The sequence below is a fragment of the Rattus norvegicus genome, chromosome 16, assembly GCF_036323735.1.
Source record: "Rattus norvegicus strain BN/NHsdMcwi chromosome 16, GRCr8, whole genome shotgun sequence".
Classification (NCBI taxonomy): Eukaryota; Metazoa; Chordata; class Mammalia; order Rodentia; family Muridae; genus Rattus; species Rattus norvegicus.
The window spans coordinates 51,806,819-52,050,611 of NC_086034.1; the positions used below are offsets into that span (position 1 = coordinate 51,806,819).

At 43.1% G+C, this 243,793-nt stretch overlaps 3 protein-coding genes and 1 long non-coding RNA gene across 21 annotated transcripts in view; 3 read left to right on the top strand and 1 right to left on the bottom strand.

Moving 5' to 3' along the window:
- Stox2 (storkhead box 2) overlaps positions 1-13,091 on the top strand; it is a 239,055-nt gene extending 225,964 nt beyond the window's left edge. For 7 of the 9 annotated variants that reach the window (XM_017600114.3, XM_017600118.3, XM_039094522.2 and 4 more), the window contains 2 exons: positions 1-1,586; positions 6,641-13,091. The exon at positions 1-1,586 is cut by the window's left edge and continues 680 nt beyond it. In XM_017600114.3, coding sequence (XP_017455603.1) covers positions 1-1,586; positions 6,641-6,836 — 1,782 coding nt within the window. In that variant the 3' untranslated portion in view covers positions 6,837-13,091. Of the gene's footprint in view, positions 1,587-1,736; positions 1,788-6,640 lie in introns of all 9 variants that reach the window. The other 2 variants (XM_017600116.3, NM_001134863.1) reach the window with 2 other exon arrangements.
- A 27,403-nt stretch (positions 13,092-40,494) lies between these two features.
- Positions 40,495-102,885, top strand: LOC103693959 (uncharacterized). 8 transcript variants are annotated; one of them, XR_596467.4, is made up of 4 exons: positions 40,495-51,102; positions 84,926-88,914; positions 89,013-89,098; positions 101,639-102,885. It is a non-coding gene; the product is annotated as an uncharacterized LOC103693959 (long non-coding RNA). The 8 variants fall into 8 exon arrangements; XR_005495143.2 differs by having other exon boundaries at positions 84,926-85,222; XR_005495146.2 differs by lacking the exon at positions 84,926-88,914 and having other exon boundaries at positions 40,502-51,102; positions 101,639-101,785; positions 101,995-102,885.
- Positions 91,739-219,971, bottom strand: Enpp6 (ectonucleotide pyrophosphatase/phosphodiesterase 6). Of its 3 annotated transcripts, none has more exons than NM_001415078.1 (8): positions 219,617-219,910; positions 166,463-166,642; positions 143,310-143,421; positions 122,506-122,647; positions 121,928-122,107; positions 119,059-119,196; positions 100,003-100,126; positions 91,739-95,433 (listed from the first exon to the last, which is right to left on the bottom strand). In NM_001415078.1, the coding sequence occupies exons 1-8, from the start codon at positions 219,855-219,857 to the stop codon at positions 95,228-95,230; spliced, it is 1,323 nt and encodes a 440-aa protein (NP_001402007.1). In that variant the 5' UTR covers positions 219,858-219,910; the 3' UTR covers positions 91,739-95,227. The 3 variants fall into 3 exon arrangements, with proteins under 3 accessions (NP_001402007.1, XP_008769481.1, XP_038950452.1); XM_008771259.4 differs by lacking the exon at positions 91,739-95,433 and adding an exon at positions 98,936-99,685 and having other exon boundaries at positions 219,617-219,969; XM_039094524.2 differs by lacking the exons at positions 91,739-95,433; positions 100,003-100,126 and adding an exon at positions 103,841-104,541 and having other exon boundaries at positions 219,617-219,971.
- A 1,256-nt stretch (positions 219,972-221,227) lies between these two features.
- Ptmal4 (prothymosin alpha like 4) lies at positions 221,228-234,348 on the top strand. Its single transcript, XM_063275901.1, has 3 exons — positions 221,228-221,307; positions 224,143-224,295; positions 233,375-234,348. The coding sequence occupies exons 1-3, from the start codon at positions 221,228-221,230 to the stop codon at positions 233,820-233,822; spliced, it is 681 nt and encodes a 226-aa protein (XP_063131971.1). The 3' UTR covers positions 233,823-234,348.
- Positions 234,349-243,793: the final 9,445 nt, after the last annotated feature.

Sequence of the window (243,793 nt, forward strand, 5' to 3'; positions counted from 1 at the left end):
ATGAAGAAACTTGAAGAAGAAAAAGCTCACCGGAGCAAAGCCGGGTCCTCCGCCCACCACAGTGGAAGGAGTAAAAAGAGCCGGACTCACCGAAAGTCCCACGGGAAGTCTCGGTCACACAGCAAGACTCGAGTGTCCAAAGGAGATCCTTCGGATGGCTCGCATCTGGATATCCCTGGTGAGAGGGAGTATGAATTTTGCGACCCTCTAACCAGGGCCCCCAGAGAGGGCTGCTTCATCATTGAACACAAAGGAGACAACTTCATCATGCACAGCAACACGAACGTGATCGAGTCCCATTTCCCCATGACGCCAGAATGGGATGTGTCTGGCGAACTGGCCAAAAGGAGAACGGAGATGCCCTTTCCCGAACCTTCCAGGGGAAGCTCCCACTCCAAAGTGCACCGAAGCCACAGCCATACCCAGGACCGGAGGTCCAGGAATGAGAGGTCCAACAAGGCCAAGGAGAGATCCAGGTCAATGGATAACTCCAAAGGCCCCCTGGGCGCTTCTTCTCTCGGGACTCCGGAAGACCTGGCTGAAGGCTGCAGCCAAGATGACCAAACAGCCAGCCAATCATACATTGACGACAGTACGTTAAGGCCTGCGCAAACGATTGGTCATCAAAGGGCTCATATTCCTTCTGCCAGCTATAAAGAGGTGTGCATTCCAGAAATAGTTGGTGGCAGCAAGGAACCTTCTAGTGCTTGTAGCCTTTTGGAGCCAGGCAAATCCCCTGAGAGTATGCCGTCTTATGGGGAACTCAGCCCTTGCCCGGCAAAAACAGCTGTGGATGACTATTTTCAGTGCAACACTTCTAGTGAGACTGTGCTCACAGCACCGTCTCCTTTAGGGAAGAATAAGGAGGACCACGACACTTTGACCTTGGTGGAGGGGGTAAAAAAGCTGTCTCCATCTGAGAGGCAGACCCCCCACTCTTCCAGGGATCCTGTTGGGCACAAGGAGGAGTCACCAAAAGGGCCAGGTGGGGGCCCTGCAGCTTCTGGTGGTGTGGCAGAGGGGTTGGCCAATGGCCGTCTTGTCCAACATCATAGTGCAGAACCCAGCAACTTGGACAAAAGGAAAGAAATATTCAGCAAAGACACACTGTTCAAACCTCTACACAGCACCTTGTCTGTAAACAGCTATCACAAATCCAGCTTGTCCCTCCTCAAATCTCACCCGAAGTCACCTGCTGACACACTGCCAGGCCGATGTGAGAAAATGGAACCTTCCCTTGGGACGTCTGCGGCCCAAGCCATGCCTCCGTCCCAGCGTCAGCAGGAGCCTGGAGGGAACCAGGAGGCCTCCTTTGACTATTACAACGTCTCCGACGACGACGACTCTGAGGAAGGGGCCAACAAAAACACAGAGGAGGAGAAAAACAGAGATGATGTGGGCACCATGCAGTGGCTCCTCGAGAGGGAGAAGGAAAGAGACTTGCAGAGGAAGTTTGAGAAGAACCTCACCCTCCTCGCCCCAAAGGAAACCGATAGCAGCAGCAACCAGAGAGCCACCCACTCAGCCCGGCTCGACAGCATGGACAGTAGCAGCATCACCGTGGACAGCGGATTCAACTCCCCACGGTAGGGCGAGCTGTCCTTCTATATGCGCGTACACCCGCCAGGGCCCGGGGCTTTATGCAGATAACTGGTTTCACAGTCTCGGATTGTGAATGAGGGCTGTGAGTTGCATGACTTGTGTTGTTAACAGCCTGTTTCTAACTTCTTTTTCAGGAATTGAAAAAAAAAAGTTTCTGCAGCTGTAGAGATCACCAATCTGGACTGGTGGGTTGGTTTCTTCCCTAAAGCTTGCACCAGAGTCTAATCTGACCACACATCCCAGTGGTTTTCTTCTATTGTATTGACAACCAGGAGAAGGGATTTTTCTTTTTTAAGTCCTTCAGAAAACAAAAAAGTAATGTCGTGAGTAGGATGAAGATAGTCAGTTGGAAGAAAGCGGTGGGAAGCAGTTTGGTGCTAAGGCAATGGATCCTTTAATGAGGGAAATAGTAATGGGTTTTACAATCTTTCCAAGGGATCCAGGAGTTCGATATCACTTTAATTCCTATCCTGGTGCGTGGTTTGTTCTACTTGTTTAGATGTCTTCTTCCACCTCTGTGTGGACAGAGACACGGAAGCTTGTTCCTTTCCCAAAAGTTAGCGACCTCAGCTCTGTTAGGTCCAAACAGTTGCCCGCACTTCTATCCCCGAGCTGTAGAACGGATACTGTCTGTGTGGACACTGCCCTTTAGTGTCCTGATAATTCAGCAGTACTGACAGTGCTGAGTGTACAAAACCTGACGGCGGTCTCCCACGCACAGACATTGTTTAGAGGTGACACACACGCCCAGGGATGTTACACTTCCTGTTTTCCTCCATAACTCTTTTCTTCTCATTAAACAGCGACTTGGAATCTAAATCTTGCTTCTAAATCCTGCTCCAGATTGGTGACTCTTAAGATGTAGAAATACTCCTGAGAGATGAACACATCTTCATCTCCAATTCCCAAGATCTTATACTATTTATAATCACAGGAAGTACCCACATCGGTCCTTCATTCATTCACTTACGCTATGCAGAATTATAATGAACGTAGTTGTGATCGTTTCACCCTATTTCTGGGTATCTTGGGGACACATTATCCCAAGATCAGACATGGGAATTTTGATAGTGTTAATTCCATAATTAGGCATTTGCTATTTCTTAAAGAACCAGCTCTTGACTTGTTATTATTTTTAGTCATGAAGCCGTGTTTTCCAAGCTAACACATAAATAGACATTCTGATGTCTTAACAGACATCTATCAGAGCTGGAACTCAGGTAAACAGCAAGGGAGTCCAGGAGCTCAGGTCTGCCCTGGGACCTTAAGGATCTTGAGAAATTCCAGGAAGCAGTGGCCCTGGTCTTTGTAAAGAAAATGTTTTGTTAAATATATTTTTTCTCCTCCCTATACAGATTTTATTTTCTAGTTGATTTTCTCTATTCTCATCCATCTGTTTTCCTGTTCTACCCTTTTTCCTCTCTTGAAAAATCCTAACAGGAGGAACCAGATCATTGAAGGTCTGTGATAAAACTTAAAAGACAGTGCTGGTGAAAAGATGGCTTTCTTGCTTGTGTCTTTATGTCCATTTGTGTACCGTTTAGACTCCTTTGCCTGATGCCTTCCTTACTCTACATTCAAGCCCTTCACACTTCCCCCTCAGCACCTGGACTTAGGCAGTAAACGGTGGTACTCCCAAGACTGTTTTGAAGGAGATGGTGGGAGTGAGTGGGTTCCAACCCAAAGCCTTTTATAATATTAAAACTTTTGTTTGTTTAGGAGTAAAAAGACATAATCATGAGATAGTTGAACCATTATCTTCACAGAGTGTATTATCATGAAACATGGACTGTGTGACAGAATTCGTAAGTAGGGTTACTTCTGGAAGCTTATTTTTGTTTTTCAAGTAAGGTACTTAAAAGTTAAATACCTTGTCACTGTAGAAGGAAAAGTTCATTCTGAAGAGAGAGAACCTTTCCCCACCATCCATGGGTCTGTCTATTAACACCTAATTGGATTTCCTTTCCTGGAACATGTGGAACTCCCATAAACTTTAAGCAGAAAATGTATATGAGAATTCCTAATTTTACTGTTTTATATTTAAGATCCTTTGGTTGGAAGCTTACTTTCTATACACTTCTCTAGGGTCACCAAGTCACCTTCCTAATGCATGAAAGGATATGAAAAGAACATACTGGGCTTCCAGAGTTTTCAACTTGAGTGTGTTATTCCAGTGAAATTACACTGTCATGTGGCCGCTGTGCCATTACTGTGAGGAATGAATTTGAAGTAGACCATTCATGGGGATCTTCCCTTAAAGTAATTCATTGAGCAATAATGATTATCCCAAGAAAAAATGGTTTCTCTGTCTATATTTGAAGGCTTTAATGCTTACCCGGAAGTTATGGTTAGCTATGTTTCTAGTCCAGTTTGTGGAAACTAAAGAATATTACAACACACACGAAACTGGAACTGTGCAGTGAAAAGTAAAGTAATATTTAAAATAAAAAGTCTTGACATGAAAAGATCACTGTTTCAAATATGAGACTTCCCCATCTGGCTGAACAACATTCACACAAATACCAGAGAGACTGGAGGCATCCATGGGCATGTGCCCTGGAAAGCCATGTGCAAGAAAGAGGATGAACAGCAGAACCACTTTGTGAATCTTCCACCTAGGAAATCCTAAACACCACCCCACTCCGCCTTGAGACAGAGTCATTCTACATAGTTATGACCATCCTGGAACTCACTACATAGACCAGGCTGGCCTCAAACTCATGATATCTACCTGCCCTGCCTCCCAAGTGCTGGGATTAAAGATGTGTCCCACCACTCCTGGCCTAAATAGCTCATTTTAAAACGTTGTGTTCCATTTGCTTTTTTTTTCAAAATTAAATTTGAGAAATGTTTTTATTAGTAAAAAGCTATCTGTTAGATTTTCCTTAGTATATCCAGACCCCTTTATATCAGCATCACAAACTACACTCCTGGCCACAGCTGTAATGAAATCTCTTCTTTGCAGAAACAGGAGTATTGTGTCTATTTATCCCTATGAACGCATTAGATGCAGCTCAGAGGTGATCAAGGGCATCTTATTCCAGAGACATAACTAATGTGTCATGTTGGAACAATTTATGTCTCCAGTCCCAAGCGCATTGTCTGGAATTCAACAGGCACACAATAAATGTTAAGTTGTTTTGGACCTTACAATTCATTTTCCCATAAACAAATGTCACTAGTGATAGCGTCCCAACCCAATCCACAGTAGTTGTTACACTGATTATATGATGGATGTGTAACAGAAATGGCACCTTCCTAGCTTTCTAAGGTGCCACTTATTTCTTCTTCACAGTCACTCTTAAGTAGGTAAGTCATAGCACAGTTCTCCACTATTGACATGAGGAAGTTAGATGCTGTTAAGAGTTATTACCATGGACTAATGAGATGACTTACTGCATAAAAGACACTTACCACCAAACCTGACACCTCAGGTTGATCCCAGGATCCATATGGTGGAAGACCAGAATCGACTTCCACGAGTTATCCTTTGTTCTCTGCAGACGCATCATGGGGCATGTGCGCACACAACACACACACACACACACACACACACACACACACACACACACACACACCATTGTTTTTTTAAAAATGGCTACCATGATTAAAAGTGCAGTGAATGGAATGCACCATTAAATCAATCTTTGGGATGCAACATGTTCTTTGCCCTTCATCCTTCCTCCACTGACCCCACACCTCAGTCACAGCTCTGGAAAACTACTGATGGATTTTCTGGGGAAAGAGGTCAGGCAGGTAAGTAGGTAAGCCTTCAATCCTCAGTGGCATTTTGGAGTACTCTTTATACGTGCCTATGCTAGCAAAGGCTGAATGGAAGAGCTTGACTTAACTCTTTAAACACAGTGATCCTCTCCATCCAAAATGGAGTACTGGGGCTTTTGTTGTTTGTTTGGTAGTGAACATATGACCATTCAAACAATTAATTCTTGGCTTTTTGATGATGCAAACTTGAGGTGCTAAGGGTTCAGTGCTAAGGTCCCAGTCAGGATTCGCCGCTAAGGGAAGAGATGTCTAGACTATCTGATAACTAGGTTTAGCTGGCTTAGATTAGGTATGGAGATCATCTCTTCAAACATGTTTTAACCTTTGAATCCTGCCAGTGGGGTGGGCATTTTGAGAATAATTCTGGTTGTTTTGCTCTATGTAAGGAGGTGAACATTTTTAAAGTCACTTTGAGGGCCTTGAATAGAGAACCTTTTCCCTCCCTTTCAGCCCAGCTTGAGTGATCTCGTTCTGCACTTTTCAAACATGAACGTTTTAAGTCTCCTATAGCAATGAAATCAATTCAAGTATTTCTGATTTAGAAAACTTAAACGGAATTAATGAAGTTTTGAAATCACCTCATCCTTAAGAAATAAAAATATTTCTACCAAAGGGAGGCAGGAATGAATTGCAGCTTCACAAATAAATGGGAGAGGGGAGATAAAACATTTTTTAAGTGAACATATAATTACGTTTTAACTGGAGTGTTAAGATGGAGATGGCGGTATAAAGTATTTACAAATGGTTTCATTCCTGTTTGTGTGGCAAAGTCAGCTAGTGGCACGCTTGAAGTCCATCCGCCAAATTAACATCTAATTGAAAGCAAACAAAAGGAATGGAATCTTTCAGTACAATTAGGAGCTTTTCCAAGAGCCATGATGTCTGTGAATTCCCAGTTTTTAGCGAAGTCATCACACAGGCATGGCATGTGTAGTCGTTATTAAAGCCAGTGTGGTCGCCATCTCACACATCACATTTTGAAGTAATTTTCTTGAAAATAACGAACAGTGGAAACCGTTTCAAACCACATTTGGTAGTCAGAAACCAGGTGTGCTGCGGTTCATGTCTCACAGGAGTCCAGAGTCTGGGCTGGATGAACTCATGCAGGTAATCATGGAGATGCGTGGTGATAGGACATCACGAACCGACAGAGGAAATCTTAGCTCCGTCCCTTGGTCTTCCTTCCTTCAGGGGCTCAACATATAATTGTTTATGTTGAAAGCAAAACCAAAACCAACCCTTTTTACTCTTTTAGCACTCGGGAAAGCCTGGCTTCCAACACATCAAGCATTGTTGAAAGCAACCGCCGTCAGAATCCTGCTTTGAGTCCGGCCCATGGCGGAGCTGGTCCAACCTTCAACTTCCGCGCCAGTACGGATCCCCCGACCAGCGAAGCTGAGAAATTACAGAAACCTTCCAACTGCTTGCAAGCTTCTGTTACTAGTGTATGATTGTCCTTCTGCCTCAGATCTTCTGTCTCATTCGATACAGCAACGTTTACGACGATTGGGACTGATGTTTACATCTCTTCAAAGGCAAACATCTCAAGCACAGGTTGGGGGTTACTTGAGCTGTGCTGCTAAGTAGGCTAGGGCAAAAAAAAAAATCTTCATTTCAGAGTATTGCTTTTCACATGTATGGCTCTGTAGCTACCAAATAGCAGTATGGGAGATACGTACACTTCCGCTTCACTAATTGTATCTGAGCACACATAGGAAAGTCTAAACACTGTAAGTGGAACATGCATTTTTCGATGTCATACAGTTGCCAATTCCATTCTGAAAATGCCACAGAGATGTGTTGCTCCCTGCCGGCCTACGGGGTACGGGCCGTGGGACTCATCCTTGATAACCCCGCCCCCTCAAACCCCCGCCCCCTCAAAAAAAAGCCAAGCCGCCACAAAATGTAAATGTAGGGGTGTGTCCATTGTGAGAAAAAACAGTGCCAAACTGGGCAGAAGGGACCCCAGCCCTTTATGTGTGAGTCCTTTAAAGTACCAGTCATTTTTCACTGTGAGTTTTCACGACACTCTTGCAGGAGCCCATGGAAGTGGGTCAGAGGTCCCAATGGAAGTTGTTGGGGTATTTGTTTTTACTGTTTTCCAGCTCACTAAATGCTTGTCTTGAGTTTTTTGTTTTTTTAACCTTCCCTAATCACAAACAGGAATATAGGCCTTTGAGGTGGACAAAGGAAAGGAAATGCGGTCTCATGGGGGCACAGCACTGAGTGCTGGAGAAGGGTGTGTGGATGACCAGGAGGGATGAATCAGATACTGGAGAAGGATGCTTCCCTCCTTGGGACACTTAGGATGATCGAGCTGACTATATTAGATGCGGTGATTAATCTGTTGGGAAGTAAAATGTTCTTTATGATACAAATGAAGAATGTGGCCCGAGGGTGTTATTCTTTCTAATGGAAGGGACATAAATCTATTTTATGTAGTTTTAAATAGAATGCCTAAATTAGGCTGTGGAGATGATTTTTAGTGGTTGTAGGAAAAGAGCAAATTTAGGGAGAGTTAAACTTCAGGCCTTTTATTCCTGGGAAGATATCTATAGAGACAACATTTAAAGTAATTTTTGATTAGAAATATACATGGGCCCATGTAATGAACAGCAGAATGTCCTCATTCTGCTGGCGTGGTATATTCTTAATTTGTACTCCCCTAAAGTGTATCAGAATGACACTTATGCATTCATGAACTATGCCAGAGTAATGTTTACAGATACTTTGTAGTGATTTCAGGAGGCGCCTTTTGGGTGGACATCATCTTTGCAATGACTTCTCCAAGCTCTGCTTTGGTTTAAGACGTCATGCTCAGTATCCCAAGGCTTTGCAGGAGGGGGACCACTAACCATTACACTTCAGTCCTACCAGAAAGGCTCTCTTCAAAAGTCCCTTGATCTTATTTTCTGAGACGCGTGGCATACCTCTGTAGGTTCTGAAAATCTTATCTGCACGTGGGTTAGGTCTGATCTCAGAAAATGGTCTGAAACAAAATTACATTCAGTTGAGTGTCAAATGATTTTTGGAGCCATATGCTTTAATGAATTTATAGATAAATAACTTAAAAATCAGTATAAAATATTTTCACTCAAGATTTCAGCAATGAGCATAAGTTTGTGAGCTACTTCTTTTTCTGTGTCAGGCTGAATCACTAGCAAGGTGTCTAAGGGAGCACAGTCATATGAAGCAGTTGGAAACATGTACATTCATTTTGTCTGCTATTTGGAAGTTGTACTATTGGGTCAAACTGGGCTCCTTAAGCTTGGTATAAATTTCTTTTTCTTGCTTATTGTAATGAAGCTTAAGCACAGTTCTCAGTATACTGCTACATTGTTGAAATGCTTAAGGGAATTGGCTTCGAATCCCATACTCTACTTCCTCCTGGCATGCCTCAGTTGTTCAGAAGCACATTGTTTCTCTGATTACTTAAGTAATGTCCAGAAAGAGCAACCATGTATCTGATTACTACATAGTCTGTTTGCTTAAGGAGCCGTACACCATAAGATTCCTGGATCTGGTCTAAATCAATTTGCCCCCCCCACCCCGCGCCCTAAAAAAACCTGCTCTGAAACTTTTGGCATACTCAGTTCATAAATAACAGAACTGTTAAAACAATACACTAATCTCTGATTGACCTCTGAACATAGTAGCCATTGAAAGAATTGAGTGCCGTGCGAGCAGGAGAGGACATAATTATGTTTTAAGCGAAGCTTTAAAATATGCATTTTTGATAGTTCACCAAAAACAGGTTTACAGAAGACATTTTCCAAACAAAATGTGTACACTATTTGCCTAATCACTATGGAGTACAAGATTTAAAAAAATAATAAGTGGATAAGCAAAAGAACTTCCCTTAGACCAGCAGCCATTAGCACTGAACGATGGGCTTTAAAGATGATGTAACACATACACAGACATTCCGTGGAGAAACACTCTCGTCTGAATCTAATCTGGATTCTTGAATGGAGAGGCATTGGTGGTAGGAGGCACATGGCAGTGTGATGCGTACATGTGTCTAAGATGGTCTCCTCAAAATGGTGAGACTCTTTGACTCTCACAGCCTCGAGACTCTCTCCAGGCTTCGTCAGTTTTCTCCACTGGAACCATAGCTCTGTGTTCTGTGACGGCATGTCTAGTTTTAGAGTTTATCAACGGAAAGGTTTACAAAACTGAATCTGGTTGAATCTCTGTGAGGCATTCAACTTTAAAGGGTCAACACATCTGTCGGCATTTTGCACACGTATGTATTATTATGATACAGCATATTACTTTATGGTAATTTTTATTTTTTACATATAACTACCTCCATGAATTTGATGAAATGGCAGCAGTGTGTTTAAGTGTGTTCTTCAGAAAAAGCAATGTTGCAAACGTGTTTCAGCGGTAGGCCATGGCGTGGCGTGTGTGTCGGTGACTTACCCATTGGACTCATGACCTTTTCATTGCCGTGATTTTCTTTCACAACATTCTTTGGCTCCCAACTGTAAGCCTGTTGTCCTCTTTTTCTCTCTCCCTTCTCCCCCATGAAAGCACATTTGATTTGTTACAAATGAACGAACATTTTAAAATTACTGTCTTCCCTGCTTCTACACGCTCACTATTAGAGAAAAAAAAAAGTCTTCTCTGGCAAAGAGCCACTTGGTAAACATTTAGGAAGTTATTAATTCCTATAGAAATTACATTGAATTGTTAGGGTGTTTTTTTCCCCAGTAACAAAAGATATGTGAAAATTTTGGACTGCCAACTTGAAGCACTTTGGGCCTCTCTGCCTCTATGCTACCCTATGGAGCCCAAACTTTTTTTTATTAAAAGAACTGTGCCATGCATTCTGAGATGTCTGTTAAGTAATTTGTCTACCCTTTGATTGCACATCTCAGGAGACTTTAATGAGTGCAAGAATAGGGTGTGTGTGCACCCAATAGAGAAAACCAATGTGAGAGCTGAAATGGGAGTAGCCGGGTAGAAATAAGAAATGCCGGTGTCTTTGATGTTGGAGAATTCAAGTTCAGGAAATATGAATGGAAAGAGAATGTGGAGGAGCAGTGATTTGAACACCAGCTGTTCCTAAATGTCTCTTTTCTGAGAACTCAGCCAATATTGTTACAATGTCACCAAGACAGGAAAGGCAGTAAGGACAGAAGAACATAGTTTCTCTTTTAGGTTAGCATAGCTTTGTAAAGTCCTACCTAGGATTATCCACTGGTCACCACAAAGTGTACTTGAAGATAAAGTTTGTAACTTCAGTGATAGGCACAGTTCTCACAAAACCATTTGGGAGGGGTAGCGTTCTGAGCTTGCACTAACAACCAACGACTGGTAATGTTCTGCAGCTCATCTGGCGATCTCAAAGTGCTTCCGAGGCATTAGGCGTACAATTGCAGGGCAGGTCCAGTTTCTCATACCCAGGCTTGACAGGAGCAAACAAATGGAGTGTCTTGAGATCACCCATAAACACAATGGCAGCTCTCAGTGACCTATTTTCTATCTGTTTGATAGGCCATGGTGAGAAATCACTAAGATGCTATTTTTATGATGTGTGCTAATAAAGAAAACAAATACAGCTTGACACCTTGTCCATTTCATTCAAAGAGGTATGGGTGTTTGGAATCTCAGCACCTCAGCACCCCTTACTGGTATTGAGTTATGACGTGGGAGAGGAGCAAATCCACACCAATGCCACTGTCATCCAAAGCCAGTCCAGGCATCCACCTTTGTTTACAGCTCCTTATTAGGTCCCTGTCATATCTGTGTTAAAACAAAACCCCATCTCCAGGAACATTGGCTGCTCCAGGCAGTGGAAGGTGCTGAAACAGTTGTGTTTTTTTTCTCTTAATTTTCCTTTAAAATATTCATCAAGCACTCCTCACAGTGTTCAGCAACATACCACTCACTACGTTATATCAAGCCCTGCTTCGTAGAATCTGGGAAGCTGATCCAGTTCCAAGAGTTTTGTCAAATTATGAGATAGAAGGTCTTTGACTTCTGCTTTCTCCTTTCCCACAGACCAGACCCACACCCAACTAGCAGTGCAGTGCAGACCACAGTAGACTCGAAGTGGTGCTTCCTCCCCCGACCCCCGACCCCCATCCATTGTCAAAGCCATCCAATAATGTCCTGTGAGCGAGGGACTCTTTGGCCCGTGTTTAAGGCTTGGGGAAATTAGAAACAAGAAAAATGAATGCAAAAAGCCATGGGAGGCATTGGTTTCCTTTGGGCTAGTTAAACATGGTGGCAAGGGATTGCTATTGTATGAGCTTTGCCAAGAAATACAAAAGACTCAGCCATCACCCCATCCTTCTCGAAGAAGGTTTTATAGTATTAATGATACAAGTGATATTTTCCCATGGAGTTTTCCTTAGGATACATTTCATAAATTATACACATGAGACATTTTAGCATTAGATCTCATGTGTTTGCCAAAGGTACTGGCTTCTCCCTGGCTTGGAGTCCATCCTCTTGTCTTGCATCAGCAACGCAGAGGGGCTCCTCGGTGATGGCTTCTAGAATACATATGCCTGTGTCTTTATTGTTGTGCACAGGCTTAACATTTGCAAAATTGAGAATTCGGCAAAGCTCCAGGGGAACTAAGCGGTCTTGTGATTGTATGCAGGCAGTCAGAGGCCTTTAATGGCTCATTGTCGGCTTCACTTGTGAACACATACACCCTCCCGACTAGGAAAAGGGTGTTTCCAGGTGAGGTACCAATGGCTTGGAAAGGCAGAAATGGAAGGTTAGAGCTTGGCTGGTCCTTGTGCACCTGCCTACCTCCCTGTCCAAAGGCTGACCTTGGTACCCGCCCCCCCCCCATTCCCCTTCTCTCACCCCAAAAGAGGTACCAAATCTGAGACCCGAGCTCTCCTTCAATCCCAGTCCTCTACAGCTCCAGGACCTTCATATAGAACATTCTCGACAGCCCCGCCTTCCTTTCCTCTGAGCGTTACCCTCTCCGCCTCCCCACCACCACCAGATACCTACCCCACCACCACTCTTTCCACATTGGAAGAACAGAATACTGTGTAGTATTGTGCACGCATGCCAGTTAGGAGTAGAACTGCCCTAGGGTCACCTTCACATCAGTGTCAACAGCTACAAACATAAAGTCCTTAGAGCAGTCACATCCATACTCTCTGGAAGAGAATTCAATTTGACCATCTAAGTTCCAAGGGATCGTGGCTCTGCGGGCGTCTTTCTCTGTGTGGCTGACTGTGACTATTACATTAGGGTCAGTGAGCTAAGAAGTACGTGTGGGATTCACTGTGTTAGGAAGGAGTTTTGCAGCCAAGACTGCCTTGAATAAAAATGTTTTTGCACTGAAAAAAAAAAACTTTAAATGACTTGGTCTCTGGTTGCTGTAAAGGTCATCCAAGATGGATGTTCTGTTTATATTGTATAGTATTTCATAAGAAATAACTGCAGTTCATGAAACGTCTTCCCTAATGTTACTGATTTCTAACAGCACATTTGTAACATGGTTTTTATCGTGTCCGTGTACCATACTGTAAATGATGATTCCTTGTCATGCTTAGTATAATAAGTTAAAAGGAAAAAAAAAAAGGACAGGGATTTTTGTAAGTCTATATTTGAAAGTCCCTCCATATGGTAATATTGTGTTCATGTTGTTTATGTAGTGTTGTGTGAAATATCCATTTTGGATTGTGTTACTTTTTAAGATATTAAATAACATTTGGTTATATGTGTAAGTGGATTTTCTTTTTTGGTACTGGAGAGATAAATTATTTAGACGAGGTCAGTTTCTCTCTCTAATTGATGTGATTTTTGTAACAGAGTTTCTGTTGCGCATTTTTTATTACAGTTTTTAAATTGAAAACCAAACATTGAGTTCCTGTATCAAAATTCTTTCCCTGTGGCTTTTGAGAAGATCCCATTCGGGGGTGGATTTAACACAGAGCAATTGTTAGAGCTGCCGTGTGGTCCCATTTTGTATGAAATTATAGAGAAACGTGGTTCTTTGAGGGAATTTCTCTTTTTAAACCACTCATTTCGAAACTCGTACCACGAATTTAATGTCTCTCAGGTAAATCCTGGGAGGTTTGTCCATATAGTGAGGATGCCTACACGTTCAGGAGTCTTCAAGAGCTAGCCATGGGTTTCACACTGAATTTAGCATAGAACCTAGCAGCATTCAAACAAAGATGGATTGAAAAGAGTTTTTCTTTTCAATTGTGTGTAGGGTTGAGGAGACTCGATGGAGTATTTGTGCAGACATGAGCACCTGAGTTCAGATCCCCAGTACCCACATAAACTCAGGGTGCAGTGGTGCGCCTCCATACTGAGGCTGGAGGATCCGAGGCAGGATATCTGGAGGTTACTGGCTAGAAGCCTAGCCAGATTGTTGAACACTGGGTTAAGTGAGAGTCTTTCTTGAAAAATGCGGTAGCTAGAGACTGAGAAAGATGATCTAAGTCTCCGTATACAAGCATATCCGCATGCACAAGGGACACATGCATACATCCCCCACACAAGTGTGTCTGTGTAGACACACAGACTTCTTCCTTGTTGGTTTTACAGCATTTACATTACAGTGGGTATTGTAGTCATGGAGATATGGTGTAAAGCATGCCATCTTTAGATGTGCATCGGTCACATGTGAACACTGAAGGATTTTCTGTTACAGTTCAGGGTTTGAGTATCCATGGGGATCCTAGAGCAATTCCCCGGGGGCGAGGGTTCAAACAGATTCCTTTAGATTCTTTTGAGTCCCCTTGGTGACAGGTCCCCTCCTTGGAGATGGGTCTTTGGAGAATAAAGTCCATCTTCTGAAACTAAAAAACGATACTCTGTCCAATGAACAACTACACTAAGAAACAGCCTATAACCACCCCCTTCCCCGAACACTAGACCTCCACAGTGGAGACCACTTTTCTTGTAAAAACCTAACACAGACTTCCAAAAATTGCCTTGGACAATTACCTTGTCCTCTGAATTAATTCAAAGAGCTCAAAGTGATGGCTTTAAGGGACAAGTCTCATTTTGTTGCTCCTGGTTCAAGTTTGTCTATATAGGCTGCCACAGTAGCGCTTTTTTGAGACAAGAAATGGGGACGAGGCAGTGCATTGTTCTCCACACTTTAGAGTCACAGCTGCTGAGGTCCGGGGAAGGGCACCGTGTGTGTACTTGAGCATGATCCAGCGAAATGGAAGCACGGAGGAAATATGGGAATTTCATAAGAAGATTGATAGCAGGCGGTTGGCTTTTCTGAGAGAGTGGTCTCAGTTCATAAATGTCTTTTCATGCCAAAGGAAATGGTATGGTTTTAACTTCTTTTTAGAGCAGGGAGATTTTTTTTTCTCCCATAGAGAAAGTCCAAGTGGAACGTAATCGCCTCCCACCCCATTTGCTGCTGTGAAATCGAGAAACATTGAATAATAAAAAGGAGTTATTCATCTGACTTTCATAACTTACTTAACTGGAAAATCTTAGCCCTACTGTGGGGATACTTGGATTTACTGATGGGACGATGTCAGGCCCAGTGACTCCAGGCGCTTCCTGTCAAACTGGTAGTTCATCCTGTAACCTGTGGGACAGTGTGTGTAGAGAATGTACGTGCAGAGCGCACGGCCCCAGGCTGTGAGGAAAAGGTGTCTGTACTCAGGAGAGGCAGGGTGGAGTTATTGATGCATCTTGAAAGAATCACACCGGGAGGGTCATGCGTCGTGAGACATGCTTCCTGCCTCCCATAGAAGTGAAAAGTGAGACGGAGTTAGTTCAGATCCATAAAGGCGAAAATGACTCTTGGTCATATCTAAGAGTTTACGGCTGGACCTACTGCCCTCAAAGAGGGTGAGCAGTCTCAGGTTCAGCCTCAGCTCAGTAACAGGATTGACCATTTATGTGGGTTCTTTAGCCATTTATGTTAGTTCTTTAGTTCTTTAGGGTTTTATAAAGCAAGTGCCTTTTTGGTCACACCCCTTCATGGTTTCCTTGTTTCACTCTATTGCAGAATTCCACACATCATTCTCTGTTACCTCAGATTTCTTTATTATACTGCCTAAAGACTTTCTCGTGATGATTGTTGTACAATTAAACTTTGATCATGGCCCTAGAGATAGCTCAGCAGGTTCAGGTCTTTGTCGCTAAAGCCTAATGACCTGAGTTTGATCCCTGAGACCCAGACTGACCTCAACACACATGATGTGCACACATACATACACATTAAAATACATGAAAGAGAATAAAACCGTTTTTAAAGATTTATTTATTTGTTGTTGTTTTGTGTGTGTGTGTGTGTATGTGTGTGTGTGTGTGTACCCATGTGCATTTTCATGTAATGGCCAGAAGAAGACATCAGATCCCCCTGAACCTAGACGTGTAGCCGATCGTTCGCTGTCTGACATGTCAGGATACTAGGAACTGAACTCAGGTCTCTCAGAAGAGCAGGAAGCACTCTCTCCAGCTCCCCAAAATGTTTTTAAAAGGAAAAAACAATGTTATTTTGTTACTGGTCTCAATTATTTCTAACCACAATGGAACAGTTATAGTTTAAAATTCCTATTCGCAGTGTCTTAGCCCAAGTCCACAGACGGGGTATCTATCATCTGCTTGCTGCTAACCTTTGCTTTCAGAGCATTTTACCTGCCTGGCTTCTATGGGAATCATGCATCTATGTTCACTTGGGATTGGATAACTATCGGGCTATGTGCAAGTATGGATAGGTAGGTATGGGGTTAGGTTACTGATAAGGAATTGCAGTAGATCAAACAGATTCCTTTAAAATTATGTTTATTAAAATCACTTGTTGGAAGTCCATACACGTGTAGAATGCACTCCGATCCTACCTGTGCTCTTGCCTCTCCCACCCTGTCCATCTCCCCTTGTCCCCGTAAGTCTCCCATTTTCATGCTTTTCTCTCTGGATTTTGTTTTGTGACCCAGCCCTAAACAGGACATCTATGTCACTCTCTTCAAGGCAGCAGTTCTCAAAATCATGGGTCATGACCCCTATGGGAGGGGTGTCACATATCAGACACCATCAAACATTTACAGTGTGATTCGGAACGATAGCCACATTACAGTTATGAAGTAACAATGGGGTGCCTGGGGTCACCCCAGCCTGAGGGACTGTATTAAAGGGTCACAGCGTTAGGAAGGTTGGAACCACTGCTCTAAGGCTGAGGGGACACTGGGGGAGAGGGCAGAATGAGCAGGCGCAGGAGGAGGGGGGAGATGGCGGTGGATTGCTGACGTAGGGCTCTAACACGAGTGCACAGCTCCTGTGGTTGCCTGCGCTGGGCCTGCACAAGCCCGGGCCTGCGCACGTTCAGTCAGAGACACTCTTAACAAATGAGCAAGCAGGAATCTTATTGCACAATTGCTGAAAAAATATTTTTATATCTATTTGCATTTCAAGTTTTCAAGAGGAAGGAATTATTTTTCCATTAGAAAATCTTTCTTTCTTCTCTCCTTCCTCTTCTGTGGACCCCTTCATTTCTTCATCTTGCCTTCGTTTCTTTCCTGCCTTCTTTCTATCATCTATCTGCCTTCTATCATCTATCACTTATCTACCTACCAATCCTTTATCTGTCTATCATCTACCTACCAATCACATCTCTATCTACCAATCATTTATCTATCATGTATCTATCTACCAATCATTTATCTATCATGTATCATCTATCTACCAATCATTTATCTATCATGTATCTATCTACCAATCATTTATCTATCATGTATCTATCTACCAATCATTTACCTATCATGTATCTATCTACCAATCTTTACCTATCATGTATCTATCTACCAATCATTTATCTATCATGTATCTATCTACCAATCATTTATCTATCATGTATCTATCTACCAATCATTTATCTATCTTCTACTTAGCTATCACCTCTCTATTTGGTAGCAGCTACTATTTATCCATCATCCATCAGTCTACCATCTCTGTGTTTTTGTCAAAGGATGTCTGACTGAAATATGCGTCACCTCGGGGGATTATTCTGTACTTCTAAATATCTGTGCTCCGAGCCAGTATCTTCCATTCTTTGCCCCAACATCAGTTTCACTTTCTCAGCAGTGAAGGAATAACTCTGGGGTCACTGCATGGAAGGAGTCACTGGTCTCTAGACTGGTGCAACATATCACGCATCACTATTGGTGGCACTTGTGTGATGGATGAGAACACTTCAAATAACCCAGAAGAAGACAAGTCTCTAGAATGACACCAATCTTGGAGGCGGGTATCCCTTCTATGTCTCCTTCTGTCATTAAAACAGCCCCATGAGGTAGACCAGGATGGTTCCTGAGGGGCCACATTAGAAGTCAGGCAAATGGGCATTACAGAGGAATGGCTCATATTCTCGAGAGTTGAAAGAACTGTAAACAATTAGGAGAGACTCCTCTGAGTGCATTAGGCAGGAAACTACAGAATGTTTTAGAGCAAAGCACTAAAAATATAATAAATAAACCTTTTACTTTATAACAGTTCAAACCCATTCAATTGCAAAGGGGCTACAGGAAGTTCTCTCGTCCTGTATCCAGTTTCCCTGTTGCTTACATCTCGTTTTACTATGGTACATTGGTCACTATTAATGGGTCAGCACTAATTATTTTTTTTTTTGGTTCTTTTTTTCGGAGCTGGGGACCGAACCCAGGGCCTTGCGCTTCCTAGGTAAGCGCTCTACCACTGAGCTAAATCCCCAGCCCCTAAGCACTAATTATTTTTTAATGATTGCTATTAAAGTAGAGCTTTAAAACTATTTTACTATGCTTATTTAGTGGGGTGTGTGTGTGTGTGTGTGTGTGTGTGTGTGTGTGTGTGTGTGTGTGTGTGTAGAGCAGAAGGCAACTTACAAGAATAGGGTCATTTCTTCCATGTGTGGGTTCTGGGGATTGAACTCACGACGTCAAGCTTAGCAGCAAGCACCTTTACCCACTGAGCCATCTTGCTGGCCTTTGGGTGGTATAAACTGAAGTCCACAGTTCATTCACATTTCCTTACTTTGGACTTTGTATAATTTTTCTGTTCCAGGAGCCCATCTAGGATTGCATATTAGATTCATTTGCATGTATCCTTCCTTCCCCTTTGCCACCCGTGTGTATAGATGCAGCCCCTTATGCTGAGGAAGAATGCACTGTGCCAAGTTGAGCACTATAGTGGTAGTAGTAAGCCCCAACCTCCTCCTCCATGTTTCTATATATCGCAGGGCTCACATTACACACCATGCCTTTCACAGGGTCTCTGGCATTCTTCTCTCCTTTCAAGCCCTGATCGAAGCATGCTCTTGTAAAATATGTATGGTTCCCAACCAACCCTGTGTTCTTATCGGTTTTGTTTATCTTAGAGTCACGCTGTTTACTATTCCAACCTCGGCCAAATCATTCCTATCACTTTCACACTGTGACTCAGTTGGGAGAAGGGTCTCCCTTTATCCGGGTTTCGCAATGGCCCTTTGTGCAGCCAGAGCTGCAAGTGGGTTCACTGTGCAAGAAGTGGGCTCAGACCAGTGGAAGGGGAAGCCCTGGGCCCTGGTAAGACTGAATCTCCAGTGAACTAGATTGTTGGGGGGAGGGCGGCAATGGGGGGAGGATGGGGAGGGGAACACCGATAAGAAAGGGGAGGGGGGAGGGGGATGTTTGCCGGGAAACCGGGAAAGGGAATAACACTCGAAATGTATATAAGAAATACTCAAGTTAATAAAAAAAAAAAAAAAAAGAAGAAGTGGGCTCAGCGTGCTGTCCGTAAGGGGAACTTCGAGCATGCGGAACAGTCTCCTAGGCGTCTGCGTAAGGATGAGGCACTTGGAAATGTGTTCACTGGAGAGGGCTGTCTTGGGCTTCATTCATTATCCTTACCACAAAGGAAGCGGGAAGGGAGAATTGGAATGTCATAAGGTTGTTAAAAGATTAGAAGATGAAGGGGAACCTGGCTTCGGACACTGTGGGTTTAGTTTCTTCATGCAGTCTTCTGCGTGTGCGAGCGACTGAGGGAGGGTGTGGGAGGGGTGCAAGCTAGGCAGGGGACATGTTAATGTGGTTCAGTTGGTAGAGCGCTTGCATCAGACATCCACAAATCCCACCTTCAACCCCCAGCACCACAGATGCTGGGTTTGTAATCCAATAGCACGGATGCAGGGACAATCAGATGCGAGGCCATCCTCAGAAGCCTCTGCTTTACAGAAAATAAATAAAAATAAAATAAAAGTGACAAACCCCACAGAGCCTGCTGTTTCAGAGAAGCTTTTGACTTGCGGAAGGGACAAATGTTGCTTAGTGGAACATGAAGACCATTTGTTGTGTGGCAGGGTGGGTGTGTGGGGACAATCTAAGGCTCTGCGCTCTCCCCACACATAGATGGGGGGAAGGTCCCGGTGGTTGGAGTATTTATGAGCACAGGCACAGCGTGTTTCCTTTTAGCTGTGTCTTCTATCTAAAGACATCTGACTATTGTTTATGCAAAGTTTCCACAGAAGTATAACAAAATTTATTCTCTCCCTCTTGATTTAACCCCCTCCCATCTCAGCCACGTGTTTCTCTTTCTGTTTCTTGTCATTTCTCCTCCTGACCGCCCTCTCTTTCTCTTCAAGCATCTGTGGGAGCTTGGCCACCAGCTAATATTTCACCTTAATGTTCCCATTTTTCTCCGTACATTGCACACTTTTCAAACAAGTCCTTGAATCTGATTTCCTGATAACATTTTTCCTATTGTCCTACAATAGTTGCCCCAGCCATTTGTGTGTGTGTGTGTGTGTGTGTGTGTGTTGTCTCACTAGCTGGTTTTTGTAGTTATAATGTGGAGATTTTTAGAGATTAACTGGAGACTTTAACTATTGTAAATTACTTGCAGTTACTCTCTAATATTCAGGTTAGCTAAAATTGTCTCTTTTTTTCTAATTAAAAAACCACCCCCCCTACTTAGGCTTGCTCAGGTAGCTATCAGAAATCTCCCAATACTTCAGTTTGCCTCGGCTTTTGGGAGTGGAGCGTTACCGGGAAGGTCATTTTAAGTGACCCTGGGAGTCAGACACAATAGTTATTGTCCTACTCTGAGCTTAGATTCAGGTCAAGGGACAGTGTTCTGGGGGAGCGGGGAAAGGCCAGATCCCTGGCTGACATTTGGAATCAAGAATCCATATCAACGCCTCGTCAAAGTCCTACCTCCAAGGAAGCAGCTCTCCTGGGTTTCACTGCTGGCATGGTCCTACTACAAGCCTGTTTATTTTAAGGCCGGAAGACCATGGACAAAGAAAATGCTGACAACTAGGAGGTAATGATGAAGGAAGACACATGGGGAGAAACTAAAGTTAGGAGTGAGTGTGTATTGTTGTCATGAGCAAGACCACGTCAAAGACCCCTGGTCTGTGTGTCCATGTTGGCAGTGTGTGCAAAAATCAACACTGCACAAGCGACGCTCCTCCCCTGCAGAGGCCCCTTATCGAGACTGTCTCACCTCCTTTCTCTGTGCCGGACATGAGAGACAAGCTGGGTTTCTGGGTTGTGTAGTAAGGACCCCCCCCATCAGAGTAAGCACAACCCACCAGATCCCAGCTTTTCTGTACTCGTCTGTCATTTCTTCCTCCCAGCATCACCCCCGTCAGGTTTCCAGAACCAAGGACACGATGTGGCCAGAAAGGCCACTGGTGATGAAGCACATGCATTTTATTTTAATGTTCTCAAACTCACAGCATTTCCCTTGGTAAGTCTCGCCTTCTCCACAGATGTTCTGAGTGCTTACCCCTGGTGAAGGATGAACTGGTTTTTCTTAAGTAAAAAAGGCTTACTGGGGGACTGGTGGCACTGGATTGTAATCACAGCTACTTGTGAGGCTGAGACAGGAGGATTCCTAGAGTTGGGTCTAATCAGTGAGCCACAGTTTCTGATAAGAGACCCTGTGTCAAAAACGCTGTGGGAACAGCTCCTGTGAAACACCGGAGATTGAGCTCAGGTTCCACATTCACACACACACACACACACACACACACACACACACACACACACGCACACACGTACATACACACACATGCACACACACACATGCACACATATACATACACACACATATACTCACGCACACACGCACATGCATACAAGTACATAGGCACAAACATATATGTGCATACACACATGCATGGACACAGGAAAACACATACAAAGAATCATAACTTGTAGCTCAGTGATAGAGTACTTTCTGTAGGTTCCATCGCCAATAGCACTAAAGAAATAAACAACCTTATTACCTTTTTCAAGTTGTAAATTGATGCATCTTCTCTTTAACAGAGCAGAAAGCACTCACATACATGGTCTTAACTAAACTCATCCAAGAATTTCTGAATGACGTAGGGGGGGAACACACTAGACTGAATGTAAGTATATTTCTTTTTTTCTAGAGTCAGAGGAAAAACTACTGTATAAGAAAGGTAAATCATTTATAACCAATACAAACCAGTAGATGCTCTCTTGTTATTTCTTTTTACTATTTTTTTTTTATTAACTTGAGTATTTCTTATATACATTTCGAGTGTTATTCCCTTTCCCGGTTTCCGGGCAAACATCCCCCTCCCCCCTCCCCTTCCTTATGGGTGTTCCCCTCCCAACCCTCCCCCCATTGCCGCCCTCCCTCCATAGACTAGTTCACTGGGGGTTCAGTCTTAGCAGGACCCAGGGCTTCCCCTTCCACTGGTGCTCTTACTAGGATATTCATTGCTACCTATGGGGTCAGAGTCCAGGGTCAGTCCATGTATAGTCTTTAGGTAGTGGCTTAGTCCCTGGAAGCTCTGGTTGCTTGGCACTGTTGTACTTTTGGGGTCTCGAGCCCCTTTACTATTTTTAAAACTTATTTTCTTACTTATTCATTTGATGAAGTGATCAGTATTGACTCAGAACCACAAGACTGAGTTCTCAGCACAAAGGAGATTTATCGGCCCCAGAAGGACGGAAGGTAAGAAATATAAGACAAGACAAGAGATGAAGGATGAGGGAGAAGGGAAGGCAACAAGGGAGAAGGCAGAGGGCATTTAATTTGTCCCAGAGGGCAAAAGACTGCCTTTGGATAGAGCGGTACCACATAAGAAAATGGTGGTTTATAATGGTAAAAAGGGAAACCCCATGTGAAGGTGAGGTATTTCGTTTTAATTAAGCATGTTTATTAGGTGAGCCAAGGGGAGCTGTGGATTGCTGGACTCCAGTACTTAGATAGCTGGTCCTTGGTCGTCAGCCTCAGGAGGAGGAAGTAGTCAAATAAGAGAATAGATGGGCTTTAGGAATGTAATCTAACGGCTTTTAGCGAGGCAGAGGGAATAGGGGAGAAGGGCAAGGCCTACCAGAGTCATGTTTGCCGTGCCTGGTTTGGCTAGAGACCGTTTATCCCATACGAAAGGTCTCTCTCCGTGTTGCTCGCTCTGTAGTTGAGCTTTGAGACAAGCCTTTCCTGTGCCTCAGTCATGTGAGAAGCTCAGGCTACAGATGTACAGCCAAAGTCTTTGTTTTTCACTTTAATGCTTAATATTCTTCTCCTAATGACTTGTTACAGCTAACTCATCTCCCCTTAGAGTCCATATGAAAATTTTCCAACTGCCTTCACACACCTGCTTAACAACCAGTACTGTGCTTAATTCATTCTTATCATCATTTATAATACACTGGACAAAAGCCAGAGCTTCCAAAAGGTAGGCCACTGATACAGGTGCCCTCTAAAATTTAGGGACTGGTCATAGATGTTCAGAATGGTTTCAAAGTTTTGTTTTGTTTTTTTTTTTTTTTATTTTAAAGGTATTTTTCAAACACTAGACAGATAGGGGCTAAATAATTTAAACTGAGAATCTTCTATCCTGATTGCTTGAGGCTAGCAATGTGAGGATTTTGGGCTTCTAGACTAGGGATGCTATGGTGGTTTGAATGGAGGTGGCCCCCAAAAGACTCATCTGCTTCAATACTTGATCCCCACTTAGTAGAACTCTCTGGGAAGGGTTACAAGGCATGGCCTTGTTGGAAGAGGTGTGCCATTGGGAGGGGCTATGAGGTTTTAAAAGCTGGCATTCCCAGTGTGGTCACCTTTCAGTATGTACGCATTAAGCTACTGCTCCAGAGCCATGCCTGCTTGCCTGCTCCCACACTCCCTGGCATGATACTCGTGGACTCACTCTCTGAAACTGGAAGCCCCAATAAACTCTTTTTAGGTCATGGTGTCTGCCCAGCAATAGAAAAGTAACCAAGGCAGGAGTTCAACTTGTAACTCAAATGCTGCCTTTCTAAATCTAGAATTGAATAATCTAGTCTGTTAAGGATGTTTATACAAGGGTACTCTCATGCACTGTGTTAAAATTTAATTTGAACAATTATTTTTTAAGGAGTAGCCCAGGCTGACCTTGAACTGGAGATCCCTCTGCCTCAGCCTTCCAAGGGCTGGGGTTACAGGCATGTACCACCATGCCTCCTTTGTCTACTACTTTTGATACAGTAACTATTTAAAATAACAAATGTTCAGTGTTTCCCTCATAGGAGATAGTGAACCTGTGGGGTCTTCAAACACCAAGTAAAAGACACAGTAACTACCTCCCAAGGGACTCAGAAGGGCAGGCCATCCCTGTGAGTGTGAAGTAATGATGTCACAGGTGTTCAAGACGTCATGGAAAAGCACACCTGCCTGGAACAGACCCCAGTCCAAAGCTTTCCTGCTTAGCTTCCCAACTGGAATTTGGCAGCCAGCATCCTTCACTGTGCTGCTGACTCTCAGAGCTGTAACTAAATGCCTGTTACCAAATGGCTGTGGATCCTGACTTCTATGCCTCCCAATGCCCTCATGAGGATCACAAGATATCCCTGAAACACACATGTCAGGTAAGACACAGAACCGTAAGGTGCTAGTGTGTGCATTTGGGGATTAGAGCTCTCTTTGTTTCATTGTGTCAAGGGTGTTCTTACAGATATCTGGGATTCGAGCTAGTGGGCTATTGGCAACGACAGAAAGGTTTGAAAGGCTTAAAAGCAGGAGCCAGCCTTAAACTAGGATGTGAGGTAAGACAGGATCACACCCCAAACTCTGGACCAGCTAGCTTACTATATGCGACATTCAACAGAGATCCTGTCTTCCATAAGGTGGAACACACCTGAGGAGACCAACACTTGAGGGTGTCCCCTAACCTCCGCACTGACTGTGTTTCAAGGCACTTGCATGTCTTGACACACACCCACTCACAAATACAAATATTCACACCCAGACATACACAGACTTATTTGTTTTTGAAGCAAGAAGATAACATTTGTAAGAAGTACATGTAATTATTTTTTCCTCTACTTAATACTCAGGACGTGTGTATATATGGAGGACGTAGGGTTAACATGCTTCTTTTCTAACATTTAAAAAATATATTTATGTTTTTATTATGTGCCTGTGTGACTTTGTTTACTATGCACGTGCAGGTACTTCGAGTCCAGAAGAGGATGTTGGGTCACTGGAACTAGAATTATAGCTGGTTGTAAGCCGCCATGCCTTACTGGAAACTGAACCTGGGTCTTCTGAGAAAGTGGTAGGGATGTGAAGTGCTGAGTCATTTCTCTAGGCACAGTAAGAATTGTTTCTAACAGTTTTCCATAGAACATTTAAAAAACAGTCACTGGAAGTCATGTTAGTGTTAGCCTTGCCTAGAGTGCAGTCGCTACTCTACCCCCACCTTCAATTACTTTCCCAAGTCCAACTTTCATGGCTCACCCACTTTCAAATATGTTAGCGCTCATGTTCCTTGTTTTCTTTTTTCTTTTTTTCTGTAGATTTATTGCACGTATCTAACTGGATTATAAAGTCCCTGAGGTTGGGACCATTTTCTAATCATATTCCTTCACAGATGCAAACAGGGTGTTTGGCTCTGTGTTGATATTATTAATGTGAACTATTCATTTGGGCTAGGGATGTAGCTCAGTGGGACAGCACTTGTCCAAGATGGATGAGGTCTTGGACTTGTTCCAGGGCACTATAAACAGACCACAAGCAGCCAACATCTTAATGTTATTGAGATCACTAACTCTAACAGCCATCGCCTTTTGCAGATCTATTGGACAACTACAGAGCATCATTCACAAAGGAACTACATCTTAAGGAAGAAGATGCCAAATGGATTCGTATGACTTCCGAGATACCTATGGCTGTGCGCTAAGTCACCATACCATGGTCACAAAGGTGAGGTTGTTGGGGTCGTACCATCCCGTACGTACAACCTGATATGACTAAAGCAAAATTACACCTGAGCCCTCAACCACGAGTCTCCAATTTCCACCCAGCTGTGTGTACTCTCCTCCTTAGGTGCCCTGCCTACCCTTGGATCACTGACTGATACTGATTGATTGATTGATTGATTGATTGATTGATTCATTCATTCATTCCTTTCTTTCTCTCTCTGTGTGGAATCCTCTTTCTTTCTAATTTCTCCCATTTTCAAATAAAGTAATTCAGTATTTTTTTTCTTTTTTGGAGCTGAGGACCGAACCCAGGGCCTTGAGCTTGCTAGGCAAGCGCTCTACCACTGAGCTAAATCCCCAACCCCAGTAATTCAGTATCTTAATGTCCAGCATGGACTTCCTCCCTACATTTCTGAACGGACATCTTCATTTCTTCAAAACTGTTCTTCCAAGTTAACCTTATGTTTTCCCCATAAGCACCACATCTTCTTTCCATGTCACTGATGATTCTATTGATGACCTCATTGTCAAAGCCTGGACGAGAACACCTTTTTCTCTCTCCCATACCCCATGGACTCCATTACCAGGCTGTGTTCATTAACCTCCTGATTCTCTCCTGAATGTGCATGCTTACCTCCGACTCTGTCCCAGTTATGTCCACCCAGAATACTGTTTAGTCTCACCTGTATTATTTCAATTGTCTCTTCCTGGTTTTCCTGCCTCTGGGGCCTATTTGTTTTAGTTTAGCTTGGTTTTTCAAGAGACAGAGTCTCTCTACATAGCCCTAGCTGCCCTTTGTAGACCAGGCTGTCCTTGAACTCTTAGAGATCAACCTTCCTCTGCCGCCAGAATGCTGAGATTAAAGGTGTGTGCCACCATGCCTGGCTTGCCTCTGCTTTTATTATATCTAGGGGCATCTTTCTAAAAGGTAAATATGATAGGCTTATATTTGATGATGCTCAACCAAGCCCCTTTTTATTTCCCTCCAAGTACACAGCAGTCATACGCTAGTGGAGTTTTTCACTAGGTTTGAAACCCAAGTCTTCCCAGTGGTTAAAGACAGGTCATTAGATTTAATTATTTTATGACTTGTCAATCCCTCTCTCCAGTGGCTTGCTTTAATTCTCTACCTGTTTCCCAGGCCTGGCTTTCTGGTGATCCAACCAACCCGAAGCTTTGCTCAGGTTCATTGATGCTTTAAGAACATTTTAAAAGACAGTAGAAAGAACCAGATAGAGCTTTCTGTTCTCCCCATCACAGTGCATTTCTCACTCATGATTCTTCAGGATACTGACTCCAAATTGAAGGCGGGCGTGTGCGGGTCAGAATGCCCTTGGCATAGATACTCAAGGGGAAGGAGAAAGGAAAGCCTAGGGGGCTGCCTAAGACATCGGTCTCAGCCTGTAGACTGCAGCCCTCTTGTGGCGGCATATCAGATATTTACATTATGATTCATAACAGTAGCATAATTACACTTATGAAGTAGCGGTGAAAATAATTTTCTGGGGGAGAGACAGCACAACATGAAGACATGTATTAAAGGGTCACAGCCTTTAAGTTGAAAGCCATTGGGCTGAGGGAGGTTGGGTGTGTCAGCACTCTTTACCAAACGGGAACCGAGGAGAAAGATCAACCAGGAGGAGTGCCTAGACCATCCAATCAGAGCTGGACGTGCCTAATTTCAGGAGGTGGCTTCAGCTAAGGGATCTAAGAGAGGATCTGAAGTTCCCCTAAGAAAGAGTGACTATTTGAGAGAGGAAGGAGACCAAGAAGGGGAGATAGAGCAGGGAGGGGGAAGGGTGTGCCAATGAACCTGTCACTTTGTATGCTAATTTAGACAGTGTGGGTAAATCGTGAGCTTTTCTGTAATTGGCATCACCATACATTCTGTCAGAGCAACAAAAATAGAATAAGGATAAGTTTAATTTTTTAAAATGTAGCATCTACTCACTTTTACCAAGAATAGGAAAGGCAGAACTTTAATTTTTCATTAGCATATGTTAATCACATACAGTAGGTTTTATTATGCTTTCAGACATGCATGTAATATATTTGATCATACATAGACCCCATTAGCCTCCCACTGACTCCTTTTCTCTTCCCAGCTGGTGCTCTGTTTCTACTTTCAGAATTTTTTTTATGTTTTTAAGGCAATACCATATCCTTGGGATTTTTTGTCTGTATTACAGTCATGATATGTATATTATTATTATATTATATCTAGGAATATAATTTTATCCTGGAATGTTTTAGTCTTGCCCTTAAACTATGAACCACTTGGATCACTTTCCACTGAGCTCCGGTTGCTCTGACATGCTCGAAAGCACGAGTAGAAATGCACATGCGCAGGTAGCAGGGGGAGGGGCCAGGGACTGCTCGAGGTGGACGTAAATTTCCAGAACACCCATTGTGGTACCGTGCTTCACCGAGACCAAAGTTTCTATTACAGACTGGCAATTGGTTTTTTTACCCGCTACCTGAAAATTACAGGTAAGCAGACCAGAAAACAAGGATGAGCCATCTCTCTGTCAATCAAAGATGATCAAAGTATGTCTGTCTCTTTGATCAGTTTTACGTATTTTAGAGCAAAACTGGAACCACAGTGTCCAAACTCTCCGGACATCCTTGTCTCCCCCACACTCACTTTCACATTTCCTGGGATTGATTGCAAGTGTTCTTTTTGCCACAGGATTCCCAGTGGCTGCCTAACTATACCGTTCTCGACCACCTTCCTTCCAGGTCTCAGTCCTGGGTATTTCTTCAAGCATCTCCTGATGTTGAAGTTTTCTTCAACAAACATTGCTGGAGAAATAAGAACGTGCTCTAGATTTGGAATTGCTATGTAAAATGTTGTCCATATGCAGAAGACTTTTAAACATGTTGTCGAAGCACCCAGAATAATTAGTTGTGTTCACCTATATTCTTGTCAATGATTAACATTTTCCACCAGACCATAAGATCATTTTCATATTGGTATTTTACCAAATGTACCCATCCACTTACCATTGGCATTTGGAAGCTAAGCTGTTGTATACTGTGAAAATTTACTTTAAATGTTGACTATTTACCCATGAAGATACCCTATCTCTTACTAAATTTTGATTAAACTAGGACTATAACAAAATATTTAATTTTGTACTTCTAAAAGTACCATGGGAAACTAAACTGAACCAAGAATTTCTGGATATAGGTATTTTGTGACAAATTAATTTTTCTTACATACTTTTTTATTGTTTTGGTCCAAGCAGCCAGAAACAGCATATTCAAACTTAAAATTGTTTATACATTTTCATTCTCAAAGGCTCAAACACAACACAAAGTGTGATTTGGTACCCAGTTTGTCGGGAAGGCATTAACAACGCTTTCATCCTGTCTGTGTGGCTTGAGTGAGGGTCTCTCTAGTTCCCATGAAGACGCAGCCTCTCCTGGAAACTGCTTTTCATTTGAGCCCTGAATGAAACACTGCAGACCACTTGACAGTGTTCACCTCTGTCAGTTACATTCAATTCCCAGGATGCAACAGGATTTTCAGTCTTTTTTTTTTTTTTTCTAATTTGTTCATAATGAAGAAACTCAAGGGTACTTAAGCTGAGGAGAGCTTTTTATTTGACATTTTCTTTCACAGTGATGATTGGGCTGCAATGTGTTTAGCATGTACCGGCATATAAATGTACCTCTTTGCGAAAAGGTGGTTGTCAGGGGAAAAAAAAGAGAGAGAACTGCTCCGTCTTCTACCACGAAGACCAGCTGCTCTGGTTCACAGGCTAATCATAAAGATTCTGTCCCCTGCAGAAAGCTATTCTTGGTTTATTAACAGACAACAGAAAATGAAAGCCCTACAGGAGGACATTAAAACATGGCTCTCAGAGTTTTGAGCGCAGCCTTGTAATGGGGTGCACTTTTACTGAACCAGAAATTGTTAGTAATAAAAGAATATTGGGGGGAAATGTTTAGATTTCTAAAGAAGTCTAGAACTTAAAGGAGCAGTCTGGCTCTGCTGTTAAAGGTTAATAGCTGAGACCATATCATCAGCTACAATAAAATGGAAGGCTTAGTTATCTTGCTCCCAATAAACTGCTACAATTTTGAACTCATGAAAGACGGAGACCATGCTTGTTTTTTCCTGTAATTTAAAATAACAGTTAGATGAATTTCTTGGGAATAAACAGATGACTGCATTGTGAAAATCTTGTAAATATTTCTCTTTTTAAGTCATTGAAAAGAACGGATCACTTATTTCGACTGCCTTTTTGACACAGGCCCATCTTCCCTGTAGACGCAGGAAATAAATATTATTGTTCTTGATAACAATGCTGATGTTGTTTCAGACTGTTCATCGTGTGTGTGCATATGGCATTGGCCGTCCCTTACAGCAGGCTGAACTTGCAGCTCCCATCTGTCCAAATCATTCCAGACTGCCCCCAAGATCTTTCAAGACCAAGGTGAATTAGGAATGAACAGAACCTGGTCTCAAGCTTGTCGTCAGTTCTGACCTGTGACTGTCCACTTAGCGGCCTGTTTCTGCCAGGCTTTAACTGCATGATAGTCTTCTTCATATTGGACTCTTTTGAGCTATGAGCAATCACTGAGATCTGCAGATGAGAATCTCACTCATTCTTGCTTGAGTCCGGAGACGGTCCTCACTCTGGCTGCCAGAGGCTCCAAGGACATGAAATGTTGCTTAGTTGATTGTCCTCAGGAAACAGTGGGGGTTTGTTTTCTTGAAGCTTGGATGGTCCCTGAAAGAGATAGATGCGTGTTGATGTAGGGGGCAACAGTTCCAAGGACTCCACCTTGACATCACAAGGAAATGTTCCCCTCCCGTTTCTGAAGTCTCTCTTCTGACACAATAAATTGAAAAAACCTGCTTCCCTGTGGTGGGCATATAGTGTCTCCGAGTTTGATTAATACCCAGAAATCACTCCTTCACTGCTACAGCAGAAGTAATAGGATGGGTTCCAGATGTTTCTATGGATCTGTCAATCCCAGACATAATATATTACATCAGAGAAAACAGGATGGAACTGAATATTCTTCCTTCCTCCTCTCCTCTCCTCTCCTCTCCTCTCCTCTCCTCTCCTCTCCTCTCCTCTCCTCTCCTCTCTTCTCCTCTCCCCCTCCTCTCCCTCTCTCTCCTCTTTCCTCCCCTCATCTCTCCCACTCTCTTTTTGTCTTCTCTCCCTCATTTTTCTTCCCTTCCAGGTTAATCAGACATCACATTTTATGGAGTAAGTCACCTCACAGTTTTATAACTACAACTGGCTTTCAAAGCAGGAGGGTTTTGACAGGGTAGAAGTATTTCAGCTGACACATACTTGGGCCATGCTAGAAATGGGAACCCTGACAGTGGCAGAGGGGTAAGATTGGGAGCATCCTAATGAGTTTTCCTTGGCTCAGGTTGCTTTTAGTAAGTCCACTTGAAATGTCCACATGACATTGGTCAGACCCAGTTTCAGTATAAGTCTGTGGACTGTGTCAACACCATGGTCTTTTGCTCTTCTGGACTTTGAAATGCCTTGGTGTTACTTGTCATATATCAGAATGTTTGTGTCCAGGATACTTGAGAATTCAAGAGGAAATCTTTTCTTCTCCTCTTTGGTACCATTTTCCCCCTTAAGTCATGTCTGGCCTTTTCTTATGCTTCCTTTCAGGAATACAGAGTTAGTTCTGAGCAATATAAGTTCATCACAGTAGGGAAGGCATAGTGGAAGGATCGAGAGGCAACTGGTCAACCTGAATCCACAGCCAAGAAGCAGAGAGGGTAACCTCCTCTTCACAGATTAGAGATAATGTTGGATAAAAGGAATTCATCATCTGACTTCAAAGAAATCCTAAGGTTGTGGACAGCATTTGGTCCTACTAGTGTGAAACCGAGAAAAGGATAATAGCAGGCTATGAATCTCAATCTGCCGAGTGTGTATCTGTGTGTATGGTGTGTTTGTGTGCATGTGTATGTGTATGTGTATGGTGTGTATGTGCCTGTGTATATAGTATGTGTATTTCTGTCTATGTTTCTGCTGTAGCATGTTGACTGACAGTTAAGCATTCCTATGTGGCTGGTTTCTGGCTCTCCTCAGACACTACTCAGTGCTATGGATCTGGGTAGACAGTAGCTATGGGATCTGTCTGTTTGAGGCCTACACTACACTGGCTGGGGGTGTCCATGTACCACTGGATTCTACAGAACTCCTTATGGTGTGTGGGAAGAATATAGGTGGAGGAAGAATAGACTGATGAACTTACTATGGCCATGAAGTTTATAAAAACCCTTTTCTGATGGCAAAAACCTGTCTCATTACACTCAAGTTTATGCCCCGCCCCCCAAAATGCTTAAATTGATCATTAAAGGTGACATAGAGACCTGAGAGAGAATTGGTTGCATTCTAGAGCAAAACACTAATTTCCTACTCAGTGGGCTTTCACATAGCTACAGGAATCTTGGACATGACTAGAGATTCATTATGTCCATGTTTGAGTGAGCCCTATGGAGGAATTGGGGCTCAGGGAAGAAGGGAGGAGCATAGAGAATTCTCTTTCCACTAACCATTCTATGTACATGATTTCATCCCTCAAAGATCATGGTTGATGGGGACTAGAAAATAAATGGACACTTTGGGTTTTCTTTTTGCACAGCCTTGCAGTGTTGGGGAAGAATTGAGTAACTCTTTGGTCCACTCCCCTGGTCCACTCTCCCTTCCAGAGGATGAAATGCATGGGCACTTCCCACCGAGAGCTCCATCCTGGCTAAGACTTTGAATCATTTTGAATAACTCTGGGCACACTCTGGTAGTTGGCAATATCTCTTTTTCCAATTAAGGACATTTGAGCTCAGAAGTCGGCTGTGATGGTTTGTATATGATTGGCATTATTAGAAGGTGAGGCCCTGTTGGAGTAGGTGTGTGGGTGTGGGCTATAAGACCCTCACCCTAGCTGCCTGGAAGTGAGTATTCTGCTAGCAGCCTTTAGATGAAGATGTAGAATTCTGCATCATGCCTGCCTGGATGTTGCCATGCTCTCACCTTGATGATAATGGACTGAACTCTGAACTTGTAAGTCAGCCCCAATTAATTGTTGTCCTTATAAGACTTGCCTTGGTCATAGTGTCTGTTCACAGCAGTAAAACCCTAAGACAAAGCCCCGATATCATTTGACTAGAACAACAGACAGGGATCAAACACGTCATCTTACCCCAAAGCCTATGTGTCTGTGATATCACGATACAGTGCAGCAGAAAGCCTCCCCATTCCATTTTATTTATCCTACTGACTAGGAAATAGAGATCCTTCCACCATCTATGGCATACACTATGCTAAAGTGAGGGCCCAATAGAATTTCTTCACAGACCAGTACCCTCCATGTTGCTTCCCAAAGACAGACTTTTGGGCCAAACAAACTCCACAGAGCATGCTGAGCATGATTCTATGATTCCAAGTCATCAAGAAGATGCTTTCAAATAACATTTGCCAGTTTTTGCCTGATTATAGAAAAATACCCAATCTTAGAGAGGAAAGAGCCATAAGTAAATATAAGGGAAAAATGAAAACCCCCAGAAGGCTGATGTTATGATGCAGATACTTTCAATCTTATGATTGTATATATCCATGTTTTTTAAACAAAATCAAGTTATCATAAGACACATATGTAACATTACGTATATATACTTTATATATGACAGATATACTTAAAAATTTTTTGCATTATCTCTGGCCATGTGGTCAAGTGTGATAACTTGATGGTCATCTCTTCTTACATCACCATATCCCCACAGGAAGGATTTTGTTCCTCCCCGTGTTCAGGGTTCTGCTTAAGTGGGGCTATCATGCTGTTCATTTTGAGTTTGGTCTTGGCATGTGGTACAGAACCATCTCTGACCTCAGAGACTTGTCTCCTTTGTCAACTTGTTACCAGGAGTTTGCCATGAGGCCACAGGGGTGGGACAGCTTTCCGGCCTTGTGAGCCTTTTGCTCACCACTTCTTAAAGTCTGGAAGGGCTGTTAGATATTGACCTGCATGTATCATCTTTCTGTAATGGTTGAGCTCTTCTTGGAGTTTCCACCGTTATGGTCAAATAGGTGAGATAACACACTATTTCTGACCAGTAAGTATGGGGCATCATCAGCTTTTCATAGACAGTGGTATCTACCGGGATCTTAGCCAGGATTTATTATTCTCAGAAGAAAGATGAGGCACTGCTAGAAGCATGATTTTTCTCATAAATTTTAAAGGTATTTAGCTGTTTTAATTGCATTTTATCATAGTAAATATACATATATGTGTATGTATATGCATATATACACAAGTATTATATACACATGTAATATATATATACATATACATACATATATATTACAGTTGCTACTCTCAATCACCTGAGTATGTACAGTAACAATTCATCTGTAGTTAGATAACCATCTACCACACTCATTTTCAGAATGCTTTATCTCACAGAACTGAAAATCTATGTATTAAACAGCAATTCACCATTCTCTCTCCATAGCACATGCAATTCTGCTTTTTGTCTCTAGATTTACATGCATGACTGGGATTCTAGGGTGTCATTCTGTGAGCAGCTAATTTCACGTAACACAGTGCTCCTCCATGTCATAGCCTGTGTCCGACACCTTCCTTTGTGAAGGATGTGTCATATTCTGTCACATATGTGTACTTCACTTTGCTGTCTTAGTTACCGGGGTTGCTTCCATTCCTGCTGTCTTGAGTGAAGGTCCTGAGTGTGGGTACACACATGTCTCTGCACAACTCTACTTCCAATTCTTTGGATTTTATAACAGAAGTGAGATCGTTAAATCATATGCTACTCCCAATTTTACTTGAGGAGCAGCCATACCGGTTTCTTCATTGACTAAACCCATTTTGCATTCTCGCCAAAGCACACACGAAGATTCCAGTTTTTCCATATCCCTCTCAAATCTTATTTTCTGTTTTAATGAGAGTAGACACTCATGTGGGGTGCAGGGAATATATCACCATCATTTCTAATGTTCTTTCTTTTACAGGGCTAGAGATCAAAACTAGGGCCTTGTGTATGGTAGGCAAGCATGCTTCCATCGAACTGTGTCCTCAGTTCTTGTTATAGTTTTGGCTTGTGTGTCCTAGTGATTAGTGCCATTGAACATCTTTTCATGTGCTTAGTGGCCATTTGCTTCTCTTTTTGAAAATAATGGGTTCTCATGCATCCCAGATTGGTCTTAAACTCCCTAGATTGATAACCAAGGCTGACTTGTTAGACCATCTGGTCCTCGCAAATTCTTTGATTACAAGTAGGGGCCACCCCATCCAGTTTATGCGTTATTGGGGATGGGGCTCGGGGCTCTGTGTATGCTAGGCAAGCACTCTACCACCTGAACTATGTGCCCAGTACCACATTTGTACATTTTTTTGAGGAAAAAGACCTACCCAAGTCTTTTACTCACTTGTGGTTGTTTGAATAGGTTCACCCCCATAGACTCATATGTTTGAATGCTTGTCCCATGAGGAATGGCACTACTAAGAGTTGTGGCCTTGTTGGAGGAAGTGGGGTTGATCTTTGAGATCTCTATGCTCAAGCTCTACCCGGTGTGTATACCTGCAGAGCTAGTCTCTTCCTGGCTGCTCTTCCATCAAGATTTAAAACTCTCAGCTCTTTTTCCAGCACCGCATCTGCCTGGACATTGCAATGCTTCCCACCATGGCAATAAGGGACTGAACCTCTGAGACTGTAAGCCAGCCCTAAATAAATGTCCTTTATAAGAGTTACCTTGGTCAGGGTGTTTCTTCACAGCAATAAGGCCCTAAGACATCACTTTATAATCAGGTTGGTTTTGATTGCTGAAGGCCTTTCTGCAACATCTGTTTATTGCTTTGCCATCAGAAGCTATCCCAGGAGCCATTTTGGATTCCAAGTCTTGCCTAAGGCCAGCAGTGCATCATAGAACCATGAAAGATACTGATTTAATTAGACTTAATTAAGCTGTTTTATATTTTTCTAATTAGCTTCCACAAATTGTCAAACTCAAGAGAATGCATAATTTTCTGATTTCTCAGTACCAAATGAAGAATTCAACTCATTTATGTTTCTTCTCTACCATTATCTAGTTGAGCAATTATCCTTGTCTGTGAAATTCCAGTTTGTAGCTTCCTAAGTCATAGAATATTGTATATCTTTTTGACATGTTAAAGTGTAAGTCTCATCGGCATTTACTTACTTAGCATGCTTTGTGATTTGGTACTAGATAAATTAGCTTTAATGACAATAGATAATTTTTGTTTGTTTGTTTTTTAACCAGACACTGATACAAGACATGGCACTATAATTCTCTCTATAATCTGCTGCAACCTAGCATTAGATAAAGTTGTAAGGATATAAAAAAAAAAAAAACACTTCCTGGGAAAGACTGTTTTCTGATGTCTTCATAAATAAGAGTAACTTGGCTGCAGATAAAATTTATTACAACACAAGTGAACTATCCCAAACTTCTAATATCCTTATTTTTCAGCCATTCTGGAACAGGGAGAGTGAGGCAGAATGAATGATCCTGGTTCATCCTGAGCGTTGTTTACGCAGGGACATCTCTTTCCGTGACTAAAGAAACCAAGAATTACTGTCTTTCTTAGATGAATTTTACAATATTTTTTAACATTTTTTAAAAAAGTAATATAAATTTTACTTAAAAAGTTATAAGAACATGTTAATATAAAGAAGACCCATGTGGTCTTACCCAGATTCACCTGCAGCTCAGGAAATATCCCGTGCTCTTCTCTCCCCCTCTGTCTCTCCCGTCTTCCCCACTCCGTTCTCATGCACATGGTTCTTTGAGACAATGAAAGTAAGCAATACACATCATGACCCTTTATCTAAAAACATGGCAGTGTGTGTTGTCTAAGACTAGGGGGTTTATTTCCAACTTCTGTTAAATTTAACACTGGAGAGTGTTTTTCTTCCTTTCTTTTTAAGATTGATTTACTTTACTTTATAAGAGACATGACTCTTATAAAGGACATCTATTAGGGGCTGGCTTACAGTCTCAGAGGTTCAGTCCCTTATTGTTATGTGGGAAGCATGGCAGCCCACAGGCAGATGTGGTGCTGGAGATGGAGCTGATAGTTTTTTTTTCTTTATTAACTTGAGTATTTCTTATTTACATTTCGATTGTTATTCCCTTTCCCGGTTTCCGGGCCAACATACCCTAACCCCTTCCTCTCCCCTTCTAGATGAGTGTTCCCCTCCCCATCCTCCCCCCATTACCGCCCTCCATCCAACAATCACGTTCACTGGGGGTTCAGTCTTAGCAGGACCCAGGGCTTCCCCTTCCAATGGTGCTCTTACTAGGCAATTCAATGCTACCTATGAGGTTGGAGCCCAGGGTCAGTCCATGTATAGTCTTTGTGTAGTGGCTTAGTCCCTGGAAGCTCTGGTTGGTTGGCATTGTTGTTCATATGGGGTCTCGAGCACCTTCAAGCTCTTCCAGTTCTTTCTCTGATTCCTTCAATGGGAGTCCCATTCTCAGTTCAGTGGTTTGCTGCTGGCATTCGCCTATGTATTTGCTGTATTCTGGCTGTGTCTCTCAGGAGCGATCTATATCCGGTTCCTGTTGGCCTGCACCTCTTTGCTTCATCCATCTTGTCTAATTGGGTGGCTGTATATGTATGGGCCACATGTGGGGCAGACTCTGAATGGGTGTTCCTTCTGCCTCTGTCTTAATCTTTGCCTCTCTATTCCCTGCCAAGGGTATTCTTGTTCCCCTTTTAAAGAAGGAGTGAAGTGTTTGCATTTTGGTCATTCTTCTTGAGTTTCATGTGTTCCGTGTATCTAGGGTAATTCAAGCATTTGGGCTAATAGCCACTTATCAATGAATGCATACCATGTGTGTTTTTCTGTGATTGGGTTACCTCACTCAGGATGATATTTTCCAGTTCCCTCCATTTGCCTATGAATTTCATAAAGTCATTGTTTTTGATATCTGAGTAATATTCCATTGTGTAGATGTACCACCTTTTCTGTATCCATTCCTCTGTTGAAGGGCATCTGGGTTCTTTCGAGCTTCTGGCTATTATAAATAAGGCTGCTATGAACATAGTGGAGCACGTGTCTTTTTTATATGTTGGGGCATCTTTTGGGTATATGCCCAAGAGAGGTATAGCTGGATCATCAGGCAGTTCAATGTCCAATTTTCTGAGGAACCTCCAGACTGATTTCCAGAATGGTTGTACCAGTCTGCAATCCCACCAACAATGGAGGAGTGTTCCTCTTTCTCCACATCCTCGCCAGCATCTGCTGTCACCTGAGTTTTTGATCTTAGCCATTCTCACTGGTGTGAGGTGAAATCTCAGGGTTGTTTTGATTTGCATTTCCCTTATGACTAAAGATGTCGAACATTTCTTTAGGTGTTTCTCAGCCATTCTACATTCCTCATCTGTGAATTCTTTGTTTAGCTCTGAACCCCATTTTTAATAGGGTTATTTGTCTCCCTGCAGTCTAACTTCTTGAGTTCTTTGTATATTTTGGATATAAGGCCTCTATCTGTTGTAGGATTGGTAAAGATCTTTTCCCAATCTGTTGGTTGCCGTTTTGTCCTAACCACAGTGTCCTTTGCCTTACAGAAGCTTTGCAGTTTTATGAGATCCCATTTGTCGATTCTTGATCTTAGAGCATAAGCCATTGGTGTTTTGTTCAGGAAATTTTCTCCAGTGCCCATGTGTTCGAGATGCTTCCCCATTTTCTCTTCTATTAGTTTAAGTGTATCTGGTGTGATGTGGAGGTCCTTGATCCACTTGGACTTAAGCTTTGTACAGGGTGATAAGCATGGATCGATCTGCATTCTTCTACATGTTGACCTCCAGTTGAACCAGCACCATTTGCTGAAAAGGAGCTGATAGTTTTAAATCTCATATTTACAGTACTCTGTAGCTGTCTTCAGACACACCAAAAGTGAGCATAAGATTCCATTACAGATGGTTGTGAGCCACCATGTGGGTGCTGGGAACTGAACTCAGGACCTCTGGAAGAACAGTCAGTGCTCTTAACTTCTGAGCCATCTCTCTAGCCTGAAAGGGTTTTTCAATCCAACATAACCATTCATTTCCCAATGTTGCCAGTTGACCCAACAATTCTAACATATTTTCCCTCTATCACAGTGTCCACTCCAGGGTCACATAATATGTTTTGTTCTCTATCTCTTAACAGTCATTCTTTCAGTAATATTCCAATATTTTCTGATCTTGTTATCTTTACTGACATCAATATATTTTAAAGAGCACAGACCCCCTCCTTTCTCTCTTAAATAAGCATTTATCTTTTCTTTAATAGTTAGATATGTCAGATGGTTAAATACAAGTTACATGTTCTTAAATGGATTGCCATATCCATGATGTGTGCCTTTTAACAAGTGTCTCCCTACAGGCATGTGATGTCTGGCCCTCGTAGATTCTAGGGTTTTTCAATGACCATTAACCAGTACTATCCTAGTGGATAATTTTGCTGTAAGTATGTTTCCAGAATAAATAGTTTAAAAGTATTAATGGTGAATTGAAGGAAACTGTTTAGATATTTATATTTTCCTCTAACGTCTTCCAAAACATTTATATTCATTTGCTTCGTACCAGTGACATATGAAAGTGTCTGCATCTTCATAGACTGGGCATGTAGAATACATATTTTCACATGATTAGGGTGTTGTAAATCTTTTTTGAATTGCTTGTTCATGCCTTTTGCATATTCTTATTTATGATTTTTGTCTCTCCCCCAGGTTACAAAGGTTCTTTGTTGTTTGTTTGCTTGTTTGTTTTGCTAAAAAAATTGTAGCGTGTATTGCACTATTTTCCCCAGTGTGTCATTGATATTTCTTCTGAGTTTTTTCTATCCAAAATGCTTATTAAAATTATTTTAAATGAGTTTGTTATTTTAAATGAGTTTGTCAGTCTTTCTTCAGATACATGTGTGCATTTAATCACAGAACAGTTTACCCAATATCCAAGATACAAAACAATTCACCCACACCTCACCTAAAGTGGAATTTTGTTTTTATTAATCTCTTAATCTTTGGTATACTTGGCTTTAATTATTTTAATAATCTTAAAAAATGTATGCATGCATGCCTGCTTCTTTTGTATGTGCAGTGTGCACAGTGACTAAAAAGACCAGCAGAGGGCACAAGACTCCCTGGATCTCGAATTGCAGGCAATTGTGAGCTGCGGGATGTGGGTGCTGGAAATCAGACTCTGTTCCTCCACAAGTGCAGCAAACACACTGAACTGCTAAACCGTCACTCCAACCCTTGTCTTATTTTTATTCACAATATGTGGAAGTCAGTCTCTTCGCTGTTTTGAGTCACTGTATTTTAGTACCTTGTTCATACATCCTAGAAAATTTGGGAATCTTTTTCAGTAGGTAAGTTAAGCCAAAATCAGCCTTTTTGAAGTTTGATCTCAATTCTGACATGTTATCTTTTTTTTTTTTTTATTAACTTGAGTATTTCTTATATACATTTCGAGTGTTATTCCCTTTCCCGGTATCCGGGCAAACATCCCCCTCCCCCCTCCCCTTCCTTATGGGTGTTCCCCTCCCAACCCTCCCCCCATTGCCGCCCTCCCCCCAACAGTCTAGTTCACTGGGGGTTCAGTCTTAGCAGGACCCAGGGCTTCCCCTTCCACTGGTGCTCTTACTAGGATATTCATTGCTGCCTATGAGGTCAGAGTCCAGGATCAGTCCATGTATAGTCTTTAGGTAGTGGCTTAGTCCCTGGAAGCTCTGGTTGCTTGGCATTGTTGTACATATGGGGTCTCGAGCCCCTTCAAGCTCTTCCAGTTCTTTCTCTGATTCCTTCAACGGGGGTCCTATTCTCAGTTCAGTGGTTTGCTGCTGGCATTCGCCTCTGTATTTGCTGTATTCTGGCTGTGTCTCTCAGGAGCGATCTACATCCGGCTCCTGTCGGTCTGCACTTCTTTGCTTCATCCATCTTGTCTAATTGGGTGGCTGTATATGTATGGGCCACATGTGGGGCAGGCTCTGAATGGGTGTTCCTTCAGTCTCTGTTTTAATCTTTGCCTCTCTCTTCCCTGCCAAGGGTATTCTTGTTCCCCTTTTAAAGAAGGAGTGAAGCATTCACATTTTGATCATCCGTCTTGAGTTTCATTTGTTCTAGGCATCTAGGGTAATTCAAGCATTTGGGCTAATAGCCACTTATCAATGAGTGCATACCATGTATGTCTTTCTGTGATTGGGTTAGCTCACTCAGGATGATGTTTTCCATTTCCAACCATTTGCCTACGAATTTCATAAAGTCGTTGTTTTTGATAGCTGAGTAATATTCCATTGTGTAGATGTACCACATTTTCTGTATCCATTCCTCTGTTGAAGGGCATCTGGGTTCTTTCCAGCTTCTGGCTATTATAAATAAGGCTGCAATGAACATAGTGGAGCACGTGTCTTTTTTATATGTTGGGGCATCTTTTGGGCTGACATGTTATCTTATAATGTTATATTTTATGTGCTTTTTGCTTTTGATTCATTCATGTGGGGGAATTTTAGGATTGTTCAGCTTTTGACTCAAGTGTTCACTTTTCCTTGTTACTGTGCATAGGAACTTTACAACTGTTTATTTTTTTATTTATTTGTTTACAACAAATGGCATCCTTAAACTTTCATTTTATCCCACTTTGCCATTTTCATCACTATTTTCAACACATTATTTGTTGTTTTATTCTTTTTACTTTATCAGGATGTATACTTTCTATACTCTACCCTTTTATCTACGTTGTCAGGCTCCCTTATCCTCAGGTCTAGGTTAACTATGAAAATCTCACCTGGATCCCTTTCCCATACGGTTCCTTGTCAGCTTTTGGTTGGGGCACACCCCTCTTTTGCTAGCCAGGAAGAAACCCGTGTATAGCAGTTCCTAAACTCTGGCATCTTTAAGTCACTTTTTTCTCTCTTTACCCCAGGGAACTTTCTTTTCTGGGTTTCCTGAAAATACTGCTACTTTGATGCCATTTTTTTCTGTGCTGTGTTTGAAGTTTGGTACTATTTTGTTGTTACTGTTGTCTTGTTTTGTTTTTGCATTTGACCTTATTTTACCCCCCACCTCACTCCCTTGAAAGCCCTAAGAACATTTTCTTTATCTTTATGAACTAATGATCTTACTAGACCATCTTTTGGACTCCATAATTTAGGCAATCTTTTCTTACCACCTACTAGGTTCTTTATTGTATAAATCCAATTGTTCTTTTTGTATCTGGACATTATTATTAGATGATCATTTCAATGATGAATTCTATCTCATTGTTTCTCTTTTCTTTGTTAGGGGTATGGTAGCATCTGTTTTCATCTGTCTTCCACATCATTTTTATAGAGACTCCTATTTTCTTTTTGATTTTTAACTATGTAGTTATCTCTGTTATAGGCTGACTTACAGCTAGACCATATGGCATTTCTGTTTCTAGGTTTTGAAGAACTCCCTGTTAGGGTTTGAAAATTGCTAGACCACAGACTCAAAGAGTATGCAAGAACAAAGAGCATTTATTCTGCAGAAATAACCAGCATGCTAGGGTCACCACCACTTCAAAATGGGGATGCAAAGATTTTAACTCTCCATGAACCTGTAAGATAGTAACAAATGAGGAATGTTTAGCCATAATTACGCCTCGTGGATATGCATGTGGACATTCTCTGTAATAAGCCACGAATTCAATTTGTGACCCAAATTTATGTGCAAACTCGTAGTGAACTTTTTACAGGCGATCACACTCTGAAAAATCATGCCAGTGTTGAGAACAAAGAGTAGAAACAGGCCTCCCTTCCCTTTTCTTCCCAAAATTCCAACTTAGAGCCATGCAATTTCTGCTGAGAAAGAGAGCAAAAGCCACTTTACCTAATCTCTCCCTGTTTAACTCTGAGGTGCTAAACTGAAGACTGCAGCTTCTTGCCTCAGAGCAACCCAGACAGGCAGATCAGTTAAGGAAGCAAAGTACCTTACATTTAGGATGGGTAGCAAATGGTTATGGTGTAGTTTCTGAGTGCAGACAAAATGGGATGAAAATGACCCTTCATCCCATACTGATTGTCACAGCAACTGTACTAATTCATATCTTTAACATTTATAAATCTTCCCCTTGTCCCATATTCTCCATAGCAGTTGGTAAGTTTTATTTTCTTAAAAGCTGAATTCTGTCTGATCAAGAATCTTGGTGTAATTAAAATCATATTTCTATGTTATTTATTTATTTGTATGTGTGGGGGGAGGTGGGCTTAAAGCATGGAATGGTGGTCAGAGAACAATTTGGGAGAAGTCTTTCCTTTCTTCCTACCATGTGGGTCCCACGTAGCAGACTGAGGTCATCTAGGCCAGCAGCAAATGCTTCTATCCATTGACCTATCTCACTGCTCTTGGTGTAGTTTTGACTTGCATTTCCTTGTTAGCTAAAAGTGTCAAACACCTTCCATGTCTCAATATACCATTTGTTTTCTGTTGGAAAGTAGTCTGCAAATTCATTTGCCCATTTACCAATTTCATCATCTGCTCTTTTGTTGTTTAAGTTTAAGGTCTTTATATATTCTGGATACTAATGCCCTGTCAAATGAATACCTTTAAAGTTGTTCTCACATTCTGTAGATGGACTGACTCTTAACTGGTTCTTGTGCTGTGCATGAGCTTCAAAATTCAATGCATTCACCCTCTGCAGTTCTTGACCTACTAGAGTCCTATTCAGAAACATGTTGCCCATGCCTGTACCTTGAAGTGTTTTTCTCTGGCAATTCTAGAGCTTGAAGTGTTACATTCGGGCATTTGGCCCATTTTGGATCTTATTTTATTCTTCTATGTGTGAATCCCCACCTTTCTCAGTGCTCTTTTCTCTGTTGGATATTTTTGGCACAGTTGTCAAGAATCAGATGGCTGTGGCTGTGTGAGTTTATAACAGAGTCTTCAATTTCATTTGGCTTATATATGGCATTTCTATACTAGGACCATTGGTGTTTTTGTTACTATGGTTTTGTAGTGAAGTTTGAAATAAAGTGTTGCAACAGTTCTAGCATTCTGTTTTGCCCAGGGTTCCAGTCACTATTTTTGGTCTTTTATGCTTTTATATGAAATTAAGATATGCTTCCTAATCCTATGAAGAGCATCGCAGCTTTAGTGAGACAGACATACATTGTTGGAAACATGTAAATTCCCAAAACAGACTCAAAAAGAAATTAAAGCTGTGGGTGGGCAGATCTGCAACAAGAGAGTGAATTGTCTAGAAAGAAAAGTTCAGGCCAGCTGACTTCTCAGATTTTTATAAACAGGTCAAGAAAAATTACATAGGTTTCTCAAAAGTCTTCCAAAGTATTGCAGAAAAGGGGCAATGGTCGAATTCACTCTATCAGAACTCCAGTTCCTTGATAAACAATCCAAGGAGGGCACACAGGCCTTAATCCAATCCATAACACTACAAAGAAAAACAAAACAAAACAAGCAACACTCAAAACACAAGGAAAGGGAACAAACTTAACATAATATGTGACATTTGTAAGAGTTCGCAAGTAATGTCATGTTCATTGATGAAATATTGAAAACTTTTATCAGGAAACAAAGACAGAGCTCTTTCATTTCTTCCATTTAACATTGTCTCCAAAGTTCTGGCCAGAGCCATGAGAGGTGTGGAGAACAAAGGTCACATGCACTGAAGAAAGAGAAATCATCCATTAGCAGATTGCATAACCTCTCACACTCCCACACCACTACAATTACAAAGCAAAGATACAGAAAACAAGATAAAAATCAATCATATGTCCATACACCAGACATGAACAATCTGGATGTTAAGGAACAATTTCACCCATAATAACAACAAGTATAGAATAAAATACTTAAGAATGAGTTTAACTAAGGATGTAGAAGATTTGTGTGCGTGTGTGCACGAATGACAGACACACACACACACACACACACACACACACACACACACACACACACACACACTGTTGAAATAAATCATAGAAGACCCAAATGACCACTTAGATGTGCGCCAGAAACCTCATATTGCTGAAGATGGGAGTGTTGCGCAATGGGGCCTCAGGATTCAAGTCAATTCCTAGCAAAATCCAAATGATATTTTCTTCCTAGAAATAGAGAAGTTGATCACAAAATTTAAAGTGGATTGCAAAAGATCATGCACAGCCAAAGAATAATTTGGAATTTTCACATCCAGGGTTCAAAAGTTAAATATATATACATATATATATATAATTTTTATTATTAGTTTTATATCTAGATGGGTGTTTTGCCTGCACGCATGTCTGTCCATGACATGTGTGTAGTACCCTCTGAGGAATGAGGAGGGCATTGGGTCATATGAAACTGTACAGATGACTTTCAGCTGCCATGTGGGTGCTAGGACTCAAACCCAGGCCCTCTGGAAGAGCAGCCAGTGCTCTTAACTGCTGATCCACCTCTCTAGACTGCAAGTCTAATTTTAAATATTAGTAGGTCTTTATGTTTAATGTAGCTTAAGTTGTTTTATGCCATTATAAACTGATGCAATACAAGAACAGTATTTTTTAACTTGTTAAGATTTTTCTTTACTGCCTAAAATGTAATTTTTTTTTTGAAGAACGTTCTAAGAGATGCTGAAAATAATTCATATGCCATGACTATGTGGAATATTCCGTTAAATCCATTTGATCTATGGCTCAACTTAATTTTGAAGTTTCATTGCTAATCTTTATTGTTTAGCCTATTTATCTATCGACAAGACTTGTATATATAAGTTATCATTATTATTGTATCTGGACCTATCTGTCCCTTTATGTTCTTAGGATTTGTTTTATGAAATTGGGTATGCAAAAAGTTGATGTGTATATTTTTATAATCATATCTTCTCAGTGGATTGCTTCCTTTCTTTGTACACAGTGGGCTTTTTATCTTGTTTTATTTTTATTTTTTAACTCCATCTATCTATCTATCTATCTATCTATCTATCTATCTATTCACTTTACATCCAGACTGTAACTTCTCCCTTCTCCTCTCCTCTCCTTCCTCTCCTGCCCTTACAAACCATTCTCCCCATTACCCTCTTCCCTTCTCCTTACTGAAGGGGTAACCCCCTTTGGGTACTACTCTGTCTGGAACATCTAGTCCCAGCAGGACTAAGCATGTCTTTTCCCACTGAGCCCCAGCCGGGCAGTCCAATGAGGGGAAGGGTTTCCAATCTCAGGCAACCAAGTCAGAGACAGCTCCCACCCATCCAATTGTAGAATGTAATTGTAACAATTGGTATTGTATCCTTTAAATGGTTAAAGTTGGGGAGTGACACCTGGTGAGGGGATTACCCTTCAGTGAAGACCACAGATCCAAGAGTTTAGGAGTAGCGCAGACTGTGTTTCTTGGTTTAAGAACAAAAGCCATGAAGTTGGTTGGCTAGGGAATCGGGGATGGATTTAGAAGGAGCTGGGTGGGTGAATATGATCCATGTACTTGTACGAAGTCCTCAAAGAACTAATAAAAATGAGAAAGTTGTGGATTGTGTTTTGCACTTTGCCACAGTTTAAAACAAGGTCAGCAACAGTCGCATGTGTAACTTCTTGTGGGCAGTCTGTTACTGGGGCTTGTAACCATTATGATGGCAGGTTTTTTGCTGTTATTTCCACTAACTCAAGGTATCAATTGTTCTATTGCACTAAAGATCCTAGTGTGCCCTTGTTCCCAAGAAACTTTTCCTTTTAATTGTATATGAGTATATTGACACTGACCAGAAAGGGCATCAGATCCCATTACAGATGGTTGTGAGCCACCTTGTGGGTGCTGGGAATTGAACTCAGGTCCTCTGGAAGAGCAGCCAGAGGTCTTAACCACTGAGCCATCTCTCTAGCCCTGCCAGGGAACTTTTTTTAAAAAATTTATTTATTTTTATTGGACATTTTATGTATTTGCATTTCTTTTTTATTGGATATATTTCTTTATTTACATTTCAAATGTAAATATGCCTTTCCCGGTTTCCTGTCCATAAGCCCCTATCTCTTCTCCCTCCCCGATAAGGGTATTCCCCCATCCATCCCCCCTTACTGCTGCCCCTCCCACATTCCTCTGCACTAGGGGGTCCAACCTTGGCAGGACCAAGGGATTCCCCTTCCACTGGCATATGCAGTTGGAGCCTGGGTCAGTCCATGTATTGTCTTTGGGTAGTGGTTTAGTCCCTGGAAGCTCTGGTTGGTTGGCATTGTTGTTCTTATGGGGTTGCAAGCCAGGGAACCTTTTAGTTTGCTCTCAATTCTGCTGAATCTGAACTAGTGTTTCTGCAGCTCCTCTGTGAGGGAACTTCACTATTTCCTGGCATTTCACTTTTCCTTTCAGTGTTGCATATCTTCAAGTAACTTCAGGCTCTTAAAACATCTACAGTCCCCCCTCCCAACTTTCCATTTGCCTAATTCCAGTCTAAAATGCTGTCCTTTTCTTGGCTTTCTAGGCTGCCAGGGTAGCTTTGGTTTCTGATGCTCTGTGTGTTACTTAAGTTTCATCTCAAGATATTATTAAATTCTCATTATTTCTGGTATTCCGAGGGCTTCTGTGATGCGTTTAGATGCTTCTCCTTTATTAATTTGCTCGCATGTATTTTGGTATGTGCTCTTTAGTTGGGGACATTTTTATTTTCCAGTTCAAAAATGTTCACATATTTTTATCCTTCAGGGTTTGAATTTAAATCCCCCACCCCCCATGACTCATGCCTTGGTATCATTTTTTGGAGAGCTGTATTGATTTTGATCAGTGTCTTGGTTAGGGTCTCTATTACTGAGAAGAGCACAGCGACTCTAACTAAGGAAAACATTTCTTCTTAGGGCTGGCTTACAGTTCAAAGGCTTACTCAACTATCATCACGGCAGGAAGCACGGCGGCACACAGGGGACATGGCACTGGAGAAGGATCTCAGAGTTCTACATTTGGATTGATAGGCAGCAGGAAAGGAGTCAGACACTGGGCCTGGCTTGAGCATTTGCAACCTCAAGGTCTACCCTCACTGACATACTTCCTCCAGTGTGGGATGATGTCTCAGGTGAGGCAGGTACAAGACAGAAGGAGGGGTGTCATTGGATGAGAAGGAAGGATGGGCGGGAGAAAAGTTTGAAGGAGGAGGAGGAGACTGGATGGTACTGGGCTTTGTATGTTTAAGTGGGCAATTGTATCTTATCAATTGGATCTAAGATTATTGTGCTGTGTGTTCTTTCATGTGAGGGTTTGAGTGTAGGAAAGTGTGCGGCGGCTAGAGACACTGGGCCACCGCGGCGAAGTTGGGATGTGTTTCTGCCAAGATATCTAGCAGATATCTTGGGACACTGCAGTACAGGACCTAGTGGGGCAAAAGACAACAGTACTTTTTTTTTAATTTTTTATATTTTTATAACAATAGATGGTGCCCAAAGTGGCCACACCTCTTAAAAGTGACACTCCCTGGTGACCAAGCATTAAAATCCCTATTGTGACCATTCAAACCACCATCAATGGGGCTAGCTGGAGGAGAGAGGTGGTAGGAAGATAGTTACACCTGAACCTGTCTACTGCAGCTTCTTCCTCTTCCTGGCTGTAACGGGAAATGCTTTGTCCTGCTGATTCGTCTCTACCATGATGGATAGACATTGATGACACCATGATCTAAATATAATAGTTCTTCTCTTTAAGTTGTTTACACAAGAAATATTGGTTACAGCAATGCAAAGAAGAAATATGTCATCTCTGAATATTTATTATTTTCTCTTCTCCAAACTTCTATTTGATCTCATGGACTGTTTCTCCTTTAGTGTTTTTCATTGTCTCTCCCATGCCATCTCTTTTTTTATCATTAGATGATTTCTTCAACCGATTCTTCAAATTATTCTGTTGAGAGTTTTTGTCTTGACTCTCATTTTGGAATATTACCAGCCTATATCCTCTCCCAGGCTAGGCACATACTGTGCCACTGAATCAGACCCTTAGCCCTTGACTTCCATGTTTTAAATTTTTGAGTGCTTATTTCTTGTTTCCTACTGATTGACTAATGTTTCCATTCATTTTGCAAATGTGATGCTTTCTGTTTCTGGGGGCCTAACAGGCTTGAGCTTCGGTTCCTCCCTTAATTCTTCCTTCTGGGATTACCTTGTGTGCTTGCTCTTAAGAAACTCCCTTTTTGCCTTTTCAGAATATTCATTCATCTTAAAGATACCAAGTAGATTGCAACATTTGTATACTTGAAGAGATTTTGTTTAAGGTGATCAGACAGGGAAGTAATGTTGATGTTGAGAGCCCACAAAAACCCAGAACATACAGATCTTTTGAAGGAAGGGTGGATATTTTATTTGTAATAAGAGAAACTGACTGGCCATCTTTGGAAATATTAATGCTTTAGGTATCACCTTTGTATGCACTAGGCCGTACTGCTATGTGACTTTTTTTTTCAGGAATCCAGCTGTGTGCACTCTCGGGTTTTGCTTTATGAACATACCCACCTGTCCTTTGGTCCCAGGTCCCTCAGGCGTCTGTGTGATGCCTCTTTCTCTGTCTCAGTCTTCCATCATCCTTATGATTAGAATGCTATTTCAAAGGGGACACTTTTACTGGACCTCTCAATACAGTAATTTTTCTCAGCAGTAAAACAATGATTTCTAAATGTGTTTATAGTATTTAAGGTTTATTCTAAATTCTCCCACACTTATGAATTGACTTTATATTACAGGTTCTCAGCAGATATCCTCAGACTTCTGAAGATACCAGAAGTATCTGCTCCATGATCTGCTAGAGGCATTTGAAAAGGCATTGGCCAGTGTTAAATATGGCTTCCCTGTCCCCACACCTGGGTCACCCTATGCAGGGTGCTCATAGGAAAGTGACTTGAGAGCAAGTCAGTACCTGTAATGTGGGATCCTTGTAACTCACAGCTCAGGCTGTGTTCAAAATGACTCAGTTTCTCTTTCTTTGACACTTTAAAAGCTATGTCCTTTCTCTGTTTCAAATCCTACAAGTTATTTGTTATATTCAAGATGTTGCTGGTCTGAGCATTCACTGCCCATCATTTTGACATTCTTTTTGAACTTTTCCAAAACGAATTTTGACCACACCACTGATTTCATATTTAGGTTACATCACTCCAAATTTGGTGTAAACCCATGCATACATTTTCTTCAATGCAGATGTGATCATGTAATATTCTTTTATTTCTCATTATATTGACAAATATCATTTATAAAGTAAAATGATATAATACAGACTTAAATTAAGCATATTTGTTTGTGATATAATCTATTCAGAATAAAAATAAGCAGCACATAGAAAGGTCTTGCTACATAACCACTGACCTGGAATTTGTATTAATTGTTTGAACTTCACACAACTCTGTGGGATATCTACAGCCCCTGCTTTTTCTGTACAGACGAGGAAAACAAGACCCGGGTACTAAACCAGACTGCTTTAGATCGGGTGGATACTTTTACATAAAGCTATTTTCTTACAGAAAATTTTCAGAAAATACTTGGTCTGGAGGAGAAAAAATAAACATTGGGATTCTGAAGGTTGGGGACAAGAAAATGAAGCAATCAGGAGATGACGGATAGTTTTGGGGGGATTTGTAAAAGCTTTGAAGGATGTACAAGAAAACATCAGATCAGAGTATGCCAAGAGCCCCGGCTTTCCTCCAGTAAGAAGATCCGCCCCTTCCCCACAAGCGTGCTACAATCTCTTCCCTTCCAAAATTTGACGACACTTTCTGATGTACAGTACTATGAAAATAATTTTACACTTGAATCCATTCGTTTAGTCATTTAGGCAACAACCATTGACTGACTGTTGAGGCAGAATCTTACTGTGCGGCCCTGATTGTGTCTCCAACTCAAAATCCTGCCCTAGCCAGCTGTGCACCAGCATGCCCCCATTCTAGCAAATGGATATGGAGTAGCAACTGCATGACAAACTCGAGTCTAGGCAGAGTCAATACTTCAGTAAATAAAACGTTCCCACCCCAACGACTTGGTCTGAAGCAGGGAGGTGGTGAGGGCAGCCATAGCAAAAAGCTTTATCAATGGAGTGCACGCTCTACAGGGGGAAGAAATGCATATCTATAAGGGTCCATGAATGCCAAAGAATGATATCCCAGACTCAAATAGCGCATAAATGCAAAGAGTGTTTTATTCTTTGGAAATCCAACACGACGGAGATTCTGAAGTGAGCTCACAGGCTCAATTTAAAACACATTAGGGGAATTCCAGGGAGGGGTAGGTGACCTCTGTCTTAATCTGTTGGCTCTGTCTCTAGAGACTTTCCAGTATCTTTGCTAGGGTGTAGGGGAAACTGTTGCTGGGAAGTCTGGAAACTGTTGCTGGGGAAGTCTGGAAACTGTTGCTGGGGAAGTCTGGAAACTGTTGCTGGGGAAGTCTGGAAACTGTTGCTGGGGAAATCTGGAAACTGTTGCTGGGGAAGTCTGGAAACTGCCACTGACCCACTATTGTACTTGCCTCAGGCCAGGTGGCAGGGCAGCTTCTGAGGCCTGGAGTTGCCTAGACTTGCCTACTTCTGGGAAACAGATTTAAGCCGTGTCTCTTGAACAACTGCCAATTTGAAGCCTACCGTGGAGTCAGCCTGTCTCAAACCAAGTAAGAGAACTTGGGGCTTTCAGAGCAGAGATGGCAACAGGTGGCTGCTTCTAATGTGGTGGCCAAGGTCATCCTGTGGAGGTTAGATTTAAACCAGGACTTGAAGGAGGCAGGGACTTCACCCTACTTTGGTGTCAAGGAAGGGCAAGGACAAAGGAGAATTTGCTGGGCATTTAGGAATAGCATCTAGGAGGCCTGAGTGACCAAGCGGGAGAGGGTGGGTGAACCTAAGAGGGACAATGGAGCTGAAAGGTGCTGGGCTTTTTGAATCAATGTTGCCACTAAGCAGAGTGGAGGGCGAAGGAAGGACGAGGATTGCCAGGCAGCTATGCTAGGCAAGAGACCACAATGGCTTGTAACACAGGAGCTATGATATTTGGACATGACCATGTTTTGAAGGTAAGAATGGAAGAATTTCCTTACCTATCTGTGTTGAGTTTTGAGAAATCCTAGAACTGGGCATAGCAGTTCTTACCCTGGCTAAAGAACTGGCAGAGTTGTGGTGGGGAAGCAGGCGAAGTTCTAAGGAGAACACATGTAAGGAATTTGTATCTGGGCTGGGGAGATGGCTCAGTGGTTAAGAACACTGACTGCTTTTCCAGAGGTCCTGAGTTTAAATCCCAGCAACCACTTGGTGGCTCACAACCATTTGTAATGGGATTTGATGCCCTCTTCTGGTATGTCCAAAGAGAGATACAGTATATTCATATAATAAATTTAAAATAAAAAAGCATGCACCGCTACCACCTGGCTCATTTATTTAAAAAAAAAGTAGAATTTATGCCTGCTGAGCTTCAGAGGGTCAGACAGACAGTAGAGTCTGGAACAGGCAATCAGAGCAGAAATGCACTGAACTTGAGACAAAACTGTGGGCTAGATGGGTGCACGGCTTCTGCAGACTTACAGCTACAGCTCATCTATTAAACTTAAAATTGAGTGTGAGATCTGTAGTCATTCTTTATAGCACCCAAAACTTATTATACACTGGGAGCATTTAACCTATAAATAGTTTTTATAAATAAATAGTGACTTCTAAATTCTGCAATCCTGGTGACATATGTCTTAAATTTCTATTTTATAGAACAGAATTTATATTCATCTTTACAGAATTTGTATTTATAGGGTTACATGTAGTAATTGGAGAAATTTTGGCGGTGCTCAATTCATATGTTGACCCTGTAACACAGTGGTTCTCAGCTTTCCTTATGCTGAGACCCTTGGATACAGTTCCTTATGCTGTGGTGTCCCTCACCCACAAAGTTACTCTTGTTGCTACTTCATAACTATAGTTTTGCTACTGTTAGGAACAGCAACTTAAAAGGTGGTCTCTGGGGTTTGTGACCCACAGGTTGAGAAACACTGCCAACACTTCTTATTTCAAATATATGCAAAGAAATATATTTTTGTACTTGAAGAACAAATACATTTTGTTCTTCAGTCTGCAGTACTCTGTGTGACAGCCCTACCCAGCTAATATCTCAGATACAGAGAGAAGCCTGAACTTATTGGAATTTTACGTTTCATTTTTGAGTTTTATGACAGTTTTCCTTGTGGCTTCTCAGCATTTTGTAAGCCCTGATCATTGAGCCTAAATCTGGAAGGGCATTGTCAGTGGACAGTGTAGAAGGCAGCCAAAGGAAGATACGGAAGGAAGTATAGGCTTTCTTACCTGAGGATGGTGCATCCTGTCTCTCAATGGGTATCCTTAGTGATGTTGCCTTTGTGCTTTCTGATTCTGCCCTTTCTCTTTCTTCCTGCCTGGGTATCTCTTTACAGAGCAGGTTGTGGGAACTGTTACCTTTTGGCCTTCCTCTGAAAAGCAGGCTTTATCAACATGTTTATCTTACCGGTGGTGGCTAGGAAATTGACTTAATGTGTTCCAAATCTCTGGGTAAGTCCATTCTGTTTATGTAACCCTCTGCAAATTGGCCACTGGACAAGAAAGGTGAAGCCAGTGGGTAGGAGGTTTACCCTGGCAGCCAGGTATCTGCCAGTTGGGTGTGGCAAGTTTCAGCTTGCAAATTACTCACAGGTGAACAGATTGTCATTACTTGGCAATGTATCAAACACTATATTATCTTCTGACCAATGCTATGGTCAGAGAAAAAGGCTACATACAGTTGAGAGAACTATACCCCAAACTGACTGTAAACATCCAAGGACACAGAAAACCGGGACACAACTGTAGGCGACATCGGTTGTTAAATGAAGACAACCAACTTCCTTCATAGCCAGAGATGACAGGAACTGGCAGCAACTGGGAGCAACATGACCAAGCAGGCAGCTTGTTCTTTGTGGGAGCAAATGAAGATCTGCCTTGTGGCCTCCAAAGCTTCTCCAGGGGCCTGGAACCCTCGAAGCCTTCAATGCATGTTTCCTGAATAAGTAGATCTGGGATCCCCTCCCCCCTTTGATGGTGAATGTTGACTGTCATCTTTATAGGATATAGGCCCACCTAGGAGACAAACCTTTGGGATGTCTGTGGGGAGCTTTCTAGATTCGGTTAACTGAGGCAAAAAGACCACATTAAATGTGGGCAGCACCATTCCACAGACTGGAGTCCTGGCCTGAATACAAAGGAGGAAGTGTACTGAGCCCCAGCCTCCATTACTCTCTGTTTCCAACTGTGGATGTGGTAAGATCTGCTGCCGGGCCTTCCCCACTGTGAAGGGCTGTACGTCAAAGGAAAGCCTTCCTCCCTTAAGTTGCATTCTGCTTGTGGTCACAGCAATGAGAAAGGAGCCTGAGACTAGCAGGTTTTGTAAAGAGGCATCGGGGAAGAGTTGAGAGCACAATGCAGACTCTCAAACTTGGAAGCAAGGTTAAGAAGAGCAGAGAATGCCTGTTCTGAGATGGTCGCACACAAGGGTTTCAGCATCTCCTGGGGTTCTCACGTTGGGTGTGGCTCCACTGTGATCCCTGGTTCCAAAGGCCACTTGCAGTAAATGTGAAAAGGTCTGGAGCCCTTTGCTTTCAAACTCCCTTTAGAAGGTTGGTAAGAGGCCGAGGCTCTTCAAACATTGCTCTCAGAGCGGGAAGCAGGTGAGGAACAAGACGGGAGGTGTGAACACTAAAACAGAACTGTTTTTAAAGGTGGGCTTTCTTGTTAATTATCAAAGAGTAACATACAAACCCATGGCTCAGACGTGAGGCATGAGTATGTTAGTGGTTGCTTGTGCCGTGTCATGATCAAATCTAGATATTTCTCTCTTCAACACATTTTGCAATAAATATTACATTAGTTTTTAACTGCAGGCCAGGGATATAGTTTGGCATTAGAAAGGCCCTAGATTTGATCCCCCAGAAAAAACAAAACAAACAAACAAACAAACAAACAAAAAACAAAAAAAAAATGAAAAAGGTTATGGATTTTGCCCTAAGGAACTTAGGGCTGATTCATCCCACTGCCTTATTTCTTCCATTCAACTTTAACTTATGCTAAACCATTGCTCTGTATATAGACCAAGCCAGTGGCCTCCTATGGTACAATCAGGCTATCTCTGCAGTTTCTGGGGTCTCAATTCTCTGTTTATTCTTAAAGGGCACACTCATCTATCAAAGCGAAGGCCAGAAGAATCAAAGCCCCTTTCTGTGTTCGAATTGAGGACCACCCTCCAAATTTCAAGTCTAAATTTGAGAGATGAATTCCTTTCCCAAATGACTGGTTTTCCCTCAGACACTTTCTCAGCAGAACCCTGCATACTTTCACGCGTAAGGAGTCTCTGACCCCCAGACATGATAAATGTGTCTTATACCCTGTGAAGACAGGACCTGCTCAGCGGTGCATATCATTTACGCACGCGAGGGTTACCACTTCAATTCCAGATATTACCTACAGACACCACCAAACGTGGTGATTGAGACGGGGTCGGGGCTGGGGCTGGGGGAACAGACTCAAAACCTCAGAGAAATCCTGGACCACCCAAGAAACTGGTCTCGCAGCTTCACAACACTGCCCTGGGAGTCCTTGGCATTTGTGATATTTAAGTTGGTAATCCGAGGACTGAAACGGTGAGGCTGTGTCCTCAAAGTTTCCCAAGTACCTGAAAGACAAGTAGCAACCTCATTTTAGTGATTCCCCACCCCCACCCCCATGGGCAAGCAGCCAGCTTAGCTGCCAGTACCCCTACCTGTGTGTCCTTGTGAGTCAGGTTTTGGCTCCACAGCGGGCAAAGGAAGTGCCCTCTCCAGACAGCAATCAGATCCTGTTCTTTCTTCCCCCGGTTGGAAGTTGGTATGTAAAACTCATCAAAACAAGGCTGTCTTTCCCCTGAACTGCTTCCCCTCCATCTATTTGTTTGTTTTTCTATGCCTTTGTGGAACTGTGAGTGGCTCACAGGTGCCAAGTGGTTTCGCATTTACCTCCCCGTCCCCCACCCCGCCCCAACTTCTCCTTTGACACCACACCCATAGTCCAAACACGAGCTACTGAACTGAAATCTCAACGCGGTGTCTGAGCGCACGTGGTTTTTCTTTAAGAATGTTTGTCTGATTCTGGTCTTGTTTAGGTTTGTCATTATGCACGCATGCAAAATTCTTATATTAATCTTCCTTTCGGTCCCTTAGCTTTGCTTTACATCAGTCATGCCCGGTTCAAAAGCACTTGCGTTATTCATGGTCCAGATACAAATATTTCAAATAGACACGGACAGTCTCTTTGAAATGGCTTGGGGACTTTCAATTGGCTGTGTGGGAGGAAATATCTTCATTTAATTAGTAAGCCTCTCGTGTTTTTTGTTTTCTTAACTAAGGATGCATAGACTGTCCTTGAGGCTTCTCGAACGTTCACATATGTTTTAGGATTGATCTTAGCTTCTTCCCCATCTGGGACTTTTTACCTTTTACCATTTCCTGCCATGATTTCATTTTCTTGGGGGGCGGGGAATGGCAGCAGGGCATCCGGCTGAGTGAACAGACAACGTTAGGGAGAGGCACATTCCTTCTTCTTCATCAAAACACATGGCTAGAGGGGAGATCTGGGTTGTAAAGTTTTGTCCGGCTGGATCACTGCACTGAGCCCAGGCTCCATCCTCAGCACCCATGTGGTGGCTCACAACTTTGTTTAATTCCAATTCCGGGAGATCTGATGTTCTCTCTGGCCTCTGAGGGGCTGCACACATGAAGGACACAGACATTCATACTGGCAAAAGCACTCAGACATAATATTTTTTTTAATGAAATAGGTCCTCATTTCTACAAACAGCTCCATTCCTGAAAATTCTCCTTAACCATACACCTCTTCGAATATTTTGAGACATTGATTTTACATAAACCCATCATCCTCGACTTTCTGCTTATTTTCCAACGGGGGGTGGGGATCATGAACTTGGTCCCTCTGTGGGGTTTTTGCTGCTGGAGACTTTTCTCTCTCCCTTATTATGACCGATCCCCTGTGAGTTCTGACAATAATTTCTAAATTAGCTGTGTCTGAACTTGTGTTCCGTGATTGCAGGCATTTAATTGTACATGTTACAGATTCTTCACACTTCCAGCCCTGGTGTCAGGTTAAACCGACAGTTTGACACCCTCTCTGTGCTGGTCACTTCCATCATTCTCTATGCCAGAAGCAAGGTAATTAACTTTGCTCTCTCCCCAAGGGGCCAAAGCTGCGACTGTATGTGTGACAAGTTCTCCCAGAGATAGCCACTGTGCTATCTCCTGCCAAGGACAGGATAGTTAGACAGCCGTACGCTGGGAAGCATGGAAGCCATTTCACCAGGAAACAGCTTTGAGAAGGGACTACACAGGTCACCCATGCTTAAATGCTCCGTTCATACAGTCTTTGAAAAGTGAGTGGAAACCGTGACTTTTAAATCGAATTAAAGGGAGATTGTACTACAAGACAATCAGAGGCATGAAATCTTTAAAGAACAGTTTGGACGGGAGAGTCAGTTTTTGTTCTTGCTGTTTGTCCTTCTACACACTGCATCCCAAGATTTCAGGCTGTTCTGAAGCCATTGGAGACTCTGGTCCCCAATGAACAAATGAAGGCGAGGTTCTGGATGTGTTTCAAGGTGAGAATTTGGTAGCATCTCCCAAATAAAGCTTTCCAGGCAGCAGAATGTGCATGCCTTTTCCAGGGGTGTTTCATTTAAGGTGTGTGTGTGCATGCATATGTATGACCGTGTGTGTGTGTGTGTGTGTGTGTGTGTGTGTGTGTGTGTAAGAGGTGAGGGACAAGGGGAGGAAGAGGGACAGTGACAGGGACAGATCACTTGTCTGAGAGCACATGTGTGTAAGTAGATACACAGAGTCGACCTCAGGCACCTCTACTTTATTGAGGCCTGGCCTCTTTTGGAACATGTTGTTGTCTAATCTAGCTAGCTTGCTTATCCTGGGGACACCCAATCTCTACCTCCCAAGAGATGGGATTTCCAGTGGCCCCCATGATTGCATGGCTTTTGTGTGAGTGCAGGATGTCACAAAGAAGTAAGATTTTTTAAGGAGAAGTTGTAATCCTTAAAAGGAGTCACATATTCATCTGGCAGCTGATACTCTCTTACCCATGTCTCTCTGCATGGTTCGCATCCCTCAGTCTTACCCTTTCTATCTGAGTCTGTGTCTTAGTTAGGGCTTTACTCCTGTGATCAGACACCATGGCCAAGGCAACTCCTATAAAGACAACATTTAATTGGGGCTGACTTACAGATTCAGTGGTTCAGTCCATTATTATCAAGGTGACCATGGCAGCATCCAGGCAGGAGGAGCTGAGAGTTCTACATCTTTGTCTGAAGGCAGAGTTCCAAGCACCTAGGAAGTGGGACTGATAGCCCACACCCACAGTGACCCAAATACTCCAACAAGGCCACACCTTTTCCAACAGGGCCACGCCTCCCTGGTCTGAGCATATGAAGCCATCACATTCTGGGACTGTATCTTTACAAAGTCTGTTCAGGAGTCTATTTGATGAGCTCTTGCTTGAGGACCTTGGGCTGCTTCCTTTCTTCCATCAAAACTCCACACAGGATTCCACGTGCCTAATTAAACCACACCCCTTTCCTTCCCTTCCTGAGATTTCCCATATTAATTTTAATCATACCAGAGAAGTGTTCAAATTCATCTTCTTGAATGACCGATTGCATTGTATGCATAAGCCCTGGAACTGATAAAAATTAAGGGAAAAAATAAAACAAAAACAAAAACAAACATTCCCTTACCTGCCACCATCAGGCAGGCAATGGAATCTGAGGACGATGGGGCATCCCACATACTGAAGATGTTACAGTGGTTGGATGGGTGTCCCTCGAGGGTCCATGTGTTAAAGATGATGCTGTTGAGAGATGACAGAACTTAAGGGAAGCTCTCAGGTTACTGAGGACCAGTTCTGCAGAGGGTTGTAGATGGCTGGCCTTCTGTCTTCCCTGCCCGTTCCTGGCTCAGGGAGTAAGTTGTTTGCTCCGTGAATGTGTTATAGTCTCAATATATTCTGCCCTCACAGGATGTACACAGTGATAGAGCCATTAACTCTTGACCAAGAACCAGTAGACCCAGGAGTTAGATAATCCTTTTCTATGTATAAGTTGCCTCCTGTATTTCATTATAGTAGCATTACGCAGATTAACATAAGCCCTGGGGTGTGTCTCATGCCAGTAATCTCTTCTAAGGTGAGCAAAATAAGGCAATGGCAGCGCCTATAGTCAGCAGGGTATTTGAGGGACAGAGGCAGAAAGGTGAATGCTCTTGGAATGGCAGAACCCTGGTGTAGGGAATGATGGGTGAGTTCCACCAGAGCCCAAGTGATGATATCTGCAAAACAGTTGCTCCCCAGCCTTTCTGCCAGGGCTCACTAAAGCCAAATGAGGCTACTAGCTGTGATTGCTGTCATTCTCCTTCCAGATTTCCAAGATGTAGGTGACTGAGTAAAAAAAAAAAAAAACTAATCTCTCAGCTCATGCCAGAAGCTTGAGGGGCTCAGGGCTGCAGGAGGTATTTCTTGCCTGTGTGGTGCCCCTGCTTCCTGATACAGAAACATCTGAGTTGTACTCTCTTGTCTATAAGGTTGGTTTGTTGAAGACAGTTCCTCTTCACATCCGCATGACCTGTAGATGGTTGCAGGGGTAAATCTTGTATCTGCTCATATTTGTCAATCATACTGTATCTCTTTAGGTGAGAGTAATTAGTGACCTTTCAGAGGAGAGGAAGAAAATGCAGCCCGGTGACATGCCCAGAGTCATTCAGGAGTGAGTGACTGACCCAACTTCTGCACCCTTGTCTGGTGAATTCTAAAGCTCAGTGCTGTGTTCTCCATGGCCATTTCTTTTTTTCTTTAAGATTTATTTATTTTATGTATGTGAGTACACTGTAGCTGTCTTCAGACACACCAGAAGAGGGCATCATATCTCATTACAGATGGTTGTGAGCCACCATGTGGTTGCTGGGAATTGAACTCAGGACCTCTGGAAGAGCACTCAGTGCTCTTAACCAAGGAGCCATCTCTCCAGCCCCTCCATGGCCATTTCTAAGATCACATATTTTTATCACATTGTTGATGTAGGAGGTTACTACGGTGACCTGAGAATTGTGGCTGTCAAACAGGACATGAAAATACTGTGTGTGCTTAATATGATGTCATTCTTCATACACAGACAGAACTTCCTTATGCCACACAATACACACTTTCCAGAGTGTGCTAACAATAGTTAGCTTATTCATTTATATTCCAAAACAATTACCCTTGCCTTGTGCATGTGTGCAGCACACACACACAAACATTCACACACACACACACACACACACACACACACATCACATCACATTACATCCTATTATGCTTACTTTTAAAAGGTGGCTTCACCAAATAATTTTGGTGATTAGGGTTTTAAGAGATTTAGAAAAACTAAAGGGCTGGGGATTTAGCTCAGTGGTAGAGCGCTTACCTAGGAAGCGCAAGGCCCTGGGTTCGGTCCCCAGCTCCGAAAAAAAGAACCAAAAAAAAAAAAAAAAAAGTCAATCGCCCAATGAAGATTGCATCTTCTATTATAAATAGAATTGATTAGTTTTTGATTTATCAGAGAATGGTTTCATAAAGGCTGACAGAGAGACTCATCAGAGAGCTGCCCAGAGCAATGGTGTGTGTTTGAGGTACTGAGTTAGTATCCTATGAGGTAATTCCCCACAGAAAATCTGCAGGACTCATTCCCATGACTTGTTGCTTCTCAAGAGAGGTGTGCAAAACGCAGACACAGAGGGGCACTACTGCTTTTACAATTGCTGGGGAAGAAACATCCTTTTCTTTCCCATAAATTGAAATATTACTTTATAATCTTATTGCAAAGATAAGATATCTTAATATACACAAATTAGAAAATGGAAAAATTCCAAACTTGGGTAGAAACAGGATATTTACTTCTCAGACCCTTTATTTTTTTTTAATCACAAGACTAGCTAAGTCCTTCCCCAACAGCAGTCTTGCCAAAGCTTAGCACGGCCTTCCCCATCTTCCCCTTCCTGAGGTAGCTGACTGCTCACCCACTAACTGCTGTGAGGTGCCAACACTAGGCAAGTCTCTCTTTCCTCGTCAGGTTCTCACGGTCTCTAATTTCACCTCTCCACTCCAAAGCCTGGATTTCCAGTCCTGCCGTTCCATGCAATTAATGTCCTAAGGATCCTGACAGTCCATGTAACTCATATACTGAAGTCTTAACGCTCATCTTGCACAAATCAGGTCTCATGACCAAATGCCGAGACCGTGACCCTGCCTGCGGACTGGTCTCCCTGACTCTGGTTTCTTCCCCGACCCCATCGTTCTTGCCGGCACGAGTTTAATTTTTTTCTGGAGTAGTTCTTTTAATATTCCTGGTCTCCTAATATTTCTCTGATGTCCACAGGGTCACAGGCTAACCCTTGAAACTAGATATCAAAGTGCTTCGCCGCCTTGCCTTAGCTGTTAATTGGCCTTCCCCTCAGACTTCATCATGTGTGTGTTTTTGTTGTTTGCTGTTTGGGCTTAGGCATCCAGGTTCTAACTAAAGAAATGTATGCAGAAGTAAAGCTTGTTTTGAGGCCTGGCTCTTCACATTTCACTCTGTCTTTGGTGTATTTTGGGGATGAAGTTGCTGGGAAAGAAGTTGCAAGGTGATGAGAAGCTAGGGTCCCTGAGTGACCATGTGCAGTACCGCTTCCTGTGAATAGCGTACATACATATACATATATGTGTGTGTGTGTGTGTGTGTGTGTATTATATACCCACATATATGTTTGTGTATATGTGTTTATATGTAATACGTATATGTGTGTATACATAAAGGTATATATACACATACACATATTTTCATTTATATACATATATATCTGCTAAAACTTTTAGCCTAATTTGTTACTGTGACAGATAAATCCATTCCTGGTAAACACCCATGAGAATGCACCGGAATTCTCCAGCATTTTTCTTCCAAGGAAGTAACAATGTAAAGATTCCCAGATTCTAAAACTTCACCAATTAAGGGTGAAGTAAAAACTGAGGGCTTGACGGAAGTTAGCACATTTAATTTTAGCTAGAAAGGGCATTTAAAACCTTGTCATCTTACTATTATGACCCTTTTGTAAAATAAAGGACATAGGATGCCACATGCCTCCTCCAGAAAGAGGAACGTATACTGTCCACATTAAGGCTAATTCTAAAATGAAACAAATTTAACTTCATAACAGGTGAATAACCTCACTTGCTCTTACATTTCTTCCTCACTACGGTGTTTCTCATTAAATGCACTCTCACAAAAGGCTATGCATCCAAGGACCAGAGTCTATAAAGTACGAGAGACTCCGGTTGGCAACAAGGATGGCGGAGATTTTCTTGGAGATGGAAACCTATCCTGAAAACCGGCTTTGCTGACGGCTGCTTAACCTTTGAGATCTCTGATCGCTTGCTTGGGACTTTTTTGTTCCCATCTCGACTTAGTTCTTAGAAGGAGTGCTGGAGAGGGAGTTCTGAGTCAGTGCCGTCGGCTGGGAAGCCCTGATGGTGAGTCTTTTGTCAATCTGACACAAGCCAGAGGAAACCCCAATCTAGAAAATGTCCTATCACGTTGGCTGCTAATCAAGACACTGGGACCTTTTCTGGATTAATAATGATGCGGGCGGGCCCAGTCCACTGTGGGCAGTGCCTCCCATAGGTCGTATAAAGAAGCGGGTTGCGCGAGACTTGAGGAGCAAGCCAGTAAGCAGCGTTCAGTCCCTGCTTCCAGGTTCCTGTCTCGAGTTTTTGCTCAGGCTTCCCTTTATGATGGGCTATGAGCCTGAGACAAACCCGTTTCTCCCCAGGTTGCTTTAGGGTGTGGTGTTTATCATAGCAGGTGAAAGAAAACTAGCACAAAAGCTTTGGCTGGCCTTAAAGTTCTACCAGGGATGGTTTACCCCCTTTTGGGAGACAGAGGAGGAACTTGAGAGGGGCAGGCAGGCCTCAATATTGGCACCTCACCTTAGGTGCCATGAGTGCTTTGTGAGGCAGAGGTGGAGTAAGGAGACCTCAAGGTGTGCCTTTGAGCTTGTCATGACAGCATGACAGTACAAACTCCTTCAAGCATTAGGTTTATTGTTGCTAATTTTTAGTTTAGAAAATGTGTCAAAAGATGAAAGTGGGTACCAGCGTCTTATACTGCTGTTGTACCTGGACCTGACTTTTCATGCCTTTGTGTGTTTTGATAAATTGGGAGCTCCAGGATTCCGCTTATAATATCTAAATTGTTTTATTTTGGGACTGGAGAGATGACTCAGTAGTTGTGAGAACTGGATGCTCTTCTAGGGGACTTGAGTTCAGTTCCCAGCACCCAGATAGTGGCTACAACTGTCCACAACCGTGGTTTCTAATGGGATCCAGCACACTGGTCTCTAGTCTCCACCCAGCGTCTTACCTGGTGAGGATCTCTGGAGTCAGTGAGTGAGGACTTGAGAGGAACCACGTTTCTCTGTTCCTTCCTGTTTCTCTGTTGTGATTCGTGCATCAGGTGACACCAGTATCTCCTGCTGCGTGTGTGGCACTCCTGACTGAATGGCGTGTGTGGCTCTCCTGACTGAGCGGCCGGCTCCTAAGATCTCCATCAGCAGTGCCACCAGTGAGCGAAGACCAGCCCTGAGAGCAGAGGCGAGAGCTGGCTCCGTGAGAGCTGTAGCAGCATCCAGCCACACAAGGTACAGAAAGGCATCTAGAACAAGGAAAGTCCCCTAGGGCACCGCCGAGGAGCACGGACCAGAAAATGGCCACGCTAATGCAGAGGGTTATGATGTCAAAATCACCTCTGGCAAACGCGGAAATGAATGAGAGAGAAGGCAGCAGAGAAAGAAAAACAGAAGAGAAGCAGGTTAAATAACAGACGGAGAAGGGAGTAAGAGGAACGAGGAGAGCATTATGGATGGGAAAAGAAACCAGGATGATCTAAGAGAACAGTTAAAATTTTCCCATAATGAGGAAATATCTGAAAAATGAGGTGAATGTGAAGAGAGGAATAAAAGACAAGTCCATAAGAGATTTAAAAAAAAAAAAAAACAAGGGGTTGGGGATTTAGCTCAGTGGTAGAGCGCTTGCCTAGGAAGCGCAAGGCCCTGGGTTCGGTCCCCAGCTCCGGAAAAAAAAAAAAAAAACCAAGAGGATAGAGTAGAAATTCAACTAAAACTATAGCCTAAAGGAAGAAAATTGGGGAATCATTGAAGGAAGTTTTTAAAAAGAAAATGGATGGAAAATGTTTGCCCAATAATTAATGTGTAAACAAAATTAGACCTGTGTACAAAAGGAAATAAATATGTAAAAAAATACAATTTTGATTCAACAAAGTAAAAATGTTGCTTTTGGATGAGGCCTCCACTCCCCTGCCAGGACTCACCCCACCCAATTGTGTTTGGCTTGACTCATCCCCTAGGAGTAGTGACTGTCCTCTTACTCTGTACAGCCAATGTTGGGCCAACACCTTTGCACGTTTCCAAAGTGCCTCCTCTGTCTCTTCAGAATGAGCTCATTCTTCCTCATACTGTCTCTTCTTCATCCGGGGCCCCATGGAGGCAGTGTCTCATCTACCATCTCACTCAGAAGATTCACATCCAGGATTCTGAGGAAGAAAACATATAGTAGGAAAAACCCATTGGCTTATTATTATTGGAAAGTTTTAATTTTATTATATAATACATTATAATTTATAATGCATTGTATATATTGAAAATTCAACATCCTTAGTCAGGAAATTCGAACCCTGTGAATCAAAATGACCCTGAGATTCCACCTTATACCAATCAAAATGGCTAAAATCAAAAACTCAAATGACAGCACATGTTGTCCGGGATGGGGAGCAAGGTAAACACTCCTCCATCGCTGGTGGGATTACAAACTTGTACAACCACTCTGGAAATCAATCTTGCAGTTCCTCAGAAAAGTGGAAATAGTTCTAGATGAAGACCAGCTATACCGCTCTTGGGCACATACCCAAAGGATGCTCCACCACATTACAAGGACACGTGCTCCACTATATGTACAGTGGCTTTATTTGTAATAGCCAGAAACTGAAAACAACCCAGACGCCCCTCAACTGAAGAAAGGATACAGGAAACGTGGTTCATTTACACAATATTATTCAGCTATTAAAAGCAAGGACATCATGAATTTTGAGGCAAATGGATGGAAATAAAAAATACTATCCTGAGTGAGGTAACTCAGACCCAAAAGGCCATGCATGGTATGCACTCATTGATAAGTGCATATTAGCCAAAGAGTACAGAATACCCAAGATACACCCCACAGATCCTAAGACATTAAATAAGAGGGAAGGCCCAAGTAAGGATGCTTCAATCCCACCTAGAATAGGGAACCAAACAACCATGGGGGCAGTGGGTGGGAGAGGATAGAGATAAGGGACAAAGGAGGCAGGATCAGGTATGGGGGCAGACAGGAGAGAGACCCAGAGAGAATGAATGGAAATATGCAACTGCTGAGGTTAGAGAAACCTCTAGAAAGTCCCAGAGACTTGGGATGGGGGAGGCTCCCAGGATTCAATGTGGGTGACGTTAGCCAAAAGGCACAAATGTGGGGATATGGAAGCTGAAGAGACCACCTCCAGTAGTCAGACAGGATCCCCCAGTGGCGGGATAGGGACATCAACACACTTATAAAACTTTCAACCCAAAATTGTTCCTGTCAAAAAGAAATGCAGAGACAAAAATGGAGCAGAGACTGAAGAAAAGGTTATCCAGTCACTGACCTAACTTGGGATCCATCCCATGTGCAGGCACCAAAACATGACACTATTACTGATGCCATGTTGTGCTTGTAGACAGGAGCCTGGCATGGCTGCCCTCTGAGAGGCTCTATCAGCAGCAGACTGAGACAGATGAAGATACAGCCAACCAGTAGACTGAGGTCATGGACCCCTATGGAAGGACTGAAAGAACTTAAGGAGAGTGCAACCCCATAGGAAGACCAACTAACCTGGATCCTTGCGAGCTCCCAGAGACTGAGCCATCAACCAAAAAGTGTACAGGGTTGGTCTGAGGCCCTAGCACTTATGTAGCAGTGAACTGCTTTGTCTGGTCTCAGTCAGAGAGGATGCATCTAATCCTGTAGAGACATGATACCCTAGTGGGAGTCACCCTGTCAGAGGTGAAGTAGAGAGGGGATGGGGGAAAGAACTATGGGAAGGGGGACAGGGAGGGGCCAACATCTGGGATGTAAATAAATAAAATAATTACTTTTAAAAAGTAAAAAAGAAACATTTAATTTTATGTAATAAGTTATAATGAATATTTTATTACATAAAATATATTTTATTTATTAAATTATTTTATTTTCAGTTCTTTTATAACTGAGGTAAAATCACATAGCAGCTATAAAGTGTCATGTGTCCATGACAATATTGTACAACCTTCTCCTCTACAGAGCCTCAAATATTTTAATTTGTCAGCACCAAAAACAAACCTGTATCCATTAAGTGGTATTTTAACATTCCCTACCAACTCCACCTCAGTTTCTGTCTATTTTTAAGGATTTACCGATTTTGGAAACAGTGTCAATTTGACTTTATCCTTTCACAGCCTCCAGCCTGCCACAGGTAACGCTCACTCAGGTCCTGAGATCAGGGAGTCTTCTCTATTGTCTCGATGCAAACTATTTGGCTCTTTAAAAATGGTTCTAACCACTTCAGAAATTATGGCTTTCTTAGCCCAATGTGGCTCTAACTTTCTAAACAAACTAAAAGTCCTTTAAGTCTTTCTATTCTACTTTTAGATCCTGATTCTGACTATAAATCTGGCCCAAAGCAGGTAGCAGTCACCATGCTTTTCTCTGAATGTCGGATTCCCTTGAAAATCCTTCTATCGGATTAAACTTGGCTGCACATAAATCTCTCAGGACAAGGACAAGGTATAGACAAGTTATTCATCAAAATGGCTGCTGTCCAATCCCCCTTAGAGCGCTTGTTCTTACAGGAGACCTCAAGCTTTACTTTCTGCATTTCTACTGGCACCTGAACTCTTATTAGAAGCACCCATAGGTTTCTGGAATTTCTCTCACTTCTATCTCCATAGTCTCTAAAATTCTTCTCATGAATCAGTTCCAAAGACCTAAGAATCACAAGGTCAGTCTAATCATAGCCAAGACCCTGCTTCTATGTGACAGGTTTTCTGAGCTAGTTATTGTTTTCATTGCTGTACAAAATGCCCAGTGGAAACAAATTACAGGAGGAAGGGTTTATTATAACTCAGAGTTTCAGACAGTCCAGTTCATGGTTGTTTGTTCCTGTGTGCTTTGGCAGGGAATCATGTTAGGAGGTAAGGTTCTTTACCTCATTATAGATAGAAAAAGAGAGGGGGGGGGGGGACAGAGGAAGGGAGATGGAGAGGGAGAGGGGAAGGGAGAGGGAGAGAGAGAGAGAGACCATAGGACCACAGATCAAGTATACATCCCTGGTGTCTTAATCATTGTTCTACTGCTATGAAGAGGCACCATGACCACAGCAACTCTTATATAGGAGACCTTTTATAAAGGACTTGTCTTTCAGAGCTTAGTCCATTATTCTCATGGTGGGGAACACGGCAGCAGGCAGAGTGCTGGAGAAGTAATCAAGAGCTATATCCTGATCATAGGCAGAAAGAGAGAGACTTGGCCTGGCATGGGCTTTTGAAACCTCAGAGCCCACCCCTACCGACATACTTCCTCCAACAAGACCACACCTTGTAATCCTCCTAATCCCACCAAAGCGTTCCACTTCCTTGTGACTAAACATTCAAATACATGAGCCTAGGGGGACCATTCCTATTCAAACCACCACACATAGTAAGCCACTTCCTCCTCTACCTGCCATAATTTCCAGAACCTACCTAATTAGCACCATCAGCCAAGGCTCAAGTATTCAATACACAAGTGTGTGGGAAAACATTCATATTTAACTATAAGAGTCAGCTTTCATGTTTCAGGGGTTTAGTTGTACTTTATTCTTGATGCCTCCATCTACTCAGTAAATTAGTATTAATGCCTTGTATTTGCCTTTTACTATTAGAACATTTTTAGAATACCTTAAGGAAAGTGAAGGCGACTCGCAGAATTTCCCTTATTATTAATACTTTAGAGTGGTGTGGCAACTTTGTTGTTGTTAATGAACTAGACTGATGCATTGTTACTAAGTTAAATTCATGCTTTGTTCCAATCTTAAGGTTTTTTCCCATTCTAAGATGTCCCATTACATTTATTCATCTTGTCTTCATAAGGTCCTCTTAGCTGTGATACTTTCCCAGACTTTCATTGTTATGATTGCCTGGGCAGTTTTGAGGAACTCTGTGGGAAAACTCAGCTAAGGTCGAAGTCTACCATTGACTGGGTAGCCTCCTGGGGCTCAGTGCAATATGGAGGACTCCTTTCAGAGCTTCTTCTTTGACCTTGTCTGAGGAATTCAAAACCTACTAACTGTAGAAGGTTACTTAGCCTTGGTTAGATCACAGTTCCAACTTCCTTTCTCCCAGTAAGAACCCATTCAGCTAGCACCCGAGATTCCTGAAATGCTTCTGTCTTAGAGTTTTGCAGACACCATGACCAAAACAATTCTTATAAAGACAACGTTAAATTGGGGCAGGCTACAGGTTCAGAGGTTCAGTCCATTATCATCAAGGTGGGAGCATGGCAGCATCTAGGTAGGCATGATGCCGGAGGAGTTGAGAGTTCTACATCTTCATCTGAGGGTTGCTAATGGAAGACTGGCTTCCAGGTAGCTAGAGTGAGGGTCTTAAGCCCACACCCACAGTGACACACCTACTCCAAGGCAACACCTCCTAATAGTGCCATTCCCTAGGCCGAGCATATACAAACCATTACAGCTTCTCTATGCTAATGAGGCATTCCAGTACCCTAAGCCGTCAGACAACAACCTTTGCCCAACCTGGATGTTTCTGCCCCCATCCCTCCAAATTATGTAAGCCTCGAATTACCCCAGGTAAAGTTGATCTGCTTCCCTGTGTCATCGTATGTACTTATAGGGCTTCTAAACCTCTGTCAATCATCTCTGCCTCCTTTGCCTTAGTGGACTGTATAGACCAACAACCTCTGAGGACAGAGAGAACCAGGCACATGGGTCAGATATACACCGTAGGAGGCTTCACTGTGGGAATTTGACCTTTTAATCATGATTCGACTGAGACCGTGAGTATTGGGATAAAGGTCGCAGGTCTTGTGAAAACATGAATTAGACCTGTCTCCCATAGGCACATATATTTGAATATTTAGTCCATCAGTTCCTGGTTGCTGGTGCTATTTGGGGAGATGAGGAAACTCACTCCACTTCCAATTTGCTCTCTCTTCTTCACGTTTGTGGATAAAGATGTGATCTCTCAGCTTCCTGCTCTGGCCACCTGGTGCCATACCTCCCTCTCCTCAGGAACCATGAGCCAAAATACATCTCTAGAAGATGCTTTTGTCATGGTGCTCATGATAGGAGCAGAAACGTCACTGATAGAGAAATAAAGTTATGTGTTCATTGTAGCACCACAAGAGCACATAATCACCATAATCTATGACTATGGTGCTGACCCCGATCACCTATCATATTTCTATACTATTAAGCTATTGGCTTTCCTCTCTCTTGGTCTTTTCAAATTTCAGAGACAAACCCAGTGCCTATGACTGTGTTCAGCTGCCTGTGTAACCAAGTAAGCACTTGTTGACAATATAGTATGCCTTGAAGATTTGGTGGGCCATGTTCTCTGCTCAGCACAGAGCATTCAGAGGCTCTATGTACTCACAGATCACTCACACCTTCAGTGGTGTGCACACAGGAGCCTCAGTTAATTACTGGCTTTCTATTGGAACATCAAAATATTCCCATATATAGCCAGTTCTCCCCTTAAGCTCTTTAATACTGTTTGAACTTTTATGCCTCATTTTCTACTCACCAGCAAAAACAAAGAAGTAGACAGATTAAATCAAACTCTCCTATTGTGATGGTTTGTGTATGCTCTGCCCAGGGAGTGCACTATTAAAAGGTGTGGCCCTGTTGGAGTAGGTGTGGCCTTGTTGGAGTAGGTGTATTACTGTGGGTGTGGGCTTTAAGACCCCCCCATCCTAGCTGTCTAGAAGTCAGTATTCTGCTAGTAGCATTCAGATGAAGATGTAGAACTCTCAGCTTCTCCTATACTGTGCCTGCCTGGATGCTGCCATGTTCTTGCCTTGATGATAATGGACTGAACCTCAGAACCTGTAAGCCAGCCTCAATTAAATGTCCTTATAAGAGTTGCCCTGGTCATGGTGTCTGTTCACAGCAGTAAAACTCTAACTAAGACACCTGTGATCAGATACTTTGCAGTCACTGCTTAAGAAATAGTCCAGTCTCTTAGGAAAAGGACGTGAGCTTTGGAATTTCAGTTACTGTCTCTGGTCTACTTGCAGGCCCATCATCCATTGTTCAGATCTAGTATTGAAAGCCTTACCATCTGGAAAGTCATCAGTCCTGGTCATCTGTCCTCCCATCCGCATGGTTATTTCCATTCAAACAACTTCCTTATGAATAACATGGACTCCTTTTATTCTGGAATTATGAAGGGACTGTACAGTGTATTGCTGTCCCTGCTCTAGTCAGTCAGTGTGATGAAGTAGCTTTAGGCACCCACTCTACCAGGAATGCCCACAACATACTTAGGTTCCGGGATTTCTCTGGAGATTACGTGTAAGACCTTGAGGGCCATGGCTGATATTTGTTGATACGGTAACAACATTTGGTGTAATGCTTAGACCAGTAGGAAAGCTGGAAACCTCCTTGCTGTGGCTTGGTTGGGCAATAATGGAAAATATTGAGACTGAACTATTCAAGGAAGGAACCCACCCTGGAGAGAGAACGAGAAAGTGAACTGTTCAGACTTTTATTTGCATTGGGTACCATCAGTGTTCCTATAGCTCTAAACAGCTTTGATTCCCAGGACCGGCCAAATGGACCCTGTCGATTTTCTCAAAACTGTCATATTTATTTATATTTCTATCATATCTGCAGATGTGTATTACATGGGCTTCCTTCTCTGTGTTTCTTCAGCTGTGGTCTCATAATTTATTCTGCCAGGCTCAGCATGTCCTTGACATACCAAGCCATTAACTTGAAATCAGAAAAGTCCTGTGAGGTCTCTAAATTCTTTCCTATGATTATCAGACCCTACGCTAGCTGAGAATAAAAATTGCTGGCTGCAAGATGAAAAATAATTGGTCTGAGCGGCCATGGAAAAGTCTAAACAGAAGATTGTCTTTCTCTCCCCATTTGCAATGATTTATTTTCATGGTTTTATGAGACTTTAATGAGGAAACCTTATCTGTATGCCTGGTAATTATCAACCAAATCCCCATTTCCTGTCAGAAAAAGTAACAATAAGTAAAACAAAAATGGCGGAATGGGGAGAGTTTTGACCTCCGACCTGTGTAGCTGAGGATTACCTTGTCACCACGCAACCTATGTGGTTACGAGGCATAACAGACATTTATCCTGCTGATTCTGCTTATCCCAGGTTGCTGTGTTCAACTTAGGACAATAGTAGAAGTAGGACCCCATGGCTCCTCTGGGTTCTATACTGAAAGGTAGGTCATTTGGACAAGACAAGCCCAGTTTCTCTCTTTATCATCCTATATTAATTTCTGGTCGTGGCCAGTTCTATCTGTTGGGTGACTGAGCCAAATGAAGTTTGAAGACTCAGTCTTTTATTTTTCCTCCCCTACCATCCTCTGTGTCATCTGCTTGGAGTGAAGATGCTTCTCTTATTTGGGTCATGAGGCAAGGTTGCTATGACCGCTAACTAATGAGTTAGTATGTATGAGTTGATCATTTGTGAGATTCAAGTAGAGAGCTTGATGCTGTCCTTGTGGGTGTCTCTGTGACTTTTGGGTGAGAAGTCATAAGTACGGGGGGGGGGGGGGGGAGGTGGTTAATGAGCTCACTGGATAGATGGAAGCTGGTAAGTGTTTTAGTCTTTTTTGAATTTTTAGGGCACCATTGCATACAAGCAGCCAAGCAGTGGGAGCTCAACTGAATCTTTATTTTCAGTTCTAGCTCAGTTAACAAGGTGAGAACCTTCTTTTCTCGCACCTCTCTCTAGGTGTAAAATTTACCATACTCTCAACAACCCACAATCTTACCCCTGCTCCTTCTGTTTTAAAAGGAAGTCTGCTAGTGCTGTAATTGTATCTTTCTTGGTATCTAGGCCAGTCATTAAAAGAGCCTAAACAGTGATTTTTGACACCTTGAATTAAAGAAACACTTTTCAAAAGTGTATTTTGAAGTATCGCAGATACGATAGGGAAGGTTCTGTCAGACTCAGGTCTACAAGAGAAAACCAGAGATCCAATTCCTATCTCCATGTCCTTTCCCATCCTACCTTCTGCATCGTGATTGGGAAGGAACAAGACAGTGGGAAACAGAGGCTTCGATACAGTATAGAGTAATCATAAGCTCCTGATGTTATTGGCTTTCTACTATCTTTACGGTTATTAAGCAGCTCCCACCCCTTGACTTGTCTATATTGTAGACAAATTTGCATTTGGCAGGCTTTCTGGAATAGCTGGACTAGACCTGCCCAACTCTTCATCTTTCTTGAGGACCCATTACAATGAGGTCACCTTGCTAAGAGAGTGGCGAGGCCAGATCTCTGCACACCAGTACTAACCAGAGGACACTCCAAGATCAAGAGCCTTCTAAACGAGGACTCAGATTGTTCTAGAACATTACTGTCCAATAGAAATATAACACAAATCACATAAGTAACTAAAAATCTTCAAATACTTATATTTACAAAAAAGATAGATTTAATTTTAATAACTCAAAATAAAATAATTTCAAAAATGTCCATTTAATATATAGCCAATATAAGAACATGAGGTGGTATATACTATATAAAAATATGCTGTCATATGTTATATAAGATCATATAACATAGCAGGGTGAATACATTTCTAATTAGTGATGTTTTAAATGTTCACTAGTCACGTGTGTCCACTGAAGACACCATTAGCTTGAATACAGAATATTTAAGCATAGAGCCACAGCTCGTTCACATCTGGCAGTCTGGGAACATGAATGACTGTGTGTAGAGCAGAGTCTCTCCCAGGAAGCCGAGTTTTCTCTACCTTCTGTTAATATATTTCCCCACTACCTATTGTCTGGCAAAACGTAGACCTCAGGTTCAGATTCAGACAGCCTCATCACTTCCGCGCCTTCTGCAAGTGATCTGCCAATTCACTATGGACCTCCAGACCGTAAAGTTTAAACTGGTTCTTGGAGCCTGGGGCAAATAAAATTCAACTTATTTCAGTGCAGATTTCCGAGCAGAACTCCAGTCTACCTGATGGTAGTTTCAGAAATTGAGTTTGAGAGTTACCGCTTGCATCCACATCCATCGCCACACCCCTGTAAATTCTAGGTTTGAGAACCCTCCCAGGACTCTCAAACGACTTAGAGCATTTCTCCATGGAGGGACTCCGTGATTTTCACTTTTGGTCCTTGGCTCCGCTTCCAGTGTCAGACAAGGCACATTCACATGCTGACATGGCAGAAGTGACCTTCTCGGACTGTTTGGGATCAGCCCCTGCCCTACATTTGATAATTGCTGGCCTCTCAGTCACTTGCAGTCAGAGACCTACTTATGCAGCAGCCGAGAAACCGAGCCATGCTGTATTTTAAAGGTTGAAATCTCCTTTTGAACGTCTTCCCTCTATTTTTGTGAATTCTGAGATAGCTCTCCATACACAATACTTCACACTTACACAACTATTTTTCACTCTGGGGTTTTGAAGGTACTTATAAATATTTTCTCATTAATCTTCACTGCGCTCCTGAATAAAGTTGCAAGTGAGATGGGCTCCATTTTTATAGGTAGGAAATCGAGGTCCCCAGTTGTTGACTTGGAATGAGAATTTGGGTGGAAGGCAGAGTTAAATCGCTTGTCTTCCCATTGTCCAACCTGTTCTTTTACAGCTCTGACCACTGCAATCTGTTGTGGTTATTGAAACCCACTTGGAAGCACTTCCTGTAAAAACATTTTACTGCAGACGCTGTGGGTTGCCCATTTCCTGTTCAGATGAAGAGGGGAGGTAGGATTACTCCGTGGCTGTGATGGGAGACCTCAGGTGGGGAGTATGTTCTTCCGGCTCATACTTATTCAGAACACTGTCTTCTGGAACACATTTATCTATAGCTCCCAAGTCCCTGGAGCCGAGTGCTACACATTCGAAATGAAAGCTGAGGTCACCCCTCTGCTGTGTGCCCTTGCTCCCCCACAGAGCTGACTGAATATGATTCATTCCCCGACTGCAGCCTGCTCAGGGAGGGCTTCGTGTCTCACACAGGCAGTGCTGGGCTGTAATTTCTTAACTTGGTCCCAAGGCCATTTCTGCCTATAGACTTGAAGAATCTCTCCACCAAGAAAGACACATGTGTACACAGCTCCTTCAGAGAAGGACTCCTTTAAAGAGTATTTCAAATTTGCTGTTTTAGTGACTGATGATGTTTCCAAAGGTACACTTTAATACATTTATTTTTACACGTGTGTTTTCGTAATATACTTCTATTCTCCATCTTTTTAGCTTAAAGGTCTTGTAATTCATCAAATGGATTCACTGTAGAAAATGTTTAAAATGTTGCAAATTTTAAAAGCTTTAAATTGTCTATAAACCATAATTCTGTGTGTGTATTTTTTAGCCCCCACCCCATCCTTAACATATTTGAAATGACTAATGACTTGAAATCAGCTTTTTTCCCCCCAAAACCCTGGTTTCCTTTTAAGGAAAACCACAACCTGGACACCAGGAATGCTAACAGCATACATTTTGTTCTAGGTTGGATTTTTGTGAACTGAGTTAGAAAGTATGTATGTTTAAAGATAAAAATCTCTATGTTTTATACTGATTTTTTTCTACTTAAAAGTTATCACATAGGGGGTTTGTATATCATTTTATGTTGTATATCTGTCTTCTTTTGTGTGTAACAAGGAATCTTGGTTCTTAGACACACAAGAAAGCTATAATTACAATATCCTGTATAGTGGCTAATGCTCTCTTGCTAATTGTATTACCCCCTCACCCCCCAAAAAAAAACCTGTTTGTAGTGTCCCACAGGTAGGCTAAAGGAAGCTTGCCCCCAGCTGGCTCTGATTGGCAATAAAGATATAGCCAATGGCTGGGCAAAGGGAGACTGGGCAGGACCTTTAGATTTGCCTGGGTTAGGAACTGGGAAAAAGGAGACAGAGAATTGTGATTCAGAGGAAGACGGGTTAGATTTAGAGCTGCAGAGGGAAAAATCACCCAAAATGTAGGTGAGAAGGAATGCAGGCAGTCTCCCGAAGGGCTCCCCAAAAGTGTCTTGAGCAGAAAAGACTAGGGAGCCACCTAGAAGGAGCCAGGGTAACAAAGAATGAAGAATTAGAGGGTGCTAAGCCAGGATTACAGGAGGGAAATATGTGCTAGCTGCCAGGAAGAGTAGAACTGCCCAGCTTTTGAGCTAGCCAAGGCATTTTAAACTAGTCTCAGAGTCTTCTGGCCTCAGAGTCTTCTTTCCAGGCCATCTTCACTTCATCTGAGAGGAACTCTCAGCTTTTAATGCTTACTCTGGGTGGGAGGGACCTAGTGAATCTACTCGGTTTCAGGGATTTTCTGAAGCATTTTGAGTTATCTTCCTGTTTAATGAACTTCCCTGCTGGATGGAATGTTTCAATCTCAAAGAAAACAGTTACACAACAAATACCAATTTTAACAGTTTAAAATTAGGCTTCCTACATTTAGAAAATGCAGTTAGGAAGGCTTTTCCCTTGATTAAGTATCTCTCTTCCTCTTCTTGCTCTGCTGGTATGATGGTTTGATTAAGAATGGCCCCCACAGACTCATAAACTTGAATGCTTGGTTATCAAGTTAACCAGGGAGTGGCACTATTTGAAAGGATTCAGAGGTGGAAGAAGTATGTCATTGGGTGTTGGTTTTGAGGTTTCAGGGGCCAAGTCAGACCCATGGCCTCTCTCTTCCTTCTACCTGTGAATCAGGATGTAGAACTCTCAGCTCCTTCTCCAGTACCATGTCTGCCTGTGTGGCACCATGCTTTCTGCCATACTGATGATGGACTAAACCTCTGAAACAGTAAGTTAGCCCCAATTAAATACTTTCCTTTATAAGAGTCACCATGGTCATGATGTCTTTTCACAGCAATAGAACATTAACTGAGACACCTGGAGTGTTCAGAAATATGGCTGGTCTCCTTCTCAGTGCCCAAGTCTTACCTATTTGAATTCCTGCCACAAATACCTTTGCTCTCATGTTCTTCCTCCAGCAGAACTGACATTATACATGACACCTATATCTAAATATAGGTGCTTTCTTCCAAAAGTCAAGCAATCGCCACGTGTGTCCTACAGTTCTTGGGGGGGGGTTACCTCGACACCTATTTTCACTGTGAAGTTGCCTATGTAGTGTTACATCTGCAGACCAATTGAAACTCATTACACTTATTTATTCACTGGGAGATGTCACAGCATACATCTGGAGGTCAGAAGACAATTTACACAAGAAGGTTCTCTTCTTTTATTAAGTGAGTCTTAGGGACCAAACTCAGGTTTGGTCAGACTTGGGGATTCTACCCACTGAGCCAACTTGACAGTCCCAGACCAATGCTTTTTTTTTTGGTTCTTTTTTTCGGAGCTGGGGACCGAACCCAGGGCCTTGCGCTTCCTAGGCAAGCGCTCTACCACTGAGCCAAATCCCCAGCCCCCAGACCAATGCTTTTAATGTGAGGCTTGGGGGATCATTCTCATTGTCCCAGAGCCTTCCTGTTGAACAACTGTATTCTGAGAAATTCCTAAAATGAGCTTTGAATCTGAGGGCACTGCCCAACCAGTCACTAGCCTTGCACAGTTCTTGGTTTAGAGCCAGTTGTTTTCCTCCTTTGTTTGGAACTCTACCCCCATTTGTAGTGTCTCAGTGTTTATTTTCTATCTTTAAAGCAAACTCCAGCCATACTTTGTTACCCACCTGGGTGATCCAGGTGATGTCTAAAGGTGCCAGTCATTTTTTTGGTCACTGTTTTGACTACAAAATTGTACCCATTTTGAGAGGTCTCCTTCAACCTCATAAGCTCTGCAATGTTTGGTACATAGCATTACGGAATATGGGGCTTTCTTGGTAAAGCAGATCTTATGACAGAAATAGCCACACATTTTCACATATGGCGCTTGGGAAAGAGCATTTGGAAATTATTAAAGATCAGTATATTTCAACTATATAAGAGTGACTAAAACAGATGACCTGTTAACTCAGGAAAAGCTTGTGTGCAGTGATAGAGGAAATAGTCAGGGCAAGGTGAGCAATGTTGGCACACTTGTGCTATCTACAGTACTGATTAGCATTGCTAAAAATTGTGAAATCACCACAGGGGAGGAAAAGATGGATGCCGTGTGCTGGAGATGTCAGCCATTACTGTCAAAACATCTAAGGAGTAGTGGCAGAAGCATACTGGATATGGACAGAATCTGGAGATAAATGTTAAAAATATACTGATAGCATTTCAAGTTCAAAGGTCTGAAAAATAGAATATGGGATTGAAGTATTATTATTTATCTATTTATTGTTATTTATTATTGTTGTTATTATTGTTATTATCTCTTTCATAATGTCTGACCTTGAAAATATGTTCATGGTGACTTAGTGAGTACTCGTGAAGACATTTTGAAGCAATGTTGACTTTTCAAGGCTGAGTTGTTATTAAACAGAGGATATAATTTAAGCCCAACAGGACCAGGTTTTCCCTTCTGACCTGTCCTCACGGATCACTCAGTTTCTGTTGGACAACAGCCCTAGCTTCTACCACCACAACCATCGAAATAACTTTCACCGATTTTACAGATAAAGTCTTATTTGCTTATAATTTTGATCATCCATAAGATTGTACAATAAAAAATTCATTAAATGTGTGTATACTTACTATGTTCTTTATTTGCATATTTATTGGGGCATTGATGAGTTTCTCCTTTGCTTCATATGCATTTTTTGATGGTTATGGAGCCCCAACCTGTGTTATGATATATATCATATACATATAATCTTTTGCTAATTAGGAATCAATTTAATTAAATTCTTGTTCAACTTTAAGTGCTTTGGACTTAAAAAATTTATAGCCCATGTACATTGGTCAGATCTCCATTGGCCTATGTAGAGAGCGGCGCGGCGAAACAAAGATGGCGCCGACATCCAGCCTTGTCTGGATATAAACGACTTACTGCGCATGTGCAGGCTTGTCCCCTTGCTAGGGCTCCCTCTAGTGGTGAACAGCGGTACTGCACATGTGCGGTTTATGCACCAGGTGTTAGTTGACCGTTAATATGCTAATGAGGTGATTCATTCTCCGCCAATCCCTGGAGGACAAGTAGTGGGGTGATCCAAGCCCCACCAATCCCTGAGAGATAATTAGCATACTGTTGTCTATATAAGCCGAGCGATTTTGCTGCTCGGAGTCCCTGTTCAAGAGAGCTGTAACACTAAGAGAGCTGTAACACTAAGAAGAGCTGTAACACAGTAAAGGCTTGCTCGCAGAAGAATCCTGTTGCCACGCGTCGTTCTTGCTGGCGGGACATTGGGCGCGTGACAGGCCTACTCTAGGCAATGCTAATTTCTTTGCTAGATTTTTAAAAAATGCAGAACCCAGGACTTGAGCATGCTGGGTAGGTACTCAGCTACTGAGCTGTATACTCCCAGGCCCTGGTTATCTTCTTAGTTCAACTGGTGAGCTTAAGTAACAGAGTTTCTCAAGGACAAATCTTCAGTCACATCTTGTGACCCAGAATGAACCCTGCTGTCTTTTACCTAAGTCTTTTGTTTTGTTTATACCAATGAAGTCTTTTCCTGCTTGGCCAGTGGACATCTAGGACTAGGTTGATTGCTAACAATCCTTGCGGTGGGCTCTAAGTAGCTTCTGTTACACTATGTTTACAAAGTAAGCCACACTGTTTTATAATAATTTGTCTCCTCGAACTAGGCTGTGAGCTACAAGCAAGTGAAATGTTGAGTTGATATAGTGAAGACAAGAGTGTCCATCTTTGTGGCCCCGAGTTCCCAAATGGGCACCCAAATGGGCAACTTCTCATACATCTCTACTAGACACAAATTCTAATATTGAAAATATACTAGCTATTAATGTTCGGCAATGTCTTAGTTTCTATTAGCCTTTCTTTTATTACTTGTCTTCTCCTGAAAGGATTTTTGTTCCTGTTTGACATTATAGTCATCTGAGAGATGGAGCTCTAATAACACCTAGACCCTCTCTAGATAACTTTGGACTCCTGCAGACTGGAGCCTGGACATTGTACTCTGAAATCATTTCCTCAGGTCATTTTGGACATCCAGTTCTGAAATCCAGTGACTCAAATAAAACATTTTGATTTGGTAGATCATTTGCCTGGCATGTACAAGATCTAAGTAGGGTACAATTCTGCTTGAGAAATAAATTTAAAAAGAAAACTTTTGATTTGTTTTAACTACTGTACAATGCCATAAATAAAAAGTACTTGTCTTCAGGAGCTTATATAAAGGTCATGCGATCTTTGAGTACTAAAAAAAGAAAAGAAAAAATGGTGTAGACCAGTGGTTCTCAACCCCCTGGATCATTATCCCTTTTGTGGTCAAACAACCCTTTTATAGGGGTCACATATCAGATATTTGCATTATGATTCATAACAGCAGCAAAATCACAGTTATGAAGTCACAATGAAATAATTTTATGAATGGGGCTGGGGTGGGGTGGGGGTGGGAGTGTTACCAGAACATGAAGAACCGTGTTAAAGGGTCAGAGCATTGGGAAGGTTGAGACCTGCTGGTGTAGAGGAACATGGGTGACTGCTGGATGGGGGTGATGCTAACTGAAGCTCTGTGAAAACTAAGCCACACGCTTCTGCTTCCTACCCTGGTGTAGCCGTTACAAAACTTTAGGCACTTTAATAAAGGATATTATTTATCACTCCCAGATCTGGAAACAGGGAAGTCTAATATCAAAGCAATGGCAGGTTTGTTTTTTGGGGATGGCCTAGCCCTTCAACATGATGCTTAAAAAAAAAATTGCCAACATTTTATAAAGGTACCAATCCGTTCATGAGGAAAATACTCACGACCAAATCACTTCCTGAAGGACCCAGTTCTTACTACTCTCATACGGGTATCAGGTTGTATGATGGCTTAAATGAGAAATGCTCACTGGTAGGGCCCAGTGTTTGGATATTTTCTCCCAGTCGGTGGTGCTGTTTGGGAAGGTTTAGGAGGTATGGCCTTGCTGAAGCAAGCATGTCATTGGAGTATAGATTTGAGGACTTGAGGCCTTTGCTGTGACAAAGGCTGCTCTTGTCTCTTGTCTCCCTGGCGTGGTGCAATCTCACCCTCTGGCACTGTGAGCCACAGTAAACTCCTTCATATATAAGTTGTCTTGGCTATGTCATTTTTTTTTTAAGGATTTATTTTATTTATATGAGTCCACTGTTGCTGTCTATTCAGACACTCCAGAAGAGGGCATCAGATCCCACTACATGGTGGTGAGCCACCATGTGGTTGCTGGGATTTGAACTCAAGACCTCTGGAAGAGCAGTCAGTGCTCTTAACCACTGAGCAATCTCTCCAGCCCCTGTCTTGGTTATGTTACCCTACCACACCAACATAAGAGTAACTAATACCTGTCACAACATACAAATTTGGTAAGAACATCAACATTGAGATTTATTACTTCTCCTACATGATCCTTTGGGAAGTGGCTTCTGGGAAAGCCAGTGGATCGGCAAGGCTGGTACGGCTTCAGGCCACAGTACAAGACTTCCTTTACTTCTCAGAGTCAATACTAGCCCTGAGCCCTTTCTTAGCTACGTGCCTTCCAGCCAATGCTTCAGTTGCCAAGCTTCTCAGTTGCCCGTGACGAGTGAGAGAAACTGTAAAGTGAAGGAGTGTGTGGGCTCTTTAGTAGTTTTTAGTTTCAGATGCCCAGATCCACCTGGATTCTGGAAGGTTCAGATCTCCCAGAAGCCAGCTGCCATTCCCTGCAGCTCCTGGAGTCTCCTGGGAAATACTTTGTCCTTGGTTCACAGTATGGAAATGGCTGGGACTAGGATGAGCTTCCAGAATTGCCCCCCCCCCCCTTCAACGTTAAAGGCAGTACAATGGCTTCCTTCATACTCTTCTCTTCCTACTGGAAGAAAACACAGGCTGCAAGTTTAGTTTCCTGCTCTTCTGGCTGATGTCAAACTTTGCTAACCAGCAGGGTGGTAGGACAGCCAGGAGATTGCAAACTTCTACCCCCACCCCTTCTGATTATTAAAAGGACTTAAAGGTAAACCTTACCCCCTGGGACCTAGAAGAAAGGGGATGGCTATTAGGAATCTCTGTATGTAGTCTCATGTGGTGGTTGAGACTCTGGGCTCCTTCCCACTGACTCTTCTAAGGGGCAGGGGAAAATGTCAGTATAGCCTTGTACTAGAGACATGTGGAAAAGCTGAGTTAAATATGGTGATGACAGAGGTAATTTATCACTTCCTCCTTTCTCCCTACTGTTTCACTTCCTTTACGTGTCTAATGAGGGGGAGCTGCTAAAATACTGAAAAAGAACCCCTGCCCTCTGTCCTGTGTCACATGCCTTTTCATTTCTCAAATCCTTCTATGTTCTGTGAAGCATTTTCTGCACCTGTCTTCTCCAGCCTACTGCTTCCTAGAGGAAGCTCTGTCCTAATTCAGGTTATTTCCCAGAATCTCCTCTTCTTCTTAGAGCATCCATCCACCATCCATCTATCCATCCACTATCCATCTATCCATCCATCGTCACTACATACAAACACACATACACACATACATACATACATGCATATGTACGTACATCTATCTATCCATACATACATATGTCTATTTATCTGTCTGTCTGTCTATCCATCCATCATCCATCTATCCATCATCCATCCATCCAAACGACAATTACTGTGCTTATCATTTGTTTTTTTTATTGGATATTTTTTATTTACATTTGAAATGTTCTTCCCTTTCCAGGTTTCCCAGTCATAAGTCCCCTATCCTCTCTCCCTCCCCTTCTGCTATGAGAGGGTTTCCCCTCCCCAATCACTCATGCTTCACACTCCCCAGACATTCCCCTGCACTGGGGGTCCATCCTTGGTGGGACCCATTGGCCCTTCTCCAACTGGTGACCAACAAGACTGTCTTCTGCTACATATGCAGCTAGAGCCAGGGGTCTGTCCATGTGTAGACTTGGGGTAATTGTTTAGTCATTCAGAGCTCTGGTTGGTTGGTACTGTTGTTCGTATGAGGTTACAAGCCCCTTCAGCTCCTTCAATCCTTTCTCTAATTCCTCCAACTAGGACCGCATTCTCAGTTCACTGGTTTGCTGCTCACATTCGCCTGTGTATTTGACATGCTCTGGCTGAGTCTCTCAGGAGAGAGCTATCTTAGGCTCCTGTCAGCATGCATTTCATGGCTTCATCAATATTATCTAGTTTTGGTGGCTGTATATAAATGGGCTGTATAACCAAGTGGGGCAGGCTCTGGATGGCCATTCCTTCAGTCTCTGCCCCACACTTTGCTTCCATATCCCCTCCCATGAAGATTTTTGTTCCCCTTTTAAGAAGGGTTGAAGTATCCATGCTTTAGTCTTCCTTCTACTTGAGGTTCATGCTGTCTGTGGATATCATCTTGGGTAATTCCAGTTTTAGGCTAATATCCACTTATCAGTGAGTGCATTCCATGTGCATAACTTTGTGATTGGGTTAACTCACTCAAGGATATTTTCTAGTTCAATCCATTTGCCTAAGAATTTCACGAAGTCATTGTTTTTGATAGCTGAGTAGTCCGTTGTATAGATGTACCACATTTTCTGTATCCACTCCCCTGGGTTCTTTCCAGCTTCTGGCATAATAAGTAAGACTGCTACCGCCGGAACCTGAAGGAAACAGACCGGATAAACAGTTCTCTGCACCCAAATCCCATGGGAGGGAGAGCTAAACCTTCAGAGAGGCAGACAAGCCTGGGAAACCAGAAGAGACTGCTCTCTGCACACACATCTCGGACGCCAGAGGAAAAACCCAAAGACCATCTGGAACCCTGGTGCACCGAAGCTCCCGGAAACGGCGGCACAGGTCTTCCTGGTTGCTGCCGCTGCAGAGAGCCCATGGGCAGCACCCCACGAGCGAACTTGAGCCTCGGGACCACAGGTAAGACCAAATTTTCTGCTGCAAGAAAGCTGCCTGGTGAACTCAAGACACAGGCCCACAGGAACAGCTGAAGACCTGTAGAGAGGAAAAACTACACGCCCGAAAGCAGAACACTCTGTCCCCATAACTGACTGAAAGAGAGGAAAACAGGTCTACAGCACTCCTGACACACAGGCTTATAGGACAGTCTAGCCACTGTCAGAAATAGCAGAACAAAGTAACACTAGAGATAATCTGATGGTGAGAGGCAAGGGCAGGAACCCAAGCAACAGAAACCAAGACTACATGGCACCATCGGAGCCCAATTCTCCCATCAAAACAAACATGGAATATCCAAACACACCAGAAAAGCAAGATCTAGTTTCAAAATCATTTTTGATCATGATGCTGGAGGACTTCAAGAAAGATGTGAAGAACTCCCTTAGAGAACAAGTAGAAGCCTACAGAGAGGAATCGCAAAAATGCCTGAAAGAATTCCAGGAAAACATAAATAAATAAGTAGAAGCCCATAGAGAGGAGACACAAAAATCCCTGAAAGAATTCCAGGAAAACACAATCAAACAGTTGAAGGAATTAAAAATGGAAATAGAAGCAATCAAGAAAGAACACATGGAAACAACCCTGGATATAGAAAACCAAAAGAAGAGACAAGGAGCTGTAGATACAAGCTTCACCAACAGAATACAAGAGATGGAAGAGAGAATCTCAGGAGCAGAAGATTCCATAGAAATCATTGACTCAACTGTCAAAGATAATGTAAAGCGGAAAAAGCTACTGGTCCAAAACATACAGGAAATCCAGGACTCAATGAGAAGATCAAACCTAAGGATAATAGGTATAGAAGAGAGTGAAGACTCCCAGCTCAAAGGACCAGTAAATATCTTCAACAAAATCATAGAAGAAAACTTCCCTAACCTAAAAAAAGAGATACCCATAGACATACAAGAAGCCTACAGAACTCCAAATAGATTGGACCAGAAAAGAAACACCTCCCGTCACATAATAGTCAAAACACCAAACGCACAAAATAAAGAAAGAATATTAAAAGCAGTAAGGGAAAAAGGTCAAGTAACATATAAAGGCAGACCTATCAGAATCACACCAGACTTTTCGCCAGAAACTATGAAGGCCAGAAGATCCTGGACAGATGTCATACAGACCCTAAGAGAACACAAGTGCCAGCCCAGGTTACTGTATGTTGAAGGAATCAGAGAAAGAACTGGAAGAGCTTGAAGGGGCTCGAGACCCCAAAAGTACAACAATGTCAAGCAACCAGAGCTTCCAGGGACTAAGCCACTACCTAAAGACTATACTTGGACTGACCCTGGACTCTGACCCCATAGGTAGCAATGAATATCCTAGTAAGAGCACCAGTGGAAGGGGAAGCCCTGGGTCCTGCTAAGACTGAACCCCCAGTGAACTAGACTATGGGGGGAGGGTGGCAATGGGGGGAGGGTTGGGAGGGGAACACCCATAAGGAAGGGGAGGGGGGGAGGGGGACGTTTGCCCGGAAACTGGGAAAGGGAATTACACTTGAAATGTATATAAGAAATATTCAAGTTAATAAAAAAAATAAGTAAGACTGCTATGAACATAGTGGAGCATTATCATTTGTTTTTAATCAAATAAAAAGATTGTAGGAATTAATGGGGTACTATATAATATTTAAATGCATGTATCTATAGTATAATGTTTAAACCAAGTTAAATACATTTCTTTGGTCCAACATTTTATATTTCTTTAGGGGGAAAATTCAGAATTCTTTCTCTAAGCTTTTTTAAAATTCTCAGTACAGTATTGTGCTCTGCACCGCCATAGTAAGCACCAGAACCCCATAATCTTGCTCCTGTCTAACTTTCGCACCCATTGCCTAGACTTTATTCACCCTGTTCATGCTTTGGCCTCTGCTAACCAACATTCTACTAGAAAATTCCATGCGAGTTGCCAACTATTTTGTGGCAGACTTTGCTGAGTGTTGAAAGGAAACCAATCCCAACATGAAAAGACACTAAGCCATCATTCTTTGTAGCTTACAGCCTGGTTTAGGAAGACAAATTATTATAAAACAGTATGGCTTGCTTTGTAATAAACACAACAATAAAAAGAATGTAAAAGCACAAAGGACTCACAGGAAAGTAGGATTTAATGATCTCTTCTGTTTGTATCACGGTAGGAATTGAACCCAGAACGTTGTGCACAGTTGACAAGCACTCTACCACTGAACTTCTTAAGAACCCAGGAGTCAAAGAAAGGAAAAGAAGTTGCTAAACAGAGTAAGAAGGAACACCCAGGACAAGGCAAGAAAGTTGAAAATGGCATGCCTAGATATGGGACATGGAGAGAAAAGAAATCACAGAAATGTATTGAACGTGGAGTGTGGAATTTAATTCTGTAGAAACAAGAAAGGCAAGAGTGCTGTTTAAGAAGGCCAGCAGCACAGTCACCTTTGTTTACAGAGGGGATTACCCAGGTGAGGTGAAGAGTCAACCAGAGGGCACCTTAAATAGCAAGAGTTAGCTACTGAAGGATGCAGTGACAGCCCCTAGTCCACCAGCCGGTCTTCCTGCTTCCTGTTCTTCGACTTTGAACTGGTGTGTTTTACTGTGTTCCTCCTGCTTGCTCCTAGTTTCTCTTAACAACCAGAGTATTTAGTACCACAAAATTAAGAATCCAATCATGCCCAGGCATGGAAGAATGCAATGACTGCAGTGTATGTGTGTTCAGTGGAAACACTAGCCAGGTGTTTCCACATCTTCAGACCCAGAACACATCCCAGTGTCTTGGAGGACGCTGGGGCTGAAGGAAACGGTGAGCTGGATTGACTTGAGGCAGTTCGAAGGTCATGTTAATTTCTCCCAGCTGCCATGGCGGATTACCACAAACAGGAGCGCTTAGGACAATGGGAATGTAGTCTCGCAGATCTGGAGGCTAGAAGTCTAAAGTCAAGATGCTAGAGGAACCACAGTTGCCCTTGGAGAGGCCACTGCAGAATCCTCCCTTCCCACTTCCTAGCTCACTTCAGAGATTGCTGGCCAGCTGTGGCTTGCCGCTGTGCCTGGTCTCTGTCACCACCTAACCTCTTTCTATCTCCGAGCCCCAGTTCTCTCTGTCATTGGATTAGGGCTAAGCAGTATGCCCATCTAAATTGATGACATCTTTAAAAGTCCTACTTCCAAATGAACTCATATTTAGAGGTGTCTAATTGAGGATAACGGATCTTTGGGGGAAGATAGTCCATCCCACAACAAAGAGTGTGATTTTTGTGATGTTGTCTTTCTACTGGTTCGAATCTCTTCTAGAGTGACTCATGGCACATAGAGCAGATTGGGCTAGTGGCAACTCAAGAACATCAAGTAATTATATTACATAGTTGCAAATCTCTTTTCTAGAAACTATACATCCATTCTCCTAGAGTTCGATGATTTAGGACATTCTTGACTCTTTTCTAGGGAGAGTCTGATGTGGAGAGATAAGAAAGTCGCCCCAGACTCTTCCTTGAACTAATTCGTGCTTTCAGTTTGACCACAGCAAAGTAAACCTTTCTGGATAATTTAATGTAATTTAAGAGTCAAAAAAAAATATCGATTTTTTTGGTCCAGAGTGACACTATTATGCAAGACTGGAAAAATGTAGCTTTATAGAACTAGACTTTATTTACAAGGACTTTTGGCAAAATTGTGGAGCCCCACTGGAAGTTCCCGGGTTTCAGCATCCAGGGAGGTAATGGAAGCCGACAGGGGTGGGAGACCTAAAGGAAAGAGCGAGGTGAGCACTGGCCTACTCTCCGAGTCTCAGGTTGCAGGTGCGGATGGATCCTGACTGTGTGGGGTTACCCAGAGTCCTCCTGAGTCACCACGGAGACAGCAGATGCCAGCAGCGATGCTCCTCTGGCGCTGATCTGGAGACTTCTGAGAAATAGTAAACATTCAGAGAGTGACACCAGAGCCATCATGACTTTGTGCTTTCTTCTTTTTCTGGATCTATCTGGTGTGACTTCTCTCTCACCATCATGAATCCCTGCTTCAGTGACACGTCTTTCTGTAGCTTTTCAACTCAATGACACATAATATGTCTCAGCTAAGGGGGGATTCTTGGGGATCATGCTTTCTAGTGATAATTTACTAGCACTTTCCTAATGTTTTGCTTACAATAAAAAGTCCTGTCCAATTTTTTAGATGTTATCCCTTCATATTAAGATTTCATTGCACTGTAACCTGTAACTGTTCAGTTTTTTCCATGACTGCTCCAGTTCCTGAATAATACCACAGAGGCTTATTTATTTGTGAGTTAATGCCTAGGCTTTAAGCTAGGCTTTCTCCCCAGCTAGCTCTTAACTTGTATTAACCTGTTTATGCTATTCAGTGTCTGTGATGTGGCTGGTTACCTCTCCTCAGTTTCATACATCCAACTTCCTCCAAGTCCAGATGGCAAAACCTTGAGCCTGTCTCCGAGAGTTTCTCTCTCTCTCTCTGCTGAATATCCCACCTTTTAATACTGCCTCATCTTATTGGTCATCAGATTCCTATTGATGAGGCCTTACATAGTGCACAGATTATCTCTATAGTAACCTGCAGATAAAATTAAATATTCAGTAAGTAAAATAAGTAAATATTCAATAAATGAAACAAGCTCAGCCCTTAGCACACACCTTTAATCCCAAACACTGAAGGTAAAGTTAGTTTGTAAAAGGAAGCACCCATGTTTGAACAGGATGTCTAATTGAGTGACAGACAAAGTGATGACTCAGAGAAAGATTTGACAGAATACAATACGCTCAACTCTCATGAGAGGGGAAAGGGAAGCTGCTTAAGGGCACAGAGAGAGAGAGGAAAGGAGGAGGGGATGGAGAAAGAGAGGCAGTTTTACTGGGACAGTTATACAGAGACAGGTTGCAGAGAACAAGCTAGACACAGGTGAAGACAGAATGAGCCAGAGAACGAGAAGGAGCCAGAATATTAGAGTATATTGCCAAAGGTTGTATGAGACCAAGTAGAGAAATTCAGGAGAGACCAAGAGAGAAGCCATGAATCAGCATGGAAGGAGTTTGAGCCAGAGCAGCTGAGTTGAACCAGCCAGCCAGAGTTCAGGAGAGCTAGAAAGGGCGAGCTTATTCAGCAGTAAGTCTCAGAGGCAAAAAACATTTTAGGTCTAGATTAGATTATTCAGAGGCTAGAAGCTTCCAGGACTAGACCTAGGTTAGCAGACAGAGGCAGTAAGCATTGGAGAAGACAAGTACATCAGAAGGATAAAAAGCTACTTTTATGTTAAGTGGAAGCTTAACAGCCACACACACTTCACCAAACTGCTACAGAAGAGTCAAGATGTCCATGAAGAGTCTGGCAGTCTCCTGGGAGATGTTTTATTTTATTTACCTTTTGTGTGAGAAGTGGAATACCTCGTGAACGCTACATTAAACATTCAGTTTCACCATGCAAACCCAGGCATACAGCTCTCCCGTAAGTCCCACTGAAACCCTTGCCTTTTCAAGCCTCTGGTGCCCAGGATGGGCAAGCATGCCCACCATGTTGTTATCCTCCAGAATGAGCTTCTGATTCATCTATAATTGGTTAATTAGCTTTTCCCACATCCATCAGCAATCTGAAACTCTAGCTTACTCTAGACTCTGCTATCACCAACCTTTCCATAACATGTATCACAGTGACTATTAGGGTTTGAATGTAAAAACGTCACCACAGGGGTTGGGGATTTAGCTCAGCGGTAGAGCGCTTGCCTAGCGAGCACAAGGCCCTGGGTTCGGTCCCCAGCTCCGGAAAAAAAAAAAAAGAAAAAAAAAAGAAAAAGAAAAAAACAAAAACAAACAAAAAAAAAAGTCACCACAGACTCATGGGTTTAAACACTTGGCTCACAGAAGTTGGTGCTCTTTGGGGACCTCCCAGAACCTTTGTGAATATTGCCTCGTTGGTGGAAATGAATCACTGTAGGGCAGGCCTTTGAGGGACAAGGGATGTAGCTCAACCTGGCTGATGCTGTTCCCTGCCTGCGATTTGGTGACCAGACGCCTTACCATGCAGCCAACGCTGAACAGAACCCGTCCACACCATGAGTGTGCCTTCCCTGCCACTGGTGCACTAAAACCACAACCAAAAGAGCTCCATCTTGCCTTCATTTGCTGCAGTGAAGAAAGTCATCCATACTGTGACGGTAGCGACTTCTTTCCTTGCATGTCCAGTCATTTCAGGTAGAAATACGTAGTGCGGCCTCATTTCTATGACTAAAGTTGTCTCACCTTCCATTTGCAGGAACTTAATACAGCTCCAAATCAGATGAGCTCTCTTTCTCTGCATCTATGTGCCACCCCCACGCTGAGAAGTGACGTGTGTAACTGGTGAGTTTGATATCCCCTTCACCTCCACAAGACCTGGGTACATAAGCTGTGCTCTTCTGTGAGCCTTTCTTGGTGACCGTGTATGACTAACAGAATGCCTTAACAGCTGTTTTCACCACTAGCTAGCAGGCTTATTGAAATAAATGTGGTTGTTGTTGCTGTTGTTGTTCCGAATCTTCAAAGCCTGTGCCTATTTCAGTGAGTTCGAAAATCAGTGTGGAGATCACATTGATTTAGTTAGGGTCCACTGAACCCCAAAATTCTAAATACACACACACACACACACATACACACACACACATACACACATATATACACACACACACATACACACATACACACACGCACACATACACATACACACACATACATACACACACATACATACACACACATACAAACACACACACACACACACTCAGAGAGAGAGAGAGAGAGAGAGAGAGAGAGAGAGAGAGGGAGAGAGCACCTTCTGTTCCCAAGGAAACTAATGTACAGAGCTAGGAAAGGAAAGTGCACTGTTTGCAAATTTATTGTGCAAAACAAACTAATGTAAAACAAAGTGTTCATGAATAGAAGGGAATAGAAATAAGGATAATTGTGAAGTACAACACTTTTCATTACTAAAGGGGAACAAAGGGAAGAAATAAAAAGGAGTGGGTTTATATGAAGATGCTGGAGATTGGGTTCAAATAGAGAGGCAGAGGATCTGTAAGGTGGAGTTGGGGTGAGGTGGACAGGCAGATAAAGGTGAATAAAAAAGTACAATAAAAAGCAAGGAAATTTCACGCTCACTCACCATGTCGGCATGCAGGTAGCATGGCTCCCAAGGGCCGTGCAGATAAACCACACCGGAAGTGAGTAAACCACACCGGAAGTGAATAGGACACTGGGAATCTGCTGAGGAGGAAGAGCAGAGCAAAGGCCTGGCCTCCTCTGACAGGCGCGGGCCAGGCTGCACAGAACGTATGGATGATTGGTGGGAATTTAAAATGGAGACGGCAATGCAGAAACAATGTGGCAGTTCCTCAGGAGTTTAACATAAAGTTGTTCTATACCATTAGGTATGTCCCTGAGGCTGTGAAAATACAGGAATATAAATTTTTAGAGGGCATCTCAGGTGAAGGAGAGGAGAGGGAGCCATGGCCTCCAAGTTCTTTGGGACATGCGAAAGGAAGTCATTGCCAAAGGAGACCTCCTGCTGGCAGTGGGGACAAGGGATGGAGGGCTTGCTGACTTGGGGGTTTTGTTTTGTTTTGTTTTTATGAAACCACAAGTGTGCCCTGGGGAATAGTGGGTGGATTTGAATGGTACAGTTGGATAGAGATGAGGGGTTTTTGTTGTTGTTGTTTCCTTTTTGTTTTGTTTTTTCATTTTTGTGGGTTTTTTTTTTTTTTGACTATTTCTAGATTGTGATTGAGATGGATGGTCCCATCCAGACCCAGCTAGAACAACATGTCATCAAGTTTTTCTGACTTGTTTGTCCCAGCATGCTTCCAGTGGATGCTTTCTAGAACATCCAATGTTCGCTTTCTACAGAAAATATCTCTCCCCAGATTATGGGACATCTATTTAATGGTTATATATTCAGTGGCTGGATATGTAGAAATACACACACACACACACACACACACACACACACACACACACACACACACATCAATTAAACTTCTGAAGTTATTCAGGTCTTTTAAAAAGAAGACTTGTTTTTGTTTAGTAGAAAGAATCGCTGTAACATTCTCTAGAAAGTAAAATAAGCTCAGTATCAAAGACACCGAGAACTGAACCTGCACACAAAGAGTGAGGGCCTGCTCCTTCCTCACCACCACACGCCACCAGGGACGGAGCATGGATTGTAGAACTAAATGTCAGGGTTAGAACTAATCACTTATAGAAGAATTTAAGGAGGAAATCTTCTCAGTCTTAGATTGAACAAAGCTTTCTTAGATCAGAGCCAAAAAACAAAAACAAAATAAACTAAAGCAAAACTTCATCAAAAATTAAAAATGTGTGTGCTACAAAGGATGCCGTCGAGGAAATGTGTGTGTGTGTGTGTGTGTGAGTATGTGTGTCTGTGTGTGTGTATGATGGATTCTAGGGGAGGGAGAGTCTGTTTTCTTTAAGGCTGCGACCCTTGGTGATAGGTCAACCAGATTCCAGTGGATGCCCTCTATCTGCTGAATTCAGTGGGCTAAAAAAATTAATGAAAAAGAAAAAAGAGACCATGAAATTGGGAGAGGAAGGGGACATAGGGGTAAATTTTCAGTCACAGTAGGAGGTGATTAGGATTGAAATGCACTGTATGCATGTATGAAATTCTCAAAGAAGTAATAAAATGTTACATTTTTCAAGGAAAAGTTAATATGCTGAACACACTTTAAAGTGAGTCCCGTCCTATTCTCTTCCTCCCATTTTCCTTCCTTCCTTCCTTCCTTCCTTCCTTCCTTCCTTCCTTCCTTCCTTCCTTCCTTCCTCCATCTAAATTATAGATCTGTGATTGAATACCTTTAGTCCATGACTTATGGAGTAATGATATTGTCAGTTGGGAAATATGAAGAGATGGCAAGGCAAATGTGGAAAATTCACTTAACTGGATAACCGAAGATTAAAAAAAAAAAAAAAAAGACAGACTGTCAGAAGTTTAAGTCTTCCTGTTGACATTTATTCTTTTTTTTTCATTCAAAATATAAACATTTAAGACATTGTACTAGGTGACATTTTATGATTTTTAAGCGACACGTACTCTCTTTAGTATGAACTAAAAACCAAGTTTCAAAACCTTTAATAGCCAGTGGGCCTTGGCTAATGATCGCCTTTTCTGTAGTGAATTATTTATAGCAGCTGACTTTGGTCCATCACAGGTTGCTTATAAAGGTAAAATGAAAATCACACTTGGAAATCTCTTGACATTTACACAAACGCGGAAACTTAGAAAATTCCACCAAAGAGGAGCCGTTCTTCTTGAACATGGTCCAAGTTGGTTTGATAGCACCATCGGGGCTCTTAGAGCCACAAGGAGGGCATTTGGAAACCAAGCTACCTGCCTTCTCTCTCTCTCTCTCTCTCTCTCTCTCTCTCTCTCTCTCTCCAAGTTTCTTCCTCCTTAAGAGCTTTGAGACCTCCTCTTTGGTGTTGGAGGGATGGAGGCTTGATCCATATGGGGTTGGTCGGTGGCCAATGTCAGCTGATGAGCCCCAAAAGAACTGGCTACTTACGAAATAGCTCTCTCAGGATTCAGATACTCCAGAATTGAAGCAAACCCCACTTCTCCTTGGAGCAAGCCCAAACCTTCATTATTATGACTTACAAGTGTTGTCTGAGGCCCTGCCTCTGCAACTTTGGGAGGGGTTGCAAGGTACTCTCTGTGGTTGAACTGGGGCCTGATATGGATTTCCAAAGTCTCCTTTAAAGCGAAGAGAACTGGGCCTTTATAATTTAAGACCCTTCTAGGCTTGCAAGAATTCCCTGGACCTTTTGTAGTTTATGGTTAGGTCTTTAGAATTTAATTAAATTGGATCCTGGAGATGAGGCACATGGGTAGAGAAAGGAGCTCTTAGTGTCATCTTTAATTTAAAGACCATCCCTTTCGTTTCTCAGTGGTAGGTCCACCCAGCTATCTTCCTCCTGGGATTAGCAGGAAAGTCTCAGGAAACTTAAAAAGGAAGCACGTGTGTTCGTATTCCTCGAACATCTTACTTCTACTGAACGCCATGTTTAGAGAAAGTGAAGTCTACAGCCGTGGCACCAGGAACATACTGTCTCTCACTGAGTCTCAGAGGCTATGCAGGGTTAATAGTGGGTGGGAGATGTTAACTGGAGAAAAATTAGACTTTAAAGCAAAACTAAAAGGGAGGTAATTACAGCCAACTATTTATGTCGTCAGAATCTATACATTGTTTTCAGGCAAAAGACCTTTTTTTTTTTCCCACCCTAAATTTTATTATTTGCCTCCACACAAGATTCCTTTGGTATCTTTTTCTCATTCATCTACTGAGCATTACTTTGGGAGAAACTATACTGTGTTAGGTAGATACCTGAGGCTTTGTTGTACAACCTAAGGCTGCCTAAGGGTGAGTGAAAGGAAGAACCAGAAAAAAAAAAAAAAGATGCAACATTGTGTCCGATCTTATTCCCTCGTGATGTTGACGATTAGCTTTTAATTTAATCATTTGAATGTGTCTCAGAAATCCTTCTTCTAAAGAGGAAGTCAACCCTGCTTCCTGGAATTCAACAAAACACCATTCTTTCAGGGAAAAGAAAACTTTGAACAATGGATGTCTGTCTCAGCAGCTATCAGTGTTCTGAAAGCACTAATTTGCTTTCAACCACACAACAAAGGCTGATTTGCCTCCTTCCCAGTTGATTCCATGGTTTGTTGGAGCTTTAAAGACACATTACCTAAATCCTTAGAAATCTTTTGTGAGGATAAACTCAGCAATTTTTTTAAGCAGTGATCTTTTGCTTTAATAATTCAAGACACTAGCAACTTCGTCTTTACCAAACTCTGGGGCTATTAAGAGCCATTCCCCCCAGGGCAAGCACCAAATAAAGACTTCCTCCTTCTGTGAACTTTTAGTTCACTTTTAGTGTCACTTTGAGTGACCCATTTAGTGCTAACTCATTTCAAATGCAAAGCAACAGGATTCTTAATCTCCTCAACATATGATGGGGTTGCATGCCAATAAACCTATCATAAATCGAAAATATTATTCAGTCAACATGAATTTCATGCACCATCCTACAGACCCTCATACTTTAGCAGCACAATGTGCTCTGAGATGTTGATGGTTACACCCAGGATCATGTGGCTGGTTGGGAGTTGCGCTTTGTGGCTGCTTCTGGCCAGCCTCCTGAGACAATGTCACATGGCATAACAGCAAGCTGAGAAAATGGAAAAATTCAAAATTCAAATTCTTTTGAATGTGTCTTGCTTTCTCGTCATAAAGAAGATAAAAATTCTAAGTCTAACCGTTATATGTGGCGGACTCTGTGAGTATGTGTGTATGCTGGCACACGAGTGTGTGTTTATGTGTAAGCATATATGCATTATATGTTTGTGTCTGTGCATGTGTGTACATGTGAGTATACATGGCATATGCATGTGTGCATGTGTATGTTCATGTGCAAGTGTGTGTGTGGGGTGTGTGTGTGTGTAGGCACACTTCTAATTGTTTAAAAATATAATCAGCCCTTGTTATACAAGTTTTCTTCTGAACTACTGAAGTATGAAACTTGCATTTGATATATTGCCATTCCTAACAATGAGTTAAATTTCTGATGATCCTATTATTATTACTCAGACCGTTCTTCTTTCCAAGCCTTTACTGACAGATCAGGCATGTACCCTGCTAAAGAGTAGCAGCAGGAAGTTAGTGGTCACAGGCAGGCAGATGATTGGTGTATGTTAATGTTCAGGGCCTGTGGTTTGAAAGGCTTTATGGCATGAGAGAGTGTGTGTGAAGTTATATAGAACTTTAAAACTTGCCGTTCAATAAAAGGGGGAAATTATTCTGTTCTTGGATTTTGAGAGGAGTCGTGGCTCCTGCCATTTCTATGAGTTGTCTAATTGGTTTTGATGCTTTAATTGGTTATGATCTCGACTGGCCTATGTGCTTTCTAAGATTGTGTTATTTTAAAAAGAAAACCCACATCAGGCATTGGGGCAGAAACAGACAACACATACTGCTTTCCTGGAGATAGTCTCTATCTGGAATAAAAAAGGAAATACAAAATAATGGCTGCAGATCCCCAGGTTTGAGCCATTAGATGTGGACAGAGCACAGAGAGCCTGCTTCACAGGGTGAGGCAGGATGAGAGGGGTCCAGGATGACCGCAGCTTATCCATTTAATGTTTGGCTGTTGCATGGGCTGACCGTGGCTCTCACCATTCGTCTTCAGTAAGAATGTGTGAACAGAGCAGAAAACTGTGTGGTGAATGAGAGGATAAAATTTATACATTTTAGGTAAAACAAAGTATAAGAACAGACAGACATTTGTGTGTAGGATCATCCAAGAATAATATGTTTACAACTTTAATGGCCTTGATTGTGTTAATAGAGCTATTATTCATAAGGAAAATGAAAACTACTCCATGTTGGAGGAGTGCTTTGGAATGAGCCCTATGGCGAGCTATACAAAGTATAAGAGGAGAATCAAGACCAGCGCACAACTGTTCGGCGGGATGGATGGAGACGAGCTGGTTTGACTCTTCAGCATGCATACCACCCTGGACCAGGACCCATTGTTGGGCAGTGGGGTGATGCCTACGACATTACACATGATGTTGTAGACATCCACAGATCTGATTGGAGCAGCTCTGAAGTTCGACTTGAAATCTGAAAGGCAAAGAACAGACAGGCAGATGATAGTCATGACTAGTCACTCAGAAGAGGACGGTCGACGACTCGACGATGAAATTCTGTCCAGACGCTGGGGAAGTCATCTCCATCAACGACTGTGGCTAAGTCACTATCAACGAGGAAGCATAGGTGGAAGGTTATAGCTTGTAAGGGGACACTTCTGTGGAGCATGGAGACGAGATTCTTCAAAGGATAAGTCAACGGGTAGACCTTCTTCGAGCTCAGCTTCCTATGCATCTGTTACAATCGAGCTCTCCTGCAGAGACAGGCCAACGTCTGCAGTTCTGTGGCTTTAGAGCTCTGAGGATCTAGTATGGTCAGAGAACATCGGCTGTTTTTCCAGGCTCCTTGAAAATATCATGAACATCATTGAGAATGTCTAGCCCACCAAGGCTCATTGCTATGGTGGTGTCCAGAGCAGCACCCACAAGTTGAAAAATCTCTCTTTCTTCCTGTCATAGGAAGGTCGCCATGGCCCATGAAGCTATATGATCTCCTGGCCATGCTAGCTCACCAGCAATGGTGGTACTGTTCTCAATATCTAGAGAATTAACTGAGCATAGCTTAGGAGCTGTTTGGGGACCAATAAAATAATTTAGACATAGGGAAAAATGAGACAATTGGTGTTGGAGTTGAGATCCCAGGAAAGACTTCAAGTGACAGATAGGGGACAAGGCACTATGTCTCTACCCAGATCCTGTCCCATCCTGAGGAATTAAACACAGGTACATAAAGCTTGGAGCTGGTTAGGCACAGTACTATCCTCCAGGGCCATGAAAGGTGGCCATCTGCCATCTAAGAGATTGGGAGGATTTTAGGCCAATAAGCCTGTTACTTCTCTGTGGGATAATGAATATGGAGCCATTTTCCTTTAGAGCAGTGGTTCTCAACCTTCCTAATGCTGCTATCCTTTAACACACCTTCTCATGTTGTGGTAACTGCCTCCCCCAACCATAAAAGCATTTTCATGACTGTAAAGTTTGTTAGTAATGATTTGAGATGTGAATTCTAATATTTCCGATGGTCTCAGGACACCCCTGTGAAAGGGTTGTTTGACCTTCAAAGGAGCCAAGATCCATAGGTTGAGAACCACTGTTTTAGACACTGACAATCTGAACACAATATATATATATATATATATATATATATATATATATATATATATATGAGCAACTTCGCTTTTACCCCAAATATAACCCAATAAAATACCCCAAGCTATGCTAAGGCTGAATTCAAGGTTGAGTTTTAATCCAGAGTAAAGCACAGTACGTTTAATGTTCATTTGTGATTTTTAAAGGGGAGACAGGGAACTTGGGAGGTACCAAGCCAGACTTTGTATTTCAGAAAACAATCGTTTCTTGTGATTTGCTACAATGTATCAGAAATATATTCTGGAGGTTCAGTACCGACACAAGTCCTGTCTCTGGAATTCCAACTGTGGAAGAGACAGAAACTCCTGCTACTCCATGTATGAGATCTAGAGCAAAGTCTCAAGGAGTGGGTTTTGCTTACTCTGGAGAATTAAAGTTGAATTTAGCATGAAGAGATACCAGCACTCTACAGGGAGAAGGTTTGGGAAACGTCACCTAAATCATACTGCTAGACACGGCAGCCATTTTTATTAATCAATGAATATATATAATAAGGGGCTACAAGTAAAATTGAGGTTCCAAGTAAAATTGGATTAATGAGCCTCTTTTGAGGAAGGGAGAATAGGAGTCAGCATTGCATCAAAATAAAACCAGAGAGAGAGAGAGAGAGAGAGAGAGAGAGAGAGAGAGAGAGAGAGAGAGAGAGAATGGCTGCATGGGAAGATATAAGGGAGGCTGTTCTCAATGTCAAGACATATTGTGTAATTAGATGAGGATGGTGGTGACTCATTACCATCAGATGAACCCACCGCAGCCTAACAGATCAATGGAAACTCTGTTCGAGAATCACGTAAGCAACTCCCCATCTCCTTCTGACTTGTCATGTGACCTGCATATGAAGATCACAGTGCCCGCCACATGAGGCCACATCCTCATCCAGCATGGGGGTGGGGGAGCATGTGAAGTGCCCTTTTCTGACCTGTGGAGAAGGAGCTCTGATAAAAGCCCTAGAGACTTACTTGAAATAAGATTGGAAGTACAAAACTGTGTCCTATGACTATGAACAGGAAGGAGAACTGATCTAGTTCACGGGTTTCTGCTCTAAAGGCCTGGTTGTTTGAGCCCAAGTCCAAGAACTGCAAGTGTTTAGAACATTCCCAGGCAGGTGAACAACATCTGGTCTGATGTGGAAGGTGGAAGCCACTAGCCCAAGATTTTGAGCCTAGCTCTGGATCCAAGTTAGGCATGGGCCTAAACATGGGCACTGTATTTCAGTCTTACACTTTAGCTACTGAAAGGAGAAGGCTCACGCTGTGCCCAACCACCTCCAGCAGCAGCTCTGAGAGGCTTCTGGCTTGTAACCACTTGCTGACACCTGCTGCTGCCGCCATCTTATCCAGGGCAAGATTAGGTGGTTGAAATTAGAAACTGGGATTAAGCACAAAGAGGCTGTCTTCAGAACTCTTCTCCTTTCTCTCTGCTGGGTCAGACTTACTGGCTTGGAAGGCTGGTATCTAGGCAGCTGCAGTGATGCCCACTCTCTTCCCTAAGCAAGGAGCAGAGGCAATGGCTCAGGAGGGAGGCGCCTCCCCCCAGCCCTCCTCCCCCAGTGCAGCTAGATAGCTATTAAAGGGCTCACTCTTAAATTTTCTTCTGAGTAAACAGTCAGTGTGTAAAGCTGTTTAATCTTTCATGAGGCTTGGAGCCAGGGACGTGATGGCTCGCGGGAGGCTCTCAAGGAAACATTGTGCAATTAGCTCAGTCTGTTTTCATCAGGGGTTGTCCTTCTGTCTGGAAAAGAGAGAGGGCTTTCCATTTGAAGGGAGCTAATGACAGAGGCTTCTGTTAATGGACACAACATCCCTAGTGAATTTAGCTCCTAGTTGGTGCAGTTCCTAGTATTTTGTTTAGAACTTTTGATGCAGGGCTGGACTGGTTTATGCTTTAAAACCCACATGAGACCCTTGCTCATATACAGTCCAACAAACAACTAACTGCTCAGCCTTCTTGACCGGACTTTCCTCTTCTGGGGAAGAGAGTGGTGGTAGTTTTGACTGAAAATCCTGATGATTAACGTTATCCCATATGAAGACCATGACCTCAGTATATCTTCTTTCTGATCCACAACAGACCTCAGCATAACCCTGAGCCCCATTCTTAATTCCTCTTGCATTGAAGCTCCCAAAGTCCTGGGTTTGGCCAACAGGGAGTGCTCCTAACTTTCACTGGCCAATGGTAACCTACTGTGACACCTTCTAGTCTCTTGCACCTGGGTCAGGAGCCCAGCCAGTGTTCTTTAAACATTTGTTCTTCCTGATTCTGATGTGGACTTTGGGATTTGAAAACCCTTCTGGGGTCACATGTGGAGAAGGATTTGGACCAATGTCTTTTCCAAGCTCAGCCTTTTAATGACTATTTCCTGGTAAGGGGGGAGAACCAGGACAGACACAGTAATAGTGAAGTGACATTACCGGTCTCACCACATGGATGAGGAAAGCGGAGCTCACTGGTAGATTACTTAACACACAATTGGGAATGAAAGTGTAGACTTTTGTGAGCAGAAAGCATTTTGATCGACATGCAGAAATATGCCCTTGGAATGTCAATGTCATGAGGATTATATTTCATAAAGCAAAGGACAGTCATGGAAAGGGTGGCTGTGACCTGGTCACCTGATGGCTGATAGCTATGAAGGTCCCCTCCCTTCTCCCTCATCCCCTAATGTTCTCTCTCTCTCTCTCTCTCTCTCTCTCTCTCTCTCTCTCTCAGTATATTTCTAGCAATGTGCTCATTATACTACTTGGGATTTTTTCCAATGTGCAGATTCATAGGGTCCTGCCGATTTTTCTAGACCTTTGGAATATAATCTGATCAAGGAAGGCTCTGCACGTTTTCTTTTATACAAATATCTCTTGTCACTCTGGCTCATTCTGAAAGTCAGTTTCTAGGTCACTTCCGAGCCCGACCTTGAATACATCCTAGCTTCTAGTTGGACTTTAAATGGACCCACAGGGGTGGATATTCTAGACAAAGTAGGGCCATTTAAGAGTCAGCCTCCAGGAAGCAATCTTGTCAACCTTGAGACTCACAGCTGTCAGCAAACTGCTGTCTGATAAGCCTTTCTGGACATCAGATAGCTGTGGGAAAAAAAATAACAACGCTTCAATGAATTAAGTAAAAAATGAATCACAGACATGTGGAATACATTTTCTTCACTGTACTCAGGATTTAAAATTTACAAGGAAAAGTATTTGGCCGCAATTGCCAAACCAAAGAAGCATTTGAAAGGAAGCCAGCAGAAGATGTTTCATGGAGAGCGGCTGGATTTGCTTAGCTTGGCTCGTAAAGAGGGTTCATAAAGAAACGGCCCCAGCATGTACGAGTGTGGTTAGTCCCTATTAGAGCTGCTTCTTTGGAATGCTGCCTATGAGTGCCCAGTCATCTCCTTGCCTACCAGGTCCGAAGGCCAGGAAGATCCCTCTCATGTCCATGAGCTCGTTGTCATATCCATGCCATCCGTGCTGCCAGCCTTCGCGCTTGCCGGTGCTGTTCATCCAAAACGGAAGCGCCTCTCGACTCTGAAATCAAGAAAGGCGATGGCATCACATTGCTCCCGGACAGTTACAACCCCTGGCAACCTGACTGCTATGTGGAGATTCCTTCCTCAGAATCATGGACTGGGGTCATCCGGGTTCAGCTGAACCACGTCCTACTTCAGGTAGCTCTGACCCTAAATTCTCAGCAGCCTCCTAAAGTCTCGATTATCTCTGGTTAAGGGGGCATTTTCTTAACCTGAGATGAATTTTGTCATGTAACGAGGCTCGGAACTGCTAAGTACAGAGTGTTAGCAATAGAAGGGATGTTAGAACCTGTCCGTGGCATAAAAATAGATTTGCTTTTTATCCCAGGTTCCTGTCACAGAGCTCCTAAAACCCTCGGAATTTCCTGGATGACAAGAGGGACTTTGGTTATTCATAATGAGCCCTTTTCTCCCACACCACAGTCTATGCCGAGATGACCACTGGATTGAAGGACCAGACAATGTTGGGATAGGGAGTGGTCACCTCAGTAGCAAACTTCCTGATTCGGTTTAAGTGTTTGTGTCTGATCCCCAAACACTAGAAGGGAGAAGGTGCTGGTTCTGGAGTCCTGTCATGTAGCCGATACAATATCTCATCCCCACAAATTGGCACCCCAGATTCAAGCCCACCGAGCACGTTTCAGAGACCTTCCAAGGAGAACAATAAATCTCTGTGCCCCTCAAGTCCCATCCAGATGTGTCCACTTGGTTGTTCCTAAGTCCTTCTTAACAAAACTGTAATCACAAGGATAGAACTTCCCTGAGTCCTAGGATTTGTTCTAATGAACCAAAGTCAGATGGTGAGAATCCTACCCAAAACATGAGTGTTGGTAGGAAGCCTGGGGAGCCAGGACTTGCCCCTGGTAAGTGAGTGGACTCATGCAAGCCCTGAATTCCTTAGCCCCTGCTGGATGTTCTAGCTCAGGCATGGGATGAAATTGAAAGTTCAGGTACTCAGCTGTTGAAGGGCTGTTGGAAATTATGACATGCATAGAGTCACCTCGTTTTGTAGTAAAGCACCCAGAGCCCCAAGAGGTCCACTTAGCCCCACCCCTCCCACAGTCCTCCCTTCCTTCCACAACACACACCATGCCATTCTTCCAGGCCCGCCCTCAGGAGCAAAGCTCCACCCATTCTCCTTAGCTTCCGGCATTTAGCCCTTTGAAGATGGCTCCCAAAGTCCTCTTACCCAGGCCTCTCAGGTCTTCGTTTCCCTTGACTTCTCTTCATCTAGGAAGGGCATCAAATCCACCGTTTTCCTGTCATTTTCTGGAGTACATTTCTTTAAGCTCCAGAGGATCAGTCATGGTGAAAAGCGAGCTTAAAGCTCTCGTGGGTCCTGCAGAGCCTGTTGAACACAATGCTAACCCCTTTGCTGCAGACAGATGGTGTGTTTTTGACGCTTTGGCACCACAAGTGTTTCAGACGCAGGAGTAGAACCAAAACGGCACAGTTATCTGCCATATATAGGTTGGTCCCCAAAGCTAATACTAGTATCATGTATTTACAGGACCAGTCCCGATGTTTGCAATCACCGGAACAGCCTGCGTGGACACTCCTATCTTTTATCATTTGCAATTCAAAGCACCACAGCACAGGAAGAAATGTAGCACTTTCCTGAATCCTAGGCTTCATTCTAATGAACTTAAGTCAAATGGTGAGAATCCTAGCTAAATCAGGCAAATCATGGGGAGGTGGGTCTTGTACCCCGAAAGTGAGTGGATAAAAGACAGCAAGAGCTTCTCCTTTATGTAATTAAAAGCACCGCAGCATAGAAAAAACCGCTCAGGGTCACACAGCTGTTAGGAGGCAGCACCAGACCTGGAACTTGGGTCCACCTGTCAATCATCATCCACGGTCTCCCAGCCCACAGCCGCAGCGCTCCTGGTGAGACCGGACCGGGAAGTATGTTCTCATGCCCTGGGTAGAGAGAGGTGAGTCTGGACTTGGATTGACTCTGGAGCTGTTCGCTGTCTCCTCTCCAGTTCTCTGACCCAGGTTAGAAGTTACATGACTTCTCTGCATTTTCCTTCCCTGACTGGATGTAGGGATGGTGGGCGCTCACCTCGTGGGAGTTTGGGAGGATGAGATGACTGCATGTTACAGTCACAGTCACACTGAGCACACAGTAGGCACTCGGTAAGTTGCTGGTCTGGTCACCAGATGCTGCTGCCTTTGGGGCGAGGCACTCTGGTTGTGCGGTTAAGGCCTCCTCGGCTTGTGTAGCTGTAGCACCCTCACCCGCTCTCACCCCATAAATCGCTCCGGGGCCTTTCTGCCGTCGAAAGACTGCTTTTTCATTGGCGCTCTGTTTCCTGGCTTTCCGTCATCCCTGGTCCCTCCTCCCACAGCTGGAGCCTATATTTTTCTGTGGACATTCTTTATGAACTTACCAACTTTTCATACCGCTTTTTTTTTTATTTTTTTTTAAAAGCAGGCTGTGGTGAGGAACACAACACATTCGAATTTAGCTTCATCAGCTCACTTAATCTGTTACTGTTTCTGTTTTCTCTCTTCAAGGCAGGGATCTAGAAGCCCTAAATGGAACGCTTCAATTCTTCGAATCACACTTGTGATGAGCCCTGTGGTGTGTCTATTCCCCACAGCCAAGGAATGAAGGCCGACTGTTTAACTTAAAAACTGCATTCTAAAAGGCTGCCACTTCTTACTGCACGAAGAAATACAAGAATAATCTGACCAGGAGGTCACTGGGGAATTGCCAAATGACAAATAAATCAGCATTGTTTATTAAAGTGACAAGTTGCCCCAGAGATGGGGAACCCCCCAAAGCTATTTTTACTGATATAAATAATAGTAACAATGAACTCGAGTAACAAGGGAACTAATTCTTTAAAGGAAATGGGTGGACCAGGTGACATGTAGACACACCTTTAATTTCAAAGTGATGATCTTTGGCATCTTTATGTTGTACCTGCATCCTTTTCTCAAGACAGACATACAGACCTATGAGTAGGAAGGGTATCTCACAGCTCTCTGACTCCAGAATGGGAAATTCTAGTTTTGGGGCCTTCAGGCTTCTGGTTGAGAAGCTGACCCTATTTGGACCCCTACCACGGACTGCCACACAGTACCACCTAGTGACATCCTGGCAAGGTAACCAGATCCTTTAGATCTGGCCAAAGGAGAGAAACAACACACACACACACACACACACACACACACACACACACACACACACATATACACACACACACACACACACACACACACACACACACACACACTCACATGGTTGCAGGAGATGAAGGCACAATGAGGAGGCTACAACAAGAAGCCAATCAAGAGAAGCGATATCCTACAGCTTCTCCTTCATGTCAGGACCCTCATGATACTGCCCATACAAGGCCTGACCCTCGGAGGCTCTGAGGACTTTTTACTTTCACCTAGGGACATGCTCATCCAGGAAAGCCACCAACTGCCCCAGTGTGGGGCAATGGGGGCTTGTGAGATTCAAGACTTCAGTTTTAAAACTGGACCAGCCCCAAGCAATCCAGGGCCAGTTGGTGGCTCTTCATTTAACACTCTGTGTAAAAGTCAAAGACCCTTATACAGTGTGATCTCCCCAGCACTTCTTGCGCCACCCCCCCTGCCCCCTTCCTTGCATGTGGGTAGATGCAATGGACAGGAAGGCTCCCAGGCTTTCTATCACACACCACTCAACTTTCTGGTCATTTCCAGTGGGGAGAAACTAGAAGTTGCCAGCACCATGCATGGGGACCTCAGGGTAAAATGGGTGAGGGTTTTGGATTTGGACTTGGCTTCTTCCATCAGTACCTCTGTTTCTAGCACACCAGCCATATCACAGCTATGATGTGCTGTCTTCTATTTGAGGTGACGGAGGAATGTGATAAGACTTGCAGTTTCTAGATTAGGGCTTTGTTTCAACCCACCTTACTGTAATAAGTAAAAGTAACATTTATATCAGAAACCAGTAAGAGGAGATTTGTTCAGGCTTTGCCTGGAGACAGTTTCTTTAAATGCCAATGTTTGGGACTCCTTGGTAGTAATCTGCAGTGAACTAAGAATGGCTAGAGATGCCTGGCTAGGAGTGATCCTGAAGGTAGAAGGAGGGATGGAAGGAGGGAAGAAGAAGAAGAAGAAGAAGAAGAAGAAGGAGGAGGAGGAGGAGGAGGAGGAGGAGGAGGAGGAGGAGGAGGAGGAGGAGGAGGAGAAGAAGAAGAAGAAGAAGAAGAAGAAGAAGAAGAAGAAGAAGAAGAAGAAGAAGAAGAAGAAGAAGAAGGAGTTGTAGCAGTGTGGGTTTGCTGTTTTCTGCTTGCACACAGGCAGGACTCTTGCTCACCATGGTGGTTTTGGAATGCATTAGGATGTCTGTTTCTTACCTGTTTGTTCCCATTTCTCCTCTCTGACTGCCGAGTCTCAGAGAAGCATACCCTTGAGGAAACAGAAGGTGGATAGCTGAGGGTATGACATCTGGCTTCTATGTCCTGTCCTGTATCTGAGAATGAATTCTGAGGATGTGGTCCTGTGATGGGGATGGAGTCTTTCTCTGAACAGAGGGTCTGTAGTGGGGCGTCACTATGTCCTCCTCCTGCTTGATGGTTTTATGTTTTTCTTCCCATGGAGGCCACAGCAGTGGTAGCCAACTTAGAAGGGAACATTCACTATTCATAGTGGTGGCTCAGAAGCCAGGCTGGATAGAGACTCCCCTGAACATGTCCTATATTCTACTCTTAGATACTTGCGTCCTGTACACGTGTCACAGAATGACTGTCGCCATACTGGAGCCCACTCACCCAGCATCATTAAATGGGAATTTATCATTTCTAGAGGACAGGCCTTGTTTTTATTGACTACCATCCCTATGTCAGATCATGCATTTTCCATGTGGCTCTGGCTATAGCCCTTCCCAGAAAGCCCTCCCAGAAAGCCCAATCAAGCATAAAATCAGCTTTGAGCCAACAGAACAACCAAGCAGTCAGCTTTCTCATGAGCCAAAGTAAACCTTTTTGTCTTTTCTAGTTGATAGACTCAGCTATTTTGCCACAGTAACAGAGAGCAGACTAACAAAACCACTACAAGTATAAACTTTTCTCCTCAACTTATTAAAAACAAAATCTTGGTATAGGGAGAAGGATGCTATAGAAATTAAATTAAAATAAATAAAATGTGAAACCTACACAAGGTGCATTAAAACTCTAATTAAAATATCAACATAGTATCTTTTCCTAGCCCATGCTTTGCACGGGTTCCTTCCTCTTCCTGTTGACAGAGGGAAACAAGTTACATAGTGTCATCTCCAACTGAAGAAGAGAAACAGTAATGTCCAAGTCCCAGGAGGCATTGGTGAAAAACACTGATGGAAAAAAATAAAACCGCTTGTGATCTGACAGCAGTTTGACACTCTTGGACCTGTGCTAGGGTTGAGAAGGAATTAACTTTCTCTTTTAACCATGTAACAATTCTATCACAATTGCTTCCAAATTGAAGCATTTCTTCCTAGAGCTGGTGAGGCTCAAGGAGCTACTTATTAGGCTAAGAAGCCCCCCCAACACCCCTTTTTAAGGTTGGTTGTAGAAGGTGATAACTGCTGGGCCAGAGAAGACTGTTGGCAGGGCTCAAGTGTCTGCGGGCGGTCCCTGGGCCTCCAGGGCTACTGTGAGTCCTAACTCCCCTGGGAAGGGCTTTCCAGGCATGCAGCTGCCTTAAGTCACCTGGGCTATGTAAGTAACAGGTGATTGATGCTCACGTCAGCACCACCAACAAACTGGATGGTTCATGGAATGATTGCGTTGGTCTGTTATCAGTACCCTGTCTGAGATGAAGAGGTAGTTTTTGGGTATCTGAGGAAAATTCACTGTGGTGGTTTGAATATGTTTGGCCCAGGGAGTGATACTATTAGAAGGTGTGACCTTGTTGGCGTAGGTGTGTCACTGTGAGCATAGGTTTTAAGACCCTAGTCCTAGCTGTCCGGAAGCCAGCCTTCTGTTTGCCTTTGGATGAAGTTAAACAGCTCTCAGTTCCTCCCGCCCTACATCTGCCTGCGCCCTGCCATGCTCCACCTTGATCTTAATGGACTGAACCTCCGGACCTGTAAGTCATCCCCAATTAAATGTTGTCCTTTATAAAAGTTGCCTTGGTCATGGTGTCTCTTCACAGCAGTAAACCCAAACTAAGACAGTCACACAGTACCATTTCTTTAGCTTTTATACCACTGCCTTTTAAAAGTGTTAACCAGAATGGCTTCCCATCTCGGATTCCCTAGGAGTCCCTGGAGAGCAGCAATTTTCAGCTGAAGTATGAGTGCCCCACTCGCAAGAGGTATCCTAACAGTTGCTCTGTTTCTCTCTTTTCAGATAGGACTTAATTGACTAGCCTTGGTTCCCTGGTCTGACTTTGGAGAGTCTCCTGCCGCAGAGCTTGATTCTTGACACAGAAAAAATGCCTGACAGCATAGTCTGCAGGGATCAAGAGAAGCTAGGGCAGAAAGGGGGCAGTGGGGTGGGAGCCTGGGTAGGGGGAGAGGACATGCATTTGCAGACAGCTTCCACATGCCACCCTGGTCACTGTGGAGAGCAAGCTGCCTCCAAGCATCACACATCTGACCTTCTGAAGCTCAATTAGTTGGGCCTGGACAAGACCAGGCAGCTGCCATAACCACTCAGAAGCCATGCTTCCCAGGTTGTCCCAAATGTTCCCCAAATGTTCTGGAGCTCTGCCTAACTTTGCTTCAGCCACAGGCTTTAGAACGGAGTCCGGCATGTTGAACCCTTTGCTGGCGTTCAGGACAGCTGTAGGCAGATATTGGCCTCCTGCAGGTGCCTGGGCCTCTACTTGCCCCACTTGTTTGAACTGACCCAGGGATACAGATGATCAACACGTAGCACCCTGCTCTCTCCCAACCCTTTCCAGGATCATGGCACCCATTTTGCTTTTTTTTTTTTTTTTTCAACTCAGTAGTTTCTTTCTAGGACAAGGATACAAATTGTCCCTTGAGAGTTTGGTGAGGACTGGGTGAGCTGACGTGTCCTGTTTAATGTGGGGGTCAGTAAGGCTGGAATTGCCACTCAGAGTTCCTGCACCTTTCCCTGTTGAAATCTTGGCTACAACTACTTAGAATTAATGGACGTTGAAGGCTTGACTTAGCCCTCTTTTCCTTGGTAATGGTCTACCAACCTATAAGGTGAAACCAACCTATAAGGTGAAGTGCTGAGTCTCTGCTGCTATACGGTTGTGTGTACCCTTCCCGGGGAAAGACTGAGGCCACAAAACCTGTTCTCTAGGAGCCTCCACTCCAGACCAGAGAGTCCAGAAGCAGGCCAGTGTGGTGCTCAGCTGAATGATTTAAGGTCTTAGGAAAGTCCCAAATGAAGACAGTTAGGACCAACTGAGTATGGGTGGGGGGGGGGGTTCTGCTGGGATTTGAAGGCCAGGAAGGATTTTGACAAAGGTAGGACACTCCAGGTAGACTGCTGACTATTTATGGGGCTGATAGAAGGTATTTGCCTGCTAGGAAGTACTTGACTCAAGATAGCCATTGTTGTTGTTACTGTTGTTGACTGAAAAATCTCAGAATAAAAAGTTCTTGATATCATTACTATGTGAAAAATACTAAATGACTTCATGCCCCAGGATGTTATTGAAACCGTTTTGTGCATAGTTGGAGGTTTGCTTCCCTTTTTAATGAGCCTGGCATGACAAAGGAAGATTACTACCACAGTTTCTCCCCTCAGTTGTTTTGCTGTTTAAAGGTTTATGAGATGATTTTATAACTTCTACATCTGCAAGATGAATGGAACTGGAAATCATTTTACATGAAATAAGAGAGATGTCAAACACTTCATAGTTTCTCTCATGTGCAGGCTTAGATTTAAAAATTGTGTGTGTGTGTGTGTGTGTGTGTGTGTGTGTGTGTTATAGAGTTAGTTTTAAGTGGTAACTTGACACACCACAGAGGAGGACTTTATAGGGGATTATCTTTATTACATTAATAGGTATAGGAAGACCTGACCACTGTGGGTGGCACCCATTCCCTAGGCTAAGGATTCTAGACTGCAAGAGTGGAAAAGGTGAGCTGCGTGCTAGCAGGCCTGTGTTTATCCTTCTATCTCTGATTTTCTGACACACTGCCTCAAGCTCCTGACGCCTAGACTTCTTTTCCTCGATGGATTATGACCTGTAACTGTGAGCTAAAATAAACCCTTTCTCCCTTGCTTTTATCACAGTGACAGAAAAGCAACCAAGATAGCTGTTAAACTAGAAAGAGGATCATGAGAGGGAGGAAGAAAGGATGGGAGGGTGGTAGAAAACATGTGACATGAAACATTTGAAAGGAGAAGGGGAACCAGCTAGGAAGGTTGGCGACAGAAAGGAGGGAAGGATAGAACAAAGTATAATGTCACATATGTATGAAGTATAATGTCACATATGTATGAAGGTGCCATGGTGAAACACATTACTTTGAATGCTAGTTTAAGGAAGTTTACAAATATAGAAGAAGATTATCTCTAGTTAGTGAATCAATACAAGAAATCCTGTTTATGGTTATCATTATAACAGGAGTCCCCCCAATTCTTAGAGGATTGTTGGGGAATCACTCACAAGTAAAGATCTGGTTTCTTTCTTTCTTTGCTACAGTACTGGGAATTCAGTTAGATCACAGCTTTACCCCTGAGCTAGTGGAGATATCCTGAGTTATAGCCCCAAGGCCTCTTTTGTCATTATTCTTTTTATGTTGGAGGCAGGGTCTTACTTTCTGACGCCTAGAGAGAGAAGTTGAGAGGAGTGTACTTTCAATCCTCCTGCTCTGTTTGTTAATCTCACCCATCACATCTCTGGATTTCGAGCCACCAGGATGGATCAAAGATTTGATTCTGTAACTCTCCTTTTTGCGTGAAGTGTAGTTGTACCTCACCTCACTCCTCCAGACTTGAGAACCACATATTTTTAAAATTATTATTGAAAATAGATAATTTTTCAGGTTGGAGAGATGGCTCAGTGGTTAAGAGCACTGACTGCTCTTCCAGAGGTCCTGAGTTCAATTCCCAACAACCACATGGTGGCCCAAAACCATCTGTAATGGGATCTGAAGCCCTCTTCTGATGTGTCTGAAGACAGTTACAGTGTACTCATATACATAAAATAAATACATGCTTTAAAATAAATAGATGTTTTTCATGCAGTAGATCCTGGCGATGGTGTTCTCACCTTCCACTTCACACAGCTCTCCCCTTCCTCCCCTCCCCCTGGATCCACTCCCTTTCTGTCTCTCACTACAAAAGAACAGGCTTCTAAGAGATAACAACCAATCATGACAAAATAGAATATAATAAGATGAAGCAAAAACTTTCACATTAAAGTTGATGTGGCAACTGGACAGGAGGAAAAGAGTGCCAAGACCAGGCACAAGGGTCAGAGACTGGTGAGTGCTAAAATGGCCAGTTCATGCGGTGCTGGGGATGGTTTCTTGCATGATAGGAAATCAGTCTACATACTGAGCTACACTCCCAGCCCTAATTATATATTTTAATAACTGTTCATGTAGTTGTCCATGGTGTGGATTCTTTTGTTTCGTGTTACAAGGTTTTCTTTGTTCCTAAACTCACATCATGAAATATTGGACCATCATTGTTTACTGGTTGATTTTAGTTTTTTAATAGCTTAGACTAGTGTGTGTGTGTGTGTGTGTGTGTGTGTGTGTGTGTGACATACAGAGGTAATATAGAATGTAATGTACATGACCATATAACAGAAGTTATTCATTTTCCAGTTTCATCCAGGGGAATATGTCTCAGCTCCCCTGAGTGTGTGGGAAGATAGGTAGGACCCAAAGCTAGGGTAGGAGGAGACATTTTCAGATGGCCCCAGGCTTCCCACAGTGGATTGCTGGTCTCCTGGGAAATATCTTATTTCTTCCTTGTTGTTTTCATGCCCCTATCTCTTGATTCCAGCTTCTGCACGTTTTTAGTTTCACGATAGTGGTTCCCTATTTGGAAGTTCAGCGCATCTCAGAACCAAATCAAACCCCAGGCAGGAATTTTCTAGCCATATCAACCAGTTGATTGATGAGACCTGAGGGGAAGTTGTTAGTGGTTTCTAGACAGGGGTATATAAAGTGAAAACTTCTGGCTGTGTCATGTGATGACTCCCTGAAGCAGGCTCATGTGATGTTTTGCTGAAACAAATCCATGAGAGGATATATGATGTTTGGAGAGAGAATAACTAGGATCCAACAGACAGGGCGGGAAGCTTGCTTGCTAGCGATGCAGTGCTTTGTTGGCCTTGGTGAGAAAGGCACAGCAGAGAACGTCTCCTGACATTCCAGCGGTTTTTGGTCACTCCTGCTGATTGGCACCAGTTCAGCCGAGACCTAGCTGTTTCTGCTGGATCTTGCTGCCGCTACTGATTCATGCTTGGCTACACGTTTTGAACTGCACTGTTGATATTCTGACACCACTGAACTAGACTACTGGTGTCCTGACAAGGGAGATTGGAATCGTCCCAAAGAACTACTTCTAAACAGGCCCACATCCCCGTTGTCTTATGACACATTTTTTCTCCCCTACCTTTGGACGGTGGGCATTTGCGGACTCTTATTAAAGTAGGTTTTGGAAACTATAAACCTACAGGCATATGCTCAGTGTAGGTAAAGAAGCTTCATTACAAGAACTACTTGGGTTTGTAGGTGTCTTTTGAGACTTCGTCATAAATTACACACCTTTTCTTATGGAGAGGTTCTCCCTACCTGCATTTTATAATCTTTTTTTTTTTCCTTTTTTTTTTTTTTTTATTAACTTGAGTATTTCTTATATACATTTCGAGTGTTATTCCCTTTCCCGGTTTCCGGGCAAACATCCCCCTCCCCCCTCCCCTTCCTTATGGGTGTTCCCCTCCCAACCCTCCCACCATTGCCGCCCTCCCCCCATAGACTAGTTCACTGGGGGTTCAGTCTTAGCAGGACCCAGGGCTTCCCCTTCCACTGGTGCTCTTACTAGGATATTCATTGCTACCTATGGGGTCAGAGTCCAAGGTCAGTCCATGTATAGTCTTTAGGTAGTGGCTTAGTCCCTGGAAGCTCTGGTTGCTTGGCATTGTTGTACTTTTGGGGTCTCGAGCCCCTTCAAGCTCTTCCAGTTCTTTCTCTGATTCCTTCAATAGGGGACCTATTCTCAGTTCAGTGGTTTGCTGCTGGCATTCGCCTCTGTATTTGCTGTATTCTGGCTGTGTCTCTCAGGAGCGATCTACATCCGGCTCCTGTCGGTCTGCACTTCTTTGCTTCATCCATCTAGTCCAATTGGGTGGCTGTATATGTATGGGCCAAATGTGGGACAGGCTCTGAATGGGTGTTCCTTCAGTCTCTGTTTTAATCTTTGCCTCTCCCTTCCCTGCCAAGGGTATTCTTTTTCCTCATTTAAAGAAGGAGTGAAGCATTCACATTTTGATCATCCGTCTTGAGTTTCGTTTGTTCTAGGGATCTAGGGTAATTCAAGCATTTGGGCTAATAGCCACTTATCAATGAGTGCATACCATGTATGTCTTTCTGTGATTGGGTTAGTTCACTCAGGATGATATTTTCCAGTTCCAACCATTTGCCTACGAATTTCATAAACTCGTTGTTTTTGATAGCTGAGTAGTATTCCATTGTGTAGATGTACCACATTTTCTGTATCCATTCCTCTGTTGAAGGGCATCTGGGTTCTTTCCATTTTCTGGCTATTATAAATAAGGCTGCTATGAACATAGTGGAGCACGTGTCTCTTTTATATGTTGAGGCATCTTTTGGGTATATGCCCAAGAGAGGTATAGCTGGATCCTCAGGCAGTTCAATGTCCAATTTTCTGAGGAACCTCCAGACTGACTTCCAGAATGGTTTTACCAGTCTGCAATCCCACCAACAATGGAGGAGTGTTCCTCTTTCTCCACAACCTCGCCAGCATCTGCTGTCACCTGAGTTTTTGATCTTAGCCAATCGCACTGGTGTGAGGTGAAATCTCAGGGTTGTTTTGATTTGCATTTCCCTTATGACTAAAGATGTTGAACATTTCTTTAGGTGTTTCTCAGCCATTCGGCATTCCTCAGCTGTGAATTCTTTGTTTAGCTCTGAACCCCATTTTTTAATAGGGTTATTTGTTTCCCTGCGGTCTAACTTCTTGAGTTCTTTGTATATTTTGGATATAAGGCCTCTATCTGTTGTAGGATTGGTAAAGATCTTTTCCCAATCTGTTGGTTGCCGTTTTGTCCTAACCACAGTGTCCTTTGCCTTACAGAAGCTTTGCAGTTTTATGAGATCCCATTTGTCAATTCTTGATCTTAGAGCATAAGCCATTGGTGTTTTGTTCAGGAAATTTTTTCCAGTGCCCATGTGTTCCAGATGCTTCCCTAGTTTTTCTTCTATTAGTTTGAGTGTGTCTGGTTTGATGTGGAGGTCCTTGATCCACTTCGACTTAAGCTTTGTACAGGGTGATAAGCATGGATCGATCTGCATTCTTCTACATGTTGCCCTCCAGTTGAACCAGCACCATTTGCTGAAAATGCTATCTTTTTTCCATTGGATGGTTTTGGCTCCTTTGTCAAAAATCAAGTGACCATAGGTGTCTGGGTTCATTTCTGGGTCTTCAATTCTATTCCATTGGTCTATCTGTCTGTCTCTGTACCAATACCATGCAGTTTTTATCACTATTGCTCTGTAATACTGCTTGAGTTCAGGGATAGTGATTCCCCCTGAAGTCCTTTTATTGTTGAGGATAGCTTTAGCTATCCTGGGTTTTTTGTTATTCCAAATGAATTTGCAAATTGTTCTGTCTAACTCTTTGAAGAATTGGATTGGAATTTTGATGGGGATTGCATTGAATCTGTAGATTGCTTTTGGTAAAATGGCCATTTTTACTATATTAATCCTGCCAATCCATGAGCATGGGAGATCTTTCCATCTTCTGAGGTCTTCTTCAATTTCTTTCCTCAGTGTCTTGAAGTTCTTATTGTACAGATCTTTTACTTGCTTGGTTAAAGTCACACCGAGGTACTTTATATTATTTGGGTCTATTATGAAGGGTGTCGTTTCCCTAATTTCTTTCTCGGCTTGTTTCTCTTTTGTATAGAGGAAGGCAACTGATTTATTTGAGTTAATTTTATACCCAGCCACTTTGCTGAAGTTGTTTATCAGCTTTAGTAGTTCTCTGGTGGAACTTTTGGGATCACTTAAATATACTATCATATCATCTGCAAATAGTGATATTTTGACCTCTTCTTTTCCGATCTGTATCCCTTTGATCTCCTTTTGTTGTCTGATTGCTCTGGCTAGAACTTCAAGAACTATATTGAATAAGTAGGGAGAGAGTGGGCAGCCTTGTCTAGTCCCTGATTTTAGTGGGATTGCTTCAAGTTTCTCTCCATTTAGTTTAATGTTAGCAACTGGTTTGCTGTATATGGCTTTTACTATGTTTAGGTATGGGCCTTGAATTCCTATTCTTTCCAGGACTTTTATCATGAAGGGGTGTTGAATTTTGTCAAATGCTTTCTCAGCATCTAATGAAATGATCATGTGGTTCTGTTCTTTCAGTTTGTTTATATAATGGATCACGTTGATGGTTTTCCGTATATTAAACCATCCCTGCATGCCTGGGATGAATCCTACTTGATCATGGTGGATGATTGTTTTGATGTGCTCTTGAATTCGGTTTGCCAGAATTTTATTGAGTATTTTTGCGTCGATATTCATAAGGGAAATTGGTCTGAAGTTCTCGTTCTTTGTTGTGTCTTTGTGTGGTTTAGGTATAAGAGTAATTGTAGATTCGTAGAAGGAATTCGGTAGGGCTCCATCTGTTTCAATTTTGTGGAATAGTTTGGATAATATTGGTATGAGGTCTTCTATGAAGGTTTGATAGAATTCTGCACTAAACCCATCTGGACCTGGGCTCTTTTTGGTTGGGAGACCTTTAATGACTGCTTCTATTTCCTTAGGAGTTATGGGGTTGTTTAACTGGTTTATCTGTTCCTGATTTAACTTTGATACCTGGTATCTGTCTAGGAAATTGTCCATTTCCTGAAGATTTTCAAATTTTGTTGAATATAGGTTTTTATAGTAAGATCTGATGATTTTTTGAATTTCCTCTGAATCTGTAGTTATGTCTCCCTTTTCATTTCTGATTTTGTTAATTTGGACGCACTCTCTGTGTCCTCTCGTTAGTCTGGCTAAGGGTTTATCTATCTTGTTGATTTTCTCAAAGAACCAACTTTTGGTCCTGTTGATTCTTTCTATGGTCCTTTTTGTTTCTACTTGGTTGATTTCAGCTCTGAGTTTGATTATTTCCTGCCTTCTACTCCTCCTGGGTGTATTTGCTTCTTTTTGCTCTAGAGCTTTTAGGTGTGCTGTCAAGCTGCTGACATATGCTCTTTCCTGTTTCTTTCTGCAGGCACTCAGCGCTATGAGTTTTCCTCTTAGCACAGCTTTCATTGTGTCCCATAAGTTTGAGTATGTTGTACCTTCATTTTCATTAAATTCTAAAAAGTTTTTAATTTCTTTCTTTATTTCTTCCTTGACCAGGTTATCATTGAGTAGAGCATTGTTCAATTTCCATGTATATGTGGGCATTCTTCCCTTATTGTTATTGAAGACCAGTTTTAGGCCGTGGTGGTCCGATAGCACGCATGGGATTATTTCTATCTTTCTGTACCTGTTGAGGCCCGTTTTTTGACCAATTATATGGTCAATTTTGGAGAAAGTACCATGAGGAGCTGAGAAGAAGGTATATCCTTTTGCTTTAGGATAGAATGTTCTATAAATATCCGTTAAGTCCATTTGGCTCATGACTTCTCTTAGTCTGTCGACATCACTGTTTAATTTCTGTTTCCATGATCTGTCCATTGATGAGAGTGGGGTGTTGAAATCTCCCACTATTATTGTGTGAGGTGCAATGTGTGTTTTGAGCTTTAGTAAGGTTTCTTTTACGTATGTATGTGCCCTTGTATTTGGGGCATAGATATTTAGGATTGAGAGTTCATCTTGGTGGATTTTTCCTTTGATGAATATGAAGTGTCCTTCCTTATCTTTTTTGATGACTTTTAGTTGGAAATTGATTTTATTTGATATTAGAATGGCTACTCCAGCTTGCTTCTTCTGACCATTTGCTTGGAAAGTTGTTTTCCAGCCTTTCACTCTGAGGTAGTGTCTGTCTTTGTCTCTGAGGTGTGTTTCCTGTAGGCAGCAGAATGCAGGGTCCTCGTTGCGTATCCAGTTTGTTAATCTATGTCTTTTTATTGGGGAGTTGAGGCCATTGATATTGAGAGATATTAAGGAATAGTGATTATTGTTTCCCTTTATATTCATATTTGGATGTGAGGTTATGTTTGTGTGCTTTCATTCTCTTTGTTTTGTTGCCAAGACGATTAGTTTCTTGCTTCTTCTAGGGTATAGCTTGCCTCCTTATGTTGGGCTTTACCATTTATTATCCTTTGTAGTGCTGGATTTGTAGAAAGATATTGTGTAAATTTGGTTTTGTCATGGAATATCTTGGTTTCTCCATCAATGTTAATTGAGAGTTTTGCTGGATACAGTAACCTGGGCTGGCATTTGTGTTCTCTTAGGGTCTGTATGACATCAGTCCAGGATCTTCTGGCCTTCATAGTTTCTGGCGAGAAGTCTGGTGTGATTCTGATAGGTCTCCCTTTATATGTTACTTGACCTTTTTCCCTTACTGCTTTTAATATTCTTTCTTTATTTTGTGCGTTTGGTGTTTTGACAATTATGTGACGGGAGGTGTTTCTTTTCTGGTCCAATCTATTTGGAGTTCTGTAGGCTTCTTGTATGCCTATGGGTATCTCTTTTTTTAGGTTAGGGAAGTTTTCTTCTATGATTTTGTTGAAGATATTTACTGGTCCTTTGAGCTGGGAGTCTTCACTCTCTTCTATACCTATTATCCTTAGGTTTGATCTTCTCATTGAGTCCTGGATTTCCTGTATGTTTTGGACCAGTAGCTTTTTCCGCTTTACATTATCTTTGACAGTTGAGTCAATGATTTCTATGGAATCTTCTGCTCCTGAGATTCTCTCTTCCATCTCTTGTATTCTGTTGGTGAAGCTTGTATCTACAGCTCCTTGTCTCTTCTTTTGGTTTTCTATATCCAGGGTTGTTTCCATGTGTTCTTTCTTGATTGCTTCTATTTCCATTTTTAATTCCTTCATCTGTTTGATTGTGTTTTCCTGGAATTCTTTCAGGGATTTTTGCCATTCCTCTCTGTAGGCCTCTACTTGTTTATTAATGATTTCCTGTGTTTCCCTAAGTGTGTTCATGTCTTTCTTGAAGTCCTCCAGCATCATGATCAAATATGATTTTGAAACTAGATCTTGCTTTTCTGGTGTGTTTGGATATTCCATGTTTGTTTTGGCGGGAGAATTGGGCTCCGATGATGGCATGCAGTCTTGGTTTCTGTTGCTTGGGTTCCTGCGCTTGCCTCTCGCCATCAGATTATCTCTAGTGTTACTTTGTTCTGCTATTTCTGACAGTGGCTAGACTGACCTATAAGCCTGTGTGTCAGGAGTGCTGTAGACCTGTTTTCCTCTCTTTCAGTCAGTTATGGGGACAGTGTGTTCTGCTTTCCGGCGTGTAGTTTTTCCTCTCTACAGGTCTTCAGCTGTTCCTGTGGGCCTGTGTCTTGAGTTCACCAGGCAGCTTTCTTGCAGCAGAAAATTTGGTCTTACCTGTGGTCCCGAGGCTCAGGTTCGCTCGTGGGGTGCTGCCCAGGGGCTCTCTGCAGTGGCAGCAACCAGGAAGACCTGTGCCGCCCCTTCCGGGAGCTTCAGTGCACCAGGGTTCCAGATGGTCTTTGGCTTTTTCCTCTGGCGTCCGAGATGTGTGTGCAGGGAGCAGTCTCTTCTGGTTTCCCAGGCTTGTCTGCCTCTCTGAAGGTTTAGCTCTCCCTCCCACGGGATTTGGGTGCAGAGAACTGTTTATCCGGTCTGTTTCTTTCAGGTTCCGGCGGTGTCTCAGGCGCAGAAGTCCTGCTGCTCCTGGGCCCTCCCCCACGGGAGCCCAGAGGCCTTATACAGTTTCCTCTTGGGCCAGGGATGTGGGCAGGGGTGAGCAGTGTTGGTGGTCTCTTCCGCTCTGCAGCCTCAGGAGTGCCCACCTGACCAGGCGGTTGGGTCTCTCTCTCACCCGGTCTGGGAGCAGAGAGCTGCTGCGGGCCGGGATCCGCGGGTGTGGGACTTCCGGTAAACACAGACCGTACCTCCTAGAGAAATTCTGCTTCCGTGTGTCCCAAGCTCACCAGGCAGCTTTCTTGCAGCAGAAAATTTGGTCTTACCTGTGGTCCCGAGGCTCAGGTTCGCTCGTGGGGTGCTGCCCAGGGGCTCTCTGCAGCGGCAGCAACCAGGGAGACCTGTGCCGCCCCTTCCGGGAGCTTCAGTGCACCAGGGTTCCAGATGGTCTTTGGCTTTTTCCTCTGGCGTCCGAGATGTGTGTGCAGGGAGCAGTCTCTTCTGGTTTCCCAGGCTTGTCTGCCTCTCTGAAGGTTTAGCTCTCCCTCCCACGGGATTTGGGTGCCTGCATTTTATAATCTTAAGAGTCCCCCGTATCTGCTTCTACCTTTAGTTAAAAAATATATAGGCCTATCCCATAACAGTGGATAATGTCTACCAAAAGCCACACCAATTTTGAGTGTTGGGAGTAGTTGTGTAGCTTGGAACTGCAGCAACTATTTTGTGATTTTGAGACGAAAGTTTTGGAATTTCATAGAGCTGGATCAGGGACTTAATGTCATTGTGCTTCTGAAGTAAAGATCCATGGAGCCAATCATCTCCAGACTTCCAGCTAAATGAGATGGCAAATCATTCCTGCAGCCATTGTTCCAATGGTCTGTGACCCAGACTTGGTGGCATATATGCCTTGACCCAAGAGGCTGAGGCATGAGGCTGTTGAGTTGAGTCCAGCCTGAGCTATAGAGCAAACTCCAGGCCATCCTGGGAAACTTAGCAGTTCTTTGTCTCAAGAAGCCAAAATAAATGTAAAAAAGCAAATAGCCCATGACGTGTAACCCTGCACATCTTAATCCGTACCCTCAGGTCACCTGGAACTGTTTTCATCATGCTTGAAGACAGACATCTTTTTCCCGAATGTGCTACAAGATACCATATTTCCTTTATGAGGAGAGGCTCTGTCAAAATGGAAGAACTCCCCCTTCCCCCATCAGAAGACTTCCATTCCTGGCAGGAAGAACTTCTGGGACCCAAGATATTTTCCACTGGAATTGTGATGGCATCTTACTAGTTGTTCATCCTCTCCACAGTTTATCATTTACTAGTCTCGAGTCCTAGGCATTACTGGCTGCAACGTCTTACTACTTCTCTCACCTTGCAGTCTGATCTGAGTACAACCTTCAAGTTCTTGTCTGAAGCAATGTTCTCCTCTGGAGCAGACTGTACTGTCAGTCTAATCAGAGAACATTCATAAGTATCATACGTGAATTTAAGAGATGGCTTCGCTTAAAGCCTGGAAGGATGAGGAGGAAGACTCACGGGCCTAGGGCAAATTAGGGACCAGCCCCAAAATGAAAGATAGTCTCTGCTATAAAAACCAGCTGGTAATGTGGGGTCTGGATCCACACAGTTCAATCTTCTAAACAGTTCTCTCACGGGTGAGAGCAACAGTGGGCTCCCTGGCTTTACCCTGGGCAACAGCTTCAGATCTCAGTAATTGATCTGATTTCGGCTGAACAGGTTATATGGAAGCTTGAGGCATTGAGTTAAGGTCTACTTATTAAAATATACAATATCAACAGCCACCAAGTCTAAATCTCAACTCTGGATTTATGTCTGAAGCTTGTGTTCACCTAGACATCTCCTCCAGCCTTTTGATTTTTTCCTAAGCAAGGAAGCAAAGCACACCCAGGAGAAAAAAAATCTCAATGATGGTTACTTACCTGTGGCTATGGATAGAATTGGAATATTTATAATTACCTCTGCTATGAACCACCCTTCATCAGCCACCAAGGTCAAAGGAGAGACAAATTTCCCTTTCTTGTAATAGAACCTGTTGGGTATTGCTTCTTTCTCATACACTGTCATGTGTTCTACGGTGCGGAGTTTGTGATATATCTGCAAAGAAAACCAAAAATGAGCTGTTTGGACACTCATTAAGTACATGTTAGATCTGTGAGATAAGAGAAGTATATATTTAAAATCTCATATATATGAATTATATGTATATCTTTAATATATACATATATATGACCTACATTAAAATGAGATATGGTCTTACTATGTAAACCTGGCTAGCCTAGAACTCACTATGTAGATCAAGCTGGCCTTGAACTCACAGAGCTCAGCCTGTGTCTGCCTCCTCAGTGTTACTATTAAAAGTATGTGCTCCACACATGGCTATGAAAGACTTTTGTGTAGCTTACAAAGCAAGCTGGCTTTATTCGGGAAGATTTAAGATCTATATGCTCTTTGACATAAGTGTGGGCCCCTAGGGAATATACCGAAAATCTCTCCTGTGTGTGCACCTATAGACATGTGTACAGAATAACCCAGACATGTAGCAGAGGGGACACAGCAAAGAGATGACAATGGGAGAGATAGAGGTACTAGTGTAGGTCTGCGGCAAGACTCTAGAAAGCAGTGAAGATGTGCAAAAATCAGATCGTCGGAGATGCGTAGGAGACCCTCAAGGATCTGTTTGAGCAAAAATAATGTTAAGTGGGAAATACCACATTCTTATCATATAAAACTCAAGTAATCACACAACCAGATGAAAAATGGTCACTTTTTAGTGGTCTTTCTGATAGGGCTAGAAAGCTCGTGAGAAATTTTAGGAGACCATAGGCCATAGCAACATTCTGCTTCTGTCAAATATGGGGTGTCCCTCGAAGCACTATCCTCTACTACTTGTAAGATTTCTAATAATTCTTTTATATGAAGTCAGTGAGTAGTGAGCACATTATAAAAGTTACTTGTCAAGATTCCATGCACTAAAATTAAGTGGCAGTTATGAAAGTGACTTGGCTGACAACAAATGCCATCAAAATCAGAAAAGATATGGCTTCCTTAACCTGACTTCGAGGTTACCTCCTATCCAGATCTGAATCTTGAAAGTACTAGAAATTGATTACAGCCACATCGCTATTTTCACAATGGAAATTTGTAAAGTCTATACACACTCCCAATACTCAGCAGAAGCTTAAATATTTGTGGCTAAAATTAAAGTCAGCCTACTGGCATTGGTTTGCTGGCCTTTAGCCAAATCAGACATGTATTCCTTAATATAAATGAACATAAAATTGTGTTTTAATCTTCATTTCTAATTTTATTAGATGTTTTATTCACTCACATCTTTAAAATAGTGTTTCGGCTGCTGAGTAGAGAGTTATTGATAGCTCCATGAATTAATTTTCCATATTTGATTATAATGATGTATGCAGAACGTAGAACTATTTTGGATAAGTGAAAAAAAATCTGCTGACATACAACAAGTCTTGCAGATTGTTGTGGCCATCACATGACACAACTGTCACCAAATACAGCCCCCTCTTTTGAACCATTACCAACTGCTAGTGACTGCTGGCAGTGCTCGGCATGCACATCCTGCTAGAAGACACTCTTCCCAGCTCGTGAGTGTTGATACCCAGGCATTCTGGAAGTGTCATATGCCTACGTGCCAAGTTGGGGACAAAGATGATCTTCCTTGCCAGGAAGACAGAACTGCTTCCCAAGAACCCGCCAGCATCTAACATATTCTTTCCATTTTCATGTTTAGGGAGTTGGCGGGATACTATGTAAACTTCGTTTCCTGCCTCTGGAGGAAAAAAGTGACATTTCCCCCAGTGAATGGGGAAGACTGAGAGCAATAGGATTGTTAACAGAAGGCGTCAAATGAGGGCAAGCAAGGTGGTGGTGGAGACTGCCTATGGAACCAAGACACTGGCTTCCACCAGGACCCTCTGCCTAATGACAACTCTTTATAGACAACTGTTCTGGTGGCAAAAGGATGAAGGAAGGAAACAGTCCCCAGGTTCCTCCTGGATCTCCTGTAGCTGGCATTGTCTCCTCAAAAGACAGATGTTTCCTGGCCCATGTCATCTCCCCTGGGAGTGGACAGAAGCAGCATCCATGCACTGGGAGATAATGAAGTAACGTGAGGACTAACTTGTCATCTGAGAGTGTCACCTGTTCCTCCTTATTCTTGCTATCCACTGTCAGCCCTGATTACTATTTTTTGAGAATGTAAACACAGGGTACTGAGTTACTGAAAGGGAGTTTTGTTCCTCATCTGCACACTCTGGGAACTCAACCATACCCTCTCGGGATCATTCTCATTTGATGGTGGTGTTCCTGATTGGCACATCCACAGTCTTTGCTGGGATCTCAGCCTGCATCTATGTACTCCCGTGGATTTTAGGACAGCTCGGCCTCACTGCCATGTTCACATTCAGACAGCAGAGGGGCCAGAGTTGGCCTTGGACACAGCTGATAACCAAGCTAGGATCAGAAGCTAAGAGGAGTGGCTGCCAAGTCAGGAGCTGACCCCAGATCTCTAATTAGCATCACCAGCTTACTGGTGAGAAGGAATCGGGGGCAGATTGGAGTGGCAGCATCATTCTAGAGAGTCTAATTATATTATCACTAAATTCAGTGCAGGTAGATGCCGTTATGGAGTTAAACAGAAAATGAATGACTATATAGAGGTCACTTGGTAAGTGAGAAGCAAGCTCAGTCACCTGACTCCAAGATCCCTGCTCCTAACCCTTTTCCATAGTTGATTATGAAAACTCTAGGAAGGAGACAAAGCACAAGGTAGGGGCCCTCCATCCGCCATGTTGTGTCTTGCCTCAGAGTGTTTTTCTGGGACGGGCCACAGGCTCACAACGGGCCCTTGGTCCTTCACTTGCTGCAGGTCATCCAGGCTGATGTATTTGCTCAACTCAATCACTTTATCCATCCAGAAGATGTCAGTCATCCCATGGTCTGAGAAAAGGATGACGTTTAGGTCATTCTGCAAGCCTCGTTCCTGTGGGGTGGATAGAGGCAGTTATCCCAGTGCTGAAATTTCACACAAACTTTCTTGTGAAGAGGTGTTTTAAAACTACATTAAAGGAGAGGGGAGACTGTTAATGGAACCAATATTTGACCCCTAGGTCCAGTCTAAGCTGATCAATAGACTTACTAACACTCCTAAGAAGCTGGCAGCTCTCTAGTCCAGCCAGGCAATATACATCTAGACCAGTTAAATCCCACTGGTCATGCATGAACCAAGGAGTCAGAGTTGGTGCCCATGTGAAAAGTATGTGAAAGAAGAGTCTCACATTGGCCTAGTAAAGAAGTCATTGAAAGAAGAGTGAGGGACTGGCAGTCATGAAAGAGAAGACAGGAGAAGACACCAGGTCAGTTGCCCTGACTTTGGGTCACCTGAATCCACTGGGTCATATACTTCAGGACAGTGTCCACAGCTTTGAGAGCATCTTTTCTCTGAGGTGATGAGGGGCCATAGTGATGGCCTTCTACATCAATGCGTTCGTGGTATATGGCTGCTAGATCCGCTCGGCCACTCCTATACAGAAGAGAATGAGAGAGGCACAGTTGAGGGACAGCTCTGTCAGCTTGCTTTCTTATGACCCACTCACCCTCTGTGAAGGTGTGAGAGCCCCCAAACTCTGCTCAGTGGACCAGTCAAAACCCACATTTCCATGTAAATTAGGTGGGCGGATACCAAACTCAAGATTTCTGGTCCCCAAGCAGCTTGGCAATGAGATTTAGAGGATGTATCTGTTGGTCACCCCTTCTTCTGGCCATTACTGTATTGACTTTCATGTCCATAAAAGTTGAAAATGTAAGGGGATTCAGAACATTGTCCTTATAAATCCCTTCTCCTAGTCTGCTGGAACTGAGAAGTCAGGAAACCAGATACAACGCTTTAAATAGCTACTGGAGTGTTTTTGAGGGACTTTAAGGGAGTCCTAATCAAATGCTAGACTGTGGGTCTGACTGGCAAGAATGAAAACAGTGTCAGCACAGCAACTTTGTTAGCTATAAATAGATAAATCCTTAGGATATGACATCAGCAGACACACACCAGCCATGTGTTCTAATGGGGACTGGTGACCTGCTAGCTCCCATGTAAATGCAGAGTAAATCCTAAAAGTAACTGTATTTTTAGGATTTCCAAAACTCTGCAGGGCCATCATTGATGTTGAAAATCCAAACTGTTTAACTCCCAATGCTGGCGTAAGAATGACCACAGCAAGCAACATAGAGAAGGGTGGTTTACTTATGGGGAGAAGGAAGAGAATTCCAGGGCACCTTCTTTCCTTCCTTTGCACAGCATTTCCCCCGTGACCTCCTCTTCCAAAGCTCTGGCTTTGCCTATCCTCTAATCAAGCATCCAAAATAGATCAGAGCAATAGTGACTGTCAATCATAATGATGGTTATGACAGCATGAGGCAATGGCAAAGAAATAAAAAATGGCTTTCTCTGCTTGGACCTGTGTAAGAGGTAGTATTCTTGTCAAACTGCCTTATTTCTCTTGAAAAACTCCACGTTTAGCACATCTGTGTACAACACATAAACATGGACAGAGAAATGCATAGATGCATATACATGCATCATTTTCCCCGCTATATGGTCTTGCCAGCATGAACAATGGAAGAGTGTAATGTCTGGGCTGGCAGGGCCAGAGAGAGAAACATCCTCATAATGCTCAAAGAGCTTAATTTTCTTGGTCTGTGTCACACAGTATCCATTCCTTTTCCAGTTTGTGCGGTGGGTGATGTCCTCCAGGAAGCTTCCTCTGGTGTCTTGCGGTTAGGTCAGGTGGCCCTGCCATGTGTTCCCATGACTACACGCTCACGTCTAGGTCTTTTTAGGTGTACTTTTCTCTCTTCAGATTATGAGAGACTTTCACATCAGGAACAGTAACTCATTCTTCATGCTATCTCAACTCAAGCTTAGCATGGTAAGTCAACAGCACTCAGCTCGGTATATAAAAACAAGTGCCCCCTAAATGGGCTATTGACTATGTCTGTGCACTATGTTGCTGCACAGCCACCACCACCAACACTGCCACCATTATCATCATCATTGTCACCATCATCACTATTATCACCATTACCGTTGACAGGGCTTCATGTGTTCCCAGGCTGGTTTTGAATCATATAGACAAAGTTGACCTTAAACATTTGATCCTTCTGCCTCCAGTTCTCCCAAGTCCGGGGATTTCAGCTGTTCATCTGGATTTATATGGTTTGGGGTATCAAACTTGGGGCTACATGCATGCTGGATAAGCCAGTATCACAAGTTGAAGCCAGGATTTAAGCCCAGGTCCTTAGAACATGACCGCTGTTGTTGCTAAGAGCAACTCAACAGCCCATGACAAAGGGGATTCATCCCACGCAGCCGAGTGACTTTGGAAATCTTTGCTCTACTATATGACTCCCACTAACTCCCAGAAGCTGGCTAAAAGAAAGGGCACTCGGAGACACCCTCATTGTCACCTAGACATTCTGCATCTATGGGCTGACTGTTTCGAAGCCTGGAGCTTGAGGGACAAGTGTCCTCACAGAAGAGCATTTACAGATTTGCAATGAAGAAACAGACTTCAGAGGGCTCAAGAAGTTTCTCACTCCTTGGCAGATCTCTGAGACAGAGCTGGAGCTTGGAACTGTAAACTGGGTCTTTGAATGTCCATCTGCATCTACTTCATCTTCTGAACTAGGGAAGAGTCTACACCTGGCATCCTCCTTCTTTATGGCCACGTACCTGTTGGTGATACCCTTATGTTCTACTAAGCGTTCTGGGGTATACATCGTTTACAGCCCAGAGAAAACTCTGGTTTTGAGCAGAGTGAAATTGTTAGTCAAATGTTCTTTTCTCTTTTTAGAACAAACCAATTTACCCTTCACTAATGACCCTGTTACCACCCTCCTCCACAGTATAGATTGGGTTATGTTAGTATTTAGATTTTTCTCCCAAATGGCATTGTTATTCCCATGCCCTGATGTGAGAGTGGCTAATTACTACCTCCTGCATCTATACATAGTCAGGTATGAAAGGTCCCTCTAGGGCCCCACAAGTGTGTAGATGGTGGGGAGAAGTTAGTAATAGGTAATATGATTTTCATCCATATGCTGAAACTTGTTCATGGTCCATGACTGGTAGGGCTCTGGGCTCTTCCTCCATCAGGACATCTGAACACAATGGAACCGTCCATAAAACCTGTCCTGCAGATAAGCCTCCACATTTATCTGCATTAGGCATTCCAGATGTGCATCTCAGACATTGCAGATGTGCTGGTTCACTCACTATATCATCTGTTTAGGGGTTCACACTTCCAGCACGGGCCATACATGTGTTGGAAAATCCCACTTAATACATTGGTGACTCACTAAAACGAGGTTTACTGTGGCATTGGAGTTTAGTGAAATACACCCAGGTCTCTTCATTTTAAAACCCATTGTATCGCGGTGTATTCGTAGTGCACTGTAGCGAGGGCTGGTTTCTCCAGGGCTATTTATCACATTTGAAAATCTCTATGTGGTCAGAAAGCTGGAAAGTGTCACAATTTACCTGATGGCATTGTTTCAGGAAGCTGTCAACCTTAGATGCCAGGAACACTTGATTTGGGATGCTTGTGTTGTGGGGAGTACACATGCGAGAGCTTTCTGGGTTAAGATTTCATGGATTCATTAGGGACTGAAGTCTCCCAGGCTGACAGCTCTTGCCTGTTTGGAGTTTAGCAGATAAATTCTTGGTAGCCAGCTGTTTCCGATGTGGGTCTGGTCTCTATCCCAGGCCAGCTCGTTTGTAATAGGGTTCGGTGAGGCAGATTGCCTGTCTGCTATTGGCCATTTATAGCTTTGAGGTTCAGGAATCGTGCCAAAAGGACATGTGGCTATCAAACCTCATTCCCAGAAAGCTGCAGGGGGCCTCCTACCCTAGGGTTTCAGGGACACCCAAGTCTCCTATCACCTTATAATTCTGTCTAGATTGCTGTGTAATATATAAAGTTCATAATGCCATATCCATTTTTCTTTCTGAAGCACGTTGGGAAGAGAGAAGAATTGGGCAGAGGGAAATGGAAACAACTTAAAGGAATAGTTAGTTCTTGACTGTTAAGAAAGATGATTTAACGTTGAAAAAAAAAGGCTCCTGAAATGACAGTGTGTCCCTTCAGTATCATGTCAGGGCACTGTTCAATACACTAGCTTAAAAGTCACAAGACTCTGTTCATGGTTATCATTCAGATTTCTCTAAACCTAGCTGGTAGCTAGCAGGAAACTTATAAGACAGAGCTAATTTATTTTTGATGGGGAGTGGGAAACCTGAAATTATAGTCTGATTATTCTCAATGTTATTAATATTTCTACATATGACAATATCCATATCTCTTCATTCCTCAGCGTCCTCTGTTTTCCGTTTTGCATTTCTCATATTCCTCTTGCCGTCTTGGTATTCTTACTCCATCAGTAGGAAGCGGATTTGAATCTTGGCATAAGTATTGTGATGGTTTGTAGATGCTCGGCCCAGGGAGTGGCAGGATTAGGTGTGGCCCTGTTGGAGTAGGTGTGTCACTGTGGGTGTGAATTATAAGTCTCTCCTTCTAGCTGCCTGGAAGTGAGTATTAGCAGGCTTCAGATGAAGATGTGGAACTCTCAGCTCCTCTGTACCATGCCTTCCCGGATGCTGCCATGCTTCTACCTTGATGATACTGCACCGAATTTCTGAACCTGTGAGCCAGCCCCAATTAAACGTTGTCTTTTATAAAACTCATATTGGTCATGGTGTCTTTTCACAGCAGTAAAACCCTAAGACAAGTCTCATAAATGGAGCGAGTACATGGTAGTTTGTGAAAATTACCTCGAGCACAAATGTGGTTTCAGATCATGGCTTCTCTTCTCAATAAAGATATCTCTGAATGGCAAAATTATTTCTACACCTCTGTTTCTCTATCTGGGAAACAGACCTGCAATGATTTGAATGGGAAGTGTGCCCCTTAGTCTCATGCATTTGAACCCACAGCCCCCAGCTGATGGGGATGTTTAGGGAGGTCTAGGTGATATGGCTTTGCTGGGTAAGTGTGTCACCAGAGATGGGTTTTAAGGGTAAAAACCCTCCCCTATTTTCAGTTCTGCTCTGTGGTAGTGGTTGCGATATGTGCTCTCAGCTTGCAGCTTGCTACTCCACGAACCATGCTGGCTGCCTGCTGCTGTGCTGTGTCTGCCATTACGGACTCTAACTGAATAAAACCATACGCCAAATAAATTCTTTGCTCTTTAAGTTGCCTTGGTCATGGTGTTTTATTACACAAGGTAATAACTACTAATACACTGCCATTTGGGCTGAGTGAGCTGCTCTTGTACTGCTGGACACATAGCAGGAAGGAAGGAGGGAAGGAAGGAAAGAAGGAAGGAAGGAGGGAAGGAAGGAGTGAAGGAAGGAAGGAAGGAAGGAAGAAAGGAAGGAAGGAGGGAAAAGAAATGCCTGCTTCCAGTCACACTTCATCATTTTGCCTGAGTGTGTAGGTTTAGCAGTAGGAGAGTCTCCTCCCTACTCAGCAGGAGCAAGCTTCTCCACTCTTGTAAGCTTGTCCATAGAGAAGAGGAACCCAAGATACTTGAACTGGCTTCCTTTGCCAGGTAGAAGGCATTATCTTGCCACCCATCCATTCCTTTATTAACTTTGACAGTGACTGGGGTTCTGAGATTTGAAGTGGCCAAAGGGACTCCTCTAAAGCTGTATACAATAGTTCAGAGGTCAACCAACGTTCTTAACTGGTGTCCCCTGCTGCTGCCACCCAGAGCCTGCTTTCTCTGCTTTTCTATGTTATTTGTTGGTGTGCTGTTGCTATTTTCCATTCTGAGCTTTAACCTTGGACCCCGTTTATGATGAATAGCAGGTACTTTATCAGTCCAATACCTTACTTTTAAGTACCTTACTTACTAATGTACTTAAATACAGGCCCTGAGCTCTCCCCGTGCCCAGACAGAACTTGAACCTTTGAACCTCTGTCTCAGCATAGTTGGGTTTATGGTCTTGGATTACTAGGCCTGGATTGTAGAGCCCCATTAAACAGGTTACATGTAAATCTCCTTGGCACCATGTTGGAAGCAGTCACTGTTCCCTCCAAGCAGCCAAGGCTCCCAGGTTACCTCCTGATCCCTCTTCTACTCCAGACTATTCTTTAGTTGGTCTTTAGCCCCAGATACCTTTTCTTCCCTCACTGAACCATGAGCCTCCTGCAAACAGAATTTCCAAGATGACGAATCAAGTGATATGGACCATGAACTGCCTTGTGTTTAAGGGCCCTGCCTGCTGAGTCTTCATGTATGGTAACAGGGCTCAGAAAGCCCCAGTGGTGCTGGTTGCTGCTGGAGACAAAAAGCTGAATTCCTCCTTGTCCGGGGGTGGGGTGGGATGGCATTGTGGGATGCTGCTTACATTTCAGGGGGTTAGTCTATGACTACCATGGCAGCAGGCAGGCAGGCATGGCACTTGAACAGTAGCTGAGAGCTTATATCTTACCCATGGGTTGCAGGCAGAGAGAGAGAGGGGGAGAGGGAGAGGGAGAGAGAACTTTTGAAACCTCAAAGCCCACTCAGTTGCATACCTCTACAAACAAGGACACACTTCCTAGTCCTTCCCCAAAACAGTTCAGCCAACTGGGGACCAAACATTCAAATCCATGACCCTATGAGGACATTGTCACTCAAAGCACCACCCTTCTCTAACCTGTAAGAGCTCCAACCCCAGGATGGTCCCAGAGAGGATGATTCTCGACCTCCTCTACCTGTCTGTCTCTTCCTTCCTTCAAGGCATCTCAGAGATGTGAGTATGGACTGACTTGTAGGATTAAGAAGCCACATTTTTCAGTCACTTAATATGTAGAGGAGGCCCTGGAAGCCTAGCCTACTTAAGCCTCTTCCAGAAGAGCCTGGGTACTGACTGTAGCCTAAGGGCTTGTGAAGTCAAGATAAGGTAGTTAACCTTCAAGACTCAGAGACGTTTTTGTGAGATGGTATCATAATTAAATTTTGTCAACCTGACACAGACCTAGACATATCTGTATAAAGCAAAGTTGAGTTGAAGAGATCAGTTTGGTCTACGAGCATGTCTGCGAGTCGTTTTCTGGAGTGCTGATTGATGTAGAAAGGCCCACTGTTGGCGGCACACATGACTAGCATGTTGGCCTTGGCTATACTTAAAAGGGAGCTGAGCAAGCCAAGAAAACAAGTCAGTATGCCTTGTTCCCCTATGGTCTCTGCCTCAGTTTCTACTCCAGGATGGTTGAGCTCCTGTCTTGACTTCTCTTGATGATTGACTGGTTATAACTGTAGACTAAATCAACCTTTTTCACCCTCAAGTTGCTTTTGTTCATAGGGTTTATGACAGCAATGGAAAATCAAACCAGGACAGATGGGAAGAATGCCTAGGTAACATGGTAGATAAAGAGGAAAATAGGTTAATGTGAATAAAGCCTTTTGTCTCACTGCTATTGATATCAAAAATGTCAACTTTCATCTCTGTCTTTCTTCTATGCAATAGGAAAAATCATCTAAATTCAAAAGTAGCATCTTACAGGGATATGGGTGGCAGCTGATGGCAATGCCCAGATCAAACACACACGCTGCCTTATCTCTTCTTGCACAGACATGTGAAGCTTCTCGATTTGCCTGGACAACTGCTGAAATGTCTCTGGGTAACACTTCGTGTTCAAGGTCTAAATGATCTCTCTTAAGTTCTGTCATATCTATTCCATGTTCTGTGAACAATACAGATCCACAGCAGTGTGTGTGTGTGTGTGTGTGTGTGTGTGTGTGTGTGTGTGTGTGTGAACACTTGTGTGTGGAAATTTCCAAATGCTCTTCAAATTCTAATTAGGAATCCAAGATAGAGTTGAACCAAAGAAATCTAGCATCTGAACTTGCTGCACCAGGCAGGGCTATCTCATGGGAAACCAAATCACTCCACAGTGTTGCCTAAACACACCTACCACAAGAATTCGATTCCTTTGGACACCGCCGGAACCTGAAGGAAACAGACCGGATAAACAGTTCTCTGCACCCAAATCCCGTGGGAGGGAGAGCTAAACCTACAGAGAGGCAGACACGCCTGGGAAACCAGAAGAGACTGCACTCTGCGCACATCCAGACGCCAGAGGAAAACCCCAAATGCCATCTGGAACCCTGGTGCACGGAGGCTCCCGGAAAGAGCGGCGCAGATCTTCTCGGTTGTTGCCGCCGAGGAGAGGACTTAGGCAGTACCCCACGAGCACACTTGAGCCTCGGAACCTCAGGTAGGACCAACTTTTCCCCTGCAAGTGACCTGCCTGGTGAACTCAAGACACAGGCCCACAGGAACAGCTGAAGACCTGTAGAGAGGAAAAACTACACGCCCGAAAGCAGAACACTCTGTCCCCATAACTGGCTGAAAGAAAACAGGAAAACAGGTCTACAGCACTCCTGACACACAGGCTTATAGGACAGTCTAGCCATTGTCAGAAATAGCAGAACAAAGTAACACTAGAGATAATCTGATGGCGGGAGGCAAGCGCAGGAACCCAAGCAACAGAAACCAAGACTACATGGCATCATCGGAGCCCAATTCTCCCACCAAAATAAACATGGAATATCCAAACACACCAGAAAAGCAAGATCTAGTTTCAAAATCATATTTGATCATGATGCTGGAGGACTTCAAGAAAGACATGAAGAACTCCCTTAGAGAACAAGTAGAAGCCTACAGAGAGGAATCGCAAAAATGCCTGAAAGAATTCCAGGAAAACACAATCAAACAGTTGAAGGTATTAAAAATGGAAATAGAAGCAATCAAGAAAGAACACATGGAAACAACCCTGGATATAGAAAATCAAAAGAAGAGACAAGGAGCTGTAGATAGAAGCCTCACCAACAGAATACAAGAGATGGAAGAGAGAATCTCGGGAGCAGAAGATTCCCTAGAAATCATTGACTCAACTGTCAAAGATAATGTAAAGCAGAAAAAGCTACTGGTCCAAAACATACAGGAAATCCAGGACTCAATGAGAAGATCAAACCTAAGGATAATAGGTATAGAAGAGAGTGAAGACTCCCAGCTCAAAGGACCAGTAAATATCTTCAACAAAATCATAGAAGAAAACTTCCCTAACCTAAAAAAAAGAGATACCCATAGGCATACAAGAAGCCTACAGAACTCCAAATAGATTGGACCAGAAAAGAAACACCTCCCGTCACATAATAGTCAAAACACCAAACGCACAAAATAAAGAAAGAATATTAAAAGCAGTAAGGGAAAAAGGTCAAGTAACATATAAAGGCAGACCTATCAGAATCACACTAGACTTTTCGCCAGAAACTATGAAGGCCAGAAGATCCTGGACAGATGTCATACAGACCCTAAGAGAACACAAGTGCCAGCCCAGGTTACTGTATCCAGCAAAACTCTCAATTAACATAGATGGAGAAACCAAGATATTCCATGACAAAACCAAATGTACACAATATCTTTCTACAAATCCAGCACTACAAAGGATAATAAAGGGTAAAGCCCAACATAAGGAGGCAAGCTATACCCTAGAAGAAGCAAGAAACTAATCATCTTGGCAACAAAACAAAGAGAAGAAAAGCACACAAACATAACCTCACATCCAAATATGAATATAAAAGGAAGCAATAATCACTATTCCTTAATATCTCTCAACATCAATGGCCTCAACTCCCCAATAAAAAGACATAGATTAACAAACTGGATACGCAACGAGGACCCTGCATTCTGCTGCCTACAGGAAACACACCTCAGAGACAAAGACAGACACTACCTCAGAGTGAAAGGCTGGAAAACAACTTTCCAAGCAAATGGTCAGAAGAAGCAAGCTGGAGTAGCCATTCTAATATCAAATAAAATCAATTTTCAATTAAAAGTCATCAAAAAAGATAAGGAAGGACACTTCATATTCATCAAAGGAAAAATCCACCAAGATGAACTCTCAATCCTAAATATCTATGCCCCAAATACAAGGGCACATACATACGTAAAAGAAACCTTACTAAAGCTCAAAACACACATTGCACCTCACACAATAATAGTGGGAGATTTCAACACCCCACTCTCATCAATGGACAGATCATGGAAACAGAAATTACACAGAGACGTAGACAGACTAAGAGAAGTCATGAGCCAAATGGACTTAACAGATATTTATAGAACATTCTATCCTAAAGCAAAAGGATATACCTTCTTCTCAGCTCCTCATGGTACTTTCTCCAAAATTGACCATATAGTTGGTCAAAAAACGGGCCTCAAAAGGTACAGAAAGATAGAAATAATCCCATGCGTGCTATCAGACCACCACGGCCTAAAACTGGTCTTCAATAACAATAAGGGAAGAATGCCCACATATACATGGAAATTGAACAATGCTCTACTCAATGATAACCTGGTCAAGGAAGAAATAAAGAAAGAAATTAAAAACTTTTTAGAATTTAATGAAAATGAAGGTACAACATACCCAAACTTATGGGACACAATGAAAGCTGTGCTAAGAGGAAAACTCATAGCGCTGAGTGCCTGCAGAAAGAAACAGGAAAGAGCATATGTCAGCAGCTTGACAGCACACCTAAAAGCTCTAGAGCAAAAAGAAGCAAATACACCCAGGAGGAGTAGAAGGCAGGAAATAATCAAACTCAGAGCTGAAATCAACCAAGTAGAAACAAAAAGGACCATAGAAAGAATCAACAGGACCAAAAGTTGGTTCTTTGAGAAAATCAACAAGATAGATAAACCCTTAGCCAGACTAACGAGAGGACCCAGAGAGTGTGTCCAAATTAACAAAATCAGAAATGAAAAGGGAGACATAACTACAGATTCAGAGGAAATTCAAAAAACCATCAGATCTTACTATAAAAGCCTATATTCAACAAAACTTGAAAATCTTCAGGAAATGGACAATTTCCTAGACAAATATCAGGTACCGAAGTTAAATCAGGAACAGATAAACCAGTTAAACAACCCCATAACTCCTAAGGAAATAGAAGCAGTCATTAAAGGTCTCCCAACCAAAAAGAGCCCAGGTCCAGATGGGTTTAGTGCAGAATTCTATCAAACCTTCATAGAAGACCTCATACCAATATTATCCAAACTATTCCACAAAATTGAAACAGATGGATCACTCCCGAATTCCTTCTATGAAGCCACAATTACTCTTATACCTAAACCACACAAAGACCCAACAAAGAAAGAGAACTTCAGATCAATTTCCCTTATGAATATCGACGCAAAAATACTCAATAAAATTCTGGCAAACCGAATTCAAGAGCACATCAAAACAATCATCCACCATGATCAAGTAGGATTCATCCCAGGCATGCAGGGATGGTTTAATATACGGAAAACCATCAACATGATCCATTATATAAACAAACTGAAAGAACAAAACCACATGATCATTTCATTAGATGCTGAGAAAGCATTTGACAAAATTCAACACCCCTTCATGATAAAAGTCCTGGAAAGAATAGGAATTCAAGGCCCATACCTAAACATAGTAAAAGCCATATACAGCAAACCAGTTGCTAACATTAAACTAAATGGAGAGAAACTTGAAGCAATCCCACTAAAATCAGGGACTAGACAAGGCTGCCCACTCTCTCCCTACTTATTCAATATAGTTCTTGAAGTTCTAGCCAGAGCAATCAGACAACAAAAGGAGGTCAAGGGGATACAGATCGGAAAAGAAGAAGTCAAAATATCACTATTTGCAGATGATATGATAGTTTATTTAAGTGATCCCAAAAGTTCCACCAGAGAACTACTAAAGCTGATAAACAACTTCAGCAAAGTGGCTGGGTATAAAATTAATTCAAATAAATCAGTAGCCTTCCTCTACACAAAAGAGAAACAAGCCGAGAAAGAAATTAGGGAAACGACACCCTTCATAATAGACCCAAATAATATAAAGTACCTCGGTGTGACTTTAACCAAGCAAGTAAAAGATCTGTACAATAAGAACTTCAAGATACTGAAGAAAGAAACTGAAGAAGACCTCAGAAGATGGAAGGATCTCCCATGCTCATGGATTGGCAGGATTAATATAGTAAAAATGGCCATTTTACCAAAAGCGATCTACATATTCAATGCAATCCCCATCAAAATACCAATCCAATTCTTCAAAGAGTTAGACAGAACAATTTGCAAATTCATCTGGAATAACAAAAAACCCAGGATAGCTAAAACTATCCTCAACAATAAAAGGACTTCAGGGGGAATCACTATCCCTGAACTCAAGCAGTATTACAGAGCAATAGTGATAAAAACTGCATGGTATTGGTACAGAGACACACAGATAGACCAATGGAATAGAATTGAAGACCCAGAAATGAACCCACACACCTATGGTCACTTGATTTTTGACAAAGGAGCCAAAACGATCCAATGGAAAAAAGATAGCATTTTCAGCAAATGGTGCTGGTTCAACTGGAGGTCAACATGTAGAAGAATGCAGATCGATCCATGCTTATCACCCTGTACAAAGCTTAAGTCCAAGTGGATCAAGGACCTCCACATCAAACCTGATACACTCAAACTAATAGAAGAAAAACTAGGGAAGCATCTGGAACACATGGGTACTGGAAAAAATTTCCTGAACAAAACACCAATGGCTTATGCTCTAAGATCAAGAATCGACAAATGGGATCTCATAAAACTGCAAAGCTTCTGTAAGGCAAAGGACACTGTGGTTAGGACAAATCGGCAACCAACAGATTGGGAAAAGATCTTTACTAATCCTACAAATGATAGAGGCCTTATATCCAAAATATACAAAGAACTCAAGAAGTTAGACCGCAGGGAGACAAATAACCCTATTAAAAATGGGGTTCAGAGCTAAACAAAGAATTCACAGCTGAGGAATGCCGAATGGCTGAGAAACACCTAAAGAAATGTTCAACATCTTTAGTCATAAGGGAAATGCAAATCAAAACAACCCTGAGATTTCACCTCACACCAGTGAGAATGGCTAAGATCAAAAACTCAGGTGCAGATGCTGGCGAGGATGCGGAGAAAGAGGAACACTCCTCCATTGTTGGTGGGATTGCAGACTGGTACAACCATTCTGGAAATCAGTCTGGAGGTTCCTCAGAAAATTGGACATTGAACTGCCTGAGGATCCAGCTATACCTCTCTTGGGCATATACCCAAAAGATGCCCCAACATATAAAAAAGACACGTGCTCCACTATGTTCATCGCAGCCTTATTTATAATAGCCAGAAGCTGGAAAGAACCCAGATGCCCTTCAACAGAGGAATGGATACAGAAAATGTGGTACATCTACACAATGGAATATTACTCAGCTATCAAAAACAATGGCTTTATGAAATTCGTAGGCAAGTGGTTGGAACTGGAAAATATCATCCTGAGTGAGCTAACCCAAACACAGAAAGACATACATGGTATGCACTCACTGATAAGTGGCTATTAGCCTAAATGCTTGAATTACCCTAGATGCCTAGATCAAATGAAACTCAAGACGGATGATCAAAATGTGAATGCTTCACTCCTTCTCTAAAAGGGGAACAAGAATACCCTTGGCAGGGAAGAGAGAGGCAAAGATTAAAACAGAGACTGAAGGAACTCCCATTCAGAGCCTGCCCCACATGTGGCCCATACATATACAGCCACCCAATTAGACAAGATGGATGAAGCAAAGAAGTGCAGACCGACAGGAGCCGGATGTAGATCGCTCCTGAGAGACACAGCCAGAATACAGCAAATACAGAGGCCAATGCCAGCAGCAAACCACTGAACTGAGAATAGGACCCCCGTTGAAGGAATCAGAGAAAGAACTGGAAGAGCTTGAAGGGGCTTGAGACCCCATATGTACAACAATGCCAAGCAACCAGAGCTTCCAGGGACTAAGCCACTACCTAAAGACTATACATGGACTGACCCTGGACTCTGACCTCATAGGTAGCAATGAATATCCTAGTAAGAGCACCAGTGGAAGGGGAAGCCCTGGGTCCTGCTAAGACTGAACCCCCAGTGAATTAGACTGTTGGGGGGAGGGCGGCAATGGGGGGAGGGTTGGGAGGGGAACACCCATAAGGAAGGGGAGGGGGGAGGGGGATGTTTGCCCGGAAACCAAAGAATTATTATTAAGTATTAAATAAATTAAAAAATGCAAAAAAAAGAATTTGATTCCTTTACACCATATGCACAAATTCTTGCACAAGCTCTTACATGCAGAGTGATCATGGTTGACTGAGATTTTTCTAATCTGGTTAAGACTGTCAACTACTTCATTCCTGAAGACAACAGATTTGATTTTTGTATGAGTAAAAGCATTGACTCGCAAGCATTAATCTCTAGTCTGCTTTGTAAGAAGGAATTGAAAGAAGATTGAAGAAAGGACCTGTTTATTTGTTTGTTTGTTTGATTGATTGCTTTTCCTCCCACTGCCTTCCTCAGACAGTGGCAGCAGGTCTTCTCATTCTCATTCCAACCCTCCCTGGTTTAGAGATGACAAGCAGGGGTCGGCATCTCCATTCTTCTTTGTTATTCCATAAGGAGAAAGGACCTGGGTTCAGCTAGGTTGCAGACTATGTGAATAACGGTCCATGGAGTTCAAGGTCATTCACCTAGAGTTCCTACTTGAATTGTCTTGAGTTGGGAAAGAAGCACACCAGACCATACCACATGAAAATCCATCCCGATGCCAACTCTACAGAGTTGCAATTCTTTGTGGCCTTTTCTTTCTAGAGAAACCCAATCCCTACACACACACACACACACACACACACACACACACACACACACACACACACACACACACACACACACCACTACCACAAGATGATAGCAACAATCAGAAAATCTTCCCTGTTTCTCTGTTTCCCCATTTCTGAGGTAAAGATGTGTCTCCCTGGAATTCTATTATCTTGTGGTGTTACTTGACAAAGAAGAACAAAAGGAAAAACCCACATATTTCCCGTAAAGGAAATGGAGCCCCATTTTTTATCCCTCCAGCATTCTGGTAGACGTTAGCTAATAAAAATAAGGATGTCTGATTAAATTGACCACTGCTGTCTGGAGCTCACATGATACTCTTTGCTATTTACCTGTGATCACTGAGTTGTATACAGAGAGTCCATCAATCTCAAACACATGATAAATGTGAGACACGTGTCAATGCACCGATAAGCGTGCTGTTGGGACACTTGGAGGTGTTTGTATGACAATGATAATCCAAATGCTTATATTACTCTTGGCAGCAGGCTATAGTGATGGATAGTATTTGGGCGATGTTGGAAGTAGCACTCAGTGGACACAAAGCAACTCTGAAGTCCCAGCCCGGTACACGTGTGATGTGCAAGTCTGCTCTGTATTAACCACATAGCAGCGTACTATACCAGCTCCGCAAGCACATAGCTTCCTAGCCCTTGTGGGCAAGAGAGGAAGGAAGGAAGGAAAGGAGGGAGGGAGGGAGGGAGGGAGAGAGGGAGGGAGGGAGGGAGGGAGGGAGGGGGAGGGAGGGAGGAAGGAAGCAGATGAGGTAGCAGCCAGCATCATATAACACACACATGTGAGCATGTGAACATTTGCTCAAAAGTTCACTTACCCCAGACTCTGCCCCTTCTAAATACCACCAGAAACAAATTACATTAACATGTTTGTTTTTTCTTAATTTTTAATATTCTGAAGTCATTTTCTCTTTAGCATATCAGGTGTGCTATTTTGTGACTCGTCTTGATAGATTTCACACAGGTAGCATGGTCCCTCAGAGTCAGTATGGAACAGGGCTCTGCTTTTTCCTTTGATAACCCTGGATGAGTAGCAACCACTCTCAAAGTTGGGGCAGAAATGGAAGTGAAAGTGTCAGCCACCAGTCATCTCTGTACCGAAGCAACCTTAGGCTATGAGGACGACCCAAATGATGAGCAGATTCTTGACTTACTCGGAGGTAATCTCTCCGAATTGCTCCTCTCTGTACCTGAGGCCATCTTAGAATTCAATACATAGTTGGTCACCGGTGTGAAAGACAGTCTTAATCATAGTCAGTCTCACTGTTGGTGCCAATGACTCGTGCGCTGGGTTTAGGAAAGGCAGATGTCACTGTGTCTCCATGGAAACCATGGTGTTTCTTTTGGAAGGATGAAGGTCTTGTCCTTATCTGATTCCGTTTGTGTCTTCTGCTTTGACTCCACCTAGGAAACTCATTCAATAGTCAAGATAACCTCAAGTCCAGCTCTAGAAATGGGAACTCCCAACAAGCTCAAACACCTCCTTGCTGATTGCTAAAGCAAGCTTCCTACTGGACCCCTATCTTCTAGTTGACTCAATGCTTTGTGCTTGATGTGGTAATGAGTTCCCTGAGAGACCCATGTACTATTCAGAAGAGAGAAACTAAACTTTGCATTTTCCACACTCTGTATTATTGTCTACATGCAAAGGGGGAAAAGGTTCCTTGTTCTAATGCACTAATGTGCTTTGCACACTTTTCCCCCATCTTTATTAAATTAGGTATTTCTTATTTACATTTCAAATGTTATTCCCTTTCCCGGTTTCCAGACCAACATCCCCCTAGCTCCTCCCCCTCCCCTTCTATATGGGTGAACCCCATCCTCCCCCCATTACTGCCCTCCCCGCAATCAATCCTGTTCACTAGGGGTTCAGTCTTGGCAGGACCAAGGGCTTCCCCTTCCACTGGTGCCCCTACTAGACTATTTTTTTTTGTTCTTTTTTTTCGGAGCTGGGGACCGAACCCAGGGCCTTGCGCTTCCTAGGCAAGCGCTCTACCACTGAGCTAAATCCCCAACCCCCCTACTAGACTATTAATTGCTGCCTATGCAGTTGGAGCCCAGGGTCAGTCCATTATAGTCTTTGGGTAGTGGCTTAGTCCCTGGAAGCTCTGGTTGCTTGGCATTGTTGTTCATATGGGATCTCGAGTCCCTGCTCTTTCAGTCCTTTCTCTGACTCCTTCAACGGGGGTTCCATTTTCAGTTCAGTGGTTTGCTGCTGGCAATCGCCTATTTATTTGCCATATTCTGGCTGTGTCTCTCAGGAGAGATCTATACCCAGTTCCTGTCAGCCTGCACTTCTTTGCTTCATCCATCTTATCTAGTTTGGGGGCTATATATGTATGGGCCACATGTGGGGTAGGCTCTGAATGGGTGTTCCTTCTGCCTCTGTTCTAAACTTTGCCTCCCTATCCCCTCCTAAGGGTATTCTTGTTCCCCCTTTAAAGAAGGAATGAAGCATTCCCATTTTGGTCATCCTTCTTGAGTTTCATGTGTTCTGTGCATCTAGGGTAATTCTAGCTTTTGGACTAATATCCACTTATCAATGAGTACATACCATGTGTGTTTTTCTGTGATTGGGTTACCTCACTCAGGATGATATTTTTCAGTTCCATCCACTTGCCTATGAATTTCATAAAGTCATTGTTTTTGATAGCTGAGTAATATTCCATTGTGTAGGTGTACCACATTTTCTGTATCCATTCCTCTGTTGAAGGGCATCTGGGTTCTTTCCAGCTTCTGGCTATTATAAATAAGGCTGCTATGAACATAGTGGAGCACGTGTCTTTTTTATATGTTGGGGCATCTTTTGGGTATATGCCCAAGAGAGGTATAGCTGGGCCCTCAGGTAGTTCAATGTCCAATTTTCTGAGGAACCTCCAGACTGATTTCCAGAATGGTTGTACCAGTCTGCAATCCTACCAACAATGGAGGAGTGTTCCTCTTTCTCCGCATCCTCTCCAGCATCTGCTGTCACCTGAGTTTTTGATCTTAGCCATTCTCACTGGTGTGAGGTGGAATCTCAGGGTTGTTTTGATTTGCATTTCCCTTATGACTAAAGATGTTGAACATTTCTTTAGGTGTTTCTCAGCCATTTGGCATTCCTCAGGTGTGAATTCTTTGTTTAGCTCTGAACCCCATTTTTAATAGGGTTATTTGTCTCCCTGCTGTCTAAACTTTGTGAGTTCTTTGTATGTTTTGGATATAAGGCCTCTATCATTTGTAGGATTAGTAAAGGTCTTTTCCCAATCTGTTGGTTGCCGTTTTGTCCTAACCACAGTGTCCTTTGCCTTACTGAAGCTTTGCAGTTTTATGAGATCCCATTTGTCGATTCTTGATCTTAGAGCATAAGCCATTGGTGTTTTGTTCAGGAAAATTTTTCCAGTGCCCATGTGTTCCAGATGCTTCCCTAGTTTTTCTTCTATTAGTTTGAGTGTGTCTGGTTTGATGTGGAGGTCCTTGATCCACTTGGACTTAAGCTTTGTACAGGGTGATAAGCATGGATCATCTGCATTCTTCTACATGTTGCCCTCCAGTTGAACCAGCACCATTTGCTGAAAATGCTATCTTTTTTCCATTGGATGGTTTTGGCTCCTTTGTCAAAAATCAACTGACCATAGATGTATGGGTTCATTTCTGGGTCTTTACTTCTATTCCACTGGTCTATCTGCCTGTCTCTGTACCAATACCATGCAGTTTTTATCACTATTGCTCTGTAATACTGCTTGAGTTCAGGGATAGTGATTCCCCCTGAAGTCCTTTTATTGTTGAGGATAGTTTTAGCTATCCTGGGTTTTTTGTTATTCCAGATGAATTTGCAAATTGTTCTGTCTAACCCTCTGAAGGATTGGATTGGAATTTTGATGGGGTTGCACTGAATCTGTAGATCGCTTTTGGTAAAGTGGCCATTTTTACTATATTAATCCTGCCAATCTATGAGCATGGGAGATCTTTCCATCTTCTGAAGTCTTCTTCAATTTCTTTCTTCAGAGGCTTGAAGTTCTTATCATACAGATCTTTCACTTGCTTTGTTAAAGTCACACCGAGGTATTTTATATTATTTGGGACTATTATGAAGGGTGTCGTTTCCCTAATTTTTTTCTTAGCTTGTTTCTCTTTTGTGTAGAGTTAATTGAGTTAATTTTATACCCAGCCACTTTGCTGAAGGTATTTGTCAGGTTTAGTAGTTCTCTGGTGGAACTTTTGGGATCACTTATATATACTACCATATCATCTGTGAATAGTGATATTTTGACTTCTTCCTTTCCAATCTGTATCCCTTTGATCTCATTTTGTTGTCTGACTGCTCTGGCTAGGACTTGGAGAACTATACTGAATAAGTAGGGAGAGATTGGGCAGCCTTGTCTAGTCCCTGATTTTAGTGGGATTGCTTCAAGTTTCTCTCCATTTAGTTTAATGTTAGCAACTGGTTTGCTGTATATGGCTTTTACTATGTTTAACTATGGGCCTTGAATTCCTGATCTTTCCAAGACTTTTATCATGAAGGGGTGTTGGATTTTGTCAAATGTTTTCTCAGCATCTAATGAAATGATCGTGTGGTTTTTATCTTTCAGTTTGTTTATATAGTGGATTACATTGATGGTTTTCCGTATATTAAACCATCCCTGCATGCCTGGGATGAAGCCTACTTGATCATGATAGATGGTTGTTTGACATGTTCTTGGATTCGGTTTGCCAGAATTTTGAATATTTTTGTGTTGACATTCATAAGGGAAATTGGTCTGAAGTTCTCTTTCTTTGTTGGGTCTTTGTGTGGTTTAGGTATAAGAGTAATTGTGGCTTCATAGATGGAATTCGGTAGTGATCCATCTGTTTCAATTTTGTGGAATGTTTGGATAGAATTGGTATGAGGTCGTCTATGAAGGTCTGATAGAATTCTTCACTCAACCCATCTGGACCTGGTCTCTTTTTGGATGGATGGGAGACTTTTAATGACTGCTTCTATTTCTTTAGGAGTTATGGAGTTGTTTAAATATCAAGTGACCTGCCTGGTGGACTCAGGACACACACCCACAGGAACAGCTGAAAGCCAGTGGACAGGAACGACTACACGCCTGAAAGCAGAACACTCTGTTCCCATAACTGGCTGAAAGAGAACAGGAAAACAGGTCTACAGCACTCCTGACACACAGGCCTATAAGACGGCAAGACACTGTCAGAAATAGCAAAACAAGTAACACCAGAGACAACCTGATGGCAAGTGGCAAGCGCAGGAACCCAAGCAACAGAAATCAAGACTACATGGCATCATCAGAGCCCAGTTCTCCCACCAAAGCAAACACTGAATATCCAAACGCACCAGAAAAGCAAGATCTAGATTTAAAATCACATTTGATCATGATGATGGAGGACTTCAAGAAAGACATAAAGAACTCCCTTAGAGAAATGCAGGAAAACACAAGTAAGCAAGTAGAAACCTTTAGAGAGGAATCACAAAAATCCCTGAAAGAATTACAGGAAAACACAAACAGGTGAAGGAATTAAAAATGGAAATAGAAACAATAAAGAAAGCACAAAGGGAGACAACCCTGGATATAGAAAACCAAAGGAAGAGACAAGGAGCCGTAGATACAAGCACATTTCAAACAAGAGTGTTGAAAGGAAATTTCTCCAAACTCATGTGGTCACAGATCCATCCTTCAGGCAAATACTCGCTGAAGTCTTTGAAATATAACTGCTCAGCAAATCGTTAGTATGAAAACGCTGATGATCACATGGTTTCTCCATTGTCTAACGACATGAAAAGGAGCTCTTTAAACCCTGGACATTTTCTATCTTCTGTTCAGCATTTCCAAACAGTTGCTGCTTCATAGTTACAAACCACCAGTACACGCATGCCAGCCACTATGTAAAACTCTCTGAGACATTTCACCTAGGTCCAGCTCTCTTAATCCTTTTTAGGATTTGCTATTCATCCAAGAAACAAAGAAGAGGGAAGGGAGAGATGGCCCAGTGGGTAAGGATGCTTGTTGGGAGATGGTGGCACTTAAAGGTTCACATGCTGTCAATACCAGCACTCAGGAGGCAGAGGCAGGGGGATCTCCGAGTTTGAGCCTAGCCTGGTCTACAGAGCAAGTACCAGGACAGCCAGAGCTACACAGAGCAACCTTGTCTCAAAAACAAAACAAAACAAAACAAAGCAAAACAAAACAAAACAAAACAAGAGTCTTTGCTGTGCTCTTTACAGAGTTTGCTCCACAGAAGCTATGTCAGGTAACTCACAACTACCTACCACTCCAGCTATATGGGATCTGACTCGCTCTTCTGTGCTCTGCAGACACCTACCTCTGCTGTACACACACACACACACACACACACACACACACACACACACACACACACACACTCACACACAATTTTTTAATCACAAGGAATAACAATGTTTTGGCTAAGAAATTGGGACACTTACTTTAATGAGTCGAGAGCATCGCTAACTGCATTCGCAAAGTTGATGTCTGTTGGGACATTTTTGTATTCTAGGCAATAAGTTGGTCTGACACCAAGAATCTCAACTTCACAGCCTAACAAGAAAAAAAGGTGGAAAATAGTTATTGTCTTCAATACTCGGAGTTGGGATAAGAGCCTATTCCATAATACACACATCAGTCAAAATATTTTTCTACCTTTTCATAAACTAAACCTTATTCCTGGTAAGTAGTATATTTAATTATAATTCTGCTTCCCTGAAATAGTATCTTAAATGTCATCCCAATGTAATATTAGAGTCTCTTGACAGAAACTGCCCCAATAGAAAGAATATAAATATCAATTAGTATACCGAAATATCTCATTTTTCTGTAGATTTTTCATAAACACCATCTTCTAGTCTAGTAGTTTTGCCTATTCAAGAGACAATGTGTTGGGTAGTATCTGACAGCCAGGAAATTAGAAAACAAATATTTCACTATCCTGTGATAAAGAGTAACTGGACTTTAGAGTTCTAACAGCAGGCCAATTTCACTGAGTTAAAGCAAGGGTTTTGAACTTGCCTTCCCTCTCCCCAAAATGAAAGAGTTAAAAACTTGGCGTGAACCAGCTCAAGTTTTCTACTGCAGACTCTCAGACCAGCAGATGTTGTCCTGGAGGAAGAAGACACTTAGTCAGAATACGCAAACACAGGGCTGCAGAGGGTGAGCCAATCTCAGTTTACTTGTTGAGCAAATATTTATTGGCATTTACTATGAACTGTTCAGGCAGAGGAAACAAAAATGAATCAGCCAGTGTCTCCTCCTCAGAGCAGTCCGGAGTCTAGTCTTATGGGAAAGGGGGAACTTTGTGCTGTGTGAAGTCTGATGTGTGGTGCCCACTTCCTAGGTGGTATAGGAATTCAGTGAGGAGCATAATTTTCCTCCTCACAGTCTTGCTTGCGTCCTTGTCCATGACACAGTGTGAAAGACACAACCAAAGCTATAGGGGATAGAGGTAGGGGTTGCGGTAGGGTGGGGCATCAAGACAAAGAAATCACAGTGAGCTAACATTCAGAGAACTTCTAAACAATTGAAACCATGAAATGCCAAACCAAGGGGTCTGGAGGCCGGATGTAGCTCTTGCTTGCAGCTCAGGGAAAATGGGCTTCTAAGTGGAAGAGAGTAAAAGTAGGGGACATAAAATATGGGGAGGGGTCTGCCAGGAAGCAGGTAGTCAGGCACTCTTGAGTGCATCTGCCCTGTGGTTCCAGTTGATGCAAAGATAGCAGAGGGACTCCTAGGAAGACTAACTCATTAGCATAAAAGATATGGATGTGCAAAAGGGGTTGTGCATGAATCACTACTAAATCACTAAAAGAAGAAAAAGCATCAATTTTTATAAAACAAATATCAAAATGTATAAAAATAAAAAAGGATGAGATTCAAGAGACAAAACCAAGTGTTTTCATTTTAAAACAACCATACAGAAAGTCAGAAGGAGCCATGACTCCCCATAGACAGTTATGTATATAGATTACTGCTTACCTGTCATGTGTATGCACACACAGAAGAATCTTGGTAGTGTAACTACAAGACTTTGACCTAAATGGAAATTAGTTTGAAATACAATAGATAGTCTGCAATGAAGACTCCTATCTACAATCCTAGTACTTGGAAGGCTGAGGCAGGAGAATCAGGAGTTAAATCAAGTTTTGTCTATTGGCTATACAATGTTGGTAACTAGCCTGAGTTACATGAAACCCTGTACCAAAGACCTAAACAAACAGAGAGAATGATTAAGGTATCTGTAGAATTTGGGTGTTACTATCAATGGGGTGAATTCAATGAATTTACATTTTTTAATCTCATGAGCATTGGATGTGAATTTTTAAACACAATTGTTAGGCAAATAGCATATTTTAGTCCATAAATAAAATCTCAATAGTTTCCAAAAAGCAAAGAAGTTTTAAGCACGATTAATACAATCTGATCGCAGGTAATAACATTAGGAATTTAATCATAATAGTTAACTAAAAATAAACCTAACCACTTGTAAATTTGAAAGAAAACGGTTATGTAAATTGATGCACAGGGGAAACGAAAACCTCTTTGACAGGCTAGTTATTAACAACAGTGAAAATTCTATACTTCACAACTTCCAGGAACACATTTTCACTGAGGCCAGGAGAAAATCAAGCATGTTTCCCTCGCTGCTGTAATTTATTGCTCTTAACATGCTTGTCATCGAATAAAAAAATAGAAGTCAGGCGGTATGCTCAAGAGTTTCTGTATGACAGTATTTAAAGATAACTGTTTGTAGGGCTGAGGGATAGATCAGCAAGTGAAGTCCTGGCCACATAAGAGTGGAGATCTGAGTTCAAATCCCTAGCACCCACATAACTAACAGATTGGCATGATAGCATGCCGTTAATTTCAGTCATCAGAAGGGGCAACCAGGCAGCCCTGGATCAAACTGGCTGGTTTGACTCACCATACTGGTGAGATTTTGGTCCAACTGAAAAACCTTGCTTCAAAGAATAGAGAACAACTGAGGAAGACTCCTGAGGTCAGTCTCCGGCTTCCAGATATACACTGCATACCTGTGTGAACATGCTTACACACATGCTTACACATGTTCACTTATAAAAAATTTTTTGCTCTATAAGGTACTACAGTGGCATGCACATTCACAGTAGAAACAAAAGTGTCACCAAATCGTGAGTAAATACACACGGATACTTACTTCATTCTATTCTAATTTACTTCAAAACTGCTTTGAAAGTTGATTAGCAAACCACGAGTGTACTGTAGTGTCCACTATGGGTCATGACCTGTGTTAGAGCAATGCTTACAACAGCACCCTCTTACCTCTGAGGATACCAGACCTCCACAGATACTAGGAACTACAGAGAGCATAGAAACCCTTGTGTAAACTCATGGACTGCATCAGTCAATAGTGGGCCACATAGATGAGATGATGTTGCCTAGTAATGCTGTAGCCACCTTAGTTTGCATTAATAGAGTCTTTGATGTTCAAACGATGGATTGCATAACATCACATTCCTCGTGACACATTCTGTCTTCTATTGTACTATACATAGATTAGATAGATGGTAGATAGATAGATGATAGATAGATGATAGATAGATAGATGATAGATAGATAGATGATAGATAGATAGATAGATGATAGATAGATAGATAGATGATAGATAGATAGATGATAGATAGATAGATAGATGATAGATAGATGATAGATAGATAGATGATAGATAGATAGATAGATAGATAGATAGATGATAGAATAGACAAATGATAGGTAAAGATAGAAGATAGAATAGATAAACAATATAGACAAATGATAATATATAAATATCTCTCTATATGCATATATGCTTCTCTATATATAGATATGCCTATGAAATTTAATCTATAAATTAGTCATGGTAAGAGATTAAAAATAATAAAATAGAACAATTACAACAAAAGATTGTAAAATAGTAAAATTTATGTAATTAAAGTCTCTTAGAGTATTTTTTTATTTAAAGGAAGTATTTCGTAGCTTATCTCCCACATATCTGAATCCCTTAAACTACTCCTTGTATGTTTCCGCACCTTTATTGCATAATGTAAGAGTTACTTGATTACAGCGCTGAGAAACTTCACAATCCACCTGGAAACCAACATGGCTTCCAAGTGACTGACTGGGGATCACAGACAGTGCAAATGACCTTAGACAAAGGGGGATGCTTCTCTGAGAAGGACAGGATAGGAAGGGCATCGTGAGATTTTTTTTTAATCTCACAAATGCTGTACATATTAAAACTCAACAATCATTTATTTCCTGAACTTTCCAATTAATCTTTCCATAAAAGCACGGGAAGGAACGCCATATGAGACATACATCTTGGAGTGGAGTCTTCATCCACTGAGGGAAAGGTTGTAAAGCAACATTCTGGCAGTTTTATTGTAGTCTTGCTCTGCCTGACAAATCACTTCTAGGAACGAATTGTAAGACTATAAAGTCGTAAAGCCTGAAAGCACGTTTATGTCTAACAAAAGATGGAAAATAAACATAATACAATGTCAGCTAGAACACATTTGGGGGGAAGCTGCCTTGATAAAACATGTTAGTAGTGATCCAAAGTGAAGTCATATGGAACTGCCCTCCTCCCAGCCCTCTTTCACTCCAGGAAGAGAGCTCTCCACTCAGCTGCTGCTCCTTCAGGTGGCGTTGGTCATGTGACCCAGTCCTGACATTGAGGAGCATGAGGTGGGGAGCTTTGCTTCTATTGGAAAGATAAAGAGGTATTGTGGGCTCTGCTCCTCGTCTCTGGTGTGGAATGTAGGCTATGAAGAAGACAGGATCCTGGGTTCACGCCAGTCGCCTTGGAAAAAAAAAAAACTGAGGCAAGAAGCAGGACTATTTCAAAGTCAATGTACTAAAGCCAAGTGGAAAGACCCAGGGTATGCACTCGAAAGGGACACCGATAAGCATTAGAACCACGTACAATACTTCCCAAGGGGTCCAAACAAGTCTCTTCGTTATTCATTTTTAGCCTGATCTCTATTATTTATAACAGACACTTCCTAATTGGTGATATGAAGGGGATCTGGAAAACCTAAATATTTTCATTATGGCTCATTCAAATTGACCTCACGTTTGTAAAAACAAGAGTCTGCTGTGTTTCTTAGGAGAAACCAAACGCTGATGCTTGAGCGATAACTTTGCAACGTCCTTTTAATATACCAACTAGAACACAAAAGTTCCATTATGGGACCGCTGTATTTATCCATTCTACAGCAGCTGGACACTGGTTTGTTGCCAGTTTTTGAATGGTATGGATTATGCAGACATAAATATTTTCACATATGCTCTCTGGTTCATCTAGGGGTGCGTTCCTGTTGGGATATGTCACTAACAGAACTATTGTATATCACTGGAAAGTTGTCATATGGCTTTGCTCCTATCTGTACTTCCTGACGTGTCATTGTCCCACTCTTACAATGTTTGGATTCGTTATTTCTTTTTAAAATCAACTACTTTCCATTTTAGTGTGTGTTATTTAGTCAGCAGTAAATTCTATTGAAGCTTGATGTAGACTCTACCCCTCCCTTCCCGAGTGGCAAACCCAGGAGTCCTGCTCTAGCCTGTGCCTAGTATAGCTGGGGTCTGATGACAGACCAAGGGCAGCTATCAAAAGAGGTGATGACACACAAATATTTCTGGCTGAAATAACAAAGCAAAATGAGGAATTTTGCAGAGAAAAAGCGGGTTTAGACTTCAGAGACTTTCCTAGAGCTGTTGTTTGGGCTTTGTTTGGGGAGCTCGCCTCGCCCAGAGAGCCCACAACTCCAGCAGGGACCAGAGAAACTGAAAACTGCATTGTACTTTCAGTAACTGGACCAAAAACGGATCTAGCACAGCAGGGCACTGGTGGGTGCCATTTTGAAAACCCTCTTCTCAGTACTGAGCATGTGGCACTTGGTGCTCAGCCCTAGGCACTTGGCACCTGCGCTCAACAGAGCATCAGCAAGATACCATTTTCAACGGGACTCTGAGGCCTGAGACTCACTGTGAATCATAATCTTGGAAAACACAGAGCAAGTGTCACAGGACTGTACATTGCAACCTGGCCTGCAGTGTATTGCTAGACAGTAGGAAAACAAAACAAAACAAAACAAAACAAAACTGAATCAAAGCTGCTGGACTCAATGTGCTGGAATTTAGTCCAAGACAGAATCTGCCCAGAAACTTTGACATGGGCTCCAAAGCAGCATTCCCAACAGGAATTAACCAGCATTGGAATCAGGCTTCTGAAGGAATACCTAGAGGCATGATGAGTGTTCAAGACCCCATTCCTGAAGCACTACCCACGAACTGGACAGAAGACTCAGGGGGCAAGAACAGGCCCACCCATCACAAAAGAACTTCCAAGAATTAGAAAGACTTCTGGGGATTCGGGGAAGGAATGGCAGCTCTCTTAAGGTTGAATCCAGCAACTAGGCCAGACAATATTCATAGGCTATAGTCCCTGAAGATCCCTCTCCTTCAAAAATGCTTCATTGTTTAATTAATATCCAACTTCAATGTAGCAGGTCCTCCTCCCCCTCCCCATCCCCCTCCAGGTCCCTCTCCTCTCCTCTCCTCTCCTCTCCTCTCCTCTCCTCTCCTCTCCTCTCCTCTCCTCTCTTCCCTTCGACTCAATTGGTAGAGGTCTCTCCATGTCTCAGCATCCCGAGTTGTGACTGCAGCACATCACCTGATGGCACGTCCTACCCTTCTTGTTTCTGTCTACCTTTAGCCCAAACTGCCTCACCTCTCCCTCTCCTACTCTGGTCTACTGTTCTTGGTTCTAGTTACATTGACTTCTACTTTACCTCTACCAATCCAATGCCATTAGTCTTATGCTGCTCCCTACCCCCACCACACATACAGTAACTAATGTATTAATATATATAGCACAGTCAGTTCCCCTTTATTTCCTGGAGTGATTGGGGCTTCACTGTTGATTGCTTCTGTTTCATTATTAATGTCTTTCCACAGAGGGCTCACCCTGTGAGCCTGACTATGATGCAGAGGTTTTTGAGGCTGATGGAACCTTTTATGCCTCAGTTGTATATGACGTAAGGCACCTGAGACTCATGGACCTCAAAGATTGACCGGACATAGTGGCTCTGAGTTCATTGTCTCACATCCAAGAAAAATTAATGACACACTCTTGTGGGAGCATACAAAGTGGAAGTAGGGTTTATTAAAAATGGCTATAGAAAGTGAGAAATTAAAGAAAAGAAAGAGAAACTCCCAAGTGTTGGTAGGGGGGTCCCAAGAGGAAGAAAAATATTTTTTTATTTTTCTTTGGGGTTTTTATGAAGCCATAGCATAAAGTGGACAAAGAATGAGGTCCACTGTGACTGGCTACTTCTCTGGGCTACCATGGACCCAGCTGTCCCCCTCACCCAACCATGGAAATGATCATGTGTGGTTCATGTTTTGCCTACACAGTTCCAGATAGTGAAGCCCCCTCTGCCCGTCTTAGACTCCAGCTTTGATGTTGACTGTCCAGTAGTCATTAGTCATTTCACCACAGTTACCACCCTCTGACCTTGGCAGGTGTCTCAAGTACTGTTAACTATCACCGTTAAGCTCTATCTGTTCTCACATCTACAAGGGAGTAGCTGCCATGTTCTTGGTTGTCCCTTCCTGTATGGGATGGGCCTCCTTTCTAAAAGGGGACTTGGCATGTTAGACGCCATATTTACACAAAAGCTAGTCTACTGTAGCTAGCTGCATTAGAAGCAACTTATTAAAAGCAAGGGTATGTAATAAGCAACTGATCCTAAAGTATTTTCTAGAGGGGGAAATCTGATGGAAGTTAGCCAGCCATTCTGCTGTAAATGACCTCGTTTTTTTTTTAGTCCACTGATCTATCAAGTCCACTTGCCTACCTCATGCTCAGAAGCAGGCATCTTTGTCGTTCATCCTCAGTATCCCTGTTCTCATTCTTTTAAGCCTTATGTTCCCTATTTACCTTCACTCATTTCCACATTGGTACATATGGGCGACCGTGAGCTGTCTGGTTTATTGCACAGAGCTACTTACGTCTCACTTGTTGTTGCAGATAGGATTATAATCTTAGGACCTTTAAGCCTGGTGCCACACACACAGGCTTATTACACCTCAACCCTACTACAGCCTAGTCCCTCTTGAACTTTGCAAGTGTTCCCACTGACAGAATGAAGGTGAAGTAAAAGTTCAACCAGTGGTCTAACTCCAGATGAGAGATACTAAATGCAAAACTAAAAGAAACATAAATGCCCAAGGCAACGTGTCTCCTCTAAAAATTACCAACTCCACAGGAATACCTCCCAAGGAGAGAGATGTAAAATTCAAAATAATGTTTAGAAATATGTTCAAAGAAGTGAAGGGGGATATAAATGAAGAGAGTATACAAACATTAAAAAAAAGCCATCCACAGGATATGGAAATTAAGAGAGAAACACAAAAGAAAAACTAAATTGAACTGGTAGAAATGAAAAAATTTCCATTAAGTAAATAAAAAGTTTTAGTAGAAAGCTTAATCATAGAACTGATCATGAGGAAGACAGAATGCCAGGACTTGAACAAGGGAGGGGAGTCAGAACCTTCTAATAACCTTCTTATAGCCTTTCAATAATAAAAATAAATTAATAAAAACATATTAAAAAGCACAACAGATATATGGCACACTGTGAGAAAACCAAATCCGTGAGTCATAAGAAGAAAAGGAGGAAAGTCTTCTCATAGAAAAGGGATATAAAGCATTTTTAATGAAATCACAGAATAAATTTTTCCAAATGTAGGGAAGGACATGCTCAAGTATAAGAGCATTAAGGACAGCAAATGGGTAAGATCAGAAAAGGAAACTCCATGTCATAAAATGTACAGAACAATGAAGCCATACTGAATACTGCAAGAGAGAAACACCCTAGTGAAGGCAGATCCACCAGAATAACAACTGATTCTGCATCAGAAACCTTAAAAGCCAGAAGAGCTTAGAATAACATGTCTCAAGTTCTGTAGGACAAGCGATGCCAACTGAGGCTACTAGAAGCAGGTTAAAGAATTTCTGGCCACTAAGCAGGCACATTAGCAATAATTTGTCAGATTGAAAAGAAAGACAAATGTACCCATGAAGCCACAGAAAAAAGATAAATAATGTTAATGTAGTATTTAATCAAATGAAGAATAGAAAAAGGAAAAACAAACAAAAACTCCCATAAAACCAAACAATGACAAAAATGAATACACATATCTCAATAGTAACTCTGGATATTAATGTCGGTCCTCCAATTAAGGACACAGACTAACAGCTTGGATACATAAATAAAGACTCATCAATATGTTGCCTCTAAGAAACACACCTCACTGTCAAAGAAAGACACTACTTTAATGAGAAAAGATGAAAACGTATTTCAAGCACATGGAGAACACCATGGAAGGCCCCCAAAAGGTGCTACTATTCATATATCTGGCAAAATATACTTCAAACCAAAAATAGTCAGAAGGGATAAAGAAGGACATTTCATGCTTGTTAAGATAACAAGACAGCAAGAGGACATTACAATTCTAAGTGCATATATATATATATATATTATATATATATATATTATATATATATATATAATATATATATATATATCAAGCATGGGTGAACTTAATTTCCTAAAGCAAATGCTACAAGACATGAACTCACAGGTTGACCCTAACACAATAACAGTGGGTAGTTTTAATAACACTCACATTTATATATATATATATATATATATATATATATATATATATATATATATATATATATGTCACCCCAACTAAAACAGAGACACATTGGGGCTAAATGATACAAAGATTGAGTTAACCTAGCAGACACCTACAGACCATTCCATTCACATGCTACAGGTATACACTCATCGCCATTGTCGATGGTGCTTCCCCTAAGATAAATGATGTACAAAGTCACAGAGTGAGTCTTAATAATACAGGAAAATAGAAATAACTTCTTTTTTCTATTTGACCACCATAGAGTAAATCTATAAATCATCAAGGAGAGAAATAATAGAAAATTATCAAAATCATGGAGATCAGACAGCTAGCTTACTGTTAAATGATGAATTATTGTTGAAAAAAATCCAGAAGGAAAAATATTTAAATCTAAGAACACAATGAAAATAGAAACAACATACCAGAGCCCATGGAATACCATGAAAGCAGTCCTGGGAGGGCAGTTTACAGCTACAAGTGCCTCTACTTAAAAACTCATAAAACCTTGAAGTAAATAACATAATGACATGCATTCTAGGGTCTAGAAATATAAAGAGGCAAAACCAGAAGGAGAAGATCAAAAAATAGCAGAAGAGCAGGGCAGAAAGGAATAGAATTAAAAACAAAAAAGTAAACAAAAGAATGAACGAAATGAAGAGTTGGTTCTTTGAAAAGAGAAATTTGAGATTTGGTCAAACTCCTCACCAAACTCTGTGTGTGTGTGTGTGTGTGTGTGTGTGTGTGTGTGTGTGTGTGTGTGTGAACAGAAATAAAATTTCCTTTGATGACAACGTGGACTTATAAAAGGGTGAGGAATAGGAAAATAGAGGAAAAGCATATGAGGGGAGTTTGCTCAGCTCAAAACACAGACACACACACTCACACTCACACACACATATTCTTTGAAAGAAAATTAAGCTTTAAAAAACAAAACTCCTCCTAACACAATAAAAAGTTTACTATAAACCCGAAGCTGAGATAATTTGTAAACGTACAGATGGGTGAATTCTCACCCAGTGTGTGCCTATATAAGCAGCACTCACACTGGGGAACAGAATGCTGTCTCCTATACAGACACCTTCCCACACACCTTTCTGGTGCCACTTTGCTTAAGTGTGAGTTCTGTCCTATCACTGAACGCTAGATTTAACTACCTTCAAACTTAACCCAATGCAACCATTCAAATTAATTAAAATGTTTAGTAAATTATTAGTAAAATTATATTTAATATATTCTCTAATATCGTTGTATTAGGCCAGCGACTGACATTTGATGGTCTTGTACTCCACACGTACTGAAAGTCTGTCTGTCTGCCGTTGACTTCTGTTGAATCAGTAAGTATTATGACTGTGCTATTCTTTTCTTAGCTTGCTATTCATATAGTCTTTGCAAAGTAGCCTGAGAAAATGAAATATAAAATGTTGACCCATTAGCATTTGCTGTAAGTTTTAATTTCTTTAACTTTCCAGATGATGTAAAGATGGGCTAATTAAAAAAAAATAAAACCTCTGCCTTCTGTTTCCATGCATTTTAACTCTCCATGGATGTTTTTAATAAAAAGATTATAATAATATTGTCAATTTATGTTTACCTACCGGGCTTCCTTTCTGCTGCTTTTCATCCCTTTGCTTCCCTCTGATATCACCTTCTGTTGAGGCATTTAATATTCCCGTCCTTTAGACATGCTGACAGTATAAATATTACTTCTCCCCCATTCTGCTTCTCCTCTCCTGTACCTTGTCACCATATCTCTTGTGTCCTTGACACTGCTTTCTGCCTTTATACCTTTTGCCTCTTCACATTTAACCTGGATAACTATCAGTCCTGCAATTACCTTTAAAAAAAAAATCTAGTGTGCTAGTGAACATTTCCATTTTGTTCTTTTTGTGTGGTTCTTTCAAAGTGCATGACTAATGTCTGGGTCATTTGTAGAGTTGAGGCCACGTCTCGTTTATTCCTCTTGATTTGGAATGGTGGTCAGGACTTGTTTTCTTATTCTTTATTGGATGTTGCAGATTACATATAAAAACTTATAGATATCATGTGATGTTCTACATGCTATGTTCTTCTGGAAAGCATGCACTGTTACTTACGGAAGTCTCTTAGACCACCATAGTATAATGAAGGAGAAAGGTTATTCAAAACTCAACTTTGTGTTTATAAAACCTTTCCTTCCTGTCGATTTCCACATTGTAGAGATAATCTCTTGTACACTGTGTAAAAGCATTCACCTGACAAGAAAAAAACCTTTGACCAATGGGCTGAGGCAGGATTAGAAGGTAAGACACCCAGCAATGAGAAAGAGAGAATTTCTAGGAAATAGAGTGAAGGGTTCAACCCTTAAGGAGAGATACTGAAAGCTGAGCAGAAGTAACCAGTCACATGGCAGAAGTTAGGTTAGAATAATCTAGCCAGGCAGGGAACATGCAAAGCTTTAACCCAGGCATTTGTAAATATACTTAAGTCTCAGAGCTGCTATTCCCAGAACTTGGGGCTGGCAGGAAAAACACAAGATTACAGATGGCACCCACTATACTACCTAATTTGCCAAGTCCTGCACAGCCAGGAAGGGATGGTGTGATCTAGTTCCTACCCCTGGAACAGAGACAGCAGGCATGTGCCTCCAGGAGTATCAACAGTTGCTGAGCATGAGGCATGTGTGTGTGTGTGTGTGTGTGTGTGTGTGTGTGTGTGTGTGTGTGTGTGTGTGTATACATATCATGATCTTCCTTCAGGAAATATTCTCCCTGCCAAAGTTAATGACTCCAAGAGAGTCAGAGACAGCAGAAATTTGAGAGGCAAGGGTATGTCTATGTCCTTCGTCAAAATGGTAAATGCTAAGGCCTCAGGACAGCCCTTAAGGCTATAGGAAAGACTCTGAAAACATGAGTTAAAAAATATATAATTTCTCAGCTGTGTAAAATGTAAGAATGCAATGTGAATTGTATGAGGTGCTTCATGAATCTGAAAGAACAGAGGCAGTTCCATTATGCATCAGCCTGTCAGAAAGATGCAAAGGCAGGCAGGTTCCTGAGTTCAAGGTCAGCCTGGAACAGAGCTAGTTTGCCCCCAGGTATGGTAGAAATGGTAATCTTAGGATGGGAGCCCATCCAGCTAATTTATTGTCTGTGCTTATGAAGGCAGGCAGATCTCTGAGTTCATTTGCAACTTTTAAAAATATGTACTTGTTGTCTCTTTCTAAGAATCAAAGGTCATAGAATGATGATTTGTGTGATAATCAAAAGGAAACCTGGAGTAAATGACTGAATTGATATGTAGATAAAAAACTGGGGGCTGGAGAGATGGCTCAGCGGTTAAGAGCACCCGACTGCTCTTCCAGAGGTCATGAGTTCAATTCCCAGCAACCACATGGTGGCTCACAACCATCTGTAAACAGATCTGATGCCCTCTTCTGGTGTATCTGAAGACAGCTACAGTGTACTTATATATAATAAATAAAATAAATCTAAAAAAAAAAAACTGGATTTTTGGTACACATGAGATGAGTTTTCCAGATAGCAAAAGAGAGCTGTCTCAAGCAGAGATCTGTCTGGAACACTGTGAGAACAGTCTGTCAGTTTTCACTCCTCAATTTGACTCCCCCCCACCCCCCGCTCTTGAACTCTCCTTCTCTCAGGAACCCCTCTCCAAGCTGGGACTGGTCCTCAGCATTAATTCTTATTCCTCAGATGACATCCTTTATGGTCCCCATTGAAATTGGAATGCTTACTGGGCCTCCCTTAGTGGACGCTGAACTCCAATGTCTATCCTTTTTTTAAAATCTTATAATTTTTCCAAAACTTTCATTCCATTGCCACTCAACTGCTGCTTTTGAGATCAGCATCTGACGGATATAGACATGTTCGTGATTGCCAAACGCACCTTCCTGTCTAGGTCTCAGTGTGTGTCCAATCTACTAGAGGAGCACAGACATGTCAACTGTCCAGAAGTTCTCTAGCTATGCTCAAAGAAAATGACTTAGCCTATCTTTGTACCAAATAGAACTCCAAACTCAAACCATTTTTAAGCATTTTAAGCAAAAAGACATTTTATCATTTTCTTTAAAAATCCTTTAAAAGTTAACCTATGTCCATGGATGGGGATGACTAACCTCAAAAATGATACAAGTTCAGAATCTATTCTGCTTCTCCTTGTTCAGTGAGAATGCTAAGAAAGCTGTTTACATAAACAAGTAGATGAAAACAGAAGTAGTTCGCACCAGTGTAACTTAATTCTTTTAATGTCAAAATGTCATCCAGCATAAATTTTAAAACAATATTTCAAATGTCAGTTCAATTAAGTTTTTCTTAATAGCTTTAAAGGCAAGTACTAGGAGCTATTCATCTTTTCACTTACTTTCCAAATACACAGTATTTGAGCTGTGTATCTGATTGGTGCTGTCTTTATGTATCATCAGGATAGCACAATATGCCTTAGTGAGATTCTGGGTGAGAGGTATTCTTTCCTATGTGGAGTAAGAAAAGGGCATATTTCAGTCAGAATAATTTTAATGCCAAATATTGGAGGTTACATAAAATATTATATAAATACAGGGTGTTTATAAAAGATTATATTAAAACTAATCTTGTTCTTGGAGATGCTTGGAAACCCAGTTTGAAGACTTCTGAACTAGGAGTTCCATCCTACCAAAGTTCAATGTCCAGAAAATAACGGACCATGAAGTGGTGTTGGGAGCTAGTGATGAGAAATGGGTTATAACTTGATACCATTCATAACCCAAGTTCTGTGAGCAAATCAGAAAGAGAAAGAACCATTACAACATGCACCATGATTCACCGTTTCTTCAGAGTCAAAGATTCAGACAGTGGAGCAAGCAGTCCTGTCTTCATTGGAAGCTACTGCGAATGCATGTACTGCGGGTGCCGTCAATTTAGATGGGAGCTACATACTCACACACCCCAGAGAAAGGACTGACTAAGTAGCCAACTAGACAAAGTCTGGGGCAAGTAGGTCCTCCTTCTCTGTCAGTCTGGTGTGGTCTTTCCTGGGTGAATTCTTAAAGGGAAAAACACTGTACCTTATCCAAGAATAAATGACTGAAAAAGAAAGCCAGCCAGGAAAGACAATGGCAGCATAGTGGAGCACAGTGTAAACCGAATCTAGTTTCGGAGAGAGCAGAGTTAATTACTCCTAGGTGGGTTTGTGTGGGTGCTTTGTTTGGTTTTCCTTTGGTCTTTGTCTGATAGGAATCAGCAGACTGGAAGGAGGTGCAGTGTGGAGAGCTCTCTAATCAGGAGTCCGGAGACCGCCTTCTGGATCTGCCATAGGCTCACTCTGTGATCCGTGAATGTGGGCGAATATTTCTCAACTTCCAGGCTGCTACCTCCAGGCCTGTTTCACAGTTATGCAGAGAACATGAAATGTGGTCCACTGAGGTCACTACAGGTCACCCAGGCATGACTGAGGGAAGTTTTGGACTGTGGCCCAAGGGTCTGCAAAGAAGGTCATGGCCAAGGTCTGGAAGTTAGACTTTGTTTTCATGACAACCTTGAGGACATATTTTCTCTTTGTATTCTATCTTCTTCATTCATCATTCCTGGCAAGCTTTGAAGAGAACTTTCCTTAATTAAGGAACACTCAAAAGGACCTACTCTTGTTCATGCTATTTCTGATGACCTACTAAGTGTTATAATAAGAAAGTAAAGTTACAAGGAGGGATCACCAAGGGCCACCACTTTTTGTGCACCTTTGTGCTAAATATTTTAAGCACAACTTTTCTCATTCTTTATCTACCAGATTATTTCAATATACTCATATTTTTTCACAACAAGGCCTTGTGGCCCAAAATAAACTATCAAAAACAAATATGAAAATCCATGTTGTCTATAGTGTGGGTAATACATCCATGTAGACATGGCATCCTTATTGATTGAGCAATTTCAAAGCAATACCTAGCAGGCTTTCATCAAACTCTATTCTTTCATAGCTGTGAAAACCCGACCCTCAGATAGAGGTGGATGTCCCAAAGTTTCTCTGTGAGCTGGTGGCCATCTGACCTCGTAGTTCTGGTAGTTTTCCATTGTGCATATCCTCAGTGTGCTTTGCTTCCTAGCAACTCTCTCTGAGGACCGCCAAGCTGAGCCCATAAACATCATGTTTCTCCTGGCTTCCTGGAGCAAAGGTCTGGCCCTCCAACTGGAGCCGCCACCTGCCAACTTTGACACGTCTTGTAACAATAACTCCTGTGAGCGGCATTTTATGTGAGGCGAGACAGGTGTGCAACTGTTGAATACATGTCTCAAGAGAGCTTATTAACGTGGCTAAGCCAGTTAACTCTCACAGAAACATGCAACCTTTTCCAGGAAAGTGCATCTGAGGTACAGGAGCTTGTGGGAAGAAGACTCTGGAAGGAAGCGCGGCCTTTGACCTCAGATGTCCTTTCCCCAGGGTTGGCCTGCTCCCAGAAGGCCGGGAAAACGACCATTGTAGCTTTGCCCTCATGTCAAGAGCGTGAGGAAGGCTGGCCATAGAAGACTGGCCTCGTGTACAAGGCGAGAGCAAGTTGGAGAAGACAAACCACATGAGAAGCAGCTCACTTGTTACACTGGAGTCCAGAAGCTGGAAAGAAAGTGACCTACCAGGGCAGAAAAGTTGTTAACAGGAAGCCAAGATGGGCTGGAACAGACTTTCTACAAGGCCGAGGCTCTGTTTATTAGGCTGAAGTCAGAATGAGCTTTAGATCAGGGGAATAAAATTCTCTCAACCAGGGTCAAGGACTATCCTCCTCCCAAGAGGAACAAGATGAAGACAAAGTGGCCACTCTTGGAGTGATGGTTTCTGGAGGCCCCTTGGGATAGACCAGCAGTGTCCCCTTCATGTCTGAAGCAAGTGCTTCAAGAACTTCTAACTCATGACACGGCACCTCATCAAGCCAAAGCTACCAGGACTTCCTGCTCTGTGTGGTGCTCCTGACCAAAGCCTCTTTCCCTGTCAGGGACTTTGAATGAGAGCTTATTGAACTTACTCAGGATATAAAATGCCAGCAAAACCTTTCCTCATCTGGGTTTACTAGATCTCTGGCTGCAGCTGAGAGATGCTTCCCACCCCTCCCAACCCAGTCCATGTCCCCTGAGACCTTATGAACCGTCCCTATCCCCATGTCTGATGATGTCTCAGGTGTTCTGAGTCACCCCTAGGAATATCTGGGGTAAAAAAGTGAGTACTATCCCTGTGGCCCTGTAAGGACCCCTTCCTGTGCCCTACTTAGTATGTGTATGTTGTGTGAGAGTAAGCATGTGTATACAGGCCAGAGGTCACCATCAGGTGTCTTCTTCAGTTGCCCTCCACATTATTTTTGAAAGAACATCTCTCTTACTGATCCTGGAGAGTATCAATGGGATAGACTGACCAGCAAGCTCCTGGGACCTGTCTGCCTTTCCAGCACTGGTAATACAGGCATACATGACCACAACTGCTGTATTATATGGGCGTTGGGGAATCTAATCTCGTGTCATCCTGCTTGTGCGGTAGGACATTAACCCACTGCCAACTCTCTTATTTTTGCTGTTTTGGAAACAAAACAGCAGCAACAACAATACCTCCTCCCTGTGGTGTCCCAGTAATTCCAGGGAAGTGTTGGAATCAGGGTAGAGAAAATGGGAGAGGCATGTAAGGAGGGGACACAATTCTGCACCCAAAAGTCTGGAGGAAAAATGTCCCAGGTGCCCATGGAATTGAACCCTTCCTTCTCGCCCTCCTTCCCTCCTTCCTTCCTCCTTTTCTTCTTTCTTTGAGGTTATAGAGAGTAAACCTAGAACCTGGCACACATTAAACAAGCACTTTGACCATTATTTATGCCTTCAACCCTCAAAATTGTAGTTTTGATCACTTTCCAAGCGAAGCTTGTGGCTAACAAGTGTTGGAGCCAACAAACTATGTACCAAGGCCTCTTCCAGTTCTAAAATTATATACATCTCAAAGACTAATGCCAAAATGATGACAGCCTTGGGAAATTTAGTGGCTCTCCAGATTGTTTTATTTGCATTGTCAAATATCTGGCTGGAAAATAATCGCACTGTCATCCAGAGGTTTGGTGTCATGTGCATAGAGGCGATGACGGAGCTATGAGGTTAGCTCACACGCTTTGGGATGGATATTGGGCTTCTAATTTTTCTTGTGCCCAAGTGACATGCATCCAAGGTCAGCTTGACAGACGGGTGTCAGTGTCACACCCTGGCAGGAAAGAGGAAGATACTGTAGATGATCTGTAACTCTCAACCAATATCTACTACGATTCTTTTGCTAATCTAAACAAACTGGCCATGATTATAATTGCCCAAACTGGATAGAGGCTGAGTGTATAGCCATATAAAACCTGTGATGGTCTGCATATGCTCATCCCAGGGAGTGGCACTAGTAGAAGGTGTGGCCTTGTTGGAGGATGTGGAGGTGGGCTTGGACACTCTCCTCCTAGCTGCCTGGGGATGTCCAGTCTGTTCCTGGCTTACTTCAGATAAAGATGTAGAACTCTCAGCTTCTCCTGCACCATTCCTACCTGGACACTGTCACACTACCACTTTGATGATAATAAACTGAATCTCTGAACATGCAAGCCAGTCCCAATTAAATGTTGTCATTTATAAGACTTGCCTTAGTCATAGTGTCTGCTCATAGCAGTAAAATCCTAACTAAGACACAGCCCTTGTCAGGAAAAAGAGAGAACTGGCAAGTAGCTGTGTGTTTTTCTGAATAAAAAGGTAGCTTATTGGTCTAAACACCTACATAGAACAGGAAGATGCAATGCCCATGAGCCAAGGCACAACCAACATCATCCTAGGACAAATGGGTGGTTGTGTCCAAGTCTTCTTGGTGCCAGGCAATAGGCAAGTAACACAGCAAACGAACCATAATGAAAGACATAGAACTGGAATGTCAACCCTTAAAGGGTAACTAGAGAATGAACTTAAAATCTGCTGCCACTGTGTAAGGTAGGTCTGCTGATGTGAGGGGCTTAAACGTCCTTTCTATAGAGAGTCTTAATACCCACCCCAATTGTTCCACTTCTTCCTCAGGATAGCCATCCAGCTTGGGGTTACTCCTTAATATCAGTCGAAGATTCCTTTTTTCCTCCAAATTAAAATTTCCTTGACACCAAAAAGTAAAGTTTGTGATCAATAGTAACCTCTTCAAAGCACTGATGGGTCCCAGGTACACTATTTCATGGGTGCCTGACTTTTTTAGCCTTGAACCATTTCTTGAACATAGTTTCCTCTGTGCAACTGAATGAGAACCATGGGCAGGGAGGGCTTTGAAGGCTCTGTTGAAAACCTTAAATGTCTGAAGATCTGGGCTGAGGGAGGGTGGACTCTTTCTCATTGCTCTATTTGTCAAGCCATGGCTTTCTCTAGTTGACAGGAAGTCTTGAACTACTGCCATTTCTAAGTTGCACTTGTAAATATTGACTTAATGGAGAGACTCAGAGTGTCATAACACAGCTCACTGGAGTCATGAAGATTGTCCAGGCCTCACAGAGAAGTCTGTGCAATGTCCCATTGGGAGTGGAAAAGGAAACAGAAGATGGAAGAAGAAAAATAAAATCCAGGCATGTTTAGGAGACATGCATGACACTTGGCTTAATCTTGTAGAGAAAAATGAACACTTGTTAGGCCATTGAGGCTGTAGGAGAACGAGGAGGAAAGAGAATGAACAACAGTGCTCATGACTCCCCCAGCCCTTTACTGGCAGAAATGAGGTCACTGGGGCATTGCAGCCTGGGCTAGGCAGCCCGCCCTCAGGAAGACGTCAGTTGGATGTTCAGTTTTGAAGGACTAGACAGTGTCTAAGAAATGGAACTTTTCACCTAATTCCTATGAAGACTTTCACTCAGATGGTTGGCAAATCTCCAAGAAGGTGATGGGGGAAATCTCTTTTTAGCTTCTTTCCTTCTCATTGTTCACTCCATAACTACTCTTCAGGTAGTTTTACCATGTCATATGAACTGCTGAACTATGGCTCAAAAGAAATTGTGGGCCGTCTGTAAGGAACGATAAGAAGTGGTGGGTCTTTCTGTAGGAAGCTGTAAGGGCTCAATGAGATACCGTACAGGGAATGTCTTTTGAGATCTATCACATACTCAGTAATACATTGATTAAGATTCGCCCAGGTAAAAGAAGAAACAACACTCTGTAAGACAGCAGTAAGAACTTTGGTATGTGAACACTGCCTCTCTCCAGATTTCCTCCCACTGTGCCATCCACTGGCTTCTATGGCTATGCCACTGACAAAGTGGCATGCAAGCAAGGAATGAAAATGTTAGGGGGTGGCAACTGTGTGGTTGGTGCCTTTTTACACATTAAGAGTTTAAGGTTCCACAATAAAGACAATGAAGCCAGTCAGATATCATAGAGGGTAGCTACTATGGCACTATGGTAACACTCACTTTGGTGGTCCTTAGGTTAATGACCAGTGTACTGGCTGGTTTTGTGTGTCAATTTGACACAAGCTGGAGTTATCACAGAAAAGGAGCTTCAGTTGTAGAAATGCCTTCACGAGATCTCAATTAGTGATCAAGGTAGGAGGACCCAGCTCATTGTAGGTGGTGCCGTCCCTGGGCTGGTGATCTTGGGTTCTATAAGAAAGCAAGCTGAGCAAGCCGGGGGAAGCAAACCAATAAGAAACATCTCCCTATGGCCTCTGCATCAGCTCCTGCTTCCTGACCTGCTTGAGTTCCAGTCCTGACTCCCTTCGTTGATGAACAGCCTGGAAGTGTAAGCTGAATAAACCCTTTCCTCCCCAATTTGCTTCTTGGTCCTGATGTTTGTGCAGGATTAGAGACCCTAAGACAACCAGGCACTGTCATATTCCTTCTTCTATGTCTCTGCATGCAATGCAGTCTCTTGTATTCATTGACAATGATGCTTCAAAAACCAACTTTAAAGTATGCTCAACTCTCAGATTTAGATCTCATTAAAACAGGCTTAACTCTGAACTTGGCCCCTTAGATAAGTCTCCTTAAATTGGCCTGCATTTCCTTGATCTAGCACCCAACTTCATGATGCCAGTTGGGTCTTCTATGTTAGAAAAAGGAGTATTCTTAAACTGTTATGCTCTGGTTTGAGCCACAAAGTCCCCCCATAGAGTCACACTTTAAATGCTTGCGTCCGTGACATGGTTAGATGATGCTATGGAACCTGAAGGAGGAGATAGGATCCAGGTGACAGTAATAAGTTACTAGGACTCAGGGCGGGCCTTCGATAGTGTAGTCTGTTCTCTGATGTCGGTGATATTTGGTCCACTGTAATGTGAACGGCTGTTCTCTGCCGCAGGCTCCAAAAATTTTAATTTTCTGCACAAAGTGCATGGTTCTAAGTTACTATGGACTCCAACCTTTGAAACCAGGAGCAAATATAAACCCTTCTCTTAATTAATTTCTTTCAGATATACTTGGTCACAGGGATATCAGATGTGCCTGATTCTCTTTCCCTGATCTGAAGCATCTTGTCAGTCTAGGTGACTAATGGGTATGCATAAAATCCCTGATGTCACTCTGAATTATCTCTGTTGGCAGAATGAGCCTGTTAGCTCCGCCCACTGTGGACTTAATACAGTATGGCTGGCCTTCATGAGCCTACATGAGGATGCTCATCCCTGCTCTCCAACATCTTTCCAGCTTAGCACAGCTTAGCAGTGGAACTGCCTTCTGCAGCCTCAAAAGTCTGTGTCCTGTGCTCCTTTGAGATCTGGCACACGCTTGAGTACCCTGAGTATCTCTCCATGTGTGGCCACCTCCAGACAGCCTCCTCTGAGCTCCTGTAAAATGCCCACACCCTCAGTGCAGGCCATCTGTGACTCGGCTCTGGATTACTCATTTGTCCCTCTCCTCTCGCCCACGTCTGTCAGTGCCCCCCTCCCACAATCCACTCTGCTTTCACAATTCTCTCAGCTGTTCCTTCCCCCCCAGCCTGCCCCAACCCAGGCCAGTGAGATCGCCACTACTTCTGTCTTCCTCCCACCAGGCTGCTGTTCATTTCTTTTGGACTTTTACCAATAGCTGACTCCATTAAGGCAAGAATCTAAGTATTACATCGTTGGGAGAAAGGGCTATAGCCACGAGTCTCGAGAAGTCATATTGCCACATCAGCTGCTGAAAGAACGAATCCACAGTAGCAAAGTGGTTGTTTTGCCAGTATTGAAGTCCCTCATAATTTGTGCTCACCCATGTGTGTGTGTGTGTGTGTGCATGTGTGTGTGAAGAAAGCTTGCTTGAGTCTGTTCTTTCAACATGTGGCTTCTGGAGATTGAACCTGGGTCTTCCAGTTTGGCTGTGAATGCCTTTGGCTGGCCCTGAATCTCCTCATTCTTAATGACAGCTATTCAGTGGACAGGATGGCGGTGCCCACTGACCTCTTACAGGAGACACGGCAGGTTGTAGCACTGCTTGCTTTGTTACAGTAAAACAGTTTTGCTTCCCAATATAGAGATGTGTAAGTGGAGGCAGCCGTAAGAGGTGCTATGTATTACCAAACACCTATACGTTGATTTTCCATTTTTGATGCAAATGTATAGAAATGTAAGTATTTTTGGATGAAATTCTCAAATAAATAAAAATATTTTGAAAAAAGTATAGAGAAACAGTACATCCAATTCCTTTGTGAAAAGTTAATGAGCAGACAAAATTGATCTCCCTTATGTATTGAAAATGTTGCAAATGAAAATCAAGCACAAGACTCTGGAACAAGAGAACCAGGAATTTTGTTGTACCTGATGATGCAATAGAGCTCAAGAATGGAATTTTTACAATAGAATATCTTTGTCATTTATGCATCTTGGAGATGGTTATTATTTAGACTGTACACTGAACTAAAAAAAAAAAAAAAACCAAGAAGCCCAGTTAATAGATGGGACAATGAAATAAACAGAAAGTGCATAAAAGAATAAAATGCAGATATCTGAAAAAATTCAGCCTCATTAAAAATTATAGAAATACAAATCAAAACTACATGGAGTCTATTGTATTCCAGTCAGAGAAGCAGTCCCCAAGAAAACAAACAACAAATGTTAGCACAGATCTGGACAAAATGGAATCCTTGTGCTCTGTTGGCAGGAATGTAAGCTAGTCCAAACACCACAAAATAAGTATGGTGGCTTCTCAAGGAACCAGCGACAGGTCTACCAGATGACCCAGCTCCATCACTCCTAAGCATTTATTCACAGACCTCTAGGTCTTCTCACAGAACACGTGGGCGTCAGTTCACGGCAGCGTGATTCACTAGGTTCTGGACCTACATATGGTCAGAGAAGGACAAACAAGAAGCAGCCTGTGTACACTGTGCCTTTTATTTCATTTGTGGGAAACTGAATACAACTGGAGACAATTAAGCAAAGGAGGCCAGCCTCAGAAACACAAAGATCATGTGTTCTCTCTCATCTGTGGTGCCTGGTTTGTTATAGAGTCATACAAAATTGAGCATGTATACATTAAATGAGAGTAGAAGTAACGTTTAGTGATGAGCAAAAGAGGATTAATGTGAATGGGGAGAGCCAAGGAAAGGGGGTGATGGGGGGTCAGGAGGGGTGGGGGTAGGGAATTCGTTCAATATTAAATAGATACCTTTAAGAAAAATTCAAGTTTAAAAAATTACTAACAAAATGTTAATATGCCCGTGAAGCATAGCTTGTAAGTCAAAATGCCCATTTTTTCTTTTCTTTTTTTTTCCCCCCGGAGCTGGGGACTGAACCCAGGGCCTCACACTTGCTAGGCAAGTGCTCTACCACTGAGCTAAATCCCCAACCCCAAAATGCCCATCTTTTAACGATGGCTTGGTCTTCTTTTCTGTGCAGACTGTGTGCGGTATTTGAGATTTGGAAGCAGGGAAGGCCTGGAGGTCACACTCACCTGGCCAGTAGTACATGTAGACCTTCCTCCTGGCTTTCATCAGAGTGATCCACAAGGGTTCTGACCCATTCCACCAGAGGGGCATCAGGCTGTCTCGGTTGACCCCGATGTCGAATGACTTGTTGGTTCTGGGATCCCACATGTAGTTCCCGATCATCTGGTGGACCTCACAGTGGCGGCCTGCGGGGACAAGGAAGCATGCAGTCACCTTATTCTTTTGTTTATAACCCTTGTTAGTCCGATTGCCAAAGCTTCTCGTGCTCATTCAGGAAGGAGAGAAAGGATCACAACTTGTTCTTTTCTGTTGGTGTACAGCACATGGTGGCTCACAACCATCTGTAATGGGGTCTGATGCCCTCTTCTGGTGTGTCTGAAGACAGCTACAATGTACTTATATATAATAAATAAATAAATCTTGAAAAAAAATAAAACAGATATTCGTTAGTTGTGGATGGGATCACTTTGCATACAGCTAAATCTTTCCAGCTGTTCTGTTGTTTAAGTTACATTGAGGGGACTGGTGAGAGACATAGCAGGTAAAGGGGCTTGCCACCAAGCTTGAAGATCTGAGTTCGATCCCCAGAACCAACACCATGAAAGGAGATTCTCTCTACTTATCCTCTGACCTCTGGTCTTTTGACTTCTGTGTGCAACACACACACACACACACACACACACACACACACACACACACACACACACACACACACACAAACAAATTGTCTTTACAGTGAGAGTACTTGGGATAGAATTTGGCCATCATCTCTCCATAGCCTGAGGTCTACTCATGCCTCAGCCTGGAAAGACTGAATTCTTGTGGTTTGCATTCTCACCCCCAGAGACCGTTCTGCATCCCTTCAATTTTTCTCCCACAGGATAGGGGACCCAGCTGCTAGGAACATGATTCTCTCCTTTCTCGGAAAACACAAGTTACTGCTGCACTGTTCACCTTACAACATTTGGAACCTAATAGTACAAAAACAGACTCCAGTTGGAAAAACAAAGCAAGAAAACACCACTCCACATGGAGTCAAGCACCAAAGTGGACTGGTTCTGTGGACAGAGCTCTGTCCCCAGAAAAGAAGCCAGAAGTGAAAGGCCCAAGCGCTGGGACTCGCTGGAACAGTCGATTAAATGATTTATTTTAGAGCAATCTGTTTCATCTTTAGAGTAAAAATAACACAAACATTGACAAGGGCATCAAGAAATTGCTGCAATTTGAGAGAGTGTCTTTTGGCATGGGGACGAAACACATTTAAGCAATCTCCATAAGTAAGCAAGACCAGGGTAGTGTTCTCTGTTTGTTTGTGGCTGTTGCTTCTTCTAGTCTCCCACGCCCAAAACTCTATTCTTAAACAAAAGCAAAGAGGAGGAACCAAGGACAATTTTGAAAAGCTGAATGCCCAAATTTACAAAAAGAGAAAGCTTAATCCCTTGCCACAGACAGCCAGACATTCTGCAAACTGTTTCAAATGTAAAGCCCAAAGAACTAAACGAAAGAGTTTTTACTCAAAGCTGTGATGTTAGTAGTTTTATCCCCACCTAAGTTTTTGCGAGTCAACTAATACAATTTCAAAGTGAAACAGAACAAAGAGAATAGGATCACCATGGTTAAGGAATTGCAACTCACACTAATTAAATATGTGCACACATATATGTGTGCATGTACAAGTACGCGCGCACACACACACACACACACACACACACACACACACACACCTGTCTGCTACAACATGATAAATGCAAACTGTAAAATGTGAGCCATGGCCTCTGCCCTCAGGTGGTTTTTATTTAGTCCCCAGCAGAGGATCTTGCAGTAGAGAGAAGTTTCCGGGAAACGCAAGCTAGGAGCTTCTCTTGAGAATCATGACCATCTTCAGTGCCTCTGTTGCTGAGGAGAATTGAGAGTTTGTTCTAACTAGTTCATCAAGTAGAGACATCATTCTTCTTTCTTCAAATCTATTACCCCCCTTTAGTCCAGCAAAGTTGAAACCCCACCCCCTCAGCAAAAGCCCTTACGATTTCTTCTCTCAGAGCAATGAACTCAGACACTTTTGTCATCTTAAGGCAGCTTGCTCACGTTTCCATCAGGCAACTGTGACAATATCCACAGCAAAGAAGGTTTACAGAAGACACCGTGAAGCACACAACTGTTGCTGTAAAATTATATTAATAATGCTGTCTTTTATCCCTCCCTAGATCCAGCACTGTAGTGCCCCAAGATATCTGGTAGATACCTTCATCTCAGTCAGCAAAGCCTCTCACTCACTTTGCTCTATCCCATATCACACTGCTGATGGCTTCTCTTGGAGCCTGGCAACAATCTCTTTACCCATCTAGTACCCATGCCAGACATACACGTGTCTCCAGCCACCACAAACTCTCTTGAACTTAAATCGCCACATGAAAGAACACACAACACAATAACCTCTGATCCAATTGATAATACATCATTTGCTCATCTAGACATACAACACCCTGTACACATCCATCCCTTAAGAATTTTCATAACAACCTGTAAATGTGCAGAGAGGAATCTTAACATCTGCCTCCAAGTTCTCAATTGCTTTTCTCTCTTCTTCCAGTCTCCTCCCCTCTCTAAAACTTCTCCCGCCCATCCTTCCTTCTTGTCCAATGACAGGTCTCGTTCTATCTTGTACCTGTCTTTACCTGTTTGACATCATCCTACACACAACAATCAAAAGTAATCCCAAAAGTACTTAAACTACCACCAAACCCCAGTGTCATAAGGCAATACCCTCCTTATACTGTTTTGTTTTTGTCAACTTGACACAAGCTTAAATCATCTGAGAGGAAAAAGCTTCAGTTGAGAAAAGGCCTCTGTGAGATCAACTGTAAGGCATTTTCTCAATTAGTGATTGATGGAGGAAGGCACTGCCCATTGTGGGCGGTGCCATTCCCTGGGCAGGTGGTTCTGGGTTCTATAAGAAAGCAGGCTGAGCAAGCCATGAAAGCAAGCCAGTAAGCAGCATCCCTCCATGGCCTCTGCATCAGTTCTTGCCTCCAGGTTCCTGCCCTGCTTGAGTTCCTATCCTGACTTCCTTTGGTGATGAATAGCAGTGTGGAAGTATAAGTTGGGAAGGACACTTGCTTCCTTGGTCATGGCGTTTCATTGCAACAATAGAAACCCTAACTAAGACAATTCTCTTCCTTCAACCTCCATCCTCGGTTGGAGCCCAAAAGCCTTCCATCTTTCTTTTTTCTCTTCCATCTAGCTGAAAAATTATAAAGAGGCTTCTTGTACACTGTGGAGCTGTTGCATCTGGATTGAGAGGAGGGAAGCAGCGAAGGAAGAAGAGGTGAGGAGAAAGAGAGGGTAGGACCTGGACAGCATTTCTGGGGGACCCAGCACCAAATCACCTCAGACTCATGGTCAGGGGTTGGGTCTTTAGGTGGTGTCTTAGTCAGGGTTTCTATTCCTGCACAAACATCATGACCAGGAAGCAAGTTGGGGAGGAAAGGGTTTACCCAGCTTACACTTCCACATTGCTGTTCATCACCAAAGGAAGTCAGGACTGGAACTCAAGCAGGTCAGGAAGCAGGAGCTGATGCAGAGGCCATGGAGGGATGTTTCTTACTGGCTTGCTTCCCCTGGTTTGCTCAGCTTGCTCTCTTATAGAACTCAGGACCACCAGCCTGGGGACAGCATCACCCACAATGGGCTGGGTCCTCCATCATTGATTGCTAGTTGAGAAAATGCCTTACAACTGAGTCTCATGGAGGCATTTCCTCAACGGAGGCTCCTTTTTTGGGATAACTCCAGCTTCTGTCAAGTTGACACGCAAAACCAGCCAGTACAGGTGGACTGCCCTGTATTCTTCAAAGGCTGGTAACAGGTGCTGGGCCAGTCCCCAGGGTTAGCTCTTTGTTCTAGAAATAAACAAACCAACAACCGCCTCTCTGCAACACAGAAGGAAGCTGCATACTCCTTGACCAGCTGCTCTAGCCTTTCTCCCCCAGCTCAGCTGCCCCTGCTCCCAGGAGCTCAACGAGGTTGTCAAAGTGTGCTTGGAGCAGCCTGAGCCCTGACTCCAGCAGATTCCCTTCACCTAGCCTTTCTCTTGCAACTCACACTTGCATTTTTATTGCTGAGTGAGCGGAGTGAGCGTGGTAGCTGAGAAAACAGAACAGAACAAAACAAAACTCGATGTACCAGCCTCACAGCCTACGAGCGCTCCTCTCCCTATTCCTGCCTGACCCACATCTATTTTTACACATCTGTGGGGCTTGTCTCTCCCCCTCTGGTTTATGCTATCCACAGAGCCTTGCTTGGACTTGAGTCCATTGTCCACCCCCTGCCGGAAGCTCCCATTGCAGAGGCTCCCCGTGACTATCTGGTGGCTCTTCCTTTCTTAAGACCACCAGCCATCATCATCAAGCATCAGAACTAGTTTTAGTTCAACAACAGTCATTTCTAAGATTTATTAGTGAGTTTTTCGGTAAGTTTTCTTTTTTCCTCATTATTTTCAAATGTTAAATGTTGGTTCATTTTATAGTTTTTTTCATTTTTCATTTCTTCCTCCTCCCTTCCCCTTCCCTGCCCCTCCCCCTCTCCCTTCTCCTCCCCCTCCTTCTCCCCCTCCCCCTCCTTCTCTTCTTTGTGGTTAAAGGGGCAGGTGTTAAAAAACTCTGACCCAGAATTGTTCTTGTCTGAAAGAACTGCAGGGACAAAAATGCAGGAGAGACTGAGGGAAAGGGGGTCCAGTGACAGGCCCAAGGTGGGATCCAGCTCCAGAGGAGGCTCCATGAACTGCCACCATTAATGCTGCTATGATGTGCTTACAGGCAGGTGCCTAGCATGGCTGCCCTCAAACAAGCAGCTAACTGAGACAGATGCAGATACACCCAACCATTGGACTGAAGTCAGGTCCCCCTGTGGTTGAATTAGGGAAAAGCTGGAAGAAGCTGAGGAGGGGGGCGACACTATAAGAAGAACAGTAGTCTCAACCTGGACCCTCGAGATCTCTCAGACACTGGACCACCAACCAGGCAGCATACATGAGCTGGTATGAGGCCTCCAACTCACATACAGCAGAGGACTGCCTGGTCTGGCCTCAGTGGAAGTAGATACTTTACTCTTGAGAGACTTGAGGTCCCATGGAGTGGGGAGACATGGTGGGGGGCATCTTCTTGGAGGCAGAAGGGAGGAGGAATGGGAGGAGGAACTGTGGGAGGGCAGACTGGGACGGGGGGGGGGGGGCAACAACAGAACTGTAAAAAAGTGAAAGTAACAAGGGGGGCCAGGTGTTGCAGTCACAACATGCAGGTTTGAGAACAAGCTGCTCCTATTACTGTCTTGTATAGTCTTGGGGAAGTTCCTTAGGGCCTCTGCAGAAGCAACTCTTTATCTTAGTAATGGGTATAGTAGCAGATACTGCAGAGTCTACAGATACACCGTCCTCCTCTGCACTGTAGCATGTGGCCACTCTGAAAGCTGAAGCCACACAAAGCTAGCTTAATAACCTATGGAAAAGTGCCACAAACACTTGAGTCAGATAAGTTTATTTCTCAGCAAAAGGCTCCCTGTGGTTTGAAGAGCCCCTGCCTTCTAGTGCCATAGCAATGGCAGGGGACTTTCTGTTGTTGTTGGCCTGGGTGACCTGCCATCCCTTTCCAGTTTTATCCTTTGAACTTTCAGCCACCAGAACCCCCCCCACACACACTCCTTAAATGTGAGGGTTTCTGCTGGCGTTGCTCCCTCAGAACTGCAATTCTCTTGGCTGTGCTCAGGATATGGTTGGTTTTGTGAGGGCTCACACTAGAAGCCTGATGCCCAGTGCAGAGGCCCTGGTGGTAGAACCTTTAAGGGGTCTGGGCTGGTGGAAGTCAATTAAGTCATGGTGCTGCATCCTCAAGGAGAGGTTAAGGATGTCTCCTGAGAGTGGCAGTCGGACCACTTAAAACTGAGGTAGCTCTTATGCAAAGAGATTGTTGTAAGGATGCTCATGGTTTTTCCCCCTGAGGCAACATTTCCCCCCACTTCTCTATCATATTTCAATAAAACATGGGTGCTTATGAGGGTCAAGATGTGTAGATCCTCCAGCCACCAAAATCATGAGCCAAAAAAAAACAAAACAAAACAAAACAAAACAAAAACCAAAAAAAGCAAGCAAACAAACAAAAAAACCCAAACCAAACCAAACCAAATCAATCAAATAACAACAAAACCAAAACCCAACCTTCTGAACTTTATCTACACAGCCTCTTATACACAGCCTTGAGTATTTTGTTATAGCAATGTAAAATGGACTGGCACTCATTTCTAGGACGTAGTTCACCTTCACGGGTTCCCTCTGCTTTCATGCCTAGAGCTTCTTCTTTTTTGTTCTTCATCAAGATTTATTCATTTTACTTATATAAGTACACTATAGCTGTCTTCAGACACACCAGAAGAGGGCATCGGATCCCATTACAGATGGTTGTGAGCCACCATGTGGTTGCTGGGAATTGAACTCAGGACCTCTGGAAGAGCAGTCAGTGGTCCTAACCACTGAGCCATCTCTCCAGCTCCGACACCCACCCCCCAGAGCTTCTTCTATGATGTGATGTTAACTTTCACAGGGTCAATTATTTCTTTAAATTGCATTTGCATCTGATTCAAATCCTGCAAAGCTACTTTTCCAGCAGATTAAAAGTTTCTGCCACCCTGCATACCCAGCACATGCTGCTGCTTCCTGTTGTGTCCCTTGAATGGTTCCTTTTGCATCTTTCATACCATGTATCCCGGATCCCCAGTAAGCAAATCTAACAGCTTCCCACAGTAGCACCAAAGTGTATCTAGAATAACAGGCTCTAAAAATCGGCATACCACCTTAGCCAGTTCAAGGGATGTCTTTATAGGAAAATAGAATTTTCCAGAAATGTGTGTATGTATTCTTTCAGATGCCGGGGATGGAGCCTGGCCTCTGCATGCCTAACACAACAGTTGCATCAAAAGTTAAATGACTTTGTCCCTGGGAGACAAGGAGGTGACACAACTTCAGGCTTTGTTGTCTGTTCATGAGTAAAATAGAAATCAGACAGCAACTAACAAGCAGTCGGAAAAGTGACATGGTCAGTGGTGGTGATGACATCACTGGTGGTGGTGATGACATCACAGGTGGTGATGAACCCAGCAATTTACAGGCTGAGGACCTAGGAGTAAAGTTCCTTCCCTCATCAGCGGACCAAGGAACCAAAGCTCCTGCAACGCAGAGCACTTGCAGCCGAGTAGCAGGCAAGCCTTCTGTGAGCTGCTGCAGGGTCTTCTCCCGGCCCCTCAATCTAGGGCGTCCTTCAGCTCCTTCCTCTCTACTCCTTTCCCCACACAGCATCCACCTCCAAATCTCTCCCAAACTTTCTTGATTCACAGTAGCAAGTCTGCCTTCCAGAGTTTCTGATTGGCTCCTAAATGTACTTATTACAGAACACTGAGAAGACAGAAGAACTTAAGAGACAGTATTTCCTGTTGAGAGCCCCCCACTTCTGATGGCCACAGCAGTAAGAGGTGCTGGGCTTATTTTAAAAAGAGGAGAAAGGGCATTCCCTCAAACTCTGGTCCATTTTTATCCCTGCACATCTTGTAGGCAGGGCAAATTTTGGGTCAAAGGATTTGTGGATGGGTTGGTGTCCCCCTCCGTCCACTGGAAGCCCAGCCTGGCTATAGGAGGTGGCCACTTCAGGATCCATATTCCCAGCTTAGGAGTCTGAGCTAGGGTGACCCTATAGACTCCCAGGAGCCTCTAGCTGGTCCCAAAGATTCCCCCAAACACGATTCTTTCTTCTAGCCCTCTCCCCCTCTCTTCCCACCTGATCCCTAACCCCCTTTTCCCTCCCTAACTCTTCTCCTGCCCAGTTCCCTCTGGGAACTCACCTCTGATATCTATTTTATCTTCCCTTATGAGTGAGATTCGAGCATCCTTCCTTGAAACCTCCTTGTTATGTTGCAGACCCTCCTTGTTCTTTGGGTCTGTGGATTGAAGCATGGGTATCCTGTTCTTTATGGCTAATCCCCATGTATACATGAGTGCATGCCATGTGTGTCTTTCTGTGTCTGGGTTACCTCGCTCAGGATGATATTTTCTAGTTCCATTCATTCGCCTGCAAATTTCATGATGTCCTTGTTTTTAATAGTTGAATAGTATTAGGCTATGTAAATGTGCCACATTTTCTTTATCCATTTTTCAGTTGAGGGAGATTTAGGCTGTTTCAAATTTCTGGACATCAAAAATAAAGTCGCTATGTACATAAGAAATGGCCAACCATGACTGGCCCAAATTGAGACCCATCCCATGAGAGAAGGCCAGCCCTGACACTATTAATGATACTCTGCTATGCTTGCACACAGGAGCCTGACATAACTGTCTCCTGAGAGACTTCATCCAGCAGCTGATGGAAAGAGATGCAAAGACCCAGAGCTGAACATTAGGTGGAGCCTGGGGAGTCTTGTGGAAGAGCTGGGGGAGGGTTGAGGGAACTAGAGGGGTCAAGGACACCACAAGAAGACCCATAGAGTCAACTAACCTGGGTCCATGGGGGCTCATGGAGACTGAACCAACAAACAAAGAGCATGGTCTGGACCTAAGTTCCCTGCACATTTGCAGCAGATGTGCAGCTTGGTCCTCGTATGGGTTCCATAATACTTGGAACAGAGGCTGTTGTCTTAATACTTGGCTCTGACTCTGTTGTCTGCCATTGGATCCCTTTTCCCTGGCTGGACTGCCTGCTTGGGCCTCATTGGGAGAAGATACACCTAGTCCTGCTGCAACCTGGTGTGCCAGGGTGAGTTGGTACCCACGGAGGGCTTCCTCTTCTCTGAAGAGGAGCAGAGCGGGTAAGGGGGAGAGGGCAGTGTGAGGGTGGGACTGGGAAGAGAGGAGGGAGGGGAGCTGAGATCAGGATGTAAAGCAAGTAAATAAATAAACAGGAAAAAAGGAAGATCAAGGAAAAGCAAAGGGGAGAAAATTGAGATAGATGAAGAGTTCTAATGAGAATATTCTCCCGGCACTTGAGAGCAAGAGGTAGATGGACCTCTGTGTGTTCAGATCGGGGATTATATTGTGAAACCTCGTCCATCCAAATACTTTGTGAGATTCACTTAGAAGGGCTCATTTCTTCATCAACAAGTCAGGCATAACTGCATGCCCCATGTTTTCTCTGACCACTCCCTTGTTGCTATGAAAAGCATTAGTTTACCTCTTGTAGTAAGAGCAGAACATGAGTGCAGACTAACAGAGTGCACACAAGGCACATGCTCAGTCTAATCTGGTTGGAAGGGTCAAGGAGGGCTTCCCAGAGGAGCTGGAACCTGAGGTTAGGGAGGCTTCTTCTGGCACTCCACACAAAGATGGCAGCGGGTAGAAAGGGTGGGCAGATAAGGGAGCCGGCTGTGTCTTAGGAGGTCAAGATAAAGACGCTTAGTTTTTATTAGACCCGAGGATGAACATAAAAGTGTGGCTCACTTGCTTTGAAAGAGTGGTGCTCTCACCCTGAGATTTCACCTCACACCAGTGAGAATGGCTAAGATCAAAAACTCAGGTGACAGCAGATGCTGGCGAGGATGCAGAGAAAGAGGAACACTCCTCCATTGTTGGTGGGATTGCAGACTGGTACAACCATTCTGGAAATCAGTCTGGAGGTTCCTCAGAAAATTGGACATTGAACTGCCTGAGGATCCAGCTATACCTCTCTTGGGCATATACCCAAAAGATGCCCCAACATATAAAAAAGACACGTGCTCCACTATGTTCATCGCAGCCTTATTTATAATAGCCAGAAGCTGGAAAGAACCCAGATGCCCTTCAACAGAGGAATGGATACAGAAAATGTGGTACATCTACACAATGGAATATTACTCAGCTATCAAAAACAATGACTTTATGAAATTCGTAGGCAAATGGTTGGAACTGGAAAATATCATCCTGAGTGAGCTAACCCATACATATGGGAAGTTTAAAGAGAACCGAAATAGCCAGAGTCCTTGGCTGCCTGGAAGGTGTCTCGTTCTCCGTGTTTTTGCCTGTGGTTGCTCAGCCTCTCAGACACAGAGATGCTGGCAGCTGGGAAAGTTAAGGTTTAAAGTGGCTGAGTGGTAGGGTTGGGGTGACAGACCTAGTGAGAGGGCAGAGTGTTGGGGTAAACTGAGTCACGTGCTTGCCAGCACCAAAGCCTATTCCTAGCCCAGCCCTTCAAGCTTTGGCCACTTCCACAGCAATTGTCTCAGACAACAGGCTGTCCACGTGGTGGCACACAGCACGCCAGAGGACTAGGCTGACTGTAATTTCCTTTAGCCAACCCCCCCCCCCACACAGCATCTTTGTAAGCTTGGGATAACGGCACACGAAGGAGTCTATGATCCCAGATTTCCTCTCCCTCTGGAAAGAGTGCAGCTGTGGAAGGAGAGGCTCCCAAAGTTCTGAAATCTGGGGTCTCAGGTTAATGCATTTTAGACACTGGTCATATATACACACTCCCCTTAAACTGACATGGCGCCAAGAAATATCTTTATGTGTCCAATCCCAAGTCAGGCAGCTTAAGGAGATGTTGTAAGTCAGATTTCCACACGCTAGACTCCTCTTAGCACATATCCTTGAACGTTTGGGAATCTGAAGATTAAGGTGGATGGTTTAGGTTAGTGATCTTTTAAACAATGTCCCCTCAGCCAAGAATACAAAAGAATTAACCACGCATTGCTCCAAGCACTTAACTTCCAAATTGAAATTTGCTTTGTATATCATCCCTGTGCTATCGGTTGGGAGTTATATGCTGTTTTCCTAACGTGTTCGAAGACAGATTTTTGTTCGGTAAAGAAATGGCTCTAAATAAAACACGCAGGATTAAGTTGAAGGAAGAAGCTCACAGTTTGCACTTCGTTCAAAGTGGCTACTGACGTGTGTGCCAGACAGGGCCGTGAGTAGGGTGAGTCACAAATATTGCAAGGCCAAGATAGCAAGAGATAGCAGGCTTTGATTATAGTGCGAAGCATAAAACCTGCAATAAAAATAACCCACAATGTTAAAAGGGGGAGAAAGTTTTCACTGGAGACATTCACACTCACAGTTTTGAGGTCACCAGACAAGGGAGGGCAGGAAGCACTCCCTTAGGATTCTGTAGGGCCCAGGAGCTTAGAGTATTTCCTTAATAACAAATTAAAAATATGGAATTAAAAATCATTCTTTTCCTGCATAAGAAGAAAACGGGGAGTCTTGGATTTCTGCTTTGGATACTTTTTCATTTGGAAAGTTTGTTTTTATTAAAGCTCAAAGGAGTTGAAGCTAGAGATGAGGCTCTGATAAAGTCCCCAGGTTCAGCCTTCAGCCCGACAAAGGGGGAAAAGAAAGAAAGGAAAAAGGAAAGGAAAAAGTGAAAACAGTTTCCAGATGGTAAAGGCCACTGTGATCTTTGTGAAAACTCAGAAAACGACTGAGTTCATTACCCCAAGTTAAAAAACGGTTTCTTTGGATATTTTGGTGCCTTCTTAAATAATGGTTAGTGGTTTGGAGGGGAAACGAGCTTATTTTGACACCTCTCCAGTAGATGGAATTCAGCGGACACCTCTACCACGGAGCCCTACCTCTTGACTTCCCCTGTGACAAGGCGACCGTGGCCTCAACTACTCTCTTCCCCCAGGGACATCAGGTTCCTCAGACTAACAGAGAAGGTGACTTGAAACTACTCACAGACACAGGCTCCTGTTCCTCCCATGCTGCTCGGCTGCAGGAGGTGGGAGCCCTCTCTTCCTTCCTGAGGAGAGGAATCTTCATGCCCTGGGCAGTTCTCTAGCTGTGTGGCCTGGGGCAGTAGTCAGTTGTAAGGATGGGGAGTTCTATGAATGAAGTCCAAGGCACAGATAGGTCAAGCTTTTAATCGGCCCATGGGTGATCTCTAAAAGAACTGGTGATCAGTTTCCAGATCACCAGAGTAACCCTCAGTGCCAGCTCCCTAGGAGTTACAAACTAACAATAACGTCAATCAAGTATTGTAAACCAGCCGATCCGAATACACTTCTCCCCCTTTTACAGAGAGAAGCAAGGGGAAGAAAAATGTTCCTTATGATTTGTTACAATTTGTCTTACCTATAAAACGTGCAACAATAAAGATGTAGCCGACTGTGGGAACAGCCCTCCAATGACTGCCCCAACTTGAGACCCATCCCACGTGAGAGAGCCAGCCCCTGACACTGCTAATGACACTCTGCTATGCTTGCAGACAGGAACCTAGCATAACTGTCTCCTGAGAGGCTTCGTCCAGCAGTGGATGGAGGCAGATGAAGAGACCCACAGACAAAGAACCGGAAGAGCCCCAGGAGTCTTACAGAATAGTGAGGATGGAAGAGTGAGCCTGAGAGGTCAAGGACACCACAGGAAGACCCAGAGTCAACTGACCTGGGACTGGACCGTGGAGGCTCACAGAGCATGCAGGAACTGGACCTAGAATCCCCACACATTTGTAGCAAATGTGCAGCTTGCTCTTCATGGGGTCCCTTAGCAAGTGGAGCGGGGGCTGTCCCGGTCTCTGTTCTCTGCCATTGGATCCCCTTCCCCCTACCTGGACTGCTCGGTTGAGTCTCAACGGGAGAGGATGCCCTCGTCCCGCTGCATCTAGACTAGATGCCCCCCGGAGTGGAGTGGTACCCAAGGTGGGCTTCCCTTTTCTGAGGAGAGGGAGACAGGGCAGTGTGGGGAGGGAATTGTAAGGGCGGGACTGGGAGGAGAAAAGGGAAGGGGGGCTGCGATCGGGATGTAAAGTGAATAAAAACATAAAAACAGCAGAAATGTATTTCTCGCAGTTACGACGGCCGAGAACTTCGGGAGTGAAGCCAGCAGATTCAGGGTGCAGAGAGGATGGGTACTCTCACAATGTTCCTACCCCAACCTCACACAGAGGAAAGGGCGCACAGGGGAGGCAGCGCCGGGGATTGGGGTTGAGATCTCTCTTGGGTCTTTTCTTTCTTTTACGAGAACACTAACATATTTGAGGGCTTTGCCTCCTCACCTGATCACCTCAAAGTCTCCACCGACTGTGTTACGTCTCCGAGATGAAGACTTTAGTGTCTCCACAGTTTTGAAGCATCCTATCACGCCCCTGTGAGACGGATTACTGTTTCTTGGGTTTACTTGCTTTTATTGTCCTGGTAGTGTGTGGCCGAAACAAAGGACAGTCTTGGTTAGCCATTTCTTACGATTTGGGAAAGACACTGACCAGTGAAGACCTCATGAATTCTGAACATTTTCAGCCTGATAGGGGAACAGCGCCATCCAGATTTGGGCTGATTTCCTCTTTCATTTCCCTGGGTGGTTGGTCAGGGAACTTGGTCCTGCAGCTTCAGAGCAAGTCTCCAGATCATGGGCTTCTGATGTTTTTTTTTTTTTTCTAAATAAAAGCATCCGGAGCCTTAATTATCACCTGGATTTGTTATATCCTGCATACTTTTAAAGAAAGTTCCTTGAAGTATTTTTATTTTCTGTGTGTGTGTGTGTGCATGAACATGTGAGTGTATGTGTGTGAGAATGTGTGTGTGTCTGTGGGTGGGTGGGTAGGTGGGTGGGTGGGTGTGAGAGACAGAGAGAGAGAGGGAGAGAGAGAGAGAGACAGAGACAGAGACAGAGAGAGACACAGAGAGAGAGAGACAGAGAGAGAGAGAGAACTGCACATGTGGCAGTCAGAGGACAGCTTGCTGGGGTCAGTTCCCACTTTCTACCATGGTAGGCCAGGGATTGAACTCAAGTGACTAGGCTTAGCAGCAGACACTCTCAGCCAGCTCTTTGGCCCATTGGAAGCTCATTTTTGCCAGTGTGAGTCATTTAGTTGTTGATGATAGATTTTGTGAAGCAGATATAATTAATGTTGGCCTACCTAAGCTCACAGCCTCAGTCCAGACACTCTTGTTAAGCCAGTCTGTAGTCTGGGGTGAACAGCTCCCCTGTAGCTAATGTCGACCACTGCTTAAATGCCCCAGTCAGTGATCAGACTATAAACAGAAGAACTTGGAGTAGACGCAGGTCCTGCTTAATAATTTGGGTGTACTGTGCTTCCTGGGTGCTGTGCTGAGAGATAATTTGCCTCAGGGAAGAAAGACTAATCTCAATGAGCACTGCTAGGTGTGGAAAGTGTCTCTTTATTGCACTGATGATTTCAGTTCAAGGGGTCCATACCGTGTGTGTGTGTGTGTGTGTAGTTTTGTTTTAAGTTGGCCAAGGCAGCACCAGGAAGTGTGAGAACAGGAATTCAGGACCCGTGAGTAAGCTGTGGCCTTATAATCCTTTCGGAGGAAAACAGACTGAAGCTGACATTCTGTCCCCCTACCCACGGAGCTTCCCTGAGCTTCAGTTTCCCCATTTGTGAAGCTTTTGTTTAGTTTCTCTCCTCTGCTTCTCATTTCCTTCACCCCTGCCTTCCCTATTTACGTTCTGAGGAACGCAGGACCTTGAACGAGCAGAGACCCTACCACTGACCTACACCCTCAGCCTCTATTCCTTGTTTGAAAGTTGGATGCCGTCAAGCCTTCTGCCAAGGTTAAATGATGATTGGCCAGTGCCTGGGGTAGCGCAGGCCATTGGTAAATGCATATGGATGTCTACAGATGTATTAAAGGACCGCTTTACTGAGCAGTGTGTACTTTTAAACGGTGTCTAGGAAGGGTTGGTGATGGGCTGTGTGTTTTTTATGTGGTATTTACTTCCCAATCTCCTTAAAGATAAATCAAAGAAACATTACTACCCACACTTTACTCTGGACAGTCCTGTGATGCTAAAAGGATCACAAGGAGTGCAGGCTGGACTCAATAATTGACCAAAGACCATTCAGCACAGTCGAGTTTAAAAAAAAAAAAAAAGCCTGCCCAGGACGTGAGAAATGCCTGGCCTGATACTGCCCTCTAGTGGTGATAAAAATAATCTCTGCTACTCTCGGATAGCCAGAAGGAGCGTGCGTGCTGGAGTGCCAAGCAATGGTTGGCCAGCCTGTTCATGGCCTGTCTTGAACATTCTCCAAGCTCCATGGTATTCTTAGATCTGCTTGGGACTACACTAAACATGTCAAGAAGTCTGATATGAATGGCTTCTGGAAGCCACCTTTTTTACTGGTTTTACAGATTTTACTGGTTTTGACTTGTGATCTTTCTGAGTCCTCACTCTCTCAGACCACCACCACCCTAGTCCTTACGGGGCTTCGCTCTCTTTCCCAGGACTTTTAATTTGTACTTATATTTTGTCATCTTTTACCCCATCTCTTCTTTCCTTCCTTGTTTTCATTACTGCTCTTGGTTCTCTTCACCCCAACCTGTGTGGTCACTGAGGTGAGCACTGGTCTCTAGCATGGTTTCTCCCTCTAGACGTACTTCTGACTGCTCCTTGGGAAATCCCTCTTACACCCCACCGGTGTAACTCGGTCAGTGACTTACAGGACCTGAGGCAGTTGGCTGAGGTGAGGGTCAAAGTGTTTGCATCTAAACTGGTCCAAGGAAGGTGTCCCACTCATGACCACAGTGGCAGTTGCTCTGGGATCCTGGCTGGATGGGTCAGAGCCTTGTCTGTGAATTACTCACACTTAAACTCCTTTTGGTAGCCAAGCCAGGAAGAAACTGTTCTAGTATAGTCACACTCCCTGGAAGGCACTGTTCAGGCTACAACAAGGAAGCTAACAGAGGGAAGGAGTCATGGGATGTAGTAAGGTGAGTCCTGACAGAGTGGAATCCATTCGCATCCTCAGCTCGCAGATCCCCCTGACACAATGACAACCACAGGACACACCATTGTGTTCTGGCTTCACGTGTCTTTCTTCCCATGCTGACATATTTTTTAAAGCAAATTCCGGCATTATCATAAACATGTCTGTGCCTGTCTTCATACTAAAGGGTTAGGGTTGGGGGAGTCAAACACAGTTATAGTCAACAAGACAGACCACAATTCCTAAGTGCCACCTGACCCATCCAGGTAAGGTTTTTTCTGACTCTTTTTAAAATCGTAAACTCAGGTGTTCACGCTTACATGACAAGTGCTTTACAGAGCGATCCATCTTCATAACACCCATGCTGATTTTTTTCTAACCTACCCATGTATTAGGTGCATTTTGAGGTTCTGGGGTGAAGCAGTAAGCAAGAGAGACCAGTGAGTTAACAGTTAGTAAGAGGTAAATTACTCAGAAAGACAAATTCACTGAGTAGAACTGAGAGATTACACGCTCACACTGTGGGGCTGCTTTAGATGTCTGAAGGAGGTATCTAAGAAGACAGGGGATCACACACCAGTGGCCATCTTGGGATGCTCCTGAGGCTGCCACACTGACATCAAGAAGGGCAAAATGTTTTCCTTGGAGAAAAAGTGACTTGGCACACTGAAGGACAAGGAGGGCCTGGCAGGGTAGGAAACACGGGAGATGCCATGAGAGAGGGTAGAGTGGCGCTGTGTGCTGAGCCATCGTGTGGATGTACAGCTTTAGTCTACGTATAAGGGGATGCATCCAAGGATTCTCTTCAAGGAAGACACGGTCAGAGACTTCTTGGGATAGTAGATGTTTGCCAAGGAAAACTTTTGTTCCTGGACCCTAATCTCTTCTGAGAGAAATTCAGCCCACAGCTCTGTCCTAACACTTACTGTCCTGAGATTGGAGCTTTGTTTCTGTCCAAGCTGAGTTATTTGCCTCACCAGAGACCCCAGGACGGTCGCATTCCTCACATCAGTCAAGGCAGAAACAGCTGCCTTCCCATCCAGTAGCCTGAGAGATTACCTCAAAACCGTATGGGGTGCGTTGGGAAGGGCTAGGATAGAAGCCAGGAAGCTTGATCAGGCCATGCGGCTTGGACTCAAGACAATGAGAAGTGCCTGGCTCCACCCTCAGAACTACGTGGACTCTGTCCATGCCATCTTCTTGACTTGAGTTTGATGCCTCTGAGGACTTCCACCCTCTAGCCCTAACGCCCACTGTGATGTTTGTAGATACTCAGGCCAGGGAGTGCCACTATTAGGAGGTGTGGTCCTGTGGGAGTAGGCGTGTCACTGTGGTTGTGGGCTTTAATACCTTAGTGCTAGCTGTCTGGAAGGGAGTGTTCTGCCAGCAGCCTGTTTTGAAGATGTAGAATCTCCTGCACCACGCCTGCCTGGATGCTGCCATGCTCCCACCTTGATGATAACGGACTGAACCTCTGAACCTGTAAACCAGCCCCAACTTACTGTTGTCCTTATAAGAGATGCCTTGGTCATGGGGTCTGTTCACAGCAATAAAACCCTAACTAAGATACCCACTAAAGGCTTCTACAAATGAATGGCTATGGGGTCTTGATGGTATGGAAAGGGTTAAATAAAAAATTATGTAATCTTGCTTTAATTCTTTGGCCTTTCAAGCTTCATGGTGAACATACCAGGATCCGAGAAGGCAGTGAAATTAGTTTGCTTGAGGAAGTGTATCCATGGATGGGCCCTCTCTGAAGGAGTGGCCCGGCAGTGTTTATCAAGGATGTTAAAAGTATTCATCAAACTCCAGGGTCTCATAATTTCACTTCTGGATGTCCACCAAAAGAGAAGAGAATCAGAGAGTTATAAACACAGATATTCAACACTGTTTGGCACAGTCTGATTTAATTAGTGTGTGACAGTCACCCTGGGTATATTGTAGACGAGGGAGGACTCTAATCCTCTCTAAAACAGACATGAGTGCTGAGGGTAGATGGTTGAATCTAATGCTCAGAAGGGCACCAAAACCTCACCTTGATGACACAGACCTTTTGTCCATACACAGCTGGCACTTGGCATTTTACTGGAGGGTTTTACTATTCTCCCAAAGGATTCTGGCATTGAATCTGAAGATCTGAACATGCTCCTAGAGTTTTCCTGCTAAGGCCGTAGGTAATCTGCCGGGACTCATTCTCTAAAGGCAGAGTCAACATTAAGAAGGCCCTTACGGACGCTCTGCTTCAATCACCTGCTCGCTCCTTGGAGTACTGACTATTTTCAAAGCATGGTGTCAGACACTGTGAAAAGCATGAGAGGGGGTTGGGGATTTAGCTCAGTGGTAGAGCGCTTGCCTAGGAAGCGCAAGGCTCTGGGTTCGGTCCCCAGCTCCGAAAAAAAAGAACCAAAAAAAAAAAAAAGCATGAGAAAGGGGAGGTGACAAGGTCCCAGCTTAGAGGGTCTGACAGCCAAGACTGGAAAATGCCATCTAGGGATCCTGTGGGAAATGCCTGGAGAGCGCGAAGAAGGCATGAGGACCTGTGCTGCCACCCACTAGAGAGGACTGTCGTTCTCATAACTCTGAAGAAGAAAGGTGTGAAGGAACCACACTCTAGTGGAAAGCTGAGTCAGCAACGAGAATAAGCGACTAAGCGGAAGAGTCTAACTAGACAGCTCTACCCAGTTCGAAAGCCCCCAGAAGATGTTCTAAATGCTTCTTTTGGAAGTAAGGTAGTGGATCAACCAAATGACTGATCGTCTCCAAAATAACATAAGGCATGCTAACGTTTCAACCCTGTTCCAAGCTAACAAAATATTCAAGACGCTATGTGCTAGGGACGCACCTAGTAGTAACAGTAATCGCGGCCACCGTGCTAAGCTCTGTGCTGAGAGATTTCCAGAATGACCTTATTTCCTGGCGGCGGCCTTTTGCAGTGGGTATTTTACAGACTTGGGTGAAATAAGTCCCATTTCCCCACTGTTAAGTGGTAAAACCAGGACAAGAAATAATTTACACTTAACTTCAAGCCCCATGGTGTCTTACAGCATTTTACACTGTTGTTTGCCAAGCTGAGACTCAACTCAAAACTTCAGTCATGCTGTCTAGGCATCTCACCTGCCTAGTCCCGACCTCCACCTCTAAGCCCTCAAATGTGAATTTTAAAATGAAGTCTATGCACTTGACTTTACCACTCTATGCGGATGCAGTTGGGAGATCTGAAGAGGAAGAACAAGGCTCACCATGGCCTTTGAACCATGTCATGAAGAGTTTAACTACACAAGCCCGAGGCTGCGCACTGAAGGAGATCCACAGTGCACCCCAGCTTTACCAATTACCTGCCAATCACCTCTCGGAACTCCTAGTTTCTTCATCTTAAAAGGATGGACGGGTAACAAATGCCTCTACTAACTCTGCTAACTCCACTCCACAATGACTTTGAAGCCCAAATCATTGCTTCTCTGAGATAGACACAAAAGATCCACCCAAAGCATCCTTGGACAACACATGGGCCAACATTCAAACCTCTTGAACAATCCACTGGGCTCACCACTTGCTCTGAAACCTCCGGATGTACTTTCTGGGTCTCCTTTTATGCTTCATGGAGTTTCATTCATGCCTACTGTTCTAGGGAAAGCATCTTATCGCAACTGCAAGGGAGCAAAATCCTCGCTATACCGAGAGCTGATGAGTTGTTAACATGTGGTCCAGAAGTCAGGCTCTCTCTAAATGAAAAGTCTAACAATGGCTAGGAAGCCTGAGATGAGTTTTGGTTGAGGCTATTGAGGGATAGGAATCTCTCTCACAGCAAAGGTAGTCTGCATCCTCACCCTCAAGCATGGAAAGAAAACCATGTCACGCAAGAAAAGGATCTGAGATTAGAAGTGCAGGGCAGGCACTGGAGAAATAGTTCAGCGCTTAAGAACACCGGCTGCTCTTCCAGAGGACCAGGGTTCAGTTCCTAGCACCTGCATGGTGGCTCACAACCATCTATAACTTCAGTTCTAGAGGATCTTATGCCTTCTTCAGACCTCCGGGCCACTAGTCACACACGCAGTTCATAGACATACATGTGAGTAAAACGCTCAGAATTATTTCATAATTTTCCTACTACCCCTCTTGCAATAGGCATAATGTTCTTTTAAAACCAGTGAGCAGAAAGAAACATGGAGAAATTGAATGGTCTGCTCCTTAAGAGAACAGAGGCCATTCTGAGATGGAAGCAGGGCTATTGGGCTGTACGATGTCCTGCCTCTTCATGGGGCCATGGGAGCATAGCTTACTGACTTTGCCAAGGATCAGAGCACTTGGGAGAACTGACAGGATGGGGCCGCTGAGTCATGAGGAACTCCTGTATTGGTGGAGTCAACTGAAGCATTTTCAAGGTGACTGAAGAAGCTATGAGGGTAATTAGCCCAGGCCTATGAAATATGAAATACAAGGAAACTATAAATATCCTGCCACCACGGCTGGCTCCCTTTGTCCCACAGGCAGCCTCCTCTCTGCTTCTATAGCACACACTTTCCATAATTCTCTCCCCCTTAGTTCTCTTTTTCCTCCTCCCATGGTCCCCTTTCTAGTTTCATGATCCATGCACACACACCAAAAGGTAGGCTCTACCTATGAGAAACACATGCAGCGTTTGTCTTTCAGAGTCTGCTTTGTTTAACTAATGTACTATTCCCGGTTACTCTCGTTCTCGTGCACGCATGTTCTGTGTGCTGTTTGATGGCTCGTTCTTAACTGGCTGCTTGGTACATTCTAGAATCTCCCTGGCAGAGGCTGTCTCAGTGAGGGATTCTCTGGATCACGTTGGTCTGAGGGCATGGCGGTGAGGGGTGTCTTCGATACATCAGTTTCAATGTGAAGACCCACCCACTGTGGATGGTACCACCTCCTGGCTTTAGATCCTAAACTGTACAAAGGCAGAGAAAGTGCGCTAGCTGAACACAAACATACATCCTTTCCCTTCTGTTCTTGCTTTTGGACGACACGTGACCAGCTAGCTGTTTTAGATTTTTGCCCCCTAGATGTTTGCTTTTGTTATTATGGTGGACTGTAACCTGGAGCTGTGAGCCACTCCCCTAAGCCACTTTTTCTTGGGGTATTTTATAACAGCCTCAGAAATGAATCCAAGACAGATACGGATTTTGCACTGATGCTTACTATCAGCCCTAAACCAGACTTTCAGACTGACACAGTATTTGATTGCATTAGAAGACACTGACTACCTACAAGTTGTAAATTTTAAATTGCCAGCTATTGAGGGTGTGGTGGAGTATGGTGTCTAGAATCGCAGTGCTTAGAGACAGAGGCAGGGAGATTGCGACTTTGAGGCTAGTCTAGACTCCACAGTGAGACCCTGGCTCATCCCCTCTACCCTCAGCTGCCAGATGTCGCACAATGAATGCAGCAGATGGAATTAGAATGCCGTGAATACAGACACATTCTACCACTGACAGACATGTTAGGGATGCTGATGTAGATCCCGCTGTGATCCCGTCATGCCCTGGCACAGGGCTCCTGAAGTTCCACCCTTATCTGACGAGACACTGGTAAGTGATGGGTGCTGGGGGAGGGGCAGTCAGTTTGCTTTAGGGATTTGGTCTATGAGAGGCTCACACTTGTATACACTCAGGCAGCACCAAAATGGACTCAGCAGGTGGGGTGGGGATATTGCACGTGCGCTCTTAGATGAGGATCCTGGATTTTAATATATATATATGTATATATATATTATACACACACACACACACACACACACACACACACACACACACACACATTAGTATAGACATTTAGTATACTATATTAGTGTGATGGTTTGTATATGTCTGGCCCAGGGAGTAGCACTATTAGGAGGTGTGGCTTTGTTGGAGTGGGTGTGTCACTGTGGGCGTGGGCTTAAGACCCTCATCCTAGCTGCCAGAAAGTCAGTCTTCCACTAGCAGCCTTCAAATGAAAATGCAGAACTCTCAGCTCCTCCTGCACCATGCCGGCCTGGATGCTGCCATGCATGCTCTCACCTTGATGATAATGGACTGAACCTCTGAACCTGTAAGGCAGCCCCAATTAAATGTTGTCCTTATAAGAGTTGCCTTGGTCATGGTGTCTGTTCATAGCAGTAAAACCCTAACTAAGACAATTAGTGTAGTATATTAATATGCTATATATTATGTACACTAGTTTGTTATTAGTATCAGAATAATATTAAAATAATAGTAGTATATCATATATGATAATAGTATATTCAAATATTAGAACATTAGTATATTAGTATCTATAGTGATATGTACTATATTAGTATAGTATGCATATGCTAGAAGGAACCATTAGATTAAAAAAAAAAAAGAAATCTTGGGGCTGGGGATTTAGCTCAGTGGTAGAGCGCTTACCTAGGAAGCGCAAGGCTCTGGGTTCGGTCCCCAGCTCCGAAAAAAAGAACCAAAAAAAAAAAAAAGAAAGAAATCTTAAGAGGAGATGGAAAAAAAGAATAAAAAGAAAGTAGTAAAACACTGTGACCTGAGTGCAGAGGGAGGACATTGGGAGAAGAGGGAAGAGACCAGTGAGAGGCAGAGGCCAGAAGTTTTGGAGAGAGGAATGAAGATGAGGATAAGAAGAGATGAAAATGTTAAAATAAAACTTAACTTTGTACCTAACTTTTTAAAAATTTATTCTTTTGAAATAAGATGTCAGTATATAGCACTGGCTGACATGAACCTCATTACGTAGACCAGTCTGGCTTCAGACTTACAGAGATGTGCCTGCCTCTGTGCCTCTGCCTCTGCCTCTGCCTCTGCCTCTGCCTCTGCCTCTGCCTCTGCCTCTGCCTCTGCCTCTGCCTCTGCCTCTGCCTCTGCCTCTGCCTCTGCCTCTGCCTCTGCCTCTGTGCCTCTGCTTCTGCCTCTGCCTCTGCCTCTGCCTCTGCCTCTGTGCCTCTGCCTCTGCCTCTGCCTCTGCCTCTGCCTCTGCCTCTGCCTCCTGCCTCCTGCCTCCTGCCTCCTGCCTCCTGCCTCCTGCCTCCTGCCTCCTGCCTCCTGCCTCCTGCCTCCTGCCTCCTGCCTCCTGCCTCCTGCCTCTGCCTCTGCCTCTGCCTCTGCCTCTGCCTCTGCCTCTGCCTCTGCCTCTGCCTCCGCCAAGTCCAAGACTGGAATTAAAAGCAAGTAACACCAGGCCTGGCTGAAAATCACATTTTAAAAAGACAGGATCACAATAGACTCCCAGATTATCCTAGATTACTCCAGCCCTAACAGTTCTTGTAAAAAAGAAGGCCAGGTGTCAATTGGGGGTAGTTGGTGGAGCAATGAGTCTACAAGCCAAACTATGCTATGCAATCTTGACAGCAGCCAGCTGAGGGAGACAGTCTCCCTCCAAGCACTGACAGTGGTCTTCTTGGCTTCCTGACCTGTGAGAGAAGAAATTTCTGGATTTTGTTGTTGTTGTTTAACACATGAGCACACATACTCACAGACACAGCTTTGTTGTTGTTGTTGTTGTTGTTGTTGTTGTTGTTGCTGAGACTGTAGCAAACTCACACAAGAACTGAAGGACTTGTGTTACATCTAAGGAAGATTGGAACAAATGTGGTGATGTACAAACTAACAGCTAAGACCTGGAACCCTAAGTCACCATGTGCACAAAACTATGTAGGCTGGGCTGGCTTTAAACTTGCAGAGATCCACCTGCTTCTGCCTCCCAAGATGAAAGAGAGATGGTCTCCAAGCAAACAACGGCTTGGTTTACAAATTTTCAATGCAATCACAAAGTCAAAGACACCCTATAGATTTCAGTTACTGAGCCATAATGTTCTGTAGGGCAGGTGTATCAAATGCATTTTTCATTCATGATATTTTCTATTTGTGATTGGTATATCAGGACATAACCCCATTTGTACATGAATCACTATATAGTGAGCATATTAAAACTCAAGGATAATTTTATTAGAGTTTAGCAGCTACCCCGAGGAGGAGAAATGGATAGGCGGGGGAGCCATGCTGTTTAAGCAGGCATGGAAGTCAGACCCACAGTGACAGAAAAGTGGGCAGACAAACATCCCTGATGAGGCTGTGACTCATCAGCTACTGCAGAGGATTCTGGGAAAGAAAAGTATGCCATCTCATTAAAGAATACTTGTAAAAAAAAAAAGCATGTTAACTTGTGTGAGTCCATGTCACACTCTATGACAGTTGACAGTGCAGACAGTAGCATCTTCCTCAGAGAATGGCCACAGGTAGAGTTCTCCATGGCAAGTCCCAAATGGTATCTTCCTCGTGTGACATTTTTACCACCCTGCTGCTCTACTTAGAAGCTTCTCATGGTATTACTCTTCCTCAGAACAAGACTCAATGACTGCAGCACCTCCCCATAGACCAGGTCCTTAGAGATAAAGATACCTAGACAGCCCAGCCCTACAAGGATCTTATCGCGTGGAGAAGGGGAGAAGCGAGTGGACAGGAGCTGCCTCTCAACTGGGGAAATCTAAAAATCTGTGAGAAAGAGACAAGGAAGGGAGGGATGATAGACAAAGCCTTGCAACTCTAAGGGAACGTCCGCGGCGGCACCCTCAGTCTGGCCGCCTTTCAGAGGACCTGGTTAGAATTACATCTCAGTGGCTGGTCACATTGTCTGGTGGCCATCTCTTCAGCGTCAGTGTCACACATTTAGGGACATCGGCAGTGGCTGCTGGTCAAACCTTCCTCCCAAAACAGGTGATCTAGGCAGCATGGTGTCCTGGCCACTGTACCCGTTACCTCTCAATCCTCATCTCCCGGCCTTCACAGAATGTATTCCTTCATTTCTTCCTCCCTCCTTCCTTTTCTCCCCTGTAGCTACTTAGGCTCTTGGCTGCACTTCCACTGTCCCGAGGTGTGCCCATCTCTGATCTGTTGTACTTGCTGTTCTCTCTCTATGGTACACTGGCTCGGGATAGCTGTCTGGTCAGCTCTCCTCCTTCCCATTAAGTCACCGTGGAAAACGTTCTCTCTGATCATCCCTGCTGCTGCTGCTGGGTTCTAACTTTCCCCACCAAACAGGTTTCCCCTTGTTATTACAATGTTCCTGTTAGTGTTTTATAAGACTATATATTTTCTGGTGCTAGACTCTTAGCCCTGCTTAGTTCATATGTATACACAGAGCCTAGAAACATATATTTCTAGTTCTGTAGAAGGTAATAGGTAACTTTTGAATAAATGAATGATGACCACCCATTATGTAGGCATAGCAAGGACTCTGAAATAATGAATGAATGAATGAATGAATGAATGAATGAATGAAGAGTTGATCAGAACTTGTCCAGAAGCTGGAATACAAAGTTGCAGAAGACAGTGCCCCTGTTCCCACAGAGCATTGCACTTTTTAGTAAAACTTGATTATTAGATGCTAGAATTAGTTATTCCTAGGAGCAGGGATATCTTGTAATAGATAATTTATTCCATCTTTAAAGAAGCCCGCACTCACAGAACACCATCTTAGGAAAGCATGTTAATGTAGAACTGGTGGGAAAAAATCTAATGGCCGTTTGTTTTTATTCGTATATTTGTGTTTCAATTCTGGAAGCAGGGCCTTAAGCCTTTCCTAATGGTGTTTCCTTAAGAAAATATTATCTGAGGTTGGCTTCTGTGGAGTAAATTTCAAGACTTAGAAAGCAAACATTTTCTTAAAATATCAACCCAATTCTACTTAGTCAGATCAAATATTGTGTTTTAAGCTAGGGGGTAATTTCTTCACTATTCTCTCTCTCTCTCTCTCTCTCTCTCTCTCTCTCTCTCACATACACACACACACACACACACACACACACACACACAAACACGCACACACACACTCCACCCACACACCCACAGGTTTATTTAAAGTTCTGGGCACAAGGCCAACAACAATGCCTCTGGGGAAGTGTAGGCAGGAGGCTTTCGCCCTGGACTTGTAGGCTTGTCTGTCTTGCCAGGCTGTTAGCTTAGGTTAGGCTATTGGGATCAATGGCTGCAGGCCCACAGACACTCATGTCATGAAAAGGTAAAGTGAGTTGAAAAGAGCCTACATTGGAAAAGTGTTGTCAGGCTGGGTATGGTGCTGTGTATACCCCCAGCACTCAGGAAGCTCAAGCAAGGGGACTTTCATGACTCTGAGACCAGCCTAGGCCACAGAGTGACACCCTGTCTCTAAGAACCCAAGGAAGGGCTACCATGGTGCCTTAGTGTGTAAAGAAGCCTACTGCACAGGCCTGGAGACCTGGTCAGTCCCTGGAACCTACATTAAGGTAGGAGAGGGATGACTGATTCCACCAACTTATCAGTCCTCTGTATGCAGAATGAGGTGAGCACACATGTGTATACACACATGTGCACACATACACACATATACACACAAACACACACATACACACACAAACACATACACACACAAACACACACACATACTCACACAAACACACATATATATACACAGCAGACACACAGACGCACACATACACACTCGTACACACACACAAACACATTCTCTCTCTCTCTCTCTCTCTCTCTCTCTCTCTCTCTCTCTCCACTACTACCCTCTTAACTCTCCTCCCCATGCCCTGAATAAACTCTATTCTGTACTATACCATTGTGTGGCTGGTATCTCAGGGGTAAGGGCTGGTATCTCAGCCTGGGCCCGCTGAGGCACCCCCTTTCCCCATACCTCACCACACCTCCATAGAACATACTCCCTTTCCTTATCCTTTTATAGACACAACAGAAGCTCTGCTTTCCATGCAGAGGTCAGACCCTGGCCTCATGGTCATGGCCACTTCAAATGGAGTAAAAACAGGAAGTTTCTGGGAGTGAAACGACAGCTAAGTGGGTACATAAGCAAATGTATTAGCCACTCTTTCCCAACTCAGTTTCCTGAACTTTCCATCTGTCTTCCACCACAATGTCCACTTGGTCTGGGCTACCAGCTTTACTTCGGAGACTGCTGGGGGAAGTAGACTGGAGTTGATATAATAAATAGTTCCTCATGTGTACATCAAAGGATCCTTTTCCCTCCGACTCTTGCTTCACAACCTTGGCTCTAAGTGAGGGATTATTCAACAGTGAACTAGGGCTGGCCATAGCAGAGGTCATTCCATATTTCCTAAAACAGCATTCAACTTTGCACCTCAGGGAAATTGGTAAGGAAGGATGTGTTTTTAATCAGAGATTTCTGGCCTACGTTTCTAACCCTACAAATTCTACCTCAAGCCAAGCTGGGTAGAAGAGGGTGCACTCAGGGTAAATTTATGTCTTGAGAAGCAAATGTCCAGCCATGTAGATTTATGTGCTGAGGTTCTCCTCCAATGTCATGGTGACAAACTCGAAGAGGGGTACAGTCACAGGGCCAAACAGTAACCTTTTCACTGGTGTGAGCAAAGGTCAGACGTTTCTAAAAGGAAACAGACCACAAAGTATCAAGACCAAGAGGGCCTGAGCTTCAGCTTTTGAATGTACAACTTGGACTTCCAGCTCCTTATTGGTTTAGGAAATAAGCATGCATCTGAAGTGAAATTTGTGTATTTTCATAGCCCAGACTAGAGTCTGTGACTCCTGCTTCTAGTCCATCGTGGCTCTCTTCACAAGAACTTCTTTTGAGGGGCAAAACGGCAACCAGTTTAGAGCCCAAGTCTATCATGTGAGTGTAGACAGAGAGTGAAAGGAGGGGAGAGTGGCTGGATGTGGCAGTCAGCTGAAAAAATAGAAAATACGGCTAAGGTAAAACATGAGGCGATCTCACTTGGGGAGAAGTATTGACTTTTTATTATGTATTATTAAAATTTCATATTCTCCTGCCGACCAAGAGCCACCTGGAAGGAGGGGCTGAGCTAACACAGAACACTCTGCACCTCATATCATGTCACCTCAGGGCACTGCTATTGGGGAGGATTTTCCCAAGCCCAGGGGGGAAAAAAAAATCTCCAGAGTGCTAGGCTGCTCACCAATCTGGAATTTTCTATAAGGGTAAACTGTAGGGCCCCCGTGCCTACTTTCTGTTTATGACATTTGGAAAGGGTTTGCCGAGACACTTCATTACACCCATTCCTGCCTTGAGATCCCAGAATGCTTCCAGACTGAGTGTGGCTAGCGCTGCAAAGAAGAAGGTGAAGGGGTTCACACAGCTGCGCCTGAGGTGGCGTTCTGCCACATTCCCTTGGACTTTTCTTCAGCTGAAATTATCTCCTTAATGGATGGGTAGCATGAGCTTTCTCTGTGCTAGGTGTGGGGAGCAGAACAGCTAAAAAAGAAACTGGTTGGGGTAAAGCAGTTACAAATGAATTTAAAATAGAAGCAAGTCAGCAAGCAAGGGGAAACACAGCAGGAAAGGCACTCTCAACAAGCCTAAAGACGTGAGTTCAATCCCCAGCACCCTCGTGGTAAAAGGGGAGATCTGAGTCCTGATCCAAACACACACACACACACACACACACACACACACACACACACACACAAACACACATACATATACACACATCACACACACAAATACACACTCACATACACACACATACATAACACATACACACACATAAACACACACACGTACACACATACCACATACATATACATACACACATGTACACACACTACACACCACCACACACACTATACATACCTTACACACACACTACACACATGCACACACCAAACACAAACACACCCCACTACATATACACACACCATACCACACACACACACATATACCACATACATACATACTACATACACACACAAATACATACATACACCACGCAACATACATACTATACACACACCACACACATGTACACATATACCACATACACGCACAAACACTTAGGAACAACACACACACATCCCCACACACCACACCACACCACACACATATACACACACAAACAATAAATAAGTAGATAAATAATAAACATGTAGACTTTAATCAAAGAGGCATTGATTGAGTTTCTACAAAGTGTCAGAGAGGGCAAGGCAGGCAGAGTGGGCAGTAGAGCAGGCCCCGTGCTGCTCTCACTGAAGCATCGTGCCGTCCCTATGTCTCCATGATCAAATGCAATTAGAAGCAACTAGCCTAAAGCTGCATCTTGACAGTCTGGGTCAGTGTCCCAGATGTGGATTATCAAAAGAGGCCTGTTTAAACCAGTTTCCACAATTGTACAGCCTTGCCCATTTGGAATAAGAAGCTGAGTGTCTGAGGTTGAATCATCTCTTTTATACACAACACCAGTCACAATTAGTGTTCACATTGTCCATTGACACACACAAAGGAGGGCTTAAAACACAGGGAGCCAGGAGGCTGCTTAGTCTGCAGGAAGCTTGGAAAGGCAGGGACCCTCTACTGTGGATATCTGAGTGGACAGGGAGCTACAAGGTCTCTGTCTGAGAGAGAGATGCTTAGAAGAATGTTGCTTGTCCAATCCTGTCCTTGGAACCAGGAAGGAAAAGCCCTCTGATGTTACGGGGGATGGGGGCGGGGTTGGAGTTGGGGAGGATAGGATTTTGTGCCCACACCTTTTCCACATATAGACTATGTCATCATGAACAAGTAACTCTGTATCTCAAAGCTGAGGTTTCCCCATCTGCAAAGTGAGAATTATTGTTGCTGCCCTACATGGTTCCTGTGATTGCATTTGAATATATAAAGTACTTGGCATGGCACAGAGTGTAGTACACATTCTGGAAATGTGCATTCTGTGCCCTGCTTGCCTGAATCTGTCTCCTTGTAACGAAGGAAGACAATCAGAATGCTGGAGAACAGAGGCTCAGAAGACACAGATCATTGTCTTCTGAGATGACCTTCCCTATGGGAAGTGATGCTGTCAACACACACAGCAACGGATGGGGTGGGGTGGTCCCCTGTTCCATCCCTGATGTGCCCTGGCTACATGATGTCAGACAAGCTAGGTACCTTCTCTAGACACGAGGTCTATCCTCTATAAGTATCCCATGGAACTCTTCAGGTGGAATAAATGCCTGTTTTTATTTTAGAAAACTTGTTCTTATGCTTAAACATGCTAAAATGTCTATAAGAATATTTGAGTTAATTTAAAAATTCATAAAGGTAGCAAGACACAATAACCACACTAGATCACTTGTGTTCTGTATGTTAGATAAGTGAAATTAGGAAAATAATTCCCTTCACGACATCAAAAGATATAAATATATAGACATATTTAACACAGAAAACACAAGACCAGTTCAGCGAAAGCTATGAAGTATTGTTGGTGGAAACTCAGAAGAAATGGAAAGACATTTGTGGCTGGCGTTTGCTGTTTTGTGGGTTCTTTCTTTAACCCTTCTACTCCTTTTTCTTCTACCCCTTCAACTCCCTAACACTAGATAGGAAAGAAAAAAATTAATAGAGAGGGGAAAAAAGAGATCCCTGAATAAAGTCAGGGGTCAGAAAGGAGGGGATGTTATCATTAAACTACCTCCTGCTGACAGGGGGTGTTGAGTTCCTTGGGGCAAGTTTGATCCTGATAACTAATTTCTTCTTCTTTTTGCTTTGTGCAACTACTTAACAAACCACACCCACAACAACCAACCAACCACCACCTTTCTCAGGGCCCTGGCATTTATCTACCCTCTGAAAAGTCCTCAGGATTCCAAACGTCGCAGCACGAAACTGTCTGCAGCTGGTAAAACCACGCCCCTGCTAGAGCGAGAGGAAAACCATACTCGGCAGCTATGGACGAGCTGAAGCAGCCTCACATCCCACACCTGGGATTAAAATGAAAGCAGATTTTTATGTTTGTGTTTTTTAGAGAAACCAAAACTCCAGAATTCTCACTACAGACGCCCCATGTTCATCAACCAGAAGATTTATTAATACATCCTCCCGGTTGATCTACAAATTCAGTATAATCCCTATTGGATTCTGATTAGCACACCGTATTTTGGAGGGAGTGGTAAACTGACAAGCTCATTCTAAATTCATGTGAAAACTCAGAACAACCAAAACAATCTTTAAAAAGAACCAAGTTGGAAGGCTTACACATACTGCCCTTAAAACCAACTACAAAGCCACATGACATTCATATTGTCATGATCCTTGCAAAAGAACACACACACACACACACACACACACACACACACACACACACCTGTGGAATAAAATTGAGACCCTAGACTCTAACAGGATCACTTTAAGTTCACAGATTCACAAACCTAGAGTTAAACGTATAAAGCCCTTAGAAGAAAATACAGGGGATATCTTTGTGATTGGGGGTTAGACAATGACTTCTCAAATATGTCAGTAAAAGAATAAATGGTGATTTAGAAAAACATAAATAAAACTTCGCTCACATTTAGCATATGCCTCAAGACATTCCATTAAAAAAAAAACCCAAAAGACAGCTCACAACCTGGATTATAAAGTATATATCTCATAAAAATTATATCCAGAATGTATAATGAACTCCTACAGGTAAAAAATTAAAAAAGACAATCTAATTTTTTAAAGGCTAAAAGGATTTAAACAGACAGTTCTATTATGAAGTCATCAAATATCCAAAAGCACATGAAAAAATGTCAAACACCATCAGTCACTGGGGAAATGTAAATTAAAGTCATAATGAAATGCTGCTTCATATTCCACTAAAGTGACTGAAAGAGAAAGAAAGGGAGGGAAGAGGAAGAAAAGGAGGAGGAGGAGGAGGAGAAGGAGGGAGAGGAAGAGGGGGAGGGGAGACGAGGAGGGGAGAGGGAGGGGGAAAGGATACAGCATATAGGAGGAAGGTAAAGCAGGCTTAATGGGTTTCAGGATCTACTAGGAAATGGAAAAGGGAAGGCTCTTCCAGAATTAAGAATTTCAGCTAGAAGAAACAAAAATTTTTTGGAAGTTTGCACCAAGAGACAATGAATGCTTCATGAGGGTGAAAATGCATTAAGCAAACATATTAAGCAGTGTGTGACCTTCTAGAGCAGTGGTTTCAGCCTTCTTGACACTGCCACCCTTTTAATACAGTTCCTCATGTTTGGTGACCCCCAGCCATAAGATTATTTGTGCTGCTACTTCATGATTGGGGAATGTAAAACCATGCCGGGAAGTCTGGTAAGGTAGAGCAGGTTGAGACCCAGAGTCTTGGTGGGCACACACCTGAGGCTTAGGTGACTCCTAGCTCCCTGCCAGACTCCTGACCTGGAACGCATGCCAAGCTTCCCACATAAAAGAGAGGTGTCCTATGGTCACACAGGCCCCGGAACATAAGGTCTCCATGCTAATGAGGTACCTAGAGGCCCCAAGGGCTTAGCTAATACATTTCTCTTTCCAGACATTCCTCCCTGCAAAAGGTATTTAATCTCAGGTCTACCTTGAGAAGTGGGGTATGGTATGTTATATATCCATTTTCTGCCATGAACTGTTTAGAACTACGAACTGTCTCTTTCGTCACGATCAGCTGTGGAGAGCCATGGAGAAGGCATTCAACTACAGAACCACGGCCTGATTCTTCCTTAATTAGAAGGCATCTCTGTGCTCCTAGCCAGGACCACCACCACGCCCACATCTGCCACCCTAAGGACAATCACCACTGGGAGAAGCCATACTCCACCTTTCCCTGGCCTACTAGACACTATCACCAGCCCATTGCCCCAGTCTCCATTCTCTGCTCTTTCACAACGCCCAGCAGTGTCTGGATGTCCAAGAGTCAGAGAACCTTCACGGGCTGGCCCCTGAACCAGCTCAGACGGTGCTTTTGGGAGTCTCACGTACAAGTTGAGACTTGCTGTTCTAGACAGTTCCACTTCCTCCCTTAGCTGAGTCCCATCTTGCACACACAGGGAATAAAAAAGCAACAGCAACCCAGAGAAGGTTAGCCATGCAAGAGCATACAGCAGTGATGGGGTTGGCGATTAGGCAAAAAGACTAGTCTGGGAAAAAACGGGAGCGCAGAGAAGGAGTGACCACGCTTCTGTCTGTGATCTTAGAGGAGGTGCAACCTTCTCTTCACTCAGATCCCTGCCTTTGGTGTGGCAGTGCTCTAAGTCGGCTTGAGTCTTGGCCTCTATCCTGTTCTGTTCAATAAGAGGAATTCACCAAACTGTCCAAACCTTTCGCAGTTACCGTTTGGAATGCTGAATGTCTCTGGGGGAAATCTAGACCCGAACAGAATGGACTTCTTACAGCTACTCTCCCAGGTTGAGTTAGAGGTGTGCCATAGTGGATGTGACAGTCACCTACAGGAGTGTATAGAACATGGTTTCGGATTAAGTCTGGCTGGTTAAGATGCAGGAAGATGGGTCAGTTTGAAGATAAGTAGAATATGAAATTAGTTCCACTCTTACAGCCCAGTGAAAACCAGGAATGGGTCCAGGGTACTCAAAGGTCCAAAATGGCAGGCTGAACATGGCTCTGATGTTGCTTTTGGGCCTAGCAATGAGAAGCACATCTAATGTAAAGAAAAGGGAAGGGAACTTGGAGGCCTTCGGAGTATAACTACGAGAATGCAGAATCCAGAGAAACCAAAATATGCTAAGAAAGTTATCAGAAAAACAATGGAATCCCAGTCAATTGGGGGTGGGGGACTCAACAACAAAATCTCAGAGTCCACGCGAAACAGACAACATGAGCCTGCCTCTGGGGAGTCAGATGGATGTCTAGCTACCCGTGTGGAGCCACGAAAGCCCAACAGATGGGAACACACCTCCATCAAGCAAGTCTGGGGCCCAGTGCATAGACTGCCTGCCGTCGACTTAGGCTCTTACGCGGCTGTAGACCAAGAGCGAGGCAGATGGCTGTGTTGACTGGTCTAGTCTGCAGGGGTAGTGTAACGGACCCACTTTAGGAATGGAAGTTGTGTATAAGATGGAGCTTCATTGGCTCTCTTTAATCATGTGCTTGATTGGGTCAGTGAAGGAGCCTCTTTAGCAGTGTTTTTCAAAGAATAATGGAGTAACATTAACAGGGGCCTCCTAAGCCCTGACTGATTGCCATTCACTAGCCTGCAGTGTAGACTGGGGGGCGGGGGGGGAAGAAAGGGAACCATAAAACTTGCTTTACCTTCACTAAGCTTGAGAACACCTTTGGGATGGAGAGCCATGATTCTGTGTGTGTGTGTGTGTGTGTGTGTGTGTGTGTGTGTGTGTGCATGGACACAAGTGCTTGTGCATACAAATGCACGTGGAGGTCATCGGTCAACCGGAGTGGTTTTTTTCAGGCGCTATCACCGTGTGTACACGTGCATCTGTGTGTGTGTGTGTGTGTGTATGCGTGTGTGTGTGTGTATGCATGTGTGTGTATGTGTGTGTGTTATCAACCTTGTGGGATTTTTAAATGTATATCTGTTTGTGGTTTCCATGTATGTGGTCCATATGTTGAGAGGGTACAGAACTTGAACACACAAAAAGTCCTTGATCGTCTCTGAAGGTCCTTACTGATGCCGCTTGCTGTCTTCTGCTTCCTGGTGGACCTGGCTGGACAGAGTAAAGAGATGTTGCCTCAACACCAAGGAGCAGAGTTGACCTGAGATGGAGGACCATGTATAAAAAGGGTTTAAATAACTCATCACTTAGCTATAGACACCACACAGTTAGGAAAGTATTTGGCCTAGTGACTTTGCAACATTTTCTAGAGGCTGTTGAAGCCAAGAATATAGCCTTGGTGACTTCCCAAAGGTCCTCATGCCCTCCCAAGTCTGACTTCCAAGTCAGTATATCCACCATCAGCTCAAGTGTGATGTTTAGACTATCTTTACAATTAATAGAAACTGATACTCAGAGAAGAAAGCAGGTATTCAAATCCACATTGTTGGGGGTGGGGTGAATGTGAGGAATAATCTCTTTAATGCATGTTTCACTCATCTGGGCTAGCAGTGTAGAGGTGGCAGGGATGTAGGGAGTATGTCCCAGGTTAGGCTGTCAGACTGTGATAGCAAGTGAGTGATGAACACAGAATTACAGGTTTTCTCCAAAACATCAAAGTTTGTTTAGGATTTTCGCCTTCAAGCATTAAAGCAGAATTGATTTCTCAGGTCCACCTCCGGAAGTCAAGTGTTTATTTAGGCAATCAGATCCTTTTTCATGGAAAGGCAGACATGCACAGAGCTGGTGAGTTGGTTTGATTTGTGTGCAACATCTGGAAGAAGAGAACACATTCAGAAGTCTCTCAGGTGGATTCTGGGGGTGCCTCAACTACTGCAGCTATGATATGGGGACTTTGGCTGTGCCCCCCCCCCCGCGTCCTCAGCCCAGAATCTTTGTCATAGCCCATCAGCACCAGTGAGATACAGCAAACAGCTTTCTCTGAATGCTTGAATCAGATCAAAGTGCTGTGATTATAAAGAAGGATACCAAACCTCTAGGGTTGTCATCTACCTGGTCTTAGTTAGGGTTTCTACTGCTGTGAAACAAAACAAAACAAACAAAACAAAACACCATGACCCAAAGCAATTTGGGCAGCAAAGTTTATTTCAGCTTACAGTCCCACATCACTGAGGGAAGTGGGCCAGAACATAAACAGGGCAGGAACCTGGAAACAGGAACTTATGTAGAAACCATGAGAAGTTGATACTCTCTGGTTTTCTCAGATTGCTTTCTAATAGAACACAGGACATCCTGTTTAGGGAATGGCACCACCCACAATGGACTTAGCCCTTCCTACACCAACTGATAATTAAAAAATAAAATGCCCTACAGGCTTACGCACAAGTCAATCTGGTACAGGCATTTTCTCAAGTGAGGGCTCCTCATTCCAAATGACTGTGGGCTGTGTAGAGCTAACATAAAACTAGCTGGCATACCCACAACCCTGGCTCTGTCTCCAGCCCTCGGACTCTCCTTGGAGTCTCACTAGTAGGATTCCGACACCTACAACACCCCTAGCACACACCTGGCAGTCGCTAATGCATAGTTGGCAAGCCTTTCAGACAGAGGACTAGCAAGATAGTATGGCTTATCCAAAATCTCAGATAAATGTGGCAAGATCAAGAGGAGAGGCTTGATTTAAGACTCCCATTCCTGGACCCTCATTCCTGGACCCTCTGTGGCCTTCTAACTTGTCCCACATGAGTCACTCTAGCTAGACAAGCTAGGACGAGTAGACAAGGCTACTCACAGCTGACAGTGACAGGCTAGAGTACCTGGTCCAATCCACACAGCACACAGGATGTATTTATTGCAGACGGCTTCATATATTCTCATGACTACTGACCCCGCCACAGCCTGGGCATCCACAGAGGCACTTCCTCTCAAAGACCATGGCCAGGTATCTGCCATGTTCCAAAGCACAAGTTCATTTATAATTCTATCTTGTGCAGGTCTTTGTCTCAATGTCTGCGGACTCATCACTCTAAGACCTGTCTATTGGATCTTCTCCCCTTGTTCTCAAAAGGACTGAAGATGCGTGTTGGTTACAAGTAAGTGTCCAGCAAGAGTCAAATGCTACCCATAGGACCCGAGCTTCAGACCCGCCCAGGTTCCTGCCTGTTTAAATTGTGGATACAATAGCTCTATTCACCCAAGGAGAGGCAGACATGTGAAATGCGAGTAGGTGTTGTTAAACGGGCTCTGAAAGAAATGTTAACTTGATGAATCAGGCTTCCTTAATTTCAAGTGACTTTTACTCCTTTTTGGCACAGGATTTTGGTATGAAGCAGGTCTGGAGAACAGAATAGTCTCACCAAAGTCCCAGAAGCCTTAGGAAAAGGCATGTGGTCCTATCAATCAAAAATAGGCTGGAGCAAGCACGACCAGAGCTAGGTCCGCCATAGTTTGTAGACCACAAGGGCTCCATTTGGACGAACTTCTGGGGGGATAAAAAGGCCTGCTGTTATTGTAATCAAAAGCTTTCACCACATTTTAAGGCTTTCCCACTACTTCACCAATCCCTCCTTCAGGCAGCGGGTTTCTAGCAGACCACTGCTATCCAGTAAGAATGCCCTCATCATGGCGGCCAAGAGAAACATGCTTTGTGAAAAGTGGCACTTGAATGTGGGGAGGTCACTGATGGAAGCTTAAATAATGTGCCAGGAGACAGTATTTCTTGCAAATACTTACGGCACCCCACCCCCTGAAGGCATAGGTTGGCTAGAGCTCTTTAGGGCCTCTGCTGCCCGCACTTCATCTACCCAGTATGCTTTCAGCAGCTTCCTCGGACTTGTTACAAACACAGAGGTCTTACTCTGAAGTATGGAGAGATGCTCTTAGGTGACTTTGGAAAATAAGTAGAAGATAAACTAAAGGTCCCGCGGTGAGAAGCTGTATGTTAGTCGTGTTTGTGAGAACTACATCAGATGTGTGGAAGGCAGAGAGAACTCCTCGAGCTCCCTTCCCTTGAATTCTTTCCTATCTGCTTCTCAGTCTGTCAGAAAACCCTTCCTCAAAGTGATCCCTTCACAAAGAATGGATGTTTATCCATTGAAGGGAAAATGGAGGGGAGAACTCACTGAATTACCCTTCCCTGGGTTTTCAAAGACTTCCGCCAGTCACGTGTAAATAAATTTACAAACCAGTTCTTTCTGCGTCCCTCTAGCCACACCCAAATGGCCGCTGCCTTTTACAGCTCTTCTTCATCATACTCACATTGACCTCTCTTAGTCTATCGTGCCTTCCTACTGCCACACTCTTTATTGGTGTTGTTTTCTTTGATTATCTGCCTCCAATTTAATTCCCTACTTTAAAGTCTTTCTGCACATCTTACAATATTTAATTATAAACTCATTCTCTCTGTGGAAATGGTCAAGACCCTTGCAACTCCCAACAACACCCACTTCTTCCCAGGTCCAGGCCCCTGTCTGTGTGTTGTTAAATTAGGTTACTCCATTCTCCACTTTAGGCTGCCTCCTATTTTGGTCTGTGTGGTGGTTTGAATGAGAATGATCCCCAGAGGCTCATATGTTTGAATGTTCCGTGCCCCACTGGTAGAACTAGGAAAAGTTGGGAGTTGCCAACTTGCCAGGACCACAGTTAAAATCTCTCTCAGTCTGTCTCTCTGTCTCTGTCTCTGTATGTTTCTCTTTGTCTCTGTCTGTCTCTGTCTCTGTCTCTCTCCCCCTTCCCCCTCTGCCTGTGGATCAGGATGTAAAGCTCACAGCCATGACTCCAGTGCATGATGGTCTGCTCCCCATCATCATTGTTATGGACTAACCCTCTAAAACTGTAAGCAAGACACCAATTACATTCTTTTTATAAGAGTTCCCCTGGTCATGGTATCTCTTCACAGTAATAGGACAGGAGCTAAGAGACCCTGTTATTTATTATTTAACTCAAACAATCTTTGACACACTTAGGTGTCTTCAAAATCCTCGACTCGTCGAAGTTGGTTAAATGCAATAAGATTTGCAAGTTTCTCATTGCAGCTGATACCATTTTAAGTGTATTTGTGGTGCATTCTTTAAAGCTAAGAGCAACTGCCGGCCTCCTTCTGGGAGGACTGTATATCTCTCACTGATCAAGCACCAAGCTTGGCCATGTGGTGTTCTTCAGTCCCTGAAAATGTGAGCATGTGTGATATGTGCCACCTCCGAGCAGAGACTGTAAACACATCACATTGTTCTGCTATTTTCTGTTTCATGTCGTCTTTTCTAGAAGATGCTTGTCCTCAGTCTGGGTCCCAGTATGCAGAAAAACAGAGGCAGAGTTAATTCCACCAGCCATGTTCATGGTGGAGAAATGAACCATGTCTCTGGTACTGTTTGGATTTTCTTGTAACTGAAGCATAGCTTATTTTGAACTTACCATCAGCGTGTATAATGTGCACAGTTATGGCAGCTCTCTGCTCCCAGACACCGTGGGAGAGAGACCCGACCGCCTGGTCAGGTGGGCACTCCTGAGGCTGCAGAGCGGAAGAGACCACCAACACTGCCCACCCCTGCCCACATCCCTGGCCCAAGAGGAAACTGTATAAGGCCTCTGGGTTCCCGTGGGGGAGGGCCCAGGAGCGGCAGGACCGCTGCCTCTGAGACACCGCCGGAACCTGAAGGAAACAGACAGGATAAACAGTTCTCTACACCCAAATCCCGTGGGAGGGAGAGCTAAACCCTCAGAGAGGCAGACACGCCTGGGAAACCAGAAGAGACTGCACTCTGCAAACACATCTCGGACGCCAGAGGAAAACACCAAACGCCATCTGGAACTCTGGTGAACTGAAGCTCCCAGAAACGGCGGCACAGATCTTTCTGGTTGCTGCTGCCGCGGAGAGCTCTTGGGCAGCACCCCGTGAGCAAACTTGAGCCTCGGGACCACAGGTAAGACCAACTTTTCTGCTGCAAGTGACCTGTCTGGTGAACTCAAGACACAGGCCCACAGGAACAGCTGAAGACCTGTAGAGAGGAAAAACTACACGCCCGAAAGCAGAACACTCTGTCGCCATAACAGGCTGAAAGAAAACAGGAAAACAGGTCTACAGCACTCCTGACACACAGGCTTATAGGGCAGTCTAGCCACGGTCAGAAATAGCAGAACAAAGTAACACTAGAGATAATCTGATGGCGAGAGGCAAGCGCAGGAACCCAAGCAACAGAAACTAAGACTACATGGCACCATCGGAGCCCAATTCTCCCACCAAAATAAACATGGAATATCCAAACACACCAGAAAAGCAAGATCTAGTTTCAAAATCATATTTGATCATGATGCTGGAGGACTTCAAGAAAGACGTGAAGAACTCCCTTAGAGAACAAGTAGAAGCCTACAGAGAGGACTCACAAAAATGCCTGAAAGAATTCCAGGAAAACATAATCAAACAAGTAGAAGCCCATAGAGAGGAGTCACAAAAATCCCTGAAAGAATTCCAGGAAATCATAAATAAACAAGTAGAAGCCCATAGAGAGGAGTCACAAAAATCCCTGAAAGAATTCCAGGAAAACACAATCAAACAGTTGAAGGAATTAAAAATGGAAATAGAAGCAATCAAGAAAGAACACATGGAAACAACCCTGGATATAGAAAACCAAAAGAAGAGACAAGGAGCTGTAGATACAAGCTTCACCAACAGAATACAGGAGATGGAAGAGAGAATCTCAGGAGCAGAAGATTCCATAGAAATCATTGACTCAACTGTCAAAGATAATGTAAAGCGGAAAAAGCTACTGGTCCAAAACATACAGGAAATCCAGGACTCAATGAGAAGATCAAACCTAAGGATAATAGGTATAGAAGAGAGCGAAGACTCCCAGCTCAAAGGACCAGTAAATATCTTCAACAAAATCATAGAAGAAAACTTCCCTAACCTAAAAAAAGAGATACCCATAGGCATACAAGAAGCCTACAGAACTCCAAATAGATTGGACCAGAAAAGAAACACCTCCCGTCACATAATAGTCAAAACACCAAACGCACAAAATAAAGAAAGAATATTAAAAACAGTAAGGGAAAAAGGTCAAGTAACATATAAAGGCAGACCTATCAGAATCACACCAGACTTTTCGCCAGAAACTATGAAGGCCAGAAGATCCTGGACAGATGTCATACAGACCCAAAGAGAATACAAATGCCAGCCCAGGTTACTGTATCCTGCAAAACTCTCAATTAACATAGATGGAGAAACCAAGATATTCCATGACAAAAACAAATTTACACAATATCTTTCTACAAATCCAGCACAACAAAGGATAATAAATGGTAAAGCCCAACATAAGGAGGCAAGCTATACCCTAGAAGAAGCAAGAAACTAATCGTCTTGGCAACAAAACAAAGAGAAAAAAAGCACACAAACATAGCCTCACATCCAAATATGAATACGACAGGAAGCACTAATCACTATTCCTTAATATCTCTCAACATGAATGGCCTCAACTCCCCAATAAAGAGACATAGATTAACAAACTGGATACACAACGAGGACCCTGCATTCTGCTGCCTACAGGAAACACACCTCAGAGACAAAGACAGACACTACCTCAGAGTGAAAGGCTGGAAAACAACTTTCCAAGCAAATGGTCGGAAGAAGCAAGCTGGAGTTGCCATTCTAATATCAGATAAAATCAATTTTCAACTAAAAGTCATCAAAAAAGATAAGGAAGGACACTTCATATTCATCAAAGGAAAAATCCACCAAGATGAACTCTCAATCCTAAATATCTATGCCCCAAATACAAGGGCACCTACATACGTAAAAGAAACCTTACTAAAGCTCAAAACACACATTGCACCTCATACAATAATAGTGGGAGATTTCAACACCCCACTCTCATCAATGGACAGATCATGGAAACAGAAATTAAACAGAGACGTAGACAGACTAAGAGAAGTCATGAGCCAAATGGACTTAACGGATATTTATAGAACATTCTATCCTAAAGCAAAAGGATATACCTTCTTCTCAGCTCCTCATGGTACTTTCTCCAAAATTGACCATATAATTGGTCAAAAAAACGGGCCTCAACAGGTACAGAAAGATAGAAATAATCCCATGCGTGCTATCGGACCACCACGGCCTAAAACTGGTCTTCAATAACAATAAGGGAAGAATGCCCACATATATGTGGAAATTGAACAATGCTCTACTCAATGATAACCTGGTCAAGGAAGAAATAAAGAAAGAAATTAAAGACTTTTTAGAATTTAATGAAAATGAAGGTACAACATACCCAAACTTATGGGACACAATGAAAGCTGTGCTAAGAGGAAAACTCACAGCGCTGAGTGCCTGCAGAAAGAAACAGGAAAGAGCATATGTCAGCAGCTTGACAGCACACCTAAAAGCTCTAGAACAAAAAGAAGCAAATACACCCAGGAGGAGTAGAAGGCAGGAAATAATCAAACTCAGAGCTGAAATCAACCAAGTAGAAACAAAAAGGACCATAGAAAGAATCAACAGAACCAAAAGTTGGTTCTTTGAGAAAATCAACAAGATAGATAAACCCTTAGCCAGACTAACGAGAGGACACAGAGAGTGTGTCCAAATTAATAAAATCAGAAATGAAAAGGGAGACATAACTACAGATTCAGAGGAAATTCAAAAAATCATCAGATCCTACTATAAAAGCCTATATTCAACAAAACTTGAAAATCTGCAGGAAATGGACAATTTCCTAGACAGATACCAGGTACCGAAGTTAAATCAGGAACAGATAAACCAGTTAAACAACCCCATAACTCCTAAGGAAATAGAAGCAGTCATTAAAGGTCTCCCAACCAAAAAGAACCCAGGTCCAGACGGGTTTAGTGCAGAATTCTATCAGACCTTCATAGAAGACCTCATACCAATATTATCCAAACTATTCCACAAAATTGAAACAGATGGATCACTCCCGAATTCCTTCTATGAAGCCACAATTACTCTTATACCTAAACCACACAAAAACCCAACAAAGAAAGAGAACTTCAGACCAATTTCCCTTATGAATATCGACGCAAAAATACTCAATAAAATTCTGGCAAACCGAATCCAAGAGCACATCAAAACAATCATCCACCATGATCAAGTAGGCTTCATCCCAGGTAGGCAGGGATGGTTTAACATACGGAAAACCATTAACGTGATCCATTATGTAAACAAACTGAAAGAACAAAACCACATGATCATTTCATTAGATGCTGAGAAAGCATTTGACAAAATTCAACACCCCTTCATGATAAAAGTCCTGGAAAGAATGGGAATTCAAGGCCCATACCTAAACATAGTAAAAGCCACATACAGCAAACCAATTGCTAACATTAAACTAAATGGAGAGAAACTTGAAGCAATCCCACTAAAATCAGGGACTAGACAAGGCTGCCCACTCTCTCCCTACTTATTCAATATAGTTCTTGAAGTTCTAGCCAGAGCAATCAGACAACAAAAGGAGGTCAAGGGGATACAGATCGGAAAAGAAGAAGTCAAAATATCACTATTTGCAGATGATATGATAGTATATTTAAGTGATCCCAAAAGTTCCACCAGAGAACTACTAAAGCTGATAAACAACTTCAGCAAAGTGGCTGTGTATAAAATTAACTCAAATAAATCAGTAGCCTTCCTCTACACAAAAGAGAAACAAGCCGAGAAAGAAATTAGGGAAACGACACCCTTCATAATAGACCCAAATAATATAAAGTACCTCGGTGTGACTTTAACCAAGCAAGTAAAAGATCTGTACAATAAGAACTTCAAGATACTGAAGAAAGAAATTGAAGAAGACCTTAGAAGATGGAAAGATCTCCCATGCTCATGGATTGGCAGGATCAATATAGTAAAAATGGCCATTTTACCAAAAGCGATCTACAGATTCAATGCAATCCCCATCAAAATACCAATCCAATTCTTCAAAGAGTTAGACAGAACAATTTGCAAATTCATCTGAAATAACAAAAAACCCAGGATAGCTAAAACTATCCTCAACAATAAAAGGACTTCAGGGGGAATCACTATCCCTGAACTCAAGCAGTATTACAGAGCAATAGTGATAAAAACTGCATGGTATTGGTACAGAGACAGACAGATAGACCAATGGAATAGAATTGAAGACCCAGAAATGAACCCACACACCTATGGTCACTTGATTTTTGACAAAGGAGCCAAAACCATCCAATGGAAAAAAGATAGCATTTTCAGCAAATGGTGCTGGTTCAACTGGAGGTCAATATGTAGAAGAATGCAGATCGATCCATGCTTATCACCCTGTACAAAGCTTAAGTCCAAGTGGATCAAGGACCTCCACATCAAACCAGACACACTCAAACTAATAGAAGAAAAACTAGGGAAGCATCTGGAACACATGGGCACTGGAAAAAATTTCCTGAACAAAACACCAATGGCTTATGCTCTAAGATCAAGAATCAACAAATGGGATCTCATAAAACTGCAAAGCTTCTGTAAGGCAAAGGACACTGTGGTTAGGACAAAACGGCAACCAACAGATTGGGAAAAGATCTTTACCAATCCTACAACAGATAGAGGCCTTATATCCAAAATATACAAAGAACTCAAGAAGTTAGACCGCAGGGAGACAAATAACCTTATTAAAAAATGGGGTTCAGAGCTAAACAAACAATTCACAGCTGAGGAATGCCGAATGGCTGAGAAACACCTAAAGAAATGTTCAACATCTTTAGTCATAAGGGAAATGCAAATCAAAACAACCCTGAGATTTCACCTCACACCAGTGAGAATGGCTAAGATCAAAAACTCAGGTGACAGCAGATGCTGGCGAGGATGCAGAGAAAGAGGAACACTCCTCCATTGTTGGTGGGATTGCAGACTGGTACAACCATTCTGGAAATCAGTCTGGAGGTTCCTCAGATAATTGGACATTGAACTGCCTGAGGATCCAGCTATACCTCTTTTGGGCATATACCCAAAAGATGCCCCAACATATAAAAAAGACACGTGCTCCACTATGTTCATCGCAGCCTTATTTATAATAGCCAGAAGCTGGAGAGAACCCAGATGCCCTTCAACAGAGGAATGGATACAGAAAATGTGGTACATCTACACAATGGAATATTACTCAGCTATCAAAAACAACGGCTTTATGAAATTCGTAGGCAAATGGTTGGAACTGGAAAATATCATCCTGAGTGAGGTAACCCAATCACAGAAAGACATACATGGTATGCATTCATTGATAAGTGGCTATTAACCCAAATGCTTGAATTACCCTAGATGCCTAGAACAAATGAAACTCAATACGGATGATCAAAATGTGAATGTTTCACGCCTTCTTTAAAAGGGGAACAAGAATACCCTTGGCAGGGAAGAGAGAGGCAAAGATTAAAACAGAGACTGAAGTAACACCCATTCAGAGCCTGCCCCACATGTGACCCATACATATACAGCCACCCAATTAGACAAGATGGATGAAGCAAAGAAGTGCAGACCGACAGGAGCCGGATGTAGATCGCTCCTGAGAGACACAGCCAGAATACAGCACATACAGAGGCGAATGCCAGCAGCAAACCACTGAACTGAGAATAGAACCCCCGTTGAAGGAATCAGAGAAAGAACTGGAAGAGCTTGAAGGGGCTCGAGACCCCATATGTACAACAATGCCAAGCAACCAGAGCTTCCAGGGACTAAGCCAATACCTAAAGACTATACATGGACTGACCCTCGACTCTGACCTCATAGGTAGCAATGAACATCTTAGTAAGAGCACCAGTGGAAGGGGAAGCCCTGGGTCCTGCTAAGACTGAACCCCCAGTGAACTAGACTGTTGGGGGGAGGGCGGCAATGGGGGGAGGGTTGGGAGGGGAATACCCATAAGGAAGCGGAGGGGGACGGGGGGGAGGGGGATTTTTGCCCGGAAACCGGGAAAGGGAATAACACTCGAAATGTATATAAGAAATACTCAAGTTAATAAAAAAAAAAAGAAATACTCAAGTTAATAAAAAAAAAAAGCACTTGTTGCTCTTGCAGATAATCTGTGTTAGTTCCCAGAACCCACATGGCAGATTATAACCACCCCTAACTTCAGTCCCAGGAGATCCAACACCTCTTCTAACAGCCTCTTTTGATATCCTGGACAGGTTCATGGACATGATGCACTTACATACATACATACATACATACATACATACATACATAGATACAGGGAAAATAGTCATAGACATAAATAAATACAAAAGAAAAAAGATAAATCCTCTGGAATTAATGGAAAAATGTTACTCCTGACCAACTTTCCTCTACATCTTAAAGAATTAACATAGCTGTGTAACTTGCTACCCAGATTCAGGACTGGAGATGTGACTTGGTAGGATACTTGCCTAATGTGCAGAAAGCTCTGGGTTCCATCCCCAGCACTGCTTGCCCTACCCGACCAAGCAAACCAAATCAAACCAAAAACAAATAAAAAAATGTACACAGTTATAAAAATGCTAATTTAACACACATACACTCTCATTCTGTCTTCACAATAAACCCACTGGTTAATTTTTACTTTGTCCATCCTAATTTAAAAAAAAAATGAAAGTTAAGTCTGATCAAATTCTGAAAGTCAAAGTATATGTCAAAAAAGATTAAGTTGTATGTGTAGTGTTTTGAATGAGAATGGTCCACCTAAGCTCACATATTTGCATGCTTAGACCCCAGTTGGTGAACTGTTTGGGAAGGATTAGGAGGTGTGGCTTTGTTGGAGGAGGTTTATTATTATTATTATTATTATTATTATTATTAACTTGAGTATTTCTTATATACATTTCGAGTGTTATTCCCTTTCCCGGTTTCCGGGCAAACATCCCCCTCCCCCCTCCCCTTCCTTATGGGTGTTCCCCTCCCAACCCTCCCCCCATTGCCGCCCTCCCCCCAACAGTCTAGTTCACTGGGGGTTCAGTCTTAGCAGGACCCAGGGCTTCCCCTTCCACTGGTGCTCTTACTAGGATATTCATTGCTACCTATGAGGTCAGAGTCCAGGGTCAGTCCATGTATAGTCTTTAGGTAGTGGCTTAGTCCCTGGAAGCTCTGGTTGCTTGGCATTGTTATACATATGGGGTCTCGAGCCCCTTCAAGCTCTTCCAGTTCTTTCTCTGATTCCTTCAACGGGGGTCCTATTCTCAGTTCAGTGGTTTGCTGCTGGCATTCGCCTCTGTATTTGCTGTAGAGAGGAGGTTTCAAAAGCCCATGCTAGCCCCAGTCTCTGTCTTTCTCTGTGTCTGTGTCTGTGTCTGTGTCTGTGTCTGTGTCTGTGTCTGTGTCTGTGTCTGTGTCTGTGTCTGTGTCTGTGTCTGTGTCTCTGTCTCTCTCTCTCTCTCTCTCTCTCTCTCTCTCTCTCTCGTGTGTGCCTGCTACCTGTGGATCAAGATGTAGAACACTCAGCTCCTTCTCTAGCACCATGCCTACATACATGCTGCCATGCTCCCCACCATGATGATAACTGACTAGCCCTTTAAAACTGTAAGCAGGCCCTTATTAAATGCTTAAAAAAATATAAGAATTGCTTTGGTCATGGTGTTTCCTCCCAGAAATAGAACAGTAACTAAGACAGTACTTTTTGTAGTGAATCCTTCACTTTCTATTCTACCATGTGTTATAGGTATCCTTCAAAAATATATTGAAGTTCTAGTCCTCAGCACTACAAAGATGATCTTGCTTTGGAGATAAGCAAGCTTTGGACCTTTGTTCTAGTTTCATTTCTGTTGCTGTATGTCTTATTAGGGTTTCTATTGACTCCATAAAAAAAACCACCATGACCAAAAAGCAAGTTGGGGAGGAAAGGGTTTATTCAGCTTATACTTTCAGATCATCATCCATTATTGGAGGAAGTCAGGAATGAAACTCAAGCAGGGCAGGAACCTGGAGGCAGGAGCTGATGCAGAGGCCATGGAGGGATGCTGCTTACTGGCTTGCCTCATATGGCTTGCTTAGCCTGCTGTCCTATAGAACCCAGGACTACCAACCCAGGGATGGCACCACCCACAATGGGCTGAGCCCTTTCCCATTGATCACTAATTAAGAAAATGCCTTACAGCTGGATCTCTTGGAAGCATTTACTCAACTGAGGCTACTTGATGACCTTAACTTGTGTCAGGTTGACACAGAAAGCCAGGTAGTACACTGTGATAAAATATTCTGATAAAAAATCAACCTAGAGGCCAGAAGTCCATGAAGGCATCAACCAGGTTCATTCTTCTGCAGCTTCTCTATTAGATTAGAGATGACCACCCTCCTTGTGGGCTTTCAGAGGGTCTTCCCATTAGACCTTCTGGGTTCCAATCTTCTCCTCATATAGAAACATAAGTGATTTTAGATCAGTGATTATTCTAATTTACCTAAATTACCTATTTAGCGGACCTCTTTCCTACAAGTTGAATCTTAGGGAATTAGGGACTTGACTCATGAATGTCACAGTGGATACAAGTCATCTCATAACACTACCTCATGCTTTTGAGTATCTGAGGAGCTTCTCACGGTGCTAGAATGCACAGATTGGCCACAAGAGTAGTAAAGTCTGGAGTGACAATGGAGTCTCTTTGAAGTTTTGTCTAAAGAGTGACACGGACAGATGCGTGTTTTCCAAAGACTTCTCTGGTTCTGTCATGTGACTATAGAACACGGAAGGCAGAACAGCCAGAGCTGTGAAGCAGCTCTAGGCAAAACCACAGGTACTGGCCACAGAAATGGAAGAACCAGAGTCTGGGCATGCGCCTGGTAAGTGCAGCTGACTCGGGCTGAGAGAGAGAGAGAGAGAGAGAGAGAGAGAGAGAGAGAGAGAGAGAGAGATCAGGAGGAAGAGGAAGAGTCAGGAGAAAGGACCAAGGAGGAGTCGACGAACAAAGAGGAAGCAGCCAATCAGTGACGGGGAGGGAGGGGTGCGTGCTGGCACCCAGATGGGCTGTCGAGGAGGAGGTGTGTCAAATGTTGGTACCGCGCAAGACTCCAAAGTGAGGAATGGAGCCTGGACCTCTAGGCTGTCACCTGTGAAAACAGAAGCTTAAGGGGTTGGTATAGGAGAAAGGAGACTGATGCCCAAGTATAGGACACTTACTAGTGGAGGTATCTAAATCCGTTAACACGGGGGTGGGCTCAGTCGTCTTGTGTCAACGCCGAGTTCCAGAGCAAAGAGGAAGCCTCATTCTCCCCGGTGTCATGGGAACGTGAGGTTCATGGGGATCGTGCCCTGTCCCTACAACAGCCCGAATTCTGCAAAAGCCTGAGAATGTGTGCTTTTCTCAAAACATAATTGTTTAAGTACTTCCTGCACTGATCTTTTTTGGTCCAAGTAATGGCAGGTTTTAATTTACATCAGGTGTTTTTTCTTTAAAGTATGGGGAAGCCTCCTTGCCTTGCAGTCTGTTATCCATAGAATGTTGTGTCCTTGATACCTGGAAAGAATTTGTATCGAATATAATTTTTGGGAGTGTGGGAGGAAACACACTGGCACAAACACTAATTAGGGGCAGTTAGCATCCTGGCTTTTGTTTTGAATTCCACAAAGGATTTATAAGAGCACCGTTAGGCAGAGTTAGGCAGATTCCTGCTGCCTCCTGGGCGTATCCTGACACCTCAACCTTTGACCTGGGTCTCTGGAGAACTTGGTCTCTGGTCCTTGTCCTCTTAGTCCACTCTCCTGTTAACCTTCTGAGGTCAGTAGAGCAAAACACTCACCACCACCCCTTCCTTGCTTCTTGTTTAAATGATCATTTTTGCACGTTTTGACATCTTGGCAGAATTTTTTAAATGAAGCTAAAATTCTAGACTGGCTTACCAGCTATGCTGGGCGTTTCTGGACCACTCCAACTTCTTAATCAAAAACTTAACAAACAAGTGTTCCTGACACTGGGTAGTATGTTCTCTGACCCATGACATGAATTGAACAAATCACTCTATTTTCTCCCGTTGATTCTATGTGAATTCCACCAAACCAAAATGTGAGTTCGCCCACTAAAGAAATTCTCACTTTCCAGAAAGGTCTCCAGGAAAAGGAACTTAAACCTTTAAAAGGAACTCTAACCACCTTTAAACTGTGGTTGTATTTTAACTAACATTAACTTGATCCACACACCCTGACCTTCAGAAAGACTACGCAGAAAGACAGATGTAACCAGGTAAGCCATGCTTCTGCCTGTTTGCCCAGCCCAGATCTGAGCATCATGTTGCTTTCTTACCAGGCATGATGGTGCATAGCTGTAGTCCTAACACCAAGAGCAGGGCTGAGGCAAGAAGAAAATGAGCTCAGAGCTAACCTGGGCTAAATGGTTCAGTGCTGACAAAACTATTTCCTTATGCTACTGTGATCGGAAGGAAATTCTGGCCTTTCTGGCATGCCATGTAACTACTTCTTGACCCTCTCTGTTTGAATTTGCCCAAGTGTCCTCTCTTCCCCCAACTCCACAAGCTCAAACCCCAACACATGCCACAGCAGAATACCCCAGGCTAGACTAAAGAGATGGTGGGTTTGGTTTCTTCTGAAGTTTCTCTCTCTGAATATGTCCCTGCTGTATCATAACCTGGCCTTTTCTCAATACACAGCATATATCTGGTGTCTCTTCCTTTTCTCATGGTAACACTTGTCATAGTGTAAAGGAAGCTTACCCTGACACGTCATCTAAACGTAATCATTCTTTATATTATTATTTATTTACATGCATTGGTGTTTCGTCTGCATGTGTGTCTGTGTCAGTGTATCAGACCCCTGGGAACTGGAGTTACAGACAGTTGTCAGCGTCCATGTGGATGCTGGAGTTGAACCTGGGTCCTCTGGAAGAATAGCCAGTGCTCTTAACCGCTGAGCCATCTCTCCAGCCCCCCACGTAACTACTCTTTAAAGACCATGTTTACAAACACAGTTAGGTACTGAGGCAGTGTGGACCGGAATATCTATTATAATTTTGACAGAGTGTGGGCAACTGAACTCACGACACACTGTGATATAATTTAGAATTATTAGTAGGTCTCTTTCCCTCGAGCTGAGTGTAAATGTCCTTGGTGAAAGGTCCTGTTTTAAGACTCAGTGATTACAGCAATCAATTGATTGATCTTCTTAATCACTACCAGAAATTTGTTCACATTTGTCCTGTTGGAAACACCGGGGGTTGGGGTGGGGGGAGAATTAGCACAGTGGCTTCTCCATATTGGATGGGACTGGAGAATCTCTGACATTGCGTACAAATAAGTTTCTTTATTCATCACTATTCACTGACTGCCCTAAAAAATTCTGTCTCTAGAGAGTCTTAGCCATTTGTTAACTTCTAAATGAAAGCCTCCCTAGAAGGCTGTATTAACCTAGCTTCTGTCACTGATATGAAATGTCTGAGGCTGGGGACCTTATATATAGAACATTAGCTTGTTTGGTTCCCAGTTCCGGAGGCTGTAAGCCCTGGACTGGGTGGTTCCGTTGATTTGGGCTTTGTTGAAGTCCTGAAGGCACATGGCATCACGGCAAGAGAACACATGGAAGAGATAAATTTTCTCTCACAATAGAACCTATCCAGGGGTCAGGTTATCGAGTTTCTATGATAAGTCAATCTTGTGAGAACTCATGGACTACATGAGAAATACACTAGTTTCTCTCCTGGGAGCAGGTCCCCGCAGTGACCCAAGAACTTCCCAGTAGCCTTTATCTCCAGAAGCTTTCGAAGTATTTCTCAACATAGCTGCTTGGAGGACCAAGCCTCCAGCACACACATCTAAGCAGCAGATGGGGCCCAGTCGAGCATCCTGATTCCCATCCATTGCTCACTTCCATGACTGCATCCAGAAACATCTGAAACCCTGGTGAGAGCTAGACCTGGCAGTTCATCTCATTTTGTGCTACAGCCGAGGACACAGAGGCCAAGGACAATCAGAGGATTGTCAAAGTTCTTCCCACAGGGACTCGAGCAAGTGCTTCTGACTCCAGACCAGCGGTATTTTCCTTCCAATAACCCATTATCCCTCATTATGTGAAATAAAAAATATCAAGGGCTTTTGGTCTTCTGGGCACTAATCCATGTAATGAAGCAAGTATGGTTCCTCTCACGAATTCCGGGAAATCCAAACAGCCTACCTTTTGGCACCAAATGATCTACCGAGCAATTTTGTTGGTTTATAAAGCACTCAAGTGCTACACCACACATTTCAGTAGAATTCTCAATGGATATATTCTTCCTCATAAACACAAATGGGATTTCTCAACATCAAGGGGAAAAATAAGTATAATTTTTTTGCAGAAAAATAGTCTAAATTTACTGTTAGTCAGTTCTAGGACAGTAAACACGATATTGGTTGATTTGGTGGTCTGAAAAGTCTCCCCCACACCACGAGTGCAAGATAAATCACATGCAAAGTCACTTGTGCATGAACACAAGTCTTGCTGGCCGCAACCTACATCTAGCACCACTTCTAGAAACACACAGAAGAGCAAACTTTTGAGTCAGATAGTATATTTACTGTCTGAAATTCTATCCATAGAAAAGGGTGCACGTGACACCCTCAGGCTTGTCAGAATTAGGATGAGATCTTTGTATGCTTGAAGCTACAGTCTCTCCCCCAGAGATTATTTTATTTTATTTTATTTTATTTTATTTTATTTTATTTTATTTTATTTTATTTTATTTCTTGAGGCTACAAAGACACGCAGCCTGAGGTTGTACCATTTTTACGGGATTGCTTGGTACGGTCTGTATCCCGTAGGGACCAATAGCCTGAAAAAGGTGTGTGTTCACTTGACAGAGCCTTTGTGCCAATGTGCACTTGAGCCATGTCAGGCCTGTGGGTCTGAAAAACAAACGCTCGTGTCATGGGCTCCATGTCTATGTGGGGTTTGCAATGGTCCCTTTTCACTGGTTGGAGCCTGACTTTGTAAGCTGGATCTTGTTCATTATCCACTGTAACTGAAAAGGCTGCACGTGGCAGCTTATGAATTGTGTCTCCCGGCAGGCTCTGAAAGACAACTAGAGAACAGGTGCCCAGTGTATGTGAAACTCCCCGTGGAGAACAGGGCTGGGACACACAATTACATCTATGTGTAACCCAGAAGCCTGCAAACTGTTTCCCAGTGAGCGAGTGTGCATGAAGCAGGCCCAAGGACGGCCGGAGAGTCTTTTGTTAACTGTTTATCTCAGAGACTGCTTTATTGTCAGGGTTGGGTAACAAACCAGTTCCTTGCTTGCGTGCAGCCTGATTTTTTCTCCCCCGTATCTCCATTTCTAATTCTCGTAAATATAATAATCACAAAGTATAGATTCCCTTTTCTTTGAGGAGTCAGTGCATGGTTACTTTGTGACTACCTAGGGCACTCATACAAGACAGAAATGGGAGTGTTCATGGCCCCTTTTCTGTCATATGGTGGATTGTTTCTATTGCTGGTCACACAGCTAGAGAGACTTTCAGTCTCCTTTGGTCGTGGAGTTCTATAAAGCTATGTAATGAGATGTCACAGGTCTTAGGGCTTGTCTGGAAACATCATTTCAAAGTTCTCCCTGGGTTCAGAGTGCACAGCGACACTGCCTACTTGGTTGCCCTGGATAGCTGGCCCAAAGATCTCACAGCCTCTTGCTGCTTTTGCAGAGAACCCAGCTACATTTGCAGAAGAGGCTGCAGATACCAAATGGATAGGCTCAGCCTTCCGGAATCACCTTCAGTGTTCTGGCAATTCCAGATGGAGGAAAATCATCTTTAGTCAAATTCACTTTCCTCAGACAAGCAGCTGGAATTCTGTCCATTCCACCGGGGACTTGTACTCCCTTTCTGCTTAACTCCCTTTTCTTAGATGCTGGACAACCTGAATTCCACAACAAGCATTACTTGTCCCTGTATCATTCATTATACCTGGTCGAAAAAGGCCAAAGCAGAAAGTGGCATTGCTGAAGAAGACCTAAAGAGTCCCTTCCAAGTTGTCTAGAAGCAAAGTTCCCTCTGGAAGGATCCTGAGAGTAACATTCTTACACATTGACAAGTCAGCCTGCAGGAATCCAGACCACAGTAAAGGGACAGAGAGATTCGGTAGAGATACATGGAGACCCGTCCACAGTCTGAAATAGGTTCCAGGGAGGACATTTGTGGACAAACAAAACCATGACGAAATGGAAGTGTTAGTTAGGAAGATAGGCTCTTGCCTATCTCGGATGTCCCAAGGGACCAAGGACATATGAACACGAAGATTCCCAATGACCGACGCTGGCTGTGTCCTCCCCTCTAAGAGGCGACGTGGTGGGTACTCACCGGTCATGAGGGTGTAGTAATTGGGATAGGAGAGGCTGGGGAAGTCTGGAGTCAAGTAATCCACTTTGACTCCTCTGTTCACGATCTCTCTGAAACCAGGCAAGGATGCCAGGGCATCCTCACTGATGTAGTCTGAGCGAAAACCATCCAGGAGCAACACCAGGAGCTTCCGGTGGGCAGAAGCTGGCCAAACCCAGCTGAACCCAAACAGCAGCAGGAAGGTCCAGAGCTTTCCTGCCATGCTGCCAGGAGTCTGCTGGAGTGAGCTGGCACAGCTGTGCCCTTGCAAAGACTGAGGATGGAGAGTCTGGAGCTATTCTCTCTTCTAGGGGCTGGACCTTGAGCTGTTGGCCTTCCTTAGCCAAGTTCACTTGCAGAATTTAAAGGGACAACACTCCATTTTTTTTTTTTACAAAAAAAGAAAAACAAGAAAACCAGAGACTATCTCTAGATAGGGCAGGCTCTCTAACACCCTAGCATTAACACAAAGGAGGAAATACAACCTCATTGGTTTTTGTGAATGTTCCATAAATATAAGGATCCACCAAGAGGTGAAATCTTCAAAGTTTACAGAAGTCAACACAAGTTTGTAATTGTGCTGACCACAGGGAGGAGCCAGGGAGAAGGAAAAGTCTTTACATTTGTTCTGCCCGATTTAACTTTCTAACTTCTCCACTTAACAGTTTAGTAAGTCAGAACTTACGGTATAAACTAGAGGACAACATAGTTAGGTGTGAGCTATGCAGTCTTGTCCCGGAGATAGCCTTTAAAAACAAATTATTTATCCAGGTCTCCACTACTGATGTTCTGTCTTCATAACCCCCCGTTTATTGTTTTAATTTTCAATTGCAAAGAAACTGTTGGTGTGTGGCGCTCCCTTGGAGGAGGGGCTGTTAACCAGAGAAGCAGAGGTAGAGAGAAAGTTCTAGAACTGGATCAGAAGAGGTTGGACTGAGGCATCGTTGTCCCATGAGGGCAAGAGTGAGTGGGAGGATGGGACTCTGACACGGAAAAAGAGCTTGAAATAACAAAACGAGTGCTAAATCGGGAAGAACTAGGCAGGGGAACCCTGTCACAGGAAGAGGTCCAGCAAGGAGAGGGGAAAGGTTTAGTGCTCAGACTGACGACATGTATAGCTTTTACCTGGTGCAAAATGAAAGAACAAACTTTATGTGAAAGCTAATGAAGTATGTGTGGCCACAAGCAACTTAGTAAATATTGGGTTGCATTGGTGTTACAGTGTTGCTTGGATGCGGAGCGGTGACCCGGGTTGGGCATCTATGGCCAATCTCTTATCTTCGTGGTTCTGACCGAACGTTATCCTTCTCCTGCCTCAGCATTCCCTTGTGGTTAAAGTTGGACGCACTGTGGACGAAGAGAAATTATCCAGATTACATCTAAGTTGACTCAGACAAGAGCAAATCTTCACTTTCTCCTCCAATCAAAGGTCTTGCTTTTTACAACTAAGTTAAAATTAATTAAAAATTTTTTCTTATTAAAAAATAGAAAAGGGTCGTTTACCCTTAATGTTTATTAGCTCGAAACACAATATTATTCTTATCTGCTGGAACGGTCACATGTTATTGCTTCAGTAAATAGAAGACAGGCGATATGAAGGAAGCAGATGGGGAGGAGAGGGACCGGAAGCCAGGGAAGGAGGACCGGAAGCGGGAGAGGTCTGCTGATAGCTGGTAGGTGCCCAGCCCTGGGCATCCTGCATAGGAGGAAGCCCAACGAAACTGCAGGCTCAGCAGGACTCTGAGACCTGAGTTTCCCTAGCGGGTCAAGCCGCATATCTGCCCTGAAGGGACCACTGGAAGAATCAGTTTTCATACTTCTAAAATGAACATAATATGACATTAGAGAGAGGACGGCTTTGCTTTCGATCTGGCTATTTTTCCTTTTGGCCTTTTTGTCTATGTGGCATTGCCTATGTTATTACTGCTAAGAATTTAACACTTAATGTGCCCAGATTTCCTGTTTTCGCTTCTCGAATTTCCACTAAAATCATCAAGTTATTCATCCACTCTGAGCCATGTACAATAACTGGTTTTTTAGAAAGAGGGTTTTAATTTTTTTTAAGATAATTACGTTTTCTGCCAAGTCTGTCAAATTTTAACTACTTAGGGGATTGGGTCGTTTTATTTTTAGACACTTATTAATCTACACAGCTTGTCTTTCTTTTGCCAGCCTTGGTGATAATAATCCCCGGGGTGGTTTGTTCAGTCTCAGTTCACACTGACTCCTTTTTAATCCTCTTGATTTCCTCTGCCTTACGTTTCCTTCAATATGTTGTTTTTATCTCTGTACTCGGTCTTTTCTTATAACTGTTTAAATGATATCACTCAGATTTCCGACCTATTTATTAATCCTGCTCTTTTCTAGTTAATGTAATCAGTACCTTTATTAAAGTCTTTCTCCTTTTCTTTATTTTGTTGCTCTTCTTGATGCCCCTGAGAGCAGAGTTAACTATTTGCATTATTTCTGGTTTAAGTAATAATTTTCGTTATGATTGTTTTAAGTAATGATATTTGTTATTATGCTTTTGGTGTGAGCATTTTTTTCAGATTCAATAGGATTGTTACATAGTTTTCCAGTTATCACTAGAGTTAAATAAAAGTCTAAAATGAATTCATTCTTTAAGTGGATAGTTGTCAGTGTTTAACTGAGTGGTTTCTGAGTTTCCAGAAACTATATCTGTCTGTTGCGTAGTGTATAGATAACGTCTTGTGCATTAAACCTTTGCTATTGCAGCTCTCTATTTGGCCAATCTAGGGGTTTGATAAAGAAGATATATGCTCTGTTTCCCCGCTATGAAGACTGATACATATTTAGTTGCTCAGCTTGATAAATTCCAGCATTTTGGATAAATCTCTAACTGTGTCCTGCTCAGGGAAGCTGGCAGCTATGAGGTACAGATGTGCATGGCCGGGAGTAGTGGGAAAGGCTGATGCTCTCTTCCAAAGCCTTCAGGGTCCTGTTGCTCAGGGACTTTCTAAACTCCAAGCTCTACAGCAGACTAGGAAGCTCTCTAAGTAAAAGTCTCCGAGTAACCAAAAGGTATTGCACTCCCCACAAGGAAACTATGTCTTCATGGTCAAGGTTTATTTAAAAATCTGATTGTTTTTATAAGCTTTATCTAAATCACAGGTTCTCAAACTGTGGGTCACAAGCTCTTTGGGGTACAAGGACCTTTCCACAGGGGTTGTCTAAGATCATCAGAAAACACGGGTATTTACATTACAATTCATAGCAGTAGCAAAAATTATAGTTATGAAGTATCAACGAAAATAATCTTATGGTTTGGGGTCATCACAACAGGAGGAACTGTATTAAAGGGTCATAGCATTAGTGAAGTTGAGAACCACTGACATAAATGTTACACAACAGCTAATTTTAGACCACCGCTCACTTTTAGGACTAGCGTATCTGACCTTCCAGGTTTTCAACAGATGTCCTTAAGAAGCCAAGACTACTAAAGATAAAGGGTCTAAAATAAGAGCCTCCTTCCACTTCTGCCTTGCCTCTGGCCAGATGCCAGGACATCCAAAGGACTGTAAGTTACCTATTGTTTTGGTCAGAGAGGTCATGGAAACCCAGTGGTAAGACTCTACTCAGTATACATCCTGTAAAGATCAGGGTAGTGCAATTAAAGAGAAAGGTATCCTCCGAACTTCCAAGGGAAGGAAGCCTTGTAGTCAGGAAGACCTTGACCTCACCCAGAAAATGACACAACCAGATAGAAAAAAATCAAAGGAGTCCTGGTGACCCTCATATGTAGGAGTCTAGGAACCATCCCTATGTAGGCTTTACTACTACTACTACTACTACTACTACTACTACTACTACTACTACTACTGGTTAATTTTTGCCACCTACATGATCTTAAACACTAAGAAGAAAAATGTAACCAGAGAGTAAGTTAATTAGTTGTATAACAAAACAAATTTCTACTTGTCAGGATTCTCACCCTAACTAACCCTCTTAACTAGGTTCAACTAGGTAGGGGACCGGGTGCTGCTAAAGACCTACAAAGGCAGTCAATTATTCATGTAAGTGGTTTTAAGAAAGGACCCTACTGGGTCTTATTAAGTACACCAGTAGCTACCAACCTCTAGGGAATTGCTGTCAGGATTTTCTTTCTGTTACTGTGATAAAACACTAACACTAACCTAGAGGAAAGGGTTTATTTGGCTCACAGATTACAGCCCACTATCTCCTCAAGCAAAGCTAAAGCAGGAACCTGGAGGCAGGAACTGAAACAGAGACCACAAACAGCAGTTCTCAACCTGTGGGTCATGACTCCTTCGTGGGCCGCATACCAGATACTCTACATATCAAATTTTACATTGCAATTCATAACAATAGCAAAGTTACAGTTATAAAGTAACAACAAAAAGCAATCTTATGCTTTAGGGGTCACCATAACATCAGAAACTGTATTAAAGAGTCGCAGCATTAGGAAGGTTAAGAACTACTGCCATAGAGGAACACTGCTTATTGGCTTCTTCCCCATGTTCTCTCAGCTTGCTCTCTAGGATCATCTGTCTAGAGTCGACACCACCCACAGTGGGCTCGGGGCCTCCCACATCAATAATTAATCAAGAAATTATCCCACAGATTTGCCCACAGACCAATGTGATAGAGGCAATTCTTCAGCTGATGGTCCTTCTTTCCAGGTGAGCCTAGCTTATGTCAAATTGACAAAGACTAACCAGACCAATTACTAACTGGGTTCATTTGTCCAAAATAAAAGCCCCATATTCCAGAAAATGCTCAAGGTAAAATTAAGCGAGTAAGTTAAGGCCTTACACTTTTCAGAAAGGACCCCAAGAGCCAACCTCAGATAAGTAAATCTAAGCCCATGGTCCATAGTTTCTGTCTCTGGCTTTGGCTTCCTGGGATGTCACCTGATAACACTTAATATCTCACCTTTGTCCTAGTGGGCAAGTCCTGGGCACCAGTAATGGGAAAACCATTTTTTTTCCTACCAAGAATCCATTCCATCCAGAAATCACCCAATACAGGAATGAATTTGAGAGATAGGCCTGCGTTTTGGCTATACAAATGGTGGAGGGCTGTCCACTTCAGGCTCCATCACTGTAGGCATTGCCCCTGAGTACCACTTCCTGAGAGAGCAATGTGGGGCACTTTACCACAGTTTCTGAGTGGGTTGCTGGCGTAGCTTTGAATACACTAAACCACTGACTCTCCCCAGTCCCCTGAGGAAGGGGAGGCTTCAGATACACAAGTGGAGACCTTTCTCTCCTTATCTCTCATTGGAATTCAATTTGGAAATTCAACCTTGAATATTTGAGACGTAAAGTGATTCTAACTCCGAACATAAACTTCTTAAAGAGATCGGGTAGGGTGGGGTCTTGGATCAGAAGAAACAACTCAGTGGCTAAGTACACTGCTTTTTAGGCAGTGTAGAATGCTGACAGAGACTATAGAAATACTATAAAGCCCACTGAAAATATAGGCTAGCACAACAATCCCTTCAGACGTTGCCCACTCTCATCCCTTTGAGAAAGGACTTTACCAGAATGTTCTTTGGCCATAGCCACTCTCCATTCTTCCAGAGGATCCAGAGTTAGTTCACAACGCTAACCTAGTGGTTCTCTGCCATCTGTAACTCCACTCCTAGTGTCTAGTGGCCTCTTCTTGCTTTCATAGGTATCACATGCCTATGGTGCACGGTCATACATGTAGGTGAAACACCCCGTATATATAAAATGATAAAAATAATTTTTACAAAGGGTCTTATTTTGTATGTTGTTTCCAATATACAAAAGCAAAGACGTGTTTCCTTTACAGAAAACATGCATAGATATTCCTCGATTTATAATGGTATAATATTCCAAAAGTTCCAACTTGTAAGTATCAAAGGTTGGCAATTCAATTAGTGCGCCTGACCTACTACCTGTAGCTTAGCAGAACACCTCACCACAGCTTCATCACACCACGGTGGCTACCACAGAGTGTCTGCCATCCTGCTACAGCTTCTCCTCAGCTCCCCAGTCTTTGTGATCTCTGTTGAATTTAGATGAAACACACAGGGAATAGTGTAGAAGACACTTAGGATTTATTATAAAGTGAAACACTCATAAAGGCTGAGAGTCAACAATTGCAAAATAAACCTTTAGTCAGGGCACACCCTCAGGGCTGAGGGTGGATGTGCCCAAAGAACATTCCGGTAGCACACATTCTCAATGGGTTGAGCGTGGACAAGGGCTGATGAGGTCACTGGGCTGGCTGACCTTAGGTAGGCTTTATACTATTTCCAGTCTCTATGTCAGTCTCTACAGAGACATTTTCTTGTGCAAACCCTTTTGAATTAACTCTTATGGGAGAGCCTCTTTATCAGACAGCCTCTGGGTTAACAGACTCCTATAAAGATTCCATACTTAGTTTCTAATGGCCTTTCAGCAGCTCCAATATATGTCTCCACTCCGGACTACAGATCTGATTCTATTCTTCTGACCTGTAATCCGAGTCTTACAGCATCAGTTTCTTGCTTTACAAGCTGCTGATTGGAAGGGAGGGGGCCATTCCTAATGACCTTGAAATCTGTTGATACCTAGCCAGTTATTTACAATGCTGGCACATTGCCGACTCCCAGCTCTAAGCATCACCCACAGCATACTGCTTCCCTGGGGAGAGGCCAAACTCAGAGTGCAGTTTCCAGGGCATCATATACATTGAGCAGTCATGAGGCAGAGACAAACTATATAGAAAAGAGCATAGATTCACCTTACTAAATTTTGAGTCAATGGAGCTGGAACAAAATTAGATGGATGGAAAACAGAAAAATTCCTGCCTCTGTGTGTGTGTGTGTGTGTGTGTGTGTGTGTGTGTGTGTGTGTGTGTACCAAAAGTTGAGTCTGGAAACCACTTATGGAAACAAAGGCTGAGCCTTAACCAGATAATACCATCACCTGATTTATATTTTTTAACAATAGCTTTAGGGTCTGTGAGATGGATCAGGAGGCAAAGACACTTTCCACCAAGCCAGATTACCTGAGTTTGGTCCTCAGAACTCACATGAGAGGAGGAGAGAATCAACTCCTACAAGCTGTATGTAATGTGACCTCCCAATATACACTAGTGAGCATAAATAAGTGTGAAAAAAATTTAACTCTGAGAAGCAGGCTTTAAGAAGGTAAAGGCTACAATACTGCGGGTAGAGGCAGAAATAATAATCCCCACATCCTGTAACACAAGAGCTTTACAGGTAATCTCCAGGTAGAGCTCTTTGTAAAACTGTATGAGTTGTGCTATAAGATCCACAGACCTTCTAAAGCTGGAGAGCCTCCATGTTCCTCTTGTGTGCACCATCTTCCCCAATGCCCCTGTACATTCACATACCCAGGAAACCCATGTGAGAAAAGGCTTTATTATTATTCTCTCATATGTGATGTCCCAACCTGGCTTCACTCCTTCCTCTCCTGTGGGACCTAACAATGGAAATGGAACTCTCTCTGATTCTTTTGCCTGCTTTTGTAACCCCTATCCCCCTGCCATGTTGTCTCATCCAGCCTCAGTATGAAGGGTGCCGCCTAGTCTAGTTCTATTGCAACTTCATATGCCGTGTTTGGTTGATATCCCTCAGAGGCCTGCCCCCTTCTGAAGGGAAATGGAAGAGGAGTGGATCTTGAAGAGGTGAGGGCACTTGGGGAGGGAAGAGGAATTTTAAAGAAGCTCTCGTTGTGCAGGCATGATTGATTGATAATTACTATGGTTGAGCAACCCAACCAGTAATCCCTCTCCCTTACCTTCGTGAAAAAGAAAGCAGAAAATTTCAACTAATTACGTGGTCCTTCTGACCATCAGCCCCATTCTCTAAGTGTCAGCATAAACTCGGGTGTGGCTGAACAGAGCTCATTATGAACAATTTAAATGGTACCTCTCACTCCTATGGTCACAGACATTTCCAGTTTTAGGAGTTCTGACCCATTCACTGCTAAGGGCCCAGCTCAGAGCAGTAAATGAAAGAGCTACATTTAGGGTTTGGGTAGGGTAGGTACCTCTTCTGTTTAGCTGCTCTGCACTCTGCCCTTTATAGCCAGTGGGTATTGGTGAGTGGTTCCCTGGGACTCTGTGGCCATCACAGGAAAGTATCAACCCTAGGGATGGGTGCATTCGGAGTGCGTTTGCCTCATAGCCGGTTAGTTAGAAACATAGGGGATACCTTCTCAATGCAGCTGAAGTGGAGGTGGTCTCATGGGTCTGAGTGCTTACCTGTCAGGTAATATTTAATATTAATCCATTAATATTAAAATAAGTTAAATTACAAGACGTTCAATCAGTGTCTACAAAGAACCAGAGGATTGTTCAGTAGGGAAAGAGACAGAAAGTGTGGAAAGTTTTACAGCTTTGCCTTTTCTTTCTCTAAAAGGGTTTTGTTTTTATTTTTAATTATGTGGGGGGGGGTGGCATGCACAGGCGAGTTACAAGTGTCCACAGAGGCCAAAGGTGTTGGATCCCCCTGGAGCTGGAGTTACAGTTAAGTTGCCCGATGTGGGAACTGAACTCTGTCCTCTGGAGGAGCAGCAAATGGTCTCAGTTGCGAGCATCTCTCCATCCCACAGCTTGCCTTTTCTGAGGGTGTTTGTACCTCTCTGACATACAGGAAATCACGTTTAGGAAACACTAACAACAAAGAAACAGCCTTAGTATTGAAAATAGAATCCAAACCTAGGTCTCTGTTCGGAGGACAGAGTGCGTTTTGTCCTTGATATCGACAAGGACGATCACAATCTGTAAAAAGAAACAAAAGTCTAAATATCATTAGTTTATGTCCACTAAATAGAGATGGGAAAGCCGAAGTATCCATATTAGAATCCAACAGAAGCAACTACTGGAAGTGTCACAGGTGAGTGCTAAAGTTATCCAAAGGACTGAAAGGTAAGGAAAGGCCGACGAAACACAGGAGCAAACGTGAAAGACCTTTCAGTGCTCTATTGGGATATAGACCTAATTGTTAAGTAAATATGCAAGTCCAACTGGTCTAATTAAATAGTGAATAAATACAATTTAAAAAAAAAAAGATGCTCCCTATCCCAGGAAGGGAGGCACTATCCTTACCTCCTTCTCCTCTTCAGCAAGGGTAGATAGACTGACGGATGGGCTGACTGCCAGAAATAAAGTCAAATATGGCGAATACGTGGAGTGGAGAGACCTGGGATGAACAGCATCGGCACAGTGGGATGCCCACAAAAATAAGGGCATGCCTCTGGAGGTGCATGGGTGTTCTCAGATGGGAGTGGATCCTGAGGGTGATGTTCTAATCAAGTCTTTGATCCACGGATGGACTTTGATGGAAACTATGGATCTGGAGGCCTGGTGAAGTAAGTGGGTTACTGGGGTGTGTGTCTTTGAAGGATATATCTTCTTTGGCTCCTTTCCATCCTGGTTCTGCTTCGTGTGTGCCATGAGTTGAAAACTGCTGTGAAAATGTATCATGATGTATGGAAGTTCTGCTACCGCAGGCTAAATAAGTCCTTCTTCCCCTCAAGTGCCAGGCAATCGGCCATGTTATGCAGAAGTAACTGGAAAACTCAAAGAAGAAGGTTGTTCTCTCCCGTGATGCGATCAGGGTGTCAGAGGGCTCTTTGTGTGGCACGGTCCTTTATTACTGGTGTTCTTTCAAAGATAACATAATTCCAGTCTAACTGTGGAAAACAAGCCCAGGCTGGGAATTACACCTGGCAAGTATTCCTCAGGACCATTCGTATCAAGACCATTCGTATCATGACAATTTAAAAAACAAAACCAAAACAAGGGAAGAGCAAGAAGTTACAACAAACCAGGGGCAACTGGGAAGACGTGGCAGCCATAAGCAAGATGGAATCCTGAATGAGATCCTGGATTAAAAAGAGCCATCAAGGAGCCTGTGGAGATGGCTCAGTGGATAGTGTTTAGCAGGCAAGCATGAAGACACAAGTTCTATCGCCCAAGGCATGCATTAAAAAGGTGGGTATGGTAGAATGTGCTTGTGATCCCTGGGACTGGAAAATCCCAGGGGTTTGCTGGTCATTAGTCCAGCCAATTCAGACTGCTTTTGGTTTGCTGAGAGATCCTGCTTCAAAAAAATAAGGTGGGGAGGCATCAAGAAAGACAGGTATCTATCAGAGAATGGCCTTGTCAGGCATCAATGGGAGGAGAAGTCCTTGTTCTTTTGAAGGCTAGATTCCCCCAGTGAAGGGGCATGCCAATGCAGGAAGTAACGAGGGAGGGAATGTGTAGGGGAGCACCCTCATAAAAGCAGGGGGAGGGCGGACGAGATACCGGATTTCTGGAAAGGGGATAACATTTGAAATGTAAAGAAAATATCCAATTATAGTGGATGCAACTTAATATTTTGACCAGATGTTACAATGAGAGTCAGGTAACTATGTACCTAAAATTATGTATTGTAGAGAAGACTTCTTCATTAATTCAGTCTCTCAATCTTATAAAGAGTATAAAAAATATTGTGTAATAACAGAGCACTAAATAAAATTTCAATGTACTTGTTTATTTCCTGTACTTTCTGTTATTGATTGAGACAGTGTTCCACTCTGTAGCCCTGACTATCTTAGAACTTATTATGTAGAGGTCACTAGTCTAAAAATTATAGGAATCCTCCTCTTGAGTTTTAGGTCTAAAGGTGTAAACAAATACTAGCCCATAAATTTTAATTTATTAACCTTTTTTTGAGTGTCAGGCTCAAACCCAGTATGCATTGCATACTAAGTAAGCACCCTAACACTAAAGCATGCCCTCCCCTACGTTGACTAAGAAGCACTTGACTTCTTTTTGTCTTGCTGAGGATTTAATCCTGGGCATTGCAAAACATAGGTCTAGTCTTTGCTAGCACTTTTCTTGGTAAATAAGTGTGTCACCTCAGTGTTCACTGGCTAAAATAATTTCTAAGATAGATAATAGAAGATAGGCTTGGTAGCTTTAAATATAATCCCAGGATTTAAGAGGCTAACAGGGGAGGGATGCTGTGAGATCCAGGCTAGTAAATTCAGCTACTTATTTTAGACTATAGAAACTCTGTTTCAATAAACAAAACAAAAAAGAGAACCAAGAATTTACCCCATAGTTGAAAAAAACTGTGCTCTGTTTAAAGAAATTTCAAATACTGCCATGCCCTTCTGAAACTAAATGTAGTCTTAACTTTTAAAATGGGCATGCATTTTCCATGCAATTAATTTAAATTTCACCAAATCAATTTTAAACACTCAATCGTGTTCTGTTCATACTAGCATTTGGTTGTAAATGAGTTCATTTGGATCTGTCTACCATAAACAAAATGAAAAAGGCAGACATTATAACAGAAATATCACAACATAGTGGGTATGTTACTAGGCTTTGAGCACTGTTTCCATATAATTTTACGGACATTGTAAAATATCTTCTGACATGTGACTAACCGAAGCACGGGGATATTAATGCACCTGCAAGTTCCTTTAGAAAGCCGCAAATTTCAGACAGCATTGAGTTCCGGCATGTGATATGCTCACCCTGCACAGTTATTAGATGAGCAAGTTAATAAACAATAGACAAATCTCTCTGTTTTTTAATTGAAATTAGAATCCTGGTGATCAGTAAGAGGCCACAGGGAGGATAACAATGTCTTTGAAAATACAAAACAACAGAGTAACAATTGCCCTTTGTTCAGAAGCGAGGCCGAAAGCTAACTCAAAATGTATCTATCTGGCTACCTTGTGAACCAAATCTACAATTACTTACACCGTCATAGGGAGGTGTCTAAGTGTCCTTGCTGAAACGGGAGATTTTCTGTAGTATGGACCTTTTATGTTCCCATGACAGTTTATAATCTTTAACCCAAAGCAAGCAAACCAACAACTCGTTTGTTACAGGAACCCAGGAACGAGTAGTCACTTGAAAATAAAGCTCCAGTTTCTCATAGGACTTTGGTACCATCCACTTGCCTGGGGAAGATAAATTGCTAGCATTGCCCGATGCCTCACACAGTTTCCTCGGCCAGTATAAACAGATCATGTTGATTCTCAGGACTAGAGTGTGGCTCAGAGACATTCCTTCTTGTGAAATAAAGGACTATTTAAAACTAAAATGCAGAGTCTCTAACATCGTATTTGAACCATCGTATTTGAACGTAGTTCATTAGATCAATTGTACGAAGATGATATGTATGAAAATTAAGCAGAGTGGATGGACACCTGGAATAGAACATATAGGGAATACTGAAATATCGGTAAGGTTAAAAAAAAGAAGAAAGGGGCAAGAGACACGAATGCTCAAGTATCAGAATAAAAACAGCAAATGGCTAGAAAATTTCCCAAATGATTGTTTGGTGTCACAGTAGTGAGGAAAATAAAACACCCTGTATAGACTTAGCACTCTGTCATCTGTCAAATGGGTACAAGAGGCTCTCAGGTGATCCTGGCAAGAGTGTGGAGCTTTTGAAGAACAGAGTAGCATTAGCTGGCTAGTTTGAAGGTTTGCACCCCTGTGCTAGCACTTCCAGTCCTACAAACTTAGCAAGAATCCATGTGGTCCTCACTTAGCAGCTCTGTGGTGTCGGTCACCTCTTTCATCACTCTTCTGTCACCTTGGTTGTGCTACTGGGATTTTTTCTTTCTGTGCTTCAGTTTCCCTCTCTGTATTGCTTGTGGAGTTATTCTGAGTATGGAGTGGATAATTTATGTAAAGGAACCCTTCCCCCGCCCTGTATGGGATATCTGTTTCATTGTCTCAGTGACCACTCTGGAGAAAAGCAACTCAGGGGTGAAAAAGGGTCTGTGGGGCTTACACTTCTGGGTCACAGTTCACTGGGAGAGATCAGGACACGACCTTGAGCAGGAACTTGAAGCAGAAACCACTGAGCATTTACTGCTTGGCTTCTTTATATAACCCAGAGCCGCTGCATAGGAACTGCTACCGCCCACAGCAGGCTGAGAACTCCAATCAAGGCAAACTCCCATGGACGTTAACACCTGCCAATTTGACCTAGGCAGTCAGGCCACTGAAACTCCATTCTCAGGTGACTCTAGGCTGTGTCATGCTGGCAGACAATGCTAACTGGTACAGTGTCCAGATGACTGACACTCCTCATGGGGTGAGTGGAGGCATCCTTCAGCGCCTAGATTTCCCTGATGCTTCAGGTCCCATTCACCTGTCCTTCCTGAGGAGGGGATAAATATCTTGCACAGCTGAGCCCATTTGCTAAACTCTGGGATACACACTTGACTGTGTCCTAGGGACATTCAGACAAGCTTCCTGTACATGGAGTTAGGTCTATGGACATTTGTTTCAGCACTGTTTGCCAAGGCAAAACAGTATAAACCATTCTTAAGATTAATTAAGGAGACTATGAATAACTAATGCATGGCATGGATGTTTATATAACAGAATATTACATAACTATTAAAAGAAGTAACATAAATATTTAGTTTTTTGTTAGATCTCAAGGACCACTGCTATAATAAATAAGTTATAGTTGGAGGCATTCAACATAGCATGATTAATACACAAGTCTACAATACTCTAGCAGCAAAGTGCACGGGAATTGGACATGGTGCTACAAGTTTGAACATAATGTTCTACTAATTTAAAAATTTGACAATCCTCCACTGGCTGCTCGGAAAAGCCATCTTTGCATTGTTCCCGGGTCGTGCTCCACGCTCACTGCAGCCACCTTCGCCGCCCACCGTCTCCTCTAACGCGGACTCCGGCAGCTTTCTCGCCAGAGTCCTCGAAACTCCACTAATTCCTTACTCGTAGCATTGGACCACCGGCGTGCCACACTACACCAGATGCGGCAGTGGACACCAGCTCCGAGATCACCACCAAGGGCTTGAAGGAGAAGGAGGAAGTTGTGGAGGAGACAGAGAATGAAAGAGACGCACCTGCCAATGGGAATGCTCAAAATGAGGAAAACGGGGAGCAGGAGGCTGACAATGAGGTAGATGAAGAAGAGGAAGAAGGTGGGGAGGAAGAGGAGGAGGAGGAAGGTGATGGTGAGGAAGAGGATGGAGATGAAGATGAGGAAGCTGAGGCTCCTACGGGCAAGCGGGTAGCTGAGGATGGTGAGGATGATGATGTTGACACCGAGAAGCAGAAGACTGATGAGGATGACCAGACAGCAAAAGGAAAAGCTAACCTTACACACCGTGACCTATTCACCCTCCACTTCCCGTCTCAGAATTTAAACGTGGTCACCTTCGAGTAGAGAAGCAGGCCCCCGCCCGCCCACTGCGGGCAGTGCCACCCACAGATGACATGCGCTCTCCACCACCCCACCAAAACCACAACATGAATTGGCAACATGGGAGGAGAAAAGAACCACAACTTCCCAGGCCCTGCTTTTTTTCTTAAAAATACTTTAAAAGGAAAATTTGTTTGTATTTTTTATTTACATTTTATATTTTTGTACATATTGTTAGGGGTCAGCCATTTTTAATGATAACGGGTGACCTAACCAACCTTCAGAGCGTTTTCTGTCCTACTTCAGACTTTACTTGTGGTGTGACCATGTTCGTTATATTCTCAAAGGAGAAAAAAACCTTGTAAAAAAAAAAAACAAAAACAACAACAAAAAAACAATCTTATTCTGAGCATTCCAGTAACTTTTTTTTGTGTATGTACCTAGCTGTACTATAAGTAGTTGGTTTATATGAGATGGTTAAAAAGGCCAAAGATAAAAAGATTTTTTTCCTTTTTTTTTGTCTATGAAGTTACTGTTTACTTTTTTTTTTTTTTTTTTTTGGCCTGTTGATGTATGTGTGAAACAATGTCCCACAATAAACCGGAATTTTATTTTGCTGAGTTGTTCTAAAACAAACAAACAAACAACAACAAAAAACAAAAACAACAACAAAAAAACTTGACAATCTGTTATAATTCCACACCCCCAAAGGTTGGCTTATGGATACTATTTGTATTATGTCTTCTGTAGGCCAGAAACAGTATAACTTACAACAAAATCAGCAGGTCTTGGTGATTAATTGAACATGTGGGTGGTGAGGGAGGCGGAAGGCCATTGGATGACTCCCAAGGTTCTGCCTTAGATGACAGAGTAGTGCCATTTGTCAAGGTCTGGACTGTAGGAAAAACCACCATCTTTAAGCAATCACCTTGTCATATAAATCAGAAAGGGAAGGAAGTTAACCTAATTTAAACCATGATCCCAGGTAACAAAGGAACTCTTCCTCATAGACCCCGGGTGGCGATCTCAGCACAACAGACAACACCAAGCAATCCTGGCTCCTGCCTCAGGCTCTCTCGTACACATGACCCCACGTTCTTCCTTTGTGTCTTTGCTGGATGAATAGATGTCAGCACGAGGATGCAGAGAGATGATGATGGATTGATATTGACTAATTATTCGAGAGTTGAAGTGTTTAAAAAGATCATTTTAAAATCAACCCAAATGCTTGTTATTATTTCTTAGGAGGAGCAGGGGAAACGGTTGCAGAAAGAATGTGTTTGGGTTTACATTGAAACTGAAATGGGAACGGAACTAGGGGCCGGTTAGGTTTGAACACCACGTGGGAGATCAGCATGCCTCGGTTGTGGCGGAGTGAGAACTGCCTAGAAGAAGGGACAGAATTAGCAGCTGCTAACTCCCCCAAAGCTACAAACTTCTCATTTTGCAGAGAAAAAAAGCTGAGCTTCACACAGGCACGGCAGCGGGTGCGCAGAGAGTGTCCCTGGGGTTCGCAGCAGCACAGTCTCGAGCTCCCTCAACAATGCCCTTCCAGATTTCAGCTTTACCACTCCTCCTTCTCTCCCTCTTTTATGTTTAGTGTTGGTAATATGTTTATTCTTTACTTTAGTGGTGTCATCATCTGGCCTTTATTTGAGATTCCTGAGGACACTGTGCTTCAAAGCTGAAGTGTTTTACTGATTCGAGAAAGGCATTTTACAGAAACAGCCCCAATGGGATCTGAGACGTCACCAGGACACCAAGTCCAAGTTGATATCTAGTATTTATTAATAATAATAATAATTAAAATTAAGACTACGTTACAATAAAGTTTTTTTTCATTTTTATCCAATGTTGTTCTTAAAGTCTTAGGACCAAATATTTGTAAAATTTATGTTTTAGGAAGCTAATCATATCTTCGACGAAAGTGTGTGTGTGTGTGTGTGTGTGTGTGTGTGTGTGTGTGTGTGAGAGAGAGAGAGAGAGAGAAAGAGAGAGAGAGAGAGAGAGAGAGAGAGAGAGAGAGAGAGAGAGAATGGGATAATTTGATGCCATAAACAGCTTCAAATAAAAACTTGATGAGTATATGCCACCTAGTCAGTGTAGGTGAAATCAGGATTTTCTACTTAATTTTACCTAAATGTTTACTAAATAACTAAACATTGACTTCAGATGTTTGCTGTGTTCTGAAATGTTGGTTACTAGGACACAGAACAGTTTTAGAGTCACAGGAAGCTGAGGAGGATTCCAGAGATTTCCTGTATGCCCCACGCCCATGCCACATACGCAGTCTTCCGTACCCTTGAGCCCCTTCACTGACCGGATGTGCCTTACGTTTGGAGAACTACCGCTGGCATTCTTTCAGCTGCTCAGCTAGCCTTCCCTGTCTGGTGCGGGCCTCACAGCCTTCTCAGGATAGACTACCCCACTGTCTCCACATTCCGCTGTTCATGTATCCTGTCACACACTAGAGACCTCTTTGTTGCCTCTAAGTTTTAGTAATTACAAATGAAGCCTCTCCAGGCTTGCCTGTAGACACAATCTTTCCTCTCCTTCGGAGAGATACCCAGCACCAGAATTGCTGGATTGAATGGTAAGTCTGTCTTCCAAGGGGGAGAAACCTGGAGGCTCCAAACCTCACCAAGATTTGGCACTGCCAGAGTAGTTACAAACTGACAACATGCATTCTACTGTCACTATTGTCTCAGTTCTCACTTCCCTCACCACAGGATGGGCAGCATCTTTCCCCATGCCTGCTGTGCCCCATGGTTTCTTTGGAGAGGTGTCTGCTGAGGTCTTTGGCTCATGTCTTCATACGCTGCTTGCTTTATTTCTTGAAAAAGTGAAAATGATTGACTTATTATTTTGTGTATACGGGTGTTTTACCTGCATGTGCACCATAGGCTTGGTGTGTGCTCCCAGTGGCCAGAAGCAGGTGTCGGACCCCCTGGAATGAGAGTTATAGATGGTTGGTCGTGAGCCACCACGTGGATGCTGGGAAATAAACCCAGGTTTGAGAAGGCAGCAAATGTTCTTAAGCGCTGAGCCAGCTCTCCGGTTCTGCCTGTTTCCATAGCCTGACGTTCCCTGTGGTACTTAGATGTACATGCAGGCAAACGCGCATACTCATAAAGTTAAAAAAGTAAGTTGAATGAAATCTGGCTTTAATTATTCATTTTATGGATTGTGACTTTGGTATTCTATCGAAACACCCATTACCATACCAGCATGGCCTCTATGCTTTCTTCCACGGTTCTTGTGGCGTTTAACTCTCTGGTCTACTTTGGGGATAGATGTAACTAAGGCCTATAACTGTCCGGTTCTGGTGGGGGTGTGTTTGTTTTTGTTTTCTCTTCACTGTAGCCATGTAATATGTCCATTTACCTCAGAATCATTTGTTGTAGAGACTTTTTTTAGTCTCCACCTGTTGGCACGATTCTGGGGTCAAGGCCCAGTTGGTGTATCTCTGCAGATCTGACTGACACCCCTCTCTCTTCTGCTGATTTATCACGCACAGTGTCACAATATCCTGATTATCACAGTTTTCTACAGAGTTGTGGTATCAGGTAGCAGCAGTTCCCTAATTTATTTTTCTTCCTAAATATTGATTGAAATCGAGCAGCCTTTGTCTTTTGTCTCTCTGTCAACATTAGGATCAGCTATCCACAAAATAACCCTCTAGGCTTTTGCCTGGGGTTGGATTAAACTTATCATTCATTTGGGAAGTAACTGGGACCTCGGCAGCCTTATCACCCATGAACATAGTGTATCTCTCCATCTACTTAGTAATCTAAGGAGTGGTGATTATCGGGATCTCACAGTGTTCAGTCAACAGGTCTTAGACAGATTTTCTTAGTTTTCCCACCTATTCCATTTGTGGATGCTATTATAACAGCACGATGGCATTGTGGTTTAATCTTAAACTCTACTTATTCAATATTGCTTGGTAGAAAACTGATTGGTTTTTCCATCTTAACCTTGCTGCTAACAGCCTTGCTGCCCATTTTCTGATGCCATTCATCAGTGTATTAGCTTTTCTACATAGATGATGTCATCTGTGGGTCAGCATAGTGTCAGCATTCCTCTCCCTTCTCAGGCTGTTAGCTAGGCCTTCCCACATACTGTGGAAGAGGAGTCACGAGAGGCCACTGTGTCACACTGCTCTTCAACACACTGGGAAGGCTTTAACCTTATTAAAATCATGTTATTTGTAGGATTTTTAGAGATTACTTTCAACCTCAGGACTCCCCCTCTGACGCCTAGTTTAGCTCAGGATTTTATCATGAATAGCTATTGGATTTTATTAGTCTTTTTCTGTACCTATTGATACACTCCCGTGAGTTTTCTATTGCATGTAATTGATTCTACTAGTTGATTTTCAAAATTGGAGCCAGCCATACATACTTAGGATAAACTACTGGGTTCTGACGTCGAATGCTTTTTGTTCATAGCTTGGTTTGTTCGGCTAACACATCTGTGTCTCATAAGATGATGTTTTTTGTCAACACTAACAACGAACTGCAGATACGATGGGGACCTCACATGATTATAGTGAAATTAAAAGTTGCTATCACTTAGGGATAACCTCACGTGTTTGCATTCATACTAATGTGAACAAAGCATGCACTAACAGTCTGTGAAAGCACGGCAATACATTAATGTACAGCAGATAATACATCACTAAGCCAGCGCCTTACACACCTGCAGGGCTGGGGTGCAATTAGGAAAAGTTCCTTATTCTACAATTAGGGGAATGTTTTGTAAACACAGTGAAGTGCAACCTATATAGGGGTGGGGTTAGAGTTAGGACTAGGGCTAGGACTAAGCTTGGTTAGGGTTAGGGTTTGTTAGGGTTAGGGTTAGGATTTGTTGGGGTTAGGTTTGGAGGGCTGTGGTAACAGGAAGTGAACTAGAGAAAGACATGGGGTAGGACCATCTGCTCGAAGAGTTGTTATTCCTTCAGGCCTCTTAATCGTTTAGAAGCTATAGAGCATGCTATATGGCTATATGGAAGGATTTAAGTTATTAGTATTTATTAAATAAACTTTCTTCTTGGCTTCCTGCCTGCTCCTACCCTCTCAATAAATTAAGAACATCACATTCCTTTTGCTTCATCGTCCTGAGAGGGAGGAGAGGATGTGGCAGTGCCTGTCTTTGCTCATTTCTGCCTGCATTTCTAGGCATTGCCTTTGATAAACTCCTTTCTTATAAAGTGTTCTGGATGGGACCTTTTGCACTACTAGTAATGATTTCCGCTGCCTGCCATCAGATCGCAGCAAGCGCCTGTCTCCACGGAGCTTCGCCGTCAGATGCAGAAGGCGATGCCAATTTCCTTCCTTGATAAATGTTGATAGTCACCCTACCTCTCCTTGCACGGGGTCAGGAGGGGCTAAAATGCCCTAAATTATACTCTCTGGGACTACATTTCTCTACTTGGGACATTTGATCATTGTTTATCCTTAGCTGTACTTTCTATGCAAGAAACTGGACCAGAACATTCCATTATGAATTGCGAGCCTGTTCTCTGAAGAGATCCGTGGCTTGAAAACACTTACACATGAAAATTTTACAGATTTTTTTTGTCATCTTGATAAAAATACTGACATTAAGCAACCTTCATGCAGATCTTGTGTTATAAAAGAACAGTGAGGTATACAGGTCACAGAGAGAATATGTTATTTATTTAAATGTACACTACTTACTTCATAAGTTTAATATTAAATTAGACTCTAGAAAAATCTAATGTAACACATAAAACCTTCCACAAGCTTGACTAGGCTGCCAGGAATGTGATGATCTAAACCCCAAGGCAGCTAAGACACTAAAAGATCTTTCTTTTAAGCGCCACTGCCTAGGTGTCTCTGGGAGCTTGTCCTGGTATCCTCTCGGCTCCCAGGTCTTTGTGATGTCTGGGGAAAGAATTCACAGGAGACCCATGGAGTAGAATGGTGGTGGGCAGGTGGTGTTTACTGAAGGAAAAAGCAAAACTCTCTCAAGAGTGAGAATAAGCAATAACCAGAGAGCCCACGGTGCCAACTTCCATTTTAGACAGCCCTTACTTTGTTCCTGAAGACTCTAGGCTCTAGAGCTGGAAGGGTGGTTCAGTGGTTATCGAGCACCGCCTGGTCTGACAGAGGACCAGAGTTTGGTCCCCTGCACTCAAGTCAGGTGGCTCACAATCACATGTAGCTGTAGTTTCAGAGGATCTGCCGCCACTGGTCTCTATGGGCACCTATACTCACACACACCCATACCACATGCTCGCCCAACACATGCAATTAAAAATAAGTTAAAATAAACACTTAAACTCTCTTAGACAGACATGAGTAAAATATGACACTATCTCTACTAGTAACAGTGGCTTTTGTAATAATGATTCCAGGAATGGATCAGGCAGTGGAAAAGTAGGGGATGGGGGTGGGGTGGGAGTAGAGAAGGAGGGCCTGTGTCCTTACCTAATAAACCCTCCTGTGTCTGTATCGTAGATGGCATTCAGCTAGAGTTAGTCTGCTTCCCATTGAACTAGTGAATCTTCTGGACTCACTGTGTTCTTAAATTAGCTGTTTGACATCCAGGGCTAATTTTCCTCAATGGAACCTTCTTCTGTTATTGTTGCTGGTTTTCTTTTTCTTTTCTTTACATTTCAGGCTGTGGTAGCTAAGGTTGGCCCCAGGCTCCAGATTCTCCTATCTCCACTGCCCAAACTCTAGGATTACAATAATTGCCACCACCTCCCTCTCCCTCTCCCTCTCCCTCTCCCTCTCCCTCTCCCTCTCCCTCTCCCTCTCCCTCTCCCTCTCCCTCTCCCTCTCCCTCTCCCTCTCCCTCTCCCTCTCCCTCTCCCTCTGCCCCTTCCTCCCTCCCCTTCCTCTCTTCTTGTGCAATGCAGTGGGGAGCCCATGCAATATTGTATTATATATTTTAGCTTGCTCTCACCACAGAAGTTTTATGTATAATTGTGAGAGCATTTAGTAAACAGTTTTCTTTGTCTCAGGCCACGGAGACAGTACCTACTGCCGTGGGGAATCCTCAGGGTTTCTTTTTCTTGTCCAATCAGTTCTGACAACACAATGGGACTTATTTTCACAAAATGGTCTTGTAAAGAAAAAAAAACCCCGATGTTTGGTTTTTAAATGTTGTGGCAACAGCTACGTTGTTGTAAAAAGACACACCATATCCATGTCAGTCATTCACCCAACAAATACATTTTAAATGCAATTTAAAAAAGAAAGAAAAGAAAAAGAGCTGGAGAGATGGCTCAGTGGGTAAGTAATTCCCACCAAGCCTAGTAACCTGAGTTAATCCTGGATCCGTGTTGTAGAGGGCAAGAACTGATTTCCGTTGTCCTCTGGCCTCCTTCTGTGTACTGTGACACATGGGTACCTCCTGTCTGCACACAAAATAAATAATAACATATAATTTGAAAAATTAAGCAAATAATCAGAAACTGCTTCTAAATAACAGAGGCCACTCTGGGAAAGTGCTCCTTGGAGGAGTTGGGAAATGCTGTTCTCTGAGCTCCATACTGGAGAGTGGCAATTAGCTCCTGTGTGTCTGCCTATTGAGCAGTCCTGGAAACCACTGTTAAACATGAATAGTGTTGTGCACTGTCTGTATCCACACACACCCTCACACACAGATACACATAACACACACAACACACACACACAACACACACCCACACCCACACACACACACCACATAACACATACACCACACACACACATACCCTCACACAACACATAACCCACACACACAACACATAACACACACACAACACATAACACACACACCCCCTCACACCCTCTCACACATACACCATACAACACACACACCCTCACACATACACACACACCTCACACACACAGACACACACAACACATAACACACATACAACACATAGCACACACACCACACCACACACACACACACACATCACACACACACAACACATAACATACACACCACATCACACACACACACACACACCACACATACACACACACAACACATAACACACACAACACCACACACACATTAAACAGCACATAACACACACCCCACACACACACATGCACACGCACGCACACACACACAGAGGGGAGGAGGAAGGGGGAGAGGGAGGGAGAGGGATTGGTTAAGTAGATTCTTCAGAGTTGTCTCCCTCTAGTGGCCAAATGGTTTTGATGTTATTTTTTTATTTTTTCATGAGGTTATGAACACTTTATTTGAGTTGGTTATGTTAGTTAGTAAATGCATTGTTCTGAGATATTATAATTCTAAGAGTTAAACATCAGATTCCCAAGACACTGAAAGAACTTATGCCTCTTATTGCATGGCAATATTATATAAAATACTTCATTGGAATTTTACTGATTTTGGAAAACTCAATTTTTTAATTTAATTTAATTTATTTTTGTCTTTACAACCCAATGTCAGACCATCTTCTCCTCCATTGCCCCCTCATACAAATCCTCCTCCCATTTCTCCTCCTCCAAAGAAGCTCCTCTCTGGATCTCCGCACCCCCCCCCCCCCATACACATTCAAGTTCCATGCTCTCCCACTGAAGGCAAACAAGGCTTATGTTATTCTTTTAAACACACGGAGAAAGCTAAGGACATATGGCATCACAGCTCTTGTAGGGAACGTATCTCTTGACTATGAGCATAGCACTCAGGTTTGTTTCCTTGTTAATCCTGGAAAGAAGATGACAGCTTCAAAGGGTTTGCGTGAGAATGAGGGTGACTAGTTGTTAAATGGAAGTAACAAAGGAGTGTTGTAGTGTCACAGGTATGCGTTTAAAAGCCTCAAACACTCACACATTATTGACATAGGCACAGTCACACAGACGACAAATGCCAACTGGTCTGGACCTTGCTGATCTCCCAGAGTCATACTTAAGAACCTCTAAGTCTTCCAAAGTCAAGACCATAACTCTGAAAGCTTGCAGGAAGTGCTCTTGACAAACCAAGATGCTCCAAGGCAGGCAGAATAGGGACCCTTACCACAAGCCCATCCCTGAACCTTCGGTTCCAAGCAGACCACATGACAGAGGAAATTAAGGTAGCCAACGGAGATCAGCTGTAGACATTTTCCTGGATTGTGGAGGACTAATTTCCAGGGTTAAATCTCTAGGGCCTTATGGACAGAGAGGGGAGGGGAGAGACAGAGTGATATGACATGTGGACAGTTGGGAGATGCTGAATCTTCACTGCTGGCCTGAGCCAGGAGGAGGGGGTACCATAAGCCAAGAAACACAGCTGGTCCTACAACCTGGACAGGCCAGGACAGTGGATTCCTAGATAGAGCCTCTGGAAAGGAATGAGGCCTTGCCATTACCTGTGTTCACCCTCAGGAGGCCCATTCCAGCCTTCTGGCATCTGGAGCCATAAAATGAAAGACATCCGAGTTGCTGGAAGTCACCTGATCTGTGGTGGTTCCTTAAATGCAATAGAATACTATTTTGTGCCCTAATTCCTGTCCCGCAGGAAATGAGTTTGGGCAGGCTTTGAATGTGTGTGTACGTACGTACGTACGTATGTTTTGGGTGACTAGGAGCACCGTGTGTGGGCACCAGTCTGAGCATTCATGGGGAGGCCTGAGCTTAATGTTCCGAATGCTCCTTGATAGCTTCTCCATCTTACTCATTCAAAGAGTCTCCCGGTGAAACCCAGAGGGCACTAATACGACTTAGACAGCTTGCTCTGGGCAACCTGCCTCACCTTGTAAGAAGCCAGAATTGTGGTGTGTCTGACCTTTACGTGGGTTTCTAGGAGTCCAAAGTCCAGTCTCAACGTTTGTGTTTGTAGGAAGCCCACTAACCACCGAGCCATCTCCCTGTCCCTGACTTTATTCATGTCAATCAGAAGTGACCCACCAGCACTTTGCTCATGCCGTGCATCAGACCACGCAAATTCAGCCGAGACTCGGCTCTGAGAAGGAGCGCCCTCTGGACAGGTCCAGCAACACCTTCCATGCCACTGAGGAGAGAAAG

Coding starts and splice junctions, on each gene's coding strand:
- Enpp6 (NM_001415078.1), bottom strand. CDS start 219,857: ATGGCAGGAAAGCTCTGGACCTTCCTGCTGCTGTTTGGGTTCAGCTGG. Junction 166,643..219,616: donor TTACTACACCCTCATGACCG/GTGAGTACCCAC, acceptor TTGTCCCCGCAG/GCCGCCACTGTGAGGTCCAC. Junction 95,434..100,002: donor CTTCCTGGCCTTCGGACCTG/GTAGGCAAGGAG, acceptor TTTGCCTTTCAG/ATTTCAAGTCGAACTTCAGA.
- Ptmal4 (XM_063275901.1), top strand. CDS start 221,228: ATGAAGGAAGCAGATGGGGAGGAGAGGGACCGGAAGCCAGGGAAGGAG. Junction 221,308..224,142: donor GAGAGGTCTGCTGATAGCTG/GTAGGTGCCCAG, acceptor ATGTTCTCTCAG/CTTGCTCTCTAGGATCATCT. Junction 224,296..233,374: donor CTGATGGTCCTTCTTTCCAG/GTGAGCCTAGCT, acceptor CCTTACTCGTAG/CATTGGACCACCGGCGTGCC.